Source organism: Dromaius novaehollandiae, chromosome 1 (genome assembly GCF_036370855.1).
Source record: "Dromaius novaehollandiae isolate bDroNov1 chromosome 1, bDroNov1.hap1, whole genome shotgun sequence".
Classification (NCBI taxonomy): Eukaryota; Metazoa; Chordata; class Aves; order Casuariiformes; family Dromaiidae; genus Dromaius; species Dromaius novaehollandiae.
In genome coordinates, this window is record NC_088098.1 from 201,907,137 (window position 1) to 202,195,494 (window position 288,358).

At 39.5% G+C, this 288,358-nt stretch overlaps 1 protein-coding gene across 1 annotated transcript; it reads left to right on the plus strand.

Moving 5' to 3' along the window:
• Nucleotides 1-25,950: 25,950 nt before the first annotated feature.
• GUCY1A2 (guanylate cyclase 1 soluble subunit alpha 2) lies at nucleotides 25,951-205,576 on the plus strand. The gene is made up of 8 exons (XM_064505070.1): nucleotides 25,951-26,255; nucleotides 40,241-40,302; nucleotides 46,532-46,653; nucleotides 58,508-59,226; nucleotides 115,178-115,663; nucleotides 134,954-135,097; nucleotides 173,701-173,855; nucleotides 187,057-205,576. The coding sequence occupies exons 1-8, from the start codon at nucleotides 26,001-26,003 to the stop codon at nucleotides 187,262-187,264; spliced, it is 2,151 nt and encodes a 716-aa protein (XP_064361140.1). The 5' UTR covers nucleotides 25,951-26,000; the 3' UTR covers nucleotides 187,265-205,576.
• Nucleotides 205,577-288,358: the final 82,782 nt, after the last annotated feature.

Here is a 288,358-nt window from a genome sequence, read left to right on the forward strand (position 1 = left end):
TTCTTTTTGCATCAAGGAATGGCTTTCATTGATGCAACTGTTTTCTGCACAGATCTCTTACTGCCGCTGGCGGAGGGATTCCAGTCCACCCTTTCCACCTTGGAGGAGATTGCTCCAAATACCAGAATGTAAGCTCAGCTGGGAAATTACCCAGTGAATGTGTGCCTCACTATAGAAAAGCACTGGAGCTTGACTGGATCAAAACCTTGGAGCATGAAAGTAAGGATGGTTTTGTAGCTTAGTAGTCAGATCTCCAACATGGACAGGAGGAGTATTGAGTTTTGGCTTTTGCCCTAAGGCCTGTTTATGCATTTTACCCAATAACTGGGTAAATGCATAATAATGTAATATAAACTAAAAGCTCCCTGGTGTAAAGATCAGCACTCACATCCCTCCTCTCCTAGGTCAATTCCCATGAAACTATGGCATCATGGGTGTTATAAATGAAATTAAAGCATATATCTTGTAAGGATGGAGTGCCTGATACAACAAGGGATGACAATGGCTTAGAGTGAGGAAGCCTGCATTCAAGTCTCCTTTCTGTCTGAGCCAGAAGACAGTTTTAGTGAAGGTCTTTCACATCCTGAGAACATGATTTAAGCATCAGAACTGCAGAGAGATTTTTCTCCTCTGTCTTGGTGAAACTGTTGTGATCTGTGTTAGTACTTAACTATTTCTGAGGTGAGAGAACAAAGCAGAATATCCAGCTCTCTAAACCTCATGGACAGGGAATTCAATCTGGGGGAAAAGGAATATCTTCTATTCAGCCTGTACTCCATATTCCAAGGAACCTGTCTGTATTTGTGGCTGAACATCCCACAATGTCTTTCTTCAGAAAGTTGCTTCTCAGTCCAGCTATTTCTCACAGTTCACAAAGGAACTGGTCTAGTACTAACCTCAACCAAGAAAAAAGAGCTGAGTAGGGTCTATGGAATTCATATAATTATAACTCAAACTTCCCATGTATTTTGGATTCCAAAGGTTCTGAAATGTGAGGATATCTGTGAAAGAAAAATGATTGCTAAAAAAACTTTCTGAGCCAAAAATTAAAAATTTATTAGCTCTCAACTAGCATTGAGTTATTTCCAAAACATTTTCCTTCTTTTTGGGCATTAATGGGCATGCAGAGGGAGGAAAATGTGAAGACAATTATTTTTCCCAAATCTGCATGTAATTCCAGGCTGATGAAACAATATTTTTGGTAAATATACTACTTATTAAAAAAATCCCACCATAAATTAAAGAATTGCACAATCTTATAGCTGATGTTGAAAGATTATGATCAGAGATGCCAAACTAGACTTAAAAATAATGACATGACTTGCAAATAGTACTTGACAGGTTCCTCTTATTTGCCTTCAGTATTTTTTTATGAGCTTCTTTATAGTTGTTTTTGCTGGGACAGAATGGACCAATGGCACTTCAGATCCCGTAAGAACAGCCCCAGCACTTAAGCTAATGGAGATTTTCATTATCTATCTCTCTCAAAATACTGTGGTGATGAGCACTGGGGAAATGACTATTAATCTTCTGTCAGCAGCAGCAGCAGCAGCAATAAAATTCTTTTTTTTCCCCATGCCTTTAACCATAAAAGGACAAGAACACCAATGTTCAAATTTCACCTAAATAAAGTGCTCAACATTTTATGTGTTTTCTTGGGTAGTCATTGGTCAGAGAGAGGACTTTGATTTGGGGACACACTAGTGGCAGTCTTGCTTGTGTGCAAGGTGTGGGAGTGGGCAGGGTAGATGCTGAAGCAGGGATGATGCACTGAGCCAGTGAGCAAGGTCTCACTAGCAGGAGGATGGTAATGACCTTTCCACTTTCCACGGGAAGATGGAAGGTGACCATTTCTGTTGAGTGGCTGCAGGACAGCAGGGATGAATTGGTAGGGCCTGACACTGACAAAACTGGGCCTAAGCAGAGGACTAAATTTCCTCCAAGAAAACGAAGGACAAAATGAGGCAATCTGGATGCTAGAGGAACCCAGTGATGAAAGCTGATGGTAGCATGGTAATTCTTAGTGAATAAGAAGAGGCAGAATGGGAAAAAAAGAAAGATCTGAAAAAAATGTCCAGTTGTGTTCCTGCAACAGCTGCCTCTGCGAGTGTCACGCACTGGGAGCTGCGGTTTGGAGGGCTGGCACCCCTACAGCCCCTAATCCCTGGTTGGACTACGCCTCCCACGACACAGCACAGTCTCCGCTCTTGCTCACTCATGAAAATCAAGTTTCTTGCCATTCATGCCCTCGTCAGCCCTCAGGTTCTGGCGGGAGGACGGCTGCACCTGCCAGCAGAGCCTTGCACCCGGCCAGCTCAGTGCCTCAGGGTGCACCCACACCTTTCGCTCTTGCGGTTCTGCCTGCCAAAACCTGCCCGCAGGGGTTCACCTGGCTGCTTCAAGGGCCCCACCACAAACCAGGGGTCAGTGGGTGAAACCGTGCAGGGCCTGAGTTTAAGTTCATGGCACATTTGAAAAATAACCATCAGGAGCCTTTCATGACCTGACTTATGTTACATAATACAATATGCCTCTTTTTGCCATAGTTTATACTTAATATACATAATACACATAAACAATCCTTGTTTGAGTTGTTTCACACAGATGACAAAGTATGAATGTCTTCTTCCTACATTCAAATACAGTATATCTATCTATTCTTGCAAATATCCCTGAGCTGCTGATACTTTTCAGGATATTTTCCACCGTGAACCAGTCAGAAACATTCATAAATGACATTTTTCTTGTGTGACTTGATTTTCCTCAAGCCTCAGTCAAACCTTGGCAGAGAAAACTGAGGTAGAGGTGCACTGAATCCCCTACCCACGCCGCGTAATTAGAAGAAATCAGGATTTCTGCAGAGGTAGTTCATTCAGTCCACAAGGAGAAGGGAATATGGCCAGAGAGTTCTATTAAGTTATTTTTGGTAACTTACAGCATGAAGCTGAGACATTTCTTGAAAATGGCCCCTCTGCGCACAATTCATTATTTTCTTCATGCAGAGTAGCAACTCTTTTCAATGCAACCTTTACTATTACTTCACATGATGTTGTTCTGGTGTTCCCTAGGCAGAGGAGAGTCCGCACAACTGTAAGTATCTGTGTGGGATATTTCTGAGTGGGATGCAACACATCTTGCCTTTCCTTTCAGTGGCTGCTACTCAGCAGCTGCACTGTGACACAGAATCAGAAAAAATACTACTCCAAGTTAGCTGAAGAGGTCATCTGCTCCAGCCTCCTGCTCCAAGGCAAGCCTAGCTCTGCCAAAACTGTTTGTGACTGCTGAGTTTCTAACCTACACTTGAAAATCTGCCCTGATGGAGACCCCAGGTTCTCCCTGGACAGTCTGTTCCAGTGCTTTACTAGGCTTAGCTGGACATTTCTTACTTTGCTGCCACATAGCCCTGGTCTGAACTGGGGCCTGTTCAACCACCCTTCCTCCAGGCAACCTTGTGATGTCCCCAGTCCCCTGCCTTGCCCAGCACCAGGGAGGAGCCCACACTGCTGGCGCCTGCCAAGGGAGTCCAGTCATGGCTATGTGATGTGAGACTCAGGACTTTTATAATGACACTTAAAATAGTCCTAACTTACCTCTCCGAAGAGAATAGTAGTCAGAGTGAGTTAGCTTAGCTGCTGTTCGCTCTGTCACCTCGATCCAGCATGGCTGACTAAGAAAGGACTAAGGCACAAATTTACGTAAATTAGAACATATTTATACTCTAAAGTAGGCAGGGGCTCACTTTGATTTCCAGCTTGTGAGTAGTCACATTGAGTCAAGTTGCACCAGCACAATTATTAACTGCACTGCACTGCTTTGTTATTTCTATGTGGAATGATTAAATCTGCAGGTTTAATAACAGGCCCTCTCACTCCCAAAGGAAGAGCTCATCTTGTCGAATAACTGACTAAAGTGGGGACTGTTGATTCCTGCAAGCATTATTTTATCTTTTTCTCAGCTGCTTGGTGTCTTTAAACTTAATCCTTACAGCAAACCATTTACTTATCATAAATAACCAGTAAATCCATTTATATGCAGACATCATAAATCACCTTTTACAATATTTTACTTCTCAAAATATGGTTAATTAGGTTCAAGTTCTTTTCTTTATGAGTAGTTTAAATACATACGAACAAAAATTTAAATAATTATAGCTCTCAGAATATTTTGAGCAAAGATCTATCAAGTATAAGGTTGAATTTTCAATGTCTCATTTAGCATATTGCAAAGACGCAAAAGAAAGATATTAAAATATTTTGAACTGGAGGTTTAGAATTAGGAAGAGACACCTAGAGTTCTGATTACTAATTAAGTTCACATTTAGCACCAATAGGGTCGTAAGAAAGTTTAAGAAGAGAAAGCCTACGGAGCTCAGTACAATTTCATGCTACATTTATATTGTTTTTTTAATATCATTATAATTATTATCTTGCCAATACTCATGAAAAAAAACCTACCAAATCCTCTGAAGTTGATAGCGGTTGTATATGTATGACTGTGTGTGTATAAAAATATGAGGCATTGTAAAAATATTGAATCAGATTCTGAGGATAGATATTCCCAGAGCCTGCAACCACTTAACTTTAGCTACTGCAACATGAATTTTACCTTGTGTCTGTGAGCAATTCGATAGAGGTCAATTTGTGAAGAACCTCACTGAAGTCATGCACGACTACTTACCCTCTAGCTGGTAGGACTTCCACTGAAGTCACCTGCTTACACGCAGGTGAGTGAATTACTGGTTGCAAGCCTGGAGCCTGACATGGATATTGAATACTGTAGTACTGTAAGGATGCTAGCTTGGCTTATAGCCCTCCACACACTGACTGTGAGGAACGTGTCTCCTGAGGGATTCTTCCACGTTGCTCTTGGCCATGGGAAATGAACAAATAAAAATGAGGCTGACAGAGCCAAGCATGATATTGGTCATAGTTTCTTGCTTGCAAAACAGATGCAACCATGGACAAGTGAAGCTTGGGGACTGCTAAAACAGTCTATCTATCTACCTCGCTGATTCCAATAGGAGAGTTTCAAGGTTACATTGATGTGGCTGAGGTGAGAACTGAGTCCAGTGTACTATGTGTTGCTATTCAATAGTCTCCATCATTCTTATCATTGCTGATTTTTGTCAGTACAGAAATATTTATTTAACTGAGGGGAATAAAACTGATTCTGAGGCAAGGTATGTCTAACAATAATTCTTAATGCTTTTGGATTTTCCTAGAAAGGCCATATTTCTACTCATGTTTAGAGAGCAATATTAAAGTTCTCATTGAGAAGATCATCATGCATTCAGAAAGATGCAATGACATGAATTAGTGATGAGGAATACTTTATCTGCATTAGTCAAATAGCGTTGATCAATTGTCGGAACTGAAGTTAAAGGCTAACTGGAGTCTGGAGGATAATTTGGAAATGGGCTTTGTGTTCTATTTTCAGGCCCCGTTATGTGTGCAAAGTGTGAATAAACATAGACCAATCAAGAGGGAAAGCAGAGGCTTGGGGAAGACAACTTTTATGATATTATAATATTAGCATTATGCTTTCAGAACAATTCCCCCTTAGGATGTATACAAACCTCGTGGGATTTACTTGCAGGATTTGTGCATTCAGGCCAAGCCAGGTTTCATTTATCTAGCTGCAGAAGATGTTCCATGGTATCAGGCTTCTTGTACCAACGTTGCAGAGGGGACTCTGCCTTTGGAATCCCGCTCTACCGGCCTCTGATGAAGAAGCCACCCAAGCTCTACTGAGTGTTGGCCTTTTGGCACAGTAGCAGAGGAGCTGATCAGAGGTAAAGGAACAAACTGTTCAATAGCTTGCTGTTATTTTACAAACATCGTAATTTCCTGGCAGCTGGGTCTCCATAAGTATTTGCAAGATAAGTGAGAATATGCTAATGAGCAGTAATATTTCAGTTCTTTCAATCATGGAGACTGTCTGTTACAGCCTGCACTCACTCACTTTTATACCTGTTTTGCAAACTAAAGGGGAGGAGTTCAGAAAAATCAAAGCAATAGGAAATGCAGTGCATTTAGCAGATCATTTCCCTGTCTGCTTTTCAATAATGCCCCAGAAACAGCAGTTCAGATTATGTCTCAGAAATAATCCTTTTATATGGGAAAAGAACAATTTTAAGGTATCTTAGTCTCTGCTTCCCTGTGGCTTCCTGCAAATCTTCTATCCACCATGATAAGGCTCTTCCTTGGTTGACTCACAGGCTTCACAGTTTGGTGGGATGTTTGGAATCATTACCATTTGGAAGATGTTGAGCAGGCTGGTTGATTAGGCTGGAGTTTCAGTGGCATGGTAAACACACATGTGTCTGCCTAGACTGCGTTTGCCAGCTCAGGGGATCAAGATTGCCTCTGGGGGGGACTTAGTTGCCCTGTACTGGTTCTGGTGGGTATGGAGAGAGCTGTCTGGGTCACAGCTGTAAGGTTGCAGGCAGTCAAAATATGCTTTGTTCCCAGATTAAAACATCTAAATGCATCTCTACTAGGTGTGTATGTTTGGATGACTGAATTGACCTACAGTGATTTAGAGTGTGATTCGGTTCCCTAAACATAAGTAATTCAGATAACTTAAGGTATCAGAGACATCCACATGAGTTTGGCAGGTTCATCATTATATCCATGTAGCAGAGGGCAGTGACGGGTACTTTCACGCTGAACAAGCAATCTGGTCTGGTTGTCATGGCAGTCCTTGAACCAGTTTCCTCACTGCTGCTGCCTGTGGACATGCCAGCCTGCTGAAGAATGAGTCACCCCCATGGCATTTGGCTGTGCCATCCCAGAGCAGGAGCTCCAGGGACATTGTGGAGCCCCATGAGCACAGGAGCCACATGTCTAGCCATTGCTCATTTTCCTATGGCCTATGAACTCCAGCTTGAGGTGCAAAGGTTGCTCTAACTTGCTTCCCCTGTGTGTACCCCTTACAAGTCTCCATGTATCTCTAGCTCATGGTCTCACCTGGCCCTTATACCAGCACAAGTAACTTAACAGCCATAAGGAACATCATTTGAATCTACTGATTACATTAGGTACATTAACATCTTGTGGGTGTGATCAGAGCAGATGGCATTTTGTCACAGACCATGTATTAACCCCACTTTTTAAACAAAAGTAATGTGAACAGTGGAACAAAGGAAGGCTGATTTCTAACAATTCTGTGATGACTAGTCATGTCTGAGCTCCCACTGCTCTCATGGCCTCAGTCAGGGCACCAGCAAAGTCTCCTTCCTCTGCCTGCTTTTTTCATGAAATCTCTTTGTGTCCATCATTCCATTTCCCTACTTGTTTAAAATTGGCCAGTGGGTTCTCAAGTCTTTGGGGAAACACAGAGAGTCTCACATCTTCACACAGACAGTGCAATAGCATATGCCATATTTTCCTTGAAAATCAGGCTGATAAAAATCATCGATCTACTCCAAACCCTGCTCAGCACAGGAATGCTTGAGGCATTGGACCTTTTGGTCTTGGGAAACCCAGAACAAGTTCTCTTTGGCAAAACAAGGTGCTTGGAAACAGCATTCCCATTCACACAGTGGTACTAACCAGAAAATCAGGTTGCATGGTCGTTTTACAGTCATATGTGGTTAGCGTTGACAGAGATCTCCACTTTGAAATCTACAGAATCTGCTTTCTAGTCCTACCTCTGCCCCTTGGGCACAGCTGACAGATTTCATGAATCCTCTTGAACAAGCAGCCTGTCTGTATGGGCAGGTAACTTGGGTTGTGCCACCACTGTGGTTCCTGCTTCCTTTGCTCCTCTCTCCAGGTAGCTCCTGCCCCAAGACTTGCTTTGCAAAATGTCATTGCGGGGTGAATAAGCTGAAGTGCAGTTTCATCACTGGTAACAGAGTTCACATCAGCTGCAGTCCCGTGGTGCTGCTGGAAGATTCTCCTCCGGCAGAGGAAGTACACCCACCATGCTGCATGCAGATTTTGCTGATGTGTCAGGACAAAAGCCTGATAAACAACGTTGAGACTTCTGGGCACTTCAGACACTCAAAGACCAGGAAAAGGCACCATTCTAGAGACTACTCCATGGCTGTAGTGTCCAGAAAATAAAAAATAGACTGAGACGTGAATGCTGGAGCTTAGATGCCTGGTGCCATGCTGGCACTCATGAGACAGATTTTCTGTCTGAGCGCTGCCTGGGAAGAATCTTTGCCAAAGCCATTAGCAGCAGAAGGGCATCAGCATTACTGTTTCACTGAGATTATCAGTGCTTTTGGGTGGCAGGGAGGCTTTTCACCCTCTTTGCAGCTCTGGGAGAGTGTGAGGTATGGGACAGGCAGGCAGAGCCCTCTTTCCTCCCCCTCCCAACCCTCTTTCCCCCAGCAGGCAAAAGAGAAGAGCCTGGGGTGAAGGCAGGGGGTAGGGGAGTGACAGCAGGGTTTTGGTCAGGCAGCCGCAGTGTCTCACTGCAGAGGCGATCTGAGGTGGGACCAGAGGACGGGCACAAGTAGGACAGGAAATGAGGATACAGGAGTCTGGGAGGATCAGAATGTGAAGAGGAACTGCAGAAGAGGAAGCAAAAGTGAGCAGCCGAAAGGGAAACCATACTGGAGAAACCATTCTACTAATTTCTGCATCAGGAAGAAGAATTCCCTCACTACAGAGCAAACCCTGAGCAAACACTTGATGAGGAGCTCCTTGTGCTGTGGTGGCTGGGATGACTGACCCTGGCCTGCAGCACTGTGATGACCGCATACTGGGTAGCCCTGATTTGTCCTGATACTCTGTCAAATACTATTTGAAATGCTTAGAGCAAGCCAGTGAATTGTTAGAGGTTATGTGGTGGCTTTTGACACTTGACTGTATGTACCACATGGAGTACAGCTCTGCTTTCATCTAGCCTACTTTTTCTCAAAACCATGGCATCAGTTTAATTCTTTGTTCTGAGCTGCAGGATGATGATGATGTCTCCCTTAATATTAATACATTTGCCCTTCTTAACTCTTCATGAGCATAGTTTGCTGGTTACTGGCGATTGCTGGTCGGCTTTTTTTAATAATTATGTGACAGAAAACAGATACAAGTGAATGTTGCTTTGCAGAAAGCAGCCAAGCACAAAGGGGAAAAAAATTGGCATCTCTTCCCAGTCGCAGAGTTTCATTGTGATTCATTGTGCTGCTTCTGGACTCCCAGCTCTTTGGTGTTTTTTTAACTGCTGCAAGCAAAAGCCAGATCAATTTGTTTTAGGTGTTTATTTCATTGTTGGTATTCTGTACTCTGTCAGTCGCAAGGGCAGGAGAGACATACTGAGAGACAAACAGGGATGGCAATTTGTGATGTGCCAGATGAGGGTGTGTGATTCAGCCTCAATAGTGAGTGAAATTAGTAACTAGGAAGGCTATTAAACAATAAAATATCTACCTTTTCCATACAATTAATTGCGTTGTCATATCTCTGCCAGCCAAAACACCCACAAGCTTGACATCGTTTGCATTTTAGAGCATTTCTCTGTCCAAGGAGGTGTTGTTTTCACCTGAGCATTTCTTGGAGACCATACATGTGTTACCTGCCTGACTGAGGCATGGGTGAAAACTCAGTAGGATTTTGACACATGCGAACGATACCTCCTGACTATATGCTTTCTCCAGGAAATATCATCTCACTAGGGTATGTTAAATCTCTCTCTTTGTTGCAGGAATTTATGAAAGTTGAAACACCTACAAACTTTGATAAAGTAAATTCTAATTCTAGTGCATAAAACTTACTCTTTCTTCCTTCTAATGCAGATATAATGGGCTTGATTTGCTCTTCACACTGTCTTTGTACAAGAGTAAGCTCAAAGTTACAGAGAGATTTCCCCTCAATTAAATTAGTGCAAACTATGGCTAATAGGTTGCAATCAATGGGCTACTGGCACCTAAATCCTGCAAAAGAGAGATCCCTTTGCTATACCTAAGTGTTAAAGGTGTCTGCTCACTGGTAGGGACGTGTTCTCATGTTCTTCGACCTCTAAGGCTGCATTTACACTGACCTTCAGTGCCTTGACTAGTTTGGCCCAAGGTCTCAGTCCAGCAGCTCTCCAGGCCAGGAATATGACAGGAACATCTCCCACACACCCAGGGAAACAAGTCTTGCCCTAGCATATGTTCAGGATGTAGCTAGGGTTTGCATCAAGTAGGAAATGTTTTCAGACCTGTTATTACAGATATTGTGCCAATTGCCAGATTGTCCATGAAGCTACTTGCTCTGTGAGTCCCTTGGGATGATGGCAATTATAATTTATTAGTTTTATTTTAATTAGCCTGTAATGCTCACAGCTTCATCTGAAGGTCTGAGATTGATCTTGGAGTCTGAGAAGGAATGACGTGATATACAGATGTAAGATACTTATTTGTGCTAATTCTCTTTTCATAAACATGCAAAATCTCAGATTTTTAACATAACTTATTACTATATTGTGGGAGAAGGAAAGAAAAACTGTGGCTCCTGCTTTTCTGTTGCTCTTCTATTATATCACAAAAATCACTCCACTGTTCAGCCTGGATGCTCACAACACCACTGTGATGAGATTCTTTTTGCAAACATACTTACCTCTGGTGTTATTTTGTCCTCCCCTGATTCATTTATCTGTTTATACACATGGACTCTGACTCACAAGACTATTCAAATCAATGGGAATCTTTGCTCTGGCTGAATTTTTAATTAACCTCATGTTTGAAGTAGCCCAAATACTTCTCTGCAATGACTCTAGGGCAGAAGATACATTGTGTCATATGCTTATGTAATTCTAAGTACAGTGGTACTTTATGCCTGGGTTGGGAACCTTGCCACAGAAACAGCAATAGATACATTAAAAGCAAATTACAGAAAAAGAGAAAAAATAAATATTTCCACCCTTCCACTTCATTTGAAGCTCAGTGGAAATAAAAGCATTACCACATATCAGTGGCTGTGTTTTTATTTCTGATTGCTCTCTGCCCCTGGTTTGGCAAAGTAAGATGCTTCTTACCTGCTGAGGAATAGCACTTACATTTTTTTAGGGATTCTTGCTTACTTTTACTCCTTGTCCTTGCCACTCATCTCCATTTATTTAATCTTCCACAATTTGTCGCGCACCCAGATATTCCCATAGTCGGATTTTGTCCTGTTGCTCACAAACTCTGCAGTCTCCTGCCTGTAAGTATTCTCTTGCTTCCACTGACCCAAAGGCTGTTGCAGAATCAAAACTTGCTTCCTTAACTCTTTCTTTCTTTTTTTTTCTGAAGCTCCATGAGGGCTCCTTCATGTGAGGAGAAAGGCAGGAAGGTTCATATAAGCCAAGAACGAGGGCTGTTTCCTGATCAGCATCTCAGGCATTTAGTTGTGTTGAAGAAAGGGAAAGTAACACCTTCTTCTTTCTTTGCCTGCTGCTGCTTTGCTTGTATCCTTATCTGCTTGCAGGAGCTTTGCATTATTATTGGGATGGAAGTGGAAATGGCTCTTTCTAAGCTCAGGGGAAAACCTAGCAAAGAGCTTTGCTCTAGAGAGTTATTCAGAGCAGCCTGGGAGAAGAAAGAAAGGATGGGAAACTGAGGAACAGCCAGGTCTGCCAGCCTCCAGGAGAAGTCACAGGGCTCTGGGGATATCCCAGCTTGGCGTAGCAGTCCCCAGCAAATTGTCCTGCAGTGGGGGTCCGGCAGCGTGCAAGTCCTGGTGATCACCTACCCCTTTTCCCATCAGCCCAGGGCTGCTCTGACAAAACAGCAGGAACTGGCTGTGGTGGTTTTAGGACTCCTGAGAGCTCCTCTTCACCACAGGAAAGAACTTGCACAGTTTCCCTTCAAAGTGCACAAAATTAGCAGAACTGAACAGAAAAGCTTCTCCCTGTAACTGACTTTGACACCCTGACCTTTCCAAAACAAGCGGCTGAACCCCAGGCTGGTAAGGCTGAATGTTAATGAAGCAGAGGATGAGAATTTTGCTCCAAACAGAGATGCTGGGTCCCACTAGTTATTATCTAATGACAAAATAGTCTCAAATCAGTTACTGATCTGCTTGAAACAATGGGCAGTATCACTGTTATCAAGTAGTAATGTTTGGACATTATTTTTTTCCTCAGTAATTATTAGAACTTGAAAATAGCAAGGCCACTGATGTTTGAACACCTGACAGTTCAGTAAGCATAAACTAACACAGATCAGGAGCACTCCAGTGGTCTTCTTTTCTGTATTTCTAATCAGTCTCTGTATTCTGGTCAAAATCTAATACCTGCTAATGGTCTGAATATTTTTTTTTAATTGGTATTCTACCCAAATGTCATCGCTTTCACTAACATAGCAATTTTAAATATGATTGTTCCCCAAACCTTATCCCCTATCAATATGGACCACAATAATTCTGTGTTTATATTGCATACATTAAACTCATTACAGGTGAAATATGGAGGCTTGGGTAGGTATATTCACATTGATCTATAATGTCTTCACAAGCATTATTCCACAAGCATTATTCTCATTTTTCAGACTCTACTTTAGATCTGACTGGAATAACTATAACTTTGTATTATCTAAGAAACATATTTAATGCAAGCATATTTGACAGAAAGGACCAAAATCCAGTCCATGAGCTGCAATAAGAATCCAGAGCAGAGCCCTCTTTGTCTCCATGAGTGATTTGTATAAAGATGAAGAATCTTGCATTTGCATAGTGGTTGGGTAAATCATCTCATCTAATTGCAGCTATCTATGGTGTAAGCATTTAAAATGGAACGAGTCACCCTAGGTTCCTTTTTGAGTCAATTCAGAGAAATAGGTATTTTCAAGAAGTGATTCACTTGACCTATTTGTAGCCATCTATTTTAGGACGAAATGAATCCCCCCTCCAAGGTGTCTATTTCTGTGCATTGACTGTAAAGAGCATTGAAGACACTAGCTGAAAGGTAAATGCCTACCTTGCAGGTTTTTGCTTTTGGCCAGATGAAGGCTGGATGTTTATGTATTATCATTATTTATTATTGACTCAGACCCTTACATTATATGGATGGTTGCTATTTGGGAAATATGCCCACACCAAGGACTGCTCAGTTTCTTTCTGTTGCGCCTCTGCTTTCCCTATCTTTGCCTGTCTGTCTTTTGCTTGTCTTTCTGTGTCTTTTCCTTTTCTCTGCAGCAATTTCCAGTCCTTTCTTACTTTATTTGCTGAAATTAATGTCAAATTAATGCAGGTACTTAAAATATTATTAGGACTTTGAATGTAATACACAATAGAATTAATGGGAAGCAGGGGAGTTCATAACTCTTGAAATTCCCCTGTTGGTCAAGTTTCAAGGTTATCTTTACAGCTGGGAGAGATGGAAATGTGCAATGTAAAATAGGAGCTTAAATTGTTCAGAATCTAGTCCTGTACATCACATTAAATGTGCTACATTCAGACAAATTCATTCCAGGGAGCAGCTGCTTGGCATCTTTGCTTGATAATGTCAGTATTCTCAGTTGTAGAACAGCACATTTTACTCTTGCTTTTTCACAGTTGCTGTAGTTTTGGTAAGCTTGTTCATCTTCCCTCTGCTGATCAGCCTGATGAGGTGACATTCTGGCCTCACCGAAACCCATAGGAGATTTCCATTGACTGCGGGACTAAATTTGGTATGCTGTTAGCTTAGATGGGCCATATGCTTTTAAACCCTACTGGTATGTGCCACATACCAGCACTGCCTTGTGCTGTCCTTTCCCTCCTCATGTGTGCTTTAAACAGCAGAGGGCAGAGGACATGGCAGAGGGAAGAGGATTTAGGGGGAATGTTTCTTATAAGGTCACCAGAGTATACGGCAGCTGTGAACCCCCCAGGCAACTCAGAGCCATAGTAGAACATTATCTTTAGGATTTAAGCTGTAGGTGATAGTACCTCCTCTCACTTCTCATTGTTGTGAGCCATGAAAACCAGGTTGCAATGCATAAATAAACATAACCATGTCATATACTTCCTGCTCTGCCCCAGAAGGGCTCTGAGTTCTCAGTGGATAGAAAATGTTAAAGAGTTAATATACAGATGGTCATTGTTACCGTTTATTTTCTTTTTGCATACTGTGCTTTGAAATTTGACTGATCTTCCACATTGTTGCTATATGGTCATTCTCACTTTCTGCTCCTAATCCTCTATATAATGAATAATGAAATTTTGCAACAAAAAATCGCTTTATCTTCATATTTCTGTTTACATGAGGTTCTTACAAAGCTTCCACCACTGCACATTTCAAGTCTCTTTGTAAGGTGAGGTCTGAAAAGGAAATCTCCTTTTCTACGGAGATTAGCAATGTTGCCACTACAGGATCCTGTAAAAACATGAAAGGTCTCAGACTGATGGGCAAGTCTTCTGGGAGAGGTGTGCAGTGTACCCTGAGGGGAAGCGCAGGAAGAAGAGCCTGTGAAGTTCATCTGATAGACACAAAGGGTGGAGAAAAACTGCTGAGTTTGGACCAGCAGAAATCCTGATGTTTTCCCAATCTCCTCTGGTGTCCACTTTTTTTTTCCCTCCTGCACTAAATGTGTTGATCAGTGAGCAGGGCATCTGGGATGTGAGTTCTGGGCAGGCAGGACTGGCATGGCCACCGCGGGAAGGGCTTGGGGTGGCAGCCTCGGGAGCCCCAGAAGAGCGTGAGCAGCCCTGCCTCTCCCACCTGGAATCGGGTCCAACCCACACCCAAAGCCCAGGACTGTAAGCCTGAGACATGCAGCTGTGCTCCCTGACACCGCAGGAGCGGGATCTCCTCTTCCCACCAGCTCAGCTCCCTTTTCCAGGATTAAAGGTGAATACTTCCTCTGCTTTGACTTTCTCCTTGCCAAGGGTGGCCTGTTGCTTTCCTCATTCCCACCAAGGTCATGCAAAATCTCCATAGGTTTCCTCAGCATTAAGATATTCATCACCTCATCTGTTGCTTCTATGTTAATGGTTCAACAGTTCCCAGTAGAACCTGATTTTCTTTGTTAGTCATCATTCTCTTCTTACCCAGAAGAAAAAGCACTCATACCTTGTAAATCATCCTTCTCTAAAATTATTAAACTATTATCAATGTTATCTTCAATATACAGAGGCTTATGTATGCCTTATGCCCATTGCTGTCTCATTAACAGTAAAAGAACACAAAAGATTTAAAAAGAACAATGAAAAACAAAAATCTCTCAGTCCTCTCTTAGGCCAAATTCCCCTTTTAAGACAGAGAAAATTAAGGAAGACTGCAAGAGTTTTAAAGTCGATAGAAGTTCACTGTGACCCAGGTCTTTCCTGAATTAGCTAGCAAAGTTATGTTTTAGGCTGTCAAATATCTTAATGTGGAATTATGTTCAGTTTCTGCTCTGGCCCATAACAGATGATCGGTTGTTTATAGGACACAGAGAAAGTTTTCCGTGAGGTGATTTCTCATTTTGTATGAAATCAGAATCTCGTATCTTCCAATAAAATTCAAAGATGAGATGAAACTCAAGATTGGCAAGTTTTAATTGGCAGAGCTTTCTGCTTTTGATAAGTTGTATATCTATATTTGAATCCTTTACCTATCCACTTCTCATTTGCCCCTTGTAACATCAAGTCTATCTTTCTGCCTGTCTCTAATACCTACGTTTCCGTTGTTTTAGAACAACTAAGTCTCTTGACTTTCAGACAAATGGCAGAGATCGGTGTTTCTTATTCATGTCTTTATACTTTGCCTAAATGTGATTTCATATTTTTCTCTTCCAAATTCAAATCTTTTCCACATTAAGCCATTTCAATGGGTTTGGGGTAAGCCAAAAGTAATTCCTGCTCTATGTTGAACTGCATAGGCTAACACCGCAATGCCATGAATGTCTTCCTACTTTTCATCTGCAGGGGATTCAAGGGGCTTTCTAATTATAACAATGCACTGAGTCAAGTGTTTTCCAAAATCTAGGGAAGTGTTCACCATTTCAGATAGCATGGAAGTTTTCAATGGTGCCCTGGTTCCATCTGCTGCATTGTGATTTCCATCCAATGAATAAAGAAATTTTAACATTTTGGACACCTTGTTCATGTTGAGTCATGTAAAATGGCAAACCATCATCACTAGATGGAAAATATGGCACTATCTGAAGACAAAACACGTGCAAGAAATAAAAACAATTTAGTGGTTTTGAGATGATACAGCAGGCATACATTTCAGTTCATGGCAGCAACAGGGCATAATATTTTATAGGCACTTTGTATTGTGCACATCCGCCTACTAAAAATAGTTCAACCCAAATATACTGCCATTTTCACTTTTTGGGGAATCAAATTATCCTTTCTTTACAGAAGATAACTTTTACTTCTGTGGTTTAGTTGCAGCTGAATATTTTTATTGAAGAGGAACTATGTGAAAAAGTGATTTTACAGAAAACTTTACTGGGTAGGCAACCTGTACTGCAGTGTTCACTCACTTTGCAAACCAGGCACTTGAGTGCAGAGCCAGGGCCACCACACTGAGAATTTAGATTTACTTGAAGTTTTAAGACAAGTATTCCATAAATGTGGTTTACCTATCAGCTTTAATTGCAAAATGTAAAATATAATTGTCTTAAGACTAAGTTCTCTTGTTTCAGGCTCTTAATGGTATTTTGATTTAAAAACACTTTGCTAATCTGCTTTATTAATCTAGAGAGGCTAGTTTTTTAAAAAAATTATACCTTTAGCACTAAATGCTGTTGGTAGCTAGAATTTATTTCTGTATTGCTGCTAGCAGTTAAATTCCTATTATAGCAGCAAGTCCCTTGCCTGTGGGGTTTTTTTCTCATAAAAGATTTTGTGACTGACTCACACTGGGTGTGATTCTGAGAAGTTCTGGGGACCTCCTACAAGGTACTGAGTGCCTCAGCCAATATCAAGAGGAAAGGAAATGGCTTCATATCTACTGGATTGTGCCCATAGCTCTTTTAAATCCACTGTGAAATCTCAGTTGTTTGTTCAAGCTTATTCACATCACAGACATTTGCTTTGTAATTGCTTGCAAATTGCCTTGAGAAGTTTGGAATGAAACATGCTATGAAATTGTAATATTGATGTTGTGGCAAACATATTGCAGCCCCCCCAAGATGTGTGATTCCTTCACAGTAACCTACCTTTGTCAGACTTTTCTGCATAAGATGTGTTGACATGAAAGAGGACTTGAAAATCAAATAGGAGCTTTGCATAGAGAAAGGGATTGTATTTTTTACCCACATTTTCTATTTTTTATGTCTCCCCCCTTTCCCCCTGAAAGAACATTTTAGACAGGGTTCAACACAAATTTTAAAGCTAAAATCATATATATAAATTTGTTTCCAGCTGTGTTAACATTAGAAGACATATTTATTTAAGCACTTTCAGTGTGCAGCTTTCACATTAGTATTCATGCTACTCTCTGCATAGAAATATTCCTCAGGGAAATGATGATCTGTTTTGCAAAGAACAAGAAATCTTGGAATATTAAATTGTGGTGTCCTGATTCTAAGTAATATCAGCAAGAGTGACAGTGTTCTGGGTAGCACAAGTGCTCATATTTGAAAGTTGCATTCCTTCAACAAGACAAAATGACAGAAGCTAAAAGGTAGGAAAAGAATTTACCTTGGTATTTAACTGTAGCCTTGTTCTAAGGAGTGAAGTGAAAGTGAGGAATGAGGTAAAAAAGCAAGGATTAAAGACCTGACAGAAGAAACAAATAGAAAAGCAGATGCTCGATTGATGCTAAAAGTAAAGTCAACATGTTTTATAGCTATTATAAAAATTTCTCTAGAATATTCTTTTTACGACAGTAATTCTTTTTACAAAAATTTCTTTTTGATATTCTTTTTACATAAGTAGCCACGACATCAGCAGGTTAGGTAGCTGGACAGCTGGAAAGGTTCCTGAACTTTGCTAAGTGCTTAAAACCTCCTTTTTCTTTTCCTATAAAATGATAAGCAGAGACAGACTAAAGTTAACTTTGAAGGTATGGCCAGTGGCCAGTGAAAGAGACTGGGACCAATTTCCACCAGCATTGTAAGCAGCTATGTACATTTAGAAACCTGCTTTCAGAAATTACTTTCACAATAGGATCACTTGCCATCTCTGTGTAAAATACAGTGGATTTTATGAACATGTATTTTATTCTACTCATCAGTATCTTTTATTTTGCAAAATTTTGGCTAACTGTATTCAGTGAACAACATCATGTAGTTAACATTCCTATTCCATTGCCTACATCATGTAGGCAAGCTCAGGCAGTGTGGGATAGATGAGCAGACAGTGAGGTGGATTGAGAACTGGCTGAAGGGCAGAGCTCAGATGGCTGTGATCACTGGTACAAAGTCCAGCTGGAGGCCTGTAGATAGCAGTGTCCCCCAGGGGTCAGTCCTGGGTCCAGTATTCAGCTTGTTCATCAGTGACCTGGATGAAGGGTCAGAGTGCACTCTCAGCACGTTTGCTCATGATACAAAACTGGGAGGACTGGCGGATACACTAGAGAGCCTCAACAGGCTGGACAGACGGGCAGAGAGGAACCTCATGAAGTTCAACAAAGGCAAGTGCAGAGCCCTGCACCTAGGGAGGAATAACCCCATGCACCAGGACAGGCTGGGGGCTGACCTGCTGGAAAGCAGCTCTGCAGAGAAGGACCTGGGGGTCCTGGTGGACAACAAGGTGACCGTGAGCCAGTAATGTGCCTTTGTGGCCAAGAAGGCCAATGGTACCTGCACTGCATTAGGAAGAGCATTGCCAGCAAGTCAAGGGAGGTGATCTTCCCCCTCTACTCAGCCCTGGTGAGGCCATACCTGGAGTTCTGTGTCCAATTCTGGCCACCCCAGTACATGGAGCTACTGGAGTGAGTCCAGCAAAGGAGATGATTAAAGGACTGGAGCATCTCTCCTGTGAGGAACGGCTGAGAGAACTGGGCCTGTTCAGGCTGGAGAAGAGAAGGCTGAGAGGGGATCTCATCGGTGTGTATAAGCATCTGAAGGGAGAATGTCAAGAGGATGGGGCCAGACTCTTCTCAGTGGTGCCCAGCAATACGAGAGGCAATGGGCACAAACTGAAACACAGGAAGTTCTGTCTGAACATAAGGAAAAAGTTCTTTACTGTGAGGGTGACAGGTTGCCCATAGAGGTTGTGGAATATCGTTCCTTGGAGATATTCAAAAGCCATCTGGACAGGGTCCTGGGCAATGTTGTCTAGGTGACCCTGCTTGAGCAGGGGGGTTGGAGTGGATGATCTCCAGAGGTCCCTTCCAACCTCAACCATTCTGTGTTTCTGTGATAAGAACAGTGTTAGATACATTTTATCTGCTCAAGTACTACGTTAGTGGGTTCATACTCTCTACATCTATAGGTATGAGCACATTGTCTCTCTCTGCTGCGGAAATTATATATCAATAAGACCTCTTTATTCCTTTTTTGTGCTCCATGGGAATAAGCCATGGTATGCAATTTGTTCATCAGTTCATGCATTATAGGATGCAAAGAAGCTTCCAAGAGAAGGTGTTCCCACTGGCTATAAATTATGACATCTTGCTTTTAAATAATTCTGGGTCAAATATACTGTGATTTCCTGTCATTAAGATAGAAAAGGGAAAAGATAATCAAATCAGACAAGATTCCAGTATTCCATCTTAGACCAGTTGCTAAGAGAACATTAAAGATAATAACATTGATTTACATTTTGGAATTTTTAGATTTGAACACCTCTCATAGAAGGCATCAATTTATTAATAGTAAAGAGATGAATTGCAATAAAAATATCAAATTTGTGGAAAGGATTATCTCGATCAGATGACATTAAAGAAAATGCAGTACAGCACCATGCAGAATGGTTTGGCCTTATCTGGTAGAACCCTCACAGCCAGTTCCTGAATGAGCTATTAAAGAAAACCACTTTTCTTCCACAAGCTCTGCTGAATGTTGGTCCTCTCCCAGATATTCTACAGCCCTGCTTGCCTTGGTAAAATGCTCCTCCATCAGCTGAGATTCAAACCTGGAATACCCCACTTGATAATTTCTGACTCCCCTGATTTTCCCAGGACCTACCTGCTAACTTCTTGCCTTTGCTCCCAGAGCTGCTTGGTGCTTTTGTGGCCTACCCCAAGTCCACTGAACACCACAATGCTACCTGGAAACTACTACATGCTGTACAAGAAATGACCAAATGAAATTCCTACAAATAAGCCAGAGCACTGGGTATTTCAACAGGTAAAAATTAACTAAAAGGGCCTATTCATAAAACTGACATGTTCTCAACCACTTTGCTGTCTTAAAAATGATGAGGAGACCTGAGTGATGTGTGCAGTTATTCTTGTCTTGCTCTATAGGCAGTGATAACATCAGTGTCTCTAAGCAAAGGTATAGTGTGCTGAGACACGAGGGGAAACCTGCATCACGGACATCAACTTTGACTTCCTTCAGGAGATGAGGCAGTCCAAGCAGCCATTTCAGAAAACATAGAGGTCTTGATTTAATTCAGCCTTTGCTTAGGACACAAGAGGCTTTCAAATCCTTGCTGCCTTGGGTTCTCGTGGTGCATGAAGAGCTAAGGGAGCTGCTCCAGAAGTCTAGAAAAATTTCTGTGAACTCCTGCTATGATACAGAATTTGCTTGAAACCAAATTGGCTTTAATTTCTTATGTATCTATCATTATATTTTCTTTGGATTAGTCTGCTTCATGACTTTGATATCCTTATAGAAAACTGCCTAGAGTAGGAGGCCTCTCTGGGATAAATGTGGCTACAAGAGCCACACAGAATGGCTTCTGTAGGGAGCTGCTGTGGCTTGACTCAGCTGCAGAGTGCTGGGGTGAGATGGCTCTAGACCGTGCAATTCAGAGTAGTTGATAAGGATCTTCTTGTTTCGGTGTTTTAAATAAATTCTGACGGGGTTTATAGGTAACTCTGAGGCAGAACTCACTGGGCCTCTGTTGCCCGTTATCCTCATGATAAAATGCTTGGGACATGGAAGAGCTAATCAAAGAAAGCTTTTATTTACCTCACCTGTGTTGAATTCAGTAAGTCTGGCTCTCTGTTTAAGTCAAATGGAAGTAAGAGGTTTTGAGTGCTTTATTTTTCCTTTTACATTTTGTAATATATTAATTCTGAATGTTTAGTCAGCTGTGTGTTCTTTCTAGACAACTAGTTGAAGCTGTATACCACTAGAAGTTCTCCCTGAGATGTGCAGTCTCAGATTTGACCTATCATCTGAGTCAAAGCACTGTTATTCGAGCACCCTTATTTTATTTTCACTCTGGGAGTAGATTCTTTCACCAATTTTTATGAAACAGAGGTCATATAAATATAATGTATCTCCTTATACAGCCTAAGTATCTGGTTTTGCTCCTTCCTTGGCGGGCTGGTATAGAGAAATCCCTGAAATCTTGACCGGACTTAGTGCCAGCCAGTCATATTTCAAGCCAATTGATTATGAATAATGTTGCCTTGAAGTTAGATTAGACCTGATTCTGCTGTTGATTTGCTGTATATTGTGAGACTCATGATATTAGTTGCCTGTGCTTTGCTTTTCTCATTCATGAGAAGAACAAAACCTGTCTTTGTGAAGTGTGCTGAGGGTCACGGATTGAAGATATTTTATGAATATTCAGATCTAGATTCTACTGCCGTCATTAAGATGTAATTATCTCATTCCACATGCAAAATTAATTGATTACTCATTCAGTAATATGCCATGCAACATGATGGACTCCGACATACTGAATTACTTGGATCATCAACTTTGGCCAATCAGAATCCACTATATCTTGTGCATAAACTTCATTTCTGAGTGGCTGAAAAGTAGAATTGATCTGTTCTCTAAGCCAATCCTAATTCAACAGATCATTAATGACAAATGGCAAAGTGCCCTCAGCCATCCTTTCAGGCAATACTCCATATGGAAGTCATATGATAAAGAACAGAAAGGTCTGGCAGAATGTGAAGAAAGAGTAAATTTGCTACACATCAGTCATTTTGCCTGACTGCAATAAAGTAATCGTAATAGAATGTTGTCACAGGATAATGGTCTCCTGCTGCTTTAGAAATGCTTTGCAAAACAGATGTTTACTTTCTCAGTGGGAGACATTGATCCCAGGACAACAATATTTTCCATTAAAGGAAAATTAAGTACCTGTATGTTCAGTGTTTTTATTGTATTATAAAAGGATGAATATAAAAAGTAATATAATGTAGTATATGATATAAAATGAAATAAAATAATATGATATATAATATTAAGTAGGATTAATTGAAAGTTTCTTTCTACAGTGCTGTGGCTAATACTTTCTTAGCAAATGCAGATAAAACAATGAAATTCACCATGATGAAGTTGTTTTTGTTATTTTAATTGTCCAAGGCTTTGTGAACTGCAGAAAAACAGCATTTGCGAATAAAAATAACAACAAAACTCCAGTATGTAATGTATGATGAAAATGTTTAGTTAATAATAAATAAATGATAATCATGAATAAATAATGATAAAGTAACATGTTGCAATTAATGGATATTAAAGACCACGCATTTTATGCCAGTTCTGAATTCAATATTGTGAGTTTTGCTTAGTAGAATCAAAAAAATTGAAAAAAGTACAAATTTAGAAAAGGTTTGTGCATTTCAAAATATTTTTTCTTAGAAGATCAATTATATGGTAGAGATTGTAAAAGCAACTAAAATACTCACATTTTTCTTTAAATTGTCTGTAATATGCATGGGAAACACAAATTGCGTTATGTTGTAGTATGACAGGAAAAATTTACAGGCAGTATTCTGGTGAACCCTATATATTTTATCAGACACTTTGCCATTCATCCAGTAATGTGCCAACTGCAAATTTAGGCTGGTGAAAGATCTATAAAAGAAGCACATTTGTTCTCCATGTGCTGTAACCATCTATGTCTACGTGCTGTCAAAGGCATTTGACTATCAGATGCAGCATCCCTCACTGGTATTTAGCTTTTGCCAAGGTTGTATCTGGATCAACAGAAATAAAATGAGAATAATTAACCAGGGAGTGAGTGACTTACTGGCTCACCTGACTGACCTCTGGGACCTGTGCCACCTTGGGCCCTTTGTTGTCCATTTCTAGCTCAAGACATCTTGTGATGGTGTTTGGTACCCTTCCAGCTAGTGTCTCTGTCCAATTCTGTGTATTTTATAGTCATGAATTCCAAACAGAGTTGCCATAGACTGATTACTGACATCTTTCTGACTGGAAAAAGTAGGTATTATGCCTGATTCCACAAGTTTTAAAGGACATCTCTGAGCAGAATCGCCAGTGAATATTCAGTCTAGGTTAGTGTTCTCTACTTCAGCTGGAACGGTAGAAGGTTTGAAGTCCTAATTGCATTTTTTACTCTGAATGATGAACTTTAGTATCTAGATGGTCAAGGAAAACAGGTTTTACAGTCTTTAAATCACTTGGTTTGGTACATAAGTGGATTCAGGTATAACACTGACCTCAAGAACAGTCACTGAAGCAAAGCATTACCCTTCCCATTTCAGGGTCACCACATTACAGAAATGAAAAGAATAAGGCTATGAAAGGCAAGAAGAAAATAATTTTTAATGTTGCAAGGGGAACTCAGAATGCTGTCAAATGCTAATGATAGGTTGTACAGGGAAGTGGTGCTTTACACTTTACTCCACGAAAGAATGGAAATTGACCTCTCAAGGAATGTCGGAGTTCTGTCTTCTTGAAAACCTTTTTCCCTAGTGGTAAATAAAATGCAAATATCCCCACAAGCAAGTGGCTTACCTTAGTCCTACAGCTAAAGTACTGCACATGGAACAAGGTGACACTTGGATATTTTAGTAGTTTAGACTTAATCTTTAAATAGGTATCTGCATTTTCAAAGCTAAACCATCTGGCTCTTACCCAGTTGTAACGCACATGGAATCAGCCACGAAACAATGACACTTTGCTTCACTTGGGTCTACAAGGTAAATGGAAACCCAAGCATGGGAAGGAAGTTAACATCTTAGCACAACATATCCTGCCCTAGGGATAGTGCTTAGCCCCAAAGGATCTCTTCCAGCCCTCTTCAAAATGCCACTTCCTAAATTCCTGAATGCCCTCATTCCCAGAGCCTGGAGCGAGGGCAGGCAGGAGCTTGTACAACCAGGTCTCAGGGAGTCTGCTAGAATGAGGATGTCTACAGAGGGAAGAAGGAAAAGGCAGAATATCTGTCATCTCTGTGTACTATGATACTGATGAATAACGGTTGTTATTCACTGGAGGAGAGGAAAGATAGAGGCAGATAAAGGATCAGGAGGTTCATGTGTGCTACAGCACTGAATTAACTTTCAGATCTTTCGTCAAGTCATCTCTGGTTCCTTTCTGTCCTTGGGCAGCTGAGGGAACCACCAGGACTGCGAAAAGGAAGCCTGTCTGCATCCTAAGTGTGATGTTTAATGAGACAACAGAGAGCAGTGTGCTTCCCCCTGGCTTTATTATACATCCTTTCAAACCACAGGTTTCAAACCCCAGGATTTTGAAGAGTGAGGCCTGACGCAAGGAGATCCATTGCTTCTCTAACTCCGTATTTCTTTATGGAAAAAGAAATTTTGAAATAGGAAAGGGAGAGGAAAGAGAAACAGGGATGACGAAACCGAAAGAAATGCCCTGGCAAGGGCTGGCTTATCCTAGTTGAACAGCAGCATGCCCAGCCTCTGACCCGCACCCCCCGGGGCGCAGACGCACGGTGCGCGCTGCCTGCAGCCGTACTCAAAAGCCTTTTCATACCTGTAGAAATCCCCCCGTCTCCCCAGCGAGCTTTTGTGCAGGCTGCACTGAGACACTCGACAGGATGGGAATGTAAAATGTACGGCATAATATAAGGAAAGATAGAGTGAACACAGTCTTAAAATCATTGCCTTTTAAAATAGATTTTGTTTAATTCAAGATAAAATAATGACAAGCTATCCTCCTTGATGGTAGGATGCACAACAACAACGGAGATTACAGTTCTTCAGGGCCTTTCTGCCAAAGAGGAATAGATGGGGTTACCACTACTGACATGAAATGCTTAAGTTTTCTTTAAACGGACCGCACGGGTAGGGACGGCTGCTAAGCAGACACCTTGCTTTGTCTTTGAGGGTGTCAGCTCATATCTAACCTCCTCCGCTTTGTTTCCTCAACCCTCCTCCTTTTCTACCTTCTGCAAGATTTTGACTTTTTTCCTTTTCTTCTTTCCATTTTTCCTTCCTCTCCCCCACCCCTTTTCTTCCCTTTCGAAACTCTTTCGCGCAGGGCCGCGCGGAGCCAATGTAGCCGCCGCTCTTCCCCCGGCGGCCGCGGCCGCGGGGCGAGCCGGCGGGGTCCGCACGGAGGCGGACGGAACCTTCCCCTCCGCAGACGGGTATTTAAAGCGTTTGTTCCCCCGGGGCTTCGCCTGCCGGGTGCCGCCGGGAGAAGCCGCCGGGGCCGCGAGCAGCCCGCCGGGCAGGTGAGCGCGGGGCCGCGGCGCGGGCGGCCGGAGGCGCGGAGCTGTCCAGCACCGGCCCGCGCGGCGCCGCGTGGTCGCGCTCGGGCAGCCGACGGCGGCGGCGGCGGGGAAGGCCGGGACCGGCCCCGCGGTGCCCCCTCCCTCCCTCCCCCCGCCCGGAGCCGCGGGGAGCCGCCGGCGCGGGGGCAGCGGGAGGCGCCGCGGGGCGGGCGCGGGGGGCGGGGAGGGGAGGGGAGGGGAGGGGAGGGGAGGGGAGGGGAGAGGAGAGGAGAGGAGAGGAGAGGAGAGGAGAGGAGAGGAGAGGAGAGGAGAGGAGAGGAGAGGGCCCGGCGCCACGTGACCGGGGGGCGGGGGGCGGGGAGCGCGGGAGGGCGGCCGAGGCAGGGGAGGGCACGAGCCGCCGCCGCCGCCGCCGCCGCCGCCGCCGCTGCCTTAAAGCCTCCCGGCGCGGCGGAGCCGCCTCGCTCCCCCGCTCGCCGGCGCTGCGCAGGCCGCCGCAGCACCCGCCGCGGCCTCCCCCTCGCCGCCGCCCGCCGCGGCGGCGCCCGGGGCCATGCGAGGCGGCAGCCCCCGCGGCGGCGCGGCTCGGCGCTGCCCGCCGCCGCCGCCCGCCGCGCTCCGCTGAGCCGCCGGCGCCGCGGCACCATGTCCCGGCGGAAGATCTCCTCGGAGTCCTTCAGCTCGCTGGGCTCGGACTGCCCGGAGACGAGCCCCGAGGAGGAGGGCGAGTGTCCGCTGTCCCGCCTCTGCTGGAACGGCAGCCGCAGCCCCCCGGGGCCCGCCGAGCCCCCCGCCGCCGCCGCCGCCGCCGCCAGCGCCGGGGCGCGCCGCGCTCCGCGCCGCCGCCGGGTCAACCTGGACTCGCTGGGCGAGAGCATCCGCCGCCTCACGGCCCCCGCGGTGAGTGACCCCGCCGCCCTCCCGCAGGTGCGCGGCCCCGGCGAGGCTCCGCGGCGCGCTGCGGCCCCCGGCCCCGCCCGCGGCGGTGGGGGTGTGGGCGGCGGGCGGTGCGCGGGGCTGCCCTCGGGCCGGGTCTGTCGGCCCGGCCGAGTGCCCTCCGCGTGGGGGGAAACCTCAAGAAGTGCCTGTCGCTGCCTAGCGCTGGGAGCGGTTTCTGTGCGAAAAGTTACGTGCGTTTGTGCTGTCTTGACACGCACATCCTCCCTCCGCACAGCAGCACCAAGAACTTACGTTTCTTGGGCTTTTTGCCGGGCCGAACAAGGTAAAAAGTTCTGACTTGCTGTTCAGCAATATCTGAGCAACAGATTCCCCTGTGCCTCAGTGGTGCGCTGACATTTGCGAGCGACCGGTTTCTTTAAAGCGTGCTTTGAAATCTGTGATTTAAGATTATCTGAGCAGTTATACCTGTAGCTGGGAGTCAGCGAAGCATTGCGTGTCTTAAAATGCACGGTGAGTTTGGGTAGGACCCGTTACGTGCGGTGGTGTCGCCTTGGAAGGCTGGCATCGATGCCTGCCGGAGCAGGTCTGGTAGCTTCATGGGAGCAGAAGGTCTTCTCCAGTCCCTCTTGTCACAGTCGTGCTAGCTGCCCAGCGTGACCAGCACAACGTTTTGCTTGCAAAGTTACGTCTGCAACTGACTGCTTGTCTGGTCTCCGAGATAGAGATATTTCAACATAGTAAAGTATAAAACATTAGTTGCAACAAGTAGTAGATTAATCTGTGATACACTTATATCTGCTAAATATTGTGGCATTAGAGTATCTTCTTACATTTTGTTATTCAGCTTCGGAAATTACTTATGCGTCTAATCACCATCTACTATTGGTTTGCTTTGCTTTTAATGTACTCCTTTCTGTTCAGTGCGGCTTGAGCTGGCCAGGTAGTAGTAGACAGGCTGCTTAATGGGAGAAGTTAGTAACGCATTACATTGCTAATAGTTGTCCAGTTTCAATACTTTTCTTTCCCATTGATTTATTTTTTTCCCTCTCCGCTGGGAATCTGATCCTGTAATGCTGAAATTAATAGACGATATCTCAGGTGACCTGTCTTGTTTTAGTACAAAAAAAGAAGCAATTTAATTTGGTAATAATACAGCGGTATAATTAGAGCGTGTGTTACCCAAAATATTTGAAGTATTCTGAAGTAGCTCTGTGCAGTATTTTTAGATAACCTTAGTATTTGTATTTTCCCAGCTTTAACTGTTACCTCCTGTAGTGAGATGCTATAAAAGATAACTTCAGTTTTACAACTTAGATGAATTGTTGAATTTGTTTGAAAAACAAACACATTCTTTGAACTCAGAGATTAGGAAAACTCTGATAGATCTTATAGATCTCTTTCTTTCCTGCTGTCAGAGAAATTTCATTTAAGAACTCAAAAATTTCATCCAACCTGGTTTTCATGTCCCAAATGACAGTTCCCGTTGGCTTTCTTGGGAGGTAATTATAGCAACCCTTATTGCTGAAAAGCTGTTTTATTCTTTTATTTTAATATGTGTATGTGAGTGATGCATATGATATGTATAGCCTGAAATTTCCCTTTTTATCTTGGCACAGTAACTAGTGCTTCACTCTCATCTTACACATTCTGGCATAAGTTAAAGTGACTCAACTAAAGTCAGAAAAGTCATGCTGGCACAACTATGGTGTAAGAGAAGAATCAGGCCCCCATTTTTAATTTTTTACCCTGATTGAGAAATCTCTTCAGATGAATTGTTATCTTAGTGAATTTTTTCTTACCAAAAATCCTTTCTGTGATACTGAGTATATGCCTTCTTGCAACAAGCCAAGTTACCATATGTCTAACACTCTGAATCTGATTATATTCTCACATCTGCTGATATAAATCAGGAATAACTTTAATTAGGAGTTAAAAAATTACTTTGCCTATAAAATTAGTGTCAAATGAGTGTCACCCCCATTATTTTGAAAATTAAAAGACAAGTCTGAAGTATGCATTTACGTATATTCTTTCAGTACAAAAAGATAATATAGATATATCTTCATTCAGTCGAATGGGATTCAGTCAGAGTCTTCATTCAGAGATATGGGTCTCTGTAAATATATGAAAAGGTATATATGAATGTGTGTGAATATATATTGTATATATTCCCTGAAAAGGCTTGGTCTTTCCATTTCCAGCATTAATGCAGCAGCAATCTGTCCCCATCCCGGCGTGAACACTTTCAAAGTTGAAGGATGTTACAGGTTTCTGATGTTTATACTTAACCGTAATTTTGTGCTTTCCTGCCGAGCTGGCTAGGATTGAGATATTGAGTAAAATTTCTTTCTGAGTTTCCACTGAGAAAAACAAATTGTGTGTGTGTTTAATCCTGCTGTGACATGCAGAGAGATCTCTGCGGTGATGTTGCTTCAGCCTGGAGGTAGCAGAGGCTGCAGAGGGCTGATGTGTGGCGGCAAGGAGGGAGCCTGAGAGCGGAGCATCCGAGGGGCGAAGCAGCCCAGTGGGAAGGGGCGCTCAAGGGGCAAACGCGCTGGTGGAAACTGGGCTGTGTAAGCAGGCTAGGTCTTGTGAAGAGTGGCAGGACAGAAGGATGGATGAAATATAACCACCTGTTCAATGTATTCATTAACATGAATAAAAGTGTGCATAACAGTCAATGGAGAGGTAGATTCGGTGGAGTAGAAAGCAGTAATTAAGTATTTGAGGTATTTTATGAGAAAACATGCAGAATAAGAGTTATTGGATTTTGTATCGCTTGTAATTTTAGCCTGAAACTTAGCTGAGTGTGACTTTGCACAAATACTACTTTCTGCCGAACCTTGGGGAAAAATATTAAAAGGCAAACCTTTCTCAGTTGCAGGGTTTAACCCAATCCCTTCTGCTTTCTCCCAGGGAATGGCTTCTAGGACTTTCCAGCACACAGGATTTTCTGGCTTTTTATCTTAAATACATATTCAGAGATTTTCCTGCAATGGTTACCCTAGAGCATGTAGGGGTCTGATTCCCAGTCAGCGCAGGGTCACTTCACACTGCTGTGGTTTCATGAAGGTTTCCTGGCATCCCCGGATAGCTGAAGGAGGATAGGGCTTACTCCCCCCAAAACAGCTGCATGTTTTGAAGAAAAGTATATGGTAGCCAGGAAAAGGAACAGAGCTCCTCACATACCTGCCCCTGGCGTTCGGGAGAAGGCTGTGCAGGGGAAGTAGGATGCACTGGAGCAGAACGGCAGAGCAGCGATGTTGCAAGAGAGCTGGCTTTTTGTAACAGCTGTATCGAACAAGCAACCGGTGCACATACTGAACACTGTTGTTGCTTCCAGTTGCTGTCCTGTTGCCCTCCTGCTTGTTTTTCGGAATAAGCAGGAGGACTGGCAACAGGCAGGTAGAGGCTCTTCCACAGCCAGCCGCAGCCAGGCGCTGCAGCGAGCGGGAATGGCCATGCTTGGCACCGGGAAGACGACCTTTGGTGGGACCCGTGCTCAGCTGCTCCCTGCCCTGAGCGCTGGGCACTGCACTGCCTTCAGCTCCAAGTCCTTCGTCCCACGGGATTGTGGCTAATGCTGCTCCTTGCTCGCTAGCCCCCGGTGCAGCTCTGCCCTCTCACCACCCTCATGCCCGTGACGTTCCTGCAGAGCTGAGCCCCTGATCCCGTAGGCAGCCTCTGCCCGCTCTGCCGGGAGCCACGCGCCCAAGAGCCGTGGTCCTGACTGGGCAAAAACATCCCTTCTGTCCTCCTTCATCTCTACCACCATCAAAAGGTCTTTGGTTACATACTCTAACAGAGAGACTTGGGGCCAGGTCCCGCTGCTGTCAAAACTAGTAGGTACCCATTTCACTGGACTGTGTTCAAGTTTTCAGGACAAAGGATAAAATGCCGGGAACCTAGTACGTACATTGATTTATGCCCTAGTTTTTAAGAAATCAGCTACAATAATTATGTGTTTATCACAAGCAAATTTAAGGATATATTTTTCTTCCAGCTTTACTATTATGCTCCATTTTAAAAATTCATCCTTTACACTCTCAGTGACAAAAATTATGATTAAATATAACTAGAGATGATGATACTATACACTATTTATTATCAATATCATTTTTTCTGCCTTTAAGGACTTTGTTAGGTGGGAATGGCATCCTGGCACCAGTGAGTATGGTTTTATTATTTAGAAACCCCCATTTATTATCTTACTGAATTCTAGTTCCTTGCAGCAATTTTCACATTTGCTTCAGTTCTGTCTTGACTCGTATCCAATACCAGGCTGAAAGGAGAATCAAAATCAGAAAAATAATTGTCACTGATTTGAAAAGTCAAATACTCTGCTCCTATCTATGGGGCATGGACTGCCCTAAAGGAGTGGCGAGTAATTGGGCATGCATTCAGAGGAGACTGCGTACCCCTGAGCGTTGTACTGATCCTTCTGGAAAGAGAATTACAGCATGACACAGCACTGAACTGATTTACATTTCTGTTTGCTTTTGTTTTCTGAATGGCCTGTGTAACATATCTCTCGACCTATAGACATTAATAAGTGAAAATTACTTCAGATAAACTTTTCTGTTTGTTTAGAACTATTTTTTGTGTCTTTTAAAGGCCCGGTTAAAGACACATGAAATTAAGAAGGTTTTTTTCAATATTTAAGCCAGGAAGCAGCTACTGGCTGCTACCAAATAGTCTGAATTTCAGAATTGTCTTTTTGAACACAGCCTTCTACTGGCAGTGGGAGAAAAGAGAACCTAAAGGCTGTCTTTGAAGTCAGCGTGTCGCTATTGCACAGAATCGCGGAAACTTCAAATTGCTTAATTGCAAAAGTGGAACCTCCAGTAAGCGGAGGTGTAATATTGGCAGAGGAATTGTAAGTATAGCAGCCCAAACTGAACCTGGCTCCATAATAAACCTCTACCACTTACTCTTAAGGAATAGTTGTTAGTAGCAACAGCAAGTTGCTGCCACTATCAGGAAAGGTAACAGATTGATTTAGGATTTTGAAAAATTTTACACAAGTATTCTGAGCTTCTTAAGACTCACATTAATCCGTCAGTGTGTCTAAGCTCTATTGTAAGAATAGCTTCTGCCTAATTTTCTGAATGGAGTAAGATAATATTAAATGATACGGATATCAGCAGTGGGACTGGCATATTCACTTAATAGCTTGGGTTGAATGATCTTTATGTGAGTAACATCCTTCTCAGAAAAGAGAGTGTGAAGGAAAAAAAGCATAAATGGTGAAGAAAGGCACATCCCATTAAAAACTGGTAATTTCTATTTTCAACAGGCTAACAGGATTAATTTTCTTAAACGTAACATCAGACTTTTGTCCAGTATCTTTCAACTTATCAGAGCTACAGGCCATTTATACATGAGGCCACACTGGCAGTCTGTAGCCAGTCAGTTAGCTATTTCATGGACTGAAACACAGCTGTAATGCCTTAAACAGGAACATTCTGGAAAATTTTATTAGTCTGAGAGTCACAATGGGTTTTGTTTATTTGTCATGTGTGGTAGTTTAACATCTCATGCAAGGGAACTTCAGCCTCAGCAAATAAAGTATAAACAACTCAGTTTAGCTGCACCCGAGGGACTGCGGCATTGCATTGACCTTGATGAAATTTTATTTAGGGTGAGCTTGAATATTTCACATCTAGTGTTTAGGCCAATTGTAATAATAGTTACTGCATGCTGCAAATGAAAGAAAAGTGTCCTTCAGACATTCACTGTGGGGTATAAAATACTGTACCACGGAAATTTAGACTAAGCCTGATTGCTTTCTTAACATTTGTGTACTTTCAGGATGAAATCTTGACTTTTTTCCTTTCTAGAAAAAAAGTTGTCTCCAAAAACATTCATACATTGCAGGTATCTCTGTTGTCTAAAGGCAGAGACCAAATCCCCTTTTGAGGATTCCTGTCCACAGTCAGATCTCAACCCCTGGCTGCCAAACCACAGCGTAGCAGCACCAGTGTTGATCCCACAGAATCAGTCTGAATTGTTTTGCACTTCTTTGCCTCTCTCCTCGGTCAAAGTGTTTAGCTGCAAGTAATAGAGAAGAAAGTTGTAGAGTAGAAGGGAACATGACCATCGACGTGTGCTCCTGAATAGCAGTATACAGTCATGGCTACATCAAAATGAAGCTGAATTCCTTCCTTCGCAATGGCTTGAGAGGAGAGGTTTATTACTTCATGGCGATTCAATATAGTCCTTATGAAACTTATCAAGTTAGCAGAGAGAAAAAGCCCTCTCTTTCCTTTTCCCTCTCTTTCCTTTTCCCACTCTTTCCTTTTCCCTCTTGTGCTAATGTTAAAGGCTGTTACAACGTGCTTCAAGTAAAATAAGTATTTCCATCTCATATTAAAATTCTTTCTAGATGTGTCTGCTTGCAAACTGTAAAACTAAGTTTCAAAATGAAGACAAAAAATATGTCGTTTGCCTATTGATCTCAAGGGGATAAGGTTCAGTGCAGCTCAGCATATGCAATTAGGCCCTGTTATACTGAGGAAATGGGGTATGTTCTATCCCAGCAGAAGAAATTCCTTGAGGAGGGCTTGTATGTAAAGTCTTTCATTTCCCACCTGTCTCCTAGAGGAGCACTGATGATTTTATGTAGAAGATGTGAGTTACATTAAAAGATGAACAGGTAGCATTAAAAGTAGATTATATTTCCACTTATTGAAAGTATTTCTGCAGCAGAGAATAGATTTTCTGTACATTCCACACATGGCTGAAATTCACGGACAAATAAAGAGATCCCAGCACGTTTTTAATAGATAGCACTCTAAGATATTTATCTTTCACTGTCAAGAAGTTAGACTGGATGATCTAATAGGCAATTTCTATCCATAATGTCTGTGATTCTTCTAGCTGAAAGGCAGCTGGGGATGCATGAGTTATAATTTCTAATTATTATTTAGTTCTGTTTTATTTCTTCAGAATGTTTGTATTGTTATTGCCATGGAATAGTATGGGGTAAAATTCTTAGTCTTAATGTTATTTATTAAACTAAGATATTTTCTCTTATGTGCACAAGTATTTCCCAGTGAAGAATACGCCAGCGTGTAAGAACTGGAAAGCAGAATGGCCTCACATTTAGCTGTCAGGTGATACTGAGCTCTGGCACTGCGTCCTCACTCATCCCAGTCTGGATCATCATGTGGTAGTGTAGGGGCAACTCATTTTGCCTCAAGCGATCAGTCTTTCTGCTCTAGATCCCCAGCACTTCCCTCCTGGGGGTTCTGCATCTTCCCTCTTGATACCAAATCCAGTGCTGGTCATGGAGATCTTCACGCAGTTGGTGTTTTTATCTAAAACCTGAACTTCTGGAATCAAGAAGAAAAATGCATTTTTAGCTTGTAGGGTTACAGGGAAAAAAAGAGTGCACCCTGAAGAAAATATATCCCTGATTTTATTATTAAAACAAGCTACTCAAACCATGCTGTTTTGCATTTTCAAATGGTTGCTTATGTTGGGGCTTTGCTTCTCCATTTCTGACTCCTCTCTGTGCCCTTTCTTTCCATTCTTTAGCTATTGAGAAGGTGACAGGGAGGGATCCCTGCTCTACAGGACGTGCAAGGACCTGCTAGGGAATATTCCTCCTTTACACATCATCAGAAAATTGCCAGGTGCCAAATGATCCTTCCTCTCCTTTTCCAATTCTGTTTTTCCCTAGTCTCAGGAGTTTCAAAATGCTTATCTCCAAACTCCTGGCTTTTGGGGAATGTTGATAAATTTTTGTCTTCAACTGGAGCCTTGATTCTTTGTTTACCGCCCCTTTAACATCAATATTTTGGTGACCAGAAGGACAGGGAAATAACAGTTTTCCAGTGTTTTCAAGACCATACAGTAAATATTAAAAAAAAAGACTAGAAATGAAAATTACTATTCTGCCATTTATTTCCTCACCGATGGGCCAGGTGCACACCAAATGATGCATGCTTAGAGATCTGTAATCACCTATGCATAGAAGCTTGACTAAAATTGGTTTCGAAATATGAAAAAAGTGTCTTTCACTAATGACAGATCACCAGCAGTGAAGCTGACAATTAAAGTCTTACACATCTGCTGAGTTAGTGATTCAACACTATGAATTTGAAGCATGTAAAACTTTCAACATCAAAGTGCTAATTTGGATGAGGTCTCTGATAGTTTGTCTCTCCCGTATGCAGAACTGTGATTCCTTTAGGAAGGACTTTGCAGCTCTCCAGGGCATAAAAATCTGGAGGAACCCCCTGACCTGACTGACTTGCTTGAAAAAAAGTTCTGATAGAAGCAAAATGCTTTCAAGCTGAGCCTATTTTGCTCTTCAGTGCTTCAGCTTTTATGTCTAGAATTTTAAGTGTTCAAGTTTTTAAGCGTATGGCTACTGGAGCGCTTCAGCTAGGAGCCACTTAGCTTTTACCAGGAAAAATCTTTGAAGCCCTGTTAGGGTTAAGGAGAAATTGTCTGCGTACCTGGGTGCTCTACATTTTCGGACTTCCTAGCTCTGTACAGTTTCTTTCTTCTCTAGTACTAGCCTGTTATCATAAGATGCAAAAGGAATGGGATGGAGGATATGTAACTGCATTTATACGAACTTGAACTGAGTCATCTGGGATACTCTGCGTTTCTGTCATCTCTGGATAAGATTCTTCTGCTCTTACTTAAACATTTAAAAAATGTGTAAGTCTAAAGCAGTCACTCAATTTCCTTTTTAGACAAAGACAGAAATAAGTAGTCTTAAAGGAAGAGTTTTCAGGTGTGTATTAGATGCCAAACTTAGGGTGAAATCAGTCACCTTGGGTACCTACAGTTGGGTGCCTACATTTGGCCCCATCTCAAGTGCCTATAGACAAATGTAGGCAGCATGGGGAACAAACAGGAGAGATCAGAGGTCCCTGCACAGCTACGGAGGTGGGACCTCATACGGGATTGCAGAGATTGGGTGGAATGGCTAACATGACTGCAGTGCAGTGGAGGATGGATACAGGCTTTTCAGGAAGGATGGGCTCAGAAGGAGATGAGGACGAGCTGTGCTCTGCGTAAGGGAGCATCTGGAGTGCATGGATCATTGCCTTGGAAAGAGGGATGAGCCGGCTGACAGTATGTGCATATGGTTCAGAGGACAGATGAACATGGGTGGCATTGTGGTACGTCTGCTACAGACCACCTGATCAAGATATGAAAGCAGAGGAAGCCTTTAGGCAGCTGGAGGAAGCCTCAAAATCGCTGACCCTCATACTCACGGTGGACTTCAACCAACCTGCTGCTTCAAAATCTGCTGCAAGGGCAATATGGCTGACCGCAAGCAATGCAGAAGATTTCTGGAGTGCGTTGAAGACAATTTCTCGACACAGGTGATCGATGAGCTGATGAGGGAAGATGCTCTGCTGCACCTATTGCTGACAAGCAAGGAAGAACAGGTTGAAGGTGTGATGGTCAAGGGCAACCCTGGCTAGAGTGACCATGAGATGATGAAGTTCAAAATACTGAGAGACGTGAGAAAGACAAATAGTGGAATCACGACTCCAGACTTCAGGAGAGCAGATTTTGGTTTCTTCATGAATCATCTTGGCAGGATCCAATGGGCAAATAATCTGGAGAGTAAAGGGCAGCAGGAAGTTGGTTGATCTTCAAGGACACCCTGACACCGTCTGGAAAGCACAAGGATGGTCCATTCTGATGTGCATAAAATTGAGCAGACATGGAAGAAGGTCAGTATGAATGAATAGGGAACTGCTGGCTGAGTTCAAATGCAAAAAAGAAGTCCACAGAAGGTGGAAGCAGGAATGGGCTACCCAGAGAAAGTACGAAGGCATTGCTCAAGTATGTAGGGATGGCGACAGAAAAGCATCCCAGTTCCCCAAGCCTACTAGCAGAGTCTATGGGAGTGTAGCATTACCCACAGTAGGAGAAGACAGATTAAGGGAGTGCTTAAGTGAGTTGGACATGCACAAGCCCATTGTACCAGATGGGTTACATCTGAGAGTGCTGAGGAAGCTGGCTGATATCATTGTGAGACTATTATCTTTGAAAGGTCATGGTGATCAGGGGAAGTACCTGATGACTGGAAAAAGGCAAACATCACACCCAGCTGCAAGAAGGACAAGCAGGGAGATCCAGGGAACTACCGGACAGTCAGCCTAAGCTCCGTCCGTGGGAACGTTGTGAAGTAAACCTTCTTGGAAACCTTTTCTGAGCGCAGGAAGGTCAAGGCAGTGATTGAGATCAGCCAGCATGGCTTTACTATGGGTAAATTTTGCCTGACCAACCTGATTGATGTAATGAGATGAATGGCTCAGTGGATGAGGGGAGAGCACTGGAGGTTATTTACCTTGACTTTAGGAAGGCCTTTGGCATGGTCTCCCATAGTGTCCTTAGAGCCAAACAGGTGAGATTGGATTGTAAGGTGGGTGGAAAATTGACTGGACCTTAGCAGCCAGTTAACCACGGATATCGCTTAGTGATTGAATGCTGGGGCTAGCAGAGGGCTACCAGGATGGTCTCTCATCCTTCCACTGTGCACCCATGAGAAGAATCACAGACAAAGTTGGAAGACAGGAAGTTCCAATTTGATGTAAGGAAAAAAAAAGTCATATGAGGGTGGTCAAACACCAGCACAGGTTACCCAGAGAGGCTGTGGGATCTCCATCCTTGGAAAAACTCAAAACTTATCTGTGGAAGGACCAGAGCAACCAGTTCTAACTGGAATTGCTATGAGCAGGAGGTCAGACTAGGTGACCTCCAGAGGTTCCTTCAGCTGTACACAATTCTGTGATTCTTTGATGTTTACAACTTCTGACACATTTTAGGGTAGCCATAGCCTGACCTCTGGATTGAGATTTAATTCAGTAAATTTCTATGGCCTCTGTCAAGCAAGAGATCAGTCCAGATTTCTTCACCAGTCCCTTCTGCCTTATATTTCATCATTTCAGATGGAGCTTGGGTATGATCTGGTATGGCAATTCTTGGATTAATTTACAGTTAACAATAGCATTACCAGCATGTCTTAATTTGAATTGCCCTTAGAAACCTGACCTGATGGGACTATTCCTTCTTGAATGCATACTAAAGACTAGTTAATTGTTATAATCAGATGCATTGTTAATCTTTACCAAATAGTCACTATTTGACATTTATAGTAAATCTTTCATTTTAAGTGTTCACAAAGCTTTGAAATCTCTCCAGTAGAAAGGGCCATTGTGTACCTGTATGGAATAGACTTACATTGTGGTGGAGGGAGTGTATTGTTATAGGCTGTGTTTTGTCTCTCCTAAGCTGTGCTTCTTGGAGAAAGGATGTGCATCATGCTACTAGAAGAAGGTTTAGCTATTTTTTCTCCATGAAGTCTTGCTGTTGGATGCAGAAAAGAGATGGAAATGTTTTCCTACTCACTTTTTTTCTCCCATAGGGAATGTACGGTCAGTAGTGGAAGAAGTAGTATATTGAGCTGCTCTTGTAGGCAGCCGTAAACAGGAGTCGTATATCTTCTCTCTCTTTTGTTTAATTACATCTATATTAAAATCACATTCACCAGTAGTGAAATCAAGCAAACTCAGAAGGTGAGCACAGTGTGTTTTTAACCATGCACAGTGACATGCCATAAGAATTCTTGTCAGAAATGAAGAAAGACTTTGACTCTTCAGGTCAGTTTTCATATTAACTATGAGCATATTACACAGAGCTTTGTTTATAACCAGGGTTTAGTCATACATCATATTTTTTGTCTGTACTTCATTTCTAAGATTTAATAGGAAATGCCAGCAAATAGGGATATGAGTTCATAGGATTGTTTACAGTTGTCTGACAATAGCTGGGCAGATAATTTAGCTTACACAAAGAGATAGTTAACAATATGTGGACCATTCTTACTTCGTTCAGTGCTGCAGGAGAAATGAGGTGTATTGGTGAAATGAGTTCAGGATTTGGAGGTTGCTTATATGGTCACACCTTGAGGTATTGAAAGGGGATTTTACCTGGGTAAAGGAGTGCATCATCTGTGTATCAGGTATGAGAAGTGCAAAGACAAGCAATGGAGGATTGCTCAAAGTGTCACCAAGCGGCAAAACTTCCCTAGAAGAGAAAATGCTATGTTCCTTCCTCTTTGCTTGTGGTGTCAGGCATTCCTGCCTTCCATATGCTTGCTATAAAAGCACTTTGGGGGAACCAGAAGGGAGATTTAATATACCAATCAAAAACTGCCACCATTTCACATATCACTTCAGAGGAGGTATTGGTGGAGTACTTATGCTCTGTGTGTAGGGAGTGAGGTGGAAGGAAATGTGCCATGGAGATGGGAGATGGCAGCTCCCTGGACCTCTTAACTTAAAGACATTTCTGCTTCGTCTGTTTGCTAGAATGGGAAAATACATCTTTTCTGTATGTAGAGAATTGATTTTTGTGCCTGCTGAGCACAGGAAAGCTTCCAAGTCTCTGTGAGAGCATGCCATGAAATATATTTCTAGCCCATCAAGCCTAAGGACTTAAACACTTTCTGTACCACTGAGAAGAGGATGGTTCTTTGATATGTGATGATTCCACTTATACGGTGCTTCCATTGTGTTTTGGAAGAGCACATGTAACTTCTAGTGCCTTTTAATGCAGGCAACTTAGCTCCTGCAGAGAAGAGTAATTATCTGGTACAGAATTAACTAAAAAAATCTCTTTCAAGGTCTACATCTATTCTGAGCTTACTTTTGTAAGTGCATGCATTTCTACACATTTGAATTCAGAAGGGCAGACAAGTTCTTATAGTTTGCTATTAAAATAGAAGTTTGCACAATTGCACAAACCTAGTGCAACCTGATAAAGGCTTCTTTTTCATTTCTGCTGTTGTCAAAGCAGCTACCTCCTTCTGCAAACACGTGGACAAGAGTAAGAAGAAAGGCCAGCTCTTGAACTGCTGAGTCTGTGGTCAGCAGAATTTCAGATTTTCAAAGCTGATGGTGGTTTTAGAATGAAATACCTCAAATTAAGACACATTTCAACTATTACTTTCCAAAACAGCTAGATTTTTTTTTCAAAGAGTAAGGAAATACCAAATACCTCTAAAATTTGAGCTGCTGAGAGTTTGATCAAAACATCCCTTTGTGTCTTTGATACAGAAGGAGGGCTTATAAATCCACACTGGGTACCTTTGTTTGACCTCTGGCAAAAAATGGATAGGTGAAAAACTTCAGATTTGGCACAAGCCAGTCATTTGGAAAGGATAACATTTTGTCATACTGTCTTAGGAAATTCTGTAGGGAATGACATGGTTTTCATATTTGCTTGATTCACCCAAAGATCTCTCAAGAGTTAATTCAAAATAATAGTAATAGTAGTAGCAGCAGATGTGGTAGTAATAATAAGAATAAAAATTAACACATATATGCACATACATAATTTGGTGACCACCTATTAAAATAGTATAGAAATGCTTGAAATACGTCATGATTTTTTGTTTGATGAACTTGAATATCTTGGTGATTTAAAGATGTCTGGAGATTCACAGCTGGTCAGGAAAGTAAGCCAAAATAAATTACATCTTTATAATATTCTTTAATACAAAATTCTCTAGGGAGTATACAAAGTTTAAAAACACAATGCCTTTCCCAGATGATACTTGCTTCTCAATGTAATAGCATTTTCTTGAAGAGTAATTTAAATTAATTATTTCAAAAAAATGAGATCCTTCATGGGGAAATGATGAGATTATTGATAGGTGATAAGTCTGTAAGAGCTAACAGTAAAGTGCTCCTTTGTTCTGCACAACTGTTTGCTGTTATCTTATAAGCAGTATTAATTGTTGTATTGTAACATTCATTCCTATTTAAATTCTTATTAAGTAAAATATAAGGCAAGAATATTTTATATCCATTACTCTTATGGGCACCTGGCAGGTAGAAGATGACGATGAGTAAAACTGGAAAAAAAATAGTGTGTTAAAAGATATGTTAATTAAACTGTACTATGCTACCCTAATTTTATGATTTTTGTTTATTATTCTTCCATAGCCTCAGACCATTCGGCAAACTCTTCAAAGAACACTGCAGTATTTTGAGCATCAAGTTATTGGGTAAGTGTTAATGCGAGGTCAGGGAAAGGTGCATGGTAACTTTTTCCTCTATTCTTTCTAATTCACTGACAAGCTTTTTAATTTTTCTCACAAATTCTTAGAGATGCTCTGGAGTAACCATATACATTACAGATGTTAATGATAAACTACTCTCCAGTCCTACTTCCATGCAATTCCATTAGAGAAGGAGTACTCCATTAGCTGTGAAATCTCCTATGCAAAGAGAACAGGGAATCTGTTTGTAAACGTACAAGATCTATCCAAATTTGCTTTTCATTGAGCCAACTGAGCTGGCTGGATGAATGATTTATTTATTACTTATGCTTCTGTCTCAGCTTAGTCAGAGTTACACAGTGCTAAAAACCCAACCCAACCCAAAGCAACCCAATCCAACCCAACCCAAAACTTACAGCAAATGGTAGCTCCTGGACTGAGATGCTATGACCTGAGGCCCGAATTTGCAAAATCCTGCACCAGTACTTATTAAATACATGCACTGTTACATACTTGCAAGCTTTTGCAGAAACAGGGCTGAAAGTTGCCTCCTGACAGTTGATTGAGAAAATTAATAGATGACTGAGGAGTAAAAAGAAAGTAATATCATAATGAAAATCTAAGGTATTTTTCCATTGATTAAAATAATCTCTTTTCAGCCATTTCCTTACCTGCACAAGTATTTTATTGTCACACATGACTTAGTTTTCCTAACAGTCAGAATCCAATGGCTGCATATCTGTAGCCATTAAGTTCCTCTGCCATATGGCAAATGGAGAATACTATCCTTCTCTGAATTTAATTACACAGATGTAACAGTAATTTTTTTCAAGCTGTGTTAAGGGTCTTTGTAGAAATTATGGCGTAGTTTTGAAACTCGGTGCACTGGAGGGAATTATCCCTGTCTGTTTTTCATGTTTGGTTAAAATTCAAAGGGAGCTCTAGCTTGGTAGGTGACATTTATAATGATAGCACGTCTGGCTGGCACCTGAGGGAGCCATTCTTTGCAGGTAGTTATGACAGCCACCATGGAACAAGCAGAGGGAGAAGCCTTCTGGTAAAATATTTTTTTCAGTTGCTGAAAAAATTGCTTTAAGTTTCCTGTTAGGAGACTTCAGTGGATGAGACACAGCGCCCCAGGAAACGTACGTGTGCAATAACAATGCAGCTTTTAATTTATGGCCACATGGCCCTTAGACCCGCTTATTTGAGTGGAGAAATCTTAAAAACAAGACACTGCAAAAACCTGTGATCGCTGTGACTTTGCTTCAATTTTTCGGATGTCAATACGAGTTTGTTAAAGTAGTGTTTGTGTTTATATTTGTCCCGTCCTGTGGTCTTTACTGATGGAATACACGTAGCATTCAGTAGCTATGCCGTAGTTCAGACGTGAGTTTGGTGTCTGTGCTATGGGAGCTATGGTGTCTGTGCTGCTTAGCTTGCTTCTGGCATGCGTCAGGCCAGTATTGTAGTTCAGCAGGAGGAAGTCTAGTCACCCCCAGACACCTTTGTTACCGCAGTGCTCCAGGCTCTTCTAGCTCCACTGTGTCCTCAACTCATTTGCATCACACACTGCTCATGAGCCTGTAACCTGTACTGTATTAAGGGCCCGTCTTGCTTCTGTGCCCTGAGCTACTCTGCACTAGCAAATTAAACAGAGCAAGGAACATTTGTGGGCATTGAGGCTTGATTGTCAGAGCAGCCGCTGGAGTGGCTCTGGCTGGGGCCAGCTAGTGTTCTGCAAAATGATTTCCCCAGCTGGCCTGGGGATAGCACAAGCCAGGGACTATTCCCATGCCCAGTAGGCAGTCTGTGTGCATCCACTTGTAAGCATCTTTCAGTAGCCTGTACATAACTAGTTGTGAGCCCGTGAACCTCAGTGCCAGAGAAGACCTCTTCATTTACTATGATGGATGCAGCCCCAGAGTCCTCACTGATTTCAGTGCACAGCAGTGCCCCGTGCTGCTAACAACAACCTGGATAAGGCTGTGAGCAGAAGCAGGAGGCCAGGCCTGAGGTATCGGTACCCTCCAACCCGGGGCCTGCAGCAGCCTGGCTGGGCAGTGGCCTGGGGATGGTGAAGGCAGCCAAGGCTGTGTCTTCTCAGGAATGACTTGTGTGGTGGGAGGGAGCTCGGCATACATGGGCAGGAAAAGCTCACCCTAGCTGAATCGAGCTCTTCTGTCCCTTTTGCCTGGGTGTGTTTCAGCCTGCTCCTTCTCCTAGGTTCCCTTCACCATTCCCCATAACTGCCTCCCCAGTCTTGGAGCACTGATAACCGGTGTCTGAGCACCTGCTAACAAATGACCTGGGGTCAGGCTGGCACTGAAGGGATTCCTGTAGGTCCCAAAGCTCCCTAGCAAGTTTCATAGAATAATAGAATGATTGAGGTTGGAAGGGACCTCTGGAGATCATCTAGTCCAACTCTCCTGCTCAAACAGGGTCACCTAGAGCATGTTGCCCAGGATTGTGTCCAGATGGCTTTTGAATATCTCCAAGGATGGAGACTCCACAACCTCTCTGGACAACCAAGTTTGACTGGCTTAACTGGTGAAGGGTCCTCCTTCCTCTCACTGTGACAGATTCAAGAGCCCCCTCCTCAGCTGCTGGGAAGCCCCTTCTGGTGCTTCCTCTGGAGCATCTTTTGCGGGTGAGGGGTGGTTCTTTCCTCACCCCCTTCATGAGAGACCTGAGGGACAGTCTCCAGAGCTTTGGGAATCATGCAATGCGAGTATAAATGTCCAACAGAAACACCCAGTGAAACAGGAAATAGAATTTGATTTTCTTAGGGTAAATGTTTAGGCACAAATATTTAGGTACGATTCAAGAGAGAGAAAGAGGAAAAAAAAAGAGCATGGTTTTGTATAGTACACAGGCAATAAAGAAGCATTTAAGCTGCATTTTTCTTTACAGACCAGCATAGGGCTACCCAAGCTGTGGATAGACTGTTTTTCCAGGATGATGGAAAATGCAGGAATTTGAAAACATGACTTTGAAGTGTCTTGACCTGTCTCTAGACCCTATAATCCCAGTATCTAAGATAGCGTAGGGGTGGTTGGGTGTGTTAGATATAACTTTTGCATGTAGGAGGATGCTACAGATGGATCTACAACTCCTAGTGATAGTTTGGATGTTTTTCCTTCAGAAAGTCTCTCTCCAGGAGAGGGTGACCTAACCTGTTCTCTCCAGAGCTGCTGTCTGGGTGCTTTGGCAGATTACCCACAATCTTGATTTGAAAGCGGACCTGGAGAGATGGAATGGGTTGTGCTCTCATGATTTTCTACATTTTAAGGCCATGTTGTTTAGGTATAAATAACAGTACTGTTTTTTTGGAAGAGGAAGAGACACAAATGGATAGACATTTTTCAATATTGTTTGTCTGATTTCAGGGTCCTGGCAGCTTGGTTTCAAATCCTTCCCACTCACAACCTCTGGAAGACACTTTACTCCCTCCCTTGCAGCTCATGTGTGCCCCTGAGTGCTCTGTTGATTCTGGGATAAAACTCTAAGCTCTTTCCAGAACAGAGGTATTTGGGCTCATGGTTATATAGATGCCAGGAAGATGATAGAGAGTCTGTAGGATGTACTCCTGGATTTTTGAATAGAGGAGGGGAGGGAAGAGTGTAAGAAAAAGTCACTCTTGTCAATGGAGGCATTAATGTGAGCCACACCTGTGAGAGTGAGTGATGGCAGTCTGGCACTGTGGACTGCAAGGCTCATGTCCCAAGTAGGCAGCAGCCTTTATGTAGGACTCCGCTGTGGGATTGTGAGGGGTGCATGGAGAAGCAGCACATAGGCTAGAAGGGCCTTGCTGGCATGCTGAAAATGCTTGTGCAAAATTTATCAAAGATGGAAATATTTCACAAAGTGTGCTCTGTTGGTGCATCTGCAAAGTCCAGAGTTTTCCTAAAGCTAAGAATATGCTGTTGCCTAAAGGAGCAGCCATTGCAACTGACCAAACAGCGCAGCATAGATCATCTCCAGGTGACCAGATAAACATAAAGATCAGCCCAGCAGAAGCCCTAAAACAGGAGCCAACTCTCAGGGAGTGTGGCAGGGAGAAGTCTGGAAGGAGGTGACTAATGTACACAGTGGATAGCAGTGTTTCTGCTTGCTTGTGAGTGTTGTATTCTTCTTGACATCTTGGCTTAGGTACCAGGGAGAACATACAGCCAAAGCTTTCTAACATGAGTGGCCTAGTCATAACTCATGTTTCCCTTTCCTCCCCATCTTTCCCCAAATTTGACTTCCCTTTCCTGATGCTTGCCCCTTATTATTATTTGCATTATCCACACACAAATACTAAATCTCCCATCCTGGTCAACAGCCGAGGTGGGGAATGGCCATTGTATAATTCAAGGAAGTCTGTAATATTGGCTTGTAAAGGCTTGGCCTCCTGGCTTGATAATTTTTTTGTGCTGTGACTTTGGGCTCTGGATGGGCTCAAACAGTGGGTCAGGATGTGGCCTCCCTCTGAGACAGGATAAGAGTTACCGTCGTGCAATGTGGTCTTGCATCAGTGGAGACCTCGTAAGCACCCTGTCCTTCGTAGCTCACTGCAGAATGGACCAAGACCTGTTACTACTAAGAACATGTTTTTTTGTCTAAGATTAGCCCAGTCTTATTGATATGTTTTACTCTACAAACAAAACCAGTCTCACTTGCTGACAGAGTAATTTGAAGGGATCTGTCTGCTTGCAGCTTTGAAACCTTTCTGGTAATTTTCAGTGGGTGCAGGCAACAAGGTTAGTGGAATTTTGCAGACATTAACCAGATGAGGAGAAGTCCAACCCTTAAAACTGTCATTAATTATTAAACAAGTATAGACAAAGTATTAAATATTATATATAAAATTATATATATAAATTATATATAATATATATAAATTATATATAATATATATAAATTATATATAAATATATAAAGACAAAGTGTAACAAAACTGTTAATAAAATACTCGTTAGAAAATCTTTTCTCTGTGCATTGAGCTTAACCAGTTGTGTATTTTGCCAAGTGCATTATCACTCTGCCGTAATATTTTCTTCACTTGTATTCCCTCTTCAGTCCTCATTAGCACCTGCATAAAGCTTTGTTTTTTAACAAAGTTTGAGCTTCTGTTCTGTTTCTGTTGAATTAAGGAAAAACAATCCAGCAAAACTAATTCAAATAGAATAATTCAGATGGCAGCAGCTTTCTTGTTGGTCTGAGCACAGCTCTGTGGTGGTATTCTTTTTAATTTTTCTTTAATGGGCTATAAAACAAACTTCCTCCTTGATAGCATAGTGAGTTGTTATTTGACATCCTTCTTTTTACTGAGATCTTTTCAGAAGGTAATCCACAGAGAAACCTAGGCTTGCAGCGCTAATTTAATGTAACATAGCTATATCAGGAAGATTTATTCTTCCTATTAGAAACTAGCCATTGCCTCATAAACATCTTGCTTTGAGTTTAATGTACAACTTCATTATAGACAATGCCCCAATGGGGTGATGTATAAAACGGATATGTCTGATACCAAGCACTTTGGTCTGATTTTTTTTTATGTCTTTAATCTCATTACAGAGAATACTCCAGATACTAGTATGATACTCCAGATACCCTGGCTACTAATGAGATGTTATCAGTGTGTGTTTATGCACGAAGGGAAGGGGGGTGACGAAGGAGAGAAGAGGGAAGAGATGAGGGTGGCTAAGGGCTTATTCTGCTTCACTAAATAGACTGTCTGATATGAATGGGAACAGGATCAAGGCAGCTGAAATATGAACTTGCTTTCAAAAGTAATCGTCTGTTAAATTTTTTGACTTAGCTACTACATACAGAATCCTAAAGGTAAGATAAGAAGAGACTTCAGAACCTATCCTGTCTTTGCCCCGAACCAAATCAGCATCATTAGGACAAGAGGCAATGGGCACAAAGTGAAACACAGGAGGTTCTGTGTGAACATAAGGACATACTTCTTTACTGTGAGGGTAACAGAGCATTGGACCAGGTTGTCCAGAGAGGTTGTGGAGTCTTCGTCCTTGGAGATACTCAAAAGCCATCTGGACACAATCCTGGGCAGCGTGCTCTAGGTGACCCTGCTTTAGCAGGGGGTTGGACTAGATGATCTCCAGAGGTCCCTTCCAACCTCAACCATTCTGTGATTCTGTGATTGATAACTGCTATTTCTGAAAGGTACTTGTCTAACTTGCATTTATATAAGGAGATGTTATAATTTTTTCCTTTTTGTCTGTAGTTTCAGGGATGCGGAAAAGAACTTTCACAATATATCAAACAGATGCTCCTATACAGACTGCTCTGGTAATGAAGAAACAGAAGATGTCTCAGGAATTCTCCAGTGCACAGCTAATATACTTGGTATGTATATTTTCAAGGGAACTTGTTTTCTGTAGCTGGAAGGAGTATTTGCTATGCCTCTTATTACCAACAATGAACCAAGGCCTTTTTGTTCCAACCAAGAAAATTTAGGATATAGGCACCCAGGGTGCTGGTATTGCACCTCTCTTCTTTTCTACACATATTTTGCTTATTTGAAACAATCCAGACTGATTTTTCAGTGAAGGTATATTGCACTATACACAGTTTGATGTCAGTGATAAACAAAGTTTCAAAGTCTTTGACTTCAAATGTATTTGTGGCTATACAGGCCTTAGTCTTGAAATTATCTCAGACCATTGGCCTGGTGGATAGGGCCCGGGAAACACACAGCAGGATGCACATGAGACATGAAACATTTTGGAACCCTACATTCATGTTGAAGGATGCTTGCTGCAGCAAGCTTTTAGAAATGTTATGTTTCAAGATGACATCATCTACTACTGAAGGGCAGCTGTCTTAGCAGATCACACCAATGGTACACAAGAAACTCCTGAAAATTATCAAGGGAGTCAAGGGTCTTCTTGTGATATGAATACCTGCTCTGGAATTTCACAAGAAGCCATCTGTTCTGTGCAGATAGCTGAACTAAGATATGAAAGTGTCAGTATTTTAAAACGGAGCTAATGAAAAAAGTACTTGTACTTTAAATTTTTGGTCTCAAAATTAGGTAGCTGGCCATTCACCTCCATTCATATGATTTATCCAGCTTGCTCTCTTTCCTGAGTTCGTAAATTTTACTGCTTTTCAATCTGACCTGTACTGCTGATTCTATCTACCATGAAAGGGAAAAAAAAAAAAAAAAAGGAAAGGTGAAAAACCTGCTACTGAGAACTCAATTCTTGACTGGGGTTGGTTTAACTGTTTCACTTCTGTGAAATAGATCACCATTTTTTTTAGCGTAAACTTTACAGATTGAGCTTTAACCACTGGGCAATTACCTACATTTTGCAAGGAACTTTAAAGAGGAAAAGTACTAACTGCTATTAAAGAAAATTCTTTCAAAGGACTAATTACTGACTTATTTGTGATAGTTTTACGCAGCGTAGCAGAGCTGAGTTATATAGCTCTACTTCCAGGCATGTAATGGTTGACAATAATGTTTTTATTAAGTGCTTAGACATTAAGTGTTCTCATATATTAATTGTATGCAATTATGCCATCTGCTAACAAGAACCAACATGGTGGTGTTACTAGTTGGTGTGAATTTGAGTGTTATGTGTGTTTGGGCTCAGTCTTGAGGTCAAGTACCTGCAGCTCATCAGCTTACTGCACAGCAGCGGAGCTGCCCTAACTGTCTGTGTGCCCACTGCTGCCAAGCGTCAGCAGCAAAGCAGCATCACTTACCATCTGAGGGTGCAAACGGAGAGTCACCACACTCGTACAGGCCGGGCACTTGCTGCCTGGGGAGCAGCTCTGCGGAAGATGCCTTGAGGTCCCAATGGGCAGTGAGCTGGATGTGAGCCGGCAGTGTGCTCTGGCAGCAAAACCGAAAGCACGCTGGGCCGTATGAACAGGGGCAAAGCCAGGGATCGAGGAAGGGATTATCCCCCCCACGACTCAGCACTTGTTATACCGCATCTAGATACTGCATCCAGTTTTGGGCCCCCCTGTACTGTCTGTCTTTTCTGTCTCAAACTGTTAATAGACTCAGTACGCTGTGCAAAAGAGCTGACCTACTCTATCTGCAAGACGACTGCGTTTCCCTGAAAATTGAAGTGCTTTTTCTTTGTCAGGTGCCATATTCTGCAAGATGCTAAGCACTATCAGAGAGGTTCTGAGTGCCTTTAATGGCTGCTGAAATTCATGGGAAGAGTTGGTGCTTGGCACCTTGCACGTTTGGGTCAGTGAGAGAATTTAGATTTAAATTCTTTCTTCCTTATATGGGACAGGAATATAAGAGAAAGAACACTCAAACTAGCTTCTTCATTTTAATTGTTAGCTCCTGTCACAACAGGTAAATAATTAATAGAGGCTGCCTAATTAATTTTCACATGTGCAATTATTTTTCTGGTTGAATAAAGATTAGAAAGAGACTCTCTTATGTGAGAAGGAAGTAATCACTGGGGCATATACCTAGAACAATTGGCATCGCTAAGACAAAAGACAAGAATGAAAGCAGCTGTGATGGTAGTTAGAGAAACCGCTGAACCAAATCATGCTCTCGTTTTATTTAAGACAGTGGTGGAAAGGATTTGCTATCTAGGGTTCTGTGACCTCTGCAGTCCACGAGTTTTGCCTGTTCCTGATAGGGGTTGATGTTTATCCTTGGGCTTTGTATGACCCACGAACAGCCACCTCTGCTCTGCCTCTGCTGACCTGAGGCAGAGGATTTTCTAGCTTTTATGTCCACTTATAAACCTGGAAAAAAGTGTTTTCTTGAAGGTGCTTGGGAACAACCTCCTGCTCTCTTACCTTAGATAATGCCAACATGATTAATCTCTCCTGACGCTCTAATTGCATCTAAAATTATCATTGGGCATGCCTTATTCATCAAAAGACACAAATGCTGAGGTCAGTAGTAAGCCTGGAAGACTGTGAACAGATGCTTTGCCCTGTGCTCCTGGTGCTTACACTGCTCGCAACATAGTACTGGCTGCAAGCTACACATTCAACTGGATGCATGTAATTTATACTGTAAGAGTCCTGGAGTTTTCCTCCTGTCAAGTTATCACCAGAAGCGTGACACGATCTTCCTGCAGCAAAAGGGCCTGATTCTCCTCATCTTTTCATTGGGGTTCTCCTGCTACACGTCTAGACATCAATAGAGCTCTTCCTGCTTTCATTCACTGTAATTAAGGGAGCCACATCCATCATGCTCAAATGCTATCAACTGTGTTTGATATCAGATCAATGGCACAGCTTTCCTTTGCAGCTTCTGTGGCTGGAATATTTAATTTAACTTTGTGTCCTTTCCATAACAGTCCAAACAGCTTTATGATGGACTCTGCTTTGTTTAGTTCATGCAGGCATACTTTTTACAGTGCCTGTCATATCACCCAAAAGAAAAACAAGTGACAGCATGTTGGAAGCTGGGCAGAAAGAGAAGAGAAATCTTGTCCTCTAAGAAAGCTGTTAGAAAGTTCCTAGAGTGAAATAAAGTATTTCAAAGAATAAACATGGGTATGTTATACCCCGTTGGCACAAATTTTTTAATTTAATTTTAATAGATTTAATAGATTTAACAGATTTTAATAGGCTAGCTATGCTGTGCTCAGAGCAGCTTTGTGTTGTTAGAGTGATCTTATTCAAAAAAAAAAAAAAAAAAAAAGATTCCTGTGATGAAGTATATTATAGGCATCACTACTGCATTTCTTTTTTAAGTGACTAAATTTATACTGAGGTATGTTAGAAAGATTGTATCTGAAGAGATTTCTTGTTTGACCTTGGGCAAGTTTTTATTCTGCCTGTGCCTCGATTTCCCATCTGTATAATGGAGATAACAGTTTCTTTTTTTAACCCTTTAAACCATACATCAGTGCTGTCTGTTTAGATTTTAACCTTCTCAAGGCAAGGACTTTTCCATACTCTTTGTACATTCAGCACTCTGAGCAATGAGGGCGAAATCTTGTTTGGGCCTACATTTGTCTACTTTAATAAAAATGATTTAATTTGAAGTAAGATTAGGGTGTGTACTTTGACTTATTGCAGCTAGTCAGAATAAAGCAGAGGACTTCAATGAAGTTGCAAGTTTAACCTTCCATGATAAGAAAATAAGGACAAAAACTTTTTTTTTTAATGATTAGTCTGAAATTCCTACCATAGGGAATATATTTTGGGATATAAAGCCTTCTTGATCTGTCTTCTGCATATATCTTGGGCAGATATTGCAAGCAGATATGTGTTACTGAACTTTATGAAGCAACAGAGAAATGCCTACTTTCCATTTTTCAGCCCCATTATACAGTTCTAACATGATGTTTCTCACATCCTAAATATACCAACTATATAGAAGAATGTACAACCTTCACCTCACCTGCACCATATACTGTTGGGAAACACTGCACACAATTAGTGTAGTCTTTGTGGAAGTGTACAGCTCTTCACTCTTATTTCATTCCTTTGCAATAAAGAAAGGCGTCTTTGCAGTTTGCCAGAAAGAGGGAACTGTCATCTGTCATAACTTTTGACAGGAAAACTAATGAAAAGTAACCTAAATTCATAAATATCTTTAAAAAATCTATCTTCTCATATGCAAAACTTGCAAAGCAGATGTAGAGATTCATACCCAGTCCTTACTGGCATGGAAGAAACAGTGTCTTTGAAAGTCTATTTGCATATTGGACTACAATATCTAAACAGTGTGTTCTGCAGCACCATGATTTATATACTGCATAAATAATACTTTAGCAACACCTTAGACACAGTCTGAAGTTGCAAATGCATTTATATCAGATAGTTGTTTCAACAAGGAGGTCCTGGAGAAGTAATTGCACATATCTGCATTTCCATTGTTTAAGATACAGAAAAAGTGTTTCCGTTTTCTTCCATTTTTTTATTAAAGAAATGAATTTATGTATCACAGTTCTTTTTTATTTGTTATAAAAATTTGGCTCCTAAAATCTTACTATGATTACCTTATTTTCCTTAAAAAATCCACAGCATACATCAATGGCTGCTAAGTCAGCTCCACATGTGGAGCTGAATGTAGTGCAAGGAAGTTTTTCTGTTAGATATTCTTAACTTACAGGTTGCTAATAATGCTTGTCTTCTTGATTTTGCTTCTGAAAGTGAGTTGAAAATTGTGCTTATCTGCCATTTCTAAGTGAAAATCTTTTGGGCTATCTTCCACCCTGTGGGTGATATGCTGTGCTGGCGTGAATTCCCAAATCTGCCTGTGATACGATATATGGAATCCCGCTCCAGAACCCTGTGCCGTCAGGGAGATAAATCCCTGATAAATTCTGGATTCAGCCTCCCAGAGATCCTGAGGAGGAAGTGGAATCTGGCGTCTGAGCGGCGGGTATATAGAGCTCTTGCTCTGGGTGATGTTTGTCACCACCAAAGAAGATATGTGCTATAGTCTGCTTTATATAAAGCAAATCACTTCATCACAAAAATACATCTTGAAGAGCTGTTTCTTCACCTGTAAAGGGCATAATTGTATAACTGTCATTTGTTCTCTGTATATTTGTCAAAGTTGAAGATCTGGGTTTCCTTTGTTAAACTAAGAAAATCTCAGCTTTTTACTTTTCTAGTAAAAGGGGCATAAATTTGGGATCTTTATGGTAACTACTTAATAATGATGGCACATCATTGCTAAGAAATATTACAGTTGCAGAAGCAGGAAATACACCAAAAAGGAGATGCCAGAACAGCTCTTAGTCTGCAGGGAGGTTAGGCCAGGTGATATAACTGGGAAATATGGACAAGGGTCTGGCACACTGACTGCTCAGCAGGTGTCTGAAAACTGTAAATGCTTATATACTTGAGGTATACAAGTTAATACTGCATTCTTCTTTCTCTGAGCTAAAAGCTGCAGATAGTCATTAGGATGCAACTAATTTAGGATACAAATCTTGATTTATATTTAAAGTTGTTGGTTTACAAGTGGCACAGAAGGAAATGTTACATGGCCCAAAGGACCGATGATACTAATGGATTTTAATAATACTGGGAACTTCATCCTGTGGAGTCCTAAGTTATACACACAGGACTCCTCTTATTTAGCAGATGTTGTAAAGCACTGGCAATACAAAAACAATACATACAAAAATAACATAATTCATGTGATTTCAAAATTGAGATGAATGCATCTAAATTAGAAAAGGACAAATATTTTTAACAAATGTCATTGGACTTCCTACTCTTCTAAAACCAGAACTATTTATTATTAGAAAGCAGATAAAATACCAGTAGATAGTGAACAGTTTATGATATACATTGACATCTTGTTAAAAGTCTATTTATAAAGTAGAAGACATTTTAGGCATGATTCATTGCCTGAACGTAGGTGTTTGGCATCATTTTAGGTGCTGTGGGGTATCTCGTGTGGCCTCAGTCAATGCTTCAAAAAAGGGCAAGGTCTCCCATAAGTCCCATATTCTGGCGCATGTAACTATGGGCTAGCCTTTTTGCAGATGTCCTAGAAGTCTTATGATGTCTCAAGTAGCGTTAGATTTCTGTATTTAGTCAACTGAATTGAGCCCTCTATATATGTAAGGAATTATGAGAGAGGATTTTGCATTTTTTCAGAAGTGTTTTTAGATTTCATTATAATTTGATTCTTTCCTAAAAGTGAAGAAATTCTGTTCCCTGTGTGGATTCAAAGCCATATTTGATTATTTTAATACAAAAGCAAATTTAAAAACTCTGTTCATACTGCTGTTTGCACCCTAGAGTTAATACAAAACAAACTGGATCTGCCTTATTTTTAGGAATTATCAACCTACTGATTGCTATTTTTGTTTAATAAGCCTGTGCAAATCTAAGCAGTGAGGTTTCCAAGATGTGATGGGGGCACAGTATGATCATAGTCTTGCTTCTGACAGCTTACTTTGGCCTGCAGAACTGGCTGTTACTGAAAGCGCTATATGTTGGGGGGTGGAAAAGAACATTGCTTATTCTTAATAGCTCAGCTGAGCTTCCTGTGTCAGTAATTTGGGGCAGAATCTTTGATACGTAATCTGTTTGGTAATTACAACAATACTTCTAAGAGTCATTTGTCAGAGGAGAACCTCGCTTGAAAAAGGAAAGACAATATCTCATTAAAAATTGGACTAAAGAAGTACTATAGATGAATGAATGTGAGGAATACTTTTCTAACAATAATTCTCTTTTTATTTTGTGATATCTTAAAAGATATGCAGGCCCTATATGGTGCTGCAAAATAAGTGTAGTAAAAATTACATAGTTGTGTCAAATCCATATCTAAAGGAATAAAATGACGTTATTTTGTTTATATACAACCACTAAAAATGGTAATATAAAAATATTATCTGGGTTCCTTCACTGGCTGATATAAATTCATCATGATAATCAAGTAAGATCAAAGTCCTTTACACTGTAATTAGATACTAGCGCTAGGATCACTGACAGGCCAAATGATCCATCTAATGTACCTTCAGCATCACTCTGTACGCATCAAAGCCTTTTTTATTGAGAGAATGAACATTGGTTCCCCTACCATCTTCAAATTATGCTTTGGAATCCTAAACTGCTATCTGGGTCTCCATCCAAAGGACTGTAAAAAAGAAAGATTTTATACATGCTAAAAATCTACTAGACCAAATTCATTTAAGAGATATCTTCTATAAGTGAAGGTGGAGAATTCTTTGTCCATGTCATGAGTGCTGGACTTGCATGTTGAATTCCCCCATCCTATTAATATTTGACATTTATACATTCTTAATGGGTATCCTAGATAAGATGGATTTGTGTATGCCAAAGGAATCAGATGCTGGCCACTCTGTGACCATTTTCTCCATGATTTACTTTAAGGAATAATTGGATGGCTTGTAATAGCTTCTGTGTACTTTGCAAGTGAATGGATTACTTTGACATTTTGATCGCATCATTCATCTTTTTGTTTCTGAAGAGCCCATGAAGAGCCCATGAAGAGCCCAGTCATTTCTTTAATAGAAACATGTTCATATGTAATTTCTCCACAAAGTTATATACTAATTACTTTGAAATTCAGCATTAGTTCCTTGGAATTTTGTAGTGGGTTCACAATTTACAGGAATTGCTGAAAAGAAAATGACGCTGGTCCTTTTACTAGCAGGTTATTATAGGATGACGTCATTTATTTACGCTCCAGTTCAATGAAATACTTAATTTGTACTTTGAGCCTATGCTTAAAGACTTTGCTAATTTTGGATCTGGCTCACATGTATAGGATCTCTCTAAATGTCTTTGACATACATTTTCAAAGGATAATAATAGACCTTATGTAGTACTTTTGTCATAGATCCCAAAGTGCTTTATAATCGAGGCCTATAGCATTAGCTTCATTCTGCAGTTGCTTTGCCTCTAAAAAAGTGCATATTTAATGTCTCTTCAGCATGGGCTGGAATAAAAATGGCATTGTAAGAAAAAGCAATGGAAAGAAACTACTAAGGAGACAAATCTGTAAGAGATAAGGAATAAGAGGGCACAGCAGTCTCTGCACTGGAAGTGCTTGGGCATGCACATAGATCTCAGCTGTGGGCAGTTGAATGAAAAGATTTGATTAGAGTGCCATAGTGAACCAAAGAGAATAAAAATACTAGCTTTCCAGGAAGGTATAACAAATCGTACTGAAAAGTACTTTCCATTTTGATGAATGGAAAATTGACTCACATCTTGAATGCCATCTTCAGTTTGAATCACTCCACTGCAAAACTAAAATGAAAATGAAATGAAGATGCACAGAAAGAATTAAAGGTAGGAAGAGGTTGAAAAGATTAGACTGTTTATGCAGACATATAACCTGATGCTTATGAAGAAGATCATTTTGAAGATTTTGTTTTTTTTCAAAATAAAAGGAAAAACACAGGAAATACTGAATATATTTGAACTGGAAATCATACTGAATTTAATTTTTAAATATCATAATTAGCCTGTGGAAGTCTCAAAATGTGTACTACAGAGACAAAGAGTTCTGGGGGATTTTTTTAACAGCAGAATTTTTTATAAGTAATAAAAACATCTCCTGACTTAGTAGTTCTCTCCAACATGCCAAACACTTATTGTAGCAGTTAGGAGAAGCTTCCCCAAAAGCATGTTTTTTGCATGATTTTTCATTAGATTTTACAGTTCTTCTGTAGCATCTGGTACCAGTCTCCAGTGAGACAAGATTTCTGAGCAGCTGAATAGCAATCTGATGCATTGTGACAATTTCTCTTCTGATGATGATGATGGTCATTTTCATTTTCTGTTGAAAGCTAAACATTTCCAGTAAGTATAGAGAATAAGGGGGGAGGAACTTCACAGAAGATATTCAAAAGACTGGGATCATTTATATGGTAGTAAATGAAGGGGTTATGATGAAAGTTATATAACATAATGTTTTATAGAAGGCAAATGTGTGCTTCTATTCGTCATTTATTTTAATACAAGAGACAGGACTTGGTCTGTGAAAATTGAGATTAAGTATTTTGTACAACTTCGTACCACTATATGACTTAACCTAATAACTTTGCAGAAATACAGAAAGAGCTAGTTTGTGTTTGTATAATAGGAATTTAAACAGTTTTGATTTAAAGAAAAACCATCATGCTTCAGGGCAAAAATTGATCTCTAATTGGTGAAGTTTAAGAAAGCTTCCCCCACAGGTAGATTATACCTTGTCATTTTAGAGGTTTGTCTGACTTTGTTTAATTATATCACTATCTCATAATGCCTATTATTAGAGAGAAAGTCCTGGTCTAAGACTGACCAGCAGTTTGGCCTACCTTGGACATACCTATTTTTCTAATAGAGCTAATCTAATTTTCTGCTGGCAGTGTGTGTAACTCAGTTTAGGGCTAAAATGTTTTAAAAAGTAGTTGCACATCCTAGAGCCAAGTCATTGACCTGAATTTCATAGTATAATTCCTGTTGCTTGGAGTCAGTATGTTGCATTCAGATTTAACAGCCAGTCCTCTGGGGTGGATAACAAGACCAATCAAACACAACCAACAAAACTTTAGGCCAAATACTAAGATACAACTCCCTTTAATGATAATAAGACAATATTTACTATGTAGCTGTGAAGTAGGGGCTATCAGTGTGATTAGTTCTGTGTACCCTCTTTTGAATCAGTGATGCCAGTGCAACAATTTGTTTTATTGTAGTCTCATGATACACTTTAAAGAAAGCACTACTTATGCTATCATTCTGGGGAATTTCATAGGATGTTACACAGTTCTGTATCTGTATTTGGTGATTTTCATGAATAGCCCTGGGGTTTCTGTTACCATCCTTTTCCTGAACTTTCAAGGCTTCTGTAACCTTACAGCCTTGGATGCCCCTGCTGCAGTCTTGTGACTGCTGACATTTACACACTTGCCTCTTCTGAAGTTCTTCACAGCTCATTCTAAACAACAGTCAGATTTAAATATATATGTTCATGTATATATATAGGAATATGATAATTTCTTAACTCCTTCCTATGAATATCCAGTTATGACAATATTATTGGCGTGGGTTAGAATTTAATTTTTTTCAGGTTGTCATCAGTATTTTGATGGAAAACGTTACAGACATAGTGGTAATGAATCAGGAATTGGCACACTGTCCTCTGAGTCAGGAGATTAGGGGGCATTGTGTACCAAAGGTACTTTCATTTGGCTCAGACACAGATCTGGCCATCTGTGGTCATAAAAGATCCTGGGAATATTTTTGTAATAATAGGGCTGCTAACCTAGTTTAGTGACCAGATTTCATTATTCGTAATGCCATTCTGAACAACTTTCCCAATTATTGCTATTACTTCTCTTAGAAAAATATGCTTTGTCATGCTGTCCGGCTTATATATGCAATTTTATGAATTTTAAACTGCTCTCAATCATATCCAAGGCCCAAACAAAACTATCTTTGCATATAGTTTGTAAAGCTGTAGAACACTTTGTAAATATTGATCATTATAATTATGCCAGTGTGCATAGGTAGTTTAGACACTGCCTTGAGATGATTAAAGGTCGTTGTCTGCAACAACAGATGAATGACTTCTGCTGTCCCCTGTTTTTCCTCTGGGCATGAAAGTCACTAATTGCATTGTTCTTCCAAATTTAAAAGCCTGCAAGCAATGTAAACAAACAATGACTAGTTCAGTGATCCAGTGGGATCTTACCAGTGTTATAAGACATGCTGAATGCATATTATAATAAAGGCCCTGTTGTGCCCTTGGGAAATAAATAACTGCCCTTCATTTCTGTTGGAATATTGAAGATCAATTTAAGGTGTTTGTGTGGTTCATGTTGTATATTTAATAAATTTCAATACACTGGAGGAAACTATGTTGTTAATTCCTCTATCAATTTCCTTTGCAAACTCTTGCAAGCTCTTGCAAACTCTTACTGGATCAAGATACAGCTGATGTATCCTTTTCTTTCACAGCTTAGAACAACACAAACATCTGATAAACTTGGTAACTCTGCTACTTGATATAGTGATAATATGTAGATGAGACTTAACAGAGCATTGCTGTGCTAAAATAAGACAGAGGAAAATGTTTAGAAATCCTCTTAAAATTATTTTTTTCTAAGTTATCTTTAAAGTGGTAAATAACCCAATACCTATAATGAGAAAAGTATTCGGCTTAAAAAAAAAAATGTGCAGCTACTAATGCATGATCTGATTGTAGTGTTTTACATTGCTTACTGAAAGCCCATGGCCTAACTTTCAGTCCCACTGGTTTATTCTTCATGCTGAAAAGGGCTGGATTCCTTGCAGAGGCAATGAACAGAAAGGCTGTAAAAGCAGAACTGCAAAGTTTCTCATCTGTGACTAGGTCAAAAATGGCAGCGGTGCATCCTCGGCAAGTGTATTCACACAGTGGAGTGCATGTGATATGCAAAGTTAGGGAAATTATAATGTGTTCTGGCTTCCAGCAGGGAAGAGGACACAGACAAATGTAAACGCCACAAACAGTTGGCTGGGACAGGAAAGTGAAAGCAGGAGGAAATAAAATGGCAAGCAAAAATGGCTGCCAGAACGAAGCAGCGTGGTTCAGGCATCCTGGGTTTATTCCCAGCCAGCAGAGAAAACAGAGGTGCCACAGGTAGATATTCAATGAAAAAGCCTGTAGAACAGAGGAGAAGCCACTCTCACATGACCTGGAAAAATACCAGGCAAACAAGAGAACAGAAAGGGAAAATGATGCTACATAGTAGTAATACTATGTTGTTGACATCAGTGTCTCATTGTCCCATAGGTTTAAAGTTTGAGGAAATGCAAGAAAAGTTTGGGGAGGAATTCTTCAATGTCTGCTTTGATGAGAATGAAAGAGTTCTTCGAGCTGTTGGTGGGACCCTTCAAGACTTCTTCAATGGCTTTGATGCTTTGCTGGAGCACATTAGAACTTCATTTGGAAGACAGGCCACCCTGGAATCCCCTTCTTTCCTATGCAAAGAGCTCCCTGAAGGCAATCTCATGCTTCATTACTTTCACCCACACCATATTGTGGGATTTGCAATGGTGGGAATGATAAAGGCAGCAGCAAAGAAGATTTACCGCTTGGAAGTGGAAGTAGAACAGATCACTAATGATAAGTTGTGTTCAGAGGGGACAAACCCAGGTAACTGCAGCTGTCTGACTTTCCTTATCAAAGAACATGAAAATGCAAATATCACAAAAACACTTCTACCAGGAACATCCCAGTCCCCCTTGGACCTGAGGATTAGCATCAGCACCTTCTGCAGAGCTTTCCCCTTCCACCTGATGTTTGATCCAAACATGCTGGTTCTCCAGCTTGGAGAAGGTCTTAGGAAGCAGCTCAGATGTGACACTCATAAAACACTGAAATTCCAGGACTGCTTTGACATAGTTTCTCCTAAGATCAGTGCCACGTTTGAACGAGTCCTCATGAGATTATCTACTCCCTTTGTGATTCGGACCAAACTTGAGGATTCTGGCTCTGAAAATAAAGATAAGGTAAGAGCATTAATTTGGAATGGGATGTGTGTATGCATGTGTGTGCAATGGGAGAGGATTACTTCTTCAGAAAGCAGCAGCTCAGGTCCTGTGTGCTCTGGAAGGCTCACTTATCCTTCCAAACAGGGGCTAAGTGGTATTCCCCAGACAGGTGAGTATTTTCCTAGATTATTTATAAGCTTTGTATGCTATGTGTAGCAAATCATGACATTGCCATTCACAAAAATTGTACATTGTTGAGTTGTGTAATACAATTTAAGTCAAAGGGTGGGGAATTTTACAAAATGCCCATATCTAATCCTTAATTTCACTTCAGCTATATTGAGATAACAATAATAGTTATTAAGCCATTTACTGGGAAATAGCTTTAAATATTTTCTCTGAAAGACTCTAGCTGCAGGGTTCACACTGCCACTTTATATCCTACTTCCCTATTTGGAAACGCTACTTTCCTCCATGTTTCTTCTTACCTCTCACCCTGCACTCAAGGAAACCAGAGCTGTAAATGGCACTGTGTCACTTACGCCAGTTTTAATGCTTTCCAGTTATTTAAATAAGCACTTGTCCTCCTACTCTTCCTCTTCCCTCAATATTTCAGAAGAGAGTTACCCAAACTCGTGAGCCCTACATTGAATTCAGTGCATCCCAGGTGAGTTAGGTGAGAGCACGCCTTCTGGACTGGGCCTCCTCAAAGACTTGGATGGAGTTTGTATCATTGCATACCCTTGAATTATGGCAAAACTTTTTGGTGTTAAGTGGGATTCCGGCTTTTTTCGCCAAAGTACTTACACTTCCTGCTTATATTGAAAGCCTGTGCTTGGGTGCCTTGGAAATACTGTTGCCCTAACTGAATAAATTACTGATTTTCAGGGTTTTAAGAGTTTCCTGAGAATGTCACGATTTAGGTGGTCTGGATATGACTTGCAAAACTCCACCTCCATTTTCCTACCTATGCTGGGCCACAGTTTCAGAAAACGTGGTAACTGCATGCTGAGTTCTGTTTTTTTCAGAAATATAGCCACTTGTGACAGAAATAATATTTCCAGCTCCTCTTTGGCCCTGCTTTTTGGCACCATTAAAAATGTTTCTGCTGCATTTTCCCCTGGTAACAACATGTTCCCCCAGGAGAAGCAAACTAGCACTTCCCATTTTGTATGAATTGATATAATTCAACCTATTTAAAACCAAAAGGGAGTTTATTTTACAGACTCTGTCCTCAAACTCACCCTATCCTATAATTATGAAGAGGAATTGTGAAAATGTTGTGTGAGAAGTTCAGTGCTGTTGGCTCTGAGCTGCTCTCAGGCACAGTCCTGTCTCTTTTTGGAAGAGGCTTGTGAGGTCCTCCTTCCTCCCTTGGAGACTGCCCGTCCCTTTAGGAACCCTGTTCTGCTGTAGAACAGAGTCCCAGCCCTTCAAGAACTTTTAGCCCCTCACAAATTTGCTGTAAATCACCCTGAAGAGTGAGAACAGGTTTTGCTTTTTTTTTTAATTCATAGTTTTTCTAATTAGAAGGGGGAAAAAAAAAAAAGATTAGCCACTCCCCTACCTGGGCAGGTTTGGTACACTTTGGCTCATCAGAGAGGTGGCAGGGAGTGGAGCTTGCTGGAAGCAGGTTTTAGAAGCGGTCTTGGGAAACAACTGTGTTTTCAGAAGCCTGTTCTGTACCATGAAGCTGTGCCACCTTGAGCACATCCTTGCATTACTGTGGTGTTTTGTACCATGTGTCATTACCAGGTGGATGAATGAAATCAACTATGGGCCTAGCTGCCACTCAGGATAGTGACTGCTCTTTGTCTTAATGTCGTATGTAAAGTCAGATCCTGGATAGCAAGCATCAAGACTAACAATGTAAGAGCAATTCAGATATTCTTGAGAAGCAATTGAAGGGGTATGGCAGTAAAGGAAATCCTTTGTCTGCCAGCAGTTAGAAGGCAAATTGTGTCTGGAACGGTAAGGTGTAAATTAAATAAAAAAGGGTGATTGGGAAGTGCAGGAAATGCAGGATAAACATTGTGCTGCAGGCACTGGAATTAATTTGTCAGTTTAACTTAAAAGGTATTTCCTCCTGAATCACTCATTTTATGAATACTTTGCAAAAGTTTATTTCTGTGAGTAGCTATACGTTCGAACAAGGCTCAGTGTGTGATGCATTTTGCTAGATATCCCCTTTATTTGCAAAACTAAAGGTTGTGCATATTCAGAGATTCATGATTATCTTGCTTTCCTAGATTGTGAGAGGAGGAACTTGGCAATATCTATCTCATGCTCAAGTCCTTGATTTTCTCCTGGATATACAAAATAGACTGAGCTTTGGGATTTTCATGCTCTGTTAGTTTCCCAGAGCACTGGTGTAGCTCAGTTTGGAATGCTTTCCAATTTGCCAACTTTTGTTTAAAAGCTGAGTACTGGATGGGTAGATTGCTACTTCCTGCTGTAAACGGCATCGTAGGAAAAGTCAACCATAATTGATTTAGGGTATTTCTCTATTTTCTGGAATGTCACATATCTCTATTTGGTTCGTACTGGAGTTGCATCCCACTGACAACTATGTATTTCTGAGTATTTTTTAGAAAATTCTGACTGGGCAATAATCTCAACACTTTTCAGGCTTGGTTACTTTAGATGGCAATTGAAAGGGGACAACCCAAACAAGTCTGCCACAGTTTTTAAGCTGCTCAGATCTCTCAGCATTTCCTCAAGAGTAAAAAAATGTTTTAAAACACTTTGTGATGCACAGAGAACCTTTCAGCCTCTCTTCAAAGCACTTTTATCTTCATTTCAATACATAAATAAGATTTTTTTAGGCTTGCAGTGAGTAAGACAGAATAACAAAACAGTTTTCAGTTGGTCCTGACACCAGCCCTGTGTTCAGATGAAAGTAAGGCACAAATTATGATCTTCCCTTAACTCAGCATTCCTGAAGACAAATTAAAAAAAGACGCATTCTGAGTTTCAGGATATTAGTGCTTGTCCCACTTCTGCAAAGGCTCATTTGTGTGCGTTGGTTTACTGGGCGCTGATTCACTGAAATAATGGCTTGGCTTTATAACGCTATCCTAAGTTTCTGAGGTAAGGTGTAGGAGAGTTGGGGTGATACCTAGCACTCACTGGACACAGGGATGAGCATGTACTGTTGCAGGAGCAAAGCCTAAATTAGGCATCGCAACAAAGAAAACCACAGCAAGAAGGGAGGCTTGGGCTGAGTCTGATTTCTAAAGGGTTTTGGAACAGTGTGTTATGGACAACTAACTCACCTAAGTTACGAATAGAGACAACAAAGGAAAGCTTTCAACTGTATGAAAGTTTCAATGGAGTGGAGACTCCTCTATCACTTTGGGGTATTTAACATTTTACCCATATATCTTATTTTCAATATTAGGTCATTTTTAAAGAGGATTTGTATAAAAACATGTATTTTTTTCCATTTTGGACCAATCAATACTGTTGCTTTTGTTCTCCATTAGAAGTTGATTTTGGAGAAAAAGAAAACTCCCAGCTTATAAAACTCTTTCTGCTATCACAATGCCTATAGAAAATTGCACAATTATGCATGAGAGTAAGGTTTAGCCACTCAGGGTGTTTGATTAGGTATAGCTTTTCACTTGCGTAGATACAATGCCCCGGGGTGGGGGGTGGGGGGAGGGGGAAGCTTCCAGTCTTTTAAAGCATCTAACAACAGCATTTGTTTCCCCTCCCACAACAACTGTATTATTTGCTGACTACATGCTACATTCAAAGAGTACTTTTTTTGCTGTTGTAAATTTACTAATATTTGATTTCATCTTTCACTTTATTCTAATATTATGAGTTCAGAATTTTTAACATTGTGCCCAGAATTATGCTGAGGGCTTCACAGAGAAATTAGAATGCATCGTTATCTCAGCAAGCTTTTGTTAATTTTATGTGTCACCAGCTGTTCTTTGGCGCTCCGAACATTTAAAGGCTCCCGTTGTTCTAGGGACCAAACACAAAAAATCTGAATAGCGTGGTTGAATCCCCATTTTCTACACCAGCCATAGTCCTGTGCCATAAATCAAATATTTTGATGTTTGTTTGGCTGAGTTTTGAATCTTCATTGTACAGTGGACACATTCAAAGGAACATGTGGACAATGCAGGCCTTGGTTCTGCAAAAAGGTAGGAAATTGTATGCGTTTTTTTAGGTCAGCAGTTTCACTGAATTTATTTGAGCTTATCATAAGTTTGCAATTAAACAGGTCTGTAAGAATGTGGCGAAAGAGAACCAAATTGTATAATCTAATCCAGAATAAGACAAGGTATGATGATTTGCTAAATCCTTCCGTACCTCCATCCTTCCATCCTTTCTTCCCTCCTTCCATCCTTCCTCTTTGAATGGTCAAATTATCTGCACTTACACATTGGTCTTTTTCTTGATCTTATTCTTCACATTCAGAATTTTCAGTATGAACAATTATGACTGATCAGATTTGCTAGTATGCACACAGCTCTTTAGATGTATAGAAGCTAAATGTGATCTGCCTCTGAGGTTTCCAGTTTTTTCATGTAGCTAAATTCCTGTTGTTGTCTATCATTTATATTATGGTGCTATCCAGATACTGAAGGGAGTATTAGGGCCCTGTTGGTTCATTTCCTGTACAGACATTCTGCTATTTTTCAGATTTCACACTAATTTTTATTCAGTCATTTTTGCGGTTCAACTAGAGAACTTCACTTGCATTCAATCATGTTTTCTAAATTACTGGGATTGTTCCTAAATAACAAGGTCACAAATATTGTTTCTTCACCTCTCTAAGCAATCTCTCTCTGCACCTCCCTGTCTGGGAGCAAACATTTATTTCAACTATATGGGATAGATTGTTTAGATTGTTTATAGCTTCACACAGAATCATAGACTGGTTGAGGTTGGAAGGGACCTCTGGAGATCATCTAGTCCAACCCACCCTGCTCAAGCAGGGTCACCTAAAGCACATTGCCCAGGACTCTGTCCAGATGGCTTTGAATATCTCCAAGGATGGAGATATTAACACATGGTTAATAACATTGTAGTCCACAAGAGTTTATGAAAATCAATGAAATCACACAGGCAGTAAGATCTTATTTAAGCTGAGAAAGGCTGGGTCTAAGCCTGCCTGTTAGATTGTCTCATCCCTGCAAAAACTGTGTTGACTTGATCGTTTTAGATGTTTCACTTTTGAGCTTTATTTAGACTTGTGTGGTATCAACAGTGTCCCCTCTCATCTGAATTTCTGCAGGACTCCCACTTACAAACTTTTCATATAAAGGTGATTCCTCATCTCTGTGAGTTACTGTTGTTTTTAAAACATATCATCCTTTACTGTGCCTCTTTCTATACGCTGTTCGTTTTCGCAGAACTCAATGGATATTATTTGATCCTGTTGTCCCAGTGATGTTGCCTTTCTCAAACAGCCTGGTAACTCCCTCCTCACTTTAAGGGTGAGACCATGTGAAAATCTTTCTCATCAAGGCCACATTTCAGATTTTCATTAAAAGTGCTTGCATTATAGGAATTTTTTTAGAGAATGTGGCAAAATGTAGCTTATAACCCAGCAGTAGGTTGTACATATAGCATAAACACAGATGGGCTGCCCTTCTGTGACTTCTTAACCAGACCAGGGCTGGAAACTCCTGGATAGGTACCTCGTAAGTACCAGTCTAGGTACCTGGATAGGAACCTGGTCATCCTCTGAGTGTATTAATGGAAGAGCCTGTCTGTGATGTGACAGAAATAGTTGCCTCCTTGACAGCACAGTGAGACCAGTGGAGTTGCTTGTTTTTGGGTGTATGGGAAAACAAGGACTAACTGTCCTGGTTTTCCTCTTCTGGTTCACCTTCTCCACACACACAGATCTGTGGCATCGGTGCCGGGAAGACCAAGAGTGGAGACAGAGCTGCCCTTGCTGGCATCCAACCAGTCTCAGGGGCCTCAACCAAGGTCAAGTCCCCTCTGTGGCAGGACAATCAGAGGATCAGTCCTCTGACTGATAGGATGAGCCCTATCAGCACTGGTTTTGTGAGTGCCTTTCTGAAACTATGACTTAGCATCCTTGCTAAAAGGGATGCCAAAGTAGGCATTGCTACTGTCTTAGATTTAAAAAAAAAAGAAGCTGAAAGTGAATCAGGAAAGAAATTATTTGGTTCCCTGCCAGATACTGTGCAGCTGTGTTTTCCATATACTCCCTGCTCTATCTCAGACTAACAACACTTTTCCACCTGTGAAATAAGTTAATTTTTGTAAGGATACTGACTGGTCTTTGACATTCTGTTAGGCCTGCATACAGTTTAATTCAGAGAACCTGTATAAGAACAAAACTGGCATCTAAAACTGCATTTCTAAAGGTGGCTAAAATTGTTCTGGTGAAATGTTTTCTCTTTGAATATCCTGTTTTATTAAATACAGCTTCCCCAGGAGTTCAGCAAAATACTGTCCTGAAAAATAATTGGCTTTTATTGTGTTGAAATGTTTTATTCCAATATTTTTAGAATGGAATGTGATATTTTTTAGTTTTAGAATACATTTTATTAGAAATTTATTGTTTACATTATAAATTACAATACAACAACATTCAAAAATATGAAACACTGTTTGACAAAACCAGTCCTTCAGAAAATTTTATATTACAAGAAGTTCCACATAGCACATACTGTTCTGCTTATCAAGAAACACCAACTTTGAAATGATAAAACTTCCAGCAAAATGGAAGTGTCAGCATTTTATGGCTCTATTGATTGCACAGACTGTCTGAGCCAGCTCCTCAGCTGTTGTCAGTGGAAAGGAGAGGGTTTGCAGTAAATGGAACTGGACTGCACCAGCAGGAATTGGTCCCAGTGTACTGAATTTACATAAGTACATAAATAAATGAAAATAAAACAGTCCAGAGTCAAGATTACTTTAGCCAAGATTACAGGAAAAAGTCCATAAAATTGGATTCTAAAGTATATAGATAAACATGTAGTAAATAGTCAGATTTTTAAAAATGCTGAGTAATAAACTGTGATTCACTTTAAGATGTAGACTGTTTCAGTGGAAGTCAGTGGGAATTTTCTCCCCTTCATTTCCATTGTTCTCTTTAACTAGAGATTTATTCATCTAGTCCTTTTTTCATGGTATTAGGTAGTGCTATCTCTTGGTCAGATATTCCAGTCCTTCAGCTCAGTAAGAGTTGCTAAGTATGATCGAATCTAAATTCCATCCAACTCAGCGTGTTGAGTCTCACGGTGACTGACAGACAAGACAATGCTTAATGAAAGAGTATAGGAAAAAGGATGAGCCTGCAGGGTTTTTTTTTGTATCTAAGGTTGAAAGCCATCCTCTTGAAGTGGCATCCAGAGAGTGGTGCTTGATAGTCCCTGAAGGACCACTCCTCCGTAATTTTATCTAGTTCCCCCTTTTCAAACCAGAGGAAGTTTTAAATTTCAGCTTCCAAAGCATCCTGTGACAATGAGTTCCACAGTTCGCTGGAAACTGCGTGAAGATAAAACCTCTCTGGTGTGTCTCTGGTGGCACCAGCTACTTCCAGCCAGCTGTGTGGGACACCAGTACAGAATGGCACAGCTGGCCTGGAAGTCTGCTCACTGATTGCTTCAGCAGCAGCACTTTCCCATTGTGCTTGTTGACCATTGAAAAATATCCTTATAAAAATAATACTTTTTTAAATCCAGGAAGTAGGTTGTCCCCTCTTTCATATTAAGAGTCTGTTCTGTATCTGCTACTTTTTATTTATTTGCTGGACCAGCTGAAGGAAATGAACAGTCCTGACATTGGCAGACTAATTTAAAACCTGCCACACACAATCTTGAAGTGTTTTGCCTTCGCGCTGTAACTGCTTTTTCCTGCTTTTCTAATAAAATTCAAATGAAGCGGCCTGAAACTCATCCTAGCATGAGGGACATCTGTCACTTATGATCTAGAAATTTTAATTCTTCTCAGAGCTGATTTATTCACCCTCGATCAGCCTTTGACACTAAGTTCCCACTGCTTTTGCAGGCTCCTGGAGCTCTCGGTATCAAATTGTGTCTTCTGTTTCTGGTAATGCTAATATCCCATCCATTTGCTTGTCAAAATGTGTTTGGACTTCAGTGGTTTTCAAGATGAATTGGATTGGCTTGCTTGACAGCTACTAGAAACTGTGATGGGTTATGAGAAACAATAGATGACATGGCTTTCTTATCTCACTAATGGCCATGCTTCAGAGAACTTCAATAATACTGTGAAAGTGGCCCAGAATTTTTAATATTTCTTATCTGCAGCAGGCCAATGACAATGTCATTTTTTAAATGTTTTCGGTGATAGAACTGAAAAAAAGGTAACGAGCTAAAGATAAAATACTCCCTTCCCCATTCCCTTAGCTAAAAATTGAAGAAGCTGTTTGGGAATTATTTTGTTAAGTGGCTGTTGAGCCAATTTGACTCCATGGTGAACAGTCCCCTCTTATGATTTGTATTATTTTTTGTGATAAGGAAGCTATTTCCACTTGTAAATGTTCATCTTTTTCTAATTGATGGAAAGCTTTTGAATGGTTCATAAATTACACTACATTGTAACTGAAACAAAAAAATATTTCATTAATTGTTGCATTACATAACAAGAATACTCAAGTACAATGCAGTTTGATTTTCAGGAATGCGCTTTTCCTACCTCTTTTCTCCTGTGACTAAAATTAATTACTGGTTATTTAGAGTACATCTTTATCCCCTTCTCCTTTTTTCTTACGTGGATTTTGAGTGATTGTGCTGTTTGTGGCCTCACAGTCCTCTAATCTGAATAGGTGTGATGTCAAGAAGAACCATTTTCCCTGGCATGGTCTGAGTTAAAGTAGAAATATTCAGTCACTCTCTCCCATGCTTTCTCTTGCCCTGGCAGTTGCAACTGGGCCATGTGCATAGCCAAGCTAAGGCTTCTATGGTCTCTCTAGAAAGGTTGAAGTGGCCTTAAAAAGAATGGGAAAAGCTTGAGGGTCTCCCTGCGGGATGTGTAAAGGGCGCTGTGCTGAGAGGGCTGAATGGGCTTTGCGCAGGCAGCGTGAGCTCCCGCTGGTGCATCAGGAGTAAGAGGCTGTGTGAACACCTACACGTGCCTCTGAGTTTGAATAAGCTCACTGCGCTGAGAGGCAGTGAATGCTCTGCGCTGGCACGGTTTGCAGTCCTGAGGCCACTTCTACTTGACACATGCCAAGTGCATGCACCTACTGCTGCCCCTGCTGCTGGAGCAGAGTGTGTGGGGGAACAAGCCTGCGCTATTCTAGGTTACCCCCACAGTGGCCCTGCCTGGCTGAAGAGCCCGGGGAATGGAAAGGCAGCTTTATCTCATTTTCCCTCCACCTTTACTCTTGCTTTGAAACCTCAAATTAAATCTATGGGATTGCCTTCCTATTTGGTCTGGAGTGTAGCTTAGTAAACTTCTAGTTTTGGACCTGGCTTGGGTCCTCCAATCCTAGCTCATAAATATGTAGTCTTCTGAGTTATAATGTAGCTCTCAGCATAAATTCACTCTAAGTACATTAATTTCCATGTGCTTACTGTGCATGCGTCTTATCCCGGATTGAGCATGCTTTATTTCCATGGAGGCAAAGGTCTGAAGTCCCGAAACTGTCTTGAAATAGGAACTTTGCTGATTCATTACTGGGCCAGGGACCCAGGCAGAAGAGATAGCTGACAGCATATTACTTTACATGTGATTTGTGCCATTTCTGGATTCCTTTTGCATTCAGGGCATGAAACCAAATCAGACATTTGTAAATTTTGGAGGTGGTAAAGCTCTGGGATCAAAAGGAGCACTACCATGACAAAACACCTAGCTTATTTTGCATGCTGCCTCATTATAAATAATTAGTAGTAGTATAAAAGAGTAAGATAATAGCAATTTGTTAAGGTCAAGACTCATACAGCTGACTTGCAAAAGCCAGGTGCTGATTCCCTAGCACTGAAGTATTGTGTTTCTTTTCATCTTTGAACAGCAATAGGCGCCTAAAGGAAGCACAGTGGAAAGAAGTGTGATGTGAATAAGTTTGACTGGGTCATATTGTGCTGCATTTTAGTATTACCAAGGATGTGTGGTATTTGCCCTACTCTTTTCTCCCAAGTCTTCCAAGGGCAATGACTGACCATCTCAATAAATGCAGATAACCTATTGCCAGACAAGCAGTCCATGCCAGCAGTTCCGATCAGTGTTTTAGCATGCATTAGTATTTTGCAATGAACAACCCGTGTGTTAAGGAGCCAGGAATACTTGCTCAGCAATGAGGAACCTTTCCCTTGTAATGCTTTACACTGTTGAGGATCTGATCATCATTAAGTCACATCTGCAACAGGGGCAGGTGGGCAATATAGCAAAAACCACTACCGGAGAACTTGACAGCCAGGCAGACCACCCTTTGGATAACTAGGGATTTGCTGCTCTGGGAATGTTCCTATGCCATGTGTGTTTTTAAAACGTGCTAAAACAGAAGTCATCTCAGTAACCAACCTGTTAGACTTTGGAGTTACACAAACCACAAAAGTAGAGTTTAAAAGGAATACAGAGTTGTGTGCAGGTTCTTTTGCCTGTGCTAACGTGTCATAGGAAAAAAAGTAATCCAGAGTTCTGTAATGTGCTGTCTTGAGGATTCCTCAATTTTTTGTACTTTGTTTCAACTGTGTTTTTTTTTTTAGAATTAGCCTTTTATAGCCTTATATGTTCATATACTTTTCAGGTAGAATCATCTATGATATGTTTACAAAAAAGGTATAACCAGAAAACATTTCAGTATCATTATGCTTAAAGAAAATTAAATCAGTCAGCTCATAAAATAGTAATTCATGTCATTTGTTTCTGTCACCAAACTTCGGCTTTTATGAGTGATGAGTTAGAATAAATGTATCTGAAAAGAGAATTAAATCTCCTTTTCCAAACACCCCATAAAAGCATTTAAGCTATTTGTAACGTATTATTTTCCTCTTGAATTGGTTCAAAATGGAATAAACTTGTTCCTCTTTGCAGATTATAAACAAGTAATAAGCAGTTGGTTCTTTGATGTCTTGGAAGGAGGTAAACATTTAAAAATTCACTCTTAGATTAAAAAAAGTATTTAAATATTATGTTGAATACTTTGACCAATACTTTTTTTCTCCCCCTGTGATATTTATGTATTTTATGCCACTTGTTAGCCTATTTCTTTCTTTCTAAGAGCTGGAATTTGACCTGCTCGTTTGCACTGGATAGCAACTTTCTCTGTATTGTTTCTCACTCCGCTGTGGGACTACTAGCAGAGTAACGTCTGAGCAGGTCTATCAGGAATACGAGCCTGTCTTATTTTCATTTCTACTTCACCTTTCTTCTTCTTTAAAAATTTATAAATTGAATGTGTTCTGCCTTACCTATAGGTCCAAGAACATTGTACCCAGAAGGGACTCTTATGAACATGTATTTTCATGTGCATAAAAAAGACCATTGGGTTTTAACTAGTAATTGCTATGTCATTCCCATAGCATTTTTATATGACTATTACAGTGGCTTTAGTGGATTGCTGTCATGACTAGAGTTGGTAAGGTCTGATTTTGCCATGTCTCAGCACCTGTGTCTAGAATTTCATTCCAAATGTTGAATCGATAGCTTTAAAAATGCCTGTTTTGATAAAAATATAGGTCTAGTGGATCCTCCTTAATACAGTACAGAAAATATTTTCTCAGTGTTTAAAACGACTTCTTATTTTAACGTTATGAAGATAGAGCTTAGTGTTTCTGAAAATTCATAAAATAAACGCCTAAATTTAGCCTTTGCTGTGTTTGGGAGAATACAAAGAATAACCCCAAATTTGTAAACAATCTACTAATAAATTTGTTTCTTAAGAGAGTAGTTTGTTGGGCGAAGATATTCAAATTGCGATAACTTTGGAGGCCTTCAATCATGGCTGTTGAAGGGCCAATAAGTCAGTTACAAAATGAAAACAAAGGCATGCTCTGTGGCTTGAAGAAGAAAGTAAAAGCTGGGCAGACTGACTTCTTTTGTCCTATGTGAGATATGGGTAGGCTCCTCTGCAACACCTTGGGACATTCTGCTGTTTTAATTTTGTTTGAGAAGAGAAGATAGATAATGCCTTAACACTGAGACACGGGCCCCAAAGCAGGCATGAGGTGTGCCTTAGGGAACTCAGATCTGGATTTCCTGTATGTCCTCTAGTTCAGCTTATGCCAATGATCTGTGCCACTTAAATTCATTTATTAATCCTTACTTGCATAAAGCATGTTGGATGATTTCAGTCATCAAGTGACATTTCCTTATCTGCATTTTTTTTTGCTTAGGAAGGGATGATATGAAAATTGATCTTATGTGATAGAGAATAGACTGATTTCTGATATTAGTGTAAAACTTTCATGGGGAATGCCCAGTGGATTCTGAATTAATTGTATTCTGAATGTTTTACTTAAGTATAAAAAAAGTGCTGCCTTTTTTTTTTTTTTTTTTTTTTTTTGCAAAACCCTCAGTGTTTTCTGCCCTGTTACCTCGAAGGCATCCAAGAGAGTGAATGTCTGAATGGATTAACAGAGCCTGGGGATAGTTCTTGGCTGTGCTTGCTGTGATTTTGAGTCCTTTGCAGTGCAGGCCCTTGGATGATTCCCCTGTGAAAGTACTTTCTGCCTCCACTGACATTGCACCTGGAAAAGGCAGGCAAAAGAAATGAAGAGATCCCCTATTCCCAGAGTTCTGTTATGCCAGTGAAAAGAGAACTACCAAGAACAGAACAGAAGATGCTATGTTTATTTCAGCTCCACTGAAAACCCAAGGGGGAAAATACCAGTGCCTGGCAAATATTAAAGGAGATACTTTAGATACAAAGAACTTTGATTGTTCAGCTTCATAGAATTGTATTTAGTTTTTCATTTTAAAGAGAAAAATACACTATAAAAATACTGACTAGCGCAATGATGTGAATGCTATGCAGACAGCACTGTTTAATTTTCACATGAAAGAAGCATAAAACATATCATTAAAAGGGCATCGAATATGCTCACTCATCTCAGTGGACTGCTGATTCTGTCTTTTTCCTTTGCTCACGAAGGCTTCAAATCCGTTTATTGGATAACTTCTGTTCTGTTTCTTGAATGTTGAATTTCTGGCATTTGTTCCTGGGAATATGGGGATAAAATAGCTGAGAATATTTTCTGTCAGCCAAAAATGCAGAAACATCTGAGAGGTTTCCTAGCTATGTTCAGCAGCATCAGAGGGTCCTGAAGTGCTTTCTGAGCCATTTTGGGTGATGGGGAAATCCACAGAGAGTTCTGGGGACATGGGAATAACACTGACAAATCCATAAACAGTACTTAAAAATAACTGACTTTTTTGCTCTGATTCTGTTTTTTCCCATGGCGTCATATAAGCATATATGGGCGCACTGAATGTGATGAATACACCGGGATATCGTAGCAGACCAGCAGGACTTGCAGGGCTACCATAGCAGCCCTCCACTTTACACTACCCAGAAATTCCAAATCTTTTAGTAGGATATTCTGTGAAACAACTATAACAACAAAAAATAATTCATTCGATCAGTACTGGTGAAGTGAGGTTTGCCTGAGAGTGCAAAAGCAAAGACAAGTGCCAGTGGATGTGGTCAGGATGAGATATTGATAATGTAAATCAAGTTACAATTCTGATCTAAGTACACCATGCCGATCCTGTTGGACCAAAATGTGGTACCTTCTCTCAGGATAAAGAAACTCTTACTACTTGATTAGTTTTACCTATTTTCATCAGCCTGGCTTCAACAGGATTATTTTGGGAGAAAGGTACTCACTGTGAATGAAGCTATCTAAACTGTAAGTAAGTAACTTACTATGCTGAGGGTGTTACCGTTGATTTCAGCAGATCTGTCTAAAAAGGTAGTAGTCACATGAGAAAGGGCAGTGCACTTGCTCTGTTTAATGTAATCAGGTTCATTACCAGGCTTATACTCAGTAGCATCTAGTTCTTTGATTCATCTCATTCATTTTTAGTAGGGAGAACAAAATATAGTCTTTAATTTGACATTAAATTGCAGAAAATAAATTTGGTGACTACACCTACAAATGTACTGAGCATGAAAACCTTTTGGTAACAGAAGCTGTCCATATGGTATGTTCAGAGAATTAGACTTTTATTTCTAAATGGGAGTGTTTAACTTCATCAAGACTATATTGCAGTATTTTTTTAGTTTAAAAGAGAGGATATCATAAATAATTCTCTTACTTTTTTTACTTTCATTTTTCTTAAAAAAACATTTACTATTCAACAGACAGTGGCTTAGAAAATCCTATAAGCTTTATCTCTTTTGTGTGTGTTGATTTGATTGACATTTTAAGACTGATGTCTATAGTCACTGTTGAACTAGAGACTGTAGTATTCATTATGGAAAATGTCCATAAAATTACCAATGAATTAACAATAAAAAGCAACTAAAACATTGTTTTCTAACAGTACCTAAGTACAGCTGTGTGAAATTATGAGGTAAAAGAACTGACTGATCCCCCCCAAATTTTTAGTTTTGGATTTGTTTTCAGCTGCAAATTTGTAGGCCAAATCCTAATCTCCTTTCACTGGCAAAACTTTTGGTGAAATCATCAGACAACGGTCTGAGTAACTACTGAGTAAAAATATAAATTCTATGTGAAGTTATTGAGAATTTGACATAGAAAGGACTAGATAAAAAATAGGACCTATCCAAGTTTAGTGTCTTGAGGCATTTTAATCAAAATCGGCATATTACATTATTGTTGATATCACCTTAATATAGATCTCATTTTACAAAATAATTTTAAAGTCCTTATTTACCTTTAATAACATACAGGGTATTACCCCACAGCCTGTCAACAGAAACAGCACTTGAGTGAGGACTCTCCGATCATGAAACGACAACACCTTGCAAAGAAACCCTGTTGCATTTACTTTTGTGTGGCACTGCTAAAAGAGTCTCCTACAGAATAATGCATGACCAAAGCTCTTGCTCTTGCATCTTTGCTTGAACAAGATGTCAATATGGGAGTAGTCACACTGGGTGAAACTTTTGAAGGCTGTGTTAGCCTCTTGCTCCTGTGTGTTGAACTCTGCATTGCCAGGACTAGCCATGAGTATAATAGAAGACACAGATAATCACTCTATGGGGTATTTTGCTGGAAAAGGTGGATGAACTTGACCTTTAAATTGGTCAGGCCTGGTCAGCTCTGAACAAGGAGGCAAGTCATTGCTGTTGATATGACATGATGGCTGAGCCCTGCTGGGGGCCAGGGGCTATTTGGCTGAGCTATGGTGCAGCTTCCTTGGTTCGCTGGGCAACAGCCCATGCAGTATCAACAGGAAAACAACCTCCCAAGGGTTCCTGGGGCATGGAAAGTTATCCAGAATTCTCCCAGAGTGTGAGCTGCTGGTTAAGGTTAGGGACCTCACAAAGGTCTGCAGCATCCTGACTGGTTGCTCTGGGAAAGGGATGTAGGCTGGAATGAGCTCTTGTTTTTCAGCTGACAGCTCCATTTCAGAGCTGTCTGCCAGCTGCTCAGACTTCTTCAGTATCTTGGCTAAGTAAGGACTACTGCTGCCCGCCTAAGTCTTGCAGCACTGTTGCTGCTTTTCTTTTACTGTTGTATGAATGCTTCTGTTCATTTTGGTCAGTCCCAACCTTGTTGCAGCTAAGCCTCTCTGAAGCACATCAGTCATATTTTATATTGACAAATAGGTAACACTACTTTCTCTAAAAATAAAGAGCTATGATGGAGCACAAATATATGTTTTAATATAATATTGCAAATGAACTCAGTCAGGAAATGAACAGACTGTATTCAAAGCAAAAAGAATATCTATCTTGTCCCCTCGGGGACCCTGCGCCTTCTCTCCCTCCCATTTTCCTGCTCTTCTATCCTACACAGCCCCTCCCTAACCAGGACCCTGACTCTGCTCCTCATTTCTAACACCGTCAGCTCTATACTCCTCAAATCTGGTCTGCCTCAACCCCATTGCTCAGTCTGCCGCTGGAGTGTGGAGGTCCCACCGCTCACTGGTTGGGTGTAGACTAGTTAACCGGCCACTGCCAGGAAACATTCAGAGGCTCTGGGAAGCAATTGTTTATACCATTAAATTGTTAGATGGTCTTTGGCATGATTTTTGGCCAGTGCCAATTAGTAATCCTCCAAACATTTTCTGGCCCTGGATCAAGAGTTAGCATAGGCAAGGGACCATCCCCAGGAGGGAATGAGGTCACTCTGTTTTGGAGGGTGGAAGAGTTTAATTGTGTGAAACCAGGCCATTCCTTGCCTTTGGCCTTCAGGTCAAAGAACAGTCCTGAGCATCCGTACTTGTTTATAAACTTCAGAGCACAGGAGTTCCTGCAGAAGCAGAAGATGGTTACCTGGAAAGATTGTGATTCTCGGCTCCCACTGCGTTTCTGCAGATGCAAGAGGCAGCTGCCTTTGTGCAGGCAGGGACACCTTTTCCGTATGCCTCCTTTCAGGCATGCTTCACTGTGTCCTTGCCCACTGGGGACAACTGATACAATAAGTTACTCTCTGTCCTAGACATCACTTTTAGCTACTACGCTGGGTGACTGTTAATGCATGCTCCTGCAGCACTTCATATTCTAATCCTTGTGACCTGTTTTGGATCCATTGCCTGACTACTTTTCTCCATTACTAAAATCAGCAGCGTAACACTGTAAAATCATTTGTGGCATTCTTCAGGATTTCATCAATTAGTCTCAGACAATCTGTGTGCTGGAAACAACATGTAAAATAAGTTTTGCCATTTGAAATTGTAGTCTGAAGGTTAGATCCTTAAAGTGCATGCATATGGACAAAATGTTATCAGTACTTCAGATAAGCCACCCTACATGTATTTATTTGTCTTTTTTATTTATACTTAAGCATTACCCAAAAGATGCTATAGATTGTACTTATATGTAGATATATAGGATGACATAGTCTCTGAATCACATTGCTCAGGTTCTAAACAGATAGATAGCATGTAGGGAAAAAATACTAGAACATCCTAAAAGGTCATGGTTGAGCATTGAAACATGCTTTTTAAAGTTCAGTTTGCTATCGTTTAGTATATAACATAGCCATTTATGATTCAGTGTATAGCACATAACAACCCACTCTGTTACTCTATTATCTCGTTGTTTTAATAAGTGCCATTGTTCTTTCCTAGCATTTTCTGCTTGAATTCCCCCATAATAGGAACCCCCAGAACTGATGCTTGAGACATCTCGTGCCCTCCTTGCGCTTACCTCTACACCCAAGAGGCCCACTAAGACATAGGTGCTCTGGGCATGTAGTTTAATGCCTTTAGCAATGATGTGGCAGAAATGCAAGGAACATAAGCACAACAGTTTCTCAACACAAGGACTTTCTTTTTGTTATCACTGGAGACTAATGGGTGTTTTTAAACAACAAAATACTCTTGGACATGTTCTCTCTTTGTCTGATCACCTCTGACCTCTTTGTCTGATAACCTCCTTCAGGCTATCTGTGTTTCCCCAGCAGTTCAGAGTGGGGGGAGTCCTCCTCCCTTCAGTGTGTGGCAAGGCTTTCTTGCACAATGTTATTCTCCTTGAACAAAGCAGAACTATGATTCTTCACGGTCTCCAGATCCTTGCCCAGTGCTCACACTCAGAAGTCTCAACTCTCCAGCCATGTTACTCCAGGTATCTGAAAACACCTGTTCTGTGGCATTGATTCATCCAAATTAATGGACACACCATTGCAAATGTTTACCCCCTTGAATAGTCTTCACAATAGCACAGATTCAGGAGTCTTCTTTGAGCAGATGCAGGAGATTTTCCTACTTAGGGTTCTTTTCTAAAAGGTGACTTTAGTGTAACACTTTTCCTGGCTCTACAGTACTCAAACTAATGTCATAAATAGCTAGCTGCCAGATTAGAGACAGCTTTATGCTTCCTTCTGTTAATTGCTTTCTACAGTGTATTATACCGCAAACGTTAGTGGTTGCTGTTCAAATAGAGCTTTCGCACATGGCTGGGAAAGCAGAAGGATTACATGTGGAGGAAAAATAGATTCCATTTTCTAAGAAGCTGAGGTCTTATTGATGTTTAGGGTATCTGCATGTGCTTGTGAATTGCTGTTGCTGAAGTGAAAATCCTACAAATGGTCAAGTATTTGATAATTTGTTATTGATTTAAAAAAATCAATAAAGAGTTTCTGATTCCTATAGATTAAAAAGCATTAGGCTTACTTCTTTGAAGAGAAGTGCTGTCTGAAACATGAAAAAATGCCTTGGGACTTGGAAGCTTAATAGAACTTTCTCTGTGTATTTCTTCAGTTCTTCTTCTGCATTTGTATTTGTAGGTAGTTAACCTGCTAAAGGGTGTTTGATGTGTTCTGCTTGAGTTAGAGAAAATAAACTGAAATAAGGCATTTTGCTGAGCAGTACTGATATCCTTAAACAGATTATAAAGGACTTGCAGTAAACCTGTGATCCTTTTAGCAGAACTAAGATTGAGAAATAAGCTTAATTTGTAGGTTTATTCCCTTTGAGAAAATGTATCAGTAAAGGATATTTGTCAATCCAGTACTGCAGATCTGTGAGAAGAACCTGAAAAGTAGCTCTCTGTTCTTGTTCACTAAAATGATCTAGATTTAAAATAACCTCTCCCAGAGGAGTGGGGAGGGAAGGATTGTTTTAAACTGGTATCAGAAACAGCCTGAAAAGTTTATTTGACTGCCCTAGTTACTGGGACCCATTTACTGTGAATATGTTGTTTATAGACATATTTTGCTAAAACAATGGGATTTAGGTAGGTTTAAAAACCTATAGGAAAGAAATGAGTGGTTATACAGGACGTATATAACAAACATAAACAGGGGGCTGAGATATCCCAGCAGAATCTTGCACTTGACATTGCACTTGCACAAGAGCTTAACTAACACTGATCTTCATAGGTAGAGAAGTCCTGTCTCCACTAAATTAGATAGGATTTGAGCAAATGATTTTAAAGGAAACATGATTTTATTTAAGGTATTCAGTAAGATGATAACAGACAAAACTGTATTCCTTCAAGTAGCCTACTGTTGGAAGGACAGATGTGCCATACTGTAAAACAGAAAGTCAAACTGTGCTGTAATTCAGAAAGTCTGATTTTCTGTTATCTTGCATTTTGTTTCAAAGATAAAGAACAGTTATCTGGTAGTCTTGCTTACCTGCTTTGCACAGCAATCTGAAAATAAGAGGTGAAGAAACATATCCCCTTACAGAACATAATGCTGTTGATCCTCCAGCAGTGTACTTATTTGTAAGAGCCTCAGTTTACTTGATTTTCTTTTTTATTTCTGATTGGAAGGCTTGTGCTTTCTACTTTAAAGATCTCTGATAAGTAAGTAGGAACACATGAATAAAGTCATACAGTACACATTTTGATTATACCACTATTGTTATTTGGAAATTCAGAATTTTCTTACTTTTCCCTTTTTATTTTTGTGATAAATATTTGTATTAATCATGTTAATAATATACTATTTTAAAATTATCTTTTAATTGATCAAAAATATGGCACATCATCATGTTTGCTTTTAGAAAAGCATTATTTTTGTAAGCACTGCTTAAACTATACTCTTTAGGTAATCATAATGTATGTACATCCCAACACCGTGCAACTTCTGGAGATATTCTGATAATACCTTTGCAAACTGTATCCTGGAGTGTAAGACCACATAAAAAACCATATATTTGTACTTGAAGTAGCTCTGATATGTTAAAAATAAGCACAGATTTTAGGAGTTCACATTGCAAGAATGTGTAGTATAACTATATCCGGTTAGACATTTGCAAAATTTTACTTCAGAAGTGTTTGCCTGTCAGTACGAAATAAAACAATTCCTTTGAGACGATCTAGCTAAATAAAATCTTACATATTTCCTATATATTTAGAGCCCTAAAAGCCATTTGAGATACACTGCACTGAAAGTATTCTTTAAATTAAAGAAGATATTATCTCCCACTAATCTAGATTTTTGCTTACAGCAGTAGGCCTTGGAAGAAGTACTTTTGAATTCTAGAATTGTGCTTTAAGTTTTGTCATTATCTAGCAAATAAGGCTGGTTTGTATTGGTATTATTGGCTGGCAAATTTCCCTAATGCTTTCAGTAAGTAGTTCTAATTAGAGATTTAAAACATTTTCTTCTCTGTTATTTTTGAAAATATAAGTCTCCTGAGTCATATATATTCCATTTAGTGTACAATTTTCTTGTAAAGTGTTCAAAATCTTAATAGAATTATATGTAAATCAGTAAGAGGCTGTATATATTAGACACTGCACCATGATGAGTGGAGCTATTCTAACTCTGTTTTCCAATGTAAACCATGATATAAGCATATTATACATATCATGTGAAAAAAGTTTTTTATATGTATAAGTGGAAATCATGCCATCTTCTGAGCGAGGACTGATGTGAGAAGAGTTCTAGCTCCTTTGGCGTAGCGTGTGGAGCTCAGTGTCCAGGCTGCTCCGGGGGATCCTTGTTCTGCAAGGTACCAGGTACGATGAGTTGTTGAGACTTCAGTGAGACTGCAGTCTGCATGGCTCCAAGCCAGTAGCTGCTAGTGCACCATATATTAGAAAGCTGAGGCTTTCGCATGTGAAATGCTTCTCTTGTCAATTCCATTTATGAATATTACAGGTCTGCCACAAATTACTTCGTTGTGCCATATCTTAAAAGATTTCACTGACTCTTTAAGTAAAAATTCAGTGACATTGTAAGTAGGAAGAGACAAAAAAAGAAGAGAAATTAAAAGGGCGATGTTTTCCTCATATAACTTAATGACTGGAGTAAAGTTATAATGTTTGACATTCTATGTGTTTGTTCAGTTATGATGTGACTGTCAAAGTATCATTTGTTTATTAATAGACTTTTTCATAGTGAAGATAAGCTATGGTAATAATATGTTGCCAGAGCTTGAGCAAGTTGATCTGTTTGCCCATTTCAGAAGTCCAATAAGAACAAGATGTTTTCTTTGTTTTGGTATGAAAATGTTGGCTAAATGCAACATCACATGATAGCCCATGCTATGTGTTGACATAAGGCCAAGCCAGCAGTCCTGATATGATTTTCACAGTCCAAACCATTTATAGTTTGTTCTCAGATCCAGTCAACAAAGACCTTGAACTGAATCCATATCCACTGGGACAATAGAAAGCCTTCCCAATTAAAAAAACATGATGAATATCTAAGAAAATATTAACTTATCAAACCCAAGGAGATTTATATTAAAAAAAAAATCTTCAAGACTTACTCACAGAGAGGTATCAGTAAAAAAAAATTGCAGGATAATGCTAGAACTAGGAAGCGCAAGTGTGAAGCAATACTACATAGAGAAATGATTCAGCCAAACACAGATGTGGTGATGGCTGAACATGTTTTGAACAGTAAGTAGAGCAGTTCAGAATCATTCTTTAGAACTGAATCTGTTGAAAGAAAAGATAATAGAAAACTGAATAAGAACATACAAAATTGTATCTAGTGTTTTTGAAATTCAAAGCAGAAGCAGTCTCTGTATTTTGCATAGGCAGCTTTGTCTGCAAGGGCCGGTCTTTAAAACCAGAAATGACTTCTGAAGTCATGACCACCATAGCAGCATGCTCTGCTGTCTCCTTGCACTATTATTTGGTGTACGGCAGGGAGCTGAATATGTGGCATGGCAGACACCATGTGCGTTCTTTCCTGCCCCCTTTGACAATTTAGTTCCTAATCCACCGTCTAGATTTACCCAGTCTTGATTTACCATTTATGGAATGTAAAGCTATTATCTGAATCCATGTTTAGTTCCTCTAGATCTTGCAAATGTCTCATAATGTCATAGATAGATTTTGAAGGGGATGAAGAATGTGAGGAAACAGGAAGAACTTTTTGCATACTAAAGTAGCTCCTCTCTCAATTTGCAATGAGGCTGCTGGAGTGTGGGCTAATTCCAGCTCCTCGTGGGTCTTATGGGAAGGAAGCTGGCTGAGACAGCCCCTATCAGCTCATGCTCAGGTGGGTCTGCATTGTACTTAGAGTGAAGTTGAGTTTTAGAGGCACAAAGCCAAATTCTGCTTATAGCTACTATTGGAGTAAGTCTGAAGTAATGGAACTGAAGTCTGTCCTTTAAATCTTTGTTCAAGCTGAATTGCTATAATGAAATATGGAATATTTGTGAGTGATAATTAACCACTAAATGGAGCATGATCCATTTCAGCAAAAGAATGAGTGAAACTAAACATAAAATTATGACCTTAATATTTGACAGAAAAAAAACCATGATGTGGACTTAATATTGTTTGAGGCAGAACTGTCCTTTTTTCTCTGTGTTTATATAGCACAACAAGGTCCCAGTCTTGTTCTGCAGAGCTGAATGAAATCACTTTCATTGGCAATGCCTGTGACAGTGGTGCTACTCTGTTGAAGGCAGGCACTCTGGTTTCATTTTACCACACCTGCAGCTGTGTTTGAAATCTGTTTCCAAAAGAGCATTTATGACTTTCCCTATAACCTAACAGCAGTTGAAAAATTTGACTTGTTTTTTCTGCTCATTTTTTTGAATTTTCAGAGCATTACCTTGTTCTTAATAATCTTAGTTGAAGTAGTAGATGTTTTCCCTCTATCCTTTCCAGCAGGTAAAATACTCAGCCCACTTTCTGTGAAAAAGTTTATTATTTAAATTGCATGTAATGCTTTAATAAGGTCACTCTATTTCTCTTTTTAAGGGAAAAAAGCTATTTTAAAAACTCAGAACTAATCACATTTCCTTTTCAAATCTGGAGTTTTGGTTTAGACTCTCTCTGAAGCAAGTTACAGACTGCTGGGACACATTACAGACATTAGCTTCTCTTCAGATGAACTCTGTCTAGTAAAATAAGCATGAATACCATTTGTACTTAACAAAGCAGCAATTTGGAAAAAGTAAATTAGTTGCTCACAGCTATGAGGTGAGTAAGTAACACATTTAAAAGATAATAGCACTATGTTCAGTTCATTTCCTCATCCTCCTGGCTATATTCAACTATTTTAGTACTTTTATATAGTCTTTCTATTACACCAATCTGTAATTTACTTTCTCCAATGTTCTGGATATCTCACTTTTCCATTTGATCCTATGTAATGATTCTTTCTGCTTCTTCAATACTTTTGAGTTTGCTAAAATGAATTTTTCATTTTGTGTTGACTGTTTTTCATTATAATCCCAGTAGCAGTGTATATTTTAGGACCCTAATGGGTCCAATTTCCTGTGATTGCACACGACTTGTTCATAAAATGCCATTTTAAATCGTTTAGATTTCATTTTGCTACAAGTTCTCCTATTTGCAAGACTTTCCCTACACTTCACTCTCCTGGTGGTTGGAGACTTTCTCTAATTTCCGTCTAAATGTATTAGTTAGCTTGTGTGCATTTACTCTTGGGCAGAGAGTGTTGAAGCTACTCCTAACACTCAGTAATCTGGATCCCGGTGGTTAGGAAGCTCTCATGAGATATGAAATCTTTGTGACCATGCCCTAGGCAAAGGAAGATTTCATTAATGTAAAATACTGTCAGATGAGAAATGAGACCAGTGGGAATGTTTATTTTTCTCTTTTCCTGTGTAATCTTAGCTTAGTTTATACTGTTTTTATATCACAACTCATTAAGCCTATGGAAAGTAGAAAGCTGTGAGGTGACATGTCTGAAAGCTGAGGTCCACTGTATGACTTTGCTTTTCTAGATGTGTTCTTTTAACGGTGTGACTGATTTTGTTGTTTCTTTGGCTGCTACTGTGGCTTTTAAAGCCATATTCCAGGGCCTTTTTGTTGATAGGAGAGAGCTTTAAAAATTTGCCTGACGTTTTAAGTCTGTGAGATTCAGGGAAGCTTAGAACCAAAGAGATTTGATTTCATCTGCTGTATGTGTACTAAAAATCAAGGTTATATTTTTTATGTAATTATCTCCAAAATGTAAGGTTTGGAATAGACCCATTTCAAAAACAAATAATAATGGAAATTAGTTTTTGTGAGTAAAACTAATTCCGTATTTATGGTCTGAAAAACACATTTTTGATTTTATATTAATTTTATACTGGAATGACTCTGCTTATTTCAGAATAATTGCTCTAGTTTGCATAAAATGTACATAATACTAAGCTCAAGCCTTCAATATAGGTCATATTGCTGTTTCAGAAAATGTTGCTGACTGAAACTCACATAACTTTTGTTTTGATGTTTCCAAGGAAACACAGCTTGCTTTCCACTGCCAGTTGGTTTCACCATGTGTGGAAGACGTATTTTTTTCTTGTTGTACACTCCTCTGGATCGCTTTAAAATTTCCTTTTGTGGTGACTGCATATTTCGGTCAGCATCTGCAGTGCCTTTGCGTTGAATTCAACCATGCTTTCATTCGAATCTTGATTCACTCATGGATGAGGCACCACGTAGATTCAGCTGTCTTCCGGTCGTAGTGCATTGTAGCTGATTTTACATTTCAGGTTTTTGTTACTGTTCTTTTTTCTCACTAAATGCTTCCATCACTCAGGCTCTTTTGCGCCTACATCCTTCTGCAAAATGGTTCCTATGGTGACACTGCTAGATATCTTTCTGAGTGCCCTCCATCGTCTTTGCCCTCAGAAAGTTCCCATCCACACTGCTTTTATAAAAAGGCTAAAACCAAACTTTTTTTGGTGTATAATTTATATCCCAGAGCATTTTTAGTGCATTTTTACCTATAAAGGGTCTTTAATTAAATAGCAGTATGTATGAATTTTCAATTCTTGTTCAGTTCCTATTACTCTGTCCATATTTTCTCACCTCTGTAGAATTTAATTCAGTAACTGTTCTCTGCCTGCAGCGCCTGACACCTCTAACGCAGTTCGGCACTCTCTAGAAGGTGGCCATACTCTTAACATTTAAGTGCTTTCAGGGCTTTGTTACAGTTTGAGTAAATGCTCTGTGTTTGTGAGTGTTGTATTCACACAAAACGCACGTTACTTTAGAGGCATTAGTAGAAAGGTACAAGAACCAACTAAATGATATCATGAAACGGCTTCATGAACAAGTTCCCGTAAGGCAACCGGGACTGATTTATAGTGCATGCCCTGCGCCAACCTAACAGTTCACCTGCGTACTCTTACTCTTTGGGAAGTGTAAAGAAGCTTAGACAGCTTTTACTGAGAGTGCTACCTTATAATCATTGCAAGATAAAGTATGTACTGAAGTGTGGATTATGGCACATCAGCTTTCTTACTTCATGGTAATTTTTTAATTTAGCCATACCTTAACCTGACTTGCCTCAAAATCTAAAGTTTCTATGACTTTGTTATGTGTTTTAAAAGATAATGAACATTTCTCCAGTAGTATAATAAAATATCAGTTTTGTCTATTTATAGATTGTCAAATAAAAGTGTGCCATAGCCCTATGAAGTATTATAGGTTATAGTAGAAGAGAGAGAGAGATATCTGTGTATCTATGTATCTATTTATCTTCCTCACAGTAAAACTTCCACTCTGGCCTGAACCTAAATTGTATTCCACTTAATCTGCGACACAGGCTACTTTGGTTTCTCAAATGTAAAAGTAAATTTTTGCTGTATTTATGACAATTTTCAGGTGAGTACTTCTATTTTCTTTTCATTCATTTTCAAAGTAAAGTCTTCTGACAGGCTCTGTCTCATCTAGCCATCTTTCTTCCATGATTTCTATTGAAGATGTATTGTGGTGCTCATAGCCATCCACAAGTAAATCATTACATGTATAACTACTTCTGAATAGTTTAAATAAAACACAGTCAACTTGTCGGTGAAAATTTTGTTTTGTTTTGCAATTGAGAATTTTTTCCATTTTTTTATATTTGTTGAGACTCTCAGTACAGCATAATCCAAGAAAGCAGATGAAATACATAAAAAATGTCTTTAATGCACATATTATGCATCGTAGACATCACTCATTAAATTTTTATCTAGCTGGTAGTACAGGCTTTGGATGACGTATGTGCTAACCAAGACTGCTCATAGAGTTTATAACTGGTAGTGGATTTAGTAAATCAGTTGGAAAAGGTGACTTCCTCTCTCACTACGTAACTGTTACTGTTATATTTTCTGTTACTTATTTTAGTCTCTGGTTTGGGAATCATGATTTAGCATTAGAGGGCACACTTCCTCTCTCAAGGGACAACACAAACAAATTCTCCTTCAAAATACAGTTTTTAGTGTCAAAATTCTCAAAGGTTGTCGTAACCTGGTGTTTTCAGTAGGCTCTTTGCTCTACATAGAGTTTATGAACCTAACTCCCTTGAAAATAGGAGTCAAAAATTTAAAATGAATATGGGTTCTTACAGTATCTTTGGAAATGTTCTTAACAGTTCCTCACTTTTAACTTTACACTGCTAATAAGTCTCTTGCATATTTTTGCCTATAAAAGGTTTCTCAGAAATGAGTGCAGTCTGGAATGCTTGTGTCTGTGATGAGATAAAAATTTGAAAGCTGTAGCATTGCCTGCTTAACTGCAAAATATGTTAATAATGTTTGTATGTTGAAAGAATAGCAGCTTGCTGCTACCTACCCAACGTAACTGCTGTCCCTAAACTAGTTAGAAGTATGCCTAAAAATATTTTGTTGCAGCAATTTTACCCATCGTCCTTTTTAATACCCAAGGAGATTGCTTTGGCAAAGATTTCCAGAGGGGCAATAACTACTGTGAGAAACTGCACATATTCCTTGCTGAAACCAGTCATGATGTTCTTTCTCTGTGCCTGGGAGACATTTGGACATACAGAAGAGAGAGTTTAAGATACAGCTGAGATGGAGACCAAAGTATTAAGAATGAATTAAAATCATCCTTGGATCCAGCCCATCTGGTCTCATGAGTCTGTATATGTCCCGTTGGTTTAAGTGCTCCATAACTGTGTCTTCCTCTACTGTAGGTCCTGCTTCACTCCTACAGACCCTGCTTAGTAGGCCCAGGGACCTGGGAGGCCAGAGGGCAAACCTTGCCAGAAAAAAACAAGGCAGAAAAGTGTTGAATACATCAGCCTTTTCCTTAACTGCTGGCTGGCTCTTTTTGCTGACTTCTAACTTTCCCCTCCTTCTCGTCTTTATTCCACATCCTTGTTGGCTGTCAGTTGTCTTCTCCCTCCTGGTGTGCAGTGTGTCCTCTCACCTAAGTTCAACTCTCTAGTCCCTTTGTCCATCCACTTTCAGTTTTTCTCTGCATTTTCACTTGTTAAAAACTTCTTCCTCTGCTACAGCTGTCTCTGTTCCCTGGGCTACCAGTCAGTCTCCTGGCTGAGATGGTCTTTCTGGTCTGTATTTCAAGTCTTTGCCACCAATTCCTTCTCTCTCTTTAACAGCTGGAAAGCCTTGTTCCAATTTTTCCCACTCATCCCTTGCTTCAGATTCAGCTTAGGAAGAGATACTTAGATTTTATCTTTTCTGCATCCCAATAAAACAGATTCTGTTTTTGTTCAGACAGGAAGATAGGGATGACACAGGGTAATGAGCCTCCCCATGCTCAGTTCACATGTTTGTACCCAGCAATGCCTGTAGTATCCTGGAAATTGCAGGAAAATACCTCTTTAGCCCTGGACTATAGCATACATAGGGTATATATCTGCTGAAATGTGCTACCAGCTGTTCGATCAACACATTTTTAAGGGGTCTCAGCATTTGTTAATTTGGATGAGTTGATGTAGAGTGGCGAAAGCACATGCCTGATACAGATGCTAAATTTCAAATTCATGCTCTTACGCACAAACGTACTAGAAATCACAAAACTAAGGAGCGCTTTTTCCTACTTTACTAAGATTGATTTGCTTTAACATTGGGGATTTTTTTCGTTGAGTTTCTCTTTGAAATAGCTGCAAACCATTTTGGTAGAAATTCTCTAAATCCATGAGAGCCTGAGGGAGACACTGGAAATAGAAAATTTCAGCCTGAATGATTCAAATATGACAAAGTTATGATCAGTGGAAAATGGGATCTGTTAATGGGAAATGTTTGTCACCTTTAGTACTAAAAGAAGCTTATAATATTGCTTATGATGCAGACAGAACAGCTTCTTGATGCAGTATTTTTTGACTTTCTCAAGATGTGCTTATAAAGGGTAACAGAGCTGAAATGTTTAAATGATACTGGCTCATGACAGTGAGTAGTTCTTTACAGATATAATTAATAAAGTAGATTATGACCTTTGCCATCTGCTTAAATTACATTCATGAGAAAAACACTTTCCCTATGGCACAGGGACACAGAAAATTATGTATCAATAGTTCAATTATATTTTAACGTTCATACTTAAAATTCCTTCCTTATAAAACAAAACAAAACAAACCCACCAGCAAACATACATATGCATGTATGCATAGTATCTTGTATTGGAATGTCTTAATTCTCCAAAGATATTCAGTGAATTTCGTTCCTGGGCCTGTGATGGCTGTGTCAGTGCTTCTGGCCTTAGCTTGAAATGTCTGCCTGGGATGGGAAGATGGCTTAGAAGGTGATACTAAGGAGAAAAGAAGGCAAAAGGACTCCTTGAGGCCAAAGGTGGTGACTGTCTCTCTATTGCTCTCCTCCTGTGGCATTATTTTTTTTTAGGAAAGACCCAGGAACTAGCTAGAGGCTGTAAATCTGTTGTCTAATGCTAAGTAATATTATGTGGTGCCTAGTATGAGGTGGAAGGTGTGTTCTCTGGACTTTTCTCAATTACACACCTATCACAAAAGTGTCTGCAGTTGTGAAGTTTCGATTCCTGATGGTCTTTTCCAATCTGATGTTTCTGTGATTCCTCCCCTCTCAGTGTGGATAGTGCTTACATTACCTTAGATCTGTCTATTGACTACTGAGAAGATGCCTGAACATGTCTTGAGTTATTGGAACATCCTCAGCAAAGATTACCAGGCCCTTGTGTTTTCAGTTTGCATTACCCGTTTTTCTGGGCAATAAACCAGTCTGAAGAACAGCAAGAAGTATACTTTTGAATCATTTGACTGCACCATGTGAATAGTCAATTTAATCCAGGATCTTGTCTCTCTTGAAGGCCAACAACATGTGATGGGAGACAGTTGCAAGGTGGAATGCAGACTAATGTATTTTGCTAGGGAATTTTTTTCCTACCTCCTCTCTAGTACTGTGAAGTATGGCAGCTATCTTTTATGGGTTAACTTTGGATGCTTTCATTATCCATATAAAGGACTAAAGGTTTCCTAAATCTTACTAAATTCTTTGCCCAGATGATTCTGTATGGTAGTTGAAGAGATTTATCATTTATTGTGTTAAATAGAAAGAATATTCCTCTTCTGATTTTAATTTTCTGTCTTCCTGGATTGAATTTTGCCTTCCTCCTCCTTTGTGAAAGAAGAGCATTAAACTTACAAGCTCAATACCTTTAATGCCTATGTTACAGATCCCCTCCAGCTTTTCTGGCTGCTTACTTTATAGCAGTCTGTGTGTGCCTCTAGTTAACTGTGTTTTGCTACTTCAGTTTCATTGTGGGCTTTTTGGATTTGTTAAGATCATTAATGAAAAATCAAATGCAATTCCTTTAACTATCTTAACAACTCTGCTTTGAAAAAACGATCATTCTCCATTCTTCTCCGTACCTTACTTCCAAACTATGACAAAATATCCTATCCAATGGTTACAATTCCTTGTTGTCTTCCTATGAAAAACTTTGCCAAGCTCTTTCTAAGTGCTGTAAATGCTCTCTCCTTTTGCTGAGTGTTCCTTTCAAAAGGATTCTGTTTTATTTTAGAAAAGCTGTCCTATTTACTTTCTGTTATGCTTCGCAAAGTATACAATAGTTCTATTTTAATCACTGTATGAATGAACTGGCCTAGGACTGAGAAAAGGCTTTACGCACCCACAACTCATATGGTCAAACACAAACCTTTCTATCTGGCTGAGCTGCTAACAAAAAGGAGAAAAAAATGGAATGTCTCTTTGAACTCAGCTGAAAGTTACTGTCTTAAGAGCTTTCAGACCCCCTGACTGGGGACCTTCCCAGCCTGCTGGCTGTTGCTATTTAATCATCCATTTTCTTCCAGTATCTCTTCTTCTGACTTTTCTTTCTCAGACTGTGCCTTTGTGATCCTGAGCTTCTTAACATCTTTTGTGTGAAGAAAACTGTTACAAAGGCATCATCTCACTACCCTGCCATGTCCTTATTTTCCTTCGTGGAGAGTTTTATATGTTTTAAACTGCTTGTTGGTGTGGTAGACCTATGAATTCATTGCCCCTTCCACAAATAGAAGTGTGAGAGGATGAAGAAACTCGCCTGTGCGATCTGGAAAGCTGCCTACCATCTGGTGTGGGCATACCTGGCTATTGGTGTGATGGTGGTAGGAGCCCTTATCACATCCGACCTCGCCAGCCTCCTGCGGGGCTGCAGCAGGTGGAACTGAAGGGCAGCATGTGTTCAGAAATCTAACTGCTTTAAAAATGGCACTTCATAATTTTACAAAAGTGAATTATATGATGTGATTGTCTCCAGCAGCAGGGAACTGGGCAAAATTAAGTGGCAGATCCTTAATGACCTGTGAAGTAAACGAATGAAAGGGAGTGTGAAGTGCACACGAAATGCCATGAGCATTTTATATCCACTTTGCTTTAGTGAAATGCACAGTGAGTATTAGACTGTCTGGCTTTAAGTCTGAGTCTTCATAACCATGAAAAAGCACATAGGAAACTGATGATGAATTATAACTTCTGTTCTATAAATCAAATATTAAAACTTAGATTACTATTACTAAAAAATAAACCTGTATAGGATCTGAAAAAAAAAAAATGCCATGTTTCAACCTAATGGCTTGCCAAAGGGCTGAGATATTAAATCCTGAATACCACAGTTTTATAATGGACTTCATTATAACTCAGGAATTCCACAGCTAGTTAACTTAACATGTTAACTTTAAGGAGATAATACCAAGTATGTTGATTACTTACAGCCATAGAACATGGTGTGACAAACTGGTACTTGAAAGTAATGACCAAAATCTAAATGCTGTATGGTAATACAACAGCATTTTCAGAAGCTGCTAAGTTAAGAGCAAAGAACAAAACTGATATTTAAATGGGACTTGTACTCCTTTACAATTGAGAAGTTTATGAGACCTGTAGTCTATGTTGTGAAACAGAAATCAATGATAACAGAAGCTGAAACAGTTAGGTATTTGTGACAGATAAGCAGTGCTTGCTAGTGGCAACTGACAACGTGATTATTTGGCAAACAGAAATGATGCAGGGCCTGATTCTTCACTGCTGTAGATCGTTCATGGTTGTTCAAACCTGTGTAAAGGAGTGCATTGCATTCCTTTAGCATTTGAATGAGAAGATTGCTCAGTTCTAGGCAGTGAAGAATTAGCGTTATGACAATTTCAAAGCTGATTTCCAAGTCTAGCTTTAGGTACATATGCTAGCAGGTTGGCATAAATTTAAGCTGGCATAACTCAGGATCCCAGAACTGCATGCCAAAAAGGGCATGTCAGACAGACCGATGTGCATGAAATTAGCTTCTAGGATTGTTCATTAGTAAATTTCTTCTCAGTTTGATTTCCCTTCACTAAGTTACAAGTTTGCAGAGACTTACTGCTTCACAAAACAGTTTAAGTGCTAGATTCTATGAGCCTTGTCTACATCTTTTTTTTTTCCTTGTTGGCAGCAGTGTACTGTTTTAAGAAAAGGATTTGTTCTGTTATAATTCTATTTTTTAACATAATGTCACATGTATTCTGTTAAATTTAGAGTATATTTGTTCTCCTTCTATGAACTTTATTTATAATTCAAACACTAGGATTCTGAGTAATGGCTTTTCAATGTTTGTAATAATCTAAAATTGAAGTATGAACATCATGAAGAGTGAGGAATACCTTGGTGCTCTTTAGACATACTTTAGTGGTAAAGGGAGGCTGTATGAAGATCTTTTAAACATGCTGGACCTTTAAAAAGTGTTTTCTAAAAGCAGAACATCCATTAATTTCAATTGGCTATTCCTCAGTTTAGTATTGATTTTAGTCAAGTACTGCTACCCATCAGGATGCCAGTTAGACTTAAGTGCATTCTTGAGACTTGGGACATGCTTAAATGATTCTTTGAATATGGATGAATTGTCATGAATGCGCCAAAACTCAAGGATTTTGACCACTGATAAAACTAGTTATTCTTCACAGATAGGTATAGAAAGGAGGTGTTTTGACTCATTCGTCAACTGGACAGCTCAAAACATGTTCAAAATCTTTCCTGCAGAAAGCACAATATGATTTTTTTAGGAGTAGCAAATGAGGCTCAAATCACTAGTCAGTCTTCATTATTAATGACAGAATCAAATCCACGTTTGGAAAGCATCAGTCTGGCATGTTTCATTCTCTGCAAGGAGCAAATGGAGTGAGATACTTGTTCATATCATACTTCATTTCCACAGCAAATCCAAATAACGGTGACATTTAAAAAATTATTTTTGCAATAATAGCATTACAAAATCATCTAGGCTTGATGGGAGTAGCAGAGGTCATAATGAATCCTTATTGTTTTCTGTGAGGATATCAGATTTCTTTCAGAGGAGATAAACTGGAATACATTTGTTAAATGTAGCATAAAAACACTCTTATCAAAGGTTTTTGTTTTTCCTTTGTAGCAGCTCAGTTTGATGAATTGTCCTAATTAGCTCTGAAGAAATTTGTATGAAAATTAGGTGAGACTTACAAGGAAAAAATAGTGGCACGCTCAAGAGTCATTATAGGTTGATTTATATGAGGAATTAGTATGTCTATCAGCTGGGAACAGGCATCATTTATTTTTTTAATTTTATTTATCTCACACCCAAGATCATGGTATCTGACCTATTGGTGAGATTAGAAAGAGTACATCATTGCCAAAAATGTGTGCTGACCCAAAATTCCCTTCCACTCTGCTGTTCCTCCTGTGCTAGTGATATGTTTCTTCTGCTGTACTCTCAAGTGAGAAGAAAACCAGTAAAAAAAAAAGCATGTTCTCTTGCATCCTAAAGAGTCCAAACATAGGAACTCAACGTCTTCACAAAGAGGGAAATAGTAAAGCAGGGGGCTGCCGACCCTGATGGCTCTGACCTGCTCTGAAGGGAACAAATACCCCAGGCTAGAAGAGAAACAGGTACCGAAACGTCTAACTCCTAAATGATATATCCTTCCCTGCCCTCAGGAGGCTGACGAAGATCTGGAAGAGGTTCCTCTGCTCCCTGTATGAGGTCTGGTAGAAATTACAGGCCTCAGAGCATAATCCAAAATGAGCAGTTCACTGCAAGGCCGTGAAGCGATAGAAAATGCAGACTACAAGGGCATGTGTGGAAATGCCTCTTCTTTCTGGAACTTAGCACCTAAATCAGGGTAAGAAGAGAAAAACCTGAGTCCATTTAGGATCTAGAAACCAGAATCTTCCCCAAAGTAGATGAAACTTTATTCATCATGGACAAAGGAGACCAAGAGTCCCCATGTGTATTCTTCAGGCAAATGTATTAACTGTTACAGAACTATGTAAAGCATTGCATGGCAACGTCCTCCACTGCCGTTTTTTAAATAAGGGGGTCTGCGAGTGAGAAATCGGTGCTGTCCACAGCCGTAGGCAACACAACTCAAACACCCACCGTTTGAGACTCCGCACGGTTGGAGGCAGGGTGTTGCTGCTTTTCTGGGTTCCACTATGTCTGTGCAGGAGGTTGGCCACTAAGTGTTCCAGCTGACGTAGCTCCGGGCGTTGTAGGCAGGCACCTGTGGAGGGTGTAGGTCCTGCAGGGAGATGCCCAGTGAGCTTATGTACCTCTGACCACTGTGTCAGGCATTTTAGATCGTGGTAAAGGACCTGTGCCTAGAGGCTGAAGTCCTGTTTTAGGTGTCTAAATCCTGTAGCTGGCTCTTGGCTCACTCTGGCTGGCAAGGAATAACAGTTCAAGAATCACGGAGACTGTAATTTTGAGTAGATCACTTCTCATACTACACTCTTTGTAGAACGTGGAGGGAAAACATATGCTTAGAAAAAAGCATCTTCTCCGTTCATTCTATAAATCAGTAACAACGAAACAACTAAGGGATGTTATAATAAAATCAATACGCCCGCTTAATACAGTTCCCTTTATGCAGTCTGTACTATAAGTGGCAGGCTAGCGAACGACATTCTCCATGTTGTCATGCATTTTAACTCCCTAATTTGGCTATTCAGTTTGAGTTAGAAATCCAACAGTCTCTGGATTTTTAGACCCTTTGGCTAATAGAATAGATGGCTTCAGCATTGTCCTAGGAGAAAAAGAAATGCTACAGGCTGTGCTAAATTAACTCTATTTCTTTAATTTAAGGGGCACACACTTACTGCTGTATGAAAACTAGTATGAAATTGGACATGGTTGGCTAACAGTAATGATGTAATTTCTCATTTTGCTTTATTATATCTGCTAAATACAGATTTACCTTCAGAGTTCAGTCAAGAGGAAAAATGTTGGCAATATTAACATCTGATGGAAAGTACATTTATTCTTTTAGCAGTTATACTTCTTCATTAGTTGTTTTTTGAAGAGACTTAGTTTAGAGTGAAGAAAATTAATAGTTCCCTTTCTTTGGCTGAAGAGATTATATTTTATAATTCTCCTTTGAACATTTATAATCTTTTAATAGCTGTTTTTTCCAGACAACGTGACAATAATTGCTAGCTTAAAAAAAGAGCAGTTTGATCAAGCTTGAGTGCTGGCTTGATCCTATTTCCATTGAAGTCAGAGAGACTCCTGCAGTAAGAACAGGGTTGGAATTTGCTGCATGATTGTGTCTTTTCTTCTGCCAAATCCTCTTTCACTCATCCAAAACAGAAGAATTCTGCTTGCAGTCACAGTCCTGTAAATCCAGTGTAACTGCATTGACTTAGTGGGCTTATATTTGTATAGACCTGTATAAATGGAAGAAAGATTTATGCCAGTTGGACTGATGCTTCTTGTTAGTGGGGCAACATACTATGTAACTGGCTCTATCGATAAGACTTTCCCAATATTCACTTTCTTTTTTAGTCAGTGTATAGAAACAGATGGAATATATCAGAATCTCTGACAGACATGAAAGGTACAGTGTCCTGGAAAAAAATGTTTTTCTTTGGCTGGGGCCTTTCATCCTTTATCTTAAAATTAAAAAAAAATAATAATAAAGAGAAATATATTGCTCTATGGCACATTTTCTATTGCTTGGCTGTCATAGATATTGTGACTTGTCAGAAATGTAATCATTTGAAGGTTTGGATCTTAAAAGAAGAAGCACACACAAGGTGCTATCTATTATTTATAGCACCCACAAGGTGCTATAGATAGAAGATCTAGCAACACATAGTCTGAATCTTAGACGAGTCACAGTTAACAAAGGTGAAGAATATGAAGATGATAACAGATCAAAGAAAGACAAATTATGACAAAATTCACATGTTCATAGTTACTAAGGGTGAGATTTTAGTATGAAAAAAGTATATTGGAATAACAAATATTCTCTACTATAATGATAAGAAAACAAGAAAGGAGAGAGTCTTTTCTATATAGACAGACAACCTTAGAATGAAATCTCGGAAAGAGCTAGTATAATGTTTAACTTTGCTGCGATAATCTGGGAGCTCTCAGGCCTGTAGAGACAAGAAATCACTTGCTGCAACTTTTCCAAACAAGAAGAGGTTACACTGTGTTTAGATTTCTGGAAGATATTTAAAAAATAAAAAGGGAACAGAGAAAATTTTGTTCTAATAAGGTCTGATAAGCAAAATTACTAAGGGTGAAACTGAATTGTCTGCTTGATTCTTCTTACATAATTTGGCAGTTTCTGTATATTTTGTATTTTAACTCTGTATTTCACCTATGTATGTATGTGTTCCAAGGTTTCGTGCAGCATGAATAAAGCATATACGGCGTGCTTTATATGTTATTTATGAGGTAAAAGCCACTACCCCTTGTTATTTAGATACTGGAACACTTTCAGGAAGTTTAAATTATTCATATTTACAAAAAGAATACAAAATTTAAATCTGATTTGAGCCTACCATTTCAAACCACCTTGGTTCTCATTAGGGTTCTGATAATCTAATGTTAGATTCATTACCATCTGAAATTATTGCAATCTGCTGCCTTTTGTTTTGATTCAAAGTCCATAATTGTGCCACATGATGTCAGTAATTACTGAGGCTGCTTTAGGAAGATGCACAAAGATACAGCAAGAAAAGATGATCAAGCCAAGTTTAGATTTGTTATGTGGTTGTACATGTGCGTCAGAAACTGCATTTTAATAGTATATCTGCTTACACTTGATACTGCGTAGGTTCCAGAAAAGGAGGAACTATGCTGGAAGATTAAGAAAACAAATTAAATATAGTCTTGAATCATCCAGAATTGAAAGGAATGGACTCCTAGACACATGAAGATGAAGCGTTCGTTGTATTTAATCCTTTTTCACTCCATATTCTTTTAAAGACGATATATGCTCTTTCCTGTGTAGAACTCCCTCCTCTTCTGTCAAAAACAGAAAAAAGCAAGCAGCAAGCAACTCCTACTTGCTGAAAATGAATAAATGTTGCTGACTCCAAAGTGTGTTGCTGTTTATATAATTTAAAACACATATAAAAAATAATTCCCCCTTCTTGAATACTAATCCATTTTATCCATTTTGTCTTCTCTTTGTAAATGGATAAGGCAGTCCAGCACAAGAGAAAAGATGAAATTAATTTCATTTCTACTCTTGTTTTCAGGTTCCTTCTTATGAACATTTTATTCTTTAAATGAGATTCTGTGAAGAATATAAATGTGAAATACACATCCAGAATAATTTACTGGAATAATGTAACATTACATCACAATGTGATCCATCGTTTAAAAAAATTAGAGCTTTGAAGCAGCCTGAATCCACTAGTAGCACACAACATTGTGGGTAATGGTATGCCTCTGCATTTTTCGTAAGGTTAGAAAAATAGTGGGTATCAGAAACTAAATATAAAGGTGTGTTGTTGAGTGCTGAACATGAGGCAGCTCTAGGGAAAGGCCCTAATTTCCATCCATAAAATTTTAATTCTCTTAAGACATTCCAGCGTTGGTGCCCAGAAGCAGCTGCTTTACAGAATTTTGATCATTTTCTTATTTCAGATTTTCTTTTTTGCATTCCAGTGCTCATGACCACCTTTCTTTTAGAATATGTTCTCTTTGAGGCCGATAAGGTGGTTTTTTTTGAGTAAATAAAAACACTGTCTCTGGCTAGAGAAGCAATAGATCTTGTGCTTTTTAGAAAAACCTTTAATTAATGAATCAGAAACTACGTTCTGCACTTGGAAGTAGAAAGAAGTAGGAGAATCCTGTAAAATGTCAGAATTCTGAAATACATTTATACTTTTCAGGGCATTTAAAATCAAGACTGCTTAAGGAAAATCAAACTGAAACTTGGCAAAAAATCATTGTACTTTGGCTCTTGTATGAAGAAAGCAAAAAGCTTCATGTTTAATGGTAGTTAATAGAGTTAATTCATGGAAGCAGTTATAGGTCAAATGCTGCTTTATCACACCACTGTTCATCTGGAATAAGTTGAATTACTTCAGTGGATGTTATTTTAAATTTGTACTATTGAAGATGAGAACATGACTTGTCCTGAAATCAAAAGCCAAATTTTAAGAGGAAAACCAGAGTTTAGTAACAAGAAGAAGAAAAAAAGAAAGAGCAAAAACTCATGTTTAAATCAAATGTCAGAGATTAATAGTATATAATCCTAGTTTATTTGCTGTATTTAGTCCGGGTAAGTGTTCCAGCTGTTGTGAATGAAGGAAAAAGGAATCAAGACAGGCTATATGAAGAGGGACTGGTATTGAAAAAACAAGCTTCCTTTCTAGATTAAAGATGATTTTGCCAGATGATACACAGAGTAGATTGTTGATGATTCTCAGTATAACGAGAAAGAAGATGTTTGGAAATTGGCCTTGGCTCACATGGAGAATGTCAGCAACTAAAGAAATGAGAATAGATTCTCTGAAAGTATTAGGAAACCCTTAAATGCTATGGGTCAGTAAAAATGCTTTACTCCCACTGTTAAACAATAACCAACAACAGTAAACTCGTTGCAGAGTTTGCCATGTGGTCTTATAAAAAAAAAGAGGAAAGCAATTAGTGGCTAAATCAGATCCAGATTACAGAACACCAAATATTTAATTGCATTGAGACAAGCTGAGAACCTCTCACAGCACAGAGTCAGCCACTTCACATGGGGAAAAGTCTGGGTTTTGCTGTCCTAGAGTTCCCTCTGAGACTTTGTCATTAGGATCCCATAGCGGGCTATTCGGCTTTCTAGCCAGGTCACTTTAAAGTCCTAATATCTTCCTCCTCACTTCATGCAGCAGCTTTTTAGGCTGTCTTGTGGTATCTCCTAGGGGAAAGAAAAGCCAACAACCAGCTTCTTTCACCCGCAGAGTAGTTGAAAATACACCGCTGTGCACTGCACGCCTGGGTTGTGAGGTCTGTCCTGAGCTCTCCCAGGTGCAGAGTGCAAACACACGAAGCTGCTCTCTTGGCGTCTTTTCCTCTTTATCGATCAGGAGCTAACTTCACCGAACCCTGCAGCATGTTCCTCATTGCCATGCCCTGATGAGAAACACCCCGCTGTCCCCAAAGGCTGCAGAAACTCCATGCTCTGGCTGCAGCGGTACCCTTTGCCTGGTCACATTACCCCCCCGAGTGTGCCAAGAGAGATATCTGCTTCTACTTAAGCCCTTCATCAGCAGCCCTATTGCCTTAGTCGGAGAGTCTAGTTTTGGTCAATGACAGATAGAGGGCATGAGAGTAGACGAACTACAGACTAATGTAATACGGGAAATTTAGTACTGTAATTGTAGTGTTATCACAGTGCTGACACAAAAGTACCTAATCGATCTATTTTTAAAAGAATAATCGTGTCTCAAGGTTAACGTGTAAATAAGCACAGGAAAATCATTACCTGTATGTTAGAAATTTGGGCTGGTTTGTCAGAAAATGTGTAAAGCTAATACAGCTTGCCACAGACAGGTTGTTCCTGGCATTGCCTGTTTAATGAGAATAACAGCACAGCAACATCGGCATGAGAAAGCGTGGCATATGATGTTTGCTGGTCTGACTAAGGAAAATACAATTGGGTATTACCTGTGTAGGGGTCAAGATAGAGAGGAAAAGAAGGAAATCACTGCTGTGTTGTATCATGTGTCTAAAGCAACTGAATCAGTTTCTGTTAGAACCGCGCCAGTCAGGTTTGCTAAAGGATACCCAGGGGAAAGTTATGTCCAGTGTTCATCTGCAGTGAATTTGCAGAATTCTGTTATACTGCGTAAGAAAAGAGGTATTTCTCGTTTTGTTGGTCCAAATATCGTAAAGCAAGACTCAATTAAAATATTTACAACCCAAACCCCATTTCAATCAGATAGCATTGATATATCTAAAGTACAATTTTATTAGCCTGTATTTAGTAAGAAATACACTTTCAGGTAATAAAATATTTCCACCTTTTTTTTTACTATACCTGTTGAAGAGGAAATTGTTTCTGTTAATTATAGCTCAGGATATGGTGCCCTACAAAAATGGTGAGTGCCCTATATGAATGATGTGATCTTTTAATGACTTAGCGTTATGAGAAATTATCAAAACGTTGAATTCCTTAACCATAGAGAACTCTGACATTTCATAATTTTATTCTGTTCCAAAATTAAAATTATAACTTGGTATTTCAAAATTTTGAGAACAAAACTTCAAAATATAGTATTTTTCTTTCAGTAAGATTGAAGATATTTATTTAAATAAAGAAGAAGCCCTTTATTTTATCACTTCATTTATACTAATGAAGGAACAGAAGAGCTTTGAATTTCTGAGTGTATGTGGATACATTTTTTGTCCTATTTTTCATTTAATTAATGTATACCCATGAAATATTTTGATTTCACAGAATCATCATTTTCTGATGTAAAAAATAAAATGCCACAAAATTTTTGATGAGCTGCTATTATTTGTTTTATGTATTAAGAATATGTCAATCAGTCTTATCTCAGGGAGGGACTATGTTTGAGAGTGACTGGATAGCTTACTAAAGTCAGCATTGTTGGAACTGTGTGAATATAACAGCTTTGAATTTGAAGCTATAACCAAATATGAAAAAGTGAAGTCTAAAGTATATTTTTCAGATATGTTGCCAAATTTCAATTCTCACTCCAGAAGAATTCACTTTCAGATTGTTATAATAATGAACTTAAATGTTAAGGGTTACTCCTGGAAGATTTAATCTACTACAGACTAAAGCACTAGGAATGATCTTGCATCTCTAGAATTTATCATTTCATCTGCGATGCAGTTTTACTACAAGATTTTAAATTTTAAGTTATGTAACAAAATTGTCCTGAAATAACAGGTTAAGTGTTTAGCAGTGTGAGTCAGCTATGTTGTTGTCATCGCTACTTCTGTGAAGCCAAGACAATTCTACTGAGTTGAGTGATTTACACACGTGAAACTCAGATTCAACTGACTCGGCAGAACCTAGCTTTCTGATGATTTGAAGTTTGCAATACAGCTCTGGAAATCTGGAAGATGATCTCTGGAAAGTCTTTGCAGAATAAGTTTTGGCTGATTTATTTTTTTCTGCCAACTTTAATTGTTAGCTGTGTTTATGAAATACGTGCATTTAGGTGTTGTGAACTTTTGAAATGGTGTATTTTGTGTAAGATCATCAACATTCAAGTATTATATAATTTCTTAGCACAGACAAGAACCTGCAGTAGAGTTCTCACCTTATTGAAGTTGGTAGTTTAGCCATTTATTTCAACAGGCTAGAATTTTTACTCTGGGTACCTAAATATAATTGAAGTACCTTAGTAATTTGTGGTCATTTAACATACTTCAGTTGTGTTATTGTGTCTGAAATATAATGGTGTTTTTAGATTGCTGAGGGGCCTTTAACCAAAGCAGAAAGAAGAGAAAAAGAGAGTTCATTCTTCTATCTTTTCACAGATCACTAATGCATCAAAATGAGTTTTGGTAAACAATGCCTCATTTTCCTGCCTGTTGAGCAAAAGGTGTTGTTTCCTTTCACAAACATGTGTGGGAAGAAATTGGGGAAAATGGCTACTTACACTGTTTAGCTGTGACTGACAAACCATGAATGTTATCAGAGAGTCGTTTACACCAGACTACTTCAATTTATTACAATAAACTGACACAACATATACTAGTAGTTTGTACTGGTAGATAGTACCTAGAATCTTCTGCTTCCTTCAATAAGAGATGGATGTATTTTGATTATTCGAGAAAGGACGGATTTTCCATTCATTTACAACCTTCTGTCCCAGAGTGTGCTGTTGTCAGCAACAGCCTCCTCATTAACTTTCTCAAAATCCAAATTAGGCCTTTTTATTGTTACTGTTCAGGAGCATCCCTCCAAGAATTATGCATCTTTAAAGCAGTTGGAAAACTTTTTAAAGATATAATTCTCAAAATTCTATCTTGTGAGAGTATTTGTGTTTTAACACAGAGCTAGTCATTGGTCTGCTTTTGCTTGCTCTTATCTGAACCTAGATAATCACCTTCATTTTCTGTCACTCCTCTGTGAAGGCAAGCTATCTAATTTACAAGATACATTAATACACAAACAGTTTCTCCTTTTGAATAAATCAGCTGATCTGCGAATAATCCCATTGATTTAAATCAAAAGACAATGTTGCAGCATGATTAAGAATAGCAAAATTTTACTTTCCTTTATTTTTTGGTAATTATCCTTCTGATGAAATAGCTTACAAGAATAGATTATTTGGGAGAACTAGCTTATTTCTACTTATTTTGACTCTATAAATAGATCATATGATCCTGCTCATGAGAAGCTAACATCATACCTTCTGTATTCCCAGTGCCTCAACCAGTGCCATTTTGAGGGTTACAATTTTCATAGCATCATCACCTTGATAATACAATAATATTTAATATTCCTTAAAATGCTCTACATATTCCTAATACTTTTGTAAAGATAGTGATTTTTAGTGCTTCCTTATGCTAATTGTTTCATTGACTTGAAATACATTAAGCAGCACATTAATTAAAATAAAGCACTTCAAAGGTTATCATATCTAGCCAAATATTGCAAGTTATATTTGAAAACTAAAAAAAGATTGCAATTTCTTATGTTTGTGTTTGAGTACCATAAAACATAAATGGACAGTGCAAGGAACAGAGGATAAAATAAATGGAATAGGATTTCCAGTGTAGGAAAAATCTATGTATTACACTGTACTACAGCACTATAGCAATATCTGACATCAATGAAAAATCATTTAAGACAAAACTGTGTATTACTAGGCCCAACATCAGCCTCATTGCTTGTTGAATCCAAGCAGACCATGTCATGTGCCCAAGAAAAAGCTATTCATGAGTCTGTCTTCGTGTATGTATGAAATAAGCCTGTACCAAAAAAGTTTACATGAGTAAAGTCATGTAAACTCATGACAGGCCATGTAAAGAAAAGCCCAAATAAATAATCAAGTGCAGTGTCACTAATGAAAATATATGTGCCGGAAGTGCTAGGTAGTACAGATGTTTAATAAAACTTAGCCTTACAGTGAATCATCATCACAGAAGGCATCAGATTTCCAGTGATGCTAACTTAAATTAATTTTCACGAAAGGATTCCATTTGCTTTTAGACTCTTTTCATGGGGTCTCTTTCATGGGAGATTCTGCGACAGTAGCTGTTTTCATTCAGGAGATATTGAAGGAAGAGCATCAGGGAGCCGATGCTTCTACCTCCTGCTAATTCAGGGGTCAGTCAGGTCCCCCTAAAAACCCCAGCAGGCATAAAGGAGAGGAGGAGATGGGCCCTCGTGGGAAGCTAGCTGGCGGCATGGTAGAAAACACACTACTTTCGAGAAACAAGAGCTCGACTTAGAGCTAAGGACAGCATGATGGGTCTGTAGCTTCTGCAGTAACATTCTGGGATGTGATGCTTGTTCCAAACAGCAGGATGAGCAGGAGGCGCATCAGCCCCATTTCTAGCGCCAGCATTGCATCTAGCCTGGGTACGTACAGAAAACATTTGTCATAGACCCTTCCTGGCTACTCCTTGCTATATAGCTATTGGCTACCTTTGCAGATGTAGCACACTCCATCTATCGTTATTGCATAAATAATGATGTGGTAGTGGTGACGGGAGGCCAGCACCACTGCGTGAGGGCAGTGCACAGCAGTAGGAGTGGGTCGGCAGGTGGTTAGGGTTTGGGGCTGAAGGGATTGCTCCAGCCTTCCTGAGGAGCCCTCTGGGTGAGGAGCAAGGCAGAGTGTGTGCTCCAGCCTCCATGGCCACAGCTGCAGAGGCTAGTCCAGAAGTGCCACTGAAATTTCTAAGCTCACTGGGTTTTGCTGGAGGTAAGGAAGGAGTGCTTTCCACTGGCTTCATATCTCCTTCAGACAGTGCTGAGAACTGTTAGTTGAGTTTAATCACCTTTGCTGAGATGTGATGAGTAAGGAGACTGCTGAATGTGGAGCACTAATGTAAGCAGGGTCCTGCTCTCAGCAGTGGCAGAAGCACTTCTGCTCCTGGAAGAACTATTTTCACAGTTTTCTCACACATTTAGACTTCAGAGAGCTCTTCTTATAAGGCTCCTTATTTTTTTTTTTTTATTTTGCCTATTTGTAGCAAAATACACTAAGGCCTATTTAAAAACTTCAGAGCCAATACTTTGGGGCACTCACCAGTCACCAATGAGAAGGACAGTGCTTCTGACTTTCTAAAGGGAACAGAAATACAAAAGGTGAAATTTTGAAAGGCATCTATATTCTATTCTTAAAACTGACTTTTGAAAACAGGATTTTAGGCTTAAAGGCTTTAATGTGCAAAGAAACATAGGAATGACAATGCTGTAAATTGGGGTGCTCATCAAGCTTTCTGTCCTTTAGGGAGTTCACAGCTCCAAATTAGCTGCAGATCAGGATTTACATAAATTGGATGAAGTTGGTTCTGTCAGTCTATGGTGTGTACAGACAGCTTTACGTTAACTTTGCTCAGTCTTTCAGCCTGCCAGATGTAAGCTGACCCTAATCCAAAAGCCAGGTAGCTGTGTTAATGTCATGCTGTGCTTGAGCAAATATTTTCTACTTCTCAGCAGGGCTCTTCAACTCAGGCACAGCACTGCACTCGGGCAGTCCCGTGGCCTCTGGAGCTGTGCCTGTCAGCCTAGAGCAAGTACTGAGCAATTTTGCAAACCTTGCCTGAGGTATCTGAGGACAAAAATCTGCACATTGAGCGGGGAACTTCATAAGGCAGCAGTTCTCAAAACTTTTGTACTGACCACTTCCCCTCTTTCTCTTTTTTATAGCAGCTGAGCCTCCTGTTTGGATCCACACTCATGCTTGCATAGAGGCAGCTTGCAATAACTGTTTTCTTTAATTTGGACTAGAATAATCAAGACAACTAAAACTGTGTCTTGGTTTTAAAATACCACCTTTCACCTAATTCATTTATTTTCCTTTGTTAAAATTTCAAGAAAAAAAAAAGAATTAATTGTATTGAACAAAACTGGAAGCTAAGAAGATATTTTAACACATGTGAAAATGTGAATATTCACTAGATCCTGGCTGTTTCCTCTCGGACTCTGTGTATATTCTATTAATAGCAATCTTGAAGGGACTGTAATATTTTTGTTTGCTTTTTATTTCTTGATGGGTTGTAAAATAAATGCACTGTGGTGTTCATTAAAAAATGACACCTTCAACCCGAGACTGTTAAAGTAGGCCAATGCATTCTTCCCAAATATAGAACATAGCCTGTAGGAGACTCCACATAAAGATGTGTTTTACCATTACAGGTTGAATATGATAATTAATAGAAAGTTGTGGATGAGATACATTAATGTAATGTATTGTACTGAACATACTGAAAGGAATTCAGCCTTTCTAAGTAAAATACAAAAAAGTTAATTTTAAAGGCCTGATGCAGTTCCCATTAAAATCAGCTGGGTGTATTTACAATGGCTTCACTGAGAGGTGGAACAGCTCTGTCTAATTATATCTAGCTTGGAAATGGTTGGTCTGGGAAAAACAGAAATTTCTTGTCCTGGTGTTCTGAAAATGTATACTGCTCCAAGAGATCAGAATTGATGAATCTCTATAGCAGACTCTAATGATAGAATCCTTTATCAAAGTTGCAAAAGTGCTTGATATATGGCACAATAAAAAGAAAAACAAAGTAAAAATACCAACAGAGAACTCTACATTTAATCAGTTTGCTTGGTGTGGTGTTGGCAGGAATTTGGAATTGATTTATATACTTAAAATGAAGTAGAACAGGAAAGGAGTTGGTGCATGTGAGTCCTAAAGGATAAAAATGTCTGCAAGCCAGTTAGTGCAAAGGCAAAAAGATCTTTTAATCACAGGAATTTTAAGATACCTAGGTTGGTGATGAAATGTCACATCTCCTAATGGATGCTATATATATCTGTTCTGCATGGATCAAAGGGGAAAGCTGCTTCTGCTGCTCATTGCCTGCTGTTCTCATGAATAAACGTATATTCTCAGTTAACTGTTTCACTGCATTTTGTTTAAAAAACAAATTCCGCCAAGAAAGAAACTAACCTGGATCTGGGAAAGAAAAATATTTAGAGAGGGTTACCACAGAGTGATGAAGAATGCTATCTACTAGCAGGTCAGTTTAGACAGCCAGGACAGTTCATGTTCAAATGACAAGATTTTGCTAGGAGCTGAATACTAATAATGGAAGGATTAGGTGTTGAACTCATTTGTGCACCTGCACAAATGTGGTGAAAACTGTAGAACTCATCCAAAAGATAACAAAACTGTGGAGAATGGGAGCCTTTCCACTGGCTTCAGAGTGTATTGGTGCATTCTTCCAAAATCCTGTTGGGCTGACTTTAATAGAAATCAACTGTGTCTTTAACAAACTAACAAGAAGTTCTTTACAAAAATGAGATAATTAGAGCTTTGATCACATGAACATGTGTAGTTCTTTTTTTTAACCAGATAGATAGTCTCAGTGATCTTACTTGTATCTTTATCCTGAGTATTAAGTTGAGAATATCCAGTGTAAGCTCAGTAGAGCAGGAATGGTATGATTTGTTGTGTTTCTACAACATAGAGCAAAAAAGGGCCCCAATTCCGAGTAGGGTCTCCAAAGGAGTTTCAGTCCCTGATAATTTTTCCTTCTGGCATGACAGCACACAGCTGCATGCCATACGACACCAACAGTGAAATGGAAGGCCTAGATAAATGTAAAAGATTAATTTTAAGCTAATATTTGTAGGAAGGACTGGGCCCATCCTTTACGTCTTCCAATGAGCCACTTCTGTTGTTGCATAACCCAACTGTTCTTTAAAATTTTTCTTAAATATTTCCAGAAAAATTGAAAGGTCTTTGATGCTGGATTTGCACAGTGTAGACAAAAGATAAAAATAGAATGACATATTTGTTTTAAACAACAAAAAGGTCCTGTCTTGGAAAGGCAATCTTAAATTATTCTCATTAATTTATGTTAGACATTTATCATAACAGAAATTTCTCTGCAGATACCTTGACCTTTGTAAAATTTGGTCTAGTGGAACGCGCTGAACATTACCTTGCTCTGGGTGCTGGTCATTACACTGTTTTGTAAGATGAGAAATAGAACACTATTTCTGAGAAAGAAAAGGAGAGACAAGGTTTTAAAGAAGCAATCGAGCAGACAAAGGTACTTAATGATTCTACATTATCTTCTATTCAGAAGTGGAATTTTCTGCTTGTAATTCAGCATGTTCAGAGCTGACTGTGTGAAATACCGACATGGTAAGGACCTGCCTGGGTACCATTAAAGTCAGTGGCAGCCCCAGGAATGCCTGCCGTTAGGTATGTTGAGCTTACCTCCACAAACCCTCATGCAGCTGGCGGCCGGATAAGGGGTACTGTCTCTTATCATCAGACCCTCTGATCTGCTTTTGGGGCAGGAGCTGTGGCTCTTCGTATTCTCTCCAGAAGTCTAGAAGTGAAACCACAGTTTCATTTTTTCATGGATTCTCTTACTCTCCCTCACCCTCCCACCCCCCCAAAAAAAATCAAAATGTGTTGCTTTGAGGCCCGTAAGTCTGCTACAAGATTTTGTTTCGACTCATGTTGTAAGAGCCGTGGACAGGATAAACCTTTGTGAGTCAGAGAATGACTATTATAAAGGATAATGCATGAATTTCTGTGAATGTTCTTGAAATATAGGCAAGCACACAAAAGGACAAGAAGAGCGTTGTGTTAGGGACCTTATCTACTAATTTGGAAGAATTATTCCTGGTTACTTCATGGTTACAAGCTTGATTTTTTCCCTATGAAGATGGCAAACTGAATGAGCATTTGTGTCATCCTCTACCTCTGTGCCTTATCAGCCTAATGGAGATTAGTTTGAACTGAAGAACCAACTTTTCAGAAAGCTTTAATGACTTTCTCAAATATTTCATTCTTGTTTTCTCACTCTCCATCCCCTTTTTAAATGGGAGAGAAAATGCAGCTGAATAGTCTATTTCCTTTTCCCAGAAAAGACTTATGACAATGAGTACTGTTTTACATACATTCATTGGAACTTTAGTGTAATTCTCTTCCATTTGTCTTGCACAAACACAGAGAGAATATTAAATATGAGAAGTTTCCTTTACAACTTGATTGATTTGGCTATGTTATAATCAATCTGTGACAAGGTCGTGAGTACAGAAGAATGCATTTTTCTTTGGTTTGAAATACAGAATTAATAAAAATGTGTTGGTCGAGACTCTTCTGTTTGGAACATGTTTATTGCTAGCACAGTTCTCACAGTTCCTGTCAAGAAGCAGGGCTTCTGGTTTTCAGGAATTCTTTTAAAAGGCTTTTAGCTGACTCAGAGTTAAATGCAAAAATTGTGAAATATCCCATAAACTGGAATCTCCCCAGAATCTGCAGCTGCTCAGAGCAGTTAATCCTCTTCTCTGATTTAAACTTTATGTCAAGAATGTAAATCTCACTGAGAAGTTCCATGGAACTCCTAAAATCCTTAACTTTAGGAGCTGTTTAGTGATCTAAGAGCAGAAATCGTACACTTTCTAATATCCATGATCCATGAGAAAGCCAGGACACTTCCATTGGATTACAAAAAAATCAATCTAATCAGAACATTCAGAGAGAAAGAATTTTAGGCTAAACAAATGGGCATTTCTCACAAAACTATTTTCCATGCTCTGTACCTGACCTATAAACAGAGATCTTACCCTGATGCTGTAAATTTGTAACAATTCGATGTTGCTGGAATACATTGGGTAGCTATATGTCTTCATAAAATACCCAACTTTTTGATGAAATGGCAGAGAGATACATGATTGATACCTAAAAATCTAACATCCTAGAAAAAGTGTGTGACACCTACCAATAGTTTTAATGGAGTCAATAGATTTTCCGGGGAAAGGAAAAACATCTGTTTTAGAAAAAAAAAAATCTTTTCTGTATCCCTGTCAGGGTGCTGTGCAGGCTGGAGACGCCCTGGGGCCGGGAGCTGGGGGCAGTGGGGCAGCCCCAGCCTCGAGGGGTGTCAGGCATCGCCGCAGGGACGAGATGGGCTGAGGCTGGACCAAGCGGGCACCCATGGGTCATGGTTGGGACGGAGGTTGTGGGGGGCCATGGCTGGGCTGGGGCAGGACCATGGAGGGGCTGGAGCCAGCATCACTGTGGCATCAGCATCACAGGGCAGCTAGTGATGCCCCGGGCTGGGCAGAGATGGGGCTAGTGCTGGGCAGGGACAGGCAGTGCTGGGGGTGCCCCTGGGGCCCTGACAGATCCTTTTTAAGTATATGAAGGTATTTATTAAAAAAAATAAAATCTACTCTAAGCATGTTATCCTAAAAGACATCTTGAAATGGTCTGGGAAACATTGGTGATTTTTTTCCTCTTTACTGTTTTGATGACTGTCATCTTCTGTGCCATGCAGCCTGGTCCCTGAAGCTGGGCAAGCTGCTCTGTCCCTCTGCGATGTAGGGCTCGTACCACTCACCCCTTGCAGAGCCAGTGCAGAGACCAGGCTCAGGCACGCAGAGGACTGAATTATGGCTCTTTGCTACCATGTGAAGGGAGAGGTTTTCCTTGAAGGAATCATTTTTGCATGATTCTTATGCCTCAGGGCTAGATTTATCTTGGACTCAGCCCAAGGACCAGTCTGGAGTAACGCCACCTTAAAAGCAGTTTCTATCTCTTGAAGCAAGAAAGGAGAAATTGTAAATTTTCACGAGCTCTCTCAGGGGTAGTCCACTTTTTTCATCCCTTTATCTAGCTGATTTGACAGACTGATATGCAAGGGACAGAGACATCTTTTCCTTCTCCCCCTTTCACATTTAGTTGCAGATGACTCCTTGTTTTCCTCTGCCATACATACCTATGTTTCATGAGAATTAGGTTACATCTGACCCTGATATTTTGGCTTTTAATCCGTCACACTGTTATTCTTTTGATACCAAGAAATTGCTTTTGAGGTCCCAGTTTAAAACTGAAGTATTTTAATTGTTCTCTCATCCCACCAATGGTTTGGACTTCGTGAAGGTATGTTCCCACCAGTATATATGCTGCATTGTATGTTCTTCGAGTATCCATGACACACAGAAAATGTTAAATTTGCTCTCTTTGGTTTGGAGGCTGTTGCATATTATGTAACACCCCAGGGATTTCTATAAATAACCAGAAATTTGTAACAGTCACTTTGCTGCTGTGTGGAATAATGTCTTTTGACAATGCATCGAGCTGGAAATCCAAGTTTGTAAGCAAATGCTAAGGGTTCTGCTTCCGCAAGAAGCTGAACATCTCCCAAGTTGTGCTGAGCAAACTCTGCCTAATTTATTCAACTGCATTATGCTCTGGTTAAATAGTTTTTTCACTTCTGTGGAGATAATATACGTTTCTGTTTGTTTTTTCAACAAAGGATAGGTGTAATGGAAGCTGATGCTCTTTTTAATCATTCTTATATTGAATTTAGATGCTGTGATGTCTAACTGACAGATATTAGATGGCAAATCAGAGCTTCATTTGAATCTGAATTTTTCATATTCCCATGAATCTTTTTTCGCAGTTAGTTCTGCTGGATCTGACTCTAGCTTATTCCAATCTACAAGCAGAGCTGGAATATCAGAAAGGTTGTAATGGTTGTTTCTAGTTCTCTGTTTAAGTTCAGAGTCATGTTCTGGCTATGTTAGTGCTGAGCTGCAGAGTGCAGAGCTGAGTTAACTTAGGGGCATATAAAGCTTTTGTTCAAATAACTGCATTGAATTTTGGGGTGTTTAAAATAGAAGTCTGTTAGACCAATAGTGGATTTACGCTCGTACTTTGCTCAATACGTTTATGTAATGGCCTTTAGATATCTTTAAATACACAGGAATATCCGTACCACTGTGAAGTAGATTTATACTGATAGGGAATAGGACTCCTCTGACCCATGTAGGAAATTATATCTGAACCTCATGTTTCGTTTATCAGTGGAGAAAATTAGGTATTTCTAGGACATGATTCATTCCACCCTGAGGTAGACATCTCAGGTGCACCATATAAATTTTATCCTAGAAGTACCTGTTTCCTTCTTGCCTGTAAAAAGACTGTAGAGTGACTAGTTAGTGGTAGGCTGAGTGAAGTAAGAGGGATTCTACACTATCCATACTGTTGCATTGCTTTAATTATCCTGGAACTATTAAAGTTAGATAATGTTGGTATGAAGACAAAATGATATCCTTCTACCTCTCCCCTCCCCATCTGCACCTGGATCTCTGTTAAGTCATCTAGTTCATCCCTCTGCTTCCCAGCGAGATTCATAAACTTTGGCAGATTCTTGTTTAACTTGCACTCACAAATCTGTAATAATGGAGAAACAAGGTCCTAACCAATCAATCTGTTTTTCTTTTCACTGTTCCTACCATTAGAAGGGAATATCCCACATGAAACTCTTTTTTTCAAGTTTTAGCCTTTTACTTGTTGTCCTTTTACCACTGGATGTGTAGAATAGTTTCTCTTCTTTGCATCAGCTCTTCTATTTGAAGAGCATCATATCCCCCCGAGTCTTCTCTTATTTAGTGCGAACTCCAATTTTTTCAGTTTTGGGGGATTAGGTCATTTTCCCTAGACCTTTCATCACTTCTACTGCTCTTCGCCAGACTCTCTCCCATTGATCCACTTGTTTCTTTAAGTGTTATACCAAACATGAACAAATTCATCCATCTGGGGCCTGAACACTGGTGGTCAGAGCAGAAGGATTACTTCCTGTGTTTTGCAAGCTATAGTCTTGTTTATACATCCTCATATAATGTTTGCTTTTTTAATGACAGCACGCCTTGTTGACTTACATTTATCTGTTCTACTCTGTAACTTCAGGGTCATCTTCTAAGGAACTGCTAGCTGCCCTGTATTTTTGCATTTGATAATTCCTATCTAAGCATACTTCATTGCCCCTAATTTGCATCCTGTTTTCAGCCTATTTCCCCAATTTATCAAGAGATTTTTGAATTCTAGTGTCTTCCATCATACTTGCAGCCCTTCCTCTAGATGTGTCACATAGAAATATAGCAAGCAGTCATAACATTTCTTTCTGCAAGTGACCAGTTACATTGTCCAGTGCTTACAAAATCCCTCTAAGCTCCTAACTGCCTAAATACTTTGGAATATCTTGCTGTAAATGTCCCTGAGATACTGCTATGTATCGTACAGGACACTCAGGGAAGTGAATCCAGCTGTTTTAAATTACAGGCCACAGCTGACTCATGTTTCTAAAAGTCACCCTGTATTCCCAACCTCAGGATGCATGGTAGAAAAATACCATCTCGTATTCCCATTAGTATTTCCCGGAAGATGTATATACCTTTTCTCAGTCAGTATTCCAAAAATGCCTGTCTTTGTAAAAAGGAGTATCGTCTTCCATCAGTGCAGCAGATGATGCTTTTCCCCATGCTTTTCCTTGAAGATTAGGCAGTGGAGTTGGCATTTGATTCATAAGCTTTTGATCCATACTTAATCCAGGGATGGCATGAATCCAGGGCATGCAGAGCCTGGATAATGTGTACCCAATGAAGTAGCTGTTGGTGTACAGCACAGTAGGACGCTCTCTCATGTTCTGAAACAGCAGCTTTAGAGTCTGCCAGTGTTCCCTGGGTAGGTCTTTGGGGAGGGAGAGACTGAAAGAGCCCCTGAGAGTCAGGGCCTCTTCTGTTTGCTCACTGTTCTTTGCATTGGGTTTGCAGTGAAAGCAAAACTGAGTGATAGGCTTTTTATTTTTCTTCCTGGAGCTACTTAAGCTGTGGCACCATTTCACAGGAACCTAATCCCGTAAACACTAACATGTAATTGCTCGTTTCAAAATGTTCTCTATTCCATTATACCACTGTAGATCGGGAGACTCTCCTCTGAAAACAGTGGAATTATTCTCATTTTATTCTGGGAGAAGATAATTAAACAGACAGGAAAGCAATGAAATGGAGTAGTAATGAAATACAACTGATGATAAAAATGTTTCAGTCTTTCCCTGCTTACAAGAAAGACAGAAGACCTAGTCGTGACTGCCTGTAGGCTCACAGTCTGAGTATAAAGCAGCCTTGCTCTGGGGAGCCGCGCAGAAGTGAGCCATGCTATGGAGAACTTCAGGAAAATCTGATGTCCCATTTCATTCAGTTACAATTCAAGGTACAGAAAAGGATCTAAGAGGCAAGAGGGTCCAAAGGAGAGAGCTGGAGGTTATGCTGGATCCTAGTTGCATTTCAGAGCCCTCTGGAATAGGTTGGAATCATATCAGAAACACTGTTGTCCAGAGACTGGGAAACCAGGTGGACCTTGGGAGATCGGTTTCCACGTATGTAAAAAGGAGCATTGATAATGGCTTCTTTGGAACAAAAGAGCTTTGCAAAGAATGAGGGGAGTGATGCAGTACTTTGCTTTTTATAAGAGCGGATTATTTCTCCCCAGGCAAGTGAAGGCAGCTTTACATCTGCTGTCCAATTCCCTGATTTGGCCACTTGAAGAGATTACCAGCCCAGTTTCTAAAGCCCTCGGTCATCAAGAGTAGAGCATCAGAATCACTAACATAACATGAAAGAAATGATAGGAAATACCAACAACTTCTGTTTAGCAGAGCAAGTGATAAAAATAGCTAGAAGATAAAGTCAAAATAGCACTGAAGCTTTGACATCTTTGGAAATGGAGTAGTTGTGTAGGGAGAATATCTTAGCAAAAATTTTGAAACGTGCTCGACATGCTGAAGCCCTCAGCCTTGGTGAAGCAAGGGCTCAGCTCACTTGGGCAGAAGAACAGGTTATTATTAGTTAAGCATTTTACAGGATTACCTGTGTCTTCTATTGCTTCTCACACATAAATCTCAAAGCGTGTTGCAGGGAGGTCAATGTTATTGTTCCCACTGTGTTGAAAGGCCAAATAAGCATTCACAGTTGATAATTTGCCTGGGGTTACCCAGAAGTGGAGCATAGGCCTCCGAAGTGCTTCTCTGGTACATTACTCACTAGGCCAGTGCTTCCTGCGAGGAATCCACCTGAGGAAGGTTGGCCCAGAGTATTCACACAGACAGACAAGGATCACATCAAAGGATTTAAACCCTAATTTGACACAGGGGAAGCAGGAGCACAGAGGGATGTATTAATTTTCTTCTAGTCTCACGGCAGGTTAACAGGAGAAACACAATTCCTGGCCGAGTGCCTTGACTTGCTGGTAAGAAGCCCACCCTCAGCCTAGCTGGCTCAGGCAGGGTCCAAGGTCACGCTCTTTCCTCCCAAAGTGACACCTTATTTTCACCAGGAGATGGAGGATTGAAGTGGTGATGTGAGATGGATTTGTTTTGTACATCAAATGTATATCTCTCATTTGGCAATTTGTACTTCAAAGTTAAAACAATTTCATGTAAGCCCTTTGAAAGCATGAGGCTGCATGCATGAGGAAAGCACCTATTTCACTTATGTATTGAGCGGGGAGCCATACATTTTAAAATTTTAAAAGAAGAGTTAGCCCTGGAGCATTAAATTTGCCCACTCTGACCAACCTTCTTGCAGAGACGGCTCTTCCAGAATGAAGCTGGGGAACAAGCCTTACAAATGTAAACATTAGTGGGTGCGTAGGAATGTGAATTAAAAAAATGACAATTTTAAATGCTGAAGATCTTTCATTTGCTGAGTTCCCAGGCTGATGTCAGAAGTAACATTTGTAGGGTTGCCAGCGGGGAAGGGTATGCTCTGGTGGAGGCAGAGGGGCATGGAGACAGGATGAGCTCAGATCCCACACTTAAAGTAGGGTCTGCAATGCTGGCATATTACCTGATGTAAGAAATCCCTAATAGAAACAGGAGCTTCTCAAGATCTCCCCAAACCATGGAAAGTACCATGTTAGCTCGACAGGAGCTTTCAGGCATTTGGGCGCTTATGCCACATCATTGTTGCAGACGCTACTGGATTCTCTGCTTGAGGTTTTTCTATTTTGCTTTGGGGAGGATTGTGGATGGGAGGAATCATGTGAGGTGCATCATGTGAGGGTGAGGGAATGCCTGCCTGATGAAAGAAAGGGTGACTGGAGGAGATCATTTTGTTTCAGTGGATTGCGTGAAATAGAAAAATGCAGAATTCAGACATTATGGTGCTTAAGTACAGAAACTCTGGGCTTGGATGCACAAAGTTTGTGTGTTGTTCTGTGTTGTGTCTGTTTTGTCTATGAGCTCCTTTGGATAAGGACTACATATTTTTAGGTCACCTAGCATAATATGACCCTGGACTTTGTGCACTCCTCAAATGAAAACATCAGCTATGATTATTGGTTATTGCAGAGGTTATGGTAGGCTATATTTACAGAAAGGCACAGTTTACTCTATTTAATTCTTTTCTGCTTAAGCAAAACATGTAAGTTCATGTTAGCTTTTTTTTTTTTTTTTTTTTTTTTTAAAGAATACTATATTCAGGCAAAAATTGGCCCTTTACTTGTTTACTTTAATAGACAGTTACTCTTGTGTGACTCACAAATAAGTTAATGAAAATCAGAATGTAGCCCCAAACTACAAATGTATAATTACAGTTGAATTTCAATGTCCATTTCAGTCTGGTAGCTTTGTGTGTGGATTGGTGCAGGAGGTAACAAGCCAGAGTCTCATTCATGTCAACCACAGACAGCACTCTAGAATTGGGACATCTAGCCATTTAAGAGTGAAATACGAAATCTGATCTGGGAACTGAGATGAAAATTTTTTAAAGGTAGAACAGTCTGTAAAACAGTGTGAAGAACCACCTGATCCTTTCTAATACTCCTTTCCTATAGTTCCTTCTTCCATTCTTCAAAGAGAAATCATGTGAATCAAAATCAGCAAGTAATCCACAGACTCTAACACATAATGTTGCCCTTCGATTAGGCTGCATGTATGAGAAGACAAATAGGAAATAGGAGAATTGACATACTTTTTCTGTCATTCATTATTTTATAGAGTTCTTTCTCATGTCTTTTCTTTTTTGACTCGTCTATAACATGGCCACCCATGGCTTAATGGCTGTTTCACTGAAAAAAAACAGAAGCTGCTTCCCTGTTTCACTAACCTGCTTTGAGCTAGTTGTTGTCATTTCCCTTTAATTTTTTTTTTAATAATTGATAGCTAATTAACAGAGACGGAGCTACTTCGGAATTTGCTTTTCAGGCCAAGCACATTCCATGAGCAAAATTTAGAAACACCACTTACACCCATTCTGAGAAATATGTGTTATTGTGGTTGTTTCGTTATTTAACTGGGCTGAAAAGGAATCTAATATCTGATTTGAGGCTATTAGTGTATCAATATAGGCTATCTTCTGACTCACCTTCGTGAGTAGACTGTGTGAGTCTCTGTTTGAACAGGTGAGTATAAAAGGCTACGGTTTATGTTCATCATTTAAGCTGAGACAGAATTGAGGCTGTGGAAGGCAGATAAGTAGCAGTGCACTGAACTGAAAGTATAATGGAGATCCATCTATACTTGCATAGTTTTAACTTTTCTAAGCACTTTTTTATTTTGCAGGTGATGGAAGTTAAAGGACAAATGATTCATGTGCCCGAATCAAATTCAGTTTTGTTTCTGGGTTCCCCCTGTGTGGACAAGCTGGATGAACTGATGGGCCGAGGCCTCCATCTTTCAGACATACCTATCCACGATGCTACTCGCGATGTCATATTGGTTGGGGAGCAAGCAAAGGCTCAAGATGGCTTGAAAAAACGAATGGATAAACTGAAGGCAACACTAGAATGCACGCACCAAGCCCTGGAAGAGGAGAAAAAGAAAACAGTAGATCTTCTGATTTCTATTTTTCCCGAGGAAGTGGCTCAGCAGTTGTGGCAGGGGCAGCAAGTTCAGGCCAGGAAGTTCGATGATGTGACGATGCTCTTCTCAGACATTGTGGGCTTCACTGCCATCTGCGCACAGTGCACTCCCATGCAGGTCATCAGCATGCTGAATGAGCTCTACACTCGATTTGACCATCAGTGTGGATTCCTGGACATCTACAAGGTAAGAGCTCAAATGCTAAGTTTTTTAAATCTAATTTAAAAAAGCAAAAAAAGAAAAAAACCCTTCCCAGTAGCCATCTTTTAAATTATAGATGTTCCCTATAAAAGTGGGAAAAGCAATTATTTGGTTATTTGGAAAACTTTGAGTTTTGGGTGAAAGGCTAAATCTGAAATATTTCCATTGAAAATCATATACTTTGAGGTTGAACTGTCATCATGGTTTCCATGGGAATATATGTCTTACATTCCCATTTTCCTATAGGGACATACACCTCCTATGTGATAGTGTAGTTTATTTTTAGGTGACACATCAGGCACAATGTACTAGGGTGGTGAAGTCCACAGTGATGATCCTAGTCCAAATTGCAGCTCTTAGAAAGCACTCAAATACTTTCTATTTCAGCTGGAGTCTGAATGTTTTGGAGTTTGGGCATTTGTTTTTCCCTGAAAGAAAAAAAAAAGTGTTCCACAGAGAACAGAATGCTCACTAAGAAAATTGTAATAAAAAGTCTAGCTTTCTCCTGAAAAATAGGAAGAGGAGAAGAGTTGTCCATTAACAGTAAATAGAACGAGTGCGACACAGCCCTCCAGCTGCTCTGCAGGAAAGGAGATGTTGCATATGTTGGTCCTCTTTTAGAATCCATCACCTTCTCTTCTCTTCAAAGGTGAGGTCCACTATGTATTTCAGAGAAAAAAGAGGGGAGTTAGAATTTAACAAATGCTTCTGAGCTCTTTATCTGTGAAATGATTCTGTGAAATCTATAGACAATATGTTGTATATAGAGTATATTTTAATTTTATAATAGGTAAAGCAGAGCAAATTTCTTAAAAAAAAAAGAATTGATGTCAACACTGCACCCAAGAAAAAAAGATGTAGTTATAAAATTGGATCTTGAAATTGTTTTCCATCTGAAATCAGCAGTTTTCAAATTGTTCCAAACAGTATTTGTTGATAGGCTATAGAGAAGAAGTCTTCACAGGACTGCTATCGCTTTAATTTTTAGCTTCTGATTCACTTTAAAAGGCACCTAATAATATTCATTATTTACTTAAGTAATAATTACTGTTGTTGCTGCGAAGCTATAATAGGTACTGCAGGTTGAACTGTATGTGGTGTAGGAGATGGTTGGTAGGACAGCTTAACGGAGCAAAAGATCACGTTGTGAATAAGTTTTGTGCTCCTAGGCTAGAGGTTGTTATTACTGACCTCTGCTCAAGAGCCAAACAACATGTTGGGAGAGGGCAACGATGGAAGGCACGAACCCTCCTTTGAAAATTGCTGTGGTGATAGAGCCAGAAAAGATTGGAAGTTTGATCTGGGTTTGTATCCGCTGCCTGCACTGGAGCTGAACCCAGCTCTGAGCAGGACTGGAAGAATTTTTGACCCTCAGTCAAGAGTGGTATCTAGTGACCTTGTTTCACATGCTGTATCTGGTACATGGATGTATTTAGTGTTTTCCCAGATGATTAATTTTAGTTAACTGTTTTGAGGCAGTCAAGGCATTCTTTGTTGAAAGCTACGGTTGCATGGGAATAGGAAATGCAGTATCTCAAACTCCCTGACCTGTTTGGAAGGAAAGTTGGTTGAGCCCTGTGAGAACACTAGGAAGGAATATTTATACATAAATCATGAATATTATGTCATTTAGATCATGGTTTATTGCCTTTCACCTAACTGCACCACTGCATAGCAGTATTGTCCTGACCGGTGAAATAAGATACTGCTGCTCAGATAGGCAAGAGAAGATTTATACATCCAGCACAGGAAAAAGTACTCCAAAAAATTACCCCTCCCCCCACGTAACTCCACAAGCAGGGGAATGAACAAAGCCTGTTTTTCTACAGAAGGATGTCTTACACCTCTCATACCCTTTCTCCCCTCTTTTTTCCTCTGTACTGCCTTTGAACTTTACTGCTTTAATAACACGCTCTCAGGCCCCTTCATCCTGGGTTTCCCTCCATCTCCCTGCTCCCCCGTGGTCCCTGAACCTCTCCGCAGCCCTCTCCGCCCCCCTGCACAGCCCCCAGCCCCGCAGCAGACGCTGTGGCTGGTGGGGAGGTGCAGGCGCGTGCCCCACTTGCTGATTGCAGAGCCGGGGGCTGCCGACCAGAGCTTGCTACAGCCGGTCCTGCAGCTGGGGACGCGGTTCTGACCGTCCCGCTCCAGGCAGAGACAGATTTTCTCTGAACTTCTGGGAGGTTGATGTCTTTGAACTCTCCTCCTTTTTTTTCCAAGTCTTTTTTTCCAAATGTTTTTTAACCAGGAGTCTAAGAAATGTTACTATGGGGTTAAGTGAAAGGGAGCCAGTTGGGCACTACAGAAAAACAAGAAACTCAGGCATGGAAGCTTCCTTCCCGTAGAGAAGTAGGCTTAAAATAAAATGACAATTCTTTTGGAAAAAAAGCATTTGCATTTTAAAATAAAAATAGCTTTTGTGTTTATAGCTCCCTTCCATTTGTTTCAGATGATACTGTGGAAGCTAAATTTATTGGTAGAAATGTTCACCACCACCATAACTATTATTTTAGAAATTATTGTCAAACTGAATTTTAGATCTGTAACCACCAATATTTGTACCCACAGCCTGCCTCTAAGTTATATTCCTGTAACTAGGCTACAGAAATTTATCATGTGACCTATATACAAATCTAAACAGACCAATTTTCAAATTTGCTTGTGTTTAAGCAACATGGCAAGAATAATTTGCAAAGATTATTTGCAGAGTACTTCTGAATAACAAATTCATCTTTCTGTAAACAGAAAATGAAGCAAAATTCATTAAATAAATTCCATGCTATGAATTATTCATCCAGCTTTACTTTATAGCATTTTGATTTCAGAACCTCAGTGCTTCTAATCTAGGACTCAGACAATGAATGTAATGAAAGTAATAATTTTCAATTGTTTCATACTATTCATTCAGGGATGTTTATAGAGAAGTATTGCATGGAAAGAAGCATAAAGATACTCACATTTAACAAGTAGGAAATGGAGGGCAAACATAATGAGCTATTCGATGCAGGATAAGAACTGCTTGGAGAAGGGCTGAAAGGGAAAGGATTAGACTTTGAAATGTCTTAGAAATGGAAGTAAGCAGCTATAATTGATTAAATAGGGAAAGGGTATTCAGTGGAGGGATGCACAGGTATGAATGACATGCCATTTTGATGGCATCAAAAAATGAACTTTACAGCAGCATTTTGAACAGATACCAGAGGTAACATTACATTTGTCCAGGCTGAGGAAGAACATTGCAGTGGTTGAGATGCATGGTGATAAGAGCCTGGGGGAGAGTGCTAGCAATATGTAAGAGTCTGTATTTTAAAGAGAAATTTTAGAAAGAATCTTCTTAGGTACAGCCTGGACAAAAAGACAAGGGGGGCACTCTCAGGGGAGGGGATGAGGAAAATCTGAGTATGTGCCTGGCAATGCCCTGCCTTTGGAAACTGGTGCTGCCTGATATTTGAGCTAATCGTATTTGGCTTGAAACTGGGGAATGAGGAAAAAAGATGCTCTCGAGCAGAGTGTGCAGATCAAAGCGGTGTAGATGCTACTCTAAAGACTGGAGACTCTTGATAAGTTTTTCTCTGTGGACATGGAAATAGAAATGTGGACTCCAGGAGAAGATATATTGGGAAAGATAAGATTTCAGTAAATTGTGAAAGTAACTGCTTTGGGTAAAACATATACTGGTTGGCTGTTTTGTTTGTTTTGTTTCAACCTGTTTTTCTGCATATCTGAGCTCCTGTTGTTTATGAGCTAAGTGCTGGAAAAGGATTCTACAGCTAAATCATCCCTTTATTAAATCTGCTGCAGCCACGGCTAGCATTTAAGACTTACCTCTGCAGACTGAAATCTTCTGCATTCAAGCTTCTTCCACCATCTGTTTCTCCCTCCTAGTAATATGTCTATGTCATAGGATCCTTTTTAATATTTTTTATTTTGTACCTGTGCAGGCCTGTTTTCTCAGCTCATTTCCCCTCAGTTTCCTTTCTGAAACAACCCCACTTCCCTCCCTCGTCCTTTAACTGCAGCATGGAGAAAAGGCAGCATGTGGTGGGGCTGGTCTTCGGCCCTGCGTGCACTGGCTGGTGGCTATGTTTGCTGGCTGGGTAGTGCCAAGCCAAGCAGATCCAGATCTGCTCCTGTGGGTGTTATTTTCTTGGTCCTTTCCCTGGACAGTGCAGCCTGCATCCTTGAAGGCATCTCTTTAAGGTAGATTTTCACTGAACAGTCTTCCCTGAAGTCTGGAGTCCCACTTGCCATGTCTGATCCTGTCTCTAATTAGCACGGATGTCCAAAATGTTTTGGACAAAGAGCTTTTGCCAACTGCTGAAGTTTCTTTTCTGTACCTCTTGTCAAAAATTTTCACTGAAATGCTATAAAGTCAATATAATTCCACAGATAAGTTTTATATTTGGAATTCTCAGCTTCGTTATGTAAATTTCTATTTTCTCTTTGGCTTTATTAGTTGGCTAAAGTGATGCCCTCTCTTTCTCTGAGTGATGCCACAATATGCCTCAAAGTCCTGCACCAGCTCTCTTGGGGGGTTTTTGGCTATTATTCCTGGCAACATTATCATCTCACTTACTTTACACTCATTTTCTGAATGATAAAGTAAGTATGTCAGACCCTCATTTTCTGATTGTATATACCTAGCTCTGCCTACAGCCTTAATTTTTGCTCCTGCTAAAGACCTCAGACTAAAAAGGGTGGGAGGGCTAAACTATCCTGTAGTCAGCAGAAGCTGATACCAGTTCCCAAAACTGTTGCTTATATTGAGTTTGTAATATAATGATTTTAGGAACCCAATTTTAAATTCATGTTTTCTAAAATTATCACTTTAAATTTTTATATGCTCACATTATGTTAGAGAAATCAGTATTTATTTTTTCTTTAAAAAATATTTTCTCAGTGCTGTCACTATCCCTTCCTTGGAAACAGATACTTGTACATATACATATATATATATATCTAAGCTTACTGCCTGGTGCTGTAGTGACTAAAGAATACTGTAATGGTAGGGAGTCCTGATCTTCAGACTTTTCTGAGGTGTTCCAGGCTTTATATTCCATAAGTTAAGAACTATAATTTGCAATTTTTCCTATAAAATCTGTGGCTATTATTTTTTCTCCTTTCCGTCACTTCCTCAGTTTTAACCTTGTATATTCTATGCAACCACATGATCGTTTTTGTGAAGTATTAAAATTCCTTTAGCTTCAGTTTAGTCTTCTGCAGAATGAAGATTGTTATTAAACTTAATTAAAATATGTAAGCTATAGTGATACTCTTGTATGAGCAATATTATATACATAAAATATATCTTTTTTTAAGATGAATAGGTCCAGGTTTGGGGATTACCAGTATAACAGGTGTTATTTCTTGTTGTTAGTTTAAATCAATGGGACTTTTGAATGGATAATAGAAGGACGTTTTCATCAAACAGAACCTATCTGTGCATGGTGGTACCCTGCCTGGTAGAGCTGCCCTTTCAGCAGGCTGTTCTGCTCAGGTCCCACCACAGAGAGCTCCTGAACTGTCACATTTTCCTTGCCCCATGCAGGCTGTAGCCTTGACTTTCAGAACCCTCTGTCTATGAACTTGCTTGCTGGCCCATCACTGTGTCTTATTCCGGTATGAAGTCAGGACAAAGCCGGGGAACCTATGTTTTCTTGGGAACTCAGAAGTTTTCCTGGGTTCAGTTAAAAAACAAACAAAAAAGTATTTCTGTCTGGAATCCCCTCGTAGATCTGCTGTATCATCATCGAGGAGCTCCAGTGTGCTTCAAGATTTCCCATCACTTTAAGCATGTATTTTTCTCCAGTCTTGAGGATGATTGACGCTTTTTCTTTTTAGGGAGATGTGCAAATGAAGCAAACAGACATGCAGGCTCCAGAAAAGTCACTCTTTACTTTATAAACATACAGATCTGCACAAAGCACTAAAACATCTGTGTATATTACCCTGCTCTAGGTAATTCATCACTCAAGAATCCTCAGGAATCCAGGACCTCTGCTCCTGTGTATAATTTCTTCTTCAGGAATACGCTCTTTGTATTTCTTTCTTTCTCTCTGTTTCTCTTGTCTCTCCTTCCACATTTTTCTTACCTGAACAGGCCACTTTTGTTTATAAGTGTTGCCTTCCTTTTTTCTCAAGCTAGTTTTGAGCTTTAAAGCCTATGTCTAAATGGCAGGTCCTGGGAACGCTTCCGAAGGCCTGAGTTTGTGTGCGAACCCTGGTCACATCCTGACTTTTTGTCTGGACAGGACCCAGAAGATCGTCCTCTTTTGGGGCTTCCCGTTCCATGTCAATGATCAAGCCCGGACGTAGCGGCTGGAAAGGAAGGAACCATGGGCAAAGGCATGCCCTGTCACAGCATGCAGCCTCCCTGAGGCTACAGTTTTCAAAATTATTCTTTAATATCTAAGTCCTTTGAGTCCTTTGTTTTCTTGTTTCAAGTTTTTCTATTTCCCACCAGTTATATATCCCTCTGAGGGATTGGAGAAAATTTTTTTCACTTTCCATCAACCTAAGCTATTTCCATTTAAACAGTCTAATATTGTCTCAGATCTAGAAGATACATGGCACAACCCAGACAAGCTGGCCCTTCACATACTTGAGCCCTCTGTGATGCAGCATTTCTGTACATTTAAATATAATTCATAGACTGGACCTTAACTTCTTAAATGAATATGGAAGATACTCAGGAAAGTTAGGAGAAACTAGCTGATATATGAATTTTAAGGCAGATAAATGAAAGTTCATGTAACCTTGGTGAAGGTGCTGTTGTTTAGAAGTAGTTTTAATGCCAGGGCTAGCTACAGCAAACTAAGGTCGCCACTCTGACTTCTGGAGAAGAGCAGTCACATCAGACTGAAATGTGCATCTTAAGTTATGTATAATTATTTTAATATTTCCTTATCTTGTTAAACAGTTCTTTACTTTGACATCGCAACTACATGATGTAAGGTAGAATGCTGGCCAGGACATTTTCTATTCATCATATATATCTGGTGTGATTTTTGCAATTTCATACTTGCTTACAAAAAGAGATAAATCACATAAGTACTATGCATTCCGTGATGGTTGTGTGCAAACCTGATGTTGACATCATGAAAACTCTAAGTCTTACTGTATGCATCTCTTTTAACTAGAGAAAAAAAACCTTTTTAAATACTAGTTATTAAGTCTACACAGCAGGTAGTAGTTGTCTCTTTTCCTTTCCTACGGAAAACAGCACTCTGTGGATTACTGTGTAGATGAAAGAATTCCTCCTTATATTGGATACTGAAAGATTTATACTCAAGTTTGCTAAGTAGGTGTTACAGAAGTCTTCCTGCAAAATGCTCCTGAACTTGCCAGCATGCAGCATCATTAAACTTGCTAAAAATAAAATGCCCTCAGGCCTGATAAGAGCAATTGCTTCATAATTAGGGTCTCGGGAAAGGAACTAGGGTTTGTAGTAAGACGTTTCTTTTAAAAATTAGCCTTACCAGATGAACAGATTTCTGAGCTTCAGTAGATAGACACTTGGAATCCATTCCTACTCACGTGGGAGGGGTTTTCATACACTGAGTGCCTCTGAACTATTTTCAAAAGCACAATGCAGCATCATAAAAGCATTGCAGAGATACCTTGAAACTTAGGTGCAAGATTTGACTGCTTAGGAGGTAATTTTGAAAAGTTGAGAGGCAGAAGCTGAGAGACCCAAACACTAAGGTAGAAACTGAAAGAGATACTTGGATCCATTTCAGCAGTCTTATGCTCAAATCCTACTTTGAAAATTTACAGGAAGTTTTTTATAGTATCCTAAGGACTTTGGAGACTTCTAAATAATACTGTGTCCAAAATGTAGAATTCATTTCTCCCAAAAAGCCACAACCCGTAAGTATTTTAATTTGACAGATGTTTCTAAGCTTCAGAGTGTTGCACAATTCAACTGTATTTCAAAGCTTTTCTGCCAAATCTGTGCAGCAGAAAAGCATATGCAATACTTCAAAATGCAAACAAATCTAAGCTTTAATTTCTATTTATACACTATCAAAACAAAAGTAGTTTTGGTTATTTTGAAAAAGGTCAATATTTTCCCTTTGTTAGATAGACATATAGAAATATAGATCTAGAAGGTCCCTCAAGATCAAGTATACCTAGACCGTGGTCAAAGGAGGCTTTTTTGCACTGCACTAACAATGCTCTCAGCAGAAGAGAGCCCACATCATGTCTCAGTGGAATAACCTATCCAGATTCTCTCCAGCATGTCACTTAGGCATTTTTTTCCTTGGCATTTCTATTTTAAATTAAGTGACCTGTTCTTGTCTTTCACCACAGGCTGCCCAAAATACTTCACCTCTGCTCCTCATTTATGATTCATATAACCTCTGGCCTGCGTGCTAAAATGGGCATGCCAAAATGGAAGATTTTGTGGACTAAACAGACTCTTGCTGCTGCTGCTGACAAACAAATATCCTGGCAGTAACAGTCAGTACACCCATGCAATCTCTGTCCTGTGCCTGGATGCTTTCTGGGAGCAGGACCATGCACTCTGCAGTGCGTGTTCCGAGACACGGGGCAAGTGGTGAATCAGCAGATAACACCTCATCCAGAGTCTTTTGAAAAAAAACTTCACAGACTAAGCCTTCCCAGTCTTTGGCCATTATGGGTCAAATAAACCAGGTCCTTGGCCCTTTCTCAAAGAAAAGCCTGTTGATGACAACACGGAAGGGGGTCTTGTATATCAAGCTACAGGTTGGGCATGGAAGCAGTCAATGAAGTTGAAGACTTGCCTTACCAAATTTTGGTTGTCTATAGCAGGACATTTGGGTGGTATGAATGCTGAATCACAGAATGGTGGAATGTCATCCCAAATGACAGAATTGTAAGATAATTATTGAGATGCAAAAATGTATTTAGGAGAAGAATTTGGGTAGAAAGGAATATGGGATATGTCAATGACATCTTGAGATAGAATATGAAGTGAAATAAATTGTTTCTTGTGGTGAGTGCTGAGACTGCTGATCTCTAGAAACTAAAAATATAAAGCTAGAAAGGAGACAATCTCCCTTTTCTTCAGTCTTCGTCCCATACCAGATAAAAATGTATCTTGTTTGCTGCTGAATTAGAAATCCTGAACAGGAATAATGAAGCCCCAAATGATAACCCTGAAGAACCACTTTATCCTATATCAGAGCCTTTTCGTAATTTTACTACTCTACAATTTAGGGCGGAGAGCAGATGAAAGCAAAGCCCATTGGGAGATACTAATGACTTCAAAGGTTTCTTACAGAGAGTTAAACTTGCAAGAATTTTGTCTTAAGGCTAAATTTTGCTGCATTTCTTTAGAAGAAAGACATTTCAGCATTCTTAAAAGAAATATATAGTTTTCTTAAAAGAAATATGTAGGTATCAGGTACTCTGGTCTTGCAGATGGAATGAGTGTGGACAATTAGGATAATGAGAAATTTGGGAAGGCATAGGTCTCTACTCTAGTACTTGAGAACACTTCCCACCATCCAGTTCCATGTACGCTTCCATCCTGAATCCTGGCTCCATGCTGGGATGAGACTTAAGAAACCATCTTCCTATATATGCACATGCAAATTCCCATGGAAATGCAATCTAGATGTGCAGGAAGCTGAGATGTGCTCCAGTAAATCGTAGCTAAAGAGTGCACATGGAACTCACACTGACTAAGATATAGCCAGGGACACACCTTATTCTTATATTTTGTTCATTGAGGAACTATTTCCAGATCTTTAAAGCAAAATTAATAAGCTAAAGTTCATTGATTTTGTTGTTAATGTAACCATATGAATTTTTTAAACTTCATATTCTCCAATAAACACTGTTCTGAGCCTAGCTTTCTCTCTAAGAGGGGAGGGGAACTTGACAGATGGAGTGTAGGAAGGTTTTCCACTGGTTCATTTATCTGTCTAAAAATCAGCTTTTCTTAAGGACTGCCTGGTTTCCTGGAATTTGCTCTGTTCTGCTTCAAAAAAATCTTCTGCCTCTGTGACCTTCTGTGTTCTTTCTACCCTTCTGCCTCTTCACATGGTCTCATTAGAACTGTCTTCTCTAGTTCTGAGACAGAGAAGGTGAAACTATACTATTTACAATACAGCACTAATCATTTAGACTATCCTCATAGTGGACAGAGGAAAATATGCTTATATAGGGTGAGCATGAATCTTTTTTAGTGTGAGATTCACCTTATCCCAAAGAAGCTGGTTAGCACAGTTGAGCTGAATTGCATGCTAGAACTCCCATTTCTGTCCATTGATTATAAAGAGAACCAAGGGTTACTAACTCATATTCAGGTAATTATATTATATATGTCTCTAATTAGTTGAGATGAATCTCACCCATATAGTCTTCACCTTATCAGCTTGCAGTCTATGCCAGATGTGCTTGAAATATTGCTTCTTCCCTGCTTTTACCATCTACATCTCTCTTTATCTGCTTTATTTTTATTATTAATTTAGCTGCATTATATTATTTAATGCCTGGAGTGTATTTTGATTGAGAAAAATGAAGTTCTGTTGTATTTTGATTTCTGTCTTGGAGTCAGCATCAACCCAAGTTATTTCCTCCAGGACTTCATTACATCACATTATATTGGCACTGGAAGAACTCCCATTACCACTGAGCGTAGGGATCGGGCTGCCTCTCAATACGGTCCCTTAGAATACTTTGTTGATTAGTTCGAGGCTGGACTTTCCATGACTTTTGCTAAGTGATCTGATGATCTCTGTGCAAAGAACTATGTGTTGCTTACTCCCATTGAAACAATCAATAACATTGAGGATTTGGCCGTAAGAAGCAACAGAGTATTCAAGAGTCCTTCACCATAGCATTCACTTTCAGCTAAGAAGAGGAAAATAAACAGCATTTCATCAGCCAAGGAAACTGAGGTGATAATTATATCGACAATCACTAAAGAAAGATAAAGACATTCTGGCAGACACTAATCTCTGGGGAAACAGGTGTGCTGCAGCTTCAAACATTGTGCCTATCTGTGGCTCAGCTAAGCAATGAAGTTGTATTTATTAAAATACACAGAAATATTGCTAGTATTCTTTCCCTCCCTGCCTTCCTCCCTCCCTCCTTTCCTTCCTTCTTTCTCTTACTTTCTTTTTTCCTTTCTTTCTTTTCCTTTCCTCCTTCCTTCCTTCCCTCCTCTCTTTTTCTTTCTTTCTTTCTCTCTCTCACTGTCTCTCTCTCTCTCTTTCCCTCTCCTGTCCTGGAACTAGCAGGAAGTGATATCAGAACAGGAGCAGGATTTACTGAAGAAATGGAGAAAAACACATTGGAAATTAGGTCACAAAAAAGCACCTCCCCTCTCTCTCCCCCCCCTGTCCCCCAGCCCCCTGGATTTCATTAGTGCTATTGCCAAGAGGGGGAAAAAAAATAAAAAAAAGTTATATTTTGCTATTGCTTAAATGTTTCCTTGGGCAGTTTAAATGCTACATCATGAACAGATCAGAGAATATGGACAATTTGCAGCTTTAACTTTTCCAATGTAATTTGTGTAGCAGCTTTTTCTTCCTGGAATTAAAAGATACAGGACTGAAGGGAAAAACTCTGTGACTACAGTATAACCTCAATTATCTAAATGTCAGGGAAGACAGAAAACATTTGGACAACTGAAATTTCAGATAATTATCAATGTAGCTTATAGATATGTTGGAGACACAGAGTATCATCTAATTAAAGTTTAGATAACAGTAGGAACTGCCATAACTAGTGCATTATAATGGTCCATCTTTGACAGTTGTGAGCATGGGAATGTTAAGAGGAAGAAGTACAAAAAGCCCCATATTAGCTAATTATCAATTTGAGATTTATACCTTGGAAACAAGGATGATATTCTTTATTAATGTATTTGCTGGTGTATCTATAAAAATCCTCACTATCTACAAAACTATTTGATTCTTCTTCCAAAAAGATTGCAAAATAATTTCTATCTGCGTAAGATCTGGTGGTCCTTAGTCCCACAGGCTACCTTCTTTCGTAACCCATACAGGATGCTAACATCTCAACTTTCTAGAAGCAAAGTCTGTAGTACTTAGGCCTATACAGACACTAAATTGTCATCATTCTTGTGTGTAATATAGTTCAGAAATTGCTTTTCTTGCTGTATCCTCATTTAACATTTAATTGAGCTGAAATTGCGTATTAAAACAGGTTGCTGTGCAAAGCTGCATGCTGGTTTTTTTTTTGAGATAAAAACATTGCAGAAATTTAACACAATATTTTAGCTCATGAAGAATGTCTTTTGAGAGAGACATGGAATAGAATCTTGAATCTTTCATTGTTTCTTACTTCTGTGAATCTCTCCCAGCGTTGCTCTCGTCTCAGCCTGTATCTGGGCTCTAGAAGATGTTGTCCTCTTAGGTCTTTCATCATAGGGCTTCATGGTCTTCCAGAACAACCATATGAAATATTTAAAATATGTTCCAGAACTTCACCTTTTATGTTTTTATTTATATAATTATGGAGAGAGCTAGATACGAGCCTCTAGAGACACTTAGCTAGCTCTGGCATATGCCACTAGGGTTTGTAATACAATTTTTGTAATACAAAAGAGGACTACTTTTAACTACATTCTGTTCACCACGGCTTTGCTGATGAAGAAAAGAGCTCAAATCTAGGACTTGGATATGCAGACAGGAAAAACAGAGCTGCCTCACTGCCCCTTTTCAGTGATAATCCTAGTTTGTATTTCTATACAAACTGCAGAACAGAAATGTGGACAGCCACCAGTAATAGTCATAGGATTCAGGTCGAGAGGGCTCCCACGAGGTCTCCGGTCCAGCCTCCTGCTCAAAGCAGGGTCATCTCTGAGGTCAGACCAGGTTGCTCAGGGCTTGATCCAGTCGGGGCTTAAAATCTCCCAAGAAACTGCACAACCTCTTTGGGCAACCTGTGCCACTGGCTGACCGTCCTCATAGGAAGAAAGTTTCTCTTTACATCCAGTCTGAACCTTCCCCATTTCCATTTATGCCCGTTATCTCTCATCTTCTGCCCCACACTGCTGTGAAGAGCCTGGCTCCATCTACTTGATGACCTCCCCGTAGTTGCTGGGGGCTGCTGTGAGGTGCCTCTGAAGTCATCTCTTCTCCAGGCTGGACAAGCCCAGCTCCCTAAGCCTCTCCTCACAGGGCAAGTGCTCCAGTCCCAGCCATCTTGGTAGCCCTCCCTTGAACTTGCTCCATGTCTTCTTTTTATTGGGGGTAAACAAAACCAGAAACAAAATAAAATCCCCAACTGGATGTAGTATCTAAGTGTGGTCTAGTAAGTGCAGAGTAGAAGGGGATAATCTCTTCCTCGATCTTTGGCTCTGTCCCTGTTCATACAGCCTAAGGTACTGTTGGCCTTTGCTGCTAGGGCACGCTGCTGGCTCACATCCAGCTCACAGCCCACTGGGACCCCAGGCCTTTTCCACAGAGCTGCTCTGCAGACAGTTGGACCCCAGTGTTTTTGCAGATGTTCTTGCATGCCAGGTGCAGGAGATTGCATTTGTCCTTGTTGCATTTCACGAGGTTCCTGTTGGCCCATTTCTGCAGCCTGTCCATATCCCTCTGGATGGCAGTCCTGCCCTCAAGCATATTGACTGCCTCCTTCAGTTTGCCATCATCTGCAAACTTGATGAGAGGGCTGATAACGTTATTAGGGAAAGAAACAGAGATTTTGACAGAAAAGGCAGATAAATTTACTTTGTAAAATTTTAGGTGGTGTTCTCACATACTGTATTTTGAAAAGATTAACTAATCAGCACACATTGCATACACCTAGAAGAGTGTGTCTGTATTTGGTGAGAAGAGGGGGAATATGCATAGACAATAGATGAAAGAAAAAGCAGTTTTTTAAGATGGAAAATGACACTCTTATGGAAGACAGACAAACAAACAAGAAAACCGGAAGAGTTACTTTTCTCAGTGAGAAAAGTTAAGTAAAGAAGGGGAAGAGCATTCAACTGTGCTTAGCTAAGCCATTACCACTTCCCCTGCTCCTTATTTCTGTATATTCACTCCCAGGCTCTTTAAGAGGAAATTACTATCATTGCAAGTGCTGTTTGCTATTATTTCAATATTATAAAATGAAACTTTATAGAATATCTCCCAGCAGTTGGAGAGCTGTTTCAAGCTATTGGCAGATTGCTTATAAGTGATAAGAAACAGTTTAGTAATAAGCTTCACTTCAGCTAAATACAGTTTATATACTTCATATTCTGTGGCTGTAAACAGGGTGTGGAGTGTAGAAAAACTGTTTAATATTCCAAGTTTTCTGCCAATTTAAAACTACAAAGACTATGAACACATACTTACTTAAGCAGAAATAAATATTTCTGGTTATTAAAATGTGAGACTGTGAGCAGGATTTGATGCATTTAGAAATGTAAATGAATTTGAAATAAGTATCTCTTAGTCTATAAAGGTATGATAAGAAATGAAGGGCATGGAAAGGGCTGAAGAATATCTATATTTAGTAACTCTATTAGAACTTGGCATATTCTGAAATCCCTTGATGAATTGACCCAGGGTCTAAGATCAGGGAAGAACATAAAGCTGCTGGAGGAACTCTTACACCAGTGTTTTTTCTTGTTTCCACCAGCAGAGCAGGAGAAAGTAAGCTGAAGAAAACAGGCATGCCTTTGCACCAGTCTCAGGTGTGAACCTTTGGTGGCCATTCTTTGTGGGTTAGAGAGGATGTTTGGGATACCATAGTTTCACTTGAGCAGATTGGTCTAGCTCAGAGCAGTGCAAGGAGTGAATGCATGTACAGATAAAACCTAGACCACCTTTTCACAGCACCTGGTGAGGTACAGATTGTGTAGCATACCAAAACTAAATAATGTGGTGTAAGTAGGCCCTGAGTTGTAAACTCTATAGGTGTGATATGGCTATATTGGTAATTTACACATGTTAATATGATAAGTCATGTAACCTTTGAACAGCGTAATATATCTTTCCACATAGAAGTGCCACTTAAAGGTTTCTTCTGCTCAAGAAAGAGCATGCATCTTACACAATACTTATGTATTTACTGTCCTAAGTAATACTGTCCACATTTGCTCACCTGTGTACAGCATAAAGATATCCAGAAACATCCTGTAGTTCTTTCTTTGAATTGATCTATAAATTTTTTCCGGTGCCCTGTAAGAAAAAAAAATTGTGTTTTCTGGATAATTGTATCAGAAAGATGCTGAAGGATGAATGTCCCTTTCATGGAATGGCTTGAGAAGGACTCTGTTAGCACTTAGTTTTATCTCAGCAGGACAGCCAACTCAGGCTGAAAGTACTTCTGCAACCTGCAGTAAGTGCTTTTATTTGTGGATGACACTCAGCTAGAGCCAATACTTTAACTGGTTTAATGTCTATAGTGAAAACAAGCCAACTTCTGTTTATTTCCAAATTATGTATATGTTTTGTGTAACAGAGCTTAGCAGTCCATACAAATACTGGTATGGATTATTTTAGTTTTAATGTATACAATGGATATTGTAACCCTCAGGAGTGAGATAAATACCCACATAGCCTTCTGAGTGTTTAGGAGAAGGGAACAATAGTACACAAGTACTCTTCAGATGAAGGTAAAGCATCTACAAGGGACAAGCTTTTAAAGGCAGATTTTCGTCCTGAAAGAAGACAGTGATTTTTGAATTTTCAGACCCATTCTTTTGTACCTAATTAGTTTTAATATTAAGCAGAGAAGCCATTTTTAGCCCTCTTGATGTGGGCATAACTTAACCGATTAAAAAACCAAACACGTGTGCGGTGTGTGCACACATGTGCACGTGTGTGTGCACGTGTGCCCATACACACACATACACACACTTGTTTAAAGTGCTCTTAAATAAAAAGACAGTGACAAGTACTCAACTGTAAGAATTTTCATCCAAATGATCTATTAAGCTTTTATAGGAAACCTGCTGAGAGAGGCAGGACTATGACTACAGCCATTTCTCCCTCCAACTGCTTCTTTCAGTGGATTTAATTTTTGTGATTGCAGTAGGAATTTCACATCAGACATGTCACAAGAGTGACCTCTGTGATTATATTTTTAATGTTTATTTTCAAGTGGTGCTTTGAAAAAGGTGCTGGTAAGACTTCTTAGAGTATGAGGATTCCTGAGCATTAGATGAAAATCTCCAAACTTGCCACTGCAGGTTTTTTCCCCTATGTGAGGAAGCCTGTGAAATGAAGTGTGACACTTCATTAACTTTAGAAGTTCATATATATAATGCCTGGTGCCCATCCATTCATTCACAAGGAAGAGTAGAGAAGCAGAGCTATTACTTCAGGACACCACACTTTGCCTTCTGAACTGTCAACCCCAACTTTATACCCTGTAGGGCATCATTCAGCTGGAACTTCCAGTTTTTCAGTTAAGCAAGATAATGTCAGCTTAGCCACTAGTAGTTAGAAGAGACCCCTTGGAGCTGCCAAGTGGTAGATTATTTATCTCTTGAATACTCACTTACTTGAATACTTATGGAGTAAGTTGCTCTTCAGCATGCACAGGGATTTCAGGATCTATCCAGCAGGAAGTCTGGACTGAGCCATGAGCAGAGCTTTGTTTTTCTGGTTGCAATTTTGCTTCTCTGCTGAGAGAAGAGAGATCTCCTTCTTCCCTTAGAGCCTCTGACTCACTGACAGTCAATCCTGGAATTCTGAATTATATTATATATTCCAAAAATATATATATTATGAATTTTGAATTATATGTATTATATTATATAATTCTGTCTTTATAGTTTCTATTTTACTGTCCTCATATAAGAGGAGCAAACAAAGATGTCATGAAAAAACTGAATCAGAGAATTTTAAGAAGCTCTGAAGCTTCTTAAAAAAGAGCCAGACGGAAAAAAAACCACAGAAATTTGGAAATGTTGCAAAATCTTATTTTGAAGGAAGATTGAACCAAGATAAAGTTTGATGGGGACACTCAGCATGGAAATTTCAAATTAAATGGTTAGTTTGGGAAGATCTTAATCATGGCTGAAAACAGGGTTATAGAATGCAAAGTATTAGACAATCTTATCAGTACTTACAACATCCAGCTTCAACTACCAGGTCAGCCTGAACAGTCCTAATCATTCACCTGGTTCATCACATTCCCGTATTACTGTCAGAAGAACTTGATGGTGACAAGCACTTTAAAGGGTGTCCTACAGTGGTATTATTATCATATTTATTTTCAGAATAAGATTAATACGAGGCAGCTTGAGTCCAGTTTTCCTGGTAGTACACAGACACGCACAGTGAAACTCTGATGATGCTACTCTATTCAGTAAGTGCAATTTAGCCCTTAAATTCATTTATACAGCTATGGAAATTTCCAAAGAGGAAGATGCTAACAAAGTAAATAGGTTTGTCTGAATATTACAGGAATAGCGTGTGGTCACAAATCTGTATTTGCTGATGACGGTGTAATGTCACTAACTTAAGTGGAAAAATCATTCTGAAATTAACTCATTCAACAAAGAACATAATTTGTTTCTCATTTGTGTATTTGATGGTATGGCCTCAGCTCTTTTTATGGTAATCCTTTCATTTCTGTTCAGACTGTCTATGTTCATTCATGGTGTTAAGGAGGACAATGTCCAGATGTTTGTATTTCCCTTTATTCTCTCTGATGTGAGGATTTTTGACCATCTGCTTCTTCTCCATCCAGAGAGTCTCTTTTAACATCTGCTCCTTTTTATCTTTGTGGTCATGCCCTTTCTTCCCCAGTTTCTATATTTTTCACCCTGTTCTTGCCCATCTACTTGTGTTTGGAAAGAAGACCTAAACTCCAGGGAGCTGGCAGTCTTTCTGCTTCCCATTGACAAGGATCCTGAGAAGTGGATGGAGTTAAACAGTCAGACAGATAGCAGAATTGATTGCTCTTGCATGAGTTTTCTGTATGCAAGCACCATTAGGTGTTTCCAGACATGAAGAGAGCGCTTTGGAAGCTGTCTCTGCTTGTCCTGTACTCACGTCTTGAGCTTCCTGTGTATATCCTTCTTCAGTACGACGGCCAGGAAAGGCTAAGGAGACAGACTTGATAATGGGCTTGTGGCACTTTCTGCACGTAGGACACCAGGGAGCTTTTGCTCATACTGCTGTTTCAGACTCGTGGTCTGGGTACATTTAAGTATAATGCTTACTTTTTGAGATCTTGCTTCCATTTCTTTTTATCAGGACTGAAAATTAACCTGAGAAGGTCCAGGTCAACTAATATTAGCAGAGTCCCTGCTCCTGTGGAGAGAAGAATCAGTCTTATTGTTTTCCTGGATAACTCCTTGCTCAGTGCACGCTTTCTTCTCATACTAATCTTTGCGTTTTCTTCCATTCCTGTAGTGTTGTGGGCTGGGTGAAAGCCAGATTAGTTATGCAGCCAAAACCAAACTAGTGCTTGAGGGTTGAGTCTGCTTGGGCATTTGTTAAGGGATTATGTGCCGAGATTGCTGCAGATGTGTGGGCAGGCAGACTGCAAAGCATAATGCTATCAATAAAGCTGCAGAACTCTAGGCTTTCAGTGTTTCTCAGGCTGCCTTTATCCAGAGCCAGAGGGCTTCTGTAATTTCTTTTCTTCCCACTTCCTCCCAAGGGATAGCTTTGCTTAAAGAAAATCAAGGATGAGAGAGAGGTAAGGCCTGTCTGAAGAGACCAGAGGGAACAGTCTGCTGAACTTGATGCCTGAAGATAGGGAATTCACACTCAGGTAGCCTGCGTAGACAGAGGCAGCATTTTCTATTTGAAAATAACAGAAATAGATGCAGTCAAAAGTCCACAGCAGTAATACCTATTTTTAAATTCTCCCCATCCCAGGAAAAGACACCTCCCAATGAGAAGTAACGTTTTGCCTCTTGTAATTCTCCTCCTAATGTGCTTTTCTAGCTGCGCAAATAATAATTGTGACTTGTAAACATGTAGCACGATTCTTACCCAAGAGCAAAGTGCTCAACTGGGATAGTGCCAACCAAAGCTGCAAGCAATTTCTAATTTAGGAAAATAGAGTTTTCTATATTACTGCAATGTGAAAATGTTGTCATGTCTCAGCTGATATTGTTCTAGATGTAATGATCTTCTTTGGTTATAATGGTGATGAACCACTATGCAATCACATGTCAGGTTTTGACTGCACCTGTTTGCAAACTCGGGTAATTATGCTCCGTTGTCTAATTGCTTACTTTATAGATGTTTTGCTCACATGTTTTTAAGCAACGCTCTTTGATTGCAGATAACTAATGGTAGTGATCTCTGCTCATTATCTTACTTTAACATTTGATTTGTCTGATTGCTGCAGGTGGAAACAATAGGTGATGCGTACTGTGTTGCAGCAGGGCTGCATAAGAAAAGCCTTAGTCATGCTAAAGCCATTGCCCTGATGGCACTGAAGATGATGGAGCTTTCAGAAGAGGTTCTCACACCAGATGGGAGCCCTATTAAGGTAACCTCTTTGATCTTTATTCTCAGCTGGTCAGTGGTACAATTGGCCTGATTAATTCCACTATATTCTGTTGGCAGAAATCCATTTTGTGTTAGGAGAATTTGGAATCCTATCAAGATATCATGGGCTGTTTTATGGACAAATATATTCAACAGTTATTTAAACTATGCCTACCTTAGCGAGCAGAGCTGACCAACACAAGCAGATCTGCAGACCAAAAGGATGGGTGGCCAGGGTCCTGACACCGACACTATATATGTTTTTTGCTTTGGACTAGATGTAGCCTAGTCTCATGCACTGAATTCCTATTTGTGGTGGGGATGTATTAGATACACTCCTGGATCCCTTCTTCCAATTCAGTTTAGTCTAAAAAGAAGACAGTTCACATGCTCTAGTGCTGCTCCACGCTACAAGCTAAAGTACATTTTATGAGAGCAATTGAGAACTTGACTTCAAAAGTATGCTCCTGATCTGAACTAAAACACTAATGTAGATGCACTCAGGGCTGTGTTGGTCTAGGGGGCCACGTGTCTCTTTTCTAAATATTTGCTGACCTGAATAGAAGAAGAGTGTATGGACTGCCTGCTTTTTCTTGCTCATAATGTGCTTCCTTCCCACTCAGTTCCAGTTCCTTCCTCTAGCCTAGTACCAAAGAGTAACAGGAGGTAGAAAAACACGTCTTTTTGTACCGTTTTTAAGTTCCACTCTGATGTTGTGCTTCTTTTGATGCTGTATTGATGTTATAGCTGTTAGCATTTGGAACAGGTAGTGTTTAGGTAGAAGATGGAGATTCTGGGAGGAGAAAATCCATGGAGATACATGTATGCCTTTCTTTTTAAGGGGTCAGATTACACATTGTTTTCATTATGTGTATTTACTCCACTGTGTATCCGGTTAAATTGTTCTTCCCATAACACGGCCTTTTTGTTTTCAAAGAAAATGAGGGAATTATGTAGAACAGTATTCAACACTGTCTAAAGCACATAACAAAAGCCATATGTAGCTGGATGAGAAGGCCAGACAGACTTCCCATGGGATGTTTTACATCATGGTTGAATTGCACTTTGTAGACTGTAATTCTTCTTGTCTGTTAGAAAATGAGGATTCTGTCCATGGAAACTCTTCTTTCTTCTGGCAAAGAATCAAGAGCCAGTTTTGAGGGTTTAAAACATAACATAAAAGAGCTAAAATTTGAAAAATTTAGATTCATAGATGCTGCTGTGATGTTCCTTGAGAAATGAAGTTATATTCCTCTGAGTTCTCACTCTTCTATATCTATTAGCCAGATCATAACTTGAACTTCATTCATTGTACTCTCTGTGTATGGTGAATCAAGAGAGATTTTATGCAGGTGAGTGGCTCTGCCCAGAAGGGAGTATGTGGACAAAAGGCAACCAAGGTAGAATAGTTCCTTGAATATGGCAACACAATGTTGAAATAAAAATATTTTAAGTATTAGATGAAATATTTTTTTTTGTAGGTACCTAAGCTTTTGATGATTTTTTAAAAAATTACATGATTGTTGAAAAATTTCTACATATTCAAAAATACAACTTTCTGAAAAAAACTTAGTTTTGATCTTGATGAAAAACTTTGAAAAACCTTTTATAGACACTTCAGGAAGACAGAATAAACATGAAAAGACAAATGCTTACTGAAGATCGCTAAAGAGACAGTATTTTCAACTTTGATAAGTGACTGTTTTAAATAGGTATAATTTAATCTTATGAAAATATTTTCCAAATTTTTTTGGAAATTTCTCTATTTATCCTAAGAATATAGGTGATTAATAAATTCCAGCTACCCTGTCACACATCGGAAAAGCTGCCTTCTGGATCACCTCCATCCTTTGGCTTTCTTTAAAGTGATTGCTGCACTTATAGAGAAATTTTGAAGGTGTATATTTTACTTTGACAGCCACAGTCAGTTGTGACTGTTTTCATTATTACTGTCATTAATTTTCAGAAAATGCCCTATGGTTGCAATGACTGCATAAGAAAACCTATCAAAAACAAACTATAAAGAGTGCAGAAGAAAAATGTTTGCAAAGAAGGGAGTTCTACGAATAATCACATATTTTGCCAAAAGTTTTAATGAACCTTCTTGGAATTCAGAAGAAAAAGTCAGTTCATCATAACTTAACCTGGTGTTGAGGTGTTGAGAAGGTCCTCAATGGGCGTGAGCTTTCCTGTCTTCAGTCTTAGCTATTACAGATTTCAAGGCAGGAGGGATGGTGATATCATTTAATCGCTCCTCCTGGGTAACAAAAGCCGTAAAATATTATTGCTACCTTTCAACCTGGTAACCAGTGTTTTAAAAAGCTTATCTTTTAGAGAGACATCCAGATTTGATTTGAAATGTATCAGGATTAGGATTCCTCTCACCTAGATATCTACCCTCTAAAACTATAGAAATAAGGACTTTTAGAGAAGTCTACTCTAATCTGTCCTAGTTTAAATGTCTCCTCTAGGATGAGATGAATCACACCCTAAAAATACGTATTTTTCTCAGTTGTTCATAAGGGAAGTCCATGGACCTAGCCTAAGTGTGGATGTCTACCCTATAAATTTCTACACTTCATCAGATGAGTCCTCCTACATATGGCAAAGAATACATAGTTTTCCTTGGTGGTGATGTCAGTGATCTGTACAGTTAAAATATATATATTATTTCTAAACTGAGTTTGTCTGACTTTAATTTCCAGCCAATATTGAGTTCTGTAGAGTGATCCCTATCTTCATTAGCTGCCAGTTTTTCACTTACTTTGCATCAAAACTGTGAGGGTGCGCATCCTGCCACAGATTCACATTAACAAATGTTGCACGTGCATCAATCTACCTGAAGCTTAAGGAACCCTGTGGTGTGTACAAAAGTTACCATGGAATCAGCTCAAAACCATTTGCAGGAGACTTGTTGCTTCAAGCACTTTCCAATTATGCCTTGCCATTAAAATATTTAATGTATTTATTGACATTAGATACAAAATTCACTGTGTGAACTGTAAGACCTTTAAGGGCCTGACTTTGAAACAATGAATGAAAGTGTATCATAATGTGGTTATGTTGAGCTGGTCCTGTCCATATGGGTGGCAAAACACGTGCAATATTCTGACAGTATTTTGACCTGAATTCCTATCCATGGTTCATTCTTCCAGGAACAATGCCCATTCCCCGACTCCTTGCCAGCTGGGTTGAATATGGGATGCTGATACAGCTTGCCTTTTTCTTGTATTGAAAAGTCTACGTTAGTATTTGGATGTTTGGAAAGAACATGAAATGAGAGGGCAGTTTTCCTCATGTCCAGCTCTCTTATAAATATCTTTGACAGCTTTCACAAGCTGCTGTGACTAAATCCTGAGTTCATTCCTCAGGATACTTTAGTAGCAATTTTGAAAAAGTTAGTCAATTACTTCACTGACTCCAAGACAAATTTTCAAAGCATAATTCTTAAAAATGGGGGATCCTCTGATCTCGGGAGTAAGCAACAGAGTACTCCATTTTCTCCCTCCTTTTCCCCCACAATGGCTGATAAGACTTGATTAAATAGGAAGAAATTATTATCAGCCATTTATATAGGACATTACACCACAGATATTTAAATTTTAATTTATATTAATAAGCTAACAATTATAGTACAGTTATTCTGTTCTGATAGTGTCTTCTGATAAGAAGGAAGAACTTATTAAAGTCTCCTTGGTATTTGCTGGGGATTTCTTTTCCAGAGACACGTCTCTTGGGTAACCTCTCTGAAATCTGCACTGGAGACTGAGAGTTCAAAAGTTACTCCCCAAACTTGTGGGGTGTGATTGATCTGATGCACTTTTAACATGTCTAATTACTTAAGAAGGTGGAATCTGCTTTAGACAGGTTCAAATTATGAATCTGTTTGGGTTGTTCTGCTTGCAGAGATTTCAGTTCTAGGGAATAAGGGTAACAGTGAGACCGTATGAGAAACCTAACTGCAAGTAGGAAATGTAGTGCTTGAGAGGTAACTCTTATTTCATGATTACTCAATTAGATATGTCTGGCTGTATGATTATGGCTATGAAATATGTTTATTTTCTAAATTGCTTTGATAGATATATTTTGTTGTTGTCTCAGGATTGAATTCACCAGAAGGCAAATGTTTACTTTCTGTGTTGCTTGAAATGATCATCCCTGTGATAGCAATGGACATCTCATTAAATGATGCTTATGGAGTCTAAGAAACAGACTCAGGAAGTTAGGGAAAACAAACAAACAAATGAATGAATGAAAAAATAGCATATCACCTAAGTGGAAGTTTAGGATAAGATTTTCACACACAAAGTGCATTGACAGAGATCCAAACAAAGCTTGTTATTTCAGTACACAATTAGCATTTAAATGTATTCATTCACGAAATATCTTTCTGATGCAGTCATGTATGCTTTACGAAACATCTCCCTCTTATAGCAATATCCACATGACCAGCAAGCAGCAGTGGACCTCAGGATGGTCAACAAGGTGTATGAAGCAGATCTGGTTTATATTCAGCCCATCATTTTGCCCTGTGACTCAGAGCTTGCAGCTGCTGATGAGAGCTGGTGTGCAGCTGCCACACGCTCAGGCATTTGTCACTTCCAGAAAAGCCAAAGGCAGCAGGAATGCATGAGCAGATTGGAGATCTTGAGTCTACCTTCTTTATACCTACCTGAATAGCCCATGATTTGCAGGGTAATAAAAACAATGCTGTTGTGCAGAAAGTGAGAGTGAGTGAGTGAGCTGTGTTACAGCAGCCTCCACAAGTCCTACCATCAGTGCTGTAACATAGTCTGCTCTTTCTGAAGGAAGTATTTGTAGCTGAAAATGGGCTGATAGCTCTCCTGTGAGTGATGGAGAAGGCTCCAGGTCCCTGCATGATTTTTTTTACTCCATGCTGTTTGAGGCAAAATCTCATTACTTTAAAGCGAGCTAAGGCCTTAGTGCCAAAGAAGGACTTTTGGCTCATATGCTGCATGTAGAATTGGATATGCATTTATATCCTTTCAGCAAAAACTTTTTAGTCCAGAAGCACTCAACTGTGTTAGGTTGTGTGCCACTAATTATACTTAGTGCCCTCCGAATGTAGTTTGAAAATATTGATTTAAAATTGCCTCCTACCTTTAAGTGAGCGTTACTTGAATTTAAGACATGCTCCATATCTTACTGTATTTCTTTAGATACAGTAGAAGTATATTAATTTTAATAGCTAGAGATAATGCTGTAAGATTTCTCTAGAGCATTGACCTTCAGAGATAAAAGTCACTATGCATATCTCATTTAATGTGTTAAACCCGTAAGATATTATCAGTGGCATCACTTTTTATCATGCTTCAGATCACACCTAATTATTTAATGTGCAGTGTATATCCAAATGAAATGGAAAAGTTTCCTTTTCAGCTTATTGGATAATGGATATTGTTGAAAGGACTGGTCTGGCAGAATGTACCTAGTTTTGACTAAATGGATTTCCTGAGAAGTTACTCTCTAGGATTATCTGCTTATTTTTTCAGTGTGCAAAGGTGGTACTAACAGGGTTGTGAAGAGATACAGAACTGGAAACACACAGAGAAAAAGTAACTGATTTACATGAAATTGCTAAAATTAACTGCAGTTATGTAGATTTGTTGTGTACAGGTGTTCCTGTTTAAAGCATAAAGATTGGGCCCTATCAAAGTAGTTCAAACCGTTTTAAAACATGTTCCTCTACAGCAAAAAAAGTCATTTTCAAATTATTGTGTTACAAAACTGTGAAAATTAGGCCTGTAAATGCTTTCATTGCAAACTGAATCAAATACAGACTCTCAGCTCTTTGTTTGCTTACCTACTGATGACTAGGTTATGAAATAATCTAAACAGAGTAGTACAGAAAATTTTCTAGCTGATCTTGTTTTAAATTGGATTAAATTAATCTCAGCTGAGGTAGACTGAACCTTGTATTCGCTTGGACTGCAAGGCAGATTGTCTGGTCCTTTGTTTTCTATTATTTTGTTGTTATCAGGATACGGTGCACACTTGCAGCTTCTAACTTTGAGATGTGCATTTCCAAACCTGTTTTCTTATTGTATTTATAACCTGTACTCAGAAAATGTGGTCTGATATTAGCACTATCAACACAAGTTTGTCTTCAGTCTGAGGCCTGTCTTCATGGACTGGCTTGAGAAAGATATCCAAAATGGCAGAGAGACCATTTCATATCTAGGATGGGATTCAAACTCATCTAATTTCAGACACTGACACTGTAGACAACTACATCTGAACTGGTTACTGTAGCTCTCTTTTAAATGGAAGGAAGAAAGCTATTCTAGTCTGTATTCATCTGACATGCTTTCGGTGTTTATTTTATAATGAAATATTTGAATTGATATTTTCTGAATATCATCAAAAAGATGAATGATCCTACTGACAGGAACTGGACTGAAACACAGGTACAAATCTTTGTCTTTTCATTTGAATTTTAGACCTGTTATCCAGACTTTCTATACCACAACTTGCCATATTTACAGTGTGGGTAACAATCAATATTTTGCAAGTAGAATTTTTTTTTGTAGCATGTCTAAGCCATGTGACTTTACAGCTGCATTGGTTTTGATATGTGTTGTCTATTTAAATACCTATGATCATGATGTATAGAATACTGAAAGCCTGATTTTGATATGAACCTCTACTCTCTACTTGCTAGGTGGTAAATATTAATAAGCATGAATCTGATTCCTGAGTGAGGATACTGAAGAGGAAGGGGGGTTCTGATTGCAATAGCTTATGCCCACAGTGAGAGTGATGCACTTTTCTAAATAATGTGGAAATGGACAATGAATTTTAATGAGTAGCCTCTTCTGCCTATTCAGTTAGGCTTTCCCTTCTGCACTGTGGTAATATGGCAGTTGGGCTCAGAACACAAGTACAGTGAAAGTATCAACATTTGCCCGAATATATGCTTTTTTATTAGTTTCTAATGAAGCAGCCATTCTCAACATACAGTAAAGTAGGAGGAGGAAAGGAATAGTTTAGCAAGTGTTAACTGCATAACCATCTTCAATGCCTTGCTTTTAATTCAGATTGTGGTGTACTAGTGTATTTAGTGGTCCACAACAAATGTGTTTTACATAAGCAATGAACGGTTGTGTGTTTTGTTTTAAATTGTGAAAAGATGACTGCTGATGCAGGCATTCTCATCAGCAGCATGTGAAAAGCTGCTATGTTACTGTAACGCTCCTTGCTCAATCTGTGGTATCCTAGCAACTTCTCCTCTTACCTAATGTCTAAATCAGCCTCCGAAAGGTATACAATATCCTATTTCAGGCTAGATAACTTCAAATCAAAAATTTCTTTGCACTAAAAATAAAAAGTCAGAAACCATTCCACAAAAGAAGCACTTGCATAAAAAGACATTTTAACTAAAAACTGACCAATGCTGACACGGGTTGTTAGTTTTATGAGCTTACAAACATTAGAGTAGCATTAGTCCTTTGGTGAGCATTCAGAACTGCACATCTCAGGAGAAGCCTGGTACATTTGCTGGAGAGCATGCTTGGGAGATGGTGAGGCAGATTCAGCCCTGGAGACAGTTCCCTGGGCTTGAGGAGATTTTCAGTTCCTGATTCCATACCTCAGTTCGTCCAGGTGCCTTTGGAAATGCAAGCTGAGAAAAGCTGATCTGTATCGCAGCATGTTTCCCCAGGATTCTGGGAGATTGAGGTTTTGTTAGTCTACCCTGAGGGACAATTCAGACCTTGTTCTGCACTCTAATCACTTTCACTCAGGTACTTCCTTTTGTCTGATTTTAATGATATTCTTTATTAATTGCTTTAAAAAACAAGAACCATACTCATAATTTGCAAATTCTGTTCTTTTGAAGGGACTTCATCATATCCAGTTATATAGCACATCCATTCTATGACAGTGTTAGTGCCTGTGTGTACAAGAACAGCAAAGAGTTGATTGTTAGCATAAGGTTCACTGAAAAGCATATTTATCTTTGTACCTGGCCATTCTCTACTCATGCCATGCTTTCTCTGACATTATTCTCCTGTGAGTAAGAGGCACAAGGCACCTGAGATGTCCTTCTGTTTATATTTGTCTCCATGGTAAGAATAAAGCTTGGCTGTAGAAATCAGGGTAGGCACCCACAGCATCTTGTGGACTTCTCTGCTGTTTGTTAGTTTGCAATGACCACTGCTCATTCATAGCTCTTGTAACTCTCAGCATTTGGATTTAACTAAATATAGAAATACCTTTGTAATTCAGTCATATCTCGTGTTCAAAAAGGCAGACATAACCTTACAGTGATGGCTATACCTAGTTCCTAACTTTGTCCAAGTGTCTGACAGACAGCAGATGCTTGCATTCCTATATCACCTTCTTCAGGTGATATAAATCCATGCACAGGGAAGGTCAGGCTTTTACAGGACAGCAATACCTTCAAGATTTAGATTCCTTCATGGGATTTGTGCCCACAGGATGTGCAGCTGTATTATGGGGTTAGGTTTAAGGTCATTGTGTGACATCTCTCACTGGTCTATTCTCACGGTTCAGCAGCCATTCTAGCCACAGACGCCTCCAAGTAATACTCCAGATGTCTGGCTAATAGTAGAGCTGGTTGGGAATTTTCCATGGAAAACACTTTTTGACTGAAAATGCTGAATTATCAAAACTAAAAGCTTCCACAGAAATGCCCAGTCATCTTTTAAATCGGGCGAATTTGCCAGACTTTGGTGAATTTCTGATCAGAAAAAAAACTGGCTCCAGAGTAGTAAATACCTTAATGACTAGTACAATCACCTGGAGGAGGGGGGGGGGGAAGCTTTAAACAGAACAAAGACTTGAACTTGTGTCTTTTATGAACAAACCAGTGCATTCCTGATTATTGTAGGATGGAAGATCTGTTGTGAGAAACTGTTTTTGCCCTGGGCTGGGGTTGGGGCACTTTGCCCAACTGCCAAAACTGCAAATTCTTATTTTTTGACAAGCCATAGTTGTCTGTTGACTATTGTCTATGTTGAAGTTGAAATTTTTTACTGTTCTAATTGCCATTCATCACAGAATGACAAACAGAACCCACCAAGTGAACAAATATTCAAATTTATGGTGTACATAGGAATTTTGGGAGGATGGCATTGTTACATCTTTACAAAGGAAACAATGGACAAAAATTCTTAGAAAGTGAGAATTTGTATAAAGAAGACAAAGTATCATATTACTGAAAGTGATTCATGAATATTTAAAGAACTGGGCTAGGGAACCCAAGATAGCTGAGTGCTGTACTTCTATTTCTCCTTAAGTCAGGAATCCACATTCCTAAATATCTGTATCCTTCTTCCCTCAGTATGTCTTCCTGTCATATAAGAATTAATGTCAGGTTTCCATTATCAGCTACAAGACTATTTTCCTATATCCTGAAATGGAGAAGAGATGAAAAACACTACATAAAAACTAAATATAAGCACTGATATGAGATAATACACAAGCCTACTAGGACTCACAAAAGATAAGCAGTAATACACTTAGAAGCAAGCACAGGTTTTGCATAAAAATAATGTTTTATTGGCTTTTATGCAATCCAGACACATATGCATGAATGGCAAATGCTACTAGGCTTGAATTACCACCTCACTGAGTTAATAGGCATAGGTGTTCCCAAGGATGCTTCTGACTGGGAAGTAGAGGGGAAAACGTGTTGCCCTTTGCAGCTGTAGAGGTGCCTGTAACCTGAGCGTTTATGTTCCCAGCTGCTGAGATGTTGTCAGCCAGCTGCTGCCCTGTGCTACCCTGCTGCAGCATCAGTCTTTCCTTGCACTTCTTTCAGTGACTGAGCTGTCTGCACCTGCTTTTTGACATACCTGTTTTAAAATGAAGGAAGCCTCTTACAGGCAGTGCTAGTGACAAGCAGAATGAGGAATGTCCTTTATCATCATTTGGGTTATGCGCCTTGTATTTTCTAAATTGGGCACTATTTTTGTTTCACGACCACCACTACATCACCAACATCCATTCATTTTCTGACTCACTTCCAAGAGTCCAAAGGGTAAAGTTGCCTAATCTAAACATTTTGCTATATCTGGGGACATACTGTACCATTAAATTGCAGTTTTGAGCAGAGAACAGGGCAGATCTGCCACCTCCTTTGGTCTGACCCTTCCCTAGAAGCAAGAGATGGTGCGATGCCTCTAGGAGCTCTCTAGCATGCCAATATGTCCTCCTGGATAGTGCAGCTTGTGCATTCATGTGCTGGGTGGCAGTGTGAGCACAGCTCCCTCTTCTTTCACCCTGATGCAGGCTAGATAAAAAAAAAAAACACAAGAAAAAGCCTCTTTACATCTTCTCCTTTTCACCTCTCCACCACTTGCTCATGGATGCTAAGATTAGCTGCAAGCTGGCTTGTATACGTTGCTTGACTATGGTATTTCCAGGATGCAAGCACTGTCTTTGTGCAAAGATGTCACTTATTACTGGAAGAGAGAAAGAACTTCATAATGCAGCATGAAAATAGGGCATTGCAGCTGAGAGGAAGGGTCCAGATGGGACAGTGTTCCAGGTTTCTTAAGACCAAACTTCGTAATGTCCCCTTGCAGTGGAAAGGAGAAATTATTGTTTTGGTTCAGTGGGTAGGACTCCTATAGCAAGGTTTCCATTGTCTCTTAGTGAATGAATAGTCTTGAATAATGTGCACTGGAAACAGGAAGATAATAAAAGTGAAGGCGAGGTGCATCACTTTTTTTATATTGAGCATCTTCTGTTACACATTTAAAAGGCGCAGCTCCCCTCTTCATGACCTATTAGTTACCTCACCCCTTTTTCAGGTTCCTCTCTGTTAATATAGTTTTGCTGTGAGGATTATGCTCACTTCAGAAAAGACCCACACAGACACAAAGCTTTTCCGTCTCACAAGGAAGAGCACCTCACTAGCCCTTGTCTCTTCTGACTCTGGGTTGCAGGAAGAGCCTTCCACAGAGTCCCAGAATAGCTGCCTGTGGGTCGTCGCACTGAGAACAGTGCCTTTCTCAGCCCCACTGGATAATCTTACAGATATGTTAACCTTTATGCAGAGCTGGCTCCATACTCTGGCGACTCCATTTAAGGGATTTTCAGAGGTAGCTGCCAGCATCCCCTTTGCAAGACAAAGAAGAAGAAATTGTACTTGTTAATGACAATTTTCTACTTTTTACTTCCCCCATTGCCTCCAACACACACACTTTTGGGAGGAACAGTCAAAGTCTGCTGTTTTAAGTGCCAAATAAAAACCTCTCACATAACTGTTATCATTATCCTGTGTTACACAGTGAGTCATAACACTGTGCTATATTTGTGTGAACGGTTCAGATGGGAGGTGGATGCTGGAGGATAATACTTGGCCTACTGTTTGAAGCTGACAAGTTCAACAACATTGTTCAACTGTTTCAGAATAGTTTAGTTCCCTAAGGAAAAATGTATTTCCTGTCATAAATAAATCCATAAACTAAATGTTTAATGGTGTTTCAGCTTCCTTTCATATGAGACAGTATTTTGGAAAAAATGCCAATACTTCAGAGGAACTTCAGACAGCTTCTTCTGCTCAAATAGCTTCCTTAAATTTAAACTAGGGTAAAGGTCATTCAATGTTAGTAATCAGCTTTAAAGACTTCATACTGAATAACCAGAACTTTTCTTTTTTTTTAATCAAAGGATCTCCATAGTTTGGTATATATCATACTTAGGTTAGGCTTTTGCTTTGACATTTTAAAAAGGAGGGGAGGGCAAGGCAGGGCAGGGCAGGACAGGGGAGAAGAGGCAAGGTGAGGTAAGGCAACGGCATTACTTTTGAATGGAAAAGAAGGTGAAACAAGGCATGTAAGCATGCTTGGTTAATAAAAAGGCTCTTTGGCTCCTTCCTAGTATATGACCTATTTGATTAGGGCAATAAAAAGGAAGGGGAAAGTGGTATAAACAAAAGTGGGTTACAATGTACTGGGATTTCTCCCAGATGGCAGAACTTGGAAGGGCCCAAGTGATTATTATCCAGTAGTAAGAGCTTCTCTCTACCCCCCCCCCCCCCCCCCCATGGGTTTGAAGCTTTCTTATAGGAAATAGATTCAGGAAGATGGGAAATGATATCTTTCAGAGATCCCATTTTTCCTTCCTGGAAAGGAAAGAAAATCTCCACACCAGCAAACATAAGGGCTTGGGACAGTCTCATTCCTTTTCTTACTGGGATATAGTTTTCCTAGACTGAGCAAGATAATTCTTGACATTTAGCCAAATACTATAATTCTGGTTAATAGCATTAGCCATAACACCATTATCTTAAAGTTTATACCATTATCTTAAAATTTAAACAGACAGGAACTGGTTAAAGCAGAGCTTACCTAAAATGATAGTATATTTATATTCTTGAAAGATGATGTTCATGTGGGAGACATAACATGTTCTTTACAAAACAGTAAATATTCGGTAGTCTGTGGAATTAGCCACATGTCTTACATTAATTTTAATGGGAAGTGGGTAATTACATTTTTAACATGGCATGTAGGGGTTTATCTTCACTATCATCTTTCTGTAAAATACCTATTTTCCTTCTGTGGGTGACAGCTTACTTGATAGTAGGTCCATTCGTGATATGTTTAGAAAATGTAGGAAAACAGATAACAACTACCTTTTCCATTAAAAACAAAAACAAAAATTAGAGGGATTCTTAACTACCATTAAGTTTCTAAAGTTCTTTGGGGGAGGAAGTAACTGCTGTTGTTACTACTTTACTACTCTTATTTCTGCAGGCTGGTCCTTTCAAATTTGCACTGTCGCCACAAACAACACTGCAGAATTAGCAAGTTATCATTCCTGTTGTGAATGTCAGTCTGTTTTACTTAAAAGAAGCAGACTATTACTGAACCTTACCTTCAAGACAATCTTTTCTGATTTTTGACTACTCTATGATAGTGACAATAAAAAATATGGAATACTAAATCACACAAATATTTTCCATTTATTCCAAGAAATGTTTCTGTGTTTTTCTGAAAAAATGCCATGATCAGAAGATGGCATGATAGTCACAAAATTGAGTTTAGTGGTCTGAAAATAAGGCCCTGTAGAGCATCTTAAGTAGGACAATCAAAATCCCTACTCACTGATCTGTAGAGTAGATGGTCTATTCAAAAAGGTGTTTGTGGTCTCTAGTTATGGAGTTTTCATCTTTTTGGTATTAGTGAGTTTATTTGCATCTTTTGGTTGTCCTTTTCTCATCTTTCCGAGTTTACAAAGCTTTCTGTCGTATTGGCCATCTTCAGTAATTGGTTATGTGACTTTCATTCCAGTATTAAGACTTTGTCATATCACAACACATTGCTTGTTTGAACTTAGAATAGCATCATTAACTAGATTCCTTTTTGACCAAAACTCCTATTCATTTAATCAGAAATAGACTAGAGCTTAGAGATAATGGACTTACTTCAAAATTGGTTAGCCAACTATATGTACATTTGTCCATCTAAGTGATTTGGGAGCTGAGCCGAAGTCTTTTGACTTGAGTAGAAAATCTTTTGTATTTGCCTGCCTTTACTGAGCCTTTGACTTGCTGAGGTAAAACTGCCATTTCTGGCTATCAATTTATAGAGATTGGAAGAAGTATATATGGAAAGTCTGAACAACTTGCTCTCTATATAACAAGTATATATGTCTTATTTGTTCAAAGTAGTAGAACCTTACCATATTTTAAAACCAAAATAGTGTGAAATGTCTCTGAGGCATTAAAATCAATATAATCCATAATTGTTTCACAGTTCTCTGGATTTTTCTTCCTATAACCTTCTACTTTTGTGGAAAGAATCTTCCAAAGAATGCAGGGATTTGAAGGTTTAGTCTAATCTGTGAGAGCCGTTGCTTATAGGACACATGGCTTCCTGAATTATTAATAAATTTTTAAAAATGGATTGCATTCAGTAGCTGCTTTTTCTCCAAGTACGAATGCACGTAAGGAATTGCTGTTGTATAAGAAGCAGACCTACCTTTGTTGTGTTGAATTACAAAATGATGGGCTTACACCTGACAAGTCACTGTAGATCTTCACACTTCTACGCATTTAGCCAATGCTCACCTGCTCTAAACTAGTCTGTTTTTGACTCTCTAGAAAGCTATATCTGTCTGGATTTCCTGAAATGGATACTAACAGATATTCACCTTAGAAAATTAGTTAATAGCCAAGTCCCCATCCCACATGCAATTATATTTAGCTTCAGGCAATAATAACAAAAATTCTGAATCATCAAAACAAACTCAAGTCATTCCTTAAAATAGGCATACATATATATGTGTGTGTGTGTGTGTGCGCGCGTGTGTGTGTGTGTACACACACATGTATTTCTGTGAAGGGCCAGATTCAGCAAACCTGTGTGTAACAGATCTGCATTCAAATGAGCAGTTTGTGGCCTTACAGATTACTGTTATGAGTAAAAAGGTAAGAATGATCATTGACTGTATAATTTTGCCATTTTTCAGTAGTTCAGGTGTTTTATGTTTAAATGAATATAGTTCCCTCCAAAGGGAAGTAGAAATCAGTAACTTTAAGATCTAGGAGGGGAAATGTATATCAATGACCCATTCAAACTAATGAACTGACAAGGAGTATTTGGAAGAATGTGGTTGTCATAAATCAAAGTTTCCTGGATGAGTCTTGTTTAGCATATAAAATTTGTCCTTAACATCTGAGAGATCTCTCAGAGTAACTTTAATGCTTAGGCAGATAACAGTAAGATAATTATATAGAAAATGTTAAGTTCAAAATAGGTAAGTGGAGCTACTTTTTTACAAGAAAAAAACAATAACAGTAATGTTCAGGAGAATGGGAATTCAGGTAGTGTTTCTTCTCTTTAACCTAACTTTTGGGATAATTACCATTTCAACTTTAGAGACTTTAAACCCATAGAGTTTCTGGAATACAGTAATAGATATTTTCAAAGGCTGTCACTTTACTGTCTCAGCTTCTGTGCCGCAAGACGACATGAAAATGCATCTCACAAATTAGTGATTGAGTGTCTTCTATTTCCTGTATAAACTTTTGAACACTAACTAATTTAGTTTCAATGCATACTAATTTTAATAATGTACCCTAAGCCCTGGAATTTTGTTGTGTGAGGAAGACAGTTCCGTTATTTCTAACTCCAAAATGCCAGTCTACATTTCATTGGGCTATCTGTGAATAAGAACCTTCTCTTAGGTGAAAATTAAAAGAAGATAAGACTTCCAATTAAATTTCTTTTTATCTCTATATGCATTTACCACAAAACCTCACATCTTTGAGGTTGTGATATAATATTCAGATGTATGGTCTTCCCTTCCTAAACCTTTTGTGAAACAAAGCGTGATTGCATTGTTTGGCACTGTGTGAAACCTTGTCTCTACAGAAATTAAAAGAAAGTTTGCATGAACTTCAGTTTGTTTAACCACACTTATCTCCCTGGGTACCATCCCTTGCACGCTGGACTCTTTCTTCAAACATTATTTCTGCTTTCAGAACCACAGAACTGGATTAGATGGACTTTTTGTCAGTACAGGACAGTTTGTCAGTACAGTTGTTTTCATATTCTTATCTAATTTATTGTCTGTTCCTAGTTACAGACCTCTGCAGTTAAATGTCAACTTCTTTTCTGAAGGAATGGCAAATTTTATAGCTAGGATCAGCTCATATAACAAAAACAACAAAAGAGAGTGCAAAAATTCTGACTGCTATGACTGAGGTCGTGGTATCTATTTCAGCCTGGTTACCCTACAAGATTTTATGGTTGCTTGTGCACTGCCATTTCCTCCCCAACGGGTTAGTAGAGAGCTTGTGAAATTGCTAATTATAAACATATTGCAGAGACTATAACATCCTTCTGTTCTCAGAGCTTTTATTTCTGAGTATTTGCCAAACAATTTTTAGCCTTTTTGTTTTTTGCAAGCTCTTCCTTGATTTTTGCCATTTGTTACATTGTGTGAGCGTTGTGAGTATTTGTTACCTAAGTTATGTGATGTTCTTGCTCCCTAGATCGATGAAAAACTTTTAGGGCGTGAGAATAAATGAAAAATTTCTAAATAATAAAGACTGCTTTTGTTCACACATACACCCTATTGTTTACAAGAGATGAGGTTAATTTTGCAAATATCTGTTCCCCAGTAAACTCAGTAAGTCAGTCTTTCTGTTCTATGCATGTTCATGCATAGAAAGAAATGAACAGCCGTTCAGAATCTAAATGATTGTTTGCAAATGTATTTTTTTGCAGAACTGAGAAAGGTTATTCTCATAATAGAACTGTCTCTTTAGTTATGTCTACAACAACTTATGGTGCCCGGTTCTACAAACTGCAACCGGTAAGGTAGTGTAGAGTTTCCAGTCTAGCTTTCAGTGAGGCTAGCCAGGGCATCCTGGCTAGTGGAAGTACAAAGTTCAGCGTGATGAACTCACCTGGACTTAGAAGTATGGTGCCTAACCCTTTTTCTGTTTTTGACGATTTTGTAAGTACAGCTAGCTGAGATTTCTTTTTTTCTTTCTTTTGGCATAAAAGGTCTAGTGCATTGGAAAACAATGAATATATTAGTTTTAATGATATTTTAATAGAACAAAAAAATATTGGGTTTATGATGGTATTTCTGGAAAGATAAAAGTGCATTTAGTCTCACACTGACCCTTCAAGACCACCTGATGGTTAACTGGAGTGTGGAAAACTAGGTTCTTGTGCACGGTTTAAATTAGGCAATGTCCCATACTCCAGGTGACTGAGTGCCAATAATGCCACTAGTATACAGGCTGTTCTTGAGACTCTGATGTTTTTCTCATATCATATTTTGAAGGACCTCAGTTTTGTTTCACACAAAAGAATTAGAGAAAAAAAGAAAACAAAGTTGTTAAAAAAAATGCAATTTATTCAAAATGAAATGGTTTTCTTGCTAGCCTTAACAACAAGCTGCATCATTACACAACCCACACAACACTAATATTAAGATGAGATCTTTGCTCTAAACAATATGTTTTGCAGAAGAAATCAAAAGTTTTTTAAACAATGTAGAAAGTGAGAAATAAAATGCATGTTTCAGAACTCTATCCATATTTAGTGGGCATCTGAATCAGAAAAATAGACTCTGTACATGGCTCTGTTTGGAACTATGACCGAAGTTGCAACAGATGGATACTTTTACTTTGGTCTTTTGAAGACCAGAAAGCAACATGGAACCCTGACAATTTCCTAAAAATTCTTCTCTCCGTCCCCCTGTCCCAACTCCTCCCCCAAAAAAGGAAAAAAGAGAAAGAAGCCATAGGGAGAACATGATGTAGGTGATTCTGCAGCTCCGGATGGCAAATTCATGTGCATTAGAATAAAACGGCAGGTTGACAGACTGCGGAAAGCACTGAAATTAGTAGGAATTTATGTCAGAAAGGTCTGTGCTACCAATTTTGCTGCTGTTTTCTTTCTAGGAACACAGAACAAGAACAAATCTTTAACTGGACTTGTGTTTTCCTTACCAAGACGGTGGGAATTACACAGATGACAATATGGTTTATTTTGCCATCCAGGTAAAGGATCCATTTTAATAGAAATGTCTGCAGACGTTTCTAAGTGCATCTTATGATGTCTTGCACAGTAATGACAATACTGTGAATGATATGCTAATATGCTGATACAACTAGTTCATGAATGTATTACCAATTTATTGTGACAAGGTTCCGAAATGAGGAAGAGACTAATGTGCTTTCTTATTACTTCGGGCTAACAGAAGTTGATACTGTTATAGCCCAATGCCAATGTCATTACAGTTTTCACGTGTTTGCTGTGACACATCTGGAGCTCTTCTCATTGGCTTATGAAAAACGGTTACCTTGGTTGCTGTCATGTCTCACCATGCACTTGGCATCTCAAAATTTAACTCGCACCCGTCACCCTCTTTCTGCATTCCTCCTCTACCATGCCTTTGTTTTGTCTTGTATTAGAATTTTACTTTTAAGCTATTTTATATCAGCAAAATTCTTATTTACTGTATGTGATTATGCACAGGTGTATAAAACCCTTCCGTACTTCACGCTGGCAGGGAAGAAGGTTCCATGCGGAGAGGTGGAGGTAGTCCCTTGCTGCCTCCACTCCCGCAGATGTGCTCTCAGATTTCTCCTGGCAAGAGCAGCTAAGTTAGGAAGTAATTAAAGTACATATGAATACCTCGAAGTCTTGGTTCTCATTGGTGCTAGGGCTCTTTGCTATATGCGGGGGCAATGTACGAAGGCCTTAAAATGGGTGCAAAGCTCATTTTGACTCTTTCAGGGGTTTGGCAGTGTCAGAACACTGGAAAGAAGCATTAACATACATGAAAACCAGGACTGAAACATTTGGCTTGGTAGTTACAAAATTTAAAATCTTCATAGATTAATGTGGATAAACAGGCTTTGTCATAAGCCCCCCTAAAACTGAGCTGTGTTTTATCTTCTGTCTCATGCCCTTAACTGCTACAACCTCTCTTGCCTTCCCCAGAGCTGTTCTCTCTAAACATGGGCATCCTAACCATCACACGGCATGCTGCCTACCCAGCATCCTGTACTCCCCTGCTCTGTCCTTCCTGGTCTTTGACCCAAGAACTGTATCAGACCGCCTTTCAGGCAGTGGAGCGTTCATATGCATTAAGAAGTTTGAACGTTGTTCTGTGTTGCAGTCTGCTGTCGGCTCTCAGTGTCAGCACAGGGAAAACTGGATTGAAATGCAGTCATCTGTGCTGTAAAGGAAGCCAGATCACGTAATTTAGTGGTACCTTCTGTTTTAAACTTCATTGGACTGTACAGAGGTGATGACAGAAGTACCACTTCTGACCTCCACAGAAATGGCAAGTTAACAAAACTGGGTTTTTTTAGAATCATTTTCAGGGAAGGTTTTTGAAATGTCTCCAGACAAAACAGAACTGGTTCAGTTCCTATAAAGAAGTTTTTAAAATCCATTGTATGGCAATTTTCCAGTAGATTAGTTTGTTTAAATAAAGTCAAGGATGTACAGAGGGGAGGGGGACTTTTGCTGTAGAGTCAGAGATTTTAAGGACAAATTTATCATTGCCTTGTCCTTACAACTAGGATGGCAGAGTATGGAAAAATGAGCTGGAGATGAGGAAGGTGTCACAAATTAGTGCCTGAGTAGAGCAAAATCCTCTCTTCAGTCCTATGAATGTTTGAGGAGCCCACCTGCTGCACATTTTTCAAAAAAATAGCAAAGACAGAAGATCCAAGATATGCTAGGAATCAAGAGAGACGACCGTCGAAGTTACCTGTGTTAGTTTTACACTGGTTAGTTCAAACATCCAGAACAGTCTGCTGAGGGCATTCCAGAACATGGAGCTCAGCTGTAGATGATTTATCTGTCATCTCAGAAGACCAAGAGTCACAAACTGTTGGAAGCAGAGAGATTACTCTGGAAAGGCACCACTGTGCTTGTCCTGTTCTAGTATTTTTTCCTAAGTGTCCACAACTGCCACAGTTTGAGTCAGGATGCTGAGCCACATGGCTTTTTGGGCTGAAGTCAAAGTGCTTCTGTAGTTATATTGAATCAGAGCTGAATAAGCTCATCTTAACACAGTTTGCCATCTCTATGCCTCACTGAAACTTGCAGTGTGGATATAGCTTTAAAGATACTCCAGATAGGAAAAATAGCCTTTCTTTGTTTGGACAAAAATAGACATACAAAGATCCTGTGTTCACCTGACTACATTTCTCATAATTAATACAAAAGTGTACTTCCTAGTTAGCAGACTTTTCGAATCTAGGCATATTTTTTTTAAAAAAAGCTGCATGCTTTTTGAGCAGACTTAATGAAATGTACCCTTTAAAGGAGAAGATTTACTTCCGTTTGCTAAAATTCTCATGTTAAATTTGGCAACGTGAACTTGGATAGTTGCTCTGATGCGAAGAAAGCCCCTGTTTATTGTTATAAAAGTAATTAATTGGCTTCAAAGGAAAGAAAAGGAGTTTTCATTTCTCTCCCCACATTTCTGCGATGGGGAACGGTGTCTGTTGAACGTGTATTCTGACCATTATTCGTCTTTCCTGTGGAGATTATTAGAAGTGTATTAGGATTCTCTGAATTTGCTTACAAACTGAGATCAATTTCTAAGTAAGACTAAATGAAGAAAAACTGTGGTGAACTGTCACAGTCCACTGTGGTAGCAGCTTTAAATGAGCTTTGAGACACACCATAATACAGTCTATTGTTGCAAGTATCTTTAGTATGCACAATACCTACCTTTTGTAATGTAATTTGAATTTAATGTCCTACTGCTTTGAAATGTACAAAGCCAAATCTTTAATGTGGGGGAGCTTCTGGGATTACAGAATCCAGCAATGAGAAATCTTAAGTGTGTTTTGACTAACTTCATTCAAAGTTCATCTGCAGCATTTTTATATAAGTGAATCTTTTAATTTTATGGGCCTTACCACTCTAATTAAAGATGTCATTGTTTCCATTTTACATTTCAGTCCTGAAGGTTTATAATTCAGCTGTAACATTTTTACTTAGTAATGAATTTATTGTCATAAAATGTCAGTCACTGAGTTTTAGAAAGTGTATTTTTAAATGCATGATCACAAGTTTGTCTGGCTAATTTTAGGTAATTCATTTTGGTCTCTTGCCCCAGTCAGTAATGATCCAATGCCTACATCATGAAGTAGCCCAGTGCAACAGGAAAGGATCAGTGGGATGAAGAAGTTGGTGCTGAGGCCCTTACATCTACACTCAGTGCATTTTAGGGTTTTCACTTTGGACTAATTTTGTCCCTTGGACTGAATTGCCTCACCACATGGTGTGATCTGAAAGACTGAGTACTAATATGGACCCTGATATCCCCATAAGAGACTGGCTCACTTTTGGTATATGTCTTGAGCAGAGCTACTGGCTTAGCTTCCCCTAAAAGGGATCTAGTTCACACGAACCAAAACCATTTTGCGAAGTGAACCAGCACAGAGTAAGTGGGGACAGTCAGGGCATCTGCTTCAAAACTGTGCTATTTTTTGGAACCAAAACTACTGTAGATGTAGCCTAATTTGACCATGGAGGTTGCTGCACTTTAGTGAGGTGATACTTTCTTCTCCTGGAGGCTGAATGTAAATTCCCACAGGATTTCATGTAAAAGAGCTGATTTTGATGCTTATCCACGTGAAGAAGAATCTCAACCATCAACCTACAACTTAACTGTGGTTGTCTGTGGAGAAGAACAGACCAAGGCTGAAACAACATGACTAATGCAATATAAGAGGTGTGGTGTATTAGCAGAACTGAGTGCCACAGTCAGCATTCCTTGCCATCTTCCTGAAAGGTGATTGTCTAAAAAAATTATATTAATTCTTCTCCCTGACAAGATTACACTCATTTGCTATATCTAGTGTACTCACTACTGAAAAGTGTGTCATTAGACATAGAGCATCATGTTATTATTAAAACAATGCTAAAAATCTCAAGTTTATTTTATAAATAAAATCAGTTCAACATAGTCATCGTACTCTCCATTTCTGTCTCTGGTCACTAGAAAAACCTTACCTAGCCTAATCTGTTTTGGGAGAAAATTTCTGATCAGGTTTTTGATTCACTGGTCCCAACGTTGTTTTTCTGAAATACATATTTCAAGAAAAATACTGTCAGCTTGCTTCATGACCAGTGGAGACCACGTGGCTTCTAGGGTTTCACACCCTTCTTGTCATCCTCATTTCAACTGTCAGAGCTGGAACCTAAAAACTGCCAGTTTAATTTACTTTTAATTGTTGCTCATGCTAGGTGCGAAGTACTAACTTTATTTTACATAGATTTGTTCAAAGATAAAGCATATTCTCCAAGCTCTTTTGGAGGTCTCTTTAAAATGTTACATCCTGGTTTCAGTTTCTTTTTTTAAACTTCTGGACTAGATTTAAGTGAAATTCTTAGGAGAATGTGAACCTAGTTAGGCTTAATTTCAAACTGAAGTTCAAAATTCTGTTTCTTTAAGTGGTTTCAGAATTTAAAAAAATTATTTCTCCTAGCCCATCTGTTATTAAGGATGACAGGCAGACAAACTTTTCGGCAGTCATCTGAAACCCTCAAATGCATCACCACTTTCTAATTAGTTGTCCTTAAAAACAGTATGATGCTAGAGTTAGAAAGGACACATTTATTGACGCATGCTGTCCATCTTCCTGTCAACATGCTTATGATGCACTTGCAAGTGTTTTAGTAGTGCCTTAAAGAAAACACCTATATGATGTAGCTTAACACAATTGCCTCAGGAGTCTATTGCTGACATTAATATAGTCTATCTAGCTTTTGAGAAGCTTCTCTGGATATTCTTCTTCTACTTCTTCATTTATATTTTATTATTTCTAGTTATGTCCCCATCTGCCATATCTCCCTCTTTGGCATTAACACCTTGTAGATATTTGTAGATTGTTATGTTCTCCTTATTGAGTAATGCTTAGCCAAGCTGTGAATATTTAGGGTTTCTTAGTCTACCCTCTTAAACAAATCTTTTCAAGGATCTGAACAGATTGCTGATCTTTTCAGAAGCCACTCCTGTTGACAGTACCTATGTATTAACATAACGTTCTTGGTGTGATTAAACTAAAATTCTATAGGAAGAAACTATTTAGAATATAATATGACATTCATAGTCCAAAGTCACTCTTTTTTATGACAAGACTGCATGTTAACTGAAATTCATTTTGGTCTTCACCCAGGAGACCTTATACAGAATTTCATAGTTTTCTCCCTTGAACTGTGTATTTTTAGTTTGGATATGTTTCTAGATGCATTCAGTTTGTGTGATCAGTTAACTTAAAATGTGTTTATTGCAGATCATTAACAAGCACACTAAATAAAATTCAGCATAATTCATTTTTATTTACTAGGCACAAGTACATTTGCTTACTAGGTACAAGCTAGATAAGGTTCAGGCATATTTCATGTGGTATGTTTCATTTATCCACTTAATTTCAGCTCAAGTTAAATACAAATAAAAATGATTAAGTTGGCATAATTTAATCTTCATAAAACCACAGCCGCAGTCCCTGAAATGTCTAATAATTTCTTTCTCTCAAACCGTTTTCCCTTAATTTATTAATGCTAAAAGATAGAGTTTCAAGTAATAATATTAAGAATCATTTTCTTTTTTTTCCTTATAGATAATCATAACTATGTTTAGCTTTCCAGTGTCATTTCTGCCTTCTATTGATTTTAAAAGAACTATCATTGCATTAGTAAGATTGGTAGCTAGTAGCTAATTTGTTTACTAGTCTAGGCTGCACTATGCAGATGACCTACTAAATGAATATTATAAAAGGTCCATATTAGTCTCAGAAATTTCCATTCGTTTTAACAAACCCACAATGTAAAGATCACCTTCTACTCATCCTTCTTTTTTTTTTCCTTTGTTTTCCTTCTAACAGATTATTGTGAGGATAACACGTTATTTCAGGTGATAATACAGTTTCTGGTTCTTTCTGCTCCTTTTCTTCATTTTCATTTCATAATACATTGTCTTTATTTTTTAAAGCAGATATATTCTATCTCTATTTAAGAGAGAAGGGTTGTTAAGTTGGTTTCTTTTTGTGGGAGAAGAATTTGTATATTTACAATATATGTTACACCAGTTACATGTATAAGGAGTATCTAGGGTTTGAAAAGACAGAGCACAGGAGAATAAAGGGATTCTTTCTAGGAAACAGATCTTACATGCATTTGGGGGGGAAATGTGTAGGGAATGTTACCAAGAGATTAAAGAGTTGTCAGCTACAAAGGTTGAACCAAGAGAGATGGCTTTGGGGGAAAAAGTTGACTTGAAAAGTTCCAGATAAAGCAAAACCAGACAAGAGCAACAGCAGAAAAGAAGCAAGTAATAATAATGCTGGTAAAGCAAAATCCAGGGCTGGGCATCTGTGTCCTTCGGCTGCCAAATTCACCCAATTAGTAGCATTAAAGATTGGCTGGGCAGCAGTGACAAACAATAAAGTTATAGATATGCCATGCTATCATCTGCTATTGCATCCAAAACCAAATCAGTGTTTAATTTGTCTAGTGATTTTCAAAAGAACATGCAAGGATAATTGAAGCTTAAACTCGCTTTGTCTTTCTGTTTTGGTCTTTCTCACACATACAAGCATGCTTTTATTTGTGTGTGTGTGTTTGTAGGCTATATAAAAATAAATTAGCTGATAAAAGTTTGTGAAGATGGGCAGAGGTCTTCGCTAGGCATGTTGACATTCTAATGTTATAATTTTCGTATTTGCAAAATGCTTAATATATCAAAGTAAAAATAGGAATTTGTATTATAATTGTGTATTTTTATAGAATGCACATGCTAAAAACAGGTATATATGCTCCCTGTCTCCGAGAGAGTGGTGAGTGTGAGAGAGCAAGGGGGAGACAACCCTGGACAAAAGGAAGGAAAGTGTTTAAACTGAACATTGAAGTCTTGTCTTCCCACAAGTGATTCACCTTCACTGAGAACAGTTTGTCTCCAGCTGTTTGGATTTTGTCATATTCTTTACATCATCAGGTCTTCATTTGCTAATTGCTTTGAAAATAATGTTGAAAATAAGGTTGAAGTTTTTCTAGTCATGGAAACACTGAGATGTGATCAAATTCATACTAAATATTCCTCCTAAAGTTGCAGTTTGGTTAAATACTTTATCTAAAGTAGTTGAAACAGACAGTAGAAAGTAGTTCATTTCCATCCATGGCATATTTGAAATATAATAACCATCAGACATTGCTTATAGATTTGCATCTTCAATTTAGGAGTAGAAAATGTTACATGGGCAAGTGTAAATTTTACACAAATCATTATTGTCATCTAGCTCTTGTGTTGTCTTGCATTAGGACTATAGAACTTGAAGTTCTTAAAAATGAACAAAGGAGCACAGCATTATTATGCTTATTTTACAGCATGCTGGACATTGATTAATCAAATCTATGAATAAAACAACTTCCATTTTAAGCAAGCAAGCAATTTTTTTAGCCATTTATAGCTTGCAACATTAAGCATTTGTTATGCACAGCTTGGGGTGTCCCTACCTTATCTTTCCACATGGTTGTTCTCTGATGGTTAGTATTTCGTACCCTACCCCAATTGTTTTCACATTTCATAGGTGCTCTGCAATAGGGGGCATAGGCTGACTTGTTTCCTGTGTTTGTCTGTAATTAATGGAGTACAATGTTTGTTAGATTGAGAGCTGATGAAAGGACTAGTCTCTCCACTTTCCACAGCTTACAAACAGGCATATTTGCAAAATCTGTCATTATTATTTTTGTCCCATCTACTGTGTCTGTATGGAGGAGAGGGTTCCTAATCAATTTTTATCTTTAATGTGTTTGCCTTCGTGCTGACAGCAAGAGGCTGGAAGACCCTGTAGGAGCTACCCTCTTAAAATGTATCTTTGTGCAAAAACTGTGAATACACTTTTTAGTGGTAAAGGTTTAAATGACAGAGACAACAATTTAGCTAACAGTGTAGGAGCCTTTGGGGAGAATCTTAGTACAGATACATCATTATTGTACATAGGCTAGATAAGGTTGCATCTAATAGTAAAACAAGATTCATATTCATCGATGGTTTCTGTAGATTTAAAACCCATTATGTAGCAAGGCCTTCCTGATTGTTTCCAAGCTCTTCCCAGCGCAGGTCAATGTGAATTTCATTCATGCATCTGTGAGCACATATTACAATCAAAACAAAAAGCATCACTTTTCCACTGAAAGTTTGTTCCATTCTACATTTATAAAGGTTGCAGGATAGATTTAGAGATCATTCTGTTAAAATACCTGAAGAAATTTCTGGTTGTTCTATGTACTGAATGATCTCCTGACAGGGTTCTGTCGATCAGATTCTGTTCTTTGATCACTGACACACAGGAGTGTAGCTCATTTTAAACAAAGAAGATGATGAAAGTGTTGCAGCCTCTCCAATGTGAGGGATAGAGTCATATTGCCTGTCTTTAGCTTTCTAAGCATCAGGTGTTCAGGCTAAACTCACCATTGAGGGTCTCTTTCTATTCTCCTGACAGAATTAGGCAACCTGAGGAGTGATTCATCCAAACCTTCTTAGATGCCGGTTTCAGTATGTGAAGAATTGCACCTTGAGGTTGCTCATTTCCTAGGTTTAGAAGGAGTTGAGCAATCTAATTTAGATGAGCTGCCTAACTTCCAAGTAGTTGAAATTAGGTGAACTCTACCTAAATTAGCAAAAGAATTGAAGACTATTTCTTAAGCTTAAAACCCTTATGTCTTTAGGGTTAGAGGATAGAAATCTCATCTGTACACACCTCAAGGAGCACAGAGGGACAACAGCAGGTGGGGGAACCTGAATAATACCCTGCCCCATCAAGGGCTCATCTCCACAAGCACAGAGGAGTGCACAAGGGCATAGAGAGAGCACAAGGGCAGGTGAGGGAACTGAAATTATCTACTCAGAGAATGGACAATCTAACAGGGCTCCTCCCAGGACTGTCCCAGGAGAACATCATCCCCATGGGCAAGATGTGAAACCCAGCACAATGAGTCAACGAGAGCGATTCTCTGGAGTGCCTTTCAGACTGAGGGGGGTAACTGCCTAGGGATTATAGACACATTATGGGATGCAGGGGAAGAGCATTTCAGGATTGCAGAGGACTTATGGGATGTTCAGAGGGGGCAGCAGAGGCAGAGAAAAGGAGGGCTCTTGGTGATTTCGGGAGGAACAAACGTGGGAAAATAGAGGGAAAAGGGGATAAAAGGGGCCTGTTGCAGGTAAACAGGAGGCAGGTCAGTACACTTGTCCAGCCATGCCATGTGTCTGATCAATGCAGTCTGTTCTATCTTGTTGTTAAATTCAATTTCTAATTATTTTGCTGGGTGCAGGAGTCTAGTCTGTGTGCATGTGTGTGTGGAGGTCTGAGTGCCAGCAACTTGGAGTGGGACCATGGGTCAGAGGGCCTATGTGTTTGTAGTGCCAGCAGCAAGAGTGAGTGAGGGTATGTGAGTGAGTGTGTGATCATTAGTGATTACTAAGTCCTACTGGTGGACTAGCTGGCAAGCAGGTGAAGTGATCTGGGAGCCAGGTACGTGTGTGTGTGTGTGTCGCTTAAGAGCAAGACCACAGGGACAATTGGCTACTGGAGGTACCAAGGGAGTCCCAGCCAACTGCTGGAGAGACCTGGAGAGGGTCTGGAGGTTTAGTCGGAGACCTGCTTGTGTGTGCATATGTCTGTGCATGTGTGTCTCTAGGGGTGTGGCATCTGGGAAGAGCAAGGATCCAGTGACTGGATGGACTGCGTGTCCAAGCTCACTGGAGGGATCCACTGTGTGCGTGTGTGTTACATGATAGGGTCTGTACCAGCAACGGGAGTGGGGCTGCTGGCTCACATATCCAGTTGCCAGCAACTGGGGATCCAGGGACCAGCTACTAGGCAGACTGTGTATCTACAGCCAGCTGCTGAAGGGATGCACACTGTAGAGGCACACCTCAGAGATATTGCGGATTCAGTTCCAGACCACCACAATAAAGCGAATATCACAATAAGGCAAGTCAAAGGAATCTTTTGGTTTCCCGGTGCATATGAGAGTTATGTTACACTATACTGTAGTCTATTAAGTGTGCAGTAGCATTATGTCTAAAAAAATGTACATAATTAAAAAATACTTTGTTGCTAAAAAATGCTAACCATCATCTGAGCCTTCAGCGAGTCGTAATCTTTTTGCTGATGGAGGGTCTTGCCTTGATGTTGATAGCTGTTGACTGATCAGGGTGGTGATTGCTGAAGGGTGGGGTGGCTGTGGCAATTTCTTAAAATAAGACAACAACGAAGTTTGCTGCATCGATTGACTCTTCCTTTCACAAAGGATTTCTCTGTAATATGCGATGCTGCTTGATAGCATTTTACCCACAATGGAACTTCTTTCAAAATTGGAGTCAGTCCTCTCAAACCCTGCTGCTGCTTTATGAACTAAGTTTATGTAATATTCTAAATCCTTTGTTGTCATTTCAACAGTGTTCACAGCATCTTCGCCAGGAGTAGATTCCATCTCAAGATGCCACTTTCTTTGCTCATCCATAAGAAGCAACTCCTCAAACATTAAAGTTTTGTCATGAGATTGCAGCAATTCAGTCACATCTTCAGGCTCCGCTTCTAATTCTAGTTCGCTTGCTATTTCCACCACAGCTGCAGTTACTTCTTCCACTGAAGTCTCAAACCCCTCAAAGTCATCCATGAGGGTTGGAATCAACTTCTTCCAAACTCCTGTTAATGTTGATATTTTGACCTCCTCCCGTGAATCACAAATGCTCTTAATGGCACCTAGAATGGTGAATCCTTTCCAGAAGGTTTTCAATGTACTTTGCCCAGATCCATCAGAGGAATCACTATCTATGGCAGCTCTAGCCTTATGAAATGTATTTCTTAAATAATAAGACTTCAAAGTTGAAATTACTCCTTGATCCATGAGCTGCAGAGTGGATGTTGTGTTAGCAGGCATGAAAACAACATTAATCTTGTTGTACGTCTCCATCAGAGCTCTTGGGTGACCAGGTGCATTGTCAATGAGCAGTAATCTTTTCAAAGGAATCTTTTCTTCTGAGCAGTAGGTCTCAACAGTGGGCTTAAAATATTCAGTAAACCATGTTGTAAACAGAGGTGCTGTCATCTAGGCCTTGTTGTTCCATTTATAGAGCACAGGCAGAGTAGTTGTAGCATAATTCTTAAGGGCCCTAGGATTTTTGGAATGGTAAATGAGCACTGGCTTCAACTTAAAGTCACCAGCTGCATTAGCCCCTAACAAGAGAGTCAGCCTGTCCTTTGAAGCTTTGAAGCCAGGCATTGACTTCTCCTCTCTAGCTATGAAAGTCCTAGATGGCATTTTCTTCCAATATAAGGCTGTTTCGTCCACATTGAAAATTTGTTTAGTATAGGCACCTTCGTCAATTATCTTAGCTAGATCTTTTGGATAACTTGCTGCACCTTCTGCAGCAGCACTTGCTGCTTCACCTTGCACTTTTATGTTATGGAGACAGCTTCCTTCCTTAAGCCTCATGAAGCAACCTCTGCTAGCTTCAAACTTTTCTTCTGCAGCTTACTCACCTCTCTCAGCCTTCATAGAATTGAAGAGGCCTTGCTCTGGATTAGGCTTTGGCTTAAGGGAATGTTGTGGCTGCTTTGATCTTCTATCCAGACCACTAAAACTTCCTCCATATCAGCAATAAGGCTGTTTCACTTTCTTATCAGTGGAGTAGCACTTTCAGTTTCCTTCAAGAACTTCTCCTTTACATTCACAACTTGGCTAACTGTTTGGCACAAGAGGCCTAGCTTTTGGCCTGTCTTGGCTTCTGACATGCCTTTTTCAGTAAGCTTACTCATTTCTAGCTTTTGATTTCAAGTGAGAGACGTGCGACTCTTCCTTTCACTTGAACACTTAGAGGCCATTGTAGGGTTATTAATTGGCCGAATTTCAATATTGTTGTGTCTCAGGGGATAGGGAGGCCTGAGGAGAGGGAGAGAGACGGGGGAACGGCCGGTCGGTGGAGCAGTCAGAACACACACCACATTTATTGATTAAGTTCGCCATCTTATATGGGCACGGTTTGTGGCTCCCCAAAACAATTACAATAGTAACATCAAAGATCGCTGGCCACAGATCACCATAACAGATATAATAATAATGAAGTTGTTTGAAATATTGTGAGAATTACCAAAATGTGACACAGAGACATGAAGTGAGCACGTGCTGTTGGAAAAATGGTGCCAATAGACTTGCTCAATGCAGGGTTGCCACAAACCTTCAGTTTGTAAATTTATAAAATTTGACTGCAATATCTGCGAAGCGCAATAAAGCGAAGCACAATAAAACGAGGTATGCTGTGTCCCACAGGATCTTCCTCCTGATCAGCCAGAGAGGAGAACAGGATGAGGCTGTTGGTGCTGTTTGTATTTGTGTGAATACTATGTATGTCTATCTGTGTTGATCTACATGGCCAGCCATGTATATTTATGTGTATGTGTTGAATACATGTGCTTGTGTGTGTGCGCCTTTTGGAAATACATGCTCAGCTTTGGTACTGGTTGGACCTGGGTGCATAGAGCTGTGGAAGCCTTATCTCTGTTGGGGTACCAGATTTGGCTGCCCTAACAATGTCCACCTTTTTTTTAACATAGAGCTTTTTTGTTCCCTTCAATATTTTGAACATGTCATTTATCCTTGCTAAAATATCACCTAATCCATTCAGTGTATGTCATACGTATGATGGCACTGTGAGACAAAGATGTCCTCCTACACTAAAGATCAAGCAACTTTCTGATGAATTTTTTTTCTTTTTTGTGTGTTAGTGAAGAGGAGGCAGGGAAAAATCCTCCAGTGCACTGTGGGCTTGCTTGAATGATTAGCTCTTTTTTAAGTGCCTGAACACACAGATTCACATAGTAATTAAGTTCCTGCTGTGAAAATTACTATTCAAAGAAAACAATAAAAATTGTTTTTGATTAAATGCTATATCAGCAATGAAATGCAACATCTTGTTGGTGAAGGAGAAGCAGCTTATGAAGAAGCACATTAGCATTTGTGTCTTTTCTTTGGAATCTTAGGAGAAGGATATGGAAGGATATGGAACTTACTCTTCTGTTCAGCAACCCTATAAATTCTCATTGATGTGAATGGAGTTGTTTTTGCTTGTAGGGTGAGAACAGCAAATCACTTCAGGCTGGATGTCTTCTTACAGATGACCCACATCCTCTTCTAACCTAGACCTTGAGCGACACCTTACTGAATTTAATTAGTGTGTCAGGAAAGGATTTGGCCTGAAAAAGGCTGCCCCAATATAAGCTTTCCTTTGGTGCTAGCCTGCGTCTTGTAATGAGTTTAATAGCTATTGGTTTTTACTTCATCTAACTGCTCCATACTGCTGATGAAGACTTACAGTGGCATACTTTTTCATCACAAGGCATGAAATAAAGAATCACAGAATAAAATAGATTGTAAGGAATCTCTGGAGGTCTTCTAATGCAACCACCACTCAAAGCAGGGCTAACTTAGATCATAGCTGAAGAACGCAATGGGAGGACATAAACAAGTTAATCCTGTCTGTCCATTGAATATTTATTTTATTTTATTAACCCTTCACATCTGTGGCTTCTTTATGTAGAAATGCTTCACAGCTTCTTGGTCCACATTCAGTAGAGAAGACTGTGAGATAGCTCAGGGGTGAACATGTGCAATGTACTGGTGTACGTCATACTGATTAGAATAACTGTGTGGCTTTTACACAAATCACATTGCCTTACCCAATAACTTACTATTTAAAATGTATTTATTGATCCCAAGGAATTAAGTCTTTGTTGCTTTATTACTGTATTTTTCATTTTCCTTGTACAATTTTATATCTTGTACTTCAAATAGGTTGAATAATCCTAAATCTATGGATAAGAAATCTAGGAAAACTTCAGCAGAAAAAAGCCAAGTGTTCCTTTCTCCAAATGCTATTCAAATATGGGGGAAATACACTTTGTAGTTTGGTTCCATTAAACACCTTGTGAAATTCAAAATGATCTAAATTTTTTTCTGAGCAGGTCTGTTTCTTGGCAACAATTCTGTAGTGAGCTGTACTGTCATATGTCCCTTTCCAGAAAGATACTGTGATATTTATAAGTCAATCTAAGAATACAGATAACCCCCACACAAAAGCATATGTCAGGGCACAACTGTCAGTCCTGTCAACTTGCAGTTCTTTGAAGCAGCAGAAAGGCACATTTGACTCACCAGCATTTGGCCCTGATTTTAGAGGTCTGAGCTTTATAGAGTCTATTTTGTGTTAATACATTGTACAAATAAATATTCCTGTGTAAGGCAATTTTTTGAGATTCAGAGATAGTACTGCTGTAGAAGGTGCTACAAATATTAGAGAAGGTAAAGTCTTACAGAATTTGGCACCTTGTGTTTGAAAGGACCTGACAGCACATCATGGGCTAACACACTCTACAAGAGGTAATTTTGTCCTACTTGAATGGGACTGCTACAAGGATGGAAGGGAGATGGTCCTTACTGAGACACAGATTGTCACTCAGTAAGTTAGAACAGCAAATGAAGAGTCCTCTTTTCCTCTAAGAAATGATAGTCTACAATTATCCAGATAAAATTATCTGAGTTAATGTCTAAAATCCTGATCCAGCAGAACATTTATTTAAATGCTTTGCTGGCTTGTGACCTCCATGTGTCTGGAAATACTTCCACACAGGTACTGCCTCCTATCAGCCATGAGCTCTGCTATGAGGTCGGCACGAAGTCATGAGCAGCTGCCAGTTAGTCACACTATTCAAACCTGAAATCCTCCTGGCTGGCTGACTAATGGATTACTGCTGCCTGTGGCTGCTTCGGAAACTGTGTCACCTACTTCTCAGTCTGCCCTTACTTCTTCAGTTCAGGGTCTACGTAAGGCAAGCAGTTCTGTGAAACTGAATTTTGAGTCCTTCTGAATGTAGCTAACCTGTCAGGCAATCTGAGATTTTTTTTTTCCCCCTAGTATGAGAATATGCTTTTCAGAGTGTGAGAACTGTTTATTAAGGTCCTTTTCTCTCTGTGTGTAGTGGGAAGAATGTGCACATGTACTGCTGATTGCAGCCTCTACCGCTCCGATTAAATAGCATCATAGTCCATATTTGATGAGGAGCTGTGAACAACACCTGTCTTTACAAAAAGGATTTCCTTTGGTTCAGGAAATTCCTGAACTAAAAATTGCTGGTTGCTGAGAGAGGATTCTGCAAATGATCATAGCAAAAGCCCTGTGCTTATCAGAAGACAGGTTACATACACCTTTGGTTTGAACTGGAAGGGCTGTTTGTATGTTACAGTAGACTACTCTTTACTGGCAGACAAAAAGAGGGCAACCCACAGACTTTTCTTTTTCCTATCCTGCATTTCAATATAGTCACCAAGAAGCCTTTCCTTTTCACCTGAGAATTCCTTCTTCAATTTCACCTCCTCGTGCAGTTCTTCATGCCTTCCCCTGTCATGAAAGATACCTAGTTTTCCCTGATGGCTCCTTTCTCTTCTGAACTACCTTTGGGTTTGTTCTTTTTGAAATAGATTTTTATCCCTTGTAGCAGAGATCTGCGGATACATTTGTACAGCACCATGTACTTAAGAAGCTTAAGAATAATTGAAAAATAATTAGTTTTTCTTTTAGGAATGATTACAGTTTAAGCCCTAACAGTAGGTATGGGTTGAGCTCTAAGCAAAAAAGAAAGAAATTTTGAGGCTTATAATACGTCTCAATATTGACTAAAAGGAAATTTAGATTTTAATGTGTTCTCTTGGTTATCAGTGTACCAAGTGTATCGGTGACCATGTTTTGGTTAAAATTTTAGATTTGAGGAGGTTTTATATAATGTTCTTAAGGAAACAAATAATACTTCTTGGACTGTAGAACAGAATTTTTAAAGTTTCTGTGTCTTTCCATTTGTATTTAATGTAAAAAAAGAAATTCTTCAGTACTTGTGTGGGGAAATGAGGAGAGGCAAGAGAGAATGTATTTTTCAACAGGATTTCAAGAGAGAAAGACTCTCATGAGCTTTGAACATAGAGCAAATGACTGGATTGTGCGTGTTTTGAAAGTACTGATTAACAGAGAAAGCTATTAAGGAATCAATTAGTAATGGTGAAATTTAGTTCATGCATACAACTGCATTAATGTACTTTTCGTAAAATATCTTTGCCCCCTAAATGTAGCTGTGCTGTGAGTTTTCAGTAGAGCATTTACTTTCAACTCTCTTGCAATAGGCTGTATTAGAAATGAAAAGTTCTGTTTTCAGTATGGTGCCTAACAAGGCACTGGGGCTTTGGGAAATGATGGAAAGTACACAGCAGGTTAAAAAAATTAGACTTTTATCTTTAAAAAAGTAAAAATCATGCTTTGGCAATGAGGAGGTGTAGGAGGTGACTGTTCCAAGATTCAGTACTTCAGAAAAAACATGTTAGCAGAAATTTCCATTCACTCAGTTCAAAAAAGCAAAACATTTTGATGTTGATCATTCTTGTTCCTATTTGTTCTTCACTCTTCTCTCTCAGTCCAGTCTTGTCTATCAGTTCTCATTGACTTCACTTATGACATGTTTCCCTGTTAAATTATGTCAGAGAACCTTCTTTATTTATTACTATTGACCCAGCTACTATCTTTATGGCCACTCTGGTATTAGCCTTTTCTGCTCCCTCTGCCTTACCCTTGGGCCATATCCAAATATTGCTACTTTTTCTTTAATATTTTTGGAAGCTTGCTTTCTTATCCACATAGCTAGAGCTCTGTTCTCTTTTTGTCTTCATCATAGGAGGCTTCTTTTCTTTTATCACTCTGACACATCAACTTTTCTCCACCTCACTTTTACTACAGCTGCTGCAAAAATCAGATTAATTGATCTTTCTTCTCCCTATCAGTTTCCATTGTAAATTGTTCCACTGCAGCTAGTTCAGGTTTCTCCTCTTTGTCTAAAGGCTCTTTTACAGGTCTCTTGCTCTTTTGCACACCTGGTCATGTTTCTTTTTCCACTGTCCCCTCAGATTTTCTGCCCTAGAAATGTCTTCTGCCTTCGTCCATCCCTTCACTGTTCCTTAACTATGGCGGTCTGGTATTTTTTGACTTTTCACAGCTGTCTTCTCTGTGATAGTTTCCAAAGATCTGTCTTTCCAGATATATGCACAATGCCTCTAAATTTTCCAGTTACTGCCTTGGACTCATTTATATGCTCTCCTTTTATCATTAGCCAAATAAATAAGGGCAGATGGAGGAGCAGTCAGCACAAAGGAAGAGTATGTATTTTATTAAAAATGCTCATTTTAAGCATAAATGTATAATAAACTTATGTCTACTATATATGTATAACATATAAAATGTACATAAATTTATAAATATAGCTATGATAATAATGCATCCTTGTGTTGCTGCCTAATCTCCCTTTCATGTGTTGTTAATAATCTTAAATGGTTACTGTTTTGGGAAAGCACCCATAAGGGCTGTATGTACTGTAAGGCCTGGGAACTATGACCCTATGTATAAAACTATGACTATTGTTCTAAGACAGGTTCTCTAGGCAGATTTTATTCTGCTGCAAAGTTAACATGAGAGGGTGATATCCCCAAATGAATGTATTGTTGCTAATAATTTGATCACAAATTTTCTTCCTTTGTAAAAAAAAAAAAAAGAAAAAGAAAAAAAAGAAAACCTTAAATCATTACACAACACTTTTCAACTAGGTGAGGATAAATCCAGAATAATTTTGTTGCAGATGAAATAAAATCCTGAAAAGACATTGTTATGAAAAACAGTTCACTAAAAAATATGACCAATATAATGGTTGTTCTCGAAATGAGAAGACAGACTCAGGAATACTTTGTGGAAATAGCATCAGCGTTACAGGCTTTTTGTTGTAGAGAACAAAATAATGAAGCAGGAGAAGCTTTCTTTTGGGACATTTTTGATATAATTTTGTCTTGTATCAGGCATTTATCCATACGGTTTAACAGCAAAACATACATTGACTTTCATGATTTTCTTAAATCTCCGTACCTAGTGATACCTTCAGTTTTTCATGCTCTCATCAGTAGCTCTGTGTAGGTTTACCTGTGTTTGTTTGTCAAAATGTCTACCTTTTTACTGTAGGAGCATGGCTTGGAAGGAAATCAAATGCACTACAGAAAATGGTATTTTCGTCATTGAGGCTAATTACTAGCACAGTGTCTCAGTGATCAGCAGCGCTGTTGTTGGAGAGTGCTGTTGATCTGAATTATCTGATGCCTGATGGCCAACAACATTTTAAATAGGCACCAGAAGTTAGGTGCACAAACCACTGTACAGATTCTAAAAAGCTAAAACACTAAATGCTATGTATGCAGCCAAATCAAGGAGTTTTCTTTATCTCTTTGTATACACATTGTGATAAATAGGAGAGCCCCCTTCTTTCCTGTCCATTTATTTTTGCTCCCCGCCTCAATATTTTCATGGAAGTCGGCATGGCTTTAATTTCAATCACCCGGCAAAGGAAGATATTTGATATCAAGAGCTATATATCGTCTTTCATTATTTTCAGCAAGTCTAACATTTTGATGTTGTAAGGTCTGTGGCTGGTTCCCTTGGCACTTACAGAAAAGTCATAACCACAAAGGGCATTTCCCCAGTTTCTTGTTCAGTGAGACAACCATGAGAAAAGATCTTGAAAGCACATTCTGTGTGAGTGGGGTTTGAGTTCTTTTAGAGAGCCTAACACTTTTGCAACTGAGAATTTGAAAATCTTGATAAAAGTCCTCTGTCACTGAAGCATAGAATGGTTAAAAAAAAAAAAAAAGTTATGTGGATGTGTACAAGGAAGCACTTTAGGAGTTAAAGTAGAACCCCCCCCCCCCCCAACTATTTCAGTTTTCATCGCGTGTGTTGCAAAATAATACGTTTTTTCCTACCAAGTCTTCCTTAAAATCTAATGTACACTCTTGTCTCACCTTTTCAACAGTAAAACAAGGCTAGTGCTTTTTCTTATAGTTTCAATCTGGCCTTCACGTGTGGTTGAATGTACCCCAGAAGGAGTCACAGTAAGTGGTTTATTTGTGATCCTTTAATAAGTATGCAGGGCAGTGGTGGAACAAATAGGCAGCGCTAGCTGTGCTCTTAAAGTTGTGTACAAAATAAGTAATCCTTCTCCCATCTCACAAAAACAAGACATTGTAAAAAATTGCTTTGCTATTTACTAAAAGCTGACAGCGTACTTGCTGTTGTGTGAACAAGACTGTCTCTGCTCTTAGTTGTTTGCTGAGGGCAGGTATTGACGTGAGTAATCTTTACCTCACTAAGATGGAAAGGACTGCTACTGCAGGAGCACTTTTAATTGGAAATGAACAGCAGAATTTAAACGTATGTTTTGACAAAAGCAGTAAATCTTGCCCCCAAATATCACCTAAATATTGTAGATGTGATGGGTTTAGACAGATGTTGTTCACAGCCAGAGAAGTTTGTGGCTCCTTCATGGCCCACCAACATAGACTATTTTTAAGGATTTCAGTATTTGCCTTCCAGACTGTACTAAAAGTTTGGTAGCATAGTTGAGTGAATGTGCTATTTATTCACAGATTTTTTTTTTTAATATTCGTCTGTAATTAACAGCATTGTTGTGAGTACTGAAGGTTTTGTGGTGCCTGTGGAAATGGTGTAAGTAATATCCCACTGAATGCAGAAATATGTTGTTAGATTAGGCTTGGGCTTAGTATATAATGGATATGCTGTTACACGCATTGTCTGTGATGTGTTAAAGAAAGAGGAACAAAATGAAAAAGGTGCTTAGCTGCATGTTAAAAATCTTAGACTCATGGGAAGAACTATAGTCAGTGAAATAATGTAGGACCTCACATGTTCTTAGAACTTCATGACTACCAAGGCTGTAAAATGCTGGCATTTGTCTTAACATAAAAAAAAGCTAACAATTAATTGCTAGCAGTGTATTCTGCTATGCAAGCTAATAAGTAATTTAATTTTTTATTTGTATTTGAGCAAGTATTTATTTTGTTATTAAAAATATGGAGATAGACAGACAAAAGCATAGTGGGGTAATAACTGTGAACTGAGTAAGTAAAAGGACTTGGTGGAGTATAGAGTTTTATTAGTAGCTCACTGATTGAATCCCCATCAGATCCTTTGTTATGTCTGTTTTAGTACCTGCGATGTATCTTCTGCACATTATCTCATGTTTTCCAGCAGTCCAGTTGCTATGAGTAAGAGTATCCTCCCAAGATATAACTATCTGCTTTTGATTTTTTTAATGTTATAGCGTTAACAAAGGAAAGAGATTTCCTTATTTGTAAAACTGATTTTCTTGGCAAACACAATTGGTTGTTAAAATATGTGCAGAATAAATCTTCTTTTTTAGATTATTCACCCCTGAAAGAAACTTGGATCGTGACACCATGTTTTCTAGATCAGTATAATCTCCATATCTTAGACAGTTACAGCAGAATGGTTGCTAGAATAGACATGGCTTTTTTAGTTTGCTGGGGATTTATTCCAACTTTCTTTTCTTTTTTAACAAAATGAATTTAAAAGCCCTTGTATCTTAATCTTCAGCATCTCCACCATTGCAATATCTCTCCATCTGACAAAGTGAAAAAAAGCAGCCTTGGACCTTGAGGAGTTTGGAAGAAAAAAACAAATATGAAAAAGATAAAATTACCATATACATTCACTCCACTTCATACTCTTTCTGCTAATTTGAGAAAATGTGTATCTTATATTAAAGCCTGTGTTAAAACTAGCTGCAAAAGTATCACTCTATAATGTGTCTATCTGTATAATGAAATGACTGACATTGCAGTAATTCTTGGTCATCCCATCCTGTCCTGTTTATGATTCCTGTTTTGACAGTGGTTGTTTTCAGTAAGTGTGCCTAGAAGAAGCGGACAAAAATGGTTTTAGTGAAAAGCATGTTCATCTTCTTTCTTATTTTTAAATATATCTGGTTTAAGCTAGAGGGATGGGAGAACCTGTTTTCTTCCACTTCCACTGTTTCTTCTTTGGTTTATTTTTTCTTTGAAAGGGGTGCTGTGACTGGCTTGCAAATAAGTGCTAGTGACATTAGCTTGGGCAGCACGAGAGGCACTGATTGACATGGATCTCATGATTTTTCAGATGAGGATAGGCATTCACTCAGGATCCGTTCTGGCTGGTGTCGTTGGTGTAAGAATGCCACGTTACTGTCTCTTTGGAAACAACGTCACTCTTGCAAGCAAGTTCGAGTCAGGAAGTCACCCACGTCGCATCAATGTCAGTCCAACCACGTACCAGTAAGTGCTGTCAGCCTTTACATTATGTTTTTATTGCAGCCTGTTTAAAGTCAGAGCTTGTAACGTGCTCTGTCCTTCGCCCATGAACATCAGCAGAAGGACACCAGAGCAACAGGACAACTGGAAAGAGGTACTGCACAGGTCTTGTAGCTCTGCATCAGAGAGCGCAAAGAAGTCAGACAGTGGAGGCAAGGAATCGCTACAGCAGGGCCAGCCATTCCTGCCTCAAATAGCGAATAACAGAGATGGGAAATGCCTGCCACACTGCCATCACTTTATGCACTATTACAGCCTTAGGCTGAGGATTCTGTTTCCATCCACTAGACAAAGCTGATGAAGGAAGCCCGTTTCCATAGGCTCTGGAGAAAGTCTTTAATTTTGGCACTGAGGCCAAGCTTTCAGAGTTCTTATGCATTCTTAGAGGCAAAATTTCTTGTTTAGCACTGTCAAGAGATACTTGATACAACCATTCACTTAAGAAAAAAAAATCAAAAAAGGCAAAGTATCAGCATCAGTTCTTTGAAGAAATTATGCAAATGGAGAGTAGGCTTGATTAAATAAGGTTAGGAGTAACAGCTCTTAAAAAAAGGTGTTCCTTATTGTTCAAGTTTGACAGCTCGACTATAAGAATTTCTGCTGCTTGGACTAGTACTGATATACCCACTTTTTTGTCAGGAGATGTGAATCTCACTCTTTTCCCTACATTATATATCTGAAATAATTTTCTGAATCATGGTTTTGCTCAGGTTTTGGGACTGCTTGAGTGGGGTTGCATTAGCAGGGGTGTTGAACTAGATGATCTCCAAAGGTCCCTTCCAGCCTCAACTATTCTGTGATTCTGTGACTGTTTCTCTGCAGTAAATCTATAAACCATTGCTCAAACAGTACTGCTTTTCTTTCTTTTTTTTTTTCTTACACAGAACTGTGAATATCCATATTTTTCCATATATCTATCTATGTAAATGAAAGTTTTAAATGGAATTTCTTCATCCAAGACTTGAAGCTTCTGATATGCTAAAATATAAAGCAGTCAGAAATGAAAGTTAAAAAGTAATTAAAACTAGTGAATAAAATTACATTCATCTTGAGAGCCCATTCACTCCAGATAAAATTTACAGAATGGAGCAAGCATAGTTACTTGAACAAAAGGCGGAAAAATTGAACAGATTTTTGATCATAAAGTGAGCAGATGCAGGTTAATACTGTTATGTCATAACAGGCAAGAGACATACAGGCCAACACTATTCTCAGTTATAGAAAATCTGCTCATTTAAATAGAAGTAACTTTATATATATACATACATACATATATATATGTATGTATATATATACGAAATTGCTACTTGGAACTTGATGTCACTTAAAAAGAAAATGTCTTCCATTGCAGGCTATGAGAACCTCCCCTAAGACATTGTTTAAAATGAGAGCAGAAGGTTGTTCACCACTTTTGCCCCAGTTTTGAAGACTTAAGTGGTAGCAGTGCCTTCGCTTTTAATTTTACACAAATGGAGGAGAGGGATTCTGACAAAAAGAGACCAAAGTCTTATAACAGGGACCTGTACATTTCTTATACAGGAATGTTTCTTATACAGGTATGTTCTCCAATCTGAGAACGTCTTTGAGATGTTCTGAAAGTCCATACTGCTAAAGAGAAGAGATCTTAGTGCTTCACGTTTCTGGTTCCAGGGTGTAATTCCATTCAGGGCAAAGGTGTTGCTCAAGTTTGTTACACTGAAAACAGAAATTGGACAGCTGGACACTTTCATATTATTTTAAGAAATGTACAGCTGGAAATACAGGCAGTCAGTATTTGCAGGAGCAGTGATGCACAAGTCTACTTACTTAGCCTATTCTTGGAATGATTAAGTCAGTGCGACTTTTATTGTGCTAGTGTCAGTTCTGATTTTTTTGGTTACAACAGTGATATAGTACACTTACCATGAGACAACTGATCCGTGGTCATTGTATGTCATCTTCATATCACATTGCTGGTGAGAAGTCTGTTCTGAAAGCCAGTCTGAGGACTTGTATATGGAGTTTGCTAGCAATATGTGCTCTTATGCTGTCCTTTATCCCACTGCAAGTACATTTGCTGGCAGAATATAAGTCAGATTTTTCTCCCCTTCTGTATCTTCCAGATTGTGTCAAAAAGTGTTCTACAATTTATTTCTACTACCTTTAATCCTAGAAATCCCTATTCAAGCATTTGTGTCCAAAGCATTTGTCCAATTCTCTACTTAAGATATTAACCTTTGTGGGAATAGGACTGCTTTTTATCTTCAAAAAATAAAGTCTTATCAATCAGCCTTGGCTATGGATCTTCTGAGACAAAATGACTGGATTTTTGGATAAAGGGAGAGCAGTGGATGTCATCTACCTTGACTTTAACAAGGCTTTTGATGTCTCCCACTGCATCCTTGTATGCAGGTCGGGAAGTTACAATCTAAATGGGTGGACTACTAGATGGATGAAAAACTGGCTGCATTTCTGGTCTCAGAGTCTAGTAGTTAAAATATGTTGTACTCTGCCTGGGTACCAGTAACAAGGGGACTACCACAGGACTTTATCCTGGGATCTGTCCTGTTTCATCAGTGACCTGGGAGAGGAGACAGAGTGCCCTCTCGTCAGGTCTGCAGATGTCAGCAGACTGGGGGGAGCAGGTAATACGCTTGAGAACAGTGCCTAGACAAGCTAGAGGAAGGGGTCACTGAGAACCTAATGAAACTCAGCAAGAACAAACGTAAAGTCCTGCACGTAGAGCAAATGAACACCTTGCAACCATACGGGCTGGGGACTGGCTGCCTGGGGAGCAGCTCTTTGGAAAAGGCCTGGGGATCCCAGTGGGCAGTGAGCTGGACATGGGCAAGCAGTGTGCCCTGGCAGCAAGGAAGGCCAACAGCATCTTGGTCTGTATGAAAGGGGCACAGACAAAGATCAAGGGAAGTGATTAATCCCCTTTACTTGGCATTTGTTAGACCCCATGTGGGTTACTGAATACAGTGTTGGGACCCCAGAACCAGACAGAAATTTATAAATGAGGAATTTCAGTGCAGCGTTGACAAGATGGTCGACTTGCCCAGTGAGGAGAGTCTGAGGGAGCTGGGCTTGTCCCAGAGACAGCTTTGGGGGCACCTGACAGTGACCCCCAGCGCCCACATGGAGGTCATCAAGGAGATGGATCTCTTTTCAGTGGTGCATAGTCGGAGAACAAGAGACAATGTTCATAAGCTGAAACAGGAGAGGTTTTTACTCCATATAAAGAAGAAATTTCATTATAAGAACAATCAAACAGCAACACAGGTTGCCCAGAGAGGTTATGCAATCTCCATCCTTAGAGGTCTGCAAGACCTAACTGGATAAAGCAGTGTTGATCTCTAATTGAGCAAGACTTCGAACTACAGATCTCCTGAGTTGCCTTTCAAACTATTCTATGGGTCTATGATTTGACCATTTATATATTTACCCTGAGTGCCAGCTGATTAAAATTCTGGACCTAAATGAAGAAAATAATTTCTGACAGACTTTGTAACCTATCCGTTCTACATAAAACGAAACACTTTCTTGCTTAATGCCACAGCACTAACCTGTGAACTTAGAATAATTTCATATATTGGGGATTATTTTGACAGCTTTTGAAGCTGTCAAATAATGCTTTTTGGTGAACAGACCCTTTTTTCTTTGTTTTGCGATAGCCGTGTGACAAAAGTTAAAAGGTAAAAGATGAGACTGTCCTCTAATTCTTCATACACAAATCCCTTTGTTATGCTTTCTTTTGGATAGTCTTGGATATTGATTTCCTGGTGCATCCCTAGGAAACTTCTAACTGATTTCATTACTCAGCCTTGCATTGTCGTGGGGCTCCTTCAATCCATGAAAACCACAATCTTTTTTTAGAAGAGGAGTATGAAGGACTCTCATGGCTCCTTCTAAGGAGTAAGCAGTTGATAGGGCCATTTGGGGAGGAGCAGTGCACTATCAGGTAATGTTTTAGTATACATTGGAATAAATCTTGATTCCACTAGTTTTATTGATAAAACTTCCATTTGTTTCAGTACTATCAAACTTTCCCCCCATCGGATCATCATGTCTGGGCTTATCTTCCAGTTCTGAAAGTTATGAATTTAGACTGTTGGTTTCAAAAAGGGGAAGATGGTAGAAAAGTGACTGATGGTGTAATAACGTTATTGCGTAACAGAACAAAACAAACCACAACAAAATATTTAAGTATTAATATTTGTTACCTGCATTAGTGTACTACCTAGAAAGTCTGTTGTCACATGCTGAACAGATTCAGAACAACTGTTCACCTCAGAGAACTTCAAGTCTAAGTACAGGTAATAGGCTAAACACATGGTACAGGTAAAGAAAGTAGAAACAACAAGAAAATGCATATTAGAATGAGAGGCAATGATCATTCAAGGTGAATGGCTAAAAGTAGTGAGAAAAAGGATAGGAACTAGTTCCTTTTACATGTTTCAGAAAGCATTTGAAATATAAAGTGAATGTGCACGGGGCCACTTAGGCTATTCCAAACCATACCTTCAGACATGGTTAAAGGCATGAGAACAGATAGGGGAGAAGACAAAAAATGTGACAATGCTGACAGAGTGGTCAAAAGAGACTGCTATTACAAAATATTCTGTAGGACGGAATTATTCAGAGGACGGAATTATTCAGAGCCCCTGAAGGTGATCTAGGAAGTTTGAACCGCAATATAGTAATACTATCAAAATAAACAAGTAATAATCTGATGCAGCTTTATATAACTTTTCTTAAATAGAATTTGTATTAGTATACAGTTTGCTGTGTACAAATAAAGTGATTCATCACACACTGAAATGTTTTTATAGCTGACCTTATATTACATTAAATGCTTCTACCTGATCATGCTATGCTGCTGTGTACTCAGTTAATATTTTTATTATCTAAGAAGCAATGTTTTACAAAGTAGATAAATCTGCAATCATTATGAAAATAACAGAAGCTCAGTTAATTAAAACTACTGGCATTTATCATTGCATGTTTGTACCTACCTTGCCACATGATGAAAATTCTGGTATATGCTTTGTGCTTACAAAGCATGCAGATATTGAAAATGAGTCTAATACTTATCAGCTTTCATTATATAGTACAACATTATACATTATAAAGAGCCATCATAATTTAAATTATCATCACACTTCAGAATAACTGTTATTGGTTTCAAACATTTCCCTTTGAGTCTGTAATCTACCTGTGTAAGGATCAGAAATCAAAAATATAAATACAATGTGCTGTTGCCTAGCAGCAGCAGTGAACCTTGGGCAGTCTTGCTCCAGTTCCACCTGTCTGGGAAGAGCTCTGAAATGTAAGACAGCAGTTCTTACAAAGGTGGCCTCTGAATCTTTTGGGGATAAAGCCTCACTTCTGTTCAAAATATCTTGTTCTTATGCTTTTGCCTTTTGAACCAAACAGGTCTTTTGTCTGGAGGACCCCCTCTGAATCACTAAGTATTGTAAGACTGAAAGCACTGGAACAGCATTGGTAAAACTTCCAGTAAAACAGGCAGAACCTGGAGAGGAAATAGAGGATCTCAGACTGGTCCATGTTAAACATGTGGCAAAGAAAGAACAGAAGAATAACACATTCCCTGTTTCTTTAGTAAAATGGCAAATCTGGCCATAGGTTTATTTAATTCATCTACATTATTCTGAATTGAATAAAATTACCCTACTTCCCATACTCAGGAAGCAAAAACAATCAGAATTATGAGTCTCTTCTTCAGCACAGAAGGAAGATTAAATACTTTTTAATTATTTGTTTCAGCTATGAATAATGAGGTCTATCTGATATTAATATAATATACCTACATTCATCCTGTTTCCCTAATAGTATTACAGCATAATGCCCTGGGATCTCTAAGCAGTTATCAAAAGCAGGTAAACGTAATTGCTGCTATTTGTCAAGTAACTATATTTAAAAATGAACTCTCTTTTGCCTTTTCCTTTCACCTCTGGCCTTTCTCAGTACGTTTCCCTTGCGGAGAAAGTACTTCTGGCATCAGGTATTGGCTCCAGATGTTTGCCATTGTCACATACTGGGCATTACATCCAGCACCGGAGGTTAGGCAAAGATGAACAGTCTGGATGTATCTCATATCTACATCTGATAAGGAGAAAGAGCAACCAAGGGTGCTTTTAAAACATGGAGCCAGGTGAGGTCACCTCTGGTTCACCTACCTGAAGTTGCCCCACAGCCTTTAGAATTGATTAACAACCTCAGAATTTGAATAGGTTTTTAACATTGATCTTCTTGAATGCTGTATGGAAGAAGTTCTATTTTTACATCATTATGAAGTATATACAGGTCTCTTTTAAATTAAAATTCTATGCATTTCTATAAACTCCTTATAGTTTTTTATTTTTGTCAAATTCTTTTTCCTACAGGCAACTGTATCATACAGACAAACAAATGGTGTTGTTCTCCAAAAGCCCTTTCAGATTAATTTAAACTTTATTTCTGATCATCCTTAAAAATTGTTTGTTGTTATATAGATCAATTCACCACGTGTGCTATCCTGAGACATAGCGTGACACATACAATTTAGTTATGGGCAAAAGGGAACACACCTTATATATGGACACAGAAAATTATTGCCAGTCTAATTAAAGTATTGACAGTCTAGTCAAAATACAACAGTTATTATTATTAGTCAGTTATAATGATACTGACACTCATAGTCCAAATTAATCTAATTAGTAAAGAAAAGCCACACTAATAATACAGTTAAAATTGTTATCCATACTACCTAGAATCTACCCCTTTTCTCTGCTGTTATGCTCGCTCGCCCTTCCTCTGCCCCCCTTGCTCCTGATGATGATGCCAGTCCTCCTCAAGAAGAATTGCAAGATGGGGAAGTTTAAAAGTGAGTTGTCAGGAACCAGATTTCTTCACTGGGAGGAGTTTGCTTGGGGTGGGGTGATCTTCTTGGTCCTGGGTCCCCTCTGGGTAATTTTTATATGTTTTTTTAACAGCCTGCTTGCATGTTCTTTCTTCACTGGTTTATACTTGTTTTTCTGTTCTTTTTGATATCTGCTTGATATTTTTGATATTTCTGTTTCATCTGCCTCCACAAGGTTGCATTCCCTTGGTGAACAGTCACTGTCTCGGGTGATTTGCGATTACAGTCCTGAGGCCTCTGCTGTCTGCCTGTGCCCATACTCTTCTACACTTACTTCATGTTTATTTTAGGATCATCTACACAGAATAACTTTTTTTAGATCGCTAGCTATTAATTAACAATAGGTGTAATAGCACACACTTCTACACAGCTAAACTAAAGCTAAAACATATTTTGCTAGACACTAAACTGCTATCACAGTTGCAAAAATCAACACAAGCCAAGACAAATCCAGGCAAGTCCTGAGACCGGCATTGTTAGATCAATACAAAGCTCGTGGCCTTTTACTAGTGATGGCAAAACTGTTCACTGAGCCTAATTTTCTAATATCCAAAACAGAGAGCAGGCCCAGTAGCTGCTCAGCTGCATTATTATAAAACTGGCAGAATCATTCTACTTACGTGGATAAGAAATAAAGATATTAAAGGTCAGTGGTAGGCATTTACCATACTGAGTCACATATTGCGATATACAGTATATTGCATTAGAAAACCAGGACTGGTCCTGTCACAATCTTAGTGCAATTGAGTTGTGTGAAGGAAAAAAAGCAATATATGAGTTTCCATAATTTAAAAAATAATAAGGGAAAATGTCAAATTAAGTAGAATCAGGTGTACTCAGTTTTTCTTCTTTTCGTTCTCCCAGTCTTTCCAGAATATTTAGGAACTGTAGGAGAAATCCAAAGCCACTAAAATTTAGGACTAGGCAGACTGATTTTTGGCTTTACAATAGCAAATTCATGTCCTTACGCATTGTGTTTTACCAGCAGTATTTCTTGTGAATGCCATAATAATTCGTCACATGAATTCATGTGGAAACAAATGAGTTGACATACTTTTTCAAACCCGATACCCAGCTAGTATAGTGACCAGCAATTTTTGCCACAGAAGAAAGTGTCAACCATCCAGCAGTAAACAGTCTTCTGATAACCCATTTGGGAAGCCATTAATTAACTTTTTGTAATTATACCAACTAATAGGTAGGTATGAACAAGGTAACTACTAGTTTAATACATTTCTTTACACAAAGCTCCCCTCTTTAAGAGTTATAATAGAAAGAACCTTTTCTTCTGTTGATAGCTATTCCTGTGAAAGAGAGTATTTCTGGAAGATTGACTTGGGTACCTTGCTTTTCTTGGAGCGTACCATATTTAGCAAGGCAGTGCATATTCTCCTTAGTGTATTCTATTTCTTTGCAAAATACTGCTTAATTTTTGGTCCACACAAAATAATTTCCCTAAAAGAAGTTTACATTGATGTTCAGTTCTGAGTGGGTGCCTTTTTAAACTCTGATTCAGTGAATTGCCAAATCCTATCGTATCATGACTTTTATTTAGGGTACACAGAAATTCATTATACTGAGTTAAAAATGTATATATACATGCAAAACCAAAGCTGAATAAATATTTCGCTATTGTTAATACCTTACCTGACTATAACATTCCTGCTATTTAGGGTGTTGGAGCAGCAAATACTATAATTAGTCTTATATTTAGTTAGATATGAAAATGCTTTTGAAGGTTATTATATAACACATGGGTACAAGGGATGAAGTTAGCAGTTTATGGCACTGTATTTAGCAGTTTATGGCACTGTATATATGGAAACGCCTGATTTATCAATGCTTACTTCAGACTGGACCACATTGCCTGAAGATAGCTTTTGTGACATGCCCTGTGTGAAGGGTAAGAGAAAAGAGGAGCTTTTGCTGCACAGGCTAAGCAGTGTGCCAGGCTCTTGTGCCGAAGCAGAGCACATCTCTGCACCCGAACAGTGCTGTGTTTGCTGGGGAAGTGGCAAGCCGTGCTAGCTGGAGGCAGCAATCACGGGTGACAGAGGCAGGGAAGAGGCTTCAGACATTTCCAGGAGCTGCATGGACAGTGTGTGCTCTGAAACCTTCGTGGTTGAGCTCAAAGGGTTGGAATATGCTGAAGGCTGGGGAAGTGCGTCATCGTTGCTGCTGTTTCTCAAAGCAGCTAGAATTAAATTAATGCACGTGGTAATCTGTTATGCTTTTTGCTGTGGAAATTCAGCTCTAAGGGCAGTTCATCTTTTGTATTTCCAAAGGAGTTGCTCTTTCATAATTCTAGAAGAGCTGGTATTCCAGGCTGCAGTCTAAGTGGCTTCTCTTCTCACCATCTTGTTCCTGCCTTTGTGCAGATCCTTCAGCTTTTGCATGTATCTTGTTTGGGAGGGAATGAAGCAGCTTAGCACACTTTCCACAAAGAAATCATAAGATATTTGCAAGAAGGTTTCCTTGAAGCCATCCTTCCTGCTGAGCCTGAAGGCAAGCAGAGGTACTTTTTGTGTGTGTGAGTATTAATTGATCTTCGCAGCATCCAGTGATGAGAACAGAGGTCTGGCATCTCTGACAGATGGAGAGATAAAGAGGTGAAATTGCTTCCCGATGGGAACAGAGAGGGAGCAAATCGTGGAGGAAAGCACATATTCAGCATAGAAGGCCTTGCAAGAAATAATTTCGTAGTAAGAAATACTTGTTAGCTCATTTTCTGGATATAGGAACTCGCTGATGAAGATGTGACTCTTTCTTGCCAAAATAGTTTGAAATATAGTTACTCTACCCTATTGTTTCACTGATGCTAAAAAGAAGAGTTACAAGATTTAAAAGATTCTTCAAGGTCCCCACTGAGTATCAGCCTAACTTTCCTTGACACAGAGACCAAATGACCTTCAAATGCTTCTTGTTTCCAATAGGAAATAACCAAACATTCTGTTTCCATACCGACACCACCTTTTTTAATGAAGGAAAGAAAAATGAAAAAATAAATGGGATAATTCTCAAATACGATCTCTTTTTTTGTCTAAGAGAAACAGCATTTCCATTATGGAAGGGACAATTCAAGAATTTAAACAGCTCTGGAAGTTTTCAGGTTAGGAGGAGAAACTGTCAAAGTTAATCAACTACAGATCAGTGTGTAAGGAATTCTTTCTCCCCTAAAACATCAACAAAGGAAGACAAGCTGAGGGCAGACCTGGTTGCAGGCAATTTACAGGAATGCTTGAGTAGCCTGACCCTTACAATTTAAGCACTGAATGGTGTTTCCAACCATTGAGTAGCACCCAGAATTTTCACCCTGTGAATATCCTACCATAAAAATGTCCTTTGCAACACTACTCTGTAAGGGAAATGCATAGAAATAATTTAGGAAAAACAGCTGAGATGAATGAATTGGTATAGTTTCAGAGTAGTTTCTATATGCATATTCCTGAACCACTGAGGTTGTGTATCATCAACTCAAGCTCTATGATTATGGGACACTCCAGGGATTAGAAGTGCTTTATATAGAATTTAAGCTGCCACATAATTTCGTGAAGCTGAAAGAATAGACTGTGCTATCAGACTTTCAGAACAGGCAATCTGACTTGGTCACAACAAAATGCTCTGGGAATATCAGTGGTGCCGAGGAGGACTGGTAGCAACCAATTAGTCCTTGTACAACTATTTGGTAATTTTTCCGCTACTGTGACATGATAAACTCTGCATCCCTTTATTAGGTGCACTGTTTGAATTAGCCTCTCACTCTCAGAAATTGCTTTCTCAGACTGGGAATGAGATCATGTTTCAGAAATTGCCTCTGATATCTAATAACTTTGCGTAGACATTAAAAGAAGGAGCGATCTGATTATCCTCGGTGCTTAGCAGTAAAGCCATCTTTCTGCAGGAATTTTCCCTTCTATATTTAGGCCATTCATGATGTCAAAAAGAAAACAGTAGCAGCTGATGGTGATGGCCCTGCAGTTTTTGCTAAGTTTTCTGCCTTTCTCTTCAAGGGCACAAAGATCCCTAAAAGATAATTTTGTCAAGCAGCTGAATGGATAGTGCAGATCCTCAGCGAAAGCAAGGCCAAGTCACGTGATCAATTTTCCTACTTCTCCTCTGGCTCAGGGGAAGAGCCATTGTAATACGTGCTAGTCTGGAAGCTTTCCTAGGTGGTTGCATCCAGTTCTGGTTGTTTTGTCTTATCTTGTAGACCAATGCAATTCCTCTTTATCTTGTCTTTATTTCCTGTCAAGAAGGGTGGAGCTGATTTATATCCATATGTGCCATTGGTCTACTCACATCTCTGGACATTCAAGAAAAAGAAAAATCAAAGTCATGAGATTTCATGCAAATGTGGTCATTTGGTTGCATGTATTTTGGCCTGTTGCAGAGCTGGAGCCTCTTTGACCTAATAATTCACAAAACAGGTGGAAATGAAGCCTTTGATTAATATCTTGCACTTTTGTCCAATGAAGAAAATAGATATAAGGTGATAGTATCAACTAAACTCAGTGCCAGCTGAACTGAATTAAAAAAAAAAATGTTTCAGGTTTCAGACTTGAATAACTCATTGCAGTTAGATAATGTTGGGCTCTGTGTAGGAAACCACTGATTTCTAACAAGGCCAGGGGCTTTTCAGTGAATAGCCAGCTTTTGGGGAAGAATGACTGCAGGGAAACCTTGCGGATTTGGCTTGATTTTGAGTTTTGCAGAAATCTAGGTTGGGAAGCAGAGAAGAGTTACTTCAGTGTATTTAACCTGTGTGCGTAAAACACAGGACATTTACTGCTAGTGAGGCAAAGATGAAAGCAGAGAAGCTTCTCTGTAGAGATCTTTGCAAACTTTCACACAATTTAAAAAAGATTACAGTATTTTGATCATAAAATTGAAAACCCAGAAAATAGATCATGACACTCAAACCACAGACTAAACAAAGACTACCACAGAAGTTAAAAGGCAAAAACATTGTTGGATTTATAACCAACCAAGTATTTAAAAGCTGGGAATAAAATGCTTTCACATTTGAATGAGCTGTTGGGAGCCCACACAGGCTCCCTCAGCCAAAACCCAAGAAAAATATGCATTAAAGCAAATGCCATTACATGTGCTGGGAAACCTGAAAAATTCACCTGGCCACAAGATGATTCATTCATTTATTTACTTAGCAGAAATCAGCTTTGGAGCCATTAGATAAACAACCTATTACAAAACTCACTGAGAAGCTAACAAGGTTCTTCGACTGATGTTTCTGAGCTTCAGATAAGACTGATTGAGAGAAAGAAGGGAGGGGAGAAGCTGCAGACTACTTTCTTATATCCAACTGTGCTCAGCATTTACCATGACTTCAAAACTGGTCTTTTCACCTCTTCAAGGGACTGAATGCCCCTGGCTTAATTAACTGGAAACAAAAAGAAAATGTGTGGAGTTATTTTCTTTATTTTACAACTCTAACTTGTTTCAAGGAAGATAATTGCTGAAAAGGCACTGAACTATCAGATGTAGCCAGACAGACACTTCTCTGTTATGGGGGAAAACTACAAATGGCAAAAGGCAATAGAGTCAGATCTGTGACCTTGTATCGCTTGTTTGGGCCAGACTGGAGGAAAGTGGGTATGGCTTCATTGCTTCTGTGATCCTGCTTCTCTTTTTGATCCCAGCTGCCTCAGATTAAACTCACAGGTACTTTTGATGGATAGTGCCAGATTTGATTTTGTTTCTTGTTGAAGCTGTATTTTCTCTGGGCCATCTCACTGTAATTATGAATTTTATGAAATACAATACACTACATATGAGAAGGGGGCAAACTGACCACCCTGCTTCTACTTGTGAGAGCTTCCCAAACATTGTCACCATTGTTCCTACTTTTCAGCAGAAGATTGAGAGATAGTCTTCAATTTGAAATGTTCATTTCTGCACAATTGGCAGGACTACAGTGCTTTAAGTGAGCCAAATGATACATTATGGATAACGATCATTACGAATTTGGTTCCCTTTCTGGCTACATGACTTTCTAAAAGCTGACGCTGATTTTCAGTGAAATATTTATTTGGGCCAGCTCCTCAGCTGATCTCAGTCAACAGAGCTCCTTGAAGTTGATGATGCCAAGCTGATTTATATCAGCTGGGGAGCCTGGCTTAAGAAATTTTAGATGTTACATACTTGCAGCTCATTTCATTTGGGGCTCCATGGGACCAATCTCTTCCAAATGTGTCTGGACTGTGTTTTACAGTCTTTAATATCCATCTATTTTCTTTTTTATAGGCTTTTGAAAAAGGAAGACAACTTTATTTTTATTCCTCGTTCCCGTGAAGAGCTTCCAGAAAACTTTCCAAAGGAAATTCCTGGGATCTGTTACTTCCTTGAGGTCAGAAGTGGTCAGAAGCAGCCAAAACCCTCCATCACATCTGCCAGAGTGAGAAAGGTTTCTTACAACATTGGCACCATGTTCCTCCGGGAGACTAGCCTATGAGGCCTGCTGCAGATCAAAGACTCGTCAAAAAAGCACAAGCCCAGAACTGGGTCATGACAGGGGAGTTGGAGGTTCTTTCTATTTCACTGCCTTGTTTTGAACAAGCAGTAAAAGTTCCATGTAATGTCAGGCAATAATCATTTTAAAAGGTGGGTGACTGCCGCCAGTAAACAAAGTGGAGATAGGGAAAAAAGTAATTACACAATGTACTTCCACTTCCAGAGGAATTTTGTTCATAAATTTCAGTCTGGCCCCTTTATAACAAACAAAAACAAACAAAAACCAACCCTCAACTTAGAGGTTGGTTTTGTTTTGTTCAGAAATGGTGATGGTTCTCCGTAGATTTGCACCAGCTAAGCAGAATTGAGAGTCAGTTCTGATTATGCATTCCTACATTTAATGTGTTCTTCAGTAACTTAATGATGTTTTTTAACTTTATGAACAAACATTTCATACATATACTGTAGAGTTGCTGTAACCTTCCTGGCAGGAGGAATTACAATTCAGTACAAATATTGTAGGGATTTTACCTATTTTTATACATATTTCACTTTCTGGATAATTACATTCCACATACTGTAAGCTGAGTGAGCTTAGATAGCTTTTCAGAAAGCTCCTGTATATTTCATATATTCTACCTATCAAAGCTTATTGTTATACAAGTGGGAAGAAGTCATTTTCTTTGACTTTTTTGTCAACAACAATATCAATATTTTACAGAAGAAAACACTTTGGTTAATCTCTTTACCTGATGTTTATGCTAAAGCTTTAGATGAGCATTATCTTGCTTATATAAAGTTATGTTTGGTATTTGTCCTACAGTGCTGTGTTTCCGGTCTTTCCAGGACAATGAAAACAAAGGGTAAAAGATCAGTGTATTGACAGAAAAACAAAAAATTCTCCTTTACACAGTGGGACTTGCTTCACACCAAATTATCAGCCAAATTGATTTTTGGTAGAAGTCCTGCACAAGGACTTTCATGAAAAATTTCATGATGAGAAAAGTTCTTCGGAGAGAGTCCAGCAGACATCGGAAACTCCCTGGATACTCCTTTTCCCCAGTTTTTATTGGGACTTATGCTCCTACACCACTTAGAAGGTTTTTGAAAATCCTGTGTTATTAATGATGCTCATCTGGAAGTTTCCTCTGTTGCTGGACTGGCTGAAAGGCCCTCTGCTTTATCTGAGGTAGACCAGAAATTGCTGGAAAGAGGGGAGCAGAGGGTAAAAATACTTTCCCAGATTCAATGCAAATTGCAGTTCAAGCTTTAGATGAGTCCATGTCGATAAAAATAAAAGGCTAATTCTTTGCTGGTGAAAATTCATATAATTTTATTGTCTTCAATGATTCCAGTTGAAACAAGATCTGGATCCGGATCTGCCTACTGGATCCTCCAGGAGGCACATTTTCAGGCAGTGTTCATGTCTCAGGTTTTTCTTTTGAAAAATAATGATGGTCAATTTTCCTCTGCAAGCATACTCCCCTTGGGGTCCTATTTCAGCGGGTCAATGTTGTTCTGCTTTTGCATTAAGCAGCATATTAGTTAAAATTTGTGCAGTGATACTGAGGCAGCATAGCTTTAAATGGGCTTGATCAGAGCTCACTGAAATCAAAGATAAGATTCTCAACAGCACTAGAAGGCATGAGAAGCTCAGTATTTTTATAATCCAGATGAGAAATTAGAGGTGTACTTATGGATTTAGTAGTCAAAGCTTGAGGTACCTTTTAAACTAAGTAAATAACATTCACCATGTGTCCAAATTATCCAGTTACATCTTTCTGTGGAGGGAACAACAGTGCCGTAATTCTCCCATGTGGCAGTACTCCATGCAGGGATGAGCAAGTGCAGCATTCCTGAAAGTGTTTCAGGCTTCCTTTCCGTGAAGCCTGACTGGATGAGAGAGGACCACCTTGAACCCACAGAGACTTCAGCATGTAGAGTATATCTTAACTCATTATAGTTTTTCATGCCTGACAAGGGTAGCTGTGTGGGACTTAGCCCAGAGTATTACTTAAATGGGAGTTCCCTCGCTTTCTAGAGGAAAAACTAATATTAACAATTCTTCTAATGGATATCAGAGCATCCCTGGGACTAGAGGATTTCATCTTGTCTGCTTTGATAAAAGCTTTTGCAGCTCTATTGTCTATCTAAAAAATGACTTCATGAAGACTCTTTGAGCTTGAGGTGGCAGAATTTCTATCCAAACTAGAGATCTGAGATTTTCCTGAATAGGAGGACAAATTTTAGCCTATAGCCATAAGTTTGCAGGTGCATGGGATGTAGCATGCATTTTTTCCAGGGAACACTAGTGACACATGCACAAATCATAAATGGAGCAAAGCTCCAATTTATCTACACCACTTCCTAGCTAACAGCTATGATTTTGGTACTGTTGCCTAATTTCCCAGAGTAAAAATTATTCTAATAGGCATTAATACTTTGAGATTTCCTTCTGACTTTGCTGGCAATATCCTTATTGTGCAATAGGTATTGATGTGAGATCACTAATCTCTCTGGCCAAACTCTGTTTTTCTTCACACCACCCACAGTCCTCCATGAAGAGAACGCAGAGGTTCAGACCCAAAGCTTGTAGCTCAATATCCTGTCTCTCGCACTTGCCAAAACCAAAACATCTAGGTTAATTCTGTGGCTGATCCAGATAGATCCTTTTTCAGGATAAATGATGAAACAGTCATTCTAATTCCACTAGCAAATGCCATCCAGAAAGTAGGAGAAGCATCTCCTCTTGCATCCCCTCAAGTGACTAATTTATACTGTAAGGGAATTTATAATCACAGAGATCAGTACAAAAACTAAAAATTGGTGTCAGCATCACCATGGAGACAATGACAGTGTTTGCAAATAAATCAGCTAGCTCCCTGAATTAGACTAGATTCACTGTATAAGAATATACAGGCTCTGCTTTTTATAAGCGTCTGTAAAGGTAACATGCCCAAAACTTCAGCACTGATGCTAAGTATTGTGTTATTTGCTTCTGTGTTATGACAAGCGAAGTTAATAAAAAACTGTGGGTTCTCTAGAGACATTTTTCTAGCTCAGCATGAGAGAAAAGTGTGAAACAAATTCTCAGCACTATTTACCTTAGTAGCTGTATCTGCTGCCTGTAATATTAGGTTACAAATTTATTTTGTTGGACACCTTTATGAAGCGAAATGAAATTTATTAGCAAGGCTGATGCTGTGAACTCAGATGCTAGTCAGACAACATTTCTCCAGCAATGCTTCCTTTTGGTGAAAGAGGAAACTTTCTCATTTGTCTGGTATTGTTTCCATAAATAAAGAAGTGGCTCTGGGTTCTCAGACTTTTTTCCTTGGGATGATGAGGTGGGCAGGTAGAAAAGCGGTGCTGAAATGGGTGCAGAAAGTTCGCAGTATACTTGCAACTTCCCTTTGATCTATAAAGGAGGTGGCCTGTTGTGCCTCTGATTTAGAATTTATACATCCATTTATTCACTTAGCTGTAAGCAGCAACATCTCCTGGCTTGAGTTTCTGTGAGAACCAAATCCTCCCCCTGTAAAGGTGCAGAGTGAGGAGATCTACTGAATATGGTCTGTACAGGACGAGGGGAGGAGGATGCGAGGAACCTAGCTGGGGCTCGTCAGTCTTTTTGCCACGGACTTGTTCTCTGCGGCCTCTCTCTGCTCTAAGGTCAGAGGAGCGGAAATCATGGATTTACCACAGATGTTGACCCAGCAGCCAACTTCCCTTACAAAAGTCATGAGGCCTAAGTAGCCAGAGACAACGGTAGGCTCCCTAGAGCAGTTCTTTAGATTTTGTGTAAGATTTCTCCTTTTGCTTGAAGCTCCCCGTCACACAGGCTCTTCTGTAATGCAGCGCAAACTGGTCAGGAACTCAGGGTCAGAAGAAAATGGTGATGGAAGTGGTAGAGTGGTGGATTAAATTATGTTCTACATCACTGTGGTAATATCTGCCATACAAAGACAAAAGCCATTACATGGGAGAGTTGCTGCTAAGTCAGGACTCTAGAAGCCTGGTTGTCTTTGTAGGCTCCCACAGGATTTTGGTTTTTTTAATCCCAAAGAGTCATTAACTGTGGTTGTGGTTTTGGCTTCACTGCTCATTCCCACATCCAGTTTCAGATTTGAGTTTGTTTGGAAAGGCATTTTGGAGCCTGGAAACTTGCCTCTTCAAACAGAAAACCAAAGCTTTTAAGATGTAGGAAATCTTGTATGGGAATTGCCTATTCTGAGGAAGAGATCCCTGCAGTTGCGTCATTATCAGGTCCTACTGACCTGATAATGTGACCATATCAGGTCCTATCAGGTTCAGCTGTGTGCATATGCCGTTTCACAATGAAATCTCTTCCTATGCTTTTGGTGTTACCTATCATGTCCAACAAAATTATCTGGAGTGTAACCACATTTTCTCTGTTTTCCATTAACATCTCTCTTTTATTTTTTTCTGTATAAAGCCAACAGTACAGTATCATGGCATGTTGCATACCTTTAAAAGTATCATAACACCACACTTAGACTTGTTATACTCCACTAACCGATTTCAAATCATATATTTGTTCCTTTGAACAGATCCTTCTCCCAGCAGATTTAAAAAATGAAGGAAAAAATAGTCATTGCATTGAATTACAAATGAGTATGAAATCTGTATCAGTTGTTGGGGCAAGTATAACTGCTGGATTGCTTTCAGATTCTTCATCTTCCACAAGCTGTCATGCTTGCTTACTTCATGCAACCCATCCTGCCAACGTATCTGTAATGCAACAGCAGTATTGCAAACTTCTGGCATTTTCTGTGTTCTTTCCTCTTCCAGTCTCAAGCTATTACCACACCTCTGCTGAGCTCCCAGAGCTCACTGAGGAGAGGTAATTCCTCGTCCTAAAGCAGTCTCACAGCTTCTGGCTTTGTTTTTGTGTTCTGGTGGCCTTTTGCAAAATTATATATTTGTAATATATATATTAAAATATTAGAAACGTGCTTAAATTAGCAACAAAAGAAGAAGCATAAGAAAGCTTGTCAGACTTAGAAGAGGTTGGCTCACTTCGTTCAAGGGAATACATTATTCTTAGCACTTTACTGAGGTTGAGGATACCAGTGATGGTAGAGCCTGTGGATGAACTGGAGATGCTGAGTGTGCAGGAGACTTGACAGGCAGGGGCTAATCTGCCTGTCAAGTCTCTGCTGTTGCTACTATTCATATTTCCATCACCTTGCATGCTATTTCCTGCTCTAGGTCATGCTTCTTCTGTTGAAAAGACTTTACTTTCCTTCCTCTTGCAGCCTGTATGTGACACGCATAATGAGTAATTCCAATTATTGTTCTCGTTAGCCTCTGTTGTTGACATGGCTGCTTACATCTAAAGAATAAGTGGGTTTAAAGGGCTGATCTTACTATTTGCAGTAAAGACAATGCTGCTACAGTGACACAGCAGGCACTCATATCTTCAGAGGAGAGGACTGCAGTGCAAATTGTTGCTGGCAGATTTGGTTGGAGAAGTCAGTGGACTGTATGTCCAATTTTAACTTCCGTAAGCACTGAATTTAACCATGTAGCTAAGAGATACTCCTTAACAATCTTATTAATCGCAATGCATGAGCAGCCTTACAGCAAAAGTCTATAAACTGTTTAGCCTCATATACATGATTGATCTTTTGCGGTTTGGCTATGATGCAAGAAAGCAAGCAAAACAGTGAAACTAGGGAATGTAGCAGTTCGTTTGTAGGCCACAAACCATTCACCTCTGCAGAAGCTTACTTGTTCCTGCAGTTTAGAAAGATTAACCTCTAGTTATACGTGGTCCAAGTTAGTATCACTGTGTCACTATAGCAACAAAACGGCCTCTGAAAAATAGCAGGAGGAGTCTCAGTCTGCTTCCCTGTGGACTGTGGTTCACCTTACAGAGGACAATATAGTAAATGATGCAAAGTGGCAACTCTGTTGGCAGCCTTAACAAAAAGATCAGTGGAGGCAGGTGTTAAACTAGCCATCTGCTCCAGGGATTTTGATTTCCAAAGGCAGAGTGAGGCAGAACATGTTTGTCTGTTCCTTCAGTGCCCCATGGCCAGCGTGGAGGGAGCCGAGCGGGCGGTTTCAGGAGGGACAGGCTGGCTCACCTGGCTGCAGCAGTGTGTTCATTTCTGCCTTTAGCTCTGACCCACTTCTGCTCCAGAAGCTACTGCACATGTAACAGAGGTAGCTACAGTATGTGAGGATATCCATATGTCATCCACCCATGGTGACCGTCTGGCACCTTAACGTAAATCACTAGTAAATTTTTTTAGCTCCGATCCATGCTTTCATTGCCGAGTCAGAGCATGAACTGGGGCAGCTAAGGTGCACATATAACCCACTCTGCTGTTCCTGCTGTACCTGTATGCCTGTGACCTGCAGCAGATGGTGTAAATAGGGTGATGTCTTCAGTGACTTTATTTGAGCCCAATGAAAAAAGTGTTCCAAAAGTCAATTTTCCTCTGAAAATGGGGGTCAGGTAAGTATTTCCAGGTGCTTGCCTCATCTGTTCAAGACGCAACATAAGGCTACCTAAATCCCTGAATGTGATTGTTTCTCAGTGACCACAGACAGCTAACTTAGACTAGACATGTATTTTTTTAAATGTCATAAGCAAGATCAGTCCTACCAAATTGAACTCTTTCCAGCCCAAATGCTGTGTCTCAAACCTTATAGTCTGGGCTGCTTTCCAGAGTTTTGCATTGCCCGGAATAGGTTGAATCAAACTAAGTGACAAATGGATACATAAGCATATCCCAGGATAAATAATGATTTGCTATGGTAGCCACAGTGACTGAGAAGAACAGGGGCTGCTACAGTCCTGAAAATCTCTTCCTTCTGATGTCTGAACCCTGTAATATGATATCAGTGCTGCCAGTGACAGCTCCTGAATACCTTTGGGACTGTGATTTAGCAAAGCTCTTGAGCTTTGAGCTCCTAACCCAATTAAGCAAAATTTCTGTGCTACCTTCATCTGAGCTATATGTCAGAATGCCTAAATAAAGCCTTGTTAGTTGTTCTGTAGTAAGGATGGTATAAAATGTGTAAATTCTAGAGGGCAGAGAGATAGACACCAAGTTATTGTTAACACAGATTTTTCTGGCTTTTGTGAATTTGTAGGTTCAAAGTTAACTTTCCATTAGCAGAAGGTCTTGCATTCAACTACCTGTTCTCTAGAAAATTATTCCCTAGCAATACTGCATAATGACTACTCTTGAAGCAATAAGTTAAGCCATACTATTATATTCTGTGTAGATTCTTGTACAACACCTATCACCTTATCAAAGCGCCTTGTACCAGAACATTAAACGACACAGTAATACTCTGTCATTACTGTTTGTCCTTTCATCCTCTTCCCCAGGGGAGAAGAGTGTGTAGTGGAATCTTTTGATTTTGTGAGGTATTCTCTGTTTGTTAGTTTTCTAAAAATATGTATTGCTACTTATTTAAGTAAGGGAAGGCAAAATCAGAACTATGGAATAGGATTAGAAAAGACTTTTGGTTGTAAACTGAGTGTCTAAAAGACTGGCCTCTGAGTCAGACCTGTCTGCTACCCTAGAAACAGCAGTACCTGCAATGTATATAGAATATACCGAGGAATGATACATATCAGCAATAAGACAGGTATATGTAATGGATAAATTCTCCTTTATACAAAACAATAAATTGATGTTAAGATTGATTAATACCCAGAAAGGAGGAGTACTGTTTAATCTATCTTAGCATTTGTTTATTACCAAGATATCGCTAAGGTATTATTTTTTCATTCCCTAATGAGTTTGGAACATACTGTTGCATTAAAATCAGGGTTTCTGAGCTTATTGCACAGGAACATGGTTAGGAATAAACAGCTATCCAGGAGAGTTTTTTTTAAAAGTAAATCATTGCTTGAGAGACCAGGTCATAGGGAAAAGAGAAAGGAGGCAAGAACATGTATATTTATTTTAAAGATTTATGTGGCATTTCTGATTGGTTGAAATCATTCTGAAACTGTACATTTAAAGGATGTCTACCTGATGCAGGTTATTTGCATTGGCTAAGATGGAGGAGGTAAAATTTTCAAAGTCGCATAAGAGGCGTACTCCACAATTCCATTTTCTATATTTAAACACATAACCTCTTTCTGAAGGTTAAGCCTAAATTTGCTGAACAATCCTGAGGTTCTGAGTGCCCAAATAGGTTTTGGAAATGTGGATTATAAATCTCTATAATTTATATTCCTTTGACATGTTGTTATAATGATGTATGAAAGCAAATGCTAAATATCTGACCAGCAGCACAGGTGCATTTTCCTAGTGCTAGCCTGTGCTGGAGGATGAAATACAGAGTTGTTTCTAACCTATGCAGTTTTTTTAAGGTGATGCTTCCAGATGTGCTGCTGTGAGCATATGAGTGCTCTGGTGTTCAGTGGGGACGAGGCTCATAACCTTCTTTTATAATGCTCTGTGGGATCCTAATGGAGAAAGCGCTGTCCAGCCAGCTCCATCCTATTCAGCTCATCCACGGTGGGAGTGTTTGGGGTAAGCTGAGTCTGAAATATGCTTGTGATTACATCTCACACTCCAGGGCCAAGTAGTCCTTGCCAGTGCTTAGGAGTGCAAGCATTCTCCTCTGGAAACTTCTCACAAGTCCGAGAGTGTATGGGTAAGTCAACAAGGAGAAAGCATCTGAAGAAAGTGAGGAAAGTATGTGTGTATGAGAGAGAGCTGCTGTGAGTAGACATGCTGCTGATTCTTAGTTTTATTTGGAAGCTCTATGACCCAGAAAATACGCTGGGTGTGATGCAGAATGCAAGAAAGTGCTGTACATAATCTCATGAACTCTCATGGTATCATGATGAGTTTGAGAGTCCATTATCCTTAGAGTTTTAGTGGAACTGCAGGAGAAATGCACTATTTTAGGAGGAGGGAAAGTTGCTTTGTATTTTAAATAAAGAGTTCAGTCTCTAGTTGCACAGAAAAGTTATAAGGAAAAAGGGAAGTCTAAAAATTGAAAAGAAAAAAGCAATGGAAGAATGTCCATTTTTTTCTACGGTTTGACTTTTCTAGAGGTGGGACTCAGAATTTCTCAATGAATTCAGGCAGTGAATACAAAACCTTTCAGTAGGTAGGAAACTTTACAAGTGAGGTACTTCACCAACTTGTGGAAATTTGGAGGCTATGGTAAGAATGCCTTTAAAAAGTATGTAGAGATATGGTATTTTAATATTAGCACTTAACAAAAAGTGAAGCTTTTCTGCTTTGTAAGCAAATACAGTTTAGGAATAGTTTTGAAAGTGAAAGCATGTTTCGAAGAGTGTTGTATCATAATAAAAAGAAACATAGTCTACAATACAGTCTAGTGTTCACACTGTTTCTTCAAGAAACAGTCCTGTATATGGTCTTCTCAAAAGCACTTGCAGCCAACAGGCATTTATAGTTAATTTCAAAGACAGCAGGATTTCACCAAGCACTTTTTGCAAAAATGGCAATCGGATCATGTTGGGTAAGGCCTAGATTTAACTCAGTGTGAAAGTGGAGGACTAGTTTAGGTTAGCTGCCGTGCTGTAGGTGAGATGAAATCACTGCCAGTACGAATGGGAAGACATGATAGGAAAGAACAGAAAATGCAGACACGGAGAGGAACACATCAGGAGCAAGGGCCCTCACTGCAACCAGTGATTCAAAGGGTCTTGACCTGGTCTGAACCTCAAGTGAGTGGGAAGCATATGGGCTCTAGCTGCTGCGCGGCTGTATGACTTGCATACTTCTCTGTGCTGTTTGCTGTTGCCATTCTGGTCCTTAGACATCTGTGGAGATTTCCACTGCAGTCCTGGTTAGGGAGGCCGTGGGAAAGTACTTCTTGGGAAGAAGTGATAGTATGCAGTCCTCCGCACTGCAAACTGTCATTCTCTCCAGAGAAATGAAATTAGAAATAGTATTGTCCCGAAGAGCTGAGAAAACTTGCAGATTTTCCATGTGCAGTAAACAGTTTCTGTAATTACCAGGAAAACAAAACAAAGAGGCAAACTTCTGCAGTAGGGGCATCCCATCTCATACCCGCTGCTGTAGTCATGAAATCCAAACCCTGCAGAATTGCAGGCCCATTATTCTCTCTTGCTTTAAAGGTCAGCTAAGAAGCTAGTTTGTCAAATGGGCTCATAGCTCTGAGACAACGTAACACTAGTCATTTCTTCCAACAAATTGCATTTGTCAGAGGAACTGGATTAGTAGTTCACAGAGCTAAAAATAGACACTCTATGGGCTTGGCAGAGAAGCCTGGATTCAGTAACAGAGATGAAGGTAAATCAAAATGTCATAACATCTGGAAAAAAAGCAACAAAAAATGCTCAACCCAAAGCAAACTACTCCTGAAATTACACTAAAAATAACCTGAATTATCAACTGAAAGAGTGCCAATGTTTATTCTTGATTCTGTTTTATTCACCTTACAGGTCCAGCTTGCAGTTGCTACTTTATCAGCCTAATCAGTTTAGCCACAAACATTTCAAAATCGTATACCTAAAGTTAGGCAGTGAAAGCCATTATGATAAAGCTATTATTTCAATCCTGAAAAAGCAGATAGTTTGGCTTAGCATTTTACCATTACCATTATTAACCAAGGGCGTTAATGGTTTATGGTCAAACTTATTCAACTGAAAAAAAAAACCCTCCCAAAGCTGAGCTCTAATGTGAGAATTATGACGGAAACAACTTTTCAAACCTCAGCATATCTTTACTAAAAAGTGGATAATTATTTTTGATTACATCAACCATTTATATTTTAAACATATTTCTTTTTTGCCAGGATTTTTGTGATTAGTGTTACTTCTTGCATGGTTTTTTTTTTAGAAAAATTAGAAACACTTATTTTTTCTTCATTCTTCTTCAGTTATTTATTCTCTGTAGCAGGGCAGTTCCACTCTACTGTGTATGCTCTTGAGGAAGTAGCAATCAACTGCAGATAGGGAACCTCAGTGAACCTCAGCCAGTTACTTCAAGGTAAAAGTTTTGCAAGGTATAGGTTCAGTCTAAGCAGAAGACAGGGCTAGCAGTATCTCCATGCAATTTGTACTATGACTTCAGGAATTCTTTTTTTCTCTTATATTCAGAAGCTAAACCTCTGTATAGTTCAGGAATAATCTTCACCGCTCTCTTTAAAATTTTTTTCTGTTGTGCATGTCTTTTCTGCTCACTGCACCTTTTATAAAATCTGTGCATTTCAGGTCTGAAGCACTCAAAAGTGTAGGGTATAAATAATAACTTATATCAGAGAATCAAATCACTGTGAAAAATATTTGTAAAGTATTTATGCTGAGTGTCTTTTAGATACCTTATAAATTAGAGTCCTTTTTGCAAATTCTGTGCTTGTAGAAGTCTTTGGTCATCACTGACTTTAAGTGATTCTAAGAGAGACCAGTAGTCATCTTGAATTTGGTATTTAATTACCATTAATACCATTTGTCTGGCATTCAACGGTGCACCAGTATTACTCCAGTGTTAAGGTTTGGTTGTGAAACAGAAATGACAGGACAAGCAGGACCGGTAGTTATCTGCATTGTACATCCTGTTCTTCACACACACATTTCATGGCATACTTTATATTTTATAGAACATAATATCACTGGTTAAATGTGCAGAAAAATAGGAATAAAAAATACAAAATACATGCCCCTCAGCTGAGTGGACATTAAAGAATCTGACAGTGATCTTAGGACACTAGATAGTTTTATCACCTATTCTAGGGATTGCTTTAAACCACATCATGCATTCTTGGCATGCATCTTTGCTTTGGTGGGATGCATGATCATCATCAGCCCTACAGCCGAGAAAACTCTAGTATTAATCACTGCCATATTAGGGCCCGGAGATTAATAATACAGCTAGGAATTTTTCAGAGGAGTGTTGTAAGAGAACTTACGCTATTTTTACCAAATGCAGTGGGCTCCACTGCTAGTACTAACTTTATATCCTGTTTTGAATTGATTTCAACCTTTCTCAGTTTACTAAAATTCAGCAGTTACTCTTTTGAGTGTTCCACAGTGTGTTGAAGAGACTGTGTGTAGTCTGATTGTCCAATATACTGGTGCGTCACACAAATGTCAAACTGTCTTACACCACCAGTGTCTTGGAATGGAGAGGCCAAACAATGTTTCACAACCACAAATAATCTCCTTATTTGCTTTGCCAATTTGCTCAGCCCCCCATCCAACTTCAAAGAAAGAACTGAATGCTACTAAAGCTCTTTTTGTGATTTGCATTTCTTTCAGTGGGGTAACTCTGTGATTATGAGAAACTTTTGCAAAACAAGCCAGTGTTGTTGGCATGAACTTCACAGCCTGAGCCTATCAAGTCATAGTTCAGTCTCTTCCCAAAACCTTTGAGAATTAATTGTACTTTGCATGCAATATCTCACCAAGAAAGACTGATAACAATTTGCTAGCTGCTACCCCTGTGATCCTGCCTCTCCCATCTAATGGAAAAATCACGAAGGTCAACCTCAGGCTTCTTCTGGAGTGATCTCAATCTTTCACTCCCTTCCAGGAGCCTGATGCAATGGTGAAATCAGTGATTTAATTGGCGATTTGTTCAGGCTAGTCTTAATTTCCTCTGCAGGTAACTCTAAAGGATGATTAATCTTTGATGCCTTAGTTGCCTCTTTTGGCTTTTCCCTTTAATTAAAGTGTTGCCAGAGTAAAACCTGAGGACTAGTCCCTGTCTGATGTGCTTACAAACAGCTCCAATAAAAGGCACAAACATATGCAGAGCTAAGTTGTAGGTATGAGTGAAAATCTCAGATTATTGAAGGAAGAGGGGTATTTGCCTGAGTCCATGAGCAGTGGGAATTTTCAGTCACATATGGGCGGTCAATGGGTTGCTCAGAGCAGAGCTGTTCAGTGCAGTGCAATTTTTACTCAGCTTTCTGAACCCTGGGAGCTGCTGCTTGTCTGATTTCAAACTTCTCTATTTTGCAAGTTGGATAAAAATATTTGGTACTTTTAATATGAAGATTGCCCCCCTCTACCCCTGCAATGTCTGCAAACCTGTGGAGCTAGACCAAACTCTCCTGAGTACAAACACTTTTTGTGTACTTCTGTAGTATTATTTTAGTGTCCTGTAAAGTTTCTCTGAAGAGGCTTGGATAGGAACTGTACAAGCATTCTGCACTAAGTAACAAGATAACAACCTTGCACTATTAACAGAGGACACATAGCATTAAAATAATATTGGATATCATTAAATAATACTAGAGCTCTATCAGGGTTTAGAGCACTGTGATGTTTATGGACTGAAGCAGTTTGTTTACAATTTCTTAGGGAGATGAGGATAAATTAATTAATGACAGTATTTCCTTTTCAGTAATAAGCAGAGGAATAAGATGGTGTCTCTAGACATTTCTGTCAACTTGATGACTAAGAAATTAATTTTAGTACCAGGTAAATCTGGATATTATTTTAAAACAGGAGGCTGCATTCTACCGGGAAGGGCTGTGGCAGGTTAGACGTTTAGTGTGAGCTCACGTTTGGACAGAATAGCTTAGCAAATCCTTTAAGCCAAGATCTTCCCACACTGAAACCAACAGAAAAATAGCAAGATCAAGTCTGGGTACTTTTCCTAGCTGTTCAGCAAACAGATCCACCTGCCAAAAGAGGCAGGGTCCATACAAACTATCTCATGCTGCATTTCAGTTTCCTTATTGGAATTCATTTGGCAGTCTTTGTTGTCTGGAAGTTGCAGTAGGTATCTCTGGTAGAAAACTACTATGTCAGTTATGATTGCTTCCCCAGACCAACTGAATTTATCACTAACCAAAGACTTATCTACTTGAAAACAAAACAGTAAAGTTTGGTTCTGTCATTTATGTCTTTAACTGGGAGCAGTTGAAGGGCATAATAAATGTGCTAACCAAACCTGTGTTGTGTCACTGAACAAGAATGATTCAAGGCCGCAGCACCAGTACAACATAGCAGAATTCAGTATTAATCCCTCTCTGGGAACATGAGTCTATGTAATAAATTGATGTGCCATATGTGTAGGCCATGGGAAAGTTGTGTGTGCAGTGAACTACATATGGTCTTAAAAGCTTTAACATTTGTATTGCTCTTCCTATACTAGAATGTATATCTTGATGGCTGTGACCTGATGAGCTTCTGACAAAATGTACTCTAAAGTTTATTCTTCTTGTTTTAAAACCGCCATTTTGTGAGTTATTGTTTACACAGGCCGCCACAGGCAGCGAGGGGTCTTTCCCCATGCGTTCCAGGGAAACAGAAAAGCAGATGCTATCTGTAAGTCTTGCAGGCTACAGAGATCAGTGAATGTCTGTCCTGAATCTCTTCCTAAGAAGTTACTTTCCTCTAGCAAATTCAAGCAGTGCCAATAACCTGGGCCTTCTTTAGAAGAAACAAAAAGTTTGTTAAAGGGCCGCCTTCTATTCAGCGTCTGCTGATATTTCTTAATTTTCTCTTTCTGCTTCGTTTCAAGCCAGCTTTGGTGATATGATTCCTGCAGAATGGGGGCAAGCAGTTTGCCTTTTATACTGTTCCTTTTTCCAAAGCCACGTAAGGCCTCAAACAAGAAGAACAAACTTTACAAAACTCATGCAGGCATGTTGTTAACAGAGACTACAAGGATGAAGCAGCCTACTAAGAACACCCCAAACTGTCTTTTAATAACATGCCTGCACTGCTTTGTTACTTCACATCTTGCTTTCATAGTGTGACCTGCTATAATGTTGTTTGTTATAATGAGGTCCTTTTAGTTTGTCCTAAAAAATTTTACTTGTTTGTTGCCATATTAGAAACATAAGGTACACTCTATAAGGAAAGCAATATACAATATACTATACATCTTCTATTTCAATGCCTCTAGTTTTAGGCTAGTACTCATATAAATGTTTATAAATGAAATACAGGTTTTATTGTTCTTCACAGGACCAAGCAAAGAAGTTCTGCCTCGTCTAAATACTAACAATAGCATTTCAGTTCAACAAATACTCCTTGCTCATGCTTCTAGTTATCTTGTGGTGAGCTCCATCCTACTATGATTCCCCATAAATGCATTTGAAATTGAAAAGTAATGAGCTATTTTATTGCATGACCTTTACACAGTACCTGATTCATAAAGATAAATAAATCCAAAATCTCATTTATGAGTTATTAGTGATCAGTAAAACAACAAAAACCCCTCAAAGTTCAGCTGAATAAGCAATGAAGATCGTATATTTCTTATTCATTCTCTCATATAAAAAGTTCCTGGAGTCATTCTAACAGACCTATTCTATGAAGCTTTTGCCATGGACACTGGCACCAGCTTTCATCAAAAAGTGTACTCATTTCTGCTTCCCATTTCATCTGGAAGTCAAATGTAATGGAGAAATTATCTGGATTTGAAATAAATAAATCATATGGGTTTCATTCAAAGCAGTCAGTTCTCTGTCTATTTGACCTAGTCCATTTGTACATAGTTCACATTAATTACTTTTTGTGATATTAGTAAAATAATACCCAGAAAACAATATTCCTCTAAGTAAACTCTACTGAAGAACATTTTGTTCCTGGCTGTGACAAGGATACCTCTGTTATACATTTCAAAGATAAGTCACTGAAAAGGTGATCAAATAAGACAGAATATTAAAGTAAATCTAGAGATTTAGCACATAAGAAATGTGTGTACTCATTTAAAAAAGTGATACAGTAGGGAAGTTAGTGAGTTCTTTTTTTTCATTAAATTTTGCTGATAGGCATAACAGTTGCTCAGAAGATGTTTATTTCTTCTCTCACATACTCTCACTTGAAGCTAACAGAAGGACAGCAAAAAAAGTATTTTTTATCCAAATCATTAGTAAATGCAATCCAGCGGCCAACTCCATCCAAACTGTTTGACTTTCATTGTCATAGGTATAGATTATACATTGTAAATCATTGACAGAGCTTGTTTTTTTAAGAGCTGCAACAATATGATAGGAAAAGTACGAGTTCAGTTATGCTGCCAGGTGCTCAAGATACCATCCAGACTGTATTTACTATTATTCTCCCATCATTTAAAAAGGCAAGAAGTTAGTGTAATTCTATATCTTTCTATTATTCTAGTTTTCACATGTGGAGAGAGCTTGCACCCATTCCCTTCCCCTTCTACCATATGAACCAGCTCCTGCTTTACCACTTTTGTGGTACCATTTTTGCCTGTTTTTGATATCTCTTGGTCCAATCAGATCAATAGCCCTGACTGGGCTGCTGGATATCTGGAAATCCTGGATGAAAGGCCACACTATACATGTGGAGAACAATTCTGTATCTCAGGTGCAGAGTTTTGTGTGGATATGTTGGATTTACTGCTAGGGGCAGACCAAGTGCGCAAGTGCACTGGACTCACCTCATGTGCCATAGAGTTGATGTGTTTAAGTACAACACATGTTGATACACTACTCAGCTAGCGCAAACACATAGTCATGAATTTCAGTCTGGCAAATCCTGAGGAAAATGTGGAAGTTGCAGCATTTGGAATTTCAAACATTGGCAGGATAACATGATTTTCACCACTTACTCTCTCTTATTTCATGAAAAATATATTGAACAATAAGAAAAAAAAGAAAGGAAGGTGAAGGGGATGGTGAGGCAGAGCTCATTTATCAAACTTTATGTTCTCTTCAGCCCTCTTTTTTGCCATCACCATGTGTGGAACCAGCACCATTCAAATGCAATTGTCAGCACTGATCATCTGTCCCATGGGAGTTGTTTCTGAGTTGCCGCAGGTAAATTTTATTCTGAATAGCTCTGACACTGCCATGGGTCAAGAAGTGACTGTCATTTTTAATAACCATTGTTTAAAGGTTCATTGCTGAAATGGTCTATATCCAAATAACTATGCTAGGATTCTGCAAGTAAGGTTCATTTTCCAGCAAGGCTTTGTGATAGGAATTTTGAATGTTACCGTGAATCAGACTGATTCGTGTTTTTTTTCTGAACCTAATAAATTGGTTCAGAAACCTAATAAATCTACTAATAAAGTAGATTATTACAGTGCAGTGAAAACCTTGGTCAATACTGCTATGTCAGAAACCTGGTGTTCTGAACAACTGCAGACTTCCTACCTCCTGATAATCCTTGCAAAGCAAAACCACATGACTTCTATCACAGCTAATAGGAGTCTTTGGGCTAAAAGTCTGCAAAAGCTTTGAAGCCCTATCCTACACTCGCTGCTGCACAAAACGTCAGTGGTCTGATTCTGCAAGTGTTATATTTGCTGGGTAATGCTTAGTCTATAGATGGAACCATAGTCTGGCACTTTTTTGTGTAAAACATCCCACATCGGCAGAAGAAAGCGCTTTCCCCTATCCTGCATTTGGGTTTCAGGGTTGGTTACATGGGCCATTTCGGCTGCAGTCCTGCATGTGCTCAAGTGAACAGGTAGCATAAAGGATGCTGGGACCCTTGGTCAAAGCCCACTGAAGACAAATACGTGTAGTGTGCTTTGGCTAGGCCTTCTGCAAACTTTTCTGCGAGCAAGGATGGAAGGACTGCGGCCATACCTCATTGGGTGGCTGTAGATGGGAGCCACACACCTAGTATCTAATGCAGCATTTCAGATATCTAAGGACTTGGTTTTCCATACATTCTATATACATTCCTATGTATTTTATGAATCAGGTCTGTGATTAATGTTTTGATCAATTTGCTGCAGTTTCATGGGGTTACTCTCTCTTTGGTTTGCAATGTAAATAACACTGTATATCTGCTGTTTTATGATACAAATGCCATGTGAATTGCTTATTTTTAAAATTTTAGCTCTGTTATGGTTTATTTAAAATGCCATATTACAGTATTGGTTTAATATATGATGTATCTGTATGGCATGAATTAAACTGCTTATATTTTACAATGTCAAATATTTTATTTTTGTTTTCTAAAATGACTACATTTCATCCTATGCAGTTTCATAGTTTCCTAAGTGGCTCATTATATCTGGAAATATTGCTTCCTCTCCAGTAGTGCAGGCATAAGAACCAGTATTACTGATCAAAATCATCAAATATATCATCTAGTAATTTCAGATTAGAAATATATGTACCAATATGTAAGCATTTATAGTTAATCAGATCATCTACTATATCTTCCTTGCTTTTCATGTAATGATATATTTTAATCATTTTGTATACCTTTTATTTGTAATTATTTGTGAGTCATCCACAATGTAAATAACATGTTTCATTATGCAAGATTTCTAAGTATTCAAGATTACAAGACAAGGTGAATTTGTATATGAAAAGAATTTGACAGTAGATTGAAATTACATAAAATAAAGTGGTGATGACTGTGTTCTATTTATACTGTTCATTTCCTAATTGTCTGTTAAAGAAAAAACATTTTATTTGCCCTTTAATGTCCATTTATTTACAGTATATCTACATCAATAAATCATGCAAAAGTCTATTAAAGGTCTTGCTGCATCACTGAAATTTTCCCTTTGTCTGTTCACAGCTTACCCATGAAAAGCAAAGTTAAAATACAGTAAAACCCCATTTAATGACAACATTCCAAAAACTCAATAAAGATATTTGGAGAAAACACCTTTTCACCCCTTGCTCTCAAAACTCACCCTAGGCCACAAATCCAAGTGCACTGTTAAACAAAAAGCTAATAATGTTATAACAAAATGCTAGCTGCTTAAGTACCTGCGATGTATATCCCTTGATATGTAAGGTTTTCACAGACATTGCCTTACTAAAGCATTTGTTCTTGACTGAATTTTTGGAGCATTGAGACATACCTGCCTAAGAAATTTAACAAACTGCTGGAAAGGACATGTATGTTTTATATGATACTATAATGGCTAATTTTCTCTAGTGATTGCTCAGTTCTCAGTTCTGTAGAACAACAGAGCAAAACCAGATTTAAGGCCTGGAGATCAGAGTTTGCAAATGGGTGCCATTACATGAAATATCATAAAATATCAACACTAGCTCTGGTACCAATGCAAGAACAAAGGAAGTTGTCATGCTGTAACATCATCAGCCTTACAAATGCTCCCTGTGTCACTCATTTTTTTATTCCTTCCTCATCTTTTCTGTATCCCTGAGCACGTGACTCATCCTGTTCTGCTATTTTTTACAGAAGACCATTAAAAAGAATTGATTGCAATATTTTCCTATGGAATAAGTTATTGGGAGAACATGGAATTTCAATGAATTTAAGATGTTGGCAGGGGAGTTTATTCGGACATTTCACTACCAAAATGGATCATCTTTTTTGCCTTCTACATTGCTTTAGCTATAAAAAAATCCAAATTAAAATATCATTTCCATATTGATTGCTTCAGTGTTACTGAATGGTAATATTTCAGACTATTTCTTTGTCTGAATAAGCTCAGTTTGAAGTGAAGACACGTTTTCAAATATAAGACATTTTGTCTGGGCCAAAATTTCATCATTCCAACAGGTCTGCCTGTAGAATCTCAGTCTTACGTGCCAGTCTTGCCTACTTCCCTTTCTGATATAACAGCCACAATATTTTAGATGGTACATACTGCTGAGTGTTTTGATGATTTTATACTCCACCAATAGTAAAAGACTGGGAATTTGTGATTTAAAATATATTTAGCGGCTAAGATATTTGCTGAAATTTAGGTATATCTAGGCTGGAACTCATCCCTTTTGGACAGAGAAACTCCTGTAAATTATGTTTCCAGAAAGGATTACCTTTTTTTTATGACAGAAAATACTGGTTTATAGAACCAAGGTGGAGAAAATTAATGGAGAAAAGCAATTTAGGAAAAGACTTAGAAATAGATTATTTAAATTCTGGACAAAGGCATTGAGTGGGATAATAACACAGAATCTGATAGAAATAAACATAAGATTTATCTCTCCTAATTTTAGCAATCTAAAAGTTAATAATTTTGTTATAGTAACTCTATAGATTTCTGTCTTCAGTGGAGTGAGAGATGTTCCTTCAGGGAATGATTGTGTCTTACTAAGGGTATAAAATAGGCACAGAGAACTGCCCTTTGAAGGTGCCTATTGCTTTATCTCAGCTGCAGATTGAACCCCACCATCTAGCTTGAATGACAAGCCTATCTTGAACATCTGACAGTGTGTCTGGCTTTTAGGGGGCTAAAGCTAAATAAGGTCTATCCCATGCTCAAATTTCAGTGATTTTCACTATTTGCCAGAGATGGTTTCAATCTTGGTGAATGTTTTTCAAGAAAGAGACTGACTATTTTCCTATTCCTGTCTTTAAAATTATTCTGGAAAAGTGTTTAGATGAGAAATTGATTAACTCTGGTATGTGGGAGTCAATTCTGGTCCACAGTAGATTCGGGAATACTGTGTCCCAACCAAGAAGTTATCAGAAAGATAATTCTCAGGATCCTTTTGGCCAAGGGAGTTACTCTTCTAGAATCATAGCATTGCATTACGAGATCGGAGTTAGTCCAAAAAGCACATTTATGTGACTGCGTGAATGTAAAGAATGCCTTCATCCTAAAGTCCATATGCAGTCCAGATAATCCCATCACAGAATGATAGGACAGAAATAAGAAAGGTACTGACAGGGACAACAACGATTATGCAAACTATTGCATATCTTCCCAACAGACACTAAACAGACAAGAATTGCTCAGGTTTGAAAAGACAGGACACTTGATAAAAATTTCTGAATTCCATGGTGAAAGTGAATAGAAAATGATTATTTCATGGTTTTTACAGCATCAGAAGTAGAGGGCATTTAATGAAGCTATAGGCAGAAGATGAAAAGCAAGTAATGCAAGAATAAATACTTTTTTTCCTAGAGTGTGTAATCAAATTGCGGCTCTCAGTGCCAACAGAACATTTCAGAGACTAACACAGAAGCAATTAGAAAAGTTCATGAAGGGTAGATTGATCAGCTCATTTTAAACATGATGAACTGGCTGCCATTGTAAGCTCAGGAAGCCACTAATCCTTTGGTGCGAGAGTCTGTGAGGGTATACGCATGAAAGATCTCATAATACTTCATTACGCTCTCTCGGCTGTAGCATTCACTCCTGGAGATGGTTGTAGACAGGTTATTGGGTAGATGGATCTTTTGAGTGATCTGAAAAAAGAGGGGTTTATCTTCTAAGATGGGAGACAGTGGGGAAACAGAGAACACAATGAGCTGCAGGCGGAGAGAGGAGGGAGGGAGGAAGAGATCTTGAAAGTCATACAAGCACCAGAAAGAGGTAGTATAATATACTGGAAACTTATTGTAAAAAAGAATAGACTGGACATCAGAGTGGGTCTGGAGAACAGACAGGTAGGCTGTCTTCTGAGAGCAAACATACAAGATTTTAGACTGAAAAAGACATTGGCTGAAGTAGGAAAAGCATTTGGTCACAATGCTTCACACGAGGACAAACCAGAAGGGTAGACTTCTGAAACTTCTCAGTGCAAACAAATTGCATGTGATCTTCCACAGACTCTTCCCAGTTCCTAAGAAAGAAAGAACATGTGCACCAAGGATATAAATATCCAACAAGGGGCCAAAATTGGTGTTACAAGAAAAGCTTGGGGCTCTTTTATTGTCTTCATGAGGAAAACACTCCTTGGTTTGTTGACTCTACCTGAGTGCCTGGAGCACATGCTTTCTGGGATTAACTCTGAAACATTGTTAATGACAGCTTTAAGCAAAAGAGAAATGCTTGGATAATGTGTGGATAACGTGGACATTCACATGAAATATCCCTCCTGATTTCAGTATAGAGGTAGAGGAAAATTAGATAATAACACTGGATAAAGGATCTCTTCCTGCAGGCCTACACAGACAAATGCTGTTTTCCATTCAGTATATAAGAACATACCATATATCTTAGTTATGTTTCTCTAGCCTCCTGAAAGGTAGGTGTGTGCAAGATGCACATGCTAAGTAGAAGAGAAACTGAAGTTGAGAACAAGTTTTATTCAATATTTTCATTAAAGACCTTAGTACAGGGGAGGAGCAGTGATATTTGTTGATGGCACAAAACTATGAGTTGTTATCAACACAGAAAGATCCAAATAAAATAAGAGAAGAACTGAGCAGCCTTCAGACCACATAAAATAGAAGTAGAATGAAAGGATAAGTAATGTGTGCCAGGATTAATTGCAGGTATTCCTGTAAAAACTTGAAGCTCATAATTTAGAAATGACAAAAGAAAAAAAGATAGAAGGGTACTGACTGATCAGTGTATGATTATAGCCACTGATGTCACATGAGAAAATCAAATGCAATCACAAGAGAGATGTTTCTGCTAGATGTGGGGATATATCAATGTCATTGCATAAAGTACTTGTGGGATCGTATCTGGAATGCTGTGTATAATTCTGTTTATTCACATTCAGAGAAGCAATATATTTCTGCAATTCGCAACAAGGTAAAGTGAAATATAATTCATTAATTAACCAATTTCTTTTCCAGTGGACCACGCATCTTTTAAAGAATATATATAAAACATTTTAAGTCTGGATGAAATGGTATGTCTTTGAGCACAGAATATAGCACCATCAAAAATGTTTAAAGTACTGTTATTGCTTCCTGCTGTGTTAGGCTAAGAAGACAGAAAGTGATGCAGGCTTAAGAGTATAGCCAAAAGATACAGAAGACTGAGTTGCCTTCCAGTGTAGTTCTAGAAGATCAGGGTTGTGATTTTCCATACCTTTCTTTGTTTTATGTGGTGCTATAATCAACAGGTAAAGGACCTTCAGCCATCACTTGTATGGATTTTTTTTTTTTTAACGTGAGAAGGAAGTCCATAGTAAAGCTGTACATATGGTCTAGAGAAATATCAAAATTGAATAAGAAACTGATAGTTTACCTAACATTGTAATACAACAATGATTTGAGTACTTATACTGGCAAGTAAAACAGAACTGTGATCTGATTTATTTCATTTGACCCTGCAAATGTTTCTTCAAGTGCATGGAAATAGACATAATATTATATAATTTGTATTTTTCCACTCATCTCAATTTTTTTTTACTAACAGTAACCTGCGATCATGCTTGCTCTGGCTATTATTTCTTGTATAACATGCCTTATTGTAATTACTCTTAGAAAATCGATATAATCCTACAGTGCACAGATCCAGACAGACTGCTTGTCCTATCACGAGGGTGAAAGAACAAACACTGCCTTTATTTCAGTTGTTTGCCTGGAGCTGTCAGAGTTTATTATGCTGCACATGAAGATGGAGACGATCAGAATCCCTTGCAGCAGCATGGAGAGCCGAGGCAATGTTCTTCAGCCAAAAAGACTGGCTGGTTTCTTCTCTTGATGAAGTTATTGGAAATCTTCAATTTCCTGCTGCAAAGTCCTGCAGTGGCAGCATGTGGCTGGTCAGCTCTGAGTTCCGTACACCGTAGATGGACCCTCTGCTGTTATAGCAGCCTGGCCCCATGCTGTCAGTTAAGAAGTAGGCTCATTGTCACACACGGGAGTCATTATAGGGCTGATCGTATGGATTGTTGCTGATATTGTTTTCCTGTCACAATACATCTATAAATACTTTTTCTCAGTTTTAGGACCATATATTACATATTTCTTCCATTTTTGGCTTTTTTCCCCCCCTTTAATATATTTGCCTTGGGACATGCTAAGCTTGATAATGAGTTATGACAACATGCTTAGCTTCATTTCTCCCCTCTCTTTTTTGGGCACAGGATGCATCACAGTTTCCGGCCCACAATCCAGTTCTTTCAGGTCTGAAGAGACAAGTGCATGAGAGAGGCTGATTTTTATTTCGCATTAGCATTTCTAAGCTTTACATTATCAGAATACCAAGAAGCATCCCTGTCAAAGACTAAGATATCTTATGCTAGATATCTCAGAATCAAATAGTTTCTTCCCCAAAATGGAATCAAATTCTCTCAAGCTGTTTTACTAACACACAGAGATATGTAAAAATGCTCAATGCACTGGGCAAATGCTATGAAATTTTGCACTGCCTTTGTTCCAACAACATAAATGTTGCCATCAGAGGTGAGAGCCCAGTTTGGAGGCACATCTTCCCTTCTTCTTAATATCTTTATAGTGTATAGGCTGATCCGCTCTTCCCTACCATTAATCTTTCTGAATTGCCTCATTCATTACAGAATTGTGGTCAGCTGACAACGTCTGTAAAAGGACATTTCATAGGATCTTCGTTTATTGACTCTGGCTGTAAAGCTGGGCTAAGGAACAAGAGGCTTCCCTTTGAGATCTTTGACTGTTTTCAAAAGTGGAATTGTCATGTGTTGGATAATGTGTGCACTTGTATTTTTTGAAGATTATGTTGTCTTTATTTTTGTAAGTATATTATCATGCTGAACTGTATTTTGCTCTTATTCTGTATTATTTCAACGGCATTGTTTCTAAATCAAATATTGTTGCAAGTGGTACACATGTAGTAAGTTCTCCATAGTGGACTTTTAGGCCCTTGTTCATAAAACCTTTAGTAGAGTGAAGCTTTAGGCAACAAAAATGCTAAATTTTTCCATTTCAAAGGCCTTTGGAAGATCCTGGGATGGCTGCAGTCTTTTAGAAGCCTGCATAAGAAATCCTCGTTATGCAATACAAAAAAAAAAAAAAAAAAAAAAAAAGGTATTGTTTTTATAGGTTCTTTAGAATCTGAATTTTTATTTATTTATTATTTATTTATGTGTGTATATTATCTATTTATTATATTACACACAAAAAGCTTTGCTGTATTGCTGGTGATTTCTATGTACAAAGCTGTGCATAACTTAGTGGAGACGAATTCCAAGAATGATGCGTGAAATCAGACTTAAACTACAGTCTAGAGCGAGTAGAGGGCAAACTTAAATGAGAGTCAATCAATCTGGAACATGATGGAGTGTAAGCTAGGCTAGGCAGGACTTTCTAAGAGGAAAGGAAGGAGAGATGCTGCTATCTCATGTAGAAAACTATTCAGAAATCTATCATTGGGAGATGCTGAGGCTCTGTTTCAATCAGAAAAAATAACACTGCTGCCCATTATATAAATCTTCTGCTGAAAAATCATCAATAGCAGTAGAGGTAATCTTGAATTCAAAGATAAGCAGAGGATTTTAAAATTAGCTTGAGAACAGGAGAAAAGCTTCAGAGGAGAAAAGAATTATCTCTTGATGTCTGTGCTGCTACTCAAGGGAGGAAAACACTTTTTCCTCCAGTAAGAGACAGTTACTGCTGGAAAAAGGAGGAATTATTCTTGGCATTATATTTTCCTTCCAGGCTCAGATTTATTTTATATTAGAATCAAGCTAAATTCTTCTCTGCCTCAGAAAAAGCTATGAATTTCTTCGACACTCTGGAAAATCAAGATGGACATCATCAATTTTAATTGTATATAGCAGATCACTACCTCCAGGAAGTGTAATATAGATTAAGTGGGAAACTTGACTGAGTGTTTTTGCATGCTCCAGGTTGAAAGGAATCTGTTTAAACCTAAGTGGCATAACAGAGCTGTGACATGGCAGCTTATGCTAAATTAATAATATCTTAGTTATGGTTTCTTGAGGCAAAGATATAGCAGTCAGAAAAGCACAGTATATCTGGTTTTAGTATCATTTATAAAAGGTTAACTTGTTCACTAACAAATGTGTTCTCTGAAAATCATTGGAAAAAAATAACACTCAGGCTTTACCCATAGCTCTAACTAGAGCATTCCTGGCATAGACTGTGTGGATGGGGTTTGGCCAGATGGCTGGAGTCACCACTTTTGTGCATTTGCACTGCAGAGACTTAGAGAGAGGACTTAGCATTGGACTTCGCATCCCTGCAGGGAGTCCAGCAGTCGCGGTTGAGCAGAGGGCACGTGGGACACATGCCGCTGGTTTGCTGATGGGCTGCATCTCCTTCTCTTGGCCATTGCACTGTATCTTTGTGGTGACCACTGCTCACATTGAATGAATTGCAATTGTTGTGTAACATGATTTGGCAGCTGGAGAAAGCAACTCTTTTTGCGCCACCTTAAGTGTTTCGTTGACCTCTATCAATGTATCGGTTACAGGGTGGAAGGTGTTGCTCTAGGGACTGTTCTACTCCGTGCTAGTTGGTTGCCAGGGCAATGCCGTCGCAGAAAGGATGAATGAACTCACAAGCCTCCTAACTGTGTTCCTGAAATAAGAGTGGCTGAAGAAATACAACAGATGTAGGGTGATCACAGAAATATTTCAGCATTAATATTTATGCCAAGGGTTGGTGTGAGGGCAAGAGAGGCCCGGAACAGATAGTTGCAAAGCAAAATGAGCTGTTCTGTTAAGCCAAGTCTGTGGGGTATTAGCAACATGTACTGTGTCATGTACTTTTCTAAAACAGGTGATGCTAAATCACTTCTGGTTTTGTAGCACATGGCAACATTGTTTGATCAATATCCCTGTCCCTAAGGATGTAATAATTTTCTTGCAGAACAAAGTCTGTAAGAGAAAATGCTTGATGAATCTTAAAAATGACCAGCTAATTGCAGACAGGAGCCTTCGCTAGTGGCCACACACAGAGTTCACGTGCTTATGGGTGGACTAACGACGTATTGTCATACAGTTATGCAGCAACAGCCGGCTGTTCTATAAGGCATGAGGAGCTGGGGGACTTGTTAAATGCTGGAAATCATTGAAACAAGGTGTTGACATGGTCGAAAGTATGGAAAGGTGAAAAAATCATCAAAGTCAAGGAAGACAAATCTTTTGAGGGGCATTAAACCCTGAAGTGTGAGTATAAACTCCATCTAAGAAAGTCAGTAGTAGCTGTCTGGACGCTGGGAGGGTGTCTTACGGGAATGCCTGCTCATACTCCCTGAGCCCGGTGGCCACTGGCTGCTGTTATTACTGGTTGCTCCCCTGGAGGAGCGTGACTTTTTAAAATTTATCTGGTTAAGTACTTTTTACAATTTTTGGAGGTGTGAAGTAGACCCAAAAGGAAGAATTTATGATGCTCAAATCAAGAGATTAGTAATGGCCAATCCATTTTTAAAATCAGCTTGATACTTCCATTAACGGAGTTTTAATTGCCACAGCTGCTAACTTATTTCCTATACATTTTTAAATGCTACATGAAGTGTGCTGAAATTGGTGAGTGCTTCATCTTGCCTTTCCATAGAGAATTTGTACTCCATTTTGATGCCTCTTCCTAGGCCTTATAGGGGAGATTACATAACTGTGTCATGGAAATGAATCAGGACAGGGATGTGCGTACAGAAGTCATTTTTCTCTCTTTCATACCCTATTCTCCTGCTTACACTGCCTGAGCAGTGTTTCTTCAGCCAGGGTACCAATCTAAGCAAACCTTCAGTCCTACCGAGTAAAGGTGCCCTTACATGTGTGTCCAGAGACTCCAGCAGAGATCTGAGCCCCACCGGCCTTGGAGATCTGTTAGCATTTTAGAAGGACCCCAGAGACTATGATACATATTGGCAGGACAGCTTTGTCATGCTGCCCCTCCTGGGTACAAAGCATACAATTAAAATAAACACTGAACTAAAGCCAAACCTTTTTTCTGAAAGGCACTTCTCTCTCCCCTGTCCCTCCTCTCTGATAAATGGTTAATGCTAAAGCTGCTGCTTACTTTTTGTTTAATTAAAGTGGGTTCAAGAAGGAGCTACTGTTCAGAAATCGCTGCAAAATATAATAGTGGATTTCACTACTATTCATCTATGGTTGGTTGTAAGACATCCTTCATAACCTTTGTTCTTAATGAAATGCAGGCAGATAAATTCATGGCTAGTCTCATTGTCCAGTGAGAACATCTCCGCCTTAATCACAACAGTAATTTCACTCAATTTCTTCCCTTATGTAAATAATTAATGTCATGATATTGTATTCCTTCTTTAAGCTGTGTGCCACAATTTTCAATGTCATTGCATACAGTAACGATCTTAATTCCTTAATTAGGCTCCTACATAGTCAATTTTCAAAAGTGTGGGAACTCACTCAGAAATGAAAAGACAAGTGAAATGACTCATTGATTTCACTCTAGGAATGCGTCTGAATTCCTCCGCCCTCTCCACATAGCTTAGTAGATGGCATGGTGTAAATGGAGACATGGACCTAAAAAGATGTGATCTTAAAAGGGAAAACATGGTGGAAAAAGCTGTTAAGAAGTAAATATTGGTGTTAAGCACAGGAACACAAAATGGCTGTGAAAAAGAGGAGAGAAAGACCTAGAAGGACCCAGTCCATAGACTATTCTAAAGTCATGTTACACTGAAGAGAAGTGGCAGGAAGGAAAGTGTGCCCTCAGCTTTCACCTTTCCTGGTGAAAGGAAATTAGTACTTTTATCTCTTGTGCAGATTCATTATTTTCTAGTGCAGCTTAATTTGTAAGTTCATATATGTTGTTCATAATTAAAAAAAAACAGCATAAAATGCTGTTCATAATTTAAGCTTTTTTTGGGGGTGTGCATGGTTCTGACTAGGTTGAATGGAGATGTGCAGTAAAAATAATGTTTATCCCATGTTCTGGCTCAGGATCTGCAGGACATTCAGTAATTTCTCTGTAACAACTTCCACTACAGACATACATTATTGTTGTTGCTGTTATTGTTATTATTATTACTGAAAAGGTGACTTATTGATTATTCACAGAACAATCAGGCCAAGGCAATCCTTGATTTTTTTAAATGGCTCATGACTGCACAGAATTTTTCAATCGATAGCACAGGAACTGAGTTTGACACATTCAGTGACCGTTTCTGCTACAAAGAAAGTTTGCCATAGATAATTCATTTTCACTGTGGTGAAAACAGAGAATCTTTCCTTGACATACTCAAAAGCTGAAAAAAGGGGATGTAGGAAAAGTACTTTGATGAAGTGAAAAAAAGAAGAAATAGAGAATGAGGTCCAACCAGATGCTGTGGCTTCAGTCAGTGAGAAATAAAGAAAAATATTACAAGCCCCAGAGAATAGTAGAGCAGTGAGGAGCAGACCACATCAGTTTGCAGCGAGAAACAACAGCGAGGGCATTCCCATCACAAGTGACTGCTTTCAAAATCTTATTGCAAGCTGGAAGACACAAAGAGGCAACCGGTTTAAATGCTTTGGATGTGATTCTGGAGAGTTTGCTGTGGCACTTCATGAAATCTTGTCTAAAGAACCGACTTGTATAACGACGAAACATCTTAAGCAAATTAAGGTCCAGAATATGAATTCACTTTCCAATGAATGTATAGGAAGAAGTGGCAGAAGTTGTGGTCCTTTGGGAATAGACCCATTTTACCCTCCGGCTTTGCCAGTAGACAAGCAGGGAAGTTATCTGCTGGGGAAACGCTAACTGGGCCCTTTGCAGTTCCTTACCCTGCCTGTTTACTGTCTGCTGATTGCCAGGAGGTAGAAAAGCAGCCCTGAGTGGGTACAGCAGTAGATGGTCTGAACACAGCCCAAAGACACCTCACTCCCTGACATCCTCATTGATTTTCGCACCAGAAAAATCCACTGTTATCATTTAGTCTAATCTTCTGCATAACCCTGGACAAAAATCCTTTTTTAATGATTTTGACACCGAGACTGTATTTCTCTTCTGAGTAGAAAATGCTTTACAGAAAGAAATCCAGGCTTGACTTAAAGCTATTGGCATGGAGGTTCAATGCCATTTACCTAGAGAGCACCCCCATGAACGTGACAATCCAAAGGAATCCTGTAGATGTCCAGCAGGATACTTTCTGCAATCTCTCAGCTCCAAGATGACACTGGATCTTTGAAAAAAAATGCAGCCAATCTGTGGTCTCAAGATGAGGAACAACACTCAGATCTGTTAGGCGTTAAATTGGGACGTTTAATCATCCTTACCCACAGGACTGGAATAAACCCAAGCACGGCCTTAGTGTGGGAACAGTGTTTCAAGCTTTTTACTGTAATAAACTAAAATAATAAATAATGGAATATTAAAATCATACACCAGGCACTGTTATATTAGTAGGTTTAATAACTTTTCTTGGATATTACTTTGCTGTAATTCGTAAAATGACCATGATTATATCCGTGATGTGAGTGACTACTGTGCTCAGGAGATACAGCTATTGCAGCGCACATTTTCTTTCACCATGGGTTCACAGATAATAAACATAATTACCTCCACAGCACCAGACAGTACTGGAAAATTATTTTGCAATAGTGTGACCTATCCTCATGTGGGGCGTTGTGCCTCTATTGTATGTCGTGATCCAGTTCCAGCACAGTATTAGCTGCATTGTATTGGTGGCATGGAATCTTTGAATGCACCCCCTGGAAGATTTCAGCCATTTATTGAATTTCAGAAAAGAAAAGATTCATTTCTTACTGGAGCTTTAGGTTCCTCAGGGTTTTGCCTTGGTAATATTGTGTATTTTTTCCCCTATGCTGCATTACATAGGCATGCTTACAGAATCTGATTTACACTTATATCTGATTTACATTTCCACTCCCTTCCCTGGGACAGTCTAGACAGCAGAGTATTTCAATGGCTGCACTTCTCTATCCAAAGCTTCTCAGATATTTAACACGTTTTGGTAATAGCCCTGAATCTGACTTCAGTTTGGGGGAGTAAACTTAGTTCTTCAGGATCGTACAAGTCCTTTGAGAAACACCACTACATCAAATAAACTTCATTAGCAACTGAAGGGCACGGTCTTGCACAGAGTGCCTAACATCAGCAAGCTGTTAGACAAACATCAAATTAGCTGATCTCGGGGAGCACAGCTGCTTTTAAGTGCTAAAGCTCCTTCCCCACTTCCCAATATTTCTTTCTCACTTCAGACCCCTCCTCCCTTACTAATACCAACAATATCGTTTTCCAGAGCATAGAGGGACAAACTCTACTTTCAGTCTGGTGCTAAGCAGCTGCTTGAAATTCAGGCCTTATTTAAGCTGGGGTGTCACATACACACACTGTGGGTTAGCTTCTTGCAATGCCAGTGTTAGGAGCAGGGCTGGGCAGACAGAGCGGAGCGGTGCATTGATGTGCCCCAGGGCGGAGAGCTCTTTGATGCTGCCACATATGTGCTGGTGTTCAGCACTGTGATGTCTTGGGCTTCCTGAAACAATGCTGCCAAACCAAGACTTTGCCGATATTGTAGGAGCTGTTGTCTTAACCACAGGGAGCTGTGCTCACCTGCTGTGAATGAGGTGCTCCCCTCTGAAAATGCACTCCAGGTTGTGTTCATAACACACTGTGCCCCAGTCCAAGTTGCTAGTGCCTGCTGTCTCAGTTTGCTGCTGAACACCCAACTGCAAAGCCTGTTTCTAGCAGCCCAATGCCTCATTTCTGATGGAGGAGAGGTAACAGCTCATGCCTGACTCTTCATATCTATGCAATAGTAAATCTTCTGGAGGGCTCTTGCCTTGTTCATTCTCTGTGAGTGGCTCTGGTCCCTCTCTTTCTTCCAGTCTTCAGCCTGACCACAATCTGTTTCCTGTCTGCATCCCTGGGTGTGCACAAGACCTTGCATGACAGTGATATGAAACAGTGGGGAAAACTCATCTTCCATTTCTGAATGCTGACTGCCTTTCCAAAGTGTTGCTAGCAGGTGTCTCGGTAGGATCAGGTGGGGAAGGTTTGCATGTAAGCACTGGAATGCTTCACTGGGCACTAATTTTTATACAATATACCGATTTGACTAGAGGAAACAGACATCATATTTACCCTTGAAGGACTTCTAAGAACAGCCTTTTGTTTAAAGCTGCCTGGTACTCATCACAGGGTACGTGCTCTGTTTGTGCTTCCCTAATGCGTTAAATCCTTTGTACTTTTCCTCTTATCTCCCGTGGGGTTTTATACACTTGTTTTTTGCTTTGTGAGTCTTTTAACATTATTATTAAGAGTACACCACCTCTCAGCAGGCTGCAACAGAGAAATTTCTGCTGGCATAAACAGACCAGGCCCATTCAGTTCAGCCTGTGAATTGCCTGTGTATGTGTTTCTTTGAATGGTGTCTTTATTATTTAAATTGATAAGGAAAATCCTAGTTCTTCAGAAATTATGCAGGTGTGAAATTATGCATGGGCTATAGAACAAGAGAAGGCAAATAAAAGCAAAGGGAGAAGTAATGGTTTACTATGCAGGGAAATAAATGCCATTTTAAATTGTCATGAAAGCTGTTAGATGTTTATTGGAGTTTCCTTTGCAACAGCATGAGCAAACACACATTCTCTTCAGATATGTCCAGTACCAATGCCCCCATGCTGTGGTTGGTGTCTTTCTGCATTTCATAATGACAGGAAAATTAAAAAACAAACCTGCAGAGAACCTTAAGAAATCAAAGCATCCTGAGGGGAACTGAACACCATTGTAATGCTCATAAGTGAAATTTCTGCTGTAACTGTACAACAGTTTAGTAGATTTGTCTGAGGAAAGATGCAGATGCTGATCTGAGTCCTTCTTCTGAAGTCCTGGTTGCCAAATATGTCAACTGTGCCAAAAGCTATCAAATTCAACTTTTAAGAGTGACACAAGGATGAAATTTAAGTTTGTCTGATAGCTATACTTGTCGTAGTGGAGTGCACCTGTGCACACACCCAGTGCACTTAGTCATTAATTCCCTGGAGGGACCAGGAATTCCCCAGTTAGTCTCTCCATAGACAAGACAAAGGACTGGTCTGGTGCAATGGAGTAACTTGTGACAAAGCGCTTGGCTGAACACCTAGCTGGCTTCACTATAAAGTATTTGACTAATTGTGACAGCTGCTCTCCAGGTGGGAATTTTGAGAGATTCCCCTAGGCAGCTCCTGCTGTGCATAGCCCAATTAATAGTCACCATTGGTACGCCTCAGTGTGTTGATTAACATCCTGGATGGAGAATCTGCCTTTCTAGAGACTCCCTGAGGCTGCTTCTGCTGCAGAGTTGCAGCAGAATTGACCAGACTGTACATAAATAAGACACCTGTAAATAGTCGGTAGAAACTGTTCCTGAAGATACAGAAAGGTTCACAGTGGAAGAACATTTGTACATAGTTAAGATAGCTAAGAAATGTTTTTAGATGGTTGAAAAATATGAATAACAATGGATCTTGTACGTGCAGGAGTGATCATGTAGCACCACAGCCCAGCTGGATATAAAAATTCCCCAGGACAACAGTTTAGGGTATCTCACCTGATCCAGCTGAAGATGCTGCTGAAGTTACTGTTGAAACTGAGACTCCCATCACAATGCACACAGTAACTAACTGACCTGTCTGAGAGACTCAGTTCCTCATGTGAGCATTTATTTGTGTAATGATCTCAGTAAATCAGTTTTTTTAACAAACACTCCCTCCATGAGTGTCTGTACAACACTATGACAGAAGTCACATACAGAAAAGTAATAAAGTCTTTATAGTGGAGCCTTAAAAGTCAACTGATGTTTTCAAAAGACATGATAATGATCTTTAAAAAATCACATTTTAAAAGCTTAGTAAATAATAGGGGATGCTTTCCTTCCTCACAGGTAGTTAAGCAATCCAGTAGAGCTTTACAGTAGAAGACACAGTTGTCTAGTAAATATGATGAAGTTATTAATGATACCTTTTCTGTAATTTCTTCCCACACTGAACTAATAAGCTACCATTCCCTCAGCCATCAGAAGATTACTCCCGTTTCTGTTATGCTTAAATTCCATAGGAATTTCCCAAATGTCCTTCTCCACAGCCCGAAGTTCTGGCATAAGGTTAGTCACCTGATGAGTCCAGGTCTCACATCGCACATCAGCACCTCTCCATCTGCTCTGGCGTAGCCCAGAGACCAATTGGTTCTCCGTGGTGCAAGATGCTGCTCTCCAGGCAGCTACACACCAGCAGGGAATCTGGAAGCACTACAAGCAGAGACCCTTCTTGTTTGGCCAAACTCTACCCTAGCAATGAGTTCATGCCTCCAAGCTTTGTTCATAGAGTTGAGTTGACAGCAAAGAGACTTCAGATTAAATTGTCTTTTTTCCTACCGCTCCATACACAGGGCTAGTAGTTTTTATGGTCTTAAGGATATTGTACAATTTGACTTCCTGCTCTATTAACATCCCATCTGTGTACATAAGTCTAACAATTGTCTAGTTGCTTTCCACCACTGTCACTGTAAAGGCTCTTCCCCTGTGGGACAGATCTGTAAATTTAACTTATTCTTCCTCAACGTATCCTCAAGCTGGGCCTCTATTATTACACCCCTCCCTCAATCAACTACATTTTATGCCACTGTTTTTAGCAATGGAGGAATTAGCTCTGTATCATGAAAGATACTTAAAATTTCTTTGCTCTGGCAAAGGAGACCCACTTATTCACTGAAATGCAGTGCTTTTGCTTCAGGCCTCTCAGCATGGCAAATTAATTTAAGTTACCTTAGTGGAACTTTGCATTAACAAAAAGCTCTTCAATGGAGGGATGGTTTCTTATTACATCTTACACAGCAGAATGAGACTCTTAACATAACTGGACCTGTAGATTCTACAGTAAAATGAGAAATGACAAATTCCCTATTATTAAAGACTTAGTTTTCCTCTTGCTATTAAAAAATGAATGGACAAAGGTTATGGTTCACTTGAGCTGAAATGCAATCTTTCTCTTCACACAGCTGCCTTTACATGTCTACCACAAGTAGGCTGGGATAAATCTTACCCTAAAAAAGGAGCATTTGGAAGACACACAGGAAGTGAGCATTTCAGTGAATTCAGAGTCTCAGATATACTGTATGTTATCAAGGTTTACCTGTATTATGAAGCTCATGAAAAGCATTTGTTTTCCAAAAATATGGTTATACCACCAAAAAACCTTCCTGTTGATGCTGGCATAAAATGCGAAAGACTTTATTGGTTGGGTTCATTCAGTCTGTGCACTTGGTTGAAGCTATGTATGCTGGAGGTTTTTTCTTTTTAACCAGTTATGCTGAGATGTCAAGTCTCTAAGATGTAACAGCCCAAAGAGCTTCACAGAAAAGCTATGTCCCCAGCTGTAGGTAAATACCTGACTGGGAGGGGATAAAAGAAATGGGGGGCAGGCAGCTGCCAGAGAGAGTAGGGTGACTATACCTGTTTGATAAGAAGCTTCCTAGAACATGATTCCTGAAAGCTTCTGATGAAGAGAGTGAACTGTGAGACACACAGCAGCAGAGTCAGGGTGGGGGTGGCTATGGAGGTTGCTTGGTGAATAAGGGGATCCCATAGCCAATTTCTGCTCTCTCACCCTTTCTCTGCCCATAAAACCATCATTCACCCAGACAGAGAGAAAACATAACTTTATCAGGCCCAATGTGAAGATTACCAAACTGGACTTGAAGACTACCTAGTTTGGATTGGAAGTCCAGGGGAAAGGCTTTTAAAGGCTGCTAATGTAATAAATACCTGTTTCTGAGCTGATTGTCCAAGCTGCTTACACATTGGCTCACTCTCTGGTTTGACCCTGACGTAAGCCAAGTGAGGAAACTCAGAAAAGACAGACAGCTAGCCTGAACTTAGGCCAGGGTTGCCTGTAGCATTACAGGCAATGTAAACATGATCAGCACCCAGCATGCTCAATCTTTCTTGCCCTCAATTTTCCATAAGGTATTCCGGAACCACCTCTGAAACGGAGAACTGGGGAATATATTTCTGCTTACCACTTCTAAGAGGAAACGTGTACAGAGGGGGAAACACACAGCAACAGAAGATATTTGCAAACTGGGCAGCCTTAAAATGGCAGCCAAAGTGAAGAATATACAGCAGGTGCAAAAGCTGTTGAGCAGACAGGAGTTGTAGTGTTATCTCAGCACACTGGAATCCATCTCCAATTCCATATGGCACAACTGAAAGTAAAGACTCTTATGTCTGTGATGCAGACTTAGTTACTTTCATTAAGCAGCAAAGGTGGGCAAACACAGCAGACTGGGAGCTCTGCCTAGGAGAATGACCCAGGCCATCGCTCTCAATTAGAGCTTGCCTGCACCACTCCCTTCTGCTTGAGCAGAAATGTCTGGTCATAGCAGACTGTCATAAATGCTTCTGGTCCTTCATCTAGGCTTTCCTCCCCCAAAGCCCTGCACCAGCCCTGATATTTGGTCAAACTATTGAGTTCCCAGAGCATAATGGATTTGGGATGGAGCCCTGTGATCCAAGAGTGCTGGTGATAGTAGCAAGGGATGATCCCCCAACAATGTCTCTAATATATCATATAGATTATAGATACACAGAACCTCTCCTTGCCCTGTGTTATCCCCTCCCCTTCTTTCCAGATACCATTTCCAAATGGCCCTCAAAGGCTCTTCACCCCTTTAGCCCAAGAAAGGGTCCATTCACTGTTCTGACCATGAGATTGTTTCCAACTGTTCAGTCCTACAGCAGAATCTAGGATGCTGATTCTTTGGGAAAAAGTGAAGGTGAAAGGAAAAATTTGTTTTTTGCTATGCCTTGGGGCAATTCGATAAGACAGGGTATTAGGGAGAGCAGTTTCACCAGGTAAGGGGCTACTGGAAAAAATGGTAAGCCTAGTGCAACATGCTGGATTCAGGCTATGGACCACGACCTCCATCACAGCACCTAAAAGCTAGGACCCCAAGCTAGAACCGTTTTTGTTGCATTGTAAGATAGCCAGAGACCCAAACTGCAGGTGGAAAAAACTGGTGACCACTATGGGCCAACTAAAGTCATCATTATAAATGGTACTGACTTGTGTAAGTTATCTCTGTGAATCCAAACACTAAATTGTGTGTGGCTTCCACAGGTAGCATAGGTATAACAACCAAAAAGAGGAAGCATACTACTCCTTACTAGGTACATTCTCTGAATCTTCTAGGAGAATCTGTTGATGTAGTCTGGTTATATGTGTCCAAGAAAACCAGCAGTGGAGACAAAGCCCTGGCTGAGCACTTGGGAGAACTCCAAGAATTTATATAATCTTGTGCCTAGGATTCCTATTGGTGAAATTTATTTTTCCATCTAGAAATAAAGCAAATTCCTTTAAAAAGTACTGTGTTCCTTTTGAAAGAACACTAGTGACGTAAAGCCTGTGAAAATCCTTCCCAGCTCAGAGACAGCTCTTAGAAATCTGTTTTATTGTTATCCTCAGTAGTCAATTCTTAGATTATTTCTCTAGTGATGACTAACAGTAATCACAGAGTTGATTTTGAAAAGGAAAAATTGGCAGATGCAGTGTTCATCCATAATGGATAAAATGAGTTTGCGTGAAAATACTGCAGTAGATATTAGCAGTTGTGCTGCAAGTATCAATTGTTTTAGATTATTTCTATGTTTGTAGCAATAAATGTTGAGATATTTCATTAATGTCTTTGAACTCCACCAGGTGAAAAATGCTAAAAGAAGAGGTATATTGATTTTTTAAATACCACAATAACATATGTTTTAATTTAGAAGCAGAAGAAAAAAGAAAAAAAGAGAACTAGCATGGAATCAACAGTGAGAAATTTCCTGAATGATATGTTTGCACAGTTTTAGTGTGCAGGCAGCCCTAATAGATGTGAAGAAACTTTACAGACTTTTCAGGCAAAAAAATCTCTCTCTAAAAAAGCCCATATGGCTGTGCTTTCACTTCCTTTCCTGAGGAGCGGAACTGGAGGCACATCTCTGTGTTAGTCCATGGTATACACAATTTCTGTGGGTGCTCTGAGGAATTTCTATGTGCTTTTTTGACATCTTCTGGAAAGGGCTCATAGAACCATTCAAAGTTCCTTTAAGTTTTTCTCTTGAGTTATTAGTTTGGTATCAGCTTTCTTTTGCTTCTCTCACAGCCTCTTGTGGCTCAGTAAGAAATAGAAAGTCAATTGCCAACTCATCCTTTTATTTACAAGGTCACCACTGCATTTCAGCTGTGTCAGAGGCCTTCTCTGGTGGGTATCCAGAGGATGGAGCCAGGCTCTTCACAGCAGTGTGGAGCAGGACGATGAGAAACAACGGGCATAAGTTGAACCAAGAGAGATTCAGACTGTATGCATATAAGGAGAAGCTTTTCCCTGATGAGGGCAGTCAGGCAGTGGCTTGGGTTGCCCAGAGACATTTTGCAGTCTCCATCTTTGGAGTTTCTCAAGACCTGACTGGACGAAGCCCTGACCATCTGGGTCTGACCTCAGAGGTGACCCTGCTGTGAGCAGAGACCTCCTGCGAGCCAACCCGAACTTCCAACCTGAATTATCCTGTGATTCTATGGTTCTTGCAGAACTGTGGCTAACCTCTGTGTGGCTGCTGTCTGTCCCCAAGGAACCATTCCCTTACTCCTTTACTTATCAACCTTATCTTCTCATACCCCCTTTACTGTAACTGAGTGCTACACTATTCTTCTGTGCCTGCCATTTGAGTACTCAGAATTACAACTGCTTTACAAAGCACTTGCAAAATAGGAGAGTGGTTAAGGCTGGACCAAAACTTGAATTTTATTAATATGGAGAAGGACTCTGCTGTAATTTTTTTTTTTTTTTTTACTGTGAGGATACACACAGAAGTTTGTAGAGCTTGATGTTCATACAAACACTTTTACCTGTGGGAGGGGAATGACTCATCTCTGGATTTTGAAAATGGAAGTGATGACTGGGTTGTTTTTTGGAGACAGGCGTTTAAACCATCTGCAGTGCTGTCATGTTACTGTGAACAGATCCAAAATGCAGTCAGAACAGCACTGTAAAACAGACCTAAGTGAGAAATTCCATTGGCCATGCTGTGGCAATCTTACCAATAGCTGTGAGGAAGTTTTCCACAGTTTATGTGGAAAATAAAAAAGCTCTGTACTCAGAGCCTTCTACCTGTTCCTGATAGAGACTGGATTTAGCCCTGAAATCTGAGGCTTTATCTTCTCTCTGACATTCTAGCTGCCATTAATTCATATAACTGTCCACACTTGGTTCAGCCTTGCAGAATGCTTGACCTTGGTTGCATCACTAGCAATGTATTTGCTCCACAGTCTAATTACCTGCTGTAGGGGATGTGTTGTATCAGTTTTCATTTTGCCAGCTTTCGGTTTTGTTTGCATATCCCCTTGTTCTTGTATTACAAGAGAGAGAAAGCAGAAGTTCCCCATCTACCTTTTCTATCACATTCCTTTATTTAGTATCCTTTTTTTTCTCACCTCCTCTTGTTAATCTCCTTTCTAAAAGAAACAATTCCACTCTTTTCAATCTCCCTTCAAATGTTTGTCTGTGTTCCTAACAATTATGGCCTTCCCTTGAGCCCTCTATAATTCTGTGCAATTTTCTTTCAAAAAGTGATGGCTGGTATTGTAGAAATAGCTACATAATAGCATTATATTTTTCTATATTTTTCCCCAGTTCGTTTTTTATACAGTCAGACATCTCATTTGCTTTTTTTTCATCACTGTGGTGCATTAAGTAGAGGTGCCAGTGATCTATCTGTAAAGATACACCACTCCTTTTCCTTAAGTGATAAATCTGACAGGTTTCTAATTCAGCTATTGAAGCAAAAGTATTTTTGTGCATTTTTTCTGTTTTTTAACATTGCATTTCACCTGTCCATATATTGTTGGTTCTCCATTCTAAAGCTCTCTCTCCTATTTTCATGTTCTGAATAACCTAAATAACTTTATCAGCTGTAGAATTTTCTGGACTGATTCTGTATATAGAATTCTGCTAGCTCCTTTGTATCATTCCTGTTCCATGATAATGCTTTTTTTCTCATTCATATTGAGATTTTAATTTTGCTTTTCTTGAGCTGGGAATCTTATCCTTCTCCTAAAGCAAATAGATCTACCAATTTCCTCCCCAGTTCCCATTTCCCACAAGTTCACCCACAAATAATGCAGCTCTCCAATGGAGAAAGGGGGAAAGGAAAGGGACTATATAGATTTCCAACTCAGTCACCTGTATTTTCAGATTCCCATGTTGTAGACATTAATTCAAGAACTGTCTATAACAACATCTGTTCTGCATTCCTTCTCTCTCTCCATCACACAGAAGACCAGTAAAGACCACAATTATGTTTGTAAAGTTTTGTCAAGTTCAGAATTTTACATGTAGCACCAGTAAAAGTTCTCAAAAACACAGTGCACTTCAGATATAGAGAAGGCTAGTTCAAAGGCATTACCAGCACACTGCAACACTTATAATTTCAAAGTACAGCTTACAAAGTGAGAAAAACTTCTTCTTTTCCTATTAATAGCTGTAGTTTACTAGAAAAAGAAACAAGAACTCACCTGCTATTTGTGGAGTGTTCCTGCTCCATATACCTGATAAGAAGGAAGAAGATTTACTAAGCAATTTCCTTTTCTTCTTTCTCCTACACTAATGTATCAAAATACCTATGGAGTATCTCTGACTTTTTCAAGAATACACTCTATTATTTTAAAAAATGTATTTTAATCAGTCTTCATAAAGATGATACTGACTCTTAAATAAAGGCTAGAGTTTTGGGATTCAAGCTGTGCAATGATGTGATCCAGCATTTACACACAGCTTGCTTTAAAGATATGTCTGCATAATGCCACACAATAAGTATCTTTTAGGAGCTATCTCTGTACAGCAAACTTAGGTATCAGAAAGAGTATAGCTGTGGCCACATGCCCTTTTGTTAATACATACTGCTGCATTAATGGCATTGTCCTGCTTTCAGCAGCTGAGCAAGTCTCATTGTCCCTGCACACATTCAGGTTTTTTCACTCACGAAATCTCGGTGGTCTTCTTGGGCAAGGACAGTGATAACAGTGCGCTAATTCAGAAGTAATTCAAGTACAGGTCATAAATTCATTCTGTTGAGAAGATATATATTAAGCCAGCCAGAATTCACTACCCTAACAATCTGGCGACATTCCTAGGTGCTCACCAGGCCTGTCTGGCATTTCTTGGAATGAAGTGATGTGACACATGCCATCCACATGTACTTTTTTATAACTCCTTTGGGAACTCCTCTGTAATCTCAACAAACTTAACATCTTCTACTCAGCACATGCTTGCCAATAAGAGACTATTTTTCACAATATACATAGTCCCCAGTTCACTGAGTAGAATGATTACATTCAAGTGCAAAATCGTCTTGCATAACCACTCCTGCAAAGAAAGACTTAATCTTCTATATTGTACCCTGCATCCAAGTACCCAATGCCTGGTGTTACCTATCACTGGCCTTTGTATAGAGCCATTATAAAAAGCTGCAACATGGATAAACTGCAGGAGGTAAGAGGGCTTTATCCTTTGATGGGACTGATGTGTTATGTGCGGCTGTTCAGCCATTTCTAATTCAAAGTCGTGTCTGACCCTGAAGTAGAAAACCCAGAAAAACACTGTAAGCAGAGGGACTGAATGGCTCTGATGACCCATTTGTCAGTCTGTGAAAGCAACTTAACTTTCAAGGGTCCTGGGTGTGACTCTCATAATGCAGAGATGATGGAAAGACTTTTCTTTAGATGTTCAGGCAGATGAATTCCTGTTGAAATTGGCAGCTACTGGACTAACCTCATGATGCTCTGTTTATGTTTGCTAATGTCTTCTAGAAGTACCTTGTTTAAAAAACAACCCCCCCCCCCCCCTTTTTATCATGGACAGAGTGTTTAGAAGCTGCAGATGCTGAACAGGTTGGGGAGCTAGGAATACTGATTGAAGATGATAGGAAAATGTCTGTGCTTTGCCCTCTTTTATGTAGAGTAGTTGACAGTGTTGAAAGTATATTTCAATAGCAGGTACTAAAACCCGAGTATAAAGGGGAGAGACTTTACTTGTTTGTAAGGAGCGGGATCTCCGTCTCTTCTTCCTCAGAATGGTACAAACCAGCAATTTGGTATCCAAAGGCTTGAGTGTCCTAACTCCCTCCATTGCCCTTTTTGCTCATACTCATTTGTTCAAAACCCCTTGAAAGACAGGAAGCAGCCTGGGAGAATCAATTTTCCTCTAAGAGAATCTGACATCAGATTAGAGCAGCTACAAAGAAGAGTGGTAAAGCAGAGGAAATCAAATCACAAAGATCTGTATGAGAAAGAGCCAGTGTGTGGCGTGAAGTGTAGACAGCTAGCAGAACAAAAAGGGCATTCAGACTGAAAACAAAACCTGCAAGGCATGTAGAACCTGTGATTGCTGCTGAAGCATCAATGCTATACTGGTACTGTACTAAGAAGATAAAAAAGCAATAAAGCAGCCAAGGCTGATGGCAGCAAGCAATAAACAGGAAAATCACTTTCTCTGCTATAAGCTGCTGGGGAAAAACTGAAAGCAAGGACAGGGAGAGAGGAGAATAGTTTAGATTATTTATTTTCCTAGAAAAGATTGCTTTCTAAGTGAAATGTTAACGGTGGAGAAGGTATATTGACGTGCCATGCAATGAATGTTCATATTGAAAGAATTGGTGTGTGGATTTTATTGGGTTGTCCCTGGAAAATAATATATTTTTTTCTTTTTAATATATTGCATGAATTAGATTCCAGCTTACAAGCCATAGAAAGCAAAAGCCTGTTAAATATCATACATACTCTGAAAGGAGCAAGCCTCTTGCCATATTGTGTAGCAAGCTGGAGACTAGTGAGATGTATAATTACAACAAGGATAAGAATTTGAGATAACTGAGAAGTTTTCCACATATTGATGAATCCACCTCTCTTTCCACACTGTGTAGCCTTATCCTCTGAAGGAACTGTAAAACCATGGAAAAGTTCAATTATTTTTCGCTTAACACCATGCTTTCTGCAGAGATGTATTTTGTTGCATAGAGGCGCCACTCATCACTGCTTCCTCACCGTCGAGAATAATCAATCCATGTATCCTAGAGCCCCAAAGTCACTCTTACTGTGCTAGAAGGTATTTGGCAATATTTAAAATAAAGATGAGTTTAGTTAACTAGGAATGTAGAAGCCCTACACAATTTTCCTATTTGGAGGAGAAATCTGGCTTTAGATCTGTACTTACTAGGTTTCCAGCATGCTTACACTTATGACCATCTGTTGGGTGGCATTGTGCCCATTCTCAAATGCATAATACAAGTTTCAAGGAGGAGTAGGCACCAGCCAAAGTGGAGCTGACAAGGATAGCCTTCACATCAGAAGACAGTCCTTGCAGCAAGCTGCATCAATTAGTGTTATACACCCCTCTGCAAGATGGTACTTTTGGGATCTATCAAGACCCTCTCATAAAAGATTCTGTTCCATGGGTCAGATGTAGAGGCTGACAGAAGTTACTGGGCACACTACTGAGCATCTCCCTCCAATTCACAATTATGACTGAACTGGTTCCTCTCTGGTGCCCCACTACTTTGTACTTTCCCTTTGATACCTTGTAAGAAATAGGGAAGTTGATGAAAGCTTGTTTTGCTGGAAGTAAAAAAGTTGCAGCTCACTTTGATGTAACTGTTTGCTCCTGAGCTACTTCTGAGTTCTTCCTAAGATTCCCAGTCAAGAAAGCAACCTATGGAAGTGTTTGCACTGTGGGTAAGAAGATACTGTTTCCTACATATGGAAAGGTAATCTGATTCCCTAAGACTTGGAAGTGAATCTTGCTTTAGGAATCTTTTCAGCTGCCTACCAGCAACAGAGCTGCCTCCTACAGATCTCTCACAGGAGATGACTTCCAGGCTTGGGAGGTTGCCAGTCTGAGGGTTTACTGGGAAGGAAATGCCAGGTGACCAGACCCTGAGGTTACTTCAGATTAACATATGTGGACTGTTTTGAAAGCAGTAAACTCCATGTTGTGGAAGGGATGTTGTAAGACAGAAGTCCAGCTGATGTAAATCAGAGAAGTTAGACAAATTCTGCTATCTAAGAAGTCAGTTCTTGTATAATAATTAAGAATCTTGCCAACTTTGAAGCCCTTGCTATGAAAACTAGACCTTGATCTCACCTGTCTTCTTATTCAAAAAATAAAGTAAATCATTTGCTGCTTCACTCCAGAGTCGTAATAAGGCTAAGTTTAAACAGCTTTGAAATTTCAAAGTATTATTGATGTTGTTGATAAAATCTTGCTTCCCAGAGAAGTAGCCATCTCATCATTCTGTCTCAAAAATTGCCAGAAACAATATTCTGAAACTTCTTGAATTATCTACCTGAACAAGCAACAAAACAGTATTCTGTGTAGAGAAAATGACCAGCAGGTCCTTTCATTCATTTAACAATTTCTGTTTTAGTTTTATATAGTTCCTGTTATTTCACAGCTGTGATGCACAGATCTGACCTTTGGTCAGATACTTGGTTAACTATGTCTTAGTGGCAAAAGTCTGATGACAGAAATGCTCTTGATGAAGCTGGGCCTGACTAAAATAGCACCCAGCTTATGATGGGTGACGGGAAAGACTAACACTTAAATGAATTCCGGGCCTACTGCTTTCACACTAGTCATAAATACTATGAGTCCGTCACACTCATATACTCTACTTTTGTGACAAATGACTACTCTTGATTGCTCACAACTGATTTACATGCAGTGCCTACTGGCTTCTGGGAGCAGTCACCCTTTTAGGGAGAAAAGAGGGAAAAAACAATCATGAGCTGCCAGAACTAACAATGCATTTCTGAATTTATAATTGCAATGATGGAAAGCATCAGAAAGGATTTTTCAATTATTTACTAATTGTTTCAGACAGAGAAACAATTATAGCAATTTATTGGAGGTAATAGTACATCAAAGAGAGCTTTAAAAAAGTTTTCCAGTTGACTCAGAGTAACTTGAAAGAAATTAACAGCAGTCTTTGTATTACAATTAAGGAAGGAGGCACTCTAAAGCATGGCAAGACTGGACTGTTAAACACTGCTTTAATAGATTTTTCGAAGTGGCCTGAAGCTGGCCTGGCATTGTGTATTTTCGTCGTCCCATTTGCATATATGCTTTGATTCACTGCTGATCCAACTGCGCTCTCAGTAAAATCTGTGGCTGAAGAGCAGTATTTTATCAGTTACTCACTGCTCATGGTATTGACACCTTGATATCAGGTCAGGCTAGGAGTCACATGCAAAAACGCAGAAGATGGGAGAATTTGAAAATAAAATAAATGCAGAAAAATGTTTTTACCTTAACAAGTCTGGTAATGGCCTTATTTTAATCTTGCATCTAAAAAGACTTTTCTTTTTCACAGTCAATTTCCTCTTTCCCCCTCTCATTTCACCACAGGTATTTACCTTTAGTCATGGCTCTAATTAATTAGAAGTGTGTTTTTTGAATTGAAGTTGAAATTTTTGCATAACTGAAATTCATTGTTTTATGGGGAATTAAGTGAGATTCTCATAACAGCCACTTCAGGACATAAGGGTGGGATTCAGATCGAGATTTGGATATCTAAAGTTATGTGACACAATGCCAGTCCAGCTGGAGGGCATTTTAGAAAAACTTAAAGCAAAACAGATCATTCAAGTTCTGCCATGTACTAGGGCTGTTCTTTCTTTAATTACAATGAAAAGACCACTATTAACACCTGTTACCTGCGAGCCAGGCATCTAAACTCCCATTATAATCAAGAGAGATCTAATCCACTCAGACAATGGAGTCTGGAGAGCTATTTAACTAAGCAAACGTAGGTGTTTATTTTAAGAAGAGATAAATAGCTCTCCAGAGTTCAGGTCTATACTGGTCAGATCCCAGTGGCTGCCATTGGCACTTAGATTTCTGGCACACGTGCAGACACCTAAATTTAGGTGTCTAAATCTTTAGCTAAACTAAACTATACTCCCAATCCCTGAATTTGGTAACCAACAACCTGTTCAAAATTTATTTATACAATAGACATACTGGCTTATCAGACTATAAAAATCAATTTTCCCTGCAGCATACACAATTTTTCAGAGTATATATAGAGAGTTTTTTGAATAACATTAGAGAGTCCCAGGCAGATATTGGAAACTGTTGCACTAAGCAGTGTTCATAGATATTACAGAACAGTCTCAGTTCCAGACAGTGACCACCTAAATAAACCAACACTGTAAACAGATGCGCGCATAGGCAAGTGCAAAATTTAAGAGTCAACAAAAAATCTTGAATATTTCATTCTTAATTTCCAAACTTTATAGATTCTTAGCACTTGCAATTATTTGAACAGTTTGAAATGTCCTGTTTTGTCTCTGTACTCCCCCCCAGAGCTCTCCTTCCAGATGTGGACAAACTGTGTCCTTACTTGCCCATTTCTTATTTACATTTGTGCTGCCTCTCCAACTGCACAGCCTTTTTCCTTCAGTTCCTTCTCTTTCCAGTTTTCTTTTTTAACCCCATTTCTACTGGTCTATTCCTTGATCTCTTTTTTCTCCATCTACCCAAACTGTTACCCATAGGCTCACCTGACTTTGCTTCTCCCAAAAGAGGAAGCTTATCAATTTCAGTGCCAATGACTATTTCCTAATGGTGAGCTTTGCTTTCAGATTTGAGATCCCTCTCCAGATCCGTGATGTTATCTCCAGAGGCAGTTCACTAATGTTATCTCAACTTTTCTTTTGAAAACTAGAAATTTCAATAGTCTTTTTAAAAACAAAGTACACACTATCTGCAGAAAAGCAATACAATTTTTTTCTAGGCTGTCACCTTGTGTTCTCATTTCCCTATTATTGCTAGTTCTTTTTTATTGGATTGCAATGTAATTGATCTTCACTGGTACGGTGAAACTTGAAAGTATAATCATCCTGCTGACATTTCTTTTCTGGCTGTTTATTAAACAATAATATGAAATGCTGGTAATATGATACAACATGTCTATTACAGTTAAGGACAGTTAAATACATGACAACAAAAAGAAAGAGAGTAAGTGTAACCTTGTGAAAGTCTGAAGAACACTGCAGCGTATATTATTGCTCAAATGCCTGAAAAAAAGGCATTTGCATTACACATCAATAGAAAGAATGCTGTCAAATATACTATTGGAGTTATGCTGATGCCTGAAACCCTCAAACGCTTTCCTAGGTATTTTATAAATACATGTTCAGATTTATTTATTTACTTTCCAAAGAGCTCAGTAAACCCAATCAGACATGACTGGGTTGCTAAGTGCCATGGAAAATATGATTCTCTGAGTTCAAGTTTTTGTTTAGCTGCACGTAAGCACTGGGAAGAATACCTGCAGCACTGTATCTTTCTCTAGCAGGAGGAATAGTGGCTAAGAGGGTGCTATTATGCTGGTCATCAAGTTGAGCTGGGCTAGCTTGACACTAACATTTCTGCTGCTTTAGCCAGATTGGATGCAGTGCCTCCAAGGTGAAAGTAAGCGGTAGATGCAAGTGAAGCAAACACCCTAGATTAAAAGAATGAAGGAGAAAAGCATAGTTCAACTATCAAAATTGTCTAATTTGTCAAATATCATAAATGTACAGAATGCTTTTCTGAAAACAGAGATACAGTCCGCTTTTAAAGGGAAGATCTGTTTTTCAGAACCTTTGTTCATATAAGAAACCTTCTTCATTTGAGTAGTTGCACTGAAATCAGTGTAGTTTTTATCAACAGTGAGCAGAGCTGGGTTTCAGATTTGGCAGTTGCAAGTAGAGCAGGATTTTTGAATGGAGAACCATGACTGATCAGCCTTCTATGACAAAATGATGGGCTGAGTGGATGAGGGGAGAGCAGTGGGTGGTGCATATCTTGACTCTAAGAAGGATTTCAGCACTGGCTCCCATAACATCCTCACTGACAAACTGATCAAGGTAGAGGCCAGTCACTAGTGTTGTACCTCAGGGGTCCAGTACTGTTTAATATCTTCATTAATGACCTAGATTTTGGGACCTAATGTACCCCCAGAAACTGCAGATGATACAATACTGGGAGGAGCAGTTAATATAGCAGACAGTTGTGCTGCCATCCAGAGAGACTTTGACAGGCTGGAGAGATGGGCAGAGGGGAACCTCGTGAAATTTAACAAAGGGAAGTGCAGGGTCCTGCACCTGGGGAGGAATAACCTTATGTACTAAAACAGGCTGGGAGGCCAACCAGCTGCAAATCAGCTTGTCAGAAAGGGCCCTGGGGGTCCCGCTGGACAACAAGTTGAACGTGAAGACCAACAGAGTCCTGGGCCACATTAGGTAGAGCTTTGCCAGCTGGTCAAGGGAGGTGATCCTTCCCCCTTGCTTGGCCCTGGTGAGGCCACATCTGGAGTGCTGTGTCGAATGTTGAGCTCCCCAGTACAAGAGATACATGGAGCTACTGAAGCAAGTCCAGCAAAGGGCTACTAAGATGACTAAGGGACTGGAGCATCTGTTATACAAGGAGAAGCTGAGAGAGCTGGGAGTGTTTAGCCTGGAGAAGAGAAGGCTCAGGAGGAGCTTATTAATATGTATAAATACCTGATGGGACGAATTAAATAAGATGGAGTTGGACTCTTCTCAGTGGTGGCCAGTGAGAGGACAAGAGGCAATGGGTACAAATTGAAATACAGGAAATTACATTTAAACATAGAAAAACACTTTTTCACTGTGAGGGTGATTACTGGAACAGGTTATTGGAAAACCCGACTGGCAGTGTGCTAGGCAACCTCCTCTAGCTAACGCTGCTTGAGCAGGGGGTCTGGACTAGATGATCTCCAGGGGTCCTTTCCAGTCTCAGCACTTCTGTGATGTATATGAATTTGACAGTTTTTGACCTAGAGCGAATGAAGGTTAGTTTATGTGCTCCTTACTGGATGTTTTCCCACTTAATGGTGGGAAAGGTTCTCAGGTTAGGGAAAGATATAAAACTTCTCTATTTTGTCTAATGAAAGGCAGAGGAATTATTCCAGAGTTCCATGTACCAGCATCAACCAAATTAGTGTCTGAAAGGATTATTGTCCAAAATCAGATTGCTTTCCTTCATTAAATCTGTGGATGTAAAGGACATTGGGAGCCCTGGATTGGTCAGCGCTTTAGAAAACTGGTTCATTTGAGAAAGTGGTCAGTTATAGATTTCAGAGGCTAAATGTAGGCACCCATCTTTTGCAAGTCTTAGCCATGGATTAGGCTTTTACTTATGCTTAGTTCTTTTTTTTGTCTTATAGTATTTTAAAACATATGGCTCAAGTTATTCTGCATCTTGTTAAATGTGTCATCCAAGCAACTCTGACACTTAAAATGTTAATCAGATGGTAGTCTTCTATTTGACAAGTAGGAAAATGACATTGTGAAACTCTTGGTTTCTTAGATGCTGCTAAGTATATGCAAAGTATTGTGACTTGATGGAAATTTCAATTTGCGATAACCATGTATTGCATGAAAAAATGTAAACAGATGGGTCAACCTTGTGATAAATGGAATAAAATAACAAATGGAAGAGTTATGCTACTTTTATAGCACTATAATTGAGGGCAGAAACTGACTTTTAGGGCATATGCTCTCAGGCTGAAGCCTAGCCCATTACATTTCAGTTTCTGAATATATGCGGTACTCTGGGACAGCAAGTTGATCTGTAAGCAGTGGAGCTAATGAGGGTCACTTCACAGAGAGTGTGCTTTACATCCATCCCCATACACTCCCTCTGCAATGTCCATAGGTCCTCTGTGTATTCCCTAAATTCCCATGACACCATCTAGTTTCTCACATGTCTAGCATCTCTCTTGTCACCATATCATTCCGTTACGGCTGTGTTCCCTGTCTGCTTTCTGTTTCCAAGGCAAGAAACAACCATGCTCTGTAGCTAGCTTGGAATTAGGAATGTGCTCACTGACCATCTGGTACTTATGGCAGACTGGTCATTTGTCTATTACCTCTCAAAATGGATAAACATGGAATTCTGCTCTTGTTTCCCTCATTGTCATCCATCTGTTGATTTTTACAAAACTTTTTGCTTGTCATGTGATGCCTCCCCCAATTTAATTTTAGTTAAAATTAGCCAACAGGTTTAAAGGCTACAAGTGGAGTGGGGATTCAGTGGGAGTGAGATGTTGTCTTCCCATAGCACGAAGGATCCCATAAAGATGGTTTCCATGGGTAGAGAGGCTAAACAAAGAAAATAAAAAAGAGCTGTGTTTTTGAGCACTAGCTATGAGAAATTACGTTTTTTGTACTCTAAGAGTGATCAAACACTGGAACAGGTTGCCCAGAGAGGTTGTCGAGTCTCTATGCTTGGAGATATTTAAAACCTGGCTGGACAAGGTCTTGAGCAACTTTGTTCTAGCTGACTTTGTTTTGAGCAGGGGGGTTGGTGTAGATGAACTACAGAGGTCCCTTTCAACCTCAGCCATTCTGTGATTCTTTGATTCTGATTTCTTTTGCTAGAAAATATATCATTTAAGAAAAGATGTGATACTGATTGATGTACCTGTACCTTGCAATTCTTCTTTCAAACTCACTGTCTAGTCTCCTGCTCAAGTTATTGCTCAGGCTGCAAAAAAGCTATATACATTTGCATGCATGAACTAAGATCATACAAAGTTGATTACCTTGAAAAGATGGTGTTTACTAACAGGAATGTCTAGTGGGGCATGCAACAACCTTGCAGTGAACTTTCAAAGAACCTTTTAAAGCCAAGGTACTCAATGCCTTCTTTACCTCAGTGTTCTCCCTGCCCTGTATGCTTAGTGAAGGGGTTCAAGAAGGAGGAGAACGACCGGCAGCAAGAGTGGAGTGAGCCAGGGATTGCTTGTGAGAACTTGACCCATAGAGGTTCAATGGACCCAATGGGTGGCATCCAAGGGTGCTGAGAGAGCTGCCCAAGTCCTTGCAAGGTTGTTCTTTATCTCTGAAAGGTCATGGAGACAGAAGGAGGTCCCTGACGACTGGGGAGAGGCAAATGTTGCACTCACATTCAGAAAAGGCCAACAGGCCAATGCTGGGAGCTACAGTCTGCTCAGGCTCACTTCAGTCCCTTGGAAAATCATGGAACAAGTCTTCTTGGAACACATTTCTGGACACAGGGAATAGAAGAAGGTGACTGGGAACAGTCAGCATGGATTCACCAAGGATAAATCATGCCTGACCAACCTGATTACCTTCTATAATAAAATGATCCTATAATTGGTGAATTGCTGTGAAAATTTAAGGCCACAGCCTATCCTGCCATTAGTAAAAAATAAATAAATAAATAAATAAATAAATAAAGCAAAGTCCTGATGGTTTATTTGGACAAATGACGACTCAGATAAGGATGGTGCTGATGAACAGCTTGCTGTGTATCAGAAGACACTATCAGTTGCCTAACTTGTTGGAGCAGATTCATATTTCATTATGGAATCTATGTTTTCATGTAACTGTGACCTGAGGCTGTCTGTAAAGACATGTGCTACCTCTTTTTTTTGTAGGATAAGAACTATTTGATGCTGTGCTTAATACTAAACATGCTGGTATAGCGTGAATACCAACATTTTTCTTACAGATGATAGAAAGCACCGAAGTCTGAGATGAATATCAGGCAGGGCTAGCAACAACAGACGAGGAGCAAATTACCATAATCTAAACCCAGCAGATCTACTTTCCTCCTGTTGACCCTTACATGCTCACAATGAGTGGGGGATCATCCCTCCAAATCAAATGCTCGGGACCAAGGACAAAAACTGTCCTTTACTTATTCTCTGTGCTTTTCATTCTCATATAAGTAAGCACTGCTATCCCCCAAAACCTGGAAAAATTACTTGTCCACGTTTTACATTCTCTGTTGAAGTGTTGTGGCTGAGATGGACATATTCACCAAATATTTTCAAGATCCGTTCCTTCAGGGAAACAGACAGAAACTGATGTGCAAAAGGAACGGGATAATATTAATTTTTTTTCATAGGCAGATTCGATTGACTTGCATGTAATGTAGCTTGAAGCCTTTCTTGAGTTCTCAAATGAGAGCACTGAATTAAGCCTCTGATCTTTGCTCATAGCATTAAGTCCATGTGTTCATCAAAACTGGACTGACTAATTTGTCCTTAATTCAATTTTATTTTCCCCCTAGATCTTTCTACAAGATCCATTATTCTGTTTTCATTTTAATATTACTTCTAGTGAGACTTAATAGGAAAAAAATAGTTCTACTGAAATTAAAGACTCTATAGCAAAATTCTTCCCCAGTGTAACTCTTGTTGACAATGGATCTATATGGTGCCTGTTTTAAAAACTCTTCTATTACTGACTCAGATATTCACTTTATATTTATACATATGCATATTTAAAGTGCTATTAAAAAAACAATTAGATTAACTGAAAAAATAGTTGAAGGATTACAAACTGAAGTATAATACTACAATTATCTGAAATGGTAAAGAAGTAAAAGATCAGATGAAGCCAAAGTATGGTTATCTCACTGATAGCCCTGTAGCCTAGTAACAAAACACTGCCATTGCTAGTAACTGGTGACAGGCTCTGTATTGAGTTTGCAAGGCCTCAGGACTGAGGGTTGTCAGTCTTGCCTTGTTTGAACTCTTCTTGACCTGCCTAGAGCTTTGCTTTTATTCGGTGGTAACAGAAGCTCTCCTAATGATCAGGTGGCTATGTATAAGTCATTTTACTTCTGCTTTTCTTTGTATGGTAGAATCATAACTTTTATATAGATAGCAGTAAAAAGTTCTGTGTAGAATTAAATATTTATGACTGTGATTTGATAAGGTAGTGTGGGGAAATTCAGGTCTGTAAGACAGCAGAGACATTGAGAAGTGGAAGTGTAGGATGCTGCATAGAGGAGTGTAAGCCTGAGATGGTAAGAGACGAAGCATTAGTTAAAGACATGCAGACTTGGAGCTGGACAAACCTAGTTTTAGGGGGAACAAGGAGTGAGTGCATTACATATGTAAAATGCACCATATACAGCACATTTACATGTAGCATGAAGTTGCAGACCAACAAAGAAAGAGCAAGGAGTATAAACAAGCTCGCAATCTTATAAGTTACCCCAAGTGGATCCAAGAGTGAGAAAGGAGAAACCATCAGCAACATATCCCTCCTGCTGAAGGAGTCCAGATGCTGACAGCTCGCTGTATCCTGCTTACCCACCAGACCGAAACTATAAGCTTACAAAGTTGAGAAGCAGTGACCATAGCACCAGGAAAAGGGGTGTTATATGCACACTAGCAAATGTGTATAACAATTGTAATTGTATTATTAATATTATTGCTGCAATTTTTCTTATATAGTAATACTAACTTCATTTTCTTTTTCTGTCTTTTCTGTAATAATTAGATCTGCAATAATAATGATTCTTTGACTAGACTATTTCAATTTAAATCATACTAATAATAAATTATTGATTTCACATATAATGTGTTTCCTTTTTGCCCATAACTAGATTTTGAGCATAACACAATAGAAATACTTGTAGCAGAACCAGGAGCGGATCTGAAGTATGAGCATCCTGGATTCAGAATTTTGCAACAAAATTTTGCATTACTTTCCAAATGAAAAGCAAATAGTGCATCACTCTCCATTGAAAGACAGGGAAGCCAGACTTCAAGAAAGCTGAGAGGGAAGAGCAAGAATTTCTCCAAATCTCCTTTTTTCCAAATTTCCAAGCAATCTTTTCACTAGTTTATATCATGACAGAACAGCTCATGAAAACTCTCACCTGCCAAAATAGGAGACTAGAATCAGTGGTCTCCAAGCCCTAATCCAGCTCTTCTTTGTATAATTTACTACACTCTATGAGAGGAATTTCTAGGTGACGATAATTCATATCATTCAAAATGTTTTGCGTGCAAGGTGAGCTTTATCCAAACTCATCTGACAAAATCTCTGCATTGTCCTGCCATAGGCTCTGAGGTAACTTGCAGCAATCAGAATAGTAGCCCTTCCTCAGCCTTTATCGGTGTTACTTGTGATTGTCAATACTTGCAGCACGCTTTCTTAGAGCAGAATTACTGAGAACTCACACTCAGCATTTGGATTGTGAATGCTTCATTATTGCTTTAATGATGTTTTTAAGCATCTCAGTCCCAGAACAAGCACCTAAGTATAAATAAACCGGTTTGAATTAGGAACAAACTCCACTTCAGTGCTACCATTGCACTGACTTCGGGAACACGATCCAGACAGAACCTAGTCCAAAGCTTAGCAGGCTCCCAAACACAGTCCCATGAATCCATCTTGTTGCCTGCAGGGTACCGATCACTCCCTTACCACAATGTACAAAGGCAGCCCAGCCTCAAGGTATCTACAACCTAGGTACCCCAGTGGCATGCAGCTTCAGGGCCATGCAAGGGAAGACCTTAGATGGCCTTGTTTTCATGAGAGCCATGTGATAATGCAACGAAGGTAGGTGAGATATCTCACGGCCAGACTGAGCACAGCTGTCACATACAAGTCAAACTCCAGGGAAGGGATTGCTTGTGCCACATTAATGGGCACACTCAAGTTTTCTCAGAAGTCACCTGGGTGCCCAAGCAGATGTTTCATCCACAGTGCAGCTACACAGCAATATTGGACTCCAGTATATACTTGGGATTGAGAGTATACTTGTACCTGAGTCACTGATTTTTCCTGTAGCTGGAGACTAACAATTCAGGCTGTGATATCTGCTGTGGGTTCATAGGAAGAGCCTTCACCCTCGGCAAAGCTTCTTTACTTTGATTTCAGGAAGGAAGATCAGAACCTTGGGGGACACTATATACACTATCTCATTTATGTTTCTTATGTCACTTTTGCAGTAAACAAGACCCAGGGAAAAAGAATGCTCCTCTGCTTCGATGGAATCAGCTTTGTACTTTAATTTGCATAGATGAGGATCATTTTGTGTGTTAGAGTGGAGTGGGAGGAGGAATGAAAGCGAGCATGTTTCTAATGAATGAAGATGGATAATTGACAGATCTTAAACTTCTGTTAATGCAGAAGTTGCATCTACCATTTCCTCAAGTCTGCAGACAAAATCTGTAACTCTGAAACATGAGACTCAACAATTTGAAGAAGCACAGTTTCCTCGAGGGAATGAATTACTGTAGAACATGACATCTGTATGCAACCGATTTGTGCTAATGTACCCATTCCCGTTGCAGCACCTTCCCACCTTCTATCCAACATTTATCTACTTACTCATCTGTCTGACATTATCATCTGCCAAGTAGTGTTTAAATTCTAGATGGCAGGACTGTCAGTATGGTTCTTTCCTCTGGTGTCTAGTACAGTAGGTCTGTAGTCTGTGTTTACCATTCTTGGCTGTTTCTAAAAACAGAAATAGTTGTATATTATTTATAATGGCCCTTAGGAATCCTGAATAGCTGTAGGATTTAATTTTGGCCAGCACCGAACAAAACCACTTTATGCCCTGACAAGTTACAGTGTGGTAGTATGGAGATTCAAGTGGGAGAAACAAAGGCACAGAAGCTATGAACATCTGCTAGACCAGCAGACAAACAAGAAAAGCAATGGTTGTATTTTTTTTCACTGATGTTGAACACTGGATGATAGATATGGTTATGTTTTCCATAGGAAAAATTCACCACATTAATCATGCTTCTCTCACGGATCTCATTGTAATGGCTGTGCCAGGCAGGACTGTTAGAACAAATTACTGATTTTTTTTTTTACCCTGGTCAGTATGACCAGGGCTGAGGAGTCAGTGTGTGATACCTAGGAAATGGTTATCTAGGAAATATATATTTCAGGACCTATGTTCCTGTAAGGGTGTAGCCTTAGAGCTCTACTCAAGGCAAGCATGTTATTACTAACTGTGCCTGTCTCATTCCAGATGAAATCTCTTCCTACCGTTTGTGGATCATGGCATTACCCTACACATTCATTGGTAACAAGGCCAAGCTTTCAGAACAAGGCTTTATTCAAAAGATAGCCGGCAAGCTCTTGGTTTTGTGTGTCTGCTAGTCCCATCTGAAAACACATCTGGCTTTCCCAATCCTCAGCTTTTCTGGTGAATTTCTAAAACCCTGCTTTCTTCTGTCCTGTGTAGGTGCTTTTAAAAGAACAGTCATGCAGCTTATTAAAAGAGATTGAGATACATCTTAAAATCTGTTTTGCCTCTTCCCTGCATTTCCTCTTCCCTTCTCTTGAAGGGAAACTGATTCTGAAAGCTCGCCTGTGGGAAAAGAAGCCGTGCCACCTCCTGATGCCATTTGGGAAGGGTGCAACGTAAATATCTCACACCAGGATCTCCTGTCACCAAAATTCAGGCAGAATTCTCAGGAAGTGGAAATCCAAGAGGATAAACACTTACTGTATTTTGAAATACAAATCTGTTTTACTGACCAGGAGAAAAAAAAATCTTCCAGACTTCCTGCTCACAATTATTTTGGGATGAGCTGGAGCTAAAATCCTGGGTCAAATGGTAGGTTTCTAATCCCAGGGTAGAGCCCTGTGATTCACAGAAGCAGTTAGACTTTGAACTCACCCAGAAACAATTAAAATTTATATGCTAGTAGTAAGGAAGCCTTTTCTTCTTTCTCTTCCTTTCTTCCCTTGACATCGAAAAGCCCCTCATATATATATATGTGGCAACTAAAGCTGAATTATAAAGCTACACTGAACCTATATGGTATGAGGCATATGGTTTCCTTAGCAACTTGGAAGCAAATCTTAGAGCAATTTCTCCCCACTCTGGTTCATTTCAGTATAACATTCAGCACCTACTGGCAGGAAAGCTCAGTATTAGTGGCCATTTGAATTGACTAGGCATGATTAGAAGAAAAGATAAAAGTGTCTCAAACTGGCTGCTTCATGCAGTGAGTTCATGCATGGAGTTCCCCAGAAGTAATCCCCAGGCTTCCCTAATCCCTTGGCTGGGGTGGGTAGCACTTTGGGGAAGCATTTCTGCAATGGTTCTCAAGAAGTATCTCCAGAATTTTCTTTCTCCAGAGCTGTAGCCAAAGGACATGGGCCTGGGAGACAGGCTGTGTCACACAGGAACTTTCCGACAAAGTGGTCCCCAGACTGAGGGGCTGCTGAACCCCTCTGTCACCTTCCTGGTCATGTCTGCAGTGGAGTAAGTCTCTGACCAGAATCTTGCAGATTTGTTCACTGACTTACTAATTGTCAACATGAATTTAAAGACAGAAAAAAGTTCATCACTTTCTATCCAGATATCATGGTTAAAACATTAAAGCAAGCCTATCTAATAGCATTTCAGAAAAGGTGTTAAGTCAAGTGAGACAAAGCTTTATCTGCAACCTGTATAAGTCAATTTAGAGAATCACTTGGACTGGAAGGAGCTCTTAATGAAGACTGAGATTCTAAAATTGCCCATACTGCCTGGATATAAAATGTGCTATGTCTTGTTCAGAGGGAAGGTTTAGAAGTATAGCCACTACATGAGGTTTATTTTAATGTGTTTGCAGGCATATTATCAAACCCATCTTCTCAGACGTGCATTTTCACAATAACAGAAAATGATGCTTGTCATGAGGCTTGATAAGGTCAGAGAACAGTATAATACAAATGCTGTACACATAAAAGGAGTAAGGTATGCTTACGCTTGTCAATATAAATGAGGTCAGCAAAGAAATTTTCCCATTGAACTTCTCGGCACAATGATGCATTTATTATTGTTAAAATGATTTCTGAAGCCAGGAAATCCTTAGGAAAGACACTTGTAAAGCATTAACAACTTTCTGTCTTGAAAGCGTACAGCTAAACACGATCATAAACATCCATTTTAGTTAAAAATTTTAATTAACAATAATTAGGTATATATAATATAATTTATGTAACAAATATAATAATATTCAAAACAGATTTATGCCTCCCATTTGTACTTGATTAAAAATTACAAACCTGTGCAGTATCAAGCTCTCCTATTTACTTCCAAGAGAGAAACAAAGTCCATAGATATAAGCATAGAAAATAAAGCCCACAGACAAAGCTCTACTCTGTGCATAAAGTAACCTCATAAAGAGGTCTCATTGCTGAAAGACATTTATAACTTCTGTAAAATATTCATTCAGGCTTGTTGGCACTTTTGCCCAGGATTTCACTGAACCAGAAATGGACAGAAGTGCATTGGCGAAGAGAAAAGAAATATCCTATGCTGCCAGGGCTAGACTACTGACTTAATTTAAAAAAGTGTTGTGAGGTTCTAAAGATAGGATTTTTTTTCCCCTTTCAAAGCACAAACAAACATCACTGAAAACCCTGGATGCCATCTGCTAACAGCTGGGCAACTAAGTGACATAGTCAAACATATGCACACACATGTGGCTCAGAAATTTTAATTAATCTGCTCCAGAGAACACTCTCTCACTTGGAAGATTTGGAGAATAAAGGGCAAAGTTATGATGCAGGTTTGAATCCAGCTATTCAGTCTAGGGTGACATTCAGAGCTCCTTCTGTTTTTCTTACCTGTGCATATTGATTTATCTACGTGGTGAGAAACATACAGTAAAAACAGTTCTCATAGCCTTGGTTAGCCTGATGCTATTGAAGAAGCAGGATGAAAAATTAGCTCTAGTACAAACTCTTCAGAAAAAATCTGCCTATACTATCTACTCCTGTTTTGGTATGGTTTGGAGGAAACTTAATTCCATTATTCTCTTTTGTGTAGGAAAATACTGTATCAGAAATGCAGATATGAACCAGTATGAGAGATCACAGCATATATGTTTCTGAAGAACAATAAAAGGTCAGCACTGAATATAGAGGGGTCAGCAGTGGCGGTACAGAAGGAAATTATTAATAAGGAGTTTAGCAGATAATGAAAAGTTTGTCCTTGAAGGAGAATTTTCAAAAAGCTTAGATGGGAAAAAGATACAACTTGATTATGACACCTATTTCTTTTTAATAATCACATGATTGCACAAGGAGACATATAATCCTCTGCCTACATATCTGAGTCTTTACTGAAGGGTTTATACCATGCCCTTCTCTAGGATAATGGTCCCCTAATCTTACTTTGCTTGTTTTATTTTTTTAATCCTGCCTTTTTGCTGGTCTAACATGCAATTTCTACCAATACACATCTTCTGACACTTACTTATGCTGATTTGCAACAGTAAATTTATGCCACTTCTGAGTGTTGGCCTTACAGTTGACAGTATAACAACCATTATTTTTGTTCCCATCAAAGACTGAAACAGGAACCTCCAGAGAAAAGAGCATGAGCCTCTACAGAGGAAAGGAGAATTCCCAGTCTGGATCTTCAACCGGTCGATACCATCCATGGAAGAGTCATGCATCCCACAGTGGGGTTTAGATTGGAGTGGGCATTCACACTGTGAAAAAAACTCAAAGACTACTTGGAGGTATTGTTTACACAAGGGGGATTTTCCTGTTCTCACTGAGCAGCACCAGTAACATTAGTGATATTTGGATCACTCCAGTAGACTGACTTGGAGCTGCTGCTGGCATTTAACAGCATGCCAAATATCTATGTGTGAAACATGGTTAATCGATAGTGACAGTACATTCACACTTGGGTACCCCATCAAGTTAGCAGTGGTGAAATATCAATATGTTAGTGTCAGTGGGAAATGTATACATGCCATCAAAGGCTATGTCTTCACTGTGTGTCCTGCAGTACTGGTCCCTCCAGTGAGGCAAACTGGGTGACATGTATGAGTACACAATTGGTACCCTCCTGCCTCTTAAGGCACATCTCAGTCTCAGAGTGACATGAACAGATTTAGTTGGTAAAAAATGAGCTCCTGAGTAAACTCAGAGATAAAAAGGAAGCAGGCAAGAGGTGGAAGCATGGACAGGTGACATGGGAGGAATATAGAAACACTGTCCGAGTGTGCAGGGATGGGGTTAGGAAAGCCAGAGCCCCCCTGGAGCTGACTCTGGTGAGGGGCGTGAAGGGCAGCAAGAAGGACTTCTGCAGGTATATCAGTGGCAAAGGAAGACTGGGAAAAACGTGGTCCTACTGCTGAATGGAGCAGGGGCTCCAATGACACAGGAAGGGGAAGAGGCTGAGGTACTCACTGCCTGCTTTGCCTTGGTCTTTCCTGGTAATACATGCCCTCAGGAATCCCAGGCCACTGAGACCTGTTGACAAGTCCAGAGCAATGAAGACTTGGCCTTGGTGGAGGAGGATCAGGTTAGGGAACACTTCAACAAACTGAATGTACACAGATCCATGGGCACTGACAGGATGCACTCACAAGTACTGAGGGAGCTAGCTAATGTCACTGCAAGACCACTCTTATTTATCCTTGAAAGGTCATGGTGATCAGGAGAGGTTCCTGAGGATTGGAAGAGAGAAAATGCCACTCCTACCTTCAAGAAGGGCAAGAAGGAGGATCCTGGAAATGGATGGCTGGTCAGCCTCAAATTGATCCCAAGAATGTGATAGAGCAACTCATCCTGGATGCTATTTCCAAACATAGAGGGGACAAGAAGGTGATGGGGAGTAATCAGCATGGATTTATCAAGGGGAAATCATGCCTGACCAATCTGACAGCATTTTATAATGAAGTGACTTGCTCAGTGGATGAGGGGAGAGCAGTGGATGTTGTATCTCTTGACTCTAACAAGGCTTTCAGCACTGACTCCCGTAACATCCTCACAGACAAGCAGATGAAGTGCAGGCTAGATAAGTGGACTCCCAGGTGGAATGAAAACTGGCTGAACTGCTGGGCTCAGAGGGTTGGGATCAGTGGCATGAAGTCCAGCTGGAGGCCAGTCACTAGTGGTGCCCCCAGGGTTCAATACTGGTGTCAAAACAGTAACATCTTCATTAGTGATCTGGATGATGGGACCAAATGCACCCTCAGCAAGTTTGTAGATGACCCAACATGGAGAGGAGTTGTTGATACACTAGATGGTACTGCTGCAATTCACAGGATCCTTGACAGGCTGGAGAAATGGGCAGGGAGGAAGGCCATGAAATTCTGTGCAGGAATAACCTCATGCATCAGGACAGGCTGGAGGCTGACCATGTAAAAAGCAGTTTTACAGAGAAGGACCTGGGTGTCCTGGAGGATAAGAAGTTGGCCATGAGCCAGCAAAGCACCCTTGCAGCAAAGGTGAAATATATCCTGGGCTGCATCAGGAAGAGCTTTGCCAGCAGGATGAGGGAGGTGATCCTTCCCCTCTACTCAGTCCTGGTGAGGCCACACTTAGGGTCGAGACACAGTGAGTCCAGTGAAGGGCCAAAAAGATGACTAAGGCATTGGAGCACCTGTTGTACAAGGAGAGTCTGAGAGATCTGGGGCTGTTCAGCCTGGAGAAGAGATGGCTGAAGGTCAATCCTGTCATTGTGACAACATGACCTCGAGGTTTCCCTTTCAAACTCAGCTATTCAGTTACTCTATGATTCTATATGCCATTGTACATAATTATGTCTGCATATGGCATTGGTTGCATATGGTTAGGTTTATATATGGCATTGGTTATATACTGTTATGTCTGCATATTGTATATGTCTATATATAGCACGAGATACTCAGCAGTGGGAATACTGTGTCCATTTCTGATATTAATTAATGATACAGAAGCCTACCCAAAATAAGTGTGGGCCAGAAGGATGGGCATGTTATTTTCTCATAGTTTCTCTGTGACAAGCTGTATGTAATTACATGACTTCATTATTCTATACTCCATCAAGGGACACTAGATATAGGGGATATCCCAGATGTCTTCAAAATAAGAGTGGTATGTAGACACTAGTCATATATAGATTTACAACACACAGATGGCTTCAGTGTCTGGATGTCCTAGTGCTCGTCTGGCAAACTGTCAGTAGAAGGGAGTCCAGCCAAATTCTGTCATCCTTCCTCCTTCTCCCTACTAACCTAAGGAAGCGTTTTGCCGTCAGCAATAGGCTGAGAGACCATATGCCCTGGCCTTGCCCGCAGATGCAGTTTTTTGCAAAGAGATGTGCTGTAGAGATGTTCCATCGTTCTGAGCATCTTAGATCAGAGGTCAAATCTGACCAGTTTACTTTACCAGAGCAGCAAAATGGTGTTTGGATGCAACAATCTTTCATGTAGCTCACAATTTCCAAGCCTTATCTTGGACAACACCAGAGACAGAAGAAACATGTGTCTTCCCCTTGAAGAACCAGCCTCCTTATCTGAAAGCTGTAACAGACTCACATTCTTTCTGGATTAGGCATAGGGGGACAGAAATACTCCACTCCTAGTAGGCTATAGCGCTGCCTTTTGATGGGTGTGCTGGCAGGCCACTCAGCTGAAGTCTATCAGCTAGTTTCTAGCTTACCTTTAAAAAAAAAGATTAAAAGCAGTTTAATGACTTTTCTTCATCTTGGCCTTGTAAGCCGAATGGATACTTGGATGCTGAGAAAGCCTAAATGCAGCTTGGGAAACTTCAGTGCCAAATAATAATGTGTCAGATGATAAAGGGACACAGTAATTCCTGGTTATTTCATTTTTCCAGGCGTGACCCATATGCTGAGGATGAAATAAAATGGTGTAAGAACTGTTCTATTGGTTCTGCGCTGCCCTGGGGTATGGGAATAGAGGGGAATCCTTGGGAAGTAAGAGGACAATTGTTCTTTTTTTTTCTTTTTTTGAATTACACTGAAGTCTGTGATATTTCTGTTATGTTACTTCTCAAAAATCTAGCATACCTACATCAATATTCCTAAAAACAATTGACAATATTTACACTTTCATGTTGTCTATGCAAGTTTGATTCAATATGAATTCAGATGGAAGAATACCAACTTCTTAATCATAAGCAACACTTTAAACCACAATTAAATCCGTGGTATAAATTTGTGGATGCAGACATTCTGTCTGAATATTGAAACTATCTATTCTGACTTCATGAATTTTGCAAGGCTGATGTAATCTCAGACAAGGAGGTACAGGTGTGTGCCACTGAGATTTGAATTCAAGTCCTTGTGATTCACAGGAAACAGTTCTACTCTCTCACTGGAGACAGATCTTCAAATCAGTAGTCTTAAAAGTGTGCTAAGCTAGTACAGCATGGTAATGTAGGAGTGGGCTAAGCTAAGTAGATCTGCTAGATCTACATGGGATATTTGTGACCAGTATGTTACCAGCATGGAGACTCTTCTTCCTACTTGTACAGAAGACAGCTGCAGATTGTAGCTTTTGCATTACCTTTGCAGTTGTTCCTTATCAAGTGAATGTTCCCACTGTCCAGTTTCTGATACCCAAGCTTAGAGATTGGTCTCTCTCCCATTGTATAGCATTCATACAGGGTTAGGCTGGTACTAAGAGGTCAAAGGTTTTTACAGCCTGTTGTAAATTCTTGATTATACTTGCAACACAGGTTATCGATGATTTTCCTGGGTTATTCTTTTAAAATTAGTAACTTAAATTTTACCTACCTGCCATTTCTCTGCTTGAAGAAAGTACAAAACTTTTTATGTATTTGGCTTTGTCCTTCATAGGCTTTTAACACCCATGAACATGAAAACAAAATGCACTGGATCTTATTTATCTTTGATGCAACTGTAGTGAATACACTGGAGCTATATGAAGAATCAGTTGGTCTTCCAGTGACACCAGAATGTCAATGCTTCTTAAAAATACATATAAACACTCATAAATCTCAATATAGAACTAACTTCCAGTTGTATTCGCAAATATGGAAGTGACCACAGTTTGTGCTGTGCAGAGAAATCTGCAAACAATTGTGTCAAATATTTAAAATTGCATCATGTCAAGATGTTGAAGGAATCTTTTTCTCTGGCCAAAATAACTGGCTTAGGAGGAAAAGTGTTAGGTGAATGTTGTAAAGCAAGTACTGTGAAACAGTCTCTTGGAAGACAGGTGCTGTAGCCTTATTGTTGAGGTAATTTTGGTAATCCTTTCACCTATTCTTTCCCATTTGCTGAGGTCACTCTCCATCTGCTTGAACTATTTAGCTGTGTGGCTTCACCAGCCAGCTTGTTTCTCCATTCAGGAGGAAAAAAGAATCCTTTAAAGTTACCAGAGCAACCAGCTCTGAGCTGCAGAACATCATCTAGTCAAAACAGATAGCCTTTATTTATATTCCTTCTATTTTTATAAAACAATGTATCTTCTAAAATGTGGAGTTATTTTCTCTCATTAATTTTGTGTAATTTTACATTTATTTTAACTAGTATAAAAAAGAAGATGAGTGAGACTGTTGGCACAAACAAAAGCAGGGTCCAGACTATCTAAACATACTTTCTGCGGAAGGGGTAGGACTGTGGTTTACATTAGCATTAAATAGATATCCATGGCTGCCTTGCCAGCCAGTCTTCACCACCCCTCTCCTGGCTCACACTGTCTGCAGGATGCACTTTTCAGTGCCTTTTTCCATCTTGTCACTTTTGATTCATAGCTCCTCAGCCAATGCATCTCTGCCCTTTTCTCCCTGTGCCAAATGTTTCCCAGTTCTTCCACCATCTCAGGGTTCTTATTCAAGTTGTGGCTCCTTGTCCCTGTTCCTTGCTCAGACAACTCTGTGTGCATCCCCTCTTGTTAAATCTTCCTCCTACTCCTTTTCCTTCCGTTCTTCTCATAGGCAAACATCTCCCTTTTTACCTGTTTCCCTTCCCTCTCATTCTCCAGAGCCACCCCTCTCCCCCACCATCTCCTGCCCTGACCTGAGAATTAAAATCCATATTCTAACTGATTTTTGATCCCCATATTTTCCTTCTCTCTCCTTCCTTTCATTACTCCAGTCCCCACTGTCCTCTTCCTCTCCTTCCCTTTCCATTCTTACTAGTCTCCATGTGATAATCCCTTCTACCAGACTAGCTTTTATTTTCTCTGTAGCCTCGTGATCCAAGAGAGTACACTTTCCCTGTAATCTTACCGGAGTGTTTCAGTGAGAAAGGAAACCCAGAGAAGATGTATAGTCCATTAAAATCTGGTGGAGAGAAGAAGAGATAAAGGAAACACAACAGGCAAGCTGAAAAGATGTTCAGTTTGTGTTTTCTTAATTAACCTCGAAGCATATTCCTGTTGAAAAGGAAAATGTGTCATAAAATAGAGCAAAGTTCATAACTTAAGGAGATATAAAAATTCTATTTTTATATATATATATATATATATATCATTATATTATATAATCAGTATAAAAATGGCACAAATTAACCATGTGTAAGTCTGGCTAGAGTGAATGGTCATCTTCACCTAAGGGAACAGTATGCAGTCTTGTGGTACAAGAGTCACAGGCAGTAAATGGGAGAGGAAGACAGTTTATTTAATGATTAAGAACTATTTGTTTATTCTTAAATATATATAAAATTTAATATTGGTCTTCATGTTACATGTTCTTCTCCCTTCAGAGCAGAAGTCTGTGAAGAACAGAAGCAAATTGGTGGTGTTAGACTGGAACAGCAATGAGAGATGGTGTGATGACAACAGCAGGATGTTCAAGCAGCCAGTGGCATTTGAACGGAGCAGAAGTAGAGGACAGAACATGAACTAGTGCACCGGAGTCTCTTGATTTAGGAAGCTTGTTAAGGAAGCAGTCTTTCCTTTAAAAAACTCCTCTCTCCTCACTTTATTCAGATGCGAAATATGGGTACCTCACTATTCCAGGTCACACGTCAGCCAAGTCCTACTCGGCTGTGCCTCCTCGCAGCACTGAAGCCCTGTCAGCACTGAAGCCTGTCTCCTGATACTTTTTTGAGTATGAGGAACAAGATACAAAATGAAACCTTTTGACTTTTTCACTGACTTCAATGGGTTTTGAATCTGTTCCTGGTAGGCATCCTGTGACAGCACTGTGATGAAGTGATAAATTGAAAAGGTGGGGAACAGTCAGTGCTGTTTCACTGTCACTTAGTACTCGCGCTTACCACAGAGTCAGGGACATAGAAGATGTTTCTCTAACTCACAGAAACTCCATTATCAGAACAAAAGAGACTTTTCTGAAAAGTGAGGGGCAGATTTCAAAAGCAGAAACAACTGTGGCTCTGTATAGAGGCCGTATTAGCAAATTAGGGGTCTGAGGATCATAGAATTGCAGGATAATTCAGCCTGGAAGGGACCTCAGGAGATCTCTGGTCCAAGCTTCTGCTCACAGCAGGGTCAGCTCTGAGGTCAGGCCAAGTTTCTCAGGGCTTTATGCAGTGAGGTCTTGAAAACCTCCAAGGGTGGAGACTGCACAACCTCCCTGGGCAGACTGCTCCACTGCTTGACTCCTTGTGCATAGAAGTGTCTTTACTGGAGCACTTTGAAAAGAAACCCTTTTTTACATGTGCAATAGGGAGATCAGCCTTCTAGTGATGCTATTCCCATACAAATGCATATAAAACTAGAATGATGACTCTTGGTTTGAATGTGATCAACACTTCTGCAACCTGGCACCAAGCTGCAACACCAGCATTTCTCCTGTATCTAAATATTTCGCCACTCCAGGCAGCAAGCATACATTATCATCTCTAACTAAACTAAAGCAGAATAACATTAAATATGATAAAGTGTAAACTTTAATAGGAAACATTCTCAGTTTCAGTCCCTTCTGCATTTTTCTGCTGTGTCTTTGAGTTTGAGTTTTTAAACAGTAGCTGATTCCTGGACTTTCTCCTTCTGCCCCATCCAGGCACAATAAAATGTAATTAAAGTCAATATGTTGTATATGTTTTTGAGAGGCCTAGGGAAAGGGCCCAGAGGAAAAGCGAGACTATAATAATAAAGCAATAAGCATAAAACTTTTGTTGAGGGCTGTTAGGAAAACTTATTTTTTAATAGGAAAAACCTATCCTCTGGTTAGAACAGGACTGTTTTCAAAGTTAGATCAGCTTTTTCAGGGCAAGCTGATAAGAATTTTGAAATCATTGGAGTTCTCAGTAGGTCCTCAACAAGAGTAATATTTGTCCAGTGCTTCAAGTAGGGAGGGACCCCTGTTAGTGCCACTGATTTCAGTGGTGCTGTGCAGCAAGAAAAGGAACATTCTTGCACAACTGAGGAGTGGAATCTAGCGACGTAGCCCCAATGTATGTACACTTGGGGAAGAGCAGAGTCAAAGGATGCCCATTGCCTATTTGAGGGCACATATAGGCCTAGAGTTGGGACAGGTTATAAGAAGAGTTGCTGGTCCAAAAAGCTCTCTGACTCGACAAGGTAGCCAACAGAAGTTATTGACAGACTGTCAGTCATCTGGACATCCATATTCTTGGCCAGAGGATGCTCAGATTCAGCTTTAAGGAACAGGAATGATTGCTGTATCTGTGCTGTCTCTCACATGTGAGACACAGTAAATGAGAACTAAAGTCTTTCATCAGAAGTTTGGCTACCTGCACATGGCACAGTCTGGGTGTAAGAAGCAGCTAACAGAGGAGAGGAAGAGCCCCAGATATCAGACTCCTCAGAGGGAGACAGTTTGTCTTCTGTCTTTTGTTGTTACCCAACAAGCATCTCTCACTCTGGAAGCCAAGGCTGAGCATCCCATGGATCTCTGAATCACCATGAAAATGACCACATGAAGTGAATGAGCTTTCCATGAATACTGAGTAGCCTTCACCCAGACAGCTAGAATGGGTGCTGTGGTGAAGAAATAGCTTAGTGCACAAAACATAGGTGCACCTGTGTGAGATCAAAAGGATGTTTGGGCAACATTACAAAGAAGAGCTTGTCACAATAGCATCCAATAAAAAATGAGGAGTTTTTTTTCTTCATGAAGATACTTGGTAAAATACAACTGGGTTAGCCATCACTTGTTACGGTATGGCTATCCTATAGTATGACACGGGGAAATACGAGTATGTGCAGGGAAATTCCTAATTTAGTCAGCCATGATCTCCAACCACAGCTCACTAGCTTTACATGGCCATGCCACCAGAATTGGCTCAGATATCCCAGAGATAGTTCAAGACACCCTGGTGTGGACAGATGCACATGTGTGCTCCAGTCCAGGTCAGATCTGTCTGTAAAATGCGGGATCGCACCACAGTACATTCCGCACTGGAATCTGTTTTCAATTCCTTTTCACCTGGGATAGTTTTCTTTGAGGAAGGATCAGATTGTTCTTATGCATTTAACTTACTTATTCACATACCCGTTTCCTTTGATTCCCTGATTTTTCTCTTCTCCAGTTCTTGTCTTTAGATAATTTAACTCTAATTTAACTCTCTTTTGTCCCTTGTAAAAGGGTTATTTCTTCAAGCTAGTTCGTTTTGGCTCCACTTCAGATCTTTCGTTCACCCACTCATCTGCCATTAAACAAAAGGTATTACGCTTTCAAACAAATTAGGTTAGTTCAAACAAACAGCAAACATCATAAATTAAATTAAAATGCATTAATTAAAGTACACCAATTAAAAATACTATCTTTTTCAGACACTTGCTATACCACATTTAGTTATTTACCCTATTGACATTTCACCAGCCCAAAATGCATGGAGAACCAGGACCCCATTAGGAGATGAGAAGTGACTGGACTTCACAGGATGCAAAAGGAACTACAGAAAATACAGAAAATCAGCCTCTAGTTTGACTCCAGGGGAAGAAAATACTGAAAAAAGGGCCAAGACACAAGCCTGTATATTTGGAAATTGATTTGTTTCATGAAAACCTCTCTGAATGGGGGAAAAGCAAAACTGAATTTTGTACAGGTATTTTTAATTCCCATGTCAAACGATATAAAATATCCTAGATAAAATCTGTTTAGACAGAGAAATTGCCAAGGAAGTTGCCAAGAAGAAAAAAAAAAGCAGTTAGGATATTTGCTATACTTGTTTGTTGTTTTGCTGTGGTAGTTTTTGATAGTGAGGATAAGAAGCATAAATTGATAGCAGTTTCAAAACTAACTGCACTAAACAATATAATTGAATGATATAATATTGAATGAAGCCTGAGTAATTTTCTGATTTGGAACAGACATAGGTTTAAATGCATGGTATAAATAGTATGGGAAAATAAGATATGTATAGGGGAGTAAATAAACAAATTTAATATTGCAAGTGTATGAAAACTTAATACTGTATCTAGAATAAAAGGAGAAGATAAAAGCAGACATATTACCTAGTGTTATTAGGTGAAAACATTATTAGTTGATTAATCTAAAATAAACTAAAAAAGAAGAGATAGGCCAGCTTTCAGGTACTTTTGAGAAAGAATGGTGCTGTTTTGTCATTACTGTGAGATTAAATCCCCCTCATAAAAGAAACAATTATTTTATTGAGGCAGGCCAGACAGGATCTAAAAAGGGATCAAAGACTGTCTGTACTTGACACCACACATATACATAGAAAAAATATGCCACAAAGACTAGACTGTCTGTCAGTTAACATACTTTGGGCATAATTGTGTCGAAATATAAGAGAGCACGATAGCATTTTAAATACAATTAATTTAGTGGGGTGCCTCATGACATTTGTAAGATATGTTCAGGATGGCATGATTGCTGATTTGGTTAGGTTGCCAGCCAGTCCTGTTGCACCTGAGAGCTATTTCTTACTGTGACCTTTGAAAAACTGCAATCAGTGCTGTAATTGGAGATGATGAGTAGGCTGAGAACAAGAGAAGAGCTACTGAAATGCTAGAGGATTTAAGAAGGTCAGACAGAGCAACCACTATCTTCAAGAAGTGAAAATAAAGGAAATCCAAGAATCTATAGGCCAATTAATTAAAAATTAATCAGTGGATGCAGCGAGAAAAAAGAGCTTGAATGCATAGCTGTAGCCAGTATCCAATGTCATCCAAAACTGCTGTCATTTTTCATCAGCTAACAACTCTGCCTAGTAACAGGAGCATACTGAGATCTGTCATCACATGTGAGAAATTAATAATAGGTACCAAGAGCCAAATTCTACAGTGGTTTTTAACCATACTTGCAATTATCCCTTTCATTTCTGCAATATGGGTAAATTTTTAATAAATTTCTTTCATACTCTATACCTCATTAGAATGACAGAATTTTCATAAGAATAATACAGTGGGACATTTAGAATTGATTGTGACTTCTTAGAGTTACCACTTTTAACAAACTGCTAGGTGTCTATTCAATGACAGCAGAAAGTAAAGGCCATTTGGCTACTCAGTCATGAAGGGTGGGTTTTAAACACAGCCTGTGTTTTGAGGCTGACAGACTGAACTTCAGAGAAGCCTTGGACGGGGTTCCCCAGGAGAGAGCATCACAATTTAGCATTGTTATCTGAAACCACCAGTAAAAAATGAGTGTTCACTGATTGTGACACTAAAAAGAAATGGGAAATATTTGAAGAGAGATTAAATTATAGGATCAAAATTGTTAGAAATGTAAGATCTGGTCTTTATCCAGTAATCTCACAGCCCAAGAGTGATACTGAGGATAAATGTACTGAAACTGTCTCTTTCCCAGTTGTCAAGTTGCTGTCATACAACTGCAGTTAAAAGATCCTATTTAATGAGCTCATGGGAGAAAATGTCCCTTATCTTGATTTCTGATTTAGACACTCTCCCTTGCTTCCCTATCCATTTCTGGATGGAATTCAACTTTCTGACTCAGTTTGTTATCTGTGGCACAGTAACTATCATGAGAATGTCTTTTAGGGGTTTGATACCATCAGTAATATGTGATATTTGGTTTTTTTTAGGCCATGCTATCTACTGTGATGAACCCTACAGCTGCCTTTGATTTCTGTAGAATTTTTTAGTTTGCTTGTTGTTTAAATTGGAAATATTCCTTCAAACAATATAATAGTAGAATTGCTTTGTACTGTTCCACCACTTTTTATCTGAAGCTTTCAATGACAATATAGATACTAATGGCCAATTTCCGCCACTTGTGTCTATGATGAGCTCTCTTGGAGTCAACTCCAAGAGATAGGATGAAATGGGATGTGAAGGCTGTTAGTAAATTAAATATGCCTGTGCTGTTCTCTGGAACTGAGGCGCACTGGTATAAAATGACCGACATTCATATTGTTTAACTCTCCTCTCCAAAATCCAAACTAGCAACTGAGAATGAGAGTCCCATGCTAATTCTTTTGAACCATGCCTGGAAATTTTGGAGAGTATCATTTGGTTAGGTCAAAAGCATAGCAGGAATGGTTCTAACAGTTTAACAACATAGACTACCTCATTTTTGTTTCAAGGAATGTTTCTTGGTACGCTTTAATTTACTACTACAATCCTAACCATAGGATGAGATTCAGCCTGACACCTATTTAAGTGTCAGCTTGTACATGTTTATTTGTGGTCTTGTGGCCTAATGGTTCTTGAGCACAAGCAATAGAGGTTTTTAAGCATTTCTGATTATTAAAAAATACACGCAGAACATGTAAAATATAGAAAATATTCCCTTCATCAACAGTTCTTGGCTTTGCCTCTCATGCATTATGTATTTATCCCACGCTGATGTCAACTTTGCCTTTTTATCACATCATTGTATGGTATATCTCCACCTCTGCTTGTTATGCTTCTAACCCAAGTGATCCACCAGATACTAAGCATAATTTAGCGGTCTCTGCTAAGAGAAAAAAAATCAATTTCTAATCAAATGTTTTCTGACACTGAAAATACAAAGGCCTGTTTCCCTGAGTAAAACAGGCATCATATAAGAGATGGTATCTTTTGCTCATGATTCCAATCCCCTTTCCATTTGGCTATGAGCACCAAAGTAGTATTGGAGCTTTCCCAAAAATATTTGATAGTCACACACCTAATTGTGTGGCCAGAATAGAGCAATTTGGGGGTGAGGGGTGGGTGTAACCTTAGAAGTGCTAATTCAGCATTGACTAGAGAATAAACAAGTTTAAAGTCATCATATTATTTCTTTGGAAAGTAGGTCATCACCTCTCGGAGTTGAATGAAGATGTGGTTGAATCCAAATTGCTCTTTTTGAAAAGAAGGAATAAAAATGTCACTGCAGTGCAGTCACTGAGTAATTTATTTCAAATATGAACACTGATCCCAGAAGCCCAAGAGGCCCATTGCCTCTTGTCCTTTCACTGGGCAACACTAAGAAGAGTCTGGCTTCATCTTCTTTACCTCCCATCAGATATTTGTACACAGTGATAAGATCCCCCTGAGCCTTCTCTTCGCCAGCCTAAACAACCCCAGCTCTCAGCCCCTCCTCGAAGGAGAGATTCTTCAATCCCTTAATTGTCTTTGTGCCCCTTTGCTGAACTCGCTCCAGTAAAACTGTGACTTTCTGGTACAGAGGAGCCCAGCACGGGACGCGGCACTCAGATGTGGCCTTACCAGGGCTGGCTAGAGGGGGAGGATCATCTCCCTTGACCTGCTGGCAACACTCTGCCTAATGCAGTGCAGGAGGCTGTTGGCTTTCCTTACGGCAAGGACACATTGCTGTTCAACCGGTTGTCCTCCAGGACTCTCAGGTTCTTCTCTGTACAGCTGCTGTCCAGCCAGTGAGCCCCCAGCCTGTCCTGGTGCATGTGCCCAGGTGCAGGAGTTGGTGTTCCTTTTGTTGAACTTCACGAGGTTCCCGTTGGCCCTTTTCTCCAGCATGTTGAGGCTCTTCTGAATGGCAGTACAACCAGGTGGTTGCCACTCTTCCCAGTTTCATGTCATCTGTGAACTTGCTGAGAGTGCATTTGGTCCCATCATCCAAGTCACTGACAAAGTTGTTAAACAGTTTTGACACCAGTATCGACGCCCGGGGGATACCGCTAGTGACTGGCCTGCAGCTGGACTTCATGCCACTGATCACAACCCTCTGAGTCTGGCAGTTCAGCCAGTTTTCACTCCACCTGACAATCCGCTTATCCAGCCTGCACTTTATCTGCTTGTCTATGAGGGTGTTATGGGAGTCAGTCTTGAAAGACTTGCTAGAATCCAGGTAAACAACAGCCACTGCTTTCCAGTGACCTAGGTATGATCTAAGACAGGATAAGGATTCTCAGGAGACATAGGTGAGGGTTGCTTAGTCTGGAAATTACAGACAGGCGAAGGAGAAAATTTGACCTATTTTTCGGCTCACCCAATACAGCAAATTTTCTGGACCAGTACAGGAACAACTCCTCAGGTGCTTAAAGAAGATTTTTCCAGAGAACAGGTAGCAATGATGCCTTAAGTATCTATGGAGGCTAGGAGGCTAGAACAGTCTGTAGACTGTTCTGTTAGAATAAGGTGTCTGTGTTTCACTAAGTTTTATGTACCTAAAAATCTATTTTAAGATACTGCAGCATTGATCAAAGTATGGTATTGTTCATCTGTCTCTTTCCCATGTGTGGCCAAAGAAAGTATGAAGATGTTTTTTTCCTGAAAGGAGCTATGTATTTCTTGCAGACACAAATGGAAGGATGTTCTCACGAGCAGAAGGCTCTATGCTAAAGGCCGTGTCATGTCCTCCTTGACTCTCCAGTGCAAAACCAGACAAATCTCATGAATCAACACAATGTATTTCTTGTTTTTTAGAACAGAGGAATGTGACTTTGCTATCAGTACAGCTACAAGCAGAATGTACACAAGCCCTGGGAACATCTCCGAGTACAGAATTTATCAAGGGAACACAGGAGTCATAACAACTCCCACAGGAGCAGCAGTAAACATTCAAATGTTTGTGTTGTGACTGGCTAGCGCTGATGATGGAGTTTAAGCTTTTGCTTATTTCAACCAAAGTGCATAGCCCTTTTAAACTAAGTCAGTCTCCATATATGCCACAGGAAGATTATTTCTTTGGTGATGCTGATGTGTGTTTCAGAGAAGATCCTTGAATTACCACAAAATTAGATATGGTCTGAGATTCTTTGGTGCAGAAAATAATTTTCTTTTCTCTGATTTGCTTTTTTAAGCACCATTTTTTCCTGGAATACTGTCTGTGGTAAACTCTCAGTTTCGCTGTAACCACGTAAACTCTGTTTACTTGAAATTAACAAGGAAAATGACCCAGATGATTAATCTTTTCCTGGCACATATCTTTCACAGGATGGTGCTATGTAGGAAAAAATCAGAGTTCTCTTTTTTGCTGTCTGGATTGTATGCAATTTTAAGTGAAGTCACTATATTCCCATCACCTTGCAGGGCACCTGGTCTCAAACAAGAGTTGTGAGAGAGGTGGCCTGCTCTCAGACTTCTTCAGCTGTTCACAGAACAAATGCAAAGTCAGATTTCTGTGGATGCTGCATATACCCTGTTAGCCTCCTTGACTCTATTATTACTTATAATACCTGATGATTAGATGGCACTTTTCACCTTGATGTTCCCAAAGGACATTGCAAACATCTAGTTGAAGAGAAATCCCCAAATCAATCCCTGCTGCAATCCAGCTGCTACCAAGCTAAGACATGACAACTGTTCAGCATTTGGAGGGCAGGGGAAATTATGACATCTTCACTCCCTAAATCACTATTACCACTGCTTTCTCCAAAACATTCTTCAGGATTTCACATATCAGACATCTCATCTGGAAGAGTAATTCTGAAAAAAAAGTCCAAAAATGATAGAACAATGGCTGCTGTGCATCAAAAACCTGAAATGAGGTGAATTATAGGATCTCTTATGTGACTCAGAATTTCATCTAGTAACTCCTCAATTCAGCCGAGAGTCTCTGGCTGAGTTAATGCTTGCTTTAAAAAATCTGTCCTGTATTTCTTTCAAGTCTCACAGTAATGGAAAAGACCCCACAGTGGTTGATAAGTTGTCCTGATAAATGATTATGCTTCCTTTTGAAGGGCACAGCTCATTCTTGCACTAAGTTTGGTTAACATATTCTTTCAGCTGTGGGAACACTGAATATGCTGATTTCAGACCCAGAGTTCATGTGCAAAAGTCTGTTCCAAGAGTAAAGTTTTGGTATCCAATTTGCATTATCCAGGCAAGAGACTAGAAATCTGTTAAGCCTTTTTATTCTTGGAGTCCTAGTGTCAAATAAATTTAACACTTTGAAGAAAGAGGATCTTTCCAAGCTAACGATGATTGTGATTTCCTAGACCAACTTGCATCTGTGACTAAATTATCTCTCTTTCCTGACATATCTGAACAGATTTATGGCATCTTTATCTGTTCATATTGGTAAACCGAAGGGAGTCAGGCCTTGGGCTCAAGCACTCATGCATGATCATCTGTACCATTAAATCTTCAGCACTCTTCTATGCATGGGTTTGGTCTGAGCAAGCTAGACATTCGCCTGCACACACACAAACACACACCCACACCAAGCAATGCCAGAAGCAGTCTGGGGGATACTGATATTTCAAAAATCTGAGGGGGAAGAAAAAAACCACAGTGCATATTTGTTTTGAAAGTCACTAATACACACTCAGTGAGGCTACCCTATCTGCGTGTATGGTGTTAGCTTTGTGGATGCAACCTATGCTGAGGGCAGAGGACAAACAATAGCTTGTTATTTTATTCACTAGTATAAATGTAGCTTTTATGCAAGCCTAGGAAGTCATTGGGACTTTGGTCAGAAACCTAGCAGGAGTAGTGTGCCATAATATAACACTATTAGGCTTGTTCAAAGGGAAGTCAAGGGCTGAAGTCTTTGACACCTTTTCAAGTACCTGCAGTCTATGCAGCATGACTGGGGAAACATCTGGCTGGTGCTGTTGGATGTCTTTGTTGGATGTTAGAATGCTTTTCTACTGAATGAACAGTTGTCTTACATATGCTTCCAGGACAGATCAGATTCCCTGCCTGCACATATCAGTGTTTCGCGCTTACATCTAGCTGGGAAATCCCAACCACACATGTAGTAGCCATACAATACATGCAATTGTTACTGTCTGTAATGCATGTGGACCGGATCAGTCAAAACATCTACTATGTTTCAGTGCCATGTGTTATATATAGCACCCTACTGAACTTTGCGAGGACAGAGGCACAGAGGTACGCATGTGCTTCACTATTTTTAAAAGCCTATTTCCCCTGGTTTCATAGGGAAACAGCCTTTGTGTAGTGAGGAATGAGTCCTAGAGGGGCAGCTCTTCCTATTCTATCCTCTTGTCCTTTCTTTCCTTATTTCTATTGAATTCTTCTTACACACAGCAATAAAAAAAATCTCTTCTGAATTTGAATGAGTATATACAGTATTTTACAGTTGTATAATATTATTGCTATGGAAATCAATTTGGCAAGTAAAATTGCCCCCAACATACTGTAATGAAAATATAGCACTTTTTGTCATTCATATGAGTCAAATTTAATTTCTTGACAAGTTGTACATTTTAAAAAAGTTATTTCATAAAAATTAAACATAGTGCATATCCAATCATCTGTTGAGACCATCTGCTGCTGATATATTATTTCAGTTTATCATCTTTAGTCTGACAGGGCCCAATCCTGTCCCCAAGTAAATCAACTGCAATGTTGTTATTAACTTCACTCAAAGCAGCATAGAGACTTCATTCAACTTACTACTCAAGGTGAATTATAATGCAATCTTTTTTACTACTCTGCAGTTAAGAGTTTGGAATTTCTACACCAATGGAATTGTGGTATTGTAATTTTTCCAAGTTCTGGTTAGCCATAACATCCCTTTCATGAGCATTTTGGCAGTCTCCTGTAGGTCACTGGTATTTCAAAATTCATGAGAAAAAGTAACACTTAAATCTAAAAGTGTTTTGAAGGGTACTGAGTTATAGTAAATGATCAGAGTGCAGCTAACAGGGGCAACCAACAAATGCAACAGTTCTCAGTTTGTAGGCTCTGCTTAGACCTTCTGGGGACTTCGTTGAAGATCATTGGGGGATTCCAATCCAAAACAGCCCTGGAGGGAAGAAGGGTCCAAGAGAGCTGGTGGATGTTCAAGGATCACCTCTTCCAAGTTCAGGAACTGTCCGTCCCCAAAAGCAGGAAGTCAAGCAAAGGCAGGAGGAGGTGATGAACAAGGAACTCTCGAGTAAACTTAAAGATAAAAGGGAAGCATGCAAGAGGTGGAAGCGGGGACAGGTGACCTGGGAGGAATATAGAAACATTGTCTGAGTGTGCAGGGATGGAGTTAGGAAAGCCAAAGCCTACTCAGAGTTGAATCTGGGAAGGGACATGAAGGGCAACAAGAAGGACTTATACATGTATATCAGTGGCAAAAGAAAGACTGAGAAAAAAGTGGGCTCGCTGCTAAATGAGGCAGGGTCCCTGATGACAAAGGACACAGAAAAGGCAGAAGTACTGAATGTCTGCTTTGCCTAAGTCTTTACTGGTAAGACTGGCTCTCATGAATCTCAGGCCACTGAAACCAGAGGGAAAGTCTGGACTAACGAAGACTTGGTCTTGGTGGAGGAGGATCAGGTTAGAGAACACTTTGACAAGCTGAATGTACACAAGTCAGTGGGCCTTAATGGGATGCACTCACAAGTACTGAGGGAGCCAGCTGATGTCATTGTGAAGCCACTGTTACTTATCTTTGAAAGGTCATGGTGATCAGAAGAGATTTATGAAGACTGGAAAAAAGCAAATGCCGCTCATTTTCAAGAAGAGCAAGAAGGAAGATCTGGGAAACTACAGTTCAGTCAACCTCAGCTCGACCCCTGAGAAGATGATGGATAGTATCCTAGATACTATTTCCAAACATATAAAAGAGAATAAGGCTGTTTGGAGTAGTCAGCATGAATTTATGAAGGGCAAATCATGCTTAACCAACCTGACAGTCTTCTATAATGTGGCGACTGGCTTGGTGGATGCGGGGAGAGCAGTGGCTGTTGTTTACCTTGACTCTAGCAAGGCTTTCAAGACTGACTCCCATATTCAAACGCAGTCTAAGCAAGATGACGTGAAACGGGGAAGAGTGGCAACCACCTGGTTGTACTGCCATTCAGAAGAGCCTCAACATGCTGGAGAAAAGGGCCAACGGGAACCTCGTGAAGTTCAACAAAAGGAAACACCAACTCCTGCACCTGGGCACATGCACCAGGACAGGCTGGGGGCTCACTGGCTGGACAGCAGCTGTACAGAGAAGAACCTGAGAGTCCTGGAGGACAACCGGTTGAACATGAGCCAGCAATGTGTCCTTGCCGTAAGGAAAGCCAACAGCCTCCTGCACTGCATTAGGCAGAGTGTTGCCAGCAGGTCAAGGGAGATGATCCTCCCCCTCTAGCCAGCCCTGGTAAGGCCACATCTGAGTGCCGCGTCCCGTGCTGGGCTCCTCTGTACCAGAAAGTCACAGTTTTACTGGAGCGAGTTCAGCAAAGGGGCACAAAGACAATTAAGGGATTGAAGAATCTCTCCTTCGAGGAGGGGCTGAGAGCTGGGGTTGTTTAGGCTGGCGAAGAGAAGGCTCAGGGGGATCTTATCGCTGTGTACAAATATCTGATGGGAGAGTGTAAAGAAGATGAAGCCAGACTCTTCTTAGTGTTGCCCAGTGAAAGGACAAGAGGCAATGGTCACAAATTGAAACACAGGAAATTGCACTTTGACATAAAAAAAACTTTTTTCACTATGAGTGTAGTTGAACAGGTCACCCAGAGAGGTTATGGAGCTTCCATCCTTGGAGATATTCAAAACCAGACTGGACAATGTCCTGGGCTACCTGCTCTAGGTGACCTTGCTTGAGCAGGGAGTTTGGACAAGATGATCTCCAGATGTCTCTTCCAACCTCAACTATTTTGTGAATCTGTGATCTCTTTCAGATGTCACTTAATTTTGTTACACCTACCCCCAGGTTCATTAATTTTCTTATTTGAATATTTTTCTCCAAAGAGACATAGTTGGTTTACATTCATGCAGTTTTTCTCAGGGATATTATCTACTGTCTTCCTGTATGATATAAAGCCACTCTATATATTACACAGTAATTGAAGTTTTTTGTTTCTATCTTAAATATGCATCTGTAACTTCTATTTAAACTACAATATTTCTCCTAAATCCTGTTACTGCTGGCTGCACTCTATAAATAGAAATGAAAACCTTGTATTTGCAAGTACACCCTGTCCAGATATTTTGGATGAAATGCTTCAAGATTAGCTGATGATTTTTTCTACTAAAACAGTTTCAGAATATTTTCTATTTAAATATTAAAAAAAGCTATTCATATGTATGTATTCTTTTTTCTATATAAAGAATTCTTTTTTAAAAGAATGCAATACCTCTTCAACTATTTATTTATATGTATGAAATCCAACCATATTACACACACACACACGCACACACATGCACACACACCCCTACCTGCATGTATGCTATCATTAGATACTTATATAAATATTTTTATTTTGAAATCAGTAACTCGTATTTTTCCATGGAGAATAAATATCACGTCTCCTGCCTTCAGAGACATCTTTTTTTAGGTCTAAGTTGAAAGAGGGCATTTTTAATCACAAAGACATCTCAGTCCTGAATACCAAACAGCTATAGGAGCTTGACCATTCCCAGGGAAGTTTATGGAAGTGAATACGGTCAACAGTGGAAGTGTTAACATTGGTAACTCATGTAGGTTTCAGAACATCAGGTCTTGGTGAAATCAAAACTAAATAAAACAAATGATCACGTTAAAGCACTCAGCAGCCCCTTATGATATTAAAAATGACTCAGTCTTCAGTATGTCACACCTTCTTACAGTGTGAAAATGCAGTTGACAGATATGAATAAATTATTAGTTATTCAAGTAGTTATTATAATTTGCACACACATAAATTGGCCGTGTTGACTGCTCTGAAGCACAGCTTAAAAGCATGTGACCAAAACTGCTGTTCTCAAGTGAAATCTTGGTGTAGTCCAGATTATGCTAACAACGCCACATTAAGTGGTTATGTCAGAACTATGGATCTCAACTTGAACAGCAGGAGCTGAGAAGAGTAGATTGTACTTAGCTTTAATGTTTGGAAAGTGCTTGGAAGGGAGGTATCCTAGGGCAAAGAAAAAGCATCTGAGTCACCATGAGAAAAAGCCTTATCTAACATAGTGTGATTTACGGAACTCATAGAACCAGCTTATTAATTACATTTATTTTGCTTAGCTAGCAGTCCGATTTGCTTTTCTGACCCCTCGACATCTAACTGGGCAAAATGTATGTATAAGTGAAATAAGTATAATGAAATTTTTCTACTCCAAACAAAAAAATGTATGGAAATAACAATGACTATGCCTCCCAAATTGATGAATCCAGACTAGGGTCACCAGGCAAAGGAAGGAATTACTTTTTAATTCTATACATTTCCTTTATCCTGTGTCTTCTCCATCTCAAAAAGGAGATTTTTACTTACTTTTCCAAGCAAGCAGTTTAAAAGAAATTAGTCTGTTGGAAAAAATGTCTTGTTCCTCCTACAAAGGTGCCTGCCTCTCTCTGTTGAATATTAAAAGAAGATTGATAATCAAGAGAAGTTTCTCAGCCCCAAAGATGAGGCACCTACATCTTCACATTAGCATGAAATTAAGCTGTGACACTCATTGTCAAAGGTTGTTGGAGATGCCACTTGTTTAATTAAGCCAGAAAAAGTGATTAGATACATTAATGGGGGAAAACATACTTTAAGGTTTATTAAATATAAAGATATGAATTTTGATTCAGGAAGCCTCTAACCTGAAGTGAGCTGGAAGCCAGGAAAGCTCCTTTTTCCTTGGAGCATATTTCTGGGCACACAGAGGAGAACATGTAACTGGGAACAGTTAGCGTGGATTTGCCAAGGATAAATAATGCCTGACCAACCTGACTATCTTCTACAATAAAATGCCTGGATTTGTGGATGAGGGGAGAGCGGTGGATGTCATTCACCTTGACTTCAAAAAGGCTTTCAATACTGTCTTCCATAGTATTCTAGTAACCATGTTAGGAGTTTAAGGTCTGGCTGAGTGGACAACCAGATGGGTAAAAAATGGGCTGGGTGGATGGTCAAGATCAGAGGGAAGTGCTTAATGGGTTGTACTCATCTGGAGGCCAGTAACAAGGGGAGTAACACAGCAGTCTATTCTGAGACCTCACCATTTAACATCTTTATCAATGACCTGGAGGAGGAGATGGAGTGAATTTTCATCATGCTTGCAGATGACACCAAACCAGGGAGGGGGACTTGCAGATACAGTCAAGGGCAGGGCTGCCATCCAGAGAGACCTGGACAGGCTGGAAGAAGCACCCTGCAACAACACACCAGGGGTCTGACTGCCTAGGAAGCAGCTCTGAGGAAAAGGTCCGGCGTGTCCCGGTGGGCAGCGAGCTGGACATGAGCTGGCAGCCTGCCCTGGCAGCAAAGCCAACAGCACCCTTGGCTGTATGAACAGGAGCAGAGCCAAAGACTGAGGGAGGGATTATCCTCCTCTACTCAGCACTATTCTTACTGATGAAGGGTGGTTTTGTGAAAGTCATTTCTCCTCTTAGTAGGTCCCCATATCTACATATTTTATTTGACAACATTTTACTAGGTCCAACCCAAAAATGCAGACAGTTATAATGAGAATATTATTTTGTATTAATCACCAGGAAGTCTCAGTAAAACTAAAGTGGATTCTCATGATGTGGTTTTCTTATACATCCTGTGAGGTACTTGCTACTTACCTTAAGAAACACTGTTAATAAGAATACCTAAATATTTTTCAATGTTCTCAAGTAAAATAATTTTATGTGTCTATTCCAAACTCTTTTAATATCAAACAGGAATATAGAAAAAGCCTACCAGAAAAAAAAAAAAAAAAAAAAAAAAGCTGAAGATTGTGGTACTAATAATTGACTCAGACACTTAAGTAACACAATTTTCTTCTTCTTATATCTTTCATCATAAATCTTAAGCTTTATTGAGATCTCTTTGCTCCCTTCTTGAAAAAAATTAAGAAAAATCTTTCAGCCTTAAGAGTGTTATTCACCTGCTGCTTAAATAAAAAATGAAATTTAGCAATTGTGAGTGAAGAAGGCCATAAAGAATTGAAACCTCAAATTGCTGTTTTAGATATCAGGAAAGGCTGAGTGAATTTGAACTTTGGACACATTAGGTATATGAGATGTGAGGTGTTTAATCTAGACAGTGTGAGCTATAGTAAGTTTTAACGTAAGTGAATGCAACTTCATTTCTATAAATAAAGGCAGGGCTGTGCTTAGCTCTCTATCCCAGTCACATCCTGTATTATGGGCTATGTTAGATTAACGTGCTGCTTTTTATCTCCTGTTTTCTCTGTGACCTTCGGCAAGTACTTCACCTATACAGGTAGCATTAATATAACCTAAATTTGGCTATTTAAAAACTAGCTACCTACTTCGACTTCTCTCATTACATAGACAATGGAGACAATGGCCTAACCAACTGCTTTTCTCTCCTACAATAACACATAACTCACCCACTGGGACTGTTAAATCTTGGGAGGTAGCAAGTCCTCATGGTAGCCACAGTGCATCCTGTGGTCTGACCATCTTCCATCAAACACTTGCACTAGCTGCTCCTGGGTAACTTTGCTTCCCTGCAAGTCATTCCCCACACTGGTGTTTCAGTTCTGAACATGAATGCCCATAGCACTGACAAATAAGACATTTCCAGCTTCTTCCTTCCCTCAGCTCACAGGAGACTTTTTTAACACCTTTCCCAATATCCTACCAGACAGAGTTTTCTGCCCTTCCTCCCATGCTCTCACTTTTGCTTTCTGAAAGTGCTAGCTCACTCCAGGCACTTCTAGGAATACTTAGCCATAGTTTTTAAAACACCATTACAGTCAGAACCTTTTCTCCACTTTATAATACAATTCCTAACTTAATAAATAATAATAAAAAACTAATAATAAAACACATACAAAACAATCATCTATCAAACCTGTCCATTAGTCCTTCAGATTTCTCTCCGCTTCTCTCTTCCAGATGCCAATAAATTTAGATTTTAGATTTTATCTAAAATCTATTTTAGATCCTCTTCTCTCTGGAGACATGCCAAGAGGCTATGGGTCAAGATGAGAAGGGAAAGACATACTGGGGATGATTTGTTGGGGGTCTATTGCAGAGTACCTGGTCTAGAGGATGAAGTGGATGAAACTTTCAACCAACCACCAGGAGAAGTTTTCCAGTTGCAGGATCTGGTCTTCATGGTGGATTTCAACCATCCAAACTCCAACTGGGATGGCAACACAGCACGAGGTTTCCTTCATGAAGTTTCTATGCTTTGCTGGTAATAGTTTACGCATGCAAATGCTAGAGGGGACAACCAGGGGTAGTGCCCTACTTGACTGCTGGCCATAAGCAGGGGATAACTGGTGGGGAGTGTGGTCACAGACAGGAGTATGACCAGTGACCATGATGTGACAGAGCTCAGGATGTGGAGGAAGGCTATGAATGTAAGCAGCAGAGTTAGGACTCGGGACTTTATTAAAGCAGACCATGGCTTGTTTAAGCCTTTGCTAGATAGAATCCACTGGGAAGCTGCCATTGGAGGAACCAGGACAGCTGGTTGATTCTAAATAATAAGTAAATAATACCTTACTGAGAGATCAGGAGCAAACCAGGAAGACGAGGAAATTTGGCAGACCTTGGCTACGTAAGAAGCTTCTTAATGAACTAAAGTGCAAAAAGAGAGTATACAAAAAGCAGAAACAAAGATGGGCTATGAAGAACTACTTTGCAAAGGATGATATGGATGTGGCTGAGATACTCAAAAACCTTTTTTGCATGAGTCTTCACAGGCAAAGCCTGCTCCAAGACCACTGTGTGCACCATCACATTTTGAGAAGGAGAGGGACAACCAAAAGCAGGGGAGCAATAGGTGAGGGTTATTACTAAGTTTCCCTAATTCACCTCAATTTGGCACCTGAGAGATCACATCTGGAGTCATGTGCTCAGTTTTGCACTCCCCAGCACAAGAAAGACACAGAAATACTGGAGCAAGCCAGCAGAGGCCACCAGGATGATCAGGGTACTAGAGAACATGGTTTATGGGGAAAGGCAGAGGGGGATTTGTTCAGCCTTAAGAAGAGAAGGTTCAAGATAAACCTTGTTGCTATCTTCAACTATATGATGGGAGAGTATGGAGATGACTTCTCAGAGTGATAGCACTAGAGACAACAGACACAAGTTACAACAAGGGAAATTCCAGTTAGATACGAGAAAAAAAAATTGTGATCAGGGTGGTCAAAACACTGACACAGGTTTCCCTGGCAGGGTGTGGATTCTCCAGGCTTGGAAATATTCAAAACTTGACTGGACACGGCCCTGAGCAACTTGATGTTAGTTTGAAGTTGACCCTGCTTTGAATGGGAACATGGACTACCGCAACCTCCAGACATCCCTTCAAAACAAATTATTCTGTGAGTCTATGCTATGGTAGTACCTTGAGAAATTAGACATATCCAACCATAAGGATGCACCTTAGCATGCTGAAACTGCAGGATGTGATTGGAAGACCACTCTCTGTCATATCCAAAAAATCACATAAAACAGAGAAGGTTCCTGATGACTAGAAAAAACCTAATGTTATGCCAAGCTTTATGAAATTCAAGAAATCAGATCTAGAGTTCTGCAGGCCAGTCAGTCTCTCCTCAGTCCCTGGGAGTACATCCTCTTGGCCTCCATTTCTAAATGCTTGAAGGACAACACAATAATGAGGAAGAGTCAGTACAAATTTACTAAGGGAAAAACATACTTGACCAACCTGATTACCTTCTGTGGTGAAAAGTCTGGCTATGTGGATAAGGAGGCTGGTGGATGTAAAATACCTTGGCACACTGTTGGGTGGGTTGAAGGTTGCCTGGACTACCATGCTTAATAGTATCAAGCTCGGTAGTAGTCAACAGCATGGTGTCCAGATGATAACTAGGAAAAAGCAGAGTACCCTAGAAATTGATACTGCAATCAATACTGTTTCATATAATCAAGAACCTGGCCAGTGAAACACAATCGACAAATATGCAGAGAATACTGGATAGGGGAGGGCTTTGATATGTCGAAAGGTAGAGCTTCAGTTCTCTAGGACTTAACAAACTTGATGACTGGTCCAGCAGAAACTCATGAAGTTCAACATGTTAAGTGCAAAGTTTTGCACCTGGGACAGAGTAACTCCATGCATCTGTACAGACTGGAAGGCAAGTCTCAGTGGAGATGAAGCATTACCTTTTTTATTTCAATATAGTGACCCTACAGAAATCTGGGTTAGAAGGATTACAGAGCTGGCTTCTATCAAACACTTTGAAATAAAAGCCTCTGTGCTTTGTCTTCACAAGGATTTTTCAGAGAGTTAGATACTCCAAGGCAGTTATTTCACCAAAAATTACAACATTTTTTTATTAGTCAGGCATTTAACCAGGCTAAGTGACACTGGCCTTTCTCTGAAGTAAATGTACATTTTTCTTTCTGCAATGTAATGCAGTCATCCAGAGATGCAGTTATTAATCACACATGTTTTTTGAGTCACAGAATGCCATTTTCTTCATGTTTGGACAATAGCTAGCAAACTCACATACCTGTTTGCTTCTGTGGGACACCACAGTATAATGTGTGCCATACATACGTATTATACCATGCTTATAATGTCAAATAATTGTCCTTCAAAAGCTTCTTTTTACATGTGACAAATATTTTTTTCCTTGCATGTTTTTTTGGTGATTTATGGAATTAGAAGTGTGAAAAATCAGATATATACAATGAGAAGCTTTTTTTTAATAAACAGCTTTCCAAGTAAAGTAGATTTTAAAATATAAAATATAAAAATGCAATGTACCATTAGGCTACTACCCCTTGTGCAGTACATTTTGCTCTTTTTAAGTGTACTTTTACATTGATTGATGTTAATGATTGAATCTTCTGCTTTAATTACATGTGTCAGAAGTAATTTATCAGCAGCAAAATAATTAATCTGTGCTTCAATAAGCAATATCTCATATGATCTGTAAAAGAATTTTTAATCTGTTCTTCTGGCCCTTGGAAATCCCAAGGATATTTTAAATGGGATTAAATGAGAACCATATTTTCTTATGTTATTCACTACAAGTTGTTTTTAGCTTTACCTTATTAAAAGAAACTCAGTAGGAAATCCAGAAATGTTGATAAAACTCAGATATAGCTGTGGTTCCTCAAAACATCAAAAAAGTATTTTAAGCCTTTGAATACCCAGCTATTCACACAATTTTCAGCAGAACAATTTTACATGCAAAACTACAAACAGCACAGCTGCTCTAGTCATCTTTGTTCATATGAGTGAAATAAGAAAGAGACTTCCTAAGTATCAAGGGCACTATTCCAAGCTACAGGTTGGTCTGATCCATTAATAAGGTTAATGATAACATTACATTGAAGATGCCATTCAAAGAAAGCTAATAAATGACAGAGTTTAGCATGATTACCGCAATGTTAACCAGCAATAAATAGGGCTGTTAAATTGCAAAAGACTAATAAATTCAGGGTAGCTATAACACACACATGCTTTTAAAACAGAATGGCACCCTGCTAGGAAATTCAGTAGAGCTGGTTAATAACTAACTGAAATGAATAAATCAGGGATAATGAGTAATACTCCTTCTGTTGCACAGCTCTGTAAACCCCAAATTGCATTTTTTAGAACAGCAGCCTACTTATTTGTTTAAATATTTCAATGTTCCCTTGAAATTAAACCTTATATTTGCCTGAAGCAGTATTTTGATAAAACATTTGTAATGCTGGGCAAACCTACAGAACACTGTGTTGTATTGTTTCCTTGCAAAAAAGTACTTGTCATCATGTCTTCCTTGCATTTTCTTGTCAAAATGTGACTTTGAAGTTTAGAGAGCACTCACTCTCTGGACATCCATGAGAGAATGATGATGACAGAAAACATAAGTTTGGAAAAGCAGATTTCCATTTTCTAGTTTTGGACCTGATCAGACAATACAAACATTATTCTTTTAATATTTTCTTAATTTAATTGTTTTTTCATGGTGCAGTAATCACTAATCATTTCCAAGAGGTCAGATGACCACAAACTTACTCATAAATTCTTATGTGAGTACTAAACATTTCAGGAAGTTTAGCCAGTCACAAATCATGAGCAGAAATTCTGTTCAATCAGCAGGCAACAGATACTTACAATGGGGCATTAAAAAAAAAGGAAAAAAAGCCTTCCATAGGCTGAATTTTGTGAATAATACACCATCACCAAAAAAAAGAACCTGAGTAGTTTTATTTTTGTAGTGAATTATTCCACCTGCAGCACTTAAATGTAAAGAGTACGGTAGCCCTGGCAAGTAAAATGTACCTAAATGCTATGACCCTCTCAGATTTCAAAAGTGAAGTTTTACTTCAGCTGAAGAAAGTGTCCTAGTGTCAGATGTATATATAAATATATATATATACACACACACACACTTTTGTATGTGTGTATGTGTGTTCTCCTTACTGACTGGGAGGAGATAAAGATGATTAAAAAAAAAATCACTGTCAAATATCCGTGAAGAAAGATAGCAAATCCTTACAGTAAATGGCAGGAAAAAGTTAACATTTTCGGTTAGTCAGTAGCAGTTACATAATAGTTATTTCATTACATCTATTTCTAGGCATCTTAAATTCTTTGTGCAGACTACAGGTTCACTGGCATAACACCAGCTGGTTATGACTTTCCTTTCTCAAACCGAAAGAACAAGTCCATCCATTCTGTCAAAGCACAGGGCTATCTCCCCGTGCTGTGTTCACTCATCCTCTGTGGAATCAGCTCATGCCATTTAGCAGTCGTCATTCAGGGCATGGGCTTCTCAAAAGAATTAGTCCTTGAATAGTGTTTACACTCTGATTTACCTGCCCTGTTTTATGCATACTGTATATATACTTGATGACCTTCAGGACTGCTGGCAAATGTTTTTGTGAATCCATCTTCAGGAAGACAGTGAGAAATTACAAGCACCATCTAATTTGACTTTACTGAGGGGATGTCTCACATGGAAGAATTAGTGTCAAATCCAGACAGCTGCAGACTTCAGAGACACCTTTGAACTGCAGAAGAAAAGAAACCGGTGTAGTTTGGAGACAGTTGGCAACAAGCACTGAAATGGTGTCTTATCTTCTTATGTGCAACTTTACAAGAAGTAAAATTCACTTAGAGTATCAGAAGAATACAGTGGAGACCCTGACCTTGGAGCAAGAAGAGCGTTTCAAAGGAAACAATCTGGAGGATTAGTCACAGCTAGTGATAGCAGAACCGTAAACCAGTCATGGTGGGATTCATCTTATTTAACTTTTGGTATCTCTGACATAGGCATTGGCACATGTGCTCATCACTCTAAGGTTTTTGTCCAACTCATAGATAGAAACTAGCACTTGTAGGACATGTGTTAACTTTCTCCTCTTTTTAAAATATCTATTTAAAGAAGAGACAAACTGTGGTCTATATTTCCCTGAACATATTAACTGGGTCTCCAGTGGGTAACACTGATAACTGTGTAACATACACCACCAGCCTTAGAAGTAGAGTGCAAGAAGTAGAGTGCAACTTAGAAGTAGAGTGCAAGTAGAGTGCAACTCTAACCACATCACAGGTCCAATGTAGTTTGAAATTCTTTTTACAAAATGGCAGAGATGTGGCAGGCTGGGCACTTAACCTCGTAAGAACTCAGGAAGCTAAGATCAGTTTCTGATATTTAGAAGCCAAAAGAAGAAAAATTTCAATTTTATTTTCATATTCTCTTCTAAGGAGAAAACTCCACACCTTTTCTTTGTATCTGAAGAAATCCTACTTTCTTTCAGTCTTATCAGTGTACGACTTTCAGCACTGTGCTAATGACCATTTCTGAGAAACTTCAAATAAAACAAACTCATATATGTCTCTCAAATATTTTTGAGTCAGAACCACTGAAAATAGATTGCCTTGAAAAGATTGCATAGATTGCATTGACCTGGAAAAGCTATGAATAAATCTGCAAACAAAATCTCCAGACTATTCAATGTAAATACCTGCAGATACTGAAAGATAGGTGGTGATTTCATTACCTCTTTTTTATTAATTTTATTATATTTTTATTTATTTTTGAAAAGTGTTTGAGGCCTTTTAAGAAATGAAAACTTAGTAAATATCCCCTTACATATTTAATAAAATAACCCATTATGTTATTATTATATGTTATGTTTTCTCTTCCTGTCCCTTTCCCTTTCCCATTTCCCACCAGTCATCACTCCATCTCCTTTCCATGAACATAAAAAAGATATTCCAGGGAGACTGTACTAATAATTAAGCCACGTGGACAACTGTAGGCTAGTGCTCAAGCGCACCTCCTGGCCCCATTCACTTTATTGGTGTTGGTGTAGCTCCAACACTACCATCATAGTCAATGGAAAGAAATAGGTACTTCAAGAGAACAATTCATCTAGAGTGTCTTAGATATTGCAGCACATCACTTGCTCTGGAAAAGGTTGACATTTCCTGGCTTTGTGCAGAACAGTTTTACCCTGAACTAATGTGTATAAAATTTTAGATAAGTGTGGGGATGTTGCTCAACTCCACAAAAAAAGCAAGGGGAAGCTGCTTTTGGCTTGTGATATCACAGACAATAAATTTGCCAATAAATGTATTGTAAATAATGCCAAATTACAAAATAACAAGCAATATGCAGTTCAGGAAAAGAATAGAGAATATGATGGGGATAGATTTACAACAGACAGAAAGTGGGAAAAATAAGCAAAAAATCCAGGAACAAATGCCATTTTTACCCACTACTGGACTTTGAATAGTCTAGGAAATGTGATTCTAACACATGCCTGATATAAATGCCATTTATTATCATTGTACAGAAAGATGCTACTCTCCCTACAAAACCTTCTATGTACAGTTCCCTATATAGATGGATTCATCAACATTCATTTCATAAATTGGCTAAATATGTTTAGGAGTGTTTGGTGACCCTAACAAAGCTACCCCTCCCTCCAGCCTGCTTTTCATGCAAGCAGCTCAAAGTGCAACAGGAGCAGCGTACTTACAGATAATGGAAACAGACTGGAGTAACTAGGCGGAAGCATGGCTAAATAGTTTTTTAAATGAGACTGGAAGAGTGGGAGGGAGGACATGTGATAAAGATCGTCTCAGAGAGCATGCATAGCAGACTGGGGTGCAGCAGTGAACATCTCTTGCAAGTTGAGATAAAAGAGTTGGAAAGAACTGTTTCTTCCTCACAGGCTGAGTGGAGATTAACTATGAAAGTGCTGGTGTTACTTACTTTCAAAGCACTGCCAATTATTATTTTTTCATTTTCTTCTCTTTTCCTAGCCTGTATGATGCTATGTTCTTTTCACATTCATAATCAAACAAAATCCATAATCCTTGTTCAATAGCCTAACTCAAGCTTCTGATGGGGGCATAAAGCAACATTGTGTGTAGATGTGGCAGAGAATTTAGACCATCTCACCAGCCAAGAAATAATTAGCCAGTCACTATGGCCCTAATTAGCTCTGCTTTACCCTGTCACACAGGCAAGATTGGTGAAAAACTTTCAAAAAGTGGAAGCCTGGGTCAGAAGTAGGCTGTTTTGGGAAGAATCCAGACTTCTGCTCCTCAGGTCTCTGAGGGTGTCTCAGTGAGATGCGGGACCTTCTACTCTTACAGGGGGCTTCATCTCCCACTTAGGATCCCCATAGTAATGGAGAGAGTTCAGTGCTTCCTGAGGGTCAGTAATTTCCCTCCGCATGTCTTAGGTAAGTGGAAGGCATCTCCCTTTGGAGGTTCCTGTCACTTACTATAAATTAGGGAGGGAATGGACTCCATCCTTGGAGATATTCAAAACCTGACTGGACATGGCCCTGAGCAAACTGCCCTAGCTGACCCTGCTTTGAGCAGGTGGGCTGGACTAAGAGATCTGCAGAAGTCCCTTCAAACCTCAACTATTCTTTGATTCTGTGATTCTGTGAACCTCAAATGACTTTCCTTGGCCAGATGACCATGTTTTAAATGACTAAAGTTAGATGAGATGAGCTTAAGCATTGGAGAATACGGCAGCTCCCAAAGAGGAAAGTGTCATAAAAAGAAAATTGCTAAATAAGGCTTTACAACTGAGATGGTCACTGACCATCAGGCTGAGCTGTGCTTCAGCCTGCTAAGGTCTCATAGCGAAGAGGGGCTAGCAGAACAGTTGCAAGTAGTTGTTTTCCTTCCAGTGTCCTCACTCTTCCTTTTTTGCAATTTCCAAGACTGCTGAAATGAAGAACTGGGATACCACTGCCTGTCTGAGAAGAGAGTTGATCTGGCATGCATAACAATAAACAGAAATGCCTCGACACATCAAACCTGAAGGGAGTGTTCTAGGCAGCCACTACCAATGACACCCAGACAATTAGGTATATTCCAAACTTGTCAGAACTGGCTTTAAAGACAGGTGACATAGTGCCTATCCTAGAAAGAAGGGCACGGAAATCTATTTTTACAGACATGAAATATACATTATTTCTATATGCATTTCTACGTTTATAATTATTCATGTTAAAAAAGTAAGTTTTGTAGTTCAAAGAAGTTTTCCAGAAGCTTAACAGCAGCACAGTTCTGCCCTGAATATCTGTGATAGTACTCAGCAGAGTGTGGAGAACTATAATTTCCACAGCACAGCATGGCCCTGCATTGCAATGTCAAGAAAGCATAGGTCACTGGAAGACATGCCACGGCACAGGGCAGCTCCAATGGTAGTGAGTAGGGAATGCCAAGGGGCCTCACAACCTCCTCCCTGTTATGCAGCAGGCAGCACTTCCTACACCACATGGTGCTAATACAGAAACCTAAAAGCTTTGAAGTCCCTCTTCCCTGGGAAATGCTGAACAGAAGTCAGCAGAGGCAAGCAGCCAAACTCACTCTGGTCTCCTCAGGGAAAGAGATTAAATCTAGGACTGGTTCTCCTTATGAAGCAGGGAGTTGCAGGACCATGAAAACTGGGAAGGGAAAGAGATTAGTTAATAAAAGAACTGGGGATTATTGTTCATGAAGAGATGAGGGAACTTCTGAGCCAGCTCTGGAACAGTACCGCTGAAGTTTGGGTTTGTCAACAGTGACACAATTACGTGAGTCATTCTTATAAAATTAAAATGGTACAATACTTTGTGAGATCAGTCGCTGTAACAATTTCCACTGTTATCAAATCTCATTAAATTTTCAGCTGCAATTTTACTCGAAAGCAGAATCTTCCTAGTCTTTAGCTTCAAGGTGGAAACTGTCTTAACCCTCTTTTTTCACTCAAAGTTAGAACTCATTTGGATTTTGTATCAAAGCTTAGCTACTTCTCTGGTGCGATGCTTGCTGTATTACTGTGTTCAAATGAGCACATAGAGCACGGAAGTACTTCTCAGTGCTTTAATATCTGATATAAGAGAAAAAAACCTTATGTGGAACAAATTTTAGTTATTTATTTTAATATCAGCTTTTTTAATCTAACACTGGAAAACCAGTGAATGTCTATTACAGAGTGTGGTAGGGCATAAGATGTTATATCAGAAAATCTAGCCTTGCACTTGTAGTAGTAGATGATTGTAAATGCCAGAAGAAAAATGTCACTGTGCCACTTTCAGGGTAATTGCTAGGGAGTAAGACTGATTTCCTTGAAATCTGGATGTGGATCTTCTATGAAAGGATGGAAGAGTTCATCTTTATCTCCAGTACAAAAAAGTTGGCTGTTCACTCTTCATTTTTTGAACAACAACAGAAATAGTCTTTTGTCTGCAGAATTTGAAAGGATAAGACGACTCCGGTAGCTTAAATATTTCTACAATTTCTCCTAGCACTATCATCTGGGGGAAAACTAAATTGATTCCAGAAAGGTGGTTGTTTCTGCTTTCTGTTTCAAAGCAGCACTTCTATTAAAAATTGGACAGAAACCTGTACAAGGATGAAAGATTATCATAAATTTATTTTCAAAGGCAGTGTACATTGTGATACAGCATTCACAGCTTCAGCACAGAGAAGCTGGCCTTCAGAGACTGAATGTAAATCCTGTGGAAAAGCTGAGGCTCAATAATGCAAGCTTCTAGACTGACAAACCCATACAGTAAATAAATAATCCAGCAAGCCTGGATTCCTTATATTCACCTTCTCAGTTTGGAGCTTCCAGACTACACTCATTTTAAGTTTTCCTTTGTTTCCTTGAGGGGCTAAGGATTGTTTCATAACAGAGAAGAGAACTCCAAAATTGTCACGTAGCATGAGAATTCCAGTAGCTGCTACTTGAACAAAAACATAACCAGTCTTGAAACCAGAATAAACCCAGAAGACTTTACAGGCCACTTAATAGCTGGCTCTCAGATAAGAACTCAGGGCCAAGGGAGTTTTCTTCCTTCTTGGACAGTATTTGTAAGGCCTGATGTAATTACACTTCTTGTATTCGGGGAGTCCTTGAGTTTTGCCAGTTTTGGCAGATCATGACATTTTTGGTGCCCTGTCAAACCTTATTTGTGAAGCCTCTACAAGTTCCAAGTTTTACCAGTGTTTCAGTCTCATCAAGAAACTTTGGTTACTTCTCCCATGTTTATGCATGCTTTGGATACTGGGTCAAGGCTACTGAGGACACAGGCACAGTTCTGGCTCCCACCTCTGCTTACCACAGGCTTTTGTGACTAGGGGTAGGAGAAAAGGGATTAATCAACACTATTGCCACAGGAGAGGAGGAGGGAGCAGAATTAGCCTAGCATTTAGGCAACTCCTCTATGAATTTTCTTTTCTTATCGTGAGATCATCATATCAGTCTGCTCACAAGTGCAGTGGAATAGAGATGAGAAAAGCTGCTGCAGCTGTTGTCCTAGCCCGAATTTTTTTTCCATTAATGAACTCTTCCATGGGCGATGTAGCTGGGCAAAATGGTTGAAAATAAAAGAAATAAAACATACATTATATACATATAGTTTACATAAAACAGAAAACATATATAGATTATATACATACACATATATGAAATTTGTTGAGACCAGTCTGATGATTCCAGAGCTAACTGACTCATAATGCAGTTTTTCTCATTCTGTGTTGGAGAAAAAGACATAGCTTTAATTCTCCCCCACACCAGCCTGCAGAGCAGGAGTGTTACAGAGTGACGACTGTGTGCCATGTTTCATAAAAAGGATTAGCAAAGGACATGTTGCCCTCCTCTCCAGAGCATCTTGGAAGAAATCTATTTCCTAGAGCACTCCCTGGGGCATCGATTATCTCAGTTCAAGAATTTATTATGAAAATACCACTGAGATCTAAGGAAAAACTCCGTGTATCACTCATTAAAAAATGACTTTGCACATCTTGGCTGGCTTCAGATATCACAATGCTTAGCAACTGGATGAGCAATATATGAACCCCTACTTCCATTTAGTTATGCCAACACCTCTAAATTTCTAGAGTTCTCTTCATTTAGCCTTGTGGAGAAGAGCTAAATTTCAGTCTGAGGATGAAGTTGTGGAAGTTACTTTATACCTATATTTAAGCTGCTGATTTAGGCAAAGCAAGATTTTTGACAAGAAAGTTTTGTCTAAATTCCTCATTAAAAGCTCAGAGAAGCTTTTCCTATTGGAAGAAAGTTGAAGGCCTGATCTTTTTCTAAGGCCTAATAAAAAGTGTAAAAAGCATAGCTGTTCTCTGTGGGTGTTTTTACCAGGACACGAGGATGAGTAAAAGGAGGCATTATTAGCAAGTAGGATACCTGTACTGAACCCCTTAAGGAAGTGCCTCCATTTCTCCATAGAATACACCAAATATTTACAGTGCCATCCCCAGTGGTACCCTTGAAATTGAACACATCTTAAAGTCAGGTTGTGCAGAGTACAAAAGCCCAGTAGAGTTGAGGACTCTCAACACCTTACCCATGAAGATTACCCATCAGGGTTGGGTCTTTGGAAACAAATTCAACCCTATCTTCCATGGCAAGGAACTGATGTGGTTCTGCTGCACAAAGGAGGAGTAACTGGAGAAAAATGAGATATGCATGAAGATCTTCCTCTTCTCCCACTGCTGATGTGACAGTGTGAGAGAATTAGGAGAAACTCATTTACCTCTGGGGCTCTGTTTTGGAAAAAGATTTACCTGTCCTGTTTCTCAGTGCTCCTCACTCAGCTCACAGGTTGGCAGTGGCAATAAGGTATGATCTGGTCATTACAGACCGAACTGTTTAAAGTGACTAAGATTGAATTAGCCATATCATGAGATTGGACTACAGCAGCTAAGCAGTCCCCTAGAAGAAGGGAATGTAACTGACCGCAAGAGAAACGGAGATAACTGTGACCTACATTCTCTAACTCTGGATACTGTGGTTCCTCCTTAGACATAATATGTTTACCCAAGCACAAATTGGCTTCTGCGGAGAAAATTTTCATCCAGGCAGAGCAAGAGTAGAGTAATACCATGGCTGGACAGATAAATAGAAAGGCAGCTAAAGACATCAGCTCAGTTTTGTACTTACAGAATGTTTTCTGAGAAAATTTTTGATGCAAAATTATAAAACATCTTCAAGTTTTGTTTTTCTTTTTTCTCAAAACTTCTATGCACAATGCATCTAGATCCTGAATTTTCCATGCTTCCTCTTCCAGTTAACCTCAACACAAATTCATTACCACTAAGTAGAGAGAGCAGTTGAGAATATGCCTGGTGCTGTAGGAGCTGCTATAACTTCCTTAGTTGCCTCTGTGTGCATGTGTTCATCACTGTGAGCTGCTTGCTCCCCAGCTTTCTTTAGGAGACAGGGAGGAAGGGGAGTGGTGACCTTTAGAACAGTTCAGAATTCACAGTCACTCTTCACCTCCTCTCCTGAACTGTTTTGTCAGTACTGGAGTGATGAACTCATCCCTAAATAAAACAAAGGAGGAAGAATACTAACCAGCACACAAATGATCGATCATCGGGGAATCAATCAAAACTAAACTCAACACAAAATTGCATCTAATGTTTGCAATTAACATTAAGTGTGACAGGTTAAATACACTGCAAATATCACAAAAAAGCATTGCAAAATGAAACGCACTTTTCAAAATGCGAGAACAGAAGCTGGGCAATAAACTCACAAATGAGTATGCATTTTTAGGTAATGGAGAGAAGTCAACTTTCTTGGTTTCTTACAGAGCTATATTTGTCATTTAACTTTTTCCCTTTTCCTTTTTCATTTTTCCTTTTCCTTTTTTTTTTTTTTTAAATATTATAATGACGCTATAGTTCCATGGAGCAGCTGCTGACCACTCATGTCACAGTCTAAATTTTAGGAACACACACACTAAACTGCAGGCTTGCCAAACTGGTCAGAGTGGAAATGGCTTGCATGATCATATTCATGATATTGCATTGCTTAGTTTAAAAATACACATATATCCATGGGGGGAAATGGGTTGACTTTTTCCTATCCTGTAAGAAGCAGCCTGGAATAGCAGATTATGGCCAGGGATACTCCTTGGATGGCTGCAACTTTTCACATAACATTCTCATTTCATTCTCCAGTGCACCAAATTTTGCCAGTCTTCAGTTACTGGAACTGAGATTTTAAAAGAAGCTTCTCCCTGGCACTTGGAGTTCATCTGAAATCACCAGAAAATCTGTTTTTTGAGAAGGAGATGAGAGGGAAAATATGGTATCAGCCTCTGCTAAAAAACTCTGGCAAGCTTTTCAAAATTCTCTATCAGCCTTACGCTTTGAACTAGGGGTGTCTTACTCAGCTAAGTGATGAGTTTTTTGTCTCTGATACCTACTCAGATTTGGCCATGCTTTGCAGCTTTCTAGCTAATATGGGATTTCTAAAGAGGTGGCAGTAGGATATTTAGTGCAGTCATTGCAGTTAGGAGTCCCCTCAGCCAGGGAGGAAGGAAACTGCTGGAAAGGTGCTTTATGGAACAGTTCCCTCAACAGCGCAGCAAGGAAGTGGTGGTCCGGGCTTCTGGCAGTCTTTCTATTCCTGCAAGAGTCCAAGTATTTCCAAGAAGTTTCCAAGTGATTTCATCCACATGCAGCTAAGCAGCACTTCAGGACACTAACCCAGTTGCAGAACAGACATAGTCTGTTTTTTTTTCACCCAATTCTTTTTCCAACTGAAGAGAAGCCAAATCAGCCACAATATACTGCAGGTCTTCTGTGTTACTTTTCTATGTCCTAGAACTGCATCTTTCTATCACAAACATATTTTTTACCTTGATTATGCATGAAGCATTTCTGTCTGCTTCTTGATTGTGCCTTTGAAGACAGATTGCCTCTTCTCTACAATAAAATGCTAAATCCACTAGTGGAAGCATTTATCCTACCCTATCTTTGCCGTATGGAAATCCTTCCAGTCTCCTTTACCTTTTGTAAATCATGCCTCTTTTCTCCCTGCACCACACCCCACTTCATTGCTAGGTAAGGTCCTAACAGAGCCCTGTCATTGAAATCTTACTCTAAATATACATTTCTGTATGGACAAATATTTACAAAATTCAAGACTTACAATATGTTTATCATAATTCTTTTTGACTCCAGTGGGAAAAGCTATTTTTTATCTAGATGCTTCCTTTGCCCTTTAACAGCTCCAATATTGCAAAGCTGTGATCTGAGGTTCCTGTAAGATTCCTGTTATTCAATACAGACTCTATTGATCTTTCAATTATGTAAGTTGAAAAAATAATCTTAATGATCTATAGACTGACAAATTAGAGACTTTTCTGAATTACAGAATAGACGTTTACTGCAGGTAAACCACACCACAATAATGGGTGTATTTTTAGCACTGAAGAACATTCCCCCATAAGGGTGTTCCTTTAAACACAGAGGTGATGGCATCAAGGAGGCTGTGACAGTAGCTGTAAACTGTCCTACTGTCACAGGCTGCAACAAGCTTTTGTCTATTTCCTGTTGCTGTGCAGCATGTTAGAGAAGTAGCTTTGCATCTGCCTTCCCACACTGCTGTCAGAGGCTGCTGCCGTTCAGCAGGAGAGAACTGTGATGCACGCCTGTGTACAGCTTGCAATGTGCTTTGGTTTGGAAAGTACTGTGTTAACATAAAATAGTAATAGTTTCCCAACTCAGTATAAAATGCCCACAACAGGATAGACATTTTAAAAATACCAAAACTCAGCAATAATCAGCTCTCCTGAGATCCATCATGTTAATTTAGAAATTCAGTAAGGAAATAAACAAGTCATCATCACGACTAAAAATAGAGTTTATTTACAGAGCTCTAGCAGTACTGAGGGTCTGAGGTTTATCACATCCCCTAAGGCCAGAGGAGGATTGATCTATACTGTACATTTCAAATGACTATTTGTCAGATCTGATTCCCATAGCAGAGGTATTAGAACTAACATTTTCATGGTGGATTATTCCATAGTTTGACAGATCTCCCCATCAGTCATATTTTCCTGTTATTCAGATTCATCTTTCCTCTGCTCACTTCTGTTGTTCTGTTGTTTCTCAGTTAAGACTTCAGTGTAATTAAAAAAAAATTTTGCCTCTGCTTTTCCCCTGAAAATATTATGGAAGCTTATCTTTAGTACAACACTCTTTCCTATAAAGCTAACTTGGAAAATAACTGAATGAACAGATCAGTTTCACTTTGTGTTTAAAGGCTAACAAGTTCAGGGCAGTGGATGTCATAGTCAAGACACTTCCACTGAGAATGACAGATGTCCAAAGCTTCTGGGGAAAGCGCTTTTGTATACATCAGCAAGTGCTTTGTGAATAAATGAAGGAGGTTACACCTTATGTAGCTTGGATCCAACCCCTATGGGGCTTTCCAATGCCAGATTATTTGAATACCAGCGTAACTTGTGAAATGTTAAGGGGTTTTTAAGGCACATCTCCCAAGGCAGCAAGGACTTCTCCTCTATTGGTCTCTAATGAAGCAAAAGGGAATGATAGATAGCTTTGGGTAACTCCTCCAGGTATTTGAACAACTACATCTCCGTTCAGGATTTCTGTGATAGGGAAGACTAGAATAATCCAGGAATAACCAAAGGCTTCATGTGGCTGGCTGAACTCTGACAGCCCTCATTACAGAGAGATTAAACAATGAGAAGCAAAGTTCTGCTGAGGTGCCAGCAACAAACTCCACACCCATACACCTGAAAAAGTGCTTCGTTCTTTCCTGCACTGTTCACAAGCAAGGAGATGCTATCCATGATGATGCGAACAGAAGCCAATAGGAGCAGTAACTAGCAACTGCCCATCACTACTGCTGATCTGCTCTTAATAGTCCCAATAGCGTTATCCCTCAGTGACACAGATGAGAGCCTTTCAGAGTCAGACTCACAGGCTCCTACTGTGTACATTCTTAAAATATACTAGGACACTGTTAGCACATGAAAAATTTTGTAACCTGTTACATCATACTGTTTACTCAAATTCAGCAGGCTCCTATGCTGACTGAGACCAGGCTGAACACGGCAGAGATGAAGGGAAGCCCTCCCTGTCCTAGCTAAAGGCCTGGATTTTAAAATATATTGCCTGATGTTGAGCTTTTGGAAGAAGGATGAAAGTGCTACACTGAGACACTGTACAGCATACATAATGGAAATAAAATACATTAAAAATTAGCTTTCAAAGAGTAGCCAAGCAGACCCAGAATATATTGGAAGGGAGGGGAAAATTTAATTAAAAGCAAATGGCATTTGATAAATTGAATATAGAAAAATGAAATGAGATGCCATGATGAAATGGCAGCAATCATATTATATGCAAAGAGGACATGCCAAATTGGATATGATAAATACTGAACTGAGTAGACTGCAATAAAACACAGCTGATGACGAGAATGGTATAAGTTAAGGAAAAGGACAGACAGGAAGCAGTTAGACCATTATGGATATGAAGGCTCAATATACAAAGGCACAAATTTGTCAAGAAGCTCTATCTATAGGTATAGGTCTATCTATGTGGTGCACCACATGTAGCGAAAATGGAGATTCTGTTGAAAAAATCTGAACTGAATGCTGTATATCTACCTCACACTTCCAGAAGAATTTTGTCCTTAAATCTTTTGAGGTGCAGAGTTTCAGAGAGTACATCCAAATGAAGCCTAAACATGATAAACTGAGTCTATGATTTATAGCAGAAACTGAATCTATCCACATGCACTAAAGATCATTGAACAGTATGATGGCAAGGTATCTCCTTACTCACTTGGTTTTCATGGAAAAGCTTATTGGAGAAGTTTTTCTAACTTTGCAAAGCACACATGAGAATTTATCTGAAAAGAAGGAACTACATTAACAATTGCAGAAACTGCAGAAGCAAAAACAAAAAAAACCCCATTTCCAGTGACTTTCTTAAGAAATGACAATCTTGTAGTCAAGAAAACAAGCTTTTTTCTGTTTTCAAGAAAACAACATCTTTTTTTCCCACAAAAATGAGATGAAGGTGAAGATGACACTGCTAGTATGGCAGCAGTGTAGCCTATGTCATGCTTTCATGCTTTCTTTTGATGTTCACAGAATAAGTATTTTCCTGTTCACAAAGGTTTTACAAAAGTTCCCCTCCTCTGACATGCATTATATTCTGTAGTGTACAGATATGTATGGTATGGCCTTTGCACGCAGACCTGTGATTCCTTCCGCTATGATCCAAGAAGGCCATCTCTGAACCATATCTGACTTGGCTGCAGCTAGGAAATTTCAAAATCTCTTGGGAAACTGTTAAGCTAAAGATTTGAAGATCAGCAATTGGGAGCAGAAAAGATGCAGCACTGGAAGATAAATGTTGTTAAAGCTGAATCTTGAGAAAACTATTTCAAACATCAGACATGTTTCAGTGAAAAGGTTCATTTTTCCCCCCTTTTTTTCTTTTTTTTTTTTGATGCTTTGAAAACTGATAGAATAAGGGCACATGTGATGTGACTCTAGGCCAGATTATCCCCAGAGTAAAAGGGTATTTTATCATGGAGATCACAGGTGCTAGGACAATCAGTGGAGAGTTTGCCCTACTGTTTTTTAATATACAGGCTATTGTATCCCGAATCCCCTGCCTAGACAGTTGTTAGGATTGTAATCTGAGATTTAATAAGCTTTATTTCTACTTAGACATCATTCTCCACAGCGCCTGTCTCCTTTTTATAACAGCTGTCACTCCAGCTTTAGGTAACAACACAGATCAATCTGCAAATACAAAAAAAGTTACTAACCCAGGCTGCTTCCATTTGTGAAGCTGCGGCTACCACAAGAGAAATGACAGAATGAGAACATTATAATGCATGAGACCAAATCAATCTGCATTGGATGAAAGGGGCATAATCAGTGTTACCTTCTCATTGTAATGCTTAATAAAAATAGATAATAAAGCATTTGGAGTACTGTTGTAGCAAAATACTAGTTAAAATGAACCTGATCATAAAAAAGCTTTGTCGGCTTTCTTGAATCAAGTGCCAGCCTCGAGCAATCAGGAAGAATTTCCCAAGAGCTTGCTTAATAAAGGAAATAAAAGACACATTTACCTCACATGGCTCATTCGCCCCAGCTGCCGATATCTGTGGATAGCTGCTTTTGCATTTGGAGCACACAGGGACACCTTTCAGCCCCTGTGGAACAATAACATGCACTGCAACCTTCCCTTTGTCAGGGAACCCATTGTCAGGGAGAATTACTTCCATGGGCCAAAGGGACTGCGAAATAAAGGGGAAAAATCCATGGTAGTTGAAGCTGCTAGGGGTGTGAAGGCAGGAGCAGAATCACTTCAGCTTCTTGGATGAGCAAGAGAAGCTTAAGAAAGCTTCTAAATAAGGATAAAGAGAGAGAGAGGTGTTTCTCTCTTGGTTCTGAAGTAACTGACTGGCATGTCACATATGGAGGATGGTGTATATAAATGAAAACGCGGGGCAGTGTGCAGCTGAGGACATAGGCAATGTGAGCGATGTGAATTTGAAGCGCATATGGCCGTGAGAGACCTAAGGTGATGCTCTGGTAGATCTAGGTTGATGTTCTATTCCAGCTCCCATTTCCATGCAGGACCTGCTAACCACTCCTGGTCAGGTAGCACTGGGGAAAG

Excerpts from the sequence above, each read along its gene's own strand:
- GUCY1A2 (XM_064505070.1), top strand. The coding sequence starts at position 26,001 with ATGTCCCGGCGGAAGATCTCCTCGGAGTCCTTCAGCTCGCTGGGCTCG. Across the intron at positions 40,303-46,531 it reads TTTGAGCATCAAGTTATTGG|TTTCAGGGATGCGGAAAAGA; the intron begins GTAAGTGTTAAT and ends TTTTGTCTGTAG. Across the intron at positions 46,654-58,507 it reads GTGCACAGCTAATATACTTG|GTTTAAAGTTTGAGGAAATG; the intron begins GTATGTATATTT and ends ATTGTCCCATAG.